At 31.2% G+C, this 214,869-nt stretch overlaps 10 protein-coding genes and 1 long non-coding RNA gene across 14 annotated transcripts; 6 read left to right on the forward strand and 5 right to left on the reverse strand.

Moving 5' to 3' along the window:
• Positions 1 to 231: 231 nt before the first annotated feature.
• On the forward strand, positions 232 to 3,675 carry LOC136984913 (uncharacterized). Its single transcript, XR_010882262.1, has 2 exons — positions 232 to 278; positions 3,635 to 3,675. It is a non-coding gene; the product is annotated as an uncharacterized lncRNA (long non-coding RNA).
• A 466-nt stretch (positions 3,676 to 4,141) lies between these two features.
• On the forward strand, positions 4,142 to 12,377 carry LOC136984912 (nucleolin-like). Its single transcript, XM_067282051.1, has 6 exons — positions 4,142 to 4,302; positions 5,811 to 5,852; positions 6,621 to 6,762; positions 8,404 to 8,679; positions 11,902 to 12,083; positions 12,176 to 12,377. Exons 1-6 carry the CDS (start codon positions 4,143 to 4,145, stop codon positions 12,247 to 12,249), a joined length of 876 nt encoding a protein of 291 aa, XP_067138152.1. The 5' UTR covers position 4,142; the 3' UTR covers positions 12,250 to 12,377.
• A 4,279-nt stretch (positions 12,378 to 16,656) lies between these two features.
• LOC136984930 (dnaJ homolog subfamily C member 12-like) lies at positions 16,657 to 22,151 on the reverse strand. 2 transcript variants are annotated; one of them, XM_067282071.1, is made up of 5 exons: positions 21,396 to 21,948; positions 18,255 to 18,333; positions 18,022 to 18,161; positions 17,852 to 17,942; positions 16,657 to 17,211 (listed from the first exon to the last, which is right to left on the reverse strand). In XM_067282071.1, exons 1-5 carry the CDS (start codon positions 21,636 to 21,638, stop codon positions 17,105 to 17,107), a joined length of 660 nt encoding a protein of 219 aa, XP_067138172.1. In that variant the 5' UTR covers positions 21,639 to 21,948; the 3' UTR covers positions 16,657 to 17,104. The 2 variants fall into 2 exon arrangements, with proteins under 2 accessions (XP_067138172.1, XP_067138173.1); XM_067282072.1 differs by lacking the exon at positions 21,396 to 21,948 and adding an exon at positions 22,008 to 22,151 and having other exon boundaries at positions 16,658 to 17,211.
• Positions 22,152 to 22,292: 141 nt separating this feature from the next.
• Positions 22,293 to 58,394, forward strand: LOC136984950 (protein phosphatase Mn(2+)-dependent 1K-like). Of its 2 annotated transcripts, none has more exons than XM_067282097.1 (6): positions 22,293 to 22,322; positions 30,394 to 30,696; positions 34,487 to 34,689; positions 38,688 to 38,851; positions 50,768 to 50,917; positions 57,956 to 58,394. In XM_067282097.1, exons 2-6 carry the CDS (start codon positions 30,410 to 30,412, stop codon positions 58,220 to 58,222), a joined length of 1,071 nt encoding a protein of 356 aa, XP_067138198.1. In that variant the 5' UTR covers positions 22,293 to 22,322; positions 30,394 to 30,409; the 3' UTR covers positions 58,223 to 58,394. The 2 variants fall into 2 exon arrangements, with proteins under 2 accessions (XP_067138198.1, XP_067138199.1); XM_067282098.1 differs by lacking the exon at positions 22,293 to 22,322 and adding an exon at positions 22,336 to 22,361.
• Positions 58,395 to 66,473: 8,079 nt separating this feature from the next.
• Positions 66,474 to 71,966, forward strand: LOC136984949 (uncharacterized). The gene is made up of 4 exons (XM_067282096.1): positions 66,474 to 66,950; positions 69,976 to 70,491; positions 70,565 to 70,680; positions 70,880 to 71,966. The coding sequence occupies exons 1-4, from the start codon at positions 66,584 to 66,586 to the stop codon at positions 71,612 to 71,614; spliced, it is 1,734 nt and encodes a 577-aa protein (XP_067138197.1). The 5' UTR covers positions 66,474 to 66,583; the 3' UTR covers positions 71,615 to 71,966.
• A 3,860-nt stretch (positions 71,967 to 75,826) lies between these two features.
• LOC136985002 (carboxypeptidase E-like) lies at positions 75,827 to 83,856 on the forward strand. Of its 2 annotated transcripts, XM_067282167.1 has the most exons (9): positions 75,833 to 76,178; positions 76,903 to 77,096; positions 77,169 to 77,327; positions 77,785 to 77,948; positions 78,018 to 78,148; positions 78,226 to 78,365; positions 78,433 to 78,559; positions 78,628 to 78,803; positions 83,051 to 83,856. In XM_067282167.1, exons 1-9 carry the CDS (start codon positions 75,941 to 75,943, stop codon positions 83,147 to 83,149), a joined length of 1,428 nt encoding a protein of 475 aa, XP_067138268.1. In that variant the 5' UTR covers positions 75,833 to 75,940; the 3' UTR covers positions 83,150 to 83,856. The 2 variants fall into 2 exon arrangements, with proteins under 2 accessions (XP_067138269.1, XP_067138268.1); XM_067282168.1 differs by lacking the exon at positions 77,169 to 77,327 and having other exon boundaries at positions 75,827 to 76,178.
• Positions 83,857 to 88,030: 4,174 nt separating this feature from the next.
• Positions 88,031 to 88,778, reverse strand: LOC136984951 (sentrin-specific protease 8-like). Its single transcript, XM_067282099.1, has one exon. It carries the CDS (start codon positions 88,776 to 88,778, stop codon positions 88,128 to 88,130), a length of 651 nt encoding a protein of 216 aa, XP_067138200.1. The 3' UTR covers positions 88,031 to 88,127.
• Positions 88,774 to 105,245, reverse strand: LOC136984952 (uncharacterized). Its single transcript, XM_067282100.1, has 3 exons — positions 105,096 to 105,245; positions 92,144 to 92,230; positions 88,774 to 88,912 (listed from the first exon to the last, which is right to left on the reverse strand). The coding sequence occupies exons 1-3, from the start codon at positions 105,193 to 105,195 to the stop codon at positions 88,812 to 88,814; spliced, it is 288 nt and encodes a 95-aa protein (XP_067138201.1). The 5' UTR covers positions 105,196 to 105,245; the 3' UTR covers positions 88,774 to 88,811.
• A 1,280-nt stretch (positions 105,246 to 106,525) lies between these two features.
• LOC136984947 (palmitoyltransferase ZDHHC6) lies at positions 106,526 to 132,756 on the forward strand. The gene is made up of 11 exons (XM_067282092.1): positions 106,526 to 106,659; positions 111,209 to 111,473; positions 111,568 to 111,659; positions 112,154 to 112,310; positions 112,390 to 112,521; positions 117,784 to 117,837; positions 125,928 to 126,077; positions 130,902 to 131,089; positions 131,209 to 131,243; positions 131,313 to 131,409; positions 132,591 to 132,756. Exons 2-11 carry the CDS (start codon positions 111,219 to 111,221, stop codon positions 132,598 to 132,600), a joined length of 1,170 nt encoding a protein of 389 aa, XP_067138193.1. The 5' UTR covers positions 106,526 to 106,659; positions 111,209 to 111,218; the 3' UTR covers positions 132,601 to 132,756.
• Positions 131,847 to 153,858, reverse strand: LOC136984946 (Ig-like and fibronectin type-III domain-containing protein 1). Its single transcript, XM_067282091.1, has 27 exons — positions 153,518 to 153,858; positions 149,054 to 149,170; positions 148,859 to 148,959; positions 144,316 to 144,421; positions 144,131 to 144,241; positions 143,999 to 144,052; positions 142,318 to 142,449; positions 142,096 to 142,251; positions 141,857 to 142,014; positions 141,723 to 141,788; positions 141,385 to 141,656; positions 141,022 to 141,315; positions 140,491 to 140,616; positions 140,234 to 140,423; positions 139,946 to 140,158; positions 139,684 to 139,872; positions 139,450 to 139,612; positions 138,816 to 139,382; positions 138,351 to 138,535; positions 138,130 to 138,280; positions 137,938 to 138,066; positions 137,723 to 137,869; positions 133,644 to 133,795; positions 133,447 to 133,576; positions 133,005 to 133,034; positions 132,750 to 132,922; positions 131,847 to 132,677 (listed from the first exon to the last, which is right to left on the reverse strand). The coding sequence occupies exons 2-27, from the start codon at positions 149,124 to 149,126 to the stop codon at positions 132,624 to 132,626; spliced, it is 4,122 nt and encodes a 1,373-aa protein (XP_067138192.1). The 5' UTR covers positions 149,127 to 149,170; positions 153,518 to 153,858; the 3' UTR covers positions 131,847 to 132,623.
• Positions 153,859 to 155,979: 2,121 nt separating this feature from the next.
• jet (jetlag) lies at positions 155,980 to 180,432 on the reverse strand. The gene is made up of 5 exons (XM_067282095.1): positions 180,330 to 180,432; positions 173,037 to 173,174; positions 163,575 to 164,136; positions 163,348 to 163,479; positions 155,980 to 157,039 (listed from the first exon to the last, which is right to left on the reverse strand). Exons 3-5 carry the CDS (start codon positions 164,126 to 164,128, stop codon positions 156,874 to 156,876), a joined length of 852 nt encoding a protein of 283 aa, XP_067138196.1. The 5' UTR covers positions 164,129 to 164,136; positions 173,037 to 173,174; positions 180,330 to 180,432; the 3' UTR covers positions 155,980 to 156,873.
• Between the last annotated feature and the right edge of the window lie 34,437 nt (positions 180,433 to 214,869).

Below are 214,869 nucleotides of genomic sequence, written 5' to 3' on the forward strand. Positions count from 1 at the left end.
AACAATATTCAGTGTTTTTATAGCAACTGTATTTTTCTTTCTTCATAGAACTGAAAAATTGACTACAAAAAAATTCATTTCTATAGGTTGCCATGTCCATCTTCAAGTAGCACAAATTTCTTTTTTTTTATAGTTCAATAATATTGATTTTATGGACAATTTATAAAAATGAATTATTTTTCAGGAAGCCAAAAGAATGGCAGAGAAGAAGAAACTAATGATGAAAGAAGAGGAAAGTGAAGATGAAGATATGAGTGAAGAGGAAAGTGATGACGATGGTAACTATTTTTCAAATATTACATGATAATCTGTCCTTCAGTTTAGATCAGCTGTTCCCAACCTTTTTTTTACCGGGGACCACTTTGATTTCATTGTTGTTCAGCAGGGACCACAAGGTTTAAGAAAAATAAACTGTATTAATCTAAAGATAAACTTTAACCAAAACTTTTAACATAAGTAATTGTTAAACTCAAGAGTAACATGCTTTAACAGTACTATTAGAATAGAAAACATATTTTTAGTAAAAATGAAATTCAGTTTGTATTAATGTGGGAATAATAATTTAAAATGAATAAAAGTTTTAAATCTTTCGCGGACCATATTTTAGCTCTTGCGGACCACTGGTTGGGAACCGCTGGTTTAGATAGATTAAAGTGTATTACACTGTTTGACATTTTCTGTAAAATGTTATCATTCTTGATTGACACTTGGTAACAGTATCAATTCCACATTTTAACAAAGAATATAACCCTTTTGCCACTGCAAAATGCCACAATGCTAATGTCACTAACTCAAAAGTATTATAGACTAGCAGGTAGGCCCAGCGTTGCCTGGGCAAAAGTAACGACAGCAAAGATTAAGAATATTATGTTATAGTCATGAAAGAAAAAGAGTAATTTCATCAACAAACTAAGTATTTCTAAAGAAAGGAAGAAAGGTTGAATTTGAAAATCGAATGTTCTAATATTGTTTGATTTTCACAACGTGTTCCGATTATATCGTTCGATTTTCATCGAATGTTCTAAAGAAGAAAGGTCGAGAAAAATCGAACTAATCTGTTTAAATTTGAAAATCGAATATGTTTTAACATATTACTCTCTCTCTCTCTCTTTTTTTTTTTTCCCTCCTCCAGCGCCTGTAAATCTTGCACGTTGCTTTTTCTTGTTCTGTATTGTTACTTAACACTTTGGTACTTAAATTTGGTATCCTGTGTACCAAATTTCAACTTTCAACTCCTAACCATTTTAGCGAAAATTAAGATTATTACGTTATAGTTATTACCTTACCCGTTTTCACAGAATGCAAGAATTGGGTCCCCCTGTTTCCAGACTAATTACAGAATTTTTAGATAGGTCTAAAAATTTGTTCGATTTCCCGCAAAAATGAAAAAAAACTGCATCTGCATCTTGCATGTCACTTTCTCTTAACACTTCCATTGTTACTTAACACTTTCATTGTTGATGGAAGTGTTAAGACTTAATCCTGTCCCTCTCCTCCGTGGGGAGGAATTTTGAAAAATCCCTTCTTAGTGTGCATTCTCGTGACGTATCCTAATAACTGTGTACCAAATTTTAACTGTCAACTCCTAATTGTTTGGGCTCTGCTCTGATTTTTATTATCATCAACTCGTCTCGATTATATACAGTAGAGAGTCGTTAATCCGAATCAATTGGGGACTGGGGTTGTTCGGATTAGTGATTTGTTCGGATAACCGATTATGTACAAAAAATATATTAACCTGTCCGATGTTCAAATTTCTCTCTGTTGCATGTCACTTTGCATTGAATTTTCGTCGATTTTAAGCCTAATGAAAATTTTTATAATAATAATCGAGGCTATTGTATCGTTAAAAATTATTTCTTTAGTTTGTACAAACAAAATAAATATATTGAAGAATATAAAAACATGAAAATTATACTTTAGAAGTTAATCTAGTATCAAAAACGTTTGATTCAGCACAACACAGTCCGACTGAAAATCGTTCAGATTACCGGGGTTCGGAATAACAACTCTCTACTGTATATAGATACTGAATAGTGAATTTTTTTTTAAAATTAAAATTTAAGTACATATATGAAATTGCACATATAATACCTTTACGAAAATTCTATTTAGACTAGCATTATTGCTATGCCATGAAACTCATCATTTTTGGTAACCCATTTATTTCTCAGTCCATATTAAGTCAAGTTTGCAGGACTACTTTGATTAAACAATTTGCTAGTAAAAACTTGAGAGCTGTTAAGGAAGTCAGAACCAGTTTATGGGGTACATTAAAATTTGTAATTTATTTGAAGAGTTTAAAAACAAAGTAATACAATCTGCTACAAATAAAAATTTAATCATTATCATCCCCATTAAACAAGAATTTGATCTTTTAATAATGCGTTCGAACTCGGTTATAATGAGCAAAACACCACAATTTGAATTTATGCATATTTCCATACATTTTCTCACAGTTATGCAAACATTCTTAATTGTTCAAGTAGTAGGAAATGTGATACCAAATTCTTGGAATAGATAAAACTGAAAGGATTACTTGTTGTTTGACCACTGGATAATTAGATATTATGACCTGCATTAATCACAGGCCTGTTTATCACTCAACTTTCTTTTTGGTGACCGTCTCTTCCTCTCTTCACTAGTTTCCATCCTACTTTACCAATTTACCTACCATATTTTACGGACTATAAGACGCATCTTCATTTTTAAGCAATTTTTTAAAAAAATACCTATAAGACGCACTTGAATTTTGGAGGCAGTTTTTCGAAGAAAAAAGTGCGTCTTATAATCCGTAAAATACGGTAATGATCACTACGATTGTAAAATCGCCGTATACTGTAGTTAGAAACAAACTCCAAGAAAGATGTCTATGAAGGGGGAAAATGTCTCTCAGTTCATGAAAAAGTAGAAATTATTTGCAAGTTAAAACGTGGTACTTAAAAAATGTCTTAGTGTGTAGAAAGGTTTCTTTGTCGTCATCGACATTATCGACATTGTCGAAAAATAAAGCAATCGTCAATTTAAGATTTGCAGATGAAAAGACACTGAAATCGAACATATTATTAATTAGTATTATCTTTAATTACAAAAAATAAATTGTTTAATATTAATTATATTGTAGTTTATATAACTGTTAACAAAAATACAGCATAATGTAATTACCTATTTTTTAATTAACTTATTAAGAATTAAAAATTAAAAAATAGATTTCACCAATTATCAGTAACATAGCTACAAATTTTTCCACTTGCAAGGCACATCCTATGCATTTGCACCTGAGGGTAGCTGCCCATTGCCCCTAGTTATATCACTGCTCTTCACAGATCAGATGTAACAAGTAATAGTTATGAATAAATCTTGCTGGTCCCCTATTGCTTGTTTTAACTGAATTTGACTGTATAAATTCTGGAGTAATGTATGACAGAAGGATATTGTAAGTTTCTGTTAGTTTTTATACTTATAAGGATCCTAAACTCTGCATTAATATGAAATTAATAAAGCATTATTTTTATTATTATGGACTATGCCTGTTGTTATTTAAAATATGGAATTATTATATAATAAGATATGTTATCAGTTTTTATTTTTATACAAGTAATCTTAATTAAAAATTTTGCTTTTTTTTAAATAGATGATATGAGTGACATTGAAGTAGGAAGTGACGAAAGTAATATTTTGTATTCTTTAATTTTACTGGATGCTTTTATTTTATTTTATTAAAGTAAATAAATGAAATTTATTAATAGGTGATGAAAGTGAAGAGGAAGAAGAAAGTGATGAAGATGATGATGACAGTTTAGATGAAGAGGAGGATACAAAAAAGCCAAGTAAAAGCAGAGATTTAGGACAGTCATTTGCAGATAAGAGCATGAATAGCAAAACTCCAGTTAAACCTTCAAACAAAACTCCAGCTAAATCTCCTAACAAATTAACTGTTCAACAGAATTCACAGAAAAAGCAGATTGAAAATAAAACATCCAAGACACCTAAACAACAAATGTTTTTCAATCTAAATTGGAATTTTCTCCCTCGCCTAAAAAAAAGTAATGATAATTTAAAAACGCCTGCTTCAATGAAACAATCAAAGGCTGCTGGTTCAGCAAAGAGAAAAGCTATAGAAATGGAAGAGGACGATGATGATGACGACGACGACGATGAAGGATGACGACGATGACGACGACGAGGAGGAAGAAGAGGATGATGATGAAGAGGAGGAGGAAGATGATGATGAAGATGAAAAAGAAGCACCAAAACTTGTAAAAGCTGTAGAACCACCAGCAAAAAAGGCAAAAAATGATGGTGAGTGTTAAAATTAAATTGATAGGACTATAGCATATAATAAAACAATTAGTTGTAAACACAATGTTTTAAGAATCAGACATTCAAGGTTAAATCCTCTTTTTTTTTTTTACACTATCTCATCTCCTTAACTCTCTAAATTAATTCATTAAGTTTGAATTGATTTGGAGACTGTTCTTTATTTTAATTTTGTAAATGATGATCTGAAAATGAGAAACACTTCAACATGTAATTTGTACTATTCCTGACAAATTTTCCTGTCTAGCAAATTGATTCACCAGTCCAATGCATTGAAAATTTTTGCTTTCCACCATTCTTTAGTGTGGACAAATTTCCCTAAGGGAATAAAAAAAAGAGCACTTTCCGGTTTCTCATTCATTTCACTATTTGCTGTCAATATTTTAAGCAATAAGAATCTGCAGATTACGGTATTATGACACATTGTTGTCATATTTTTATTGAGATTCTAACCTCTATAAAAATGTAAACATAGAGTATGAATATGATAGCCCAATGTAATCTGGCAATCATTTGGCATTAATCTAAAACTTCGGTTAACGGATGTTTACATTTAAAAGAAAATGTTTAGAATGATTACTTTGTTCTATCAGAATAGTGATTCCACTACTGTTACATTAAAGCATTGAAGAAACATTTGTTGAACATTAAACTAGAAGGGGGTTGAAAGAGCAACTGATAAAGGATGTGGCAACAACTTTGGTTGAGAGTATCAAATGTGCATGGAACCAGTAGTGTTTGCCATATTACAAGATGTTAGTGAGATTATCTTCAACAATTCACAAAATTGTGTAAAATATACACTTGCAGAACTCTTACAAAAACATAATGTTTGATGTTCAACAACTTTGGCCTTCTGATTCAAATGCCAGGAGAATATTTGCATTGCTGTTCTTCACTCGGACTGAGGTAGGGATGGTTGACCATGGAACATTATTTGGATGGATGATTCATTTTCATCTGCATAGTGCTGTCAATATCTGCAATTGCATAATATAGGTTAGGGAAAATTCTTGTGAAACTGATGAAAAGCTACAGGTTTTTCCAAAGATGACTAGTATGGTTTTATTTGTATGTTCATCCTTGAAACTTTTTCAAGAATTTGGACATAGAGGCATAGACATATTTGCTAGATTTGACATATACAATCCTGTAAAAAAAGCTGTATATGATCACAGGTTAATGAAATGTTGAAATATGTAGTTTTTTGATTATAATAATAATTTAAATGAATAATTTTAAACAGTAACGACATCATTTCTTATGTAAATATAATTGCTAATATTTTGTAATAAATGATACCATAAATATTACTAATTAAACTAACAATATTGAATTTAAATATTGCCAAGACCATATAAATTTATCAATGAAATATTACAAAAATTAAATTTTAGATAATTTGCATATTACTTTTGAACCTTTAAGAATTTGTACATATAAATAAGAATTTTTAATTTTAAAATTTTTTACATTTATTTTTATTTCAGTACCTTCAATTGATTTAAAAGCATCCGAAGAACAGAGGAGAAGTAAGTAATATTAAAATAATATTTCTAAAGTTACTAATGCTACTAATGCTTGCACAATAAGCTGTTGTTTACTGACATAAAGACTTACATAATTTATCATAATTATTACAAAATTGTGCCATTATTCTCTGTTTATCATTCATACTGGCTGACCCCATTGCATGTCAATTTTGTCTAATGCATGAAAATACGATTGACCATTAACCAATTAAAAACAATACAGTTGCAATACTGGAATGCCATATATATGTAATTAGGTTTAAAAAGTAACCATTACATGCTTAATATTTATTATAATACTAGCAGATGAGCCCGATGTTGCTTGGACAAAAAGTAATGATAGCAAAGATTAAGATTATTAGATTATAGCCGATCTTATCCGTTTTCACGAGTGCAAGAATTAGGTCCCCTCTTCCGAGACTAATTAGAAAATTTTTAGATATCTGCTTACCACACTGCATTATGTTATATGTCTTTATTAAAACATTACAAAAAGCAAAGAAAGGAGAAAATCAAAAATTAATCTACATGCAAAATTATGAAAATAAAAATTGGATATAAATCTGAGTCTGTTTTTATAAAACTATTTTTAACTAAGCTGGTTTATATAAAAAACATTATGCATGGCTATGTCATTAAACTTAAAAATAAAAGTTTCTGTAAAAATATTTTTATTGTATTTATGTACAAATACATGAAATTAGTTGCTTTATTCATGGCATGACACACCAAAGCTAATTTAAATATAATTTACTTTTCGTTTAATAGAAGATCGAGATATTCGCTCTCTGTTTATTCGAGGTTTTCCAGATGATACCACCGAAGAAGAGATAAAAGCTTTATCGTCTGATATTATTTCTGTACGTCTCCCAGCAAATAAGAAAAGAAAACGTCCTGGTATGCAAGGAGGGTAAGTTGAAATCTTGTGGGTGCAGCAGTTGTGCACTTTTTGACTTTATTTCTTTAACTCTCTTGTACTTAAAGGATTAAAAAAGAAAGATTTTATTTCATATTGAATGCTGTCTTTTCAAGTTGAATATTATTATTTTCTGGGCACCAATGTAATTTCATTTTTATAATTAAAAATGTATACAAGTAATCTAAATTAGGTAATCTTTGGTTAATGGGACACCAGTCATTTTTACTACTATTTTTAGCTAAATATATATTTTATTTCCTAATTCATACATATTTAAAATTATAATGAACAATTTACAAAGGAATAAACTTACTGCAATTATTTTTATGTTCTGAGTATGACATCCAGTTTCAGGGTCTAAAAAGTTTATGCTTGTGGTTTACTTGCAAATGTTCATATCCTGCTTTTTCTAACTCGTGTTTTTGGTACACTTTCCAACAGTCTGAAAATATCATACTACCTTCTTTTGCATTATTTTGTATTGCATCAGTCGATGTTTTAGCAGAATGGTCTCACACAGTGACTAAAAAGCATCTTTTGATTCATGGCAAATTCCACCAAATACCCACTACTGTGGAAGAACACATCTGACATTGTTTTCTACGTGTATATCAACTTTCATACGCTTGAATGACTTTGCACCATCTAATTTTACAATGGTTCAAGATATTAAAAAATTGGTACAAACATAATGCATATAATCATTCCAAACAATCGTGCTGGGATTATTTCCTAACTCATCATATAAGATTCCAATTTCTAAGAAATGTAAGTTGACAATTGCCATATTCTAAAATCCATTTTAAATCAAAGAATAACAAACTGACTAAAAGGAATAATTGTGGCATATTTTTAAAAAATTACTGTGTCTAACTTCGAGACACATTGCTCCTACCAAGAAATGTGATTTACATAACCACATGATGTTGAATGATGCAACTATGAGATGCGGTACTATGCAAAGTAGGTTGAAAATAAATATTAAAAAAATGTAATTTTAACTTTTAATATTATTCTAATACATCTAACTTCAAATTTATAACCAAATAACATAATATACAACTAGAAATTGAAATTTAATTTGCAATTATCTCAATGCAAAAATATGCTAGTCATTTTTGATATCAAACTTGTATTAACAATCATAGTTTAGTTTCCTAATCAACTTTTATACAGACTTAAAGAAAATGGTAAATATGCATTCTAATTAACTTTACATACAATTTAATCTAAAATAAAGCAATTATTAAGATGTAAACACGAATTGGATTTCATTGATTGACTGGTGTTTCGTTAACTGAAGAGTATTCTAAATTAATATATTCCTTCTAATTACAAGTTTAATACAAGATGGCAACTTAACTGTGTAGCTATAGTCCAAATTATATAACATTTTAAAAATTAATTAGCCAAAATTTAGTCCAGTAATAAATCTGGCTTGATTCTTTGATAGGTATAACTAATAAGAAGTTAGATTCAATTCTTATTTATGAAATTAGATACATATTCCTCTCCAGAACTGTGTAAAAACTTGCATAAAAATCATTTTATAGATAAAGCTTTACTAATTTCATTCATTTTTTTTATTAATGAGAAATACATTAAAAAATTTTTCTCATTTTATTATTACAGATATGCTTTTGTAGAATTTAAGAGTGAGAAAATAGCCGAAGATAATTTTTCAGTTCTTGAAAAAAAGAAAATCAAAGGGAAAGAATTGTTTGTTGATTTTGTGGGTACCAAAAGCAAAAACAAAGCATTTGTAGACAGAACGAAGGAGAGAGATCAACGAAATATAAACAAACAGAAATTATTTGTTAGCAATATTCCTAATGAAGCCACCATGGAAGATTTGGGGAAAGCATTCCCGGCAGCAGTGAATGTATATCTTAATTCGGGTGCGAATAAGTAAGTTAATGCCTTTGACATTTCATATATTAATTTGTAATGGAACAAAATGTTTTGTTTTTTTGCATAATGAAAACTTACATTTTATTGTGAAATTCAAAGCAGAAACTATGATTTGTATGTCTTTATTCTGTTTTCATTTAATTTTTCTCTTATTTCATCCATATTGGTCAATCCTACTGTGGATCAGGCCATCCATAATGGGCATAATTCTGGTTGGCTGTTTAATCTAAATTCTCTTGTATTGTAGTAATTAATCATTGAATCAACAATTTTGGTAAAAAGTTTTATTTAAGGACATAAGTCAAGTTACATAACTTTTTTATTTGTGCTGTTTTACCGAATGTTATCAGAAAATAATTCAAACAAAACATTTTCCAAGAGTGAACATTTAGATATTAATAATCGGATAATAAGTTCGGAAATAATTGGATTAAAAATAAAACATTTTCAATTGAACTTTGATATAATTCTGATCTGAGCTTTAGAAAACAAATTATTTTTTTATTTAAAATTATTACTTTAAACTGTAGTTTCAAACTGATTATTAAGATTACTGTAAAAGGTTTGAGTACACAAAATAAATTTACAAATGTTATTCATATATTGCCACAAAGTTGAATGATTTGAAAACAGAGAAATAAGTATATTGTAATTCTTAGATTTTGTCCTGATGTTTACCATACTAAGATTTTGATTAAGTAGCTGACAGTATTGTTTGATTTGCTATTAATAACTTATAATGATAAGACTTTTTCTTAGGCTTTATTGCCTTTAGTTTTACATAAAAATTAATTTAGGTTTTGGCTTTCACTATTAAAGTATTGTTTGAACATTTTGTAATGTCTTGTGTCATGCTCTAGAGCAGTGTTTCTCAATCTCTAATGAATCGTCGCCCCCTTCACTTCGAAAAAAATTTTGTTGGGTTTATTAGTTTATTTGATAATTATACACTTTGTAAAAAATTCAACATTTATTTACTCAGAGTACATATTAGATTTTAATATAATTAACAAAATTAAAAAAAAACATAAGTGTTAACAAATTTAACAAATATAATAAAATATAACACTTTTTATTGAATATAAAATGTTTAAGTGTACAGAAAAATTATTGTTAGTGCGAACCTTGAGGCTGATGAAGTTGAGCCAATTTGTTTATCTTTGGTTCGAAATTTGTCAAAAGTAATGCAAATCACCTTTCTGTGTTAATTGTAACCAATTTCTTTGTTTGGACGGTACAAAATGGTTAAAAGTGGAAGGAAGAAGGATTATAGGAATGCTATTTATTTAATTATTGTACAATATAATGAATAAAATATCTAATTATTCTTAATATAATGTTTTACTATATCGCACCCAGAAAGTTGTTTTTCGCCCACAAAATATAAATTGTTACTAATCACCCCCAACACGGAAAAATCACCCACCTGGGGCGATATTGCCCCCATTGAGAAACACTGCTCTAGTGCAATAGATGCAAATTCTTTTTGTAAAATATGTGCTTATAAAGATGGACATCTGTCTGTTCAATATAAGTATATGGGATGGTTAAATGTGAAGTTTACTTGTGAAAAGTGCCTTCCAGTGGCTGAGTAGATAAAACTATTCTGAAACTGAACATTATTAATTTGTTGTGGATTCACACTTCACCAAAAGAGCCTTGCAGAGTTTTTTGGGTTTTCTTCACATGTCTATTACCTAGATAGGGGCCAGATTTCTGGAGAAAGTCCTCCTGAGAGGCATTCCTCTTGGTAGATTGTCTGTGTTACATTGTTATATCCTTCCAAACCAAACAAGAGAAGAGTAGTTTTCACTGCTGCTTAAATGTTTGAAAAGTTTCCTGTATAACAATAATGTTCAATATTTGTTTCTCATGATGTGTGTGACAGGAGCAGTAACAGACACAGCATTGTTGTCTGTTCCTCCAATTTACCACTTGATTTTCCATTTTTTATTTCAAAGTCTGAATCAGTGTTTCCCATTAGAAATAATAGAAAGTGATTAATCCTTTCCCTGACCCTAAACAATACCTGTTTCAATAAGCTTAAAACAGCAAATACAGATAATTTTAGGTGAAAATAATAAATTCCCCTGAATAATAAAACATGAAAACAATAAATAAAATAGATAAATACTGTATAATAAAATGGAAATTATATTTATTGGCTCCACACAGTTAACCTTGGCATATTAAATGTTTGTTGATGCTAGATCTTTTACGTACTGCTTTTATGCTTCACAATAAGTTTAGTTTTTACCCCAATCATTGATATTACAACCTTTCTCTTAGGCTTTGTTACTTCCACACACCTTTTGTATACCATGATTAATAGGTAGAGTTTATGATTTATGTATATAAACACAATGCAAGAAGAGATGCTTTTGCGGAAAGAACGAGCTTCAGAGTGCACAACAGATGGGATTTATGCAGCGAGTGTAGTTTTTCACTGCATGTGCACTTCAATTATGGAAACATTGTTCAAATTTAGTGTTTGAACTCTGGAATGTTCAAAGTTAGAATTGTTTGAATTATGAAGGCTGTGTCTTAAGAGTTTTAGTAGTACAGTAGAGCATCGATTATCCGACTCAATTGGGGACTGGGATTGGTTGGACAACTGAAAAAATGGATAACTGAAAAGTATGAAAAAATACATTATTAGTATAGTATATTAGTATATCCCATGTAATTAGTATATTAGTATATCGCTATTAACTTACTTTGCATTGAATTTTTATCGATGTTAAGCCTAACAAAATTATTTTTTAAATAATAATCGTCGTTATTGTATCGTTAAAAATTATTTCTTTATTTTGCACAAAATAAATACAAAATAAAGAAAAATAGAAAATTAAGCCTGGCTTAAATACTGTCCTCCCTTTCATGGCGAGCCAGTGTTGCCAACTAAAACATGCAAAAATTTAACAAAAATAATAATAAAGTAGCCAAGACATAGCCAAATATTGTAGCGCCACATTACTAATGGACATTTGAATTTGCCGACTAGAACGTGGTCCGTTAACCGATGTGACGGTTGATCGGGGGTCGGATAATCGATGCTCTACTGTATTATGATTGTAAGGATGACTTTAACAAAGTTTATAATACCTATTCTCTTTAAGTTAACTGTACGTTAAGTTTGTGTTCACTTGGATTTCTTTTGAGTTTTAGTGTAAAGATCTTTAAACTAAATAGTCCCTTTTTGTTTTTCCTTTTTACCAGGACTGCTCAGATTTCATTTGACAGTGAAGAAGCTGCAGCTGAAGCTTTTAAAAAGAATTCCTCCTTGAAAATAAAAGGGACTCCCGTTGTTGTGTTATATGCATTAATCAATAAGCATCGTAATAAGGGAAAAGGCGGAAGAGGTCAAGGTTCTCCAAGAAGACCGTTTCACCGAGGACAAGGTAAGAGAGGAATTGTGATTTGTTAAATCGTTTTTAGCAAAAGTTATTGCTTTGAACGTTTATATAACTTGACATTTATGTTCACGTTTTAGGATTTAGGAAGTCTTTTAACGAGCAGAGGAAGCCAACAAAACACAGTTTTGGCGATGAAGACGACGACGAATAAGTCTTTCATCTTTCATTAATGTCATTACTGCATTTTGTCTATTCTGTATGTGTAGTTGTTTATATGTGACGACACATTCATAAACTCTGAAATTATTGTAACATTTAAATAAAAATCTTTTTATCAAACATTAGTAATTTTTTAAAATTTAAATTACACAACTTAATACAATATATGGGGTTCCTACCTACCTGGAAAGTAAAGTAATTTCATTAAAACATGTAGCTTTATAGTTGTTGATTAATAACAATAAATACTTTTTATTTAATAAAACATGTTTTTAAATTTTAATAATTCAGTGATATAAAAAATATGTAACTGTTAATTAGAAAAAATAACTAATTAATAAGTTAGAGAAGGAATAGTGTGAGAATCCAGACTTCAACATAAACAATTTAACATTGTAATATCAACTTTGTCAACTATCTGTCAACTTTCACACCTGGGAGTATATTTTTTGGATACATCATTTTAATTTTCTCTATGGATACATCATCATCCTCATCTAAGGCCACATTATCTATTGTTGACACCTGGAATAAGAACTTTCTTCCTTCTGGCCAAGCATCAGATCTCCATCCTCTATAAGGTATTTATCCCCATTCAAATCTTGTGAACTCTCTTTTGCAAAAAGCGACTGCATCTATACCTAGTTTAGTTCGTTATATTATAATTCGTTAACAAAAATGTATACTGTGTATTCTCCTTTTACAAATAAATGGTTATTTAGTTGTTAACTTAGTGTCCAAGTCAGTCACTTCCAACTCAGTCTCCATCCAGAACCCGATCACTCACGTGACCTACTTTTAAAAATAAACCAACTCACTCGCGGCTTCCGTGTCAAAAGAGACATGGTGGTCGGTCCTGACAAGGCATCAGAGGTGCCGACCCTTTGGTCACAATAGTGTTTATGTGTATTGTAAGTCAAATACTGTTTTATAACTATTCCACAATTTAAAATTCATTAAATTTTTATATTGGCTAAAAAACCTTTATGAAATTGTTTGCAAAGCAGAAAAATCAATTTATTTTACACTAATAATAATTTTTGCTTTTGATATTAAATTATGGACTAGAGGAAAAAATGAGAGATTAAATCATTTGAATTTGTATCGGATTACATTTGTGTAAAATATATTAGATATTTGAACCCTAATTCTGCAATAAAGTTATACTGTAATGGGTGGTGGTCATGAATACTTTGAATCTGTTTTTAAGAATTAAGCTCCCATTTCAGACAAGATGAGAGTTTTGATGGAAATGTAAAGAAAGTACTAGTTTATTTCTGGTAAATGATAATATATGCCCATAGAATTGTCTTTCGATGTCATATGAGTTGACGACGACAAATTTGTATAGGAAATTATGTGCACTTGTGTCCAAAAAATAAAGCATAATTGCCCAATCCATAAAAAGAAGTCCCAGTACAAGATACAGAATGATTATTTTATTAGATTACAATCTGGAGAGAAGGAACCTAATACATTTGCATGAACATGGAAAGAAATAGTTTGGAGGTGATGGTATTATGATCTGGGATAGCATTATGCTTAATGGCTGAACTCAGCTGTTTTGCAAGAGATACTTTTATTGCAGGAAGGCAAAGAAGACAAGGTTGTGGAACTCAAATTTTACAAGGTATGGGTTCAGATTTCATTTTTATGGATGACTGCCTAGGAGGAGGATGAGGACTACATCTGCCAATGACTCTACTGAAGATATTCATCGCATGCAATGATCTCTGGACCTAAGTTCTACAGAATGTGAGATGCTCTAAGGAGATGAGTTGCATTCTATAGCCTCTACCAAGAGCTTCAAAATGGTCTTGTTAAAAGAGCTGATAAACAATATTATAACCACATGAGCAACTGCTGTGCCGTGTGCATACTTGCAGGAGGCAGTCATATGCCATAATCATTTTCTATGCAAAAATTTACAGAAATGCTTGATACTTGTTTTTGGTTTGACATAATTTAGATTAAATTTTTGTTTTCCTACATAAAGAATGCAATGCTGTAAAATATAACATAAACAAAACACTAAAAATCCAGCAAAAAGAAACAAAATTTAACAGGAAACTAACGTTTTTGACAGCTTTTAACAAATTGTCATCAAATTACAATCCTTCTAAAAAGGAACATAAAATGAACAATAAAATTGTAAAAACAAGGTGGCATTTGATTGGTTAGTGAAGCTAGCATGAAAATTGGTGTTAATTAGAAAAGTGATTTACCGGATTTCAAAAAAAAAAGCCCAGCATGCTTGCAAATGGATGTTGTTATCCTTGTAATTAATTGCCATGTCCTTCCTGCATGCTTTGTGTACTCCAGTTGATGCATGAAATTATCTTGTCAAGGTGCATTTGAACTTGACTGTCAATAACACAAGCTGCCAAAGTGTGTTACTGACCCTTTTTGATTGGTGTTAACCATTCTTTTAATTGACGGCTAAAGGAACAAGCTATAACCCACGTATATTTCAACCGTTGGCCTAATCTGTTGTCTGGTTAGGATTCAAATGAATATTCAACAAGCGTTCCATTATATGAATTTCCCGACAAAGACCAGAGTAGGTTGAAGACATTAGAAAAGTAATAATTTTGACAACTGCCGGAATAACTTTTGAGGTTAACAAGATTTTATTTGACTATTGTCCGACGGGAATGAAAAACCCCAGAAGTCGACATTTATCATCGGGATCCTTAGCATTTTGACCACAAAATTTTCTCAAGGTATCAAGATGAGAAGGTTCCAGTTTTCCCACCTAAATAGGAATATAGGAAGTTCTTGTTAATGTCTTTAGGATTATCATCACCAGGAAGATTATAAGATTTATGAGTATTCAAAATTAAATTTTGAAAAATATGCTTTGAGGAACATACTGTGATGTTACTGAGAGGTGTTTATGTGAAAACTAGTTTTCCCACCTGAAGAGGGGATGTTTTAATCTCAAAGTGCATAGTGAATAAAAATTTCTTTTAACTGAACTTTGTCTCTTGATTAAAACTTGGTTATGAGGCAAACTCAGGTTTACTGTTTGATAGTCTTAACTGGAACACCTGTAGATTTTTTGTATTTATATAAGATTGCCAGTGATTTAGTTTCTAAATTGTATGTAAATGTTTTAAATTTCTAAGAGCTTTGATTCTCTCTGATTTTTAAATATTTTTTATCACTTTGAACAGATATCTCTGTAATTTTATCATTTGTATCTTCTGCTGGGAGAAATTCTAAACTTGCTGATTTTATGACATTCTAAACTCAATAGAAATTTGAAGAAACAAACAGAATTAAAGATAATTTTATATTAGGAAGTAGAGCAGTGGTTCCCAACCTTTTCTAGGATGCGGAACACTTTTGTGAGCAATTTTCTTTAGCGGAACACTTACTTAAGTTAATATGAAATACATAAGCTTGTCATCAGTTATTTTATTAGAATTGAGCAGTTATAATTCAAAATCTCTACTCATATTATTAACGCCAATTCTAAGACAGAAAAAAATATACCTAAATAACTTTAATGGGAAACTTGTGCCTGATGTTTTTTACATATTTCATTCAGTTTTTATTATTGCCTTTATCTTATTCGAAACAGTAGTACACTCCATAAGTACGAGTCGTACATATATATTTAAGTTTATGAAAATTTTATGATTTTAATTTTTTGATATTCGGCGACTCGAATACGATTGTACACTTTCCGATTTGCGACTAAATCTGGGGAACACTTGGGAGATGCTTACAGAACACCAGTGTTCCGCAGAACACCGGTTGGGAACCACTGAAGTAGAGAAAGTTCAAGATATAATTGAAGCGGACATGAAGGAAAAGAAGTTGAGGACAGATATGATTGCGAATTGGATACAATGGAAAGAACTCATCAAATTCAACAGATCCCCATAAAATGGGACAAGTTGCAGAAGAGGACAACTCTACGTAAGTGTAACAAGGTTTATTGTATAGCAAATCTTTAGAAAAATGTTTTAATATAGAATATAACAAAAAAAAATGATTAATTTGCAAGCAACAAAAATATTCTTAATGCAATGTGATTGATAGTTTCTAGTAATAAAGTGTGATGTATGTATTATAACTCTGTATATTTCTATACTATTTTTCACTCTGGACTGAACATTTATTTTGTTCAGTAACATGCACTGTAAAACATACTGTACTATTTAACCAAATGTTAAGTATTATAAGCATTACAAATTTTATGCAAAGATTTTGTTTTAGAACTTTAACGTTAGATATTTAAATCTTAAACTTTGACTCAACATACTTTTGATGCAGTACATTTTATTTAAGAACAATATATATACATATATTTATAAGCATTTTATATAATTATTTTATAATCATTTTATATAATTTTATACAATTCTTGGCAATATTTGACATAGAAATGAACAAAATAAGCATAGCTATTAATGCTGAAAATAATAAATTACAATAGCAACAACAGGTTAAAAATTTTAATTTTGTATTAATTTATATAGGGTTTGTGCTTTCTAAAATTTCACACGTCGTTTCCGGTCCTGCCAGAGTATAATGAATCCATTTATGCTTTGATATAGATTTAAAATTTTTGTACCATATAATCGATATATAAATTGCGTTTTCAAAATTTTCTGCTCATGAATTTAGTTAAATATACAAAATATGTTTCAAATATTTATGTCGCGGATATGTATATAATTTTTTGCAATGTAACATTATTTTAATATTTACACGTAGATTTGGAGAGGGAATATGAGATTTTCACAACAAAATTTTAAATGCATTACTAAACATCCGACAGACAAAACTTGGATGGCTACATTGTGACCCTGTCGAAGTTCCGTGTTAGGACTCGTTCAGATCTGATAATTTCGAAACTTCTGCAAAACTTCATTTCCGGGTTCTCTTTCCCAGGTAATGTTTTCTGTCTGCAGTATTGAAAATGTAGATTTCTGCTGATCTGCTGTAAATAGAATTAATAATTCAGAGGACGAAAATTTTTTAATTACTCTATTCTTTAACAGTCGCATCGGTAACCAAGGATCGAGAGTTAAAGTTAAACCAATTATCATTTACTTTACTTTTAGTATGTGAATGCTTATTGGTTACCTTGTAATTCTCGATTCTTGGTTGTAAAAGATGTATTAAAATTATAGTATTAATGTTGACAGTATAAAAGAGATCATTGGCTAACTATACTTTGTCTTAAGTTTTGCTAATACCTTTATGAAAGCAGACATTACACAGCCTACAAAAACAAAAATTTATATAGTGAATTTATATTCGATCATGTATTTTTATAATTATTTACCTAAATATAGTGGTTTGTGTTATCGCACATTGATTTTAAATGAAAATAAGTTTAAATTAAATATATAGTAAATTACAACGGAGCATTGTTTATGCATTTTGTGAGGGAATAGACTAAAAAGATATGTTTTGATTTAAACTGATTATATACCACAAGATGACAGAACTAATAGTTTGTCATTAAAAAAAAAAAAACAGTATTTTAGCTTTTAATGAACATTTTAATTATAGATCATCCAGAATACTAGTTGAACATACAAAATTTTAACATTTTTAACATTAAAATTTCTTACCATAAGATTTTTTATCAGCTAATTTACTTTCAGAATCACATTTATGATCCAGCATCAAGTCTTTCTGTTTCTTGCAAGCCCAGTGCATTGACTATATTCAAAATAAGACGAAAAAAATAAACAATTATTTTATTTTATACACATACATTTATCTTTTAGATGAAACTTACACAATGGTTATCTTTACTCAAATTTCGCCATTGATCAAAAGGTATCGTCAGCCCACTTCTTCTCCACATGTCATATTGTTTCCTTGTCGTAGGCTCTGTTAAAATTTCTTTGGCTCGTTGCAATCTTTGAAATCTTTCGACTAACCAAAAATATATAATCATAAGATTATTTTAATGATAAAATAATATAAGAATAGTATTTTTGAATATGAATCTTAAAAGAAATTAATTACCTGAATTTGGATCATCTGGATTTTTATCTGGATGATAATCCAAAGCTTTTATTTTAAATTCAGAAATAATTTGTTCCTCCTTAACAATTAATTATTTGTATTTTAGTAAATTCAATATAGATTTTAAAATTCTCAAAAAACACATAATATAACAAATATAAAATTTGACTTTATTTTTTTTTAAAACTAAACTATCAATAGATATAATAAATTTTCAAAAAAGAATAAATTATTCTGAAAAAATATAGCGGAAATTCATATCGAGAACTTGGCTGTTGCGAGGGAAAGCTAAGAATTTTAATCTGGATTCACTTTTCATTCAACACATTTTGCTTGTAATTTATAACTTGTAATAACTATAAGTGTTTTCAGGAAATGTAGAAAAAATGGCCACTCAAAATGTTCAATCTGACGTGGACCAGAAGTGAAAGTGTGCACCAGAAAATTGGACAAGAGAAAGCATAATATCCATATTTAAGAAAAGTTACAGAAAAGAACGTAATAATTATAGAGGGATTACACTATGATGTCATTGTATTATATTCTTTAAAAGAATTTTTTAGACAAAAATTAGAAACTTAACAGAATAAATTTAAAGAAATGCACACAAGAAAGAATGATGATAAATTTCATTTTCCATTATAGAAGATTTGGAAACTCAGTGGAAATTTGGGAAATGACTTATTTATAGCAGCTGTTTTCGTAACATTACAAAAGACAAAGCATTAGAAAGTCTTGAAAATAATTAAAATGATAGAGAAATAGTAACATTATATAAGAAACATGTACAGAATATACAAAAAAAATAAAAAGAAAGTGTGAATATTCAGATTTGCTTTAATTTAGTGTCTTGTTTCTTCTTTCTCTATAGCAGGGCTTCTTAAACTTTTTTTTATTCACGACCCCATTTATGATTGTGATTTTTTTCGCCCCCCCAATATAAAGATATATAAATATTTTGCAATATACATATGAAATACAATGAAAATATACATATATATTGAAGATATATACAAATTTGCAAAAACAATAATGGTGTACTACCACAGTTCACTCTTGTGTTACAATGGAACAGAGACATCTGAATACACTGAAAAGCAACAACACTACACTAGTTCACACTACAATCAGTGTTGCTCAATCGTCTTGCTGCACCAGAAGTGACACAAAGTGCAACTCGTGAAATCTACGACACAAAGCATGCCATTTTCAAACCCTCACAAATTATTTTCACTATTTTGCATTAAAATCTCGTGACCCCAAGATTTCGCTAAGCGACCCCAAATGGGGTTGCAACCCAGTTTAAGAAGCCCTGCTCTATAGTATTTCAGTTTCAGTTTTTGATAAGTTTTTAGTAATTAACAATAGAGATATTCAGATTTCTTTGAGTTGAGGAATGGACTCATAAACTAGATATTGTCTCCATTACTGGTTATTACAATCATGAATTATATTTTAGAGTTGATTGGAGATGGAGAAAGAAATGCAGAATATTTTTCAGATGATGTAATAATTTGGGTATATTCTATGGAAAAAAAAACAACAAATGGGTGAGAGAAACATGGTGAAGTATGCAATAAAGATTAGTATGCAAGAGAGTGAGATGGTGTTTACAGCAGTGGCGTAGCATAGTGGGGGCGGCGGGAGCGGCAAAATTTCACAATAAATAATAATAATATGTAAATAAGGAGGCGGCGAAATTTTCCTCCGCCCCTTGTAGCTGATACCAACGCTACGCCACTGGTTTACAGATAGCAGAGTTTATCTTCAGAGTATGGGTGAAATGTTGAAGGAAGTTGAAAAATATCTGGGAAAAAGCTCATAGAGGATGGAATTCTAAACAGAAATTACCAAATCAATATCTTCAACTCAAGGTTTTTTTTTTATTAGACTATGCAATGTATTTATGACACATTCATTCTAATAATAACATAAGGAACAGAGATTTGGATTATTAACAAAAGGAGATGGGAAATAGAACACAAGTGAAAGGAATGAAAATGTTCAAAACAATGAAAGGAAAAATTAAAAAAACAAGATAAGAAAAAAAAGAGAAAAGAGAAAGAGCTCAAAAATGCACACAGTCTGATAGACAGAATGAGAAAGACGTTTGAAGTGGTTTGGAGATGTGAAACAGTTAAGATAGGAAAGACACTAAAAGCATTGTAAACAATAAAACAAAAGGGAGAGGAAGAGAAGGGATCATATAAAGAAGGATTTGAAAGAACAGAGAAAGATTAGATGGTATGTAAAAGAATGAGAGAGGAGAAAGATATTGTAGAGACAGGAAAGCAGTGGTGCACCCAGAGGAGTCCAACATTTCACCCATACTCTGAATATACACTCTGGCACCCTCCAAAGAAAAATGAAAGAAGTATTAAAAAAATTTTTCAAAAATCTTTTCCTAATTAATATTCCTTTTTTATGTTGTGTCTTCTATTTCTGTACTACTAATGAATTAGCAGTCACAAAGGTGGAAATTTTATTGAATTGACATAAAAAATATTTTAATCTGTTTAACTCGGTTCTCCCCAAGGTTAAATACCAAGTGCACCACTTCAAGAAAGAATGGAAGCATAGCAGTATACTATTCTGTTGTGTTCTTGGCAATAAAAAAAAAGGAAGGAATTACAATGACATTCAACAGGCGAGTGAAATTTATTTTACACAAGTCATATACATCATATATAGTTCCGTACAATTCCCAAAAACACGACCAACTATCGTACGACTCCATAACAGTACGATCAGTAACTAACCGAAGGGAAGAAAAACTTTCAACCCCGAACCAATTCTACTTTTAAATGTGGGCATATGTGCTCCTTGAATTTTTGCTTAATTTTTAAATTTTATTTACAGAATATCCCTACAAAAGGCTCTTATCAATCTGATCTAACAAAATGTTGGAATACAAGGAAATAAATATAATGATGACATTCTAACTCAATACTGTATATTATAAGATTAAGAAAAAATATTTTTAAGGACACCAATATAGCTTATATTTTCGAATTCTACTTGGATAATATAATATATATGTAATAGGCTTATAAAATTACGATGCACAAATTAAAAATAATAGCGATTTAAAACATATTTTTTTAAACTAGATATTGTATGTTTTAAGTACATTCATTCCACCATCATTTCGACGCCATATTTGGAAAGGAAGCACGCCTTCGCCACTATCTCCGCATGCGTCACATAACTGATAATCGCTGTAAAGAATGGAAACGCAATGACATCAATTATTTTACACGTGAAGTACAGTACATTCTCTTGGATCGGGCAAGCAGAAATAACGTCAGCGCACGTTGTAGTCGTGTTTGCCATTTCAAACATGGCGTCGAGGTGACGGTAGCACGTGTTTAAAACACACAGCATCGTATTTATTTGTAAAAATAAAATTTTAAATCGTAATTATTTTTAATCTAAACGTCGTAACCACATAAAATTATTATACACGTATCGGTACATATTATTTAAGTGGAATTCGTATATATTTTATCGGTCTTCCATATTGAAATACGTGAAAAATAATAATCGTCGTTAATAATCCATCTAAACAGGCCGAAACTACATAAATAATTTTTTGACGTAGAAAAGTACACGTGTTATCTATATCAAAACAAAATAATCAATTTAAAAAAAAAAAACAAACAATCTGTTCGTGAATTAATGACAACTTTTGATTTACAACAATAAAATAGCGTGTCGTGCAAACGCTTATATCAATTTAACAACTAAATTTACCGAGGAGTTTTCATCACATCCTAAAATACTATAATAATCGTCATTCGAGTCTTTCTTATACTTAAAAATCTCATCCATGATTGTTTACACCACACTAACACGTTTGATATACTTTCGCGGTAGATCTTACGATTTATAAAATAAAGATACTTCGAATTGTTATTATTATTATTATTATTTAAGTAAAATAATAATTAATAATTTGGTAATTTTTTAAATATAATTTATAATTTTAAAATTGTTTAACAATTTGAAATAATTTCATTAAAATTGAGTTGGCAACACTCAAACGAGTAGTTACAGCAGACTACCAAGGTTAGTAACTATCTTCGTCTTATTTTAAATTTTTTAAACGTATTTATAAATATTCGTAAATAATTAAACGATTTCTTATTTTTATTGATACTCTAGAATCTTTATTAAGAATTTTATTAAAATCCTTCGAAATTATGAATTAATGTGTTAAAATTTTATCGGGAATTTAGCGATCTTCTGTTTCTGACAGAAAAATTTCCCTAAATTTATAAATTTGAGATTCGTTTTCCCTGAAAATTGGCTTTTTTGGGGAGGTTTTTCGTGAAGTTAGCACAAAGTTCCCTCTTTCTAGATTTCGAAGTTCTGCAATTTTATCTCTGGGCAGATTAATTTTTGAGAGGTTTGAAGATTTTAAAATAATTGGATATTCCATGACACGACATTCAGTTGATTTGAAAGTCGATGCTCTTCCCGTTTGAATCGCATTGACTTTTAAATCGACCGAATGACGTGAAGTATCCGATTATCTCGAAGCCGATGTGAATCTTTGCCTCGACGAAGATAATCGGCGAACGGAGCCGAAAATGCATCTGCAACGACGAAGTGGACGAGGCCGACGATATAGTCTGACGTCTTACGAGAAGTGGATCTTCTCGTATGGAAAACATTATTAGATTTTAGATACAATTCTGCCTTCTCCAAGTGGTAAACCGAAAATATCGGTTGTGCTTTAGTGCAGCGTTTTCAATTGTAGGTTTGCTGTAAATTGTTGGGAGTAGAGATGGACCAAATACTGAATAATTATTCAGATGTTAGCCTTAGAATTAGGTGGAAGGCAGCATCTTCCATTCAATAATAAAGACGATAAGTTTTTAAAAATAAAAAATATGTAATTACGGAGTACCAACTAGGGTTTCTCATTTCCCGGTCTTTTGCTTCTCTTGGGATTTCGGGGGAAAAAGTGAACTGTTTCCCGGGATATAATTAATTATTTTAAAGATATAAAATAAATCTTAAAATCAAATGATATAATTATTTTTCATTTTTAAGTAACTTAATACGTCCTGCAACCTCCAAAATAATAATTATAATTATAAAAATTACTTTTTAAATTACGTAGAAATTTTCACAAATAGAAAAAATTTATTAAAGTTTGTTAGAAACTGCTTACAACAAAAATGCCTTTGAATTGAGTTGAAAATTTAAAGAAAAAATAAACTTAGATCAAACTTCTAAGTTAGAAGGTAATTTTCATTATTTAAATTCAAAAACACAATATTTTGTATTGTGTTTTTATTTAAAAACACAATACAATATATATTTTTATTAAGATTTTAAAAAGCAAGGCTGGTCAATACTCCAATCACTCAATTTGATTCTTAATTTGCTAAAGAAAAATCCTGCTACTGAGAATGCCCTTTCCGATTCAATTGATGTGGATGGAATCGTCTTTAATGCATTTAGGAGAAGATGGATATTATGTGTTTTTTCACATGTAACATGGAAGATTTCTAGTTCGTTTTCGAGATGCATTACAGTACTTCTTTTGTCCTCTAGTATTCTTGATTTGTCTATATCTGCTGCTTTAATAGTGGCATCATGCTTACAGCTCGATAATTTGGCAGTTCGTTTGGCTTTAATAATCGGGTTTATAAAGGAAAACTTCATACTTGCATACTACATACTCATTTGTATCCTTGCCCAATTTGCACAGTTTGGCATAATGCAGTTATTGAAGCTACTGGGCATGGTTAAAAATTAAGACAGCATAAGTGCAATTAATCCAGATATTACAGGTTCTGACAAAGAATTTTCAGAGTCCTGTCATAAATAGGCTACATATTGATTATTGACAATCTGTGACATGCCATAATAAGCAAAAATTTAAAAAAACTAACAAGCAAGCTTAAAATTAATAAATACAAATGTATTCTGACAGTTTATGAGTTAATTATACATTCTACTTGCAAAATTTCCTTAACCTTAACACAAAATCAGAGAAAAAGTGAATTTTTAAGAAATTTGCGGGATTTCCCGGAATGAGAAAAATTTTCCAGGTTAAAAAACAGCCGGAATCTCATTGGAGAAACCCTAGTACCAACCCTAGGAGAGGGCTATTGGTGGCACATGATTGTGAGATTCGCCCTAAAAATTTTAAGTAATAAATTAGTAATTTATACTCGAAAGTTTGTGTTTATTTTGAAGGAAGTTTCAAGCGGAAACATCCTGATAACAGAAGTACACAGAACTTTTGTTTCCCATTCTTTGAAGTCCAATCCTTTATTTTAAAGTAAAGAAAAGCAAAAATATGACATCTCTGTGTATTTAAATATTGCTTTTCTTAAATTTTGTACTAAATTAATTGCAAAAGAACCAAAAATTTTCCATTTTTCAGTTAAGAGAAAAGGAAGTTGTTTTGTCACACTTCCAATGCAAGGGAAGTTGAATTTCCTTTTTGCCAATCCCTAATCACCATCTTTATCATAAAACTTTAGCATCATCTAAAGATTCATCCCTTGTGATTACCCCCATACATCTCGTTGATGTATAGAAAATCCCTCACTTGGATCGGGGAGTTCTCCATTGATCCTCGAGAAGAGAAGATCCATTCCAAAACCGGAAGTCGTCACTCCAGTCCATCATTGAAGATATCTGCTGTTTCTCTAAAGACTCCGACTGAAATTCCATCATCCCAGATCCATAAGAACATACTTCATAATTATCAGATTTTGATGTGGTGGTATATAACTACAGGATTATTGTAAACTCTCTCTCTCTCCACAAGATAGGTTTTGAATAGATTATTTTGTAATTCATTCAATTTTTGTTTTAATTAAATTCTTGTTAATGTTTTTAATATGATCTCATTCTTGAACGATCTCAGCAAACAGCCTTTCCACTTACTTGCAATCCTCCCAATGGAAATTCCTCACGAACGAATATTAGCCTGCCTAACGCTATTTCCTGACACCAACCTATACTAGGCTGGTGTCAGGAAAAACAAACTTACAGGGGATCCTCGCAGAATCCTGTTTCTCATTAAAGTCTTAAGGAAGCCATCCTTCGACTCTGCAGGCTAGTTTTTTCAGCTGGATAGTCGATTAAATGGTATACAAGTATATTCCGACTCCATACTCCCGGCTAGCCCCTCACATGATTATACGTCATGATTGGAGAATGGCCCAATCTGCCCCTGCTTCCGATATAATGTTATTACTCCAGTTTTAAAATATAAACTATCTCAATATCAAATTCCTTAAAAATATTTTTGTTTCATTAAACTTTTTGCTGGAGTTTATTTCTAAGGTGTGAATTTATCATCTCAGTTTTATTCTAAAATAAATTCTGATGTTTTTCAAATTATTATATTACTAGGGAACTTTACCTCTGCTTGCTTTGCTCACTTCTTTAAAAGTTTTGTGACAATTTATTGATTTCCCATGTCACTATTTTTTATTTAATTTTTTTTTGTGATGGAAAAACATGTCATATAAACATGTCATGTCATGCTCCGTAGAAGATATTTCCATGACATGTTTTTCCATTTTATGCTAAGTATTTTATATACAAGGTGGTCCATTTTAATCATCAGTTTCATCATAGATGGCACTACAATTTATGAAAATGGATCAACATCATTTTCTTAAATGGGAGCCCCAATTATGTTTAAATAAAAGTTTGTTTGTTTTTGATGTATAAAGAATTTTTTTGAAAGATGCACTTATCAGAAATTATAAGTGTTTCAAGTTTTATGTGGCTGCCATTCCCTGTATATGTGAATCTGTGAATATCAGTGGAGTTCATTTAAAAAAAGGAAGAAAAATGCTAAAAAAATCATTAGGAAACCATTATTACTTGGTGGAATCATTCTTTTTTTCAAATAATGAACTGATACAAAACTAGTGTCACAGCATGTTAAAGACATGCTTGTGATAAAGACATTGATATTGATTCCTACAAATAATAATAGTTCCTAATAATTTTTTCCTTTTTTACAATTTTTGGTTTAATAGTTTTCCTGTGTATTCACCAATTGGCACAAATGTGCCACTCGGTCAATACACAGGAAAATCATTAAACCAAACTTTAGCCACTTATGAACTGGAAGCATTCACTGTCTGTACATTCCATATCGTTGGTATGAATGTGCTGATTTGTTTGAGATTTGACATACAGGCAATTCTCTGTAAAGTGTTAACACCTACACGTGTTGTTGCATTAGTATTCTTATTCAAAAATACAAAAGATTGTTCTGTAGTTTTTAACGGATTATTCATTAGTCCATAATTTATACATAACTTCCATAGAATCTATGAAAAATCAATAACAGTTGGCATTTCTTATTATGTAATGAAAAACTGAAAAAAATTAAATCTTGTCATTGAGGTCTGTTGTTTTTGGAAGCCTCACAATTTAGTGAACATACAGTAAGTACGTTCAATGACATCAGAAGTATTTGCTATGATGACCAACAAAATTGCTTACATCCTATAAATGAAGAAGCATTAATCCTTCTTCATTACAATTTATCAGTCTTGAACTATGATTATTAATAAATAATACTTGTTAAGATATTTTATTACAGTTATATTTCAGTTATTGTTTCGGGAAGAAAAAAATAACAATATTTTTTAATATCTGAGATTGTAAATGTTATTTTTATTCTGTTTTGTGTTTCATTTTTTTTCCTTTTCTCTTTCTCCCAAACTAAAATTACATTATTTAGTTGAATAGTCTAGTTTTGAGGAAGTATTTTATCTGAGTATCAAATGTGCGTTTAGTATTTGGCCAAATACATCCAAATACAGAATATTCAGCCTAACACTAATTTGGAATTTCATGGATTATCTTTATAATGTTTTTCATTTGTCATTATTATTACATTTGAATTAAAGTTTCAAGATGTGATAAGGATTGAATTTTATAATTCTTTATGATTTTGATTTTTATCTAGCCAAATTCATTTTCTATTTATGGGAAAATATTATTATGATTGGAATATCAAAATTAATTTTATTTCGGAAGAAAGCTCCATGTAATATTTGTTTTTCCGTAAAATGCCAAATATTTTATACAGCAGTTTGGCTTTACAGGACGAGTATTTACAAAACTTATAATTTTATTCTGTAAATATTTGTTTATATATTTTCCATATTAAAAATCAGTTTTGACAAATTCTGCAAGGTTTCACATACTGTACTATAGATCCAATAAATAGCATTAATATTTATATGGGTCTATAAATGCTATAGATGTTAATAATATGTTAAATGCTTAAGCAGTATCAATGTAATTTTATTTATAAGAGAAAAACAATGACTATCTTTTATCCAGTAGTAAAAATTTACAGTGAACAAATATTTTTGAGTCACTTAATAACTCATCAAAATCAAATGTATTGTGGAATAAATTTTGTTATTCATGTAAGATTTAATCCATAATTCATTTGAACCATAAGATGAGTTACTAAGTGACTTAAAAACATTTGTTCACTTTAAATTTATATATATAGTATATATTAGTTATAGAAGAAACTATGAAATTACTTAATCACTCCAAAAAAGTTTTGAAGGTTCAGATTTATCATGTTGAATTAATATATGTGTGCACTAGAAATTTGTAGTTCAATAAAATCCAATTTTTAATACAGTGGGATATGCTAGAATGAATGTAATTGTTTCTAGAATCTTGTTTATTCTAGCAAACATATATTTCAATGTATTTAGGAATAATCCATTCCAAGTCCACAGCCTAGAGAAAAGCTGCTGTTTAACATAACCATTTAAACAGGAAAGATATAATACAAAATCAAAAATACAAGTGTAAAAATAATATAAAATTAATTAATATAATTTTTATACACTATACAGAAATTTCCATCTGTTTTGTGGTATTACAATGTGAACTGCTTAATATGGAGATTCCCTTCACAACCTGTAAATTTTTTATTTCTTCCTTATTTTTAAAATCATTTTGATTGTTGATTTAGCCATATCATATTCAGCAGTCAGATCTCCTATACTTTTTCCACTTTCTTGCTTGAAAATTATTTCTTTCTTCATGTCTAAGTTAACTAGCTTTCTCACTATTTTGCTGGCTCATGACTAAAATTATACAGCAGAATAATTTTTAAAAATATATTTTTATTAATCAAAAACAAACCTGTTACAGGTGTATATCTTGCGAAAAAATCGTTTCACAAATGTTTTCAAACTCTGTGCAGTTCTTCTTCAGGTGGAAATGGAATACTTGAAAAATAGAATAGGAGATTTCAAACCATAAAATTTGCCGAATTCTGTTGCGACAGGCATGTGCTGTCATGGGTGTTAGTTACTAGCAGTACTTGTCCAAAAGGAGTTGCCAGGCAGGTGAAAGGTTGATGCATTTACTTGTATGGCTCATTTTATATATAGCCATTGCTTCTAACCATTTTATGTAGTCTGAGTGGGGCTTGGTTGCAATGATTTTAGCTTTGTCGAACTCTGCCTCTATGTCTTGGTTCGATGCATATATACTTAGGGCCGTGGTGAGCCTTCCATGTTGTAGGTCTGCTTGATGTTCCTTTAACCTGGTCGTTAATGAGCACTTAGTGGAACCAACGTAGATGAGTTCTTTTTGCCATCTGTATCCATTAGAGGGATAGAGTATACGTTGACCAACCAACTGTGATGCCAATATACATATCTATGGGATCCTGTGACCCTTTCTCATATAAAGCAGCTGCATTCAAAACCCTGGTAAGAAGAGCAATTTCCCACTTCTCCACAATGCAAGCTCTGGACACTGAATTGAATTATCTTAAAAAAGTTTCAACGGAACATGGGTACCCTTTCTTAATACACCATATTATCAGACAACTTTGTCATAGGAGTACTCCTGCAGTACAGGCAATGGCCAGTGGCAACCAAAATGAACAAACAAGGCTCCCTGTCACCTTCAACCCTTATATTAAAGATGTGTATAGAGAAATAGCCAAGAAACAACAGGTGCAAATAATATATAGAAGAGGTCCTATGATAGCTGACATTCTAAAAAGTGGGAAAGATCCCCCAGACCTCAACAGAATGTATGGCATATACTCTATCCCTCTAATGGATAACAGATGGCAAAAAGAACTCATCTATGTTGGTTCCACTAAGCGCTCATTAACGACCAGGTTAAAGGAACATCAAGCAGACCTACAACATGGAAGGCTCACCACGGCCCTAAGTATATATGCATCGAACCAAGACATAGAGGCAGAGTTCGACAAAGCTAAAATCATTGCAACCAAGCCCCACTCAGACTACATAAAATGGTTAGAAGCAATGGCTATATATAAAATGAGCCATACAAGTAAATGCATCAACCAAAAAGAAGAGCTCAATCTTTCACCTGCCTGGCAACTCCTTTTGGGCAAGTACTGCTAGTAACTAACACCCATGACAGCACATGTCCGTCGCAGCGGAATTTGGCAAATTTTATGGTTTGAAATCTCCTATTCTATTTTTCAAATATTCCATTTCCACCTGAAGAAGAACTGCATAGAGTTCGAAAATGTTTGTGAAACGATTTTTTCACAAGATACACACCGGTAACAGGTTCGTTTTTGATTAATATATTCCTGGTGTTGGTAAAGAGTTGAATAGTATTATATTTTTATTGATAAAGATGCAAATAAATAGATATTTGAACTTTACAAACTATAATAAAGACAATGACTAATGCTCTAATCGAAGCATTTTCCTACTTTGATTAAAACATTAGTCACTGTCAGCAGCGCCGCTAGCTGTTTGAGCGCCTGTGTGCAATACCGATTATGCCGCCCCTGTTTAACTACAACTACCTATGCTGAGCTTGCCAGCAATACCAATTTGCCTCCCCCTGGACATGCCACCCGTGTGCGGTGCACACCTTGCACGCCCGCTTACGGCGGACCTGGTCACTGTCAACATGTCATGTACATGCATGTGCCATGTCAGTCGTGTTCATTGCAACATTTAGATTTTATAGATAAAAATTGTTTAGTGTAACATCGTTCATTCTAGCACATTCCACTGTCATAATTATTGTGCAGAATTGATTACTATGAAACAAATGAATTTTAAAAATGTAATAAATTCTAATGATATTTTTTTCTTATATATCCTAGGATAAAAGTTAATGTCATGCTTAAATTGTATCGACATATTTACAATAGCTGTTTGAAACATCATTCCTTGTTGAAAAATTACATAAAAACTTTTGCGACTGTGTTGAATGATTCAGAAAATAAAGATGAAAGTCCAGATCCCATAAATTTTGACACTTTTGGAACTTGGGATAACAGAATAGATTTGCCACTTTTGCTACCTGAAAGTATTAAACATGGAAAGCCTATACCTCAGATTTCTGTAGAGAATGCAGGATGTGCAAGCATCATTGGACGCCGTACTACAAATGAAGATCGATTTAGGTATTTTTTTTTATTTAATTTTTATTTGGATGCATTTATTAAACATAGACTTTATGAATTAAAAACAAATTGAAAATTATTTAAAGAATTGTAGTAAAAAAGTAGAAATAACAATGCTATTTGCTTTTATATTTGCATTATTTTTGTATAAGAATTATTGGTTAATGTTACCTTAGGATCCAAGATGGCGGCCAGGGAAATTTTTTCCCTACGTTGGAGACTGCGACGGGGAAAAATTTTTTCCCTAGAGTCGAGAAGTCGACGACGTGGGGATTTTTTTTCCTTTGGTTTCGACTTTGCGTTCGAGGCGGCCGAGTTTCGTGAAACCTTGAAACGGAGACGGTAGTGTGTATTTGCGACGGTAGAGGAAGCTTTTTCGTAATGTCGTGCGAGAGTAAAATCGGCGGGAAATACGAAGCGGTGTTACGAACGAATATGCAAATGCGTGATCTATGACGTGTTTTCTATTCCTTTCTGGGCAATTTTATGCAAATTGGCTAGTTTCCAGTTGGAATCGTTAACTGCAGTGTTGCGACAAATTGCGTATTGGAATAATTGCTGTTTTTTTTTTTTTTTTTTTTTTTTTGTTACGATATTTCATTTTCGCACAATTTACTATCGGTAAATTTATATTGTTATTTTCTCTATTATTAGTAATTATTGTTATTTCTTTTTTTACAATTTAATCCTAAAAGTTAGAGAAAATAGAAATAAGAAAGTAAGAAAACACTGTTTTTTTTTCTCCTCACCTACCTTCGTTTAGTTCATTGCCAATTGTTCGATAATGAGTAGTTTTGCCGATTTGAGTTGTAACGACGAATTTTGGTCAAGATGCACCACCCGTGATTTCTACAAGTTAATGAAAGACGACTTTTTGGAGCTAGAGTTGCCTCCCCATATCGATAATGCATTGAAATTTGCTGCAAAATTAGGCATACAGCCGACTGAGTCCATTTGCATTTATTGCGATTCTATATGCAAATTATACTATCGGAGTAATAGAGAAAGCTGTTTCTTCCGATGTAGTAAGTGCGGAACGAAGACTTCTGCTTTTGAAGGAACATTCAAAAGTAAATTTGGCCACATTTCTTGGGGTTGCATTCTCTCGTTTATATGGCACTATCTATGTCTGGAATGTACAGCAACGACCTCGGCAATTGCGGCGGGCATATCCAGAAAAACGGGAGTTGATTGGTCCAATCACATACGGTTGGTAATGCTTATTGCTTTGAGTAATTTGACATCGTTTAAAATAGGAGGGCCTAATAAAACGGTTGAAATCGACGAGACCGTAATATGTAAAAGAAAGTACGAGAAAGGGCGTATATTAAAAAGTACAAAATGGGTGGTCAGCGGAATCTGCCGGGAAGATAAGAATTGCTTTATATGTCAGGTGAATGACAGATCAGAAATCACATTGAATTGGATCATTTATAAATACGTGAATTCCGGCAGTACGATAATAACGGACGAATGGAAAGGATATATGCATATTGACGACGTAGAAGGAGTCGTGGTCGAACACAGAACAGTTAACCATTCGAAAAATTTCGTCGACCCCAAAACAGGAGATCACACTCAGAACATCAAACGCCTATGGGGCTATTTAAAGAATAAGAAACACCTGCCGAAACACTACTTGAGCGATCTTTCCGACTCGTACATGTACTTGTTTATGTACAAAAAATTCATGAATTGGCCCAGCAAAAAACCAGGCGAGAGATTCCAAATTTTTGCGCAACATTTACGTAACATATATCCAGGCAGTGGAAAAGTAGCTACGTGGCTCGAACCAGAAACCGTTCCTTCAGCGCCAGAGGCGAATACAAAAAAGAAGGGAAACAAGAAACAAGAAGAAGGGAAAGAAAGCAAAAAACAGCCAAGTAGTAATAAATCGAAAGGAGGGAACTGCCAATCGACCAACACAAGAGCAGCCGAATTGAAAAGAACAGGGAAGAAAAGAGGTGCACCGAGTGAAAAGGAAGTATTCGAGGCATGCAAAATCGAAGAAAGAATGGATCGGAAGGGAAAAAAACAAAGGAAGAAGTAGGAAAACCCCGTCGAAAAGTGAGTAAAAATCTCTCTCTTTTTTTTTTTTATTTCATTTTTTATTTCGGTTAAATTCTGCGGAGTCTGCATAGAAATTCAAGATGGCGGCCGAAAACGCGGCCATCTTGAATCGAGGGAAAAAATTTTTCCCCGTCGCAGTCTCCAACGTAGGGAAAAATTTCCCCCGCCGCCATCTTGGATCCTAGGGTAACATTAACCAAATTATTTATAAGAAAAAGTATTGAATAATAAGAAAGTGTTAGAATTTTCAATGATCATTATACACTGGACATGCACGTATCTTGAGCAACTCCAAAGAAAAACAAGAACAACACTTACTAAACATAAACAATATCATCCAAAATCATCTATAGAAAGACTAACTCTTACTTGTAAAGAAGGTTGCCATAGCCTGACTAATATAGTTAACCTGTACTACAAACAAATTCTGACACTGCAGGAGTTTTTCCACAGAAAACAAGAAACATCAAGATTATATAAAGCTACAACTGGCAGACAGTAACCACACACTTTTAAACTTACATTCTGAGCACCTGAACATGGCAGTCTGAGGAGACTGAGGAGTTTATGGTTGCCATTCAAGATCAGATCATAAACATTAAAAACTACATAAAATACATCTTGAAGGATACATTACTCATAAATGACTTTTGCAGAAAATGACACATTCTGCTGGAAACAATACAACATATAATCTCTGATTGCAAGCTCGTAGCACAAACAGACTATTTACATAAGCATAATGAAATAGCAAATATAATACACCAAGAGCTTGCACACAAACACAGATTATTAAACATTCAGGCACCATACTACAAATATACTCCACAGGCAGTATTAGAAAATGCATACAAAATGTACTATGACAGAGCCATAATCACAGATGAAACAATTCATCACAATAGACGTGACATCACTCTCATTGACAAATACTTATATAATAAACATCTCCATTCTAAACACTCATATAACATGAGTGTTTAGAATGGAATTTTATCAGTGTGAGCATTTGCTCACACTGATAAAATCAACAAGTACACTCCACTCGCCCAATAAATAAGACAGTTGTGAAGGATGGATAAGGTGTTGTTCTCTCTTCTACTGGTGTTATACCACATGCACTACACAAAAGCCTAGAAACATTAAACCTTAATAAAAACATATACATGGCAGTACAGAAAGCTGTGATATTGAACACGTCATATTGTCAGGAAGTTTCTAGATGTTGAAACAAATATCAATAACAGCTTAAAGTTACACTTGTTTAGATAATTTTGGACAACTATGCCTTGACTTTAGTCCAGCATAGCACTTGGAACCAGTATAGGCTGAACATGTTTTATTCAAAAAAAAGTAATAAAATAAAATTATAAAAAGTAAATAACAAACTCAAATACATATAAATATTTAAATCTCACATTCTAATTTTTTCTGCATTCAAATTATCAGTTCCATTTAATGTTTTAGAAGTTCATAAGGATTTTTTGGTTGATGTTGACTTAAAGGAGTTGAAAACATTTCCATTTATAGTGTTCAATTAAGTTTGCTTCTTTAATATGCAAAATAAAAAAGAAAAGGTATTTAACATGGTGTCAAGTTAATACTATACATTCTAATTTATATTAAAAAAATTTATTAATTTTGCTTTTCAATCATATTATTATTATATTTAATCATATTTAATATTAAACTTTTTATATATTATTTATATATATTTTAGGGCTAAAGAATTACTTCCTGACTTGTTATATTTTGCTGTTTTTGATGGGCACGGTGGAGCAGAATGTGCTGATTTTTGCAGTAAATACATGGAACAGCATATTTTGAATGTAATAAAACGTGGAGAACAGAACCTAGAAGTTGTTTTACAAACAGCATTTTTTGATGTAAATAATTCTTTTACCAATTATTTTAAATGTTCAGGTATGTAAGAATTCAATTAATAATATATAATAATATATCTATCAATAATTACTGCAACATTTGAGAAAAATCAGAAAATGATTTATTAAATTATTAAGTGTTTATTTTTATATGCCTTCTCATATGTCATTGGAAAGAAGTATTATTTGGAATTTAAAACTAGACAATTTTTTGAAATATATTGAATAAAATGATTGTCAGTAAATATACAGTTATAATAAAACTATGTAAATATTTTTCAGAACCAGTTATATTAGTTATGTACAATTAACATTAAATTTCCTAATTTTTTAGTGATTAATGATTTATTCCTATCTGAGGTGAAATTTTTTTATCTACAATGTAATGATTCAGTACTGAATAAAGATATAAAATTGTTTTCTTTCTTAAGAAACATCAAATATAATAAGGAAAGTGACTAGAAAAGTATATTATATACTGATTTCTGGGATATATCTCATAAGAGTATCAAAGATATGACATCCAACAAAGGTTACATATACAGATATTTTGTGATTTTTTATAAAACATAGACTTAAATTGTAATCCAACTGCACAGAAATTCACAAAAGAAAATACATTTAATTCAAAACAGTTTTTAGTTAATTGAATTGTAATTATTAATCTTTCCTCAACAGATGCTTGTAAGAAAGTTACACAGATTTTTCAGCCTTAAAACAATTGGAAAAAACAAAGTATAATAAATCCAGTTTATGCAAAAATGTTGCTATATGAATATTTTGTAGATCATGAGGTTCCCTACTAAATATATTTTATAAGTATTGAAGTATCCTATTAAAAGTTAAATTTGCAGCCTGTTTTATGTTGTAGTTATCTAAAAATTGTTGAAGGAATACTGAATACAATAAAATACTCAAGATAATTATTTATTATTAAGATACAAACTTTATTGATTAAAATTTTTTCAAGACAATAATGCTTTTATTATGTCCAAATTCTGATGCACTATAACATCCAGTATAAGAGTAAGCAATAAAATTACTAGATTTTAACTGTATGGAAAATTTATAAAATAAAGTGTATAATTATTAGTTTGAGTCATTCTAAAAACTAGAGAAGTAATCATTTCTATATGATTGATGTTATTAATCTAAAATGTTTCATATGCCACATCTGCACTACACCAGAAAATATATGAAGAAAAGAAAAAGAAGATATATTTACATAATAATAATAATAATAATTTATAAAATACTGAGAAAAAATATAATTTAAAGAATTTCTTTCTTTTGTTCTATATTTTATTCCCTGATCATATTTTATTTGATTTATTTAAATGAGTTATCCAATGTTAAGTCAGTTTGTAATTTTAGATTACAGATCATATTTTCTGGCAAAATAATAAAGGTTGTCCTTCAAATCAGATTCTTATATTCTTACAAGAGGCATGATAAGATTATAAGGATCCAATTTTCAGGATCTTTACCATTTTTCCAATTTTCCAAGAAATTTTTCCATCAATTTTGACAATAAAAAGATTATAAAATAGAATTTTATTTTATTATTATGTTATTAAAACACTTTATATAACTTTGAACAAACACTAAGTTATTGCTTTCTCAATTATTGCACTAATGATGATATTTCAACATTTTTGAATAAAAGTAGTCAAATTTTCGTTAATAAGTAAATATGACTAAAATAGAAATTGTAAGTTGTAATTACCAATTAAATGATTATTATATGCATTATATTATCATCAATAATAATAAAATACAGAGTTTGGCAAAATGTTTAGCCAGATAACTTATAAATGAGGCAGCAAAATGTAACCAATGGTTGAATACATATCAAAATAGCATCAGTACACAAGCAAAAATAAACCATTTGCATATCACAACTTTCAAAAATCATTTCTTGAATATTACACCAGGTAGGTGGTCACCATCATGAGCAATGCATTCTTCCAAGCACTGGATGAAAGCTGCATTGCATGATTCAACATGTCTAAGGAATTGATTCATTGCTGATAAATTTTTTAAAATTTGAAAGTTGTTTATCAATTTGAATAATGTTTTATTGTTTTGTTAGCAATTTAATTTTATAAAAGAATAAACTCAATATAAAGAATATTTCTAAATAAAATATTTGTGTATAAAAAAGGAAGATATTCCCTATAATTTATTTAAAATGTAAGATTAGTATTTCAGTAATATAATTGATATTGTTGACATATATAAAGCAAAAATGTTTGTGATGTAGAGATTTTTTTCTTAGCAAATATATTTAATGATTTACTTCTATAATATCTAATGAAAATGGCATTTTTGTTTATTAAGTTCTGAATTTGTTGATGGTGCTCAGAAAACGAACAGTTAAGAATATTATAATTTGACTGTTTATAAAATTCTTTCAAAACTAATACTTAAAATAAAAAATTTTTTAACTTTAATTTCTCAATTCTGTAAAATATAAACTAAAAATCTAAGCTTATTTTGTTTGTGTTTTAATTGAAATGATTATCTAAAAATGTGCTCTCTAATGATGCCAAATTTAGATTTAGAATAAACCACACTGTCTTTTAGTGTTAACAACTTTGACTACAAAGAAGTACTTTCAACATTTCAAATGTCTTCTTCACGCAGAGTGTATATAACATTAAAAGATTCCAAATGCACAGTTTAAATCTTTCAATTTTGTAAAAACTACACACTAACAGACACAACATGTTATAATTTTAATGTGTTAATGTATTTTAACATATCTATGTTAATAAATAAAAAATGCAATTATTTTAATGTTTTGTAAAGTGTAGCCTATATTTCTGGTAGTTCAAGATTACAGGACTCTAACATCATTATGCATAATGACTCCCAGAAAAAGATGATTCTGCGATTTAAACATTGCTTAAGGAGGGAAGCTTCAGCCCATAAGGGTTTAGTCATTCTCTAATACCTTTCTGTCAAGGTCGGTAGTAATTCCACTATTATTAATGTCATCTAGATATTCTTAAAAACAGTATGCTAATTTTACTTATTTACTTGTTAATGTATTTTAATGTATCTATAAGTTAAAATTATAACATTTATGTCACATCTGTTTGATTTTTTTTGTAAAAACTACACACTAAGATTTAAACTGTGCATTTGAAATATTTTAATATACTTTTTAAAAATTGTAATTTGAATATTATGTATGCTTTGCCTGAAGATGGCATTTTGAAATATTGAAATATTTCAATATTGAATTATTTTATATTCAATATTGAATTATATTATATTGAAATATTGTTTGTATTTAAAAACTTTTCAAGTAAACAATTTTAATGCTGAAAGTTAGTGTGGTTTATTCTGAAATGATTATCAAATAAATCATAATGTCCAAATAATAAATACAAGAAAAATTCTCTTGTAATGAATTTTATTTGTAACAGACTATTATTTTTCAGTAAAACAAAATTTATTTTTTAATACAGTAAATCTTTAATTTAATAGACTAATAGGGAGAAGAGGTTCTGCTATTGCTGTAAGTCCATTAAATCAAGTGTACTTCAAAAAATATATTAACAAACATAATGTAGAGGATGTATCAAAATAATGATGTAATGTATGGTACATGTAGGAAAATTTAATGTACATAATAATCATATTTTAATTTATACTTATTGACCCAACCTTAACATCTTCTATAGAACCTTCAAAGCAGAAAATTTTTTGTATGTTAAATCCAAAATCCATTAAATTGAGGGTCTACTATAATTTATAAATAAATTTTTCTTTGCATTATTATTATCACTATCATTGTGTTTGTGAAATATATTCTGTTTGGCTTATACTACTGTTTCATACTATGCGAGACCAAGGTCAAGGCATAGCTTCGGGAAAAATTATTGTTTGTTTACATGTTGTTCATATATGTATTTGTATTTAAGAATTTCCTGGCTATATGACATGTTTAGTATAGCAGCTTTCTTTTAGTATTAAACTTTACATATTGTACAAAGTATTTTCATTAATATGGAAATAATTATATTGTAGAAGGAAATGAGCAGTCATCTGGAACAACAGCAACCGTATGTCTTTTAAAGAATAGTATCGAATTAGTGATTGGACACGTAGGTGATAGTCGTGCTATATTATGTCGCAATGGAGATAACATGACACTTACAATTAATCATGCAGCTGATTTGAAATCAGAAAGGGTAAGAATAAAAATATAAGTATTTTATTTTTTTTTAAATCAGAAAAGTGCTATAGAACTAATATGATAAAAATGCATATTTATCAATATTTTATCACCATTTGTCAAAAATATATGGTAACAACTGTGTTCATACGATCAAGAAAAAACATTTTGATTCCTATTTTGGTTGTTCCTTTAGAATCAAAAAGAGACTATTATTTACTATTTATTGTCTTTTTTTCCCAAACCTATCAACTTTTTCTTATTAAAGATTTAAGTTACTGTATATCATGCATAATTAGAAAAAAGCTTCCTTAGGCAAATTAAATTAGTTCTATAGTATGCATGTGACACAAATAATTGATACTAGTAGTATATAATTTGTATCATAGATATATGTTATGTTGGGGTGATTAGTTATTTTATTAGTTCTCCAGCTTTATTCATTTATAATTCATTAATTTGAATAACAAGCTAGCAATACTATAGGTTTGCTTATGAACATAATTGGTAATCTACTAAAAAAATACTACTAATCATAACTAAGTAGCTATGATAAGTGTCTGGATTTTATTAGTCTAATTGATAATTTTTCTTAGTTGGATATGATTGTTTTCAGTACAGTAAAACTCCAATTTTCCAAATTAATTAGTATCTCAGGCCATCTGGATATGAAGAATATCTGGATAATTGGATTTTTGCTTAAGATAATGTTTGGATAGAAAGAAATGACTATGTACAGTAAAGTATTGAATGTAGAAAAATGTAGAAAATAGACTATAAAGTCAGAGGGTTATCCAGATAATTAGTATCTGGATAATTGAAGTATTACTATAGTTTAATGTAATTTATATTGTTACCATAGAATATAATTATTATTTCATAAATAATAGTTTGCCTTAACAAGATTTAAAATCTTGGAATTTCTTTGATTTTTGTTATTAATAAACAAAACTAATATAATTTTCATTTGAAACTTGATTTGTAATCATGGTTAGAAATTAAGAATATCTGTTGGTTGTCCTATAATGAAACCAGATGTCCCAAACTACCACATTTGCATTAAAAAAAATAAAGTTTCTTTTTTATTGCTTGTACACTGTACAGCCATATATTAGGTCTACACAAAATAGTACTTTTCAGTTAACAGGATGTCAGCCAGTATGTATAGCAATGGGTAAGATTCAAGCTCTGAATGAGGAGTTTCGCACCACCCCCAGAATTGTTGATTCTTCACGTGATATTTGTCTCCAAAAGTCAGTTTTTAACGTGTATCAGTCTACCGTCTATTCTGTATGCTTTGCAGGTAGATGTGTGCCTCGGATGATGCGTGCTATTGCTCACACCTTGATGCCCGGGTGGGGCGAGTCTCCACTCGAGGCACTGAGGTGTGAGCAATAACTATAACATCAAGTACTCCACGAACAGTCAAGTGGGCTACTCAAACTGGCACTCATTTGGGCTAAATTGTTAGACATGACAGTCTTCTGGCAGCCTTTTAATCAAAAAGAACCCATAAAATCTTAAACATCCCAACAACTTACAAGGTGTTTGTTTACAGTAGGTCCCAACTTATTTATTGGCTGTGTTCAATGAAAAAATTTTTTGACCAAATTATATTTAAAAATCCAAACAAAAATAATTATGATAAAAAAAACTATAATTGGTTACAGTATTAAAAATTATGTTAAGAATCACATGCTAAAATATTTTTAATAGATACACAAAATTAATGACTTTATAAATTTTATTCAATATCCAATGTTTTTACTTTACTTATATATAATAGTATTAAATAATAAATGGCTAATTAATTCATTAATCAGATGTTAACACCCATTAGTTATGAAGCCTATTGTTTGCTTTAATGATATAAAAAATTGTTAAACTGTTTATAAATTTTTGTCTTCATTAGATTGGATATTGTAACATGATGAAATCATTGAAAATTTTGTTTTTGTTTTTTTTTCTAAATTCTTAACCTTACAAATTTCTGATGGAATGTTTACTTGTATTAATGAATTTGGGGGTGTTGGCAGAAATTTTTGCTCTCTTGTGATCTGACTATTTTCCAAGAAGAGAACAAAAATGAAAGTTCTTGTCTCAGAAAACAAAAACTTCTCTGCCTCTATCTCAAGACATATCAGTATGAAATGTAAGGAGAATGTCTCATGTGATTCAATGGAACAATTGCTCGCTTCTTAAATCTCCTTTTTGGCATGTGTTCAAGAAAGAAATAGAATGCAAATATGGTATGGATTGAAAATATAGATACTACTATGGGAGATCTTGAATCCAGGCTCTCTGTCCATGAAATTGATAGAGAAAATGGTTATGTTAAAAATGACAAATCAAACATTGAAATAAATGTAATATATAATGAGCAGTTATTTATTATGGCATCATCACAATGCCAGGCTACAATTTTTAATCACATTTTTAATTTATCTAATTTAAAATATATGCTCTCCACCTCAAATTAGTAGTGGCTTGCCTCTGTACATCATACTTTTCCTTTAACAATAGGGTTTGTGCCAGTCATCTATGTAACTCCTTTCAGAAAAAAGTTTTGAATTGAAATGACATGACTTTGGTTTGCATTGGAAGTTCTTATATAGTTAATTGGGGCCTTTTGCCTCTAAGGTTTCCATATCTGGTGTTGTCTTTCATCTGTCTAACTTCATTCTCAATATTAAGGAAAGATGGACAGATGGATGAGAGTGGGAATTTATAGGTCTACAATTTTTCCAAATTGCAGCCCAATAATTTTTATGAAAAGTTAACGTGAGATTACAATATTATTCCATCTTTATCATTATCCTCTAAATGAGATTAGAAGATAAAGTGGATGATTGCTTATATAAGATTCAAAAATTATTTAACAATAACTTAAAAGTCACAGACGTGAATATTAAGTGCACTTTTAGAATTTAAAAAAATTTAACATTTATCTTGAAATTTGAATAACTTGCAAAAGATTTAAATAATTTAAAAGTACGGTATATAGAAATATTAGTGTGTTCATTAATGATGATTATTCGTTGAACACTAGAGATAAAATTCTAGTTTATATGTTGCATTTGGAGTTTGGTGTTTTTAGAATATTGGTAATTATAATTGTTTTATTTTGGATTATACTTTTGAAATCAAATGATAAAAGTTATGTTAAACTAGTGTATAACAAACTCTATAAATTGTGTTCAGTAATGGACAATTATACATATAATTGGTCATTGGCATTGAAAAATCTGTTAGATGGACACAGTTTCTGTTTTCTATGGTTGTCTCAAGATCATTTGATTGAAAATTATCAAATGTTACTAATAAGTGTGTGTTGTGAACAAAGCATACAAGAAGATTGGTCTTTGTTGAAATAAAACAAGCATATTCAATTTTACTGTAGTATTAAATCAAGTTTATGTGCAAGAATTATTTGCTTTACATAGTAACTTTTCAGTTGAGATGTGGTCGAAATTATATTTTGACACACAATACTAGTTTAATAATAGATTCTTAGTGAATTTGTAGTAATAGTACCACTATTACTATAAATTATTGCAAATATATGAAACTTGGGAACATATTCTTTCATTGTATGAAATTTGAAGCAAATAGGAAAAGATATAATTAATTTAATAATCAATTTTTGAATAACACAATACAGGCATACCCCAGTTACGACCATCTCACGATAAAACAAACCACGGAGATGACAGTCATATGTTTGTATCCCTACCATGATCTGACTAAGCTGACTGTTAAAGTTAAAGTTAATGGACAGCTTAGTTGGGCTAATATAATAGCTATAATATGTGGACAGACAGCTTACAAATATTTGTAAGTTGTCTGTTCTAAGGTTGCCACCTGTCCAGTTGAAGACCAAAAATGCCTGGGTTTTAAGAAAATTTGGCAAATTGTCATTAATTAATATAGTTGATTTTACACAATGTAAGAGTAGTGCACAATTATGGATGCTAATGTAGATGATATTGAAACTTCTGATATGATAACTAATCAAGTTTTTCAACTGGGAGGAGATTAAATTTAGAAATTGATGTGACAGATATTGAACAGCTAATTGAAACCCATGAGGAAGAATTAGAATATTTTTTGTGTAGTATCTCCATTTGCTAAGGATGACTGATTAGGACATAGACTCCAATACAACACCTGATCCAACACTAGTCAAAACATTGGAAATTAAAGGGATTGCATTAATTTAAAAAAATCCAGCAACAAGTTGCTTAACTTTTCCAGCCATCTGTTAAGATATTTTATTTTTAACTATTATAAAATGGCAAAAAGCTTAATTTTGAGGCTAGGGATAGGTTTTATAAAAAAATTGTAAATGCTAATAACTAGTAAAATTGTCATTAAGGCCGACCCTACTAGAGATATGACACATGACCTCTTTTATCTCCCCACCCCTCAACCTTTAATTAAAATTTAATAGCATTAATTCCCCCTAATAAACAAACCTTCCTGTAAAATTTCAGAAATTTTTGACAAAAAAGCACAAGAGTTATTAAATTGCCATTGAAATATATATATATATATATATGTGTATGTATATTGTCTTTTATAAATATGCAAAGTTATGTAAATCTGTTGTAAAATACATCAAAGTTTTTAGTGGTGTTTTATTTGTTTATATGCATTTATTTAAAACTCAGTTTAAGACATATGTACGAATTAAAATAAAATGTATTATAAATTGCCATTTACAACTATTCATGATGCAACCACTATTTGATGGTATGCATTATGTACATAATCTGGAATATGCCTGTATTGTATATTTTATTTTGTACTAAGCTATTACATTAAGTTATTAAATAGTGTAAGTTTAGCTTATTACAATGGGGTTAAAGTGTTTCATGCAATAAAGAATTTAATTGTATTGATGGATGTTTTATCTATAAAAATTATATTAAATTTTAATCTCTTTGATATTTGATTAGTCATTAATTTATTGTAATTTGTAAATATACTGTATTTTTGCACTCAGATAACATACTTGTTTGTGTGTTTTCTGAGTGTTTACAATAATTAATTGTTTGTACAATCTTTCTTGTAAGAATAATTTAGTCTATTAAATATGAATATAAATGATGCTATAGTATATAATTTAGTGACAGGAAAATAATAGAAAAAAAAAATGTGGAACAATGGTTATTGATAATCTTCTAATCTCTAGGAAAAAAATTGTTTTTATGATTATTAATAATTACATTCATCGAATGTCCAACAACCAGTGATTAACCAATAAATCTGTTATCTTATATCAGGCAAATGGTTTTTTAACAATATTATTAAGTTTTTAATGATTAAATGACAATGATTATTCTTGATTAGAATCAGTAAATTTATAACTTGTTTCTTTTTTTATTTTGCATTAGTAGATCTTAATATTCTTTGATTCTACATGTAAAATATTAATGAGAATATTTTTTAGTATATCCTAAAACACAGACCATTATATTGTATAATTTTATATATGATAAATTTACAGTTAAAAAAGTATTATAAATGTTACAACCATTATTCTTTCTTGTATCTGCTGTTGTCAATCAACAATAATTAAAAAGATTTTTTTTTTCTGTTTGTTACTATTTAATACTATGAAATTCATATAATATCAAACATAAATGTTAATAGTTTATATCACATATTTAAATAATGACATTGCATCATCTAACTGCCACCAAGAAAATAATGTAGATTAATTCATTCAACTATTACTAAAAGTCAGATGTCCTAATATAGTATTAGGTTTAAGTTTCAAGTATTAAATATTTTATGAAAATGAATTAATTGGTTGCAAAATTAATTTAATACATTTATTTTGTTAAATGATATCAATTTAAGCAAAAAATATAATAGTTCAAATAGATGAAAACTGATTCCAAAATTATATCATAAAGTTTATATTTGTTTTAAAGAAATAGTTGTAATTAATTGTTTAAAAATATATTAAAAAATTCACACACAATTAATTTATTAGCAGTTTTTATCTGGTGTTTAAATACAATAGACCTGTATTTATATTATTTAGTGGAAAAAAAAGGTTCAACTGAATCTCAAAACAATACCTTTCAGACTTTTCCAGCTTGGGTTTATCTTAAGTAAACTCAAGCTAGAAAAGTCTGAAAGCTATTGTTTTGATGTTAGTTGTTACAGCATTATTACTTTGATTTCAAATGAATGATAAATATTCATTTTGGTTGGCAAGTAATCATAAGCCCATTGTAGACAGCATAAATGAGAGATTATTTAATCAGCAACATGAATAAAAATATGCTATTTAAATGATGCAAGTATGTACAGATTAACATTTCATGAAAAAAGTGTAAATAAAAATAAAAAAAGTGGCCCTTTCATATTTCTTTTTTTATTAAATAATACAACAAAGTTACAAGATGTCCTAGTTTATATCATGGTAGAATTGAGGTGGAGCTGGAAAGAAAAAGGCAAACCTTACACTTGCTTGGCGTGGAGTGGTGATCCTTGCACTTGCCACTATAGAAAAGGAGAATCCAAGAATAGAGCAGTCAATTCTGATTGCTTTGTTCTTATGTTTTCTTCATTTTTGTGTCAGGGAACATGGACATTTTCAAGATACATTGGAATCAACATGATAAAAAATGGAGGTTTATGACTTAATTATTACATTTTTGGACTCCTCATTCCAATTAATGGAAAATTGCAAAGTTTTATCAAAATTGGCCCATCAAATTTTGAGAATGAACTCAATTCTGTAAACCACATGGAAGAGACTTTGCTAACACCCCATCTCAAATATATTACAATTTATGATTTTCACAATGGAAATATTTATTTCCATTCTAAAAGATGAAATTATTTAGTTCTATGACAAATATTTCAATTTTCAAGGTCTTGAAATTAATTATCAAAAACTCTAGAACATTTTCTTGAAATAATGAGATCTCAAATGGATTAATATCAAAGCAGGAAATTAATGAAATATTGGGACCTTAAATAAGTTCTCGCTGTTTTACAGCAGGTGGCGTTACTAGAACTGTGTGCATGTATTTTTAGATGGTGACGTATCTGTAAGGAAGTATAATAAGCGACCTTGAAAATCAGTATATGTCATTTCGCCGAAGTGTTAACAACTTTTTTTCTCGTGGTGTTAAAAATGTCGCATTTTGTGCCAAAAAAAAAGAGTATTTGCGGGGAATTTTATTGCACTATTTTATTCAAAAAAAATCTGCAGCTGAAGCATACAGAATTCTTGTTGAGACTTACGGTGACCATGCTCTATCGGAAACAACATGCAGAGATTGGTTTAGACGCTTCAAAAATAATGATTTTGACATTGAAGATAAAAAACGTTCTGGCGCACTGAAAAAGTTTGAAGATGAGGAATTGGAGGCATTACTTCATGAAGACTCATGTCAGACGCTAGCTGAACTTGCAGAATCATTAGGAGTTGACCATACAACAGTTTCAAAATGTTTAAAAGGATTAGGAATGATTCAAAAGCAAGGACATAGGGTGCCATACGAGTTGAAGCCGAGAGACGTCGAACGGCGTCTTTTCACGTGTGAACAGCTGCTTCAACGGCAGAAAAGGAAAGGTTTTCTGCATCGTATCGTGACTGGGGATGAAAAGTGGATTCACTACGATAATCCTAAGCATAGAAAATCGTGGGGTAAGCCTGGCCATGCATCAACATCATCAGCAAAGCCGAATATCCATGGCTCAAAGCTTCTGCTCTGCATTTGGTGGGATCAGCTAGGTGTAGTTTATTATGAGCTGCTCAAACCGAATGAAACCATCACAGGAGATCGCTATCGACTACAATTGATGTGTTTGAGCCAAGCATTAAAAGAAAAACGGCCACTGTACGAGCAGAGACATGACAGAGTGATTTTGCAACATGACAATGCTCAGCCACATGTTGCACAACCGGTGAAAACCTACTCGGAAACACTTAAATGGGAAGTCCTACCCCACCCGCCGTATTCACCAGACATTGCCCCTTCCGATTATCACTTGTTCCGATCGATGGCACATGGCCTGGCTGAGCAGCACTTCCATTCTTATGAAGATGCCAAAAATTGGGTTGATTCTTGGATAGCCTCAAAAGACGTATCATTTTTCCGACGTGGAATTCAAATGCTGCCAGAACGATGGGAGAAAGTAGTGGCTAGTGATGGACAATACTTTCAGTGACATGTTTTTTATGACTTTTTTAAAATAAAGCATTAATTTTTACGAAAAAACAGCGAGAACTTATTCAAGGTCCCAATATTAAGTTAAAATGGCTAGATTCCTTAAATTAGATAGTAATTTTTTTAACCATTTTAATATTGTCACATTTCTAATATATTCACAATAGAAAATAAAATTCCAAATGTCACTAGAAATTAAATCTTTGAATGACTTTGATTTCTTTTGTCACACTTAGAAGTTGGTTGAAATTTAAATTAAAGGGGAAAAAATTGAATTTATATCAGAGAAAATTTAATATTTTCATAGAATAGATATTAAATGAAGCCAATCTACACAATCAGTTTTTATTTAAATATTATACTGTATTATTAAAACTTAAAATAATTTAGTAAACATTTAATTATTATAATTCAAAGTAAAATAATATATTTATGTACTATCAAAATTTGATTTATAGGAATCAACAGGGTAAAAATTATTTAAGTTTTTCTTTATTAATAAAAACATTAATTTTAGAGAAATCTTTAATTAAATACTAAATGATTTGTAGGTACCATAATCCAAGGCTATCTGCTAATTTTAATTTGTTTGATAACAAGTGTTCCTTTGTCTAAATTTACCATGAGCATCTTTAGAAAGTGTGAAAAATCTTTTGCATACTACTGACAGAATATGTCAGTAGTATGCAAAGGGAGAAAGTCCATCATGAAGTCGAGGTGTAATTTAGTTTGATGTCGGGATGCAGAGGCGATTTCTTTTTCAGCTTATGGTGCTGCACAATAGGAAGACGGGGAGAAGCTCTCTGTGTCCTTGAATTTGTGGTTTTTATAACTTTCTCAGATCGACCATTCCGATTGGTTGATCCTACTTATCCCCGCTTTCCAATTGGTTGTCACTCGTTACTAAGTGTAATAAGATCAAAACCCAGATTGTGGGATGAGTCAACATTGTCTATCAATTTGATCCCAATTGAAGATGCTTGATCTTAGGACTTACATCATTACATTGTTATAAGATGAGAAGTACTCTCTTTTCTTATAATTCCATCAAACATGTCCTTTTATGGGCATGAAATTTCTACCTTTCAAACAGTTTTATAGATTTCTTTCTTATTTTTGTGTGGTTCTGGTCCACTTCCAGAGCCTCACATTTAGTCTAAATTGCATTATAATCAGCTAAGATTTAACTTTTGATAAATTATACTATATTTTAAAAAAAATGAAGGTTTTCTTTATGTCATATTTGTATTAATTATATAATCTTTTTATCCACAGTTATTGATCATTTTATAAGCATTTATTCAGTTATTATTGAGCAAAGATTTGTTCATGCCCTATAAGAAATTCAAAAAGTTATGTAAAGAAAACAGTCAGTCTTCAGTTCTCATGTTTTTAAGAATTGTGATGCTTCTCAACCAGTTATAAAAAAAAAAATTATTGTATTGTTGTATTTTATTATTTTACAATTATCTTCAGTGTCTTGATTATCCTTTCCCAGATCTATTATTGTCCATAGACCTTGTTTTGACAACTGTGGTTTTAACCAACTCTGCAAATTTTTTTGAAATGTAACTATTGCAACTGCAGACATTGGTAAGAGATGCCAGTATATATAAATGTACCACTTTTTCTAATGATTGGTAATTTATAAAGCTATCTAAAGAAAATTGCAGATAGTTAGATTTAATTAAAAAATATTTGGTATGTTGATTGTTAATGTAACTATTTTCACTACTAGAAAGTAAACTAAAAATAAGAAAAGCTGTCTTTTTTTGTTTTATGTTTTTAATGTAAGTTACATGTTATGGAATGTCAGTATAGTATACTAGTGTTAGTGTAGTTTTTTTTTATGGCTGATAATGGCAATTTTTATGTTGCTTTATGTCCAGGGGTCTCCAACTTTTTTCTGAGAATGGCCATTTGAATGCAAAAGATAATAAAATATCTTTGACTTATGACCATTGTTAATAAATAGTCAAAGATTATGTGAAATTTGCAATTGCTCTTTTTAAAGAATGTCATCAAAATTGGGGATAAATTTTGTGGCACTCCAATATTAAAATCTCCTTTAGATACTTATTGGACAGTGGCGTTTGATATTTTGATTTTATATATTTCATTTTCAAAAAGCCCACTGGGGTCAAGTGGATAAGACCACCAAACACAGGTGCAATTCTGCAATCAACTACCTAACAAAAGGACTGAGTGTGCAGTTTTCTAGGTTTTCTTTTCTTCACGTGTCTAACACCCAAATAGGAGCTGGTTTCCCTTAAAAGTACTCCCAAGAAGCCCCTCCCTCAGCAGATTGCCCATGTGTTGCATTGCCTTATGAGATCCTTGCAACAATGTTTGAAAGAACACCAGGACAACATTAGGAAATCCAACCCTGCTTTTGCCTTAGTGGTGTATACTATTGTCAATCAGGATGTTACAAATATTGAATGGGACCAAGCTCAAATTGTCCAAAAAATAGGGAATTGCTGATACGTGCGGCATGCAGAAGCATTTTGTATTTATAAAGTGACGTGTGCAAGACATTATCAATTATAAGGATGTTAACTATGTTGGGAACTTGGAAATCCTTTTTTGTATGCCTCTACATAAATGATGCAAAGCCTTGCAATGGCTACAGCATAGAATTTTTACATTATTTGCTTTAACAGATGTGTGTTAATTGTTTAATGGTATTTTGTATTTAATTGATAAATACAAAACTTAATGTTTTATTTTATTTTATTTTATTTGTGTGTTATCATTTTTGAATATTTTTGTCCAAACTGTGTGTTGTGGCATTCCATTACATATTCTGCTTGAAAAAGGTTGTCAACTAAAACGTTTTCAGACGTTTTTATCAAATTTTTGCTGCATTTTCAAAGTTATTTGAGTGTGCTTGTTTTATTGCCTTATCCTTTCAATCCATTTTCATAAAAGTTTGTTTGCAAAGGTGTGTAGAAAGGATATGTTTTATACATTTGCTTCTATATGCGAATGTAGAAAAAATTTTCTTTGCAAACTGATTTTTAAAGTTATCTTCTGATAGATTTGTAAATATTTAACAAATTTGCTTCTTTAAATAAATTTTTATAGAAATCATTTGCAGCAAGTTCTGTTAATTCTAGTTGACTTTTGAAAAGTTTTGAACTAGTTCAAAGCATGCAAGGTATAATGTTGATGATAAAACATGTCAGGGAAAACAAGCTGTGTGGGCTGGATAAATATGATTCCAGTGTTATATTTGGCCTGCAAGCTAAAGGTTGGAGACCCTCGTTTTAATTTATTAAAATAACTGTTTTCCTACTTTTATATCAAAAATTAGCATATCTTGTTTTTTTTCATTTAGTAAGTAAAACTATTTTTAATTCATTTGAAATATTTGTTCAACTGTAACACTTAAAATGTATGACTTTGGATGGGAAAAACTGTTTAAATTCAGGTAACCAAAAAAATTTATTAAGGAACATTTTTGGCCTCTAATCAGGCCATACTCAGCTGACATGCAGATTGAAATGTTATAGTATTTGCAACCAAACTATATGACTTTTTCATTATAAGCAATATTAATTTAATATTGATATTTTAAAATTACTAACTAATTTAACAATTAATTAGCTCAATAAAATACTAATAATTGTTTGTTAATAGCTATAAATAAGATGTATTAATATATTCAAAATAGTTCATATAATTCTTAATAAATTAAATTTATAACATTAAATTATTGTTTTGTATTATTACAGGAAAGAATTTTAAAATCTGGAGGTTATATTACATCAGATAGTCTAGGTAGGAATCTGGTAAATGGCAGACTGGATATGACTCGTAGTCTCGGTGACATTGAACTTGCACAGTATGGTGTCATAGCTCTTCCCGATACAAGATCTCTGCAGGTATATATAACAAATAAATAAATTTAGGTTATATTTAGTAGACTTTACATCATCATTTTTAGAAACCTAGGTTAATAGTTTACTTCTCTTTCTTCTATATGTATTTTTCCTTTTAATGAAAGAGAGATTAAATTTTGTTGTATCCTATGCTTCTCAGCCACCCTAAAATGATTATATATTATATTTTTGTATTGTTATATATATATAGGGCTCATTATAAGAAGATATTTTAATTTCACTTTTCTTAAATTAAATCTTTTCATATTTTAAGAACCAGAAAATAATTACATGTATGAAGTCGTATACTTATTCAAAAAAAAAAAAAAACTTAATTATACCATTGAACATCAGAATATCCTGTAATAAATAAAATTATTTAATTCTAATTAATACAGTAGATTTGTAATACATTTATATACTTTGCAGAAAATTATAAGAATAGAAATAAAACCTTCATATGATTGTTTTTGAAGCAGCTATTGAAATTATAGCACTTACAACTTCCTAAACAGTATACCAGTATCTCAAACATTAAATCATTAATTTATATTGTTGTTAATTATAAAATAATAGAAAAACAAGTGAAATAAATAAATGAAATACTGACACAGAATATCCTGAACTTTATGAGTCCAAGATGAATAAAAAGATGTGCTCAGTAGAAATTTTTATCATTGACAAATAAAACAGAAATATCATTATTATATAATAATTTGCTTCAATATGTGAAGCTGTGAAGTGTATCCTACATGGCATATACAAGGTTTGACCAAAAAACAAAATGTTTTTATATCTCTTTTTATTTAACAAAATTGAGAAAATCATCTGTGATCTCCTCCTAAGTTGATGTACAGCTGCATGCAATTCTGCAGATTATTTTCTGAAAGGCTGTTGAGGATCTTTGTTGTTTTTGCTTTTATATCTTCTGCTGACAAAAAATGGTTCCTTTGATCACCGAGTCAATCTCTGGGAAGAGGTAAAAGTCACAGAGCCAGGGTCTAGCAAATAGGGTGGGTGCACAACACAGTGATTAGTTAAAAACTGCTTCACAGACAAAGTATTGTGGGCTGGTGCATTATCTCGATGCAAAATCCAACCATTTCTCCACAATTCTGATCATTTTTTTCTCATATGTTTGTGCAATTTCATGAAGACTACAAGATAATACTGCTGATTTACTGTCTGACTGTTGGGAACCCACTCTGCCATTACAATATCCTGGATATCAAAGAAAACAGTCAATGTGGCTTATGTTTTTTGTGCTATTCAAAAATGCATGCACTCTTTGTTCAGTCAATAATTGACGAAATCTGCAATGAAAATTCTTTAATTTCACAAGAAACTTGATGTTAACTTGCTTTTCACTCCTGTTTTCTTATCCTTGATTAGAAAATGTAGGAGTACATCTATATTTGATCATGGTCCATTTCTACTGAGTAAAGCAATGAGGTTTTGTCACACAGTGAGCCAGTTAGAACATGTTCTATAACCAGCTCTTTGTCTCTCCCCTCCCATATTCAGTTTTCAAGTTATCGCATTACTTTTTTTTTCTTCTTTTGATCAGGGCAAGCTGGGGGTTTTTTGTTAGTGAAAATAACATAAATTAATGTTGATGTTATTTTCAATAACAAAAAGTATAAAATATTTAAGACAGAACATTTTTTTATTAACTAAAAGCTATTTCATTTGTTCAAAAAAAATTGAGGTCTGCTTATGCAAAGAAGGAACCCACACTATTCTCAGGTCCCATACAAGCTCTCAACTGTCCTACCTAGTGCACAGACTGGTAATGTTTGTATAAAATTCTTACACACACACACACACACACACACACACACACACACACACACACACAAACAAACACAAACACAAACAACATATTGTGCCATACCACATACATCACACTATAAGTACAGTACTGGGAAAAGTTTGGAATATGACAACAAGCACATTGCACTTGTGTACACTAAGAAAAACAGAAATTACACTGATACACTGCACTGTGTATTTAATAGTTAATATAGTCAGATACAACAAAAAAAAATCTTAGATCTCTTTGCAGTACAAGTACTATTGCAGAAATTCTGTTCTATGAATATATTCCAAGTGAGCAAAATTTGTGGAATTTCCATAGTTTGTATCTAAGAGTGTAGTATCTTATGTTCCAGAAAAAAATGCAAGAACATGAAAATTAATACTTAGTATGGCCCCTTAGCTTTGACCATAGCATGAACTTGTTTTAGCATAGATTGTACTAGTTGTTGGCACCAGGAAACAAAAATATCTGATCACGATCTCTTCAGCTTGTCCTTCAGATGCTGAGCCTTAAATGTCCTGTTAAGTGTATGAAACAAATTCCATATAGGATTTAAATCTGGCTTTTAGAAACTATGGAATGGTCAGCCCAATTCATTGTTTACAAATACATGACAACTGCTTTTGCCCTATGACATGGAGCATTGTTATTTTGGAAAATTACAGGACTGTCACCAAATTGTCATCCCGAGCATCAAGGACCAAAGTTATCAAGGATATTAATGTACATTTCTGAGTTGATAGTTCCTTTAAGTATGCATAGTTTTCCATATCACTACTGACTGTGAAAACTTGACTGTCATCTTTACACACTTCCCCCTTTCCTTTTCTGCATGCTTGTGCTGTCATCATCAGTATAGGTATGCTAATTTTTGACTTTTCAATAAATATGACTCTGTCTCAGTCATCTTTTGTCAATGTTCTGAGGCTTTTGTCCATTATAACCATTTTTTTTGGTACAGCTTCATCAGATAAGGCTTCTTGCTAGCTTTCCAGGAGTAACCCCACAAATGCAAGCAATTTCTTACAGTTTTATTGCAGGTATTCATTTGTCTAATGTTGGAACATGTGTGTTTTGCCGATGGCTGTCACAGATTTGTCTCAAGGTGTTGTTTGTCTTCTGGGGGTCCCTTGATACTTTTGTTCATATTTTTCTAACAACCAACTAATTTTGTGACTTCGTACTGTGATTTTCTGTCTATTAATGCAACTATGCATTTAAATCTTTGGTTAATTGGGTTTGAGGTATCATGCTATACAGTGTATTGGTAAAAATTATGAATACAGTCTCCACTCCAAAACCTGGTTTTACTTAATTAAAAAAAACTCACTCAAACACCAATATCAGTTCAATATTACAACAGGGATTACTAATACAAATGTTTTTGTCCATTTAAAACATGTTCTCAGGTAATTTAAATGGAGCTTTCTGTTCTGCATTCTCTGTTCCTTTTAACTTACCTAGGGATGTTCATTTTAAATGGATGAAAGCATTCATATTAGTAAACCTTGTTATAATATTTGAGTGAGTTTTTTAAAAAACTTATGAATCATGTTTTGTCAGATGTTTCATTGTATAGTTTTCTGGAATGTTTAGTGTACATATATGAAAGCAATATAGTATGAAAATGTCAATTTGTTTTTTCAAAAAATATTTTTAACAATAATCAAAGTAGTATAGAGACTTTTCTCTGTTACAAGTAAGTAAACTGATTAAGAGCCTCAAAGGAAAGATTGACTACAAATAAAAATATGATGTCTTCACACATCCTTCACAACCACAGGAACACAATTAACATGAGATGAATCAGTCATCAGTTTGTAATTATTAATTGTTCTTAATCTTGAGTGATCCTATACTTTATCTCACTTGATTCAATTTTGTATACTGCTAAAATATTCACAAAACAGAACTTCAGCAATAACACTTGTTCATGGTGATTCACTTGGACTGAACACTTATTATGTGAAATATCTCCCTATAAAATGAAAAGATAGGCATAAAACACAAATGGAATGATTATTTCATGACAAAGCAGTTGACAAAAGTGTGTTTTATATTATCTAGTATTCAAATCTGACTGAACAGTCATGAGGCATTGAATAAAGTAAGTGTTCAGTCCCAAGTGAATTTACCCTGTACTACAAATAGATAGTGGTTAACATTTAATAGATTTTTTTGTTGTATCTGAAAATATCAGTGTAATTTTTTTTTTTTTTTGAATTAAACATGAATGCACGTGTACTTGTATATCATGATTCCAAAGTACAGTGCTGGAAAATCCTAACACTAATTTATCTATTCTCTACAGATACAAAATACATACACTGAGTATAGCATTTACTATATTTGTCAGAATAAGCCCATGGAATAAAGTATGTTATAACAGCTATGTCTAAGAGGTCTGTGATGAACTGTTTTATCTGCAAATTATAACTCACTCATAATATATTTTTTGTGTTATTTTCTGACCCAATCTTTTAAAGACCATTCTCAGGCTTAAAAACTTTCAATTGAATGATTTAGAAAAGCAACAGAAGCTATATAGAACAAAATTTAAGAACACCAAACAATTTTCAAATTGAAAACAAAAATAAGTACTGTTATATATAATAGATATATAAAACTTACCTGTACAGATACAAAAAACAGAAATTAGAATAGTTTTTCTAGATGGTTAAACAGCTTAGTTTGGATAGAATTATATTCAAATAAATATAGAAATATGAAGATTAGCTACAAAATAGATATTCACAGAGACTATATGTAATCAAATCAAACTGTTGTTATGTGACTAAGCTTAACTAATGCACTTATAATATGTATACAGTTGTGATATTCCGTTAAAACCCTCGCATGTATATCTTGTAAATGGTTTCCAATATTCTGGAGTGTCCAGGGTCAGACGATTATGTGGGTGTGTAGTTTTAATAAATAATGATTCTCATATGATGAGTAACCTCTGATTTTTACATTGTCAGAGAAGCTGTGTATCAGCCCAGATGGGATGAAAAGTGGATCTCAAAACCAGTTTAGATATAAGGCAGGGTTCAAACTACAGAACAATCTGTTATGTTTATTGAGATGACACACACAGATTTTTGGCTACAGCTCCAACATGGTGTTTGATAACATTTATTTGGGTATTTTTGAGAGGTACTTGACAGACACTTGATTTCTGCAAAAGGTCCTCTTGTTGTTAGAGTAATTTGCAGAGAGTGGGTTGCATGTAATATGAATAGAAATAGTATAAAGGGAAGAATCATTTAATTTAAACCATTATTTTAGATACTAAATAATACTACTGTAGATAAAGATTTAATACATGGTGTAAACTAGACAGTGTATAATAATGATGCAGTTGTTAGATGTAATGGGAATATTTATTTTAATTCAGTAACAGAATTGACTAAAAAAAGTGCATCTGATACAATCAGTGATTTGTTAGAAGAAAAACAAAGTATTTAGATGAGCCTACAATTTTATTTTGTCATATTTTTCTCATTTTTTCAAATTTATCATTTACTGTATGTCTTCATCCTTTTTTTTTTGTAACAGAAAGAAGAAACTCTCAAATCATAGAATTGATCTACTAAAATTTATTTTTGAGTATTAAATCTTGTAAAAATTATTTTCTAAAAAAATAGTGTAGATAGTTTTATCATCAATATCAGAAAAAGCTTTTTCTTATTCTTTGACATTATCTGTGAATTTTAAATAAGAAAAACAGAGCAAGGTAAATAGTTCTTTTGCATTTGATTAAATGTTTTCTGAAGTGTCTCCATCTCATCATCAGATTATTTATCCTTTTTTCAAATCCTGTGATGAATTTGAACACAGAACATTTCTTACTGTGTCGGATTCGGTCATGAAACACGTTTTAAAAGTTCAGCACTAGATTTCACCATTTGAGCCTGCTCTAACAGATCTTGTGTTATTTATTCTGGTTGGTCATTTTTAGGAGCCAAACCCAGTGATGTAGGCAGTTTCCTGTTTATTTTTTGTTCAAAATTGGTGATGTACATGTGGCTATTGTCAACTCCACCTTTGTTCTTGAATTTAAAAACAGTGCTGTATAGTAACTTTTGTTCCCTCCCAATTAACCATAGCCCCTTTTATTCATAATCAATTCTTTTACAACTGGCATTTGTGTCCTTCCTTTGTGAATGTCCTCCATATGTTCCCTTAGCCTGTCTGACAGTCTGTCTGGCAGTATCTGCTCCATGCTAAGGAATCTTAATCAAAGTGATGTAAAATGCCACAGCAATCTGTCTTTCTCTGTTTTTATTTTTTTTTTTTTTTGGGGTTTGCCTTTTTCTGTGTTCTTCTGATTAGATTATATATCAGCCCAGCTGGGAAAGTTGTGTGCATCAGTGATCTTTCTAATAGTGCCAGTCTTGTCCAGTTTAGAAAGTTACTGTAAGAAATATACTGGTGTCTTCAGAAGAGGGTTTTAAAGTTGCCATTTTGTATCTAAATGGGTTGACAGGGTGGAAATACTTTCATGAGGAAATGGTATTAGAAAGCCCACAGCAAACTTTCAGTAATGGTTCTTTTTGGTTTTTTTAGAGACCAGGCTATTGGGATTTATAGCATCCCAGTTGAGAATGAAGACACTGGAGTAACCAAATATTACATAGGCAGCATCTGTTGCATGCTGTCAAACAGACTAAGGGAATGTATGGAGGTCATTCACAAGGGAAGAACACACATGGCACTTGCAGAAGAAATGATTGTGAATAAAAGGGGTCATAGTTAGATGGCATAATTATTGTCAACTTCACCACTGTCCTTAAATTCGGGCATGATGACAGCAGTGAAGTTGACAATAAGTGATGTGTATAGCACCAATTTGGAACAAAAAACAAAAAGGAAACTGTCTCCATCACTGGGTTTGGCTCCTAAAAATTGAATTAAAAATTTTCCAATGACTTCTATAGAGCACATAGTGAGGTAATGTTTTTTTATATTGAGTTATATAGTGCATCTTTCCATGTTACTAATTTTAATAAAAGAATATAATGTAGTAGCCATTAATTTAGAAAACTTATACAAATATTTATTATTGCTACATTATTGTAAATTGTTTATCCCTTTCCATGTCTAATACCACAACATTATATAAATACATAAATTTATGGTCTCAAAATTTACATATTGATATATTTTTAATATAACTAGTTATATATATATATTCTTTTGACTGAACAATATCTATATAGGTGAAACATGGAAAAGATTCATTTGTGATACTCACAACAGATGGAATTAATATCGCATTAAGCGATCAAGAAATTTGTGATAGTGTTAATAACTGTACAACTCCCGCTGAAGCTGCCAATTTTATCACAGACCAAGCCATGCAATTTGGATCCCAGGATAATGCAACTGCAGTAATTGTGCCGTTTGGTGCCTGGGGAAAATTTCAGAATTATAGTGGCATTAAATATAATTTTGGTCGAACTCTCACCCATAGCAGCAGATATTAGGTAATAGCGTGATTTATTAATTCAGTCTTAAAATGTAAGATAAATATAACATCTTCCTAAAAAATGTGTTTTAAAATAAATTATGTATATTGTAATTTCATAAATGGATGAGTTTTGTATTGTTGTTATGAGAAAAATGTTTGAAATTAAATTAAATTTTATAAAATTAGCATTTTCTTAAAGCACTCTCTCATTTTCTACATAATGTTTTAAGATAAATAGTTCATAATTTCAGAAAAGCTTCTTTCCCTGCTATTTTTTTTATCACCAAAAGAGACCTCTGAAAATAAAAAAAATATCTTCAGCAGAAGACATTTCAAATTCAAAATATGATTTTGAAAAATACTTTTGAAAAAACTACTGTATGTCCTAATTAGTGTTTGTAATTTCCAACCGCAATAACATAACAAGTCTAGACCATTTTAAGATAAAGAAAGGACTTCTATGAATGAGCAGTGTTTATTTTAACTGAGTCTGAGTCTTTGCTCTCCAGCTTAGTATTTGAAACATTTGTCAATAAATAATAAACTGAAACTTAATAATAAAATACTTTTTAAAATATACATTTAATAATCTATATGATATAATAGGAAAAATGTATCAAAAATCAATAAAATGCAAATATTTGTCCTTGTAATAACATTTATAGTTTACAAAATTGTTTTTGATCACCAATAACAATATTTTTGGATCATTAAACACTGGTCATTGGAAACATACATAGCTTAGAACTGAAGTTATTAATTACAATCGCTATTATTTTTTTAATAATTACAATATGTAATCTCTAGAGGAAATAACCTAAATGATAGAATCAGTAAACAAGTAAAACCTGCATAGTAAGTGATTAAACTGTGTTTATTTTTCTTTTATAAACAAGAGCTGAAGATAAAATTTGAAATATGTCAATGTAACTTTATATATTTGCAAAATCTTTATATTTAATTATTAGAAAAATGTACTTAATAGATAGATATACCAAAAATAAAGTAGTTGACAATGGATACATCTGAATTATCAGTATCAGGAAAAATGCACTGACATGATACTCAAAATAGTAACATCAAGTCAATAGCATAACAACTATTACATCTCCTAAGAGAGATGCTAATTTGCTCTCAACAGCATGGAAAATCTTATATGATTCTCCACAAAAGTGTTAATAAGAGGATCCTACTGACCTTAATTTTTATTTATGGGAGTAATTTAAGATATACATTAGACAATTAATTGAAATAATTTTTAAATTTGAAATGTTATAGTGTGATATGAAAAGAACATACCAAATAGAATACAATTATAATGTACAGTACTTGAAGCAGGGTGGTCAAACTATTCAAAACATTTGTCTTTATTTCCAGCAACTTATTTATTTGCTGGAAATAAAGAAAAGGTTATTACATATAAATAACCCAAGCTGGAAAATTTACTATCATTGCATTAGAGTTTAATTAACATGAATTCTTGCAGAAAATGTTGCAAAATATTTAAATTTTATTAGTAAACAAGTCACTTCCATTTATATCTCAATGTTTTCCATTTCTTAACATAATAAAATGCTGTACAGATATAGACATTGTTTTTCTTTAAAGTTTTGTTGCATGCATGGCTGTACCATAATGCTATGGAAGAATGCTCATGGTTAAATAGAGAAATTGCCAATCATACCATTAATATATAAAATCTGTTTGACACTATGCTTAATCTAACATCAAATTTTATAATACATAAGTAACAAACAAAAATAATTTCTGTTATGAAATACATGTTATGCATTTACATATTTGTCATTTATTATAAAATTTGTTGATAAGCATAGTGTCAAATGGCTTTAAAATATGAAAATTTGCAAGTTATAAATGTGAAATTTATTTGTTGATAAATATAAAAATATCAATTGCCCACATAGTAACAGCAGTAAAAAACTGTTGATTTCTTTGAAACAACACAATGGCAACTTAGTAATGACAAAAGAATTTATAATTATTATTTTATTAAAGCTGGCTCCACACTTTTGATATTTGCCCATTGCTGAATAATTGTGTATTCGTCCCCTCTTCGGCACAATATATTGACAAAGAGTGGGAAAAGGCAAATACCAAATAGTCACAAGTAAATCATCTGTACTAATCACAGTCAGTATTAGCCAAATATTTGCTTGGCTTTCAGTGAATGCTAAATAAGTGGACCCACCTTAATGTACCGTACAATATATCATTTTGTAATTATAAAAATGCAGCCATTTTCAAAATTCTTATTTTTCAGGAAACTACATTTTTTACAGCATTCTGCAATTCTGCAAATTCGATTTTTATTACTCTTATAGGAAATTTATGACAGATTTTAAAATATACGTTCAAAAATTTAATATCCTTGTCTTGATTAATTCATTTAATTTTAAGAAAATGCAGAAGTGCTGGCTGGGGCAAGTGCTCCACTTGCCTGGTGCTAAGGACAATACTGCTTATATGAACTGGATGCTTCAATTTTGTCAAAGGATATTACATTCTTCAAAAATTTAATATATTTATTGATTTAACCTATCATAAAGTGTAGCTAAGTTCAAAATTTTATAAAAATTATAACATAAATTTCTCTTTGTTTGATTTCTTTTTCTTTACAGAACAATTACATTTTTTTTTTTTTTTCTATTACTATATAAAAATATTTTATATAGTAATAGAATGGTAGAAGTAATAGAAAATGAATTTTTGAAATTCTTTTTCATTCTGAAAGAGCTGAGGATAAGAAAAAATTAATGGTTTGTTGACGTTAATTATTCTGTTAAAAATTGTCTTTCACTGTACTATTAAAAAGTATTGAAAATCTGAATTTTTTTTAAAGTTAAAAATTTAACCAACTAATTTTATATTAATTATATCTTTAAGAAATTTAAGAATATTTCATAAAAAAAATTTATGAGAAGTTTATAATAGAGTATAAATATCTTATAAAGACTCTAAAAATTAAAAAATTCCATTATACACTGTAAACACCCATCTATTGTAATGACAAATAAAATTTTAACTACCCTGGCTGTTATGTAACAATATTATTATTATTTGTATTTTCTGTTCTTGTGAAATAAATACTTTAATAATTTTAATTATACTTAATTTATTTTGAAACTTTTTAATCAGGTAAAATATTGAAGTTTGTCAAAATTTCAATAATAAAATCACTAACCATAAACAATACCACTTCACAGTTGTTGATTTTTAAACATGTTTCAATTAAAATTTGTAATTTTAGTTACATTGTGAATTCATATTTTTAAAACAGAATATTATATATGTGATAAATTAATGCATTTTACTAAAATTTTGCATTTTCTTCCTATAGTATCCCTACCATAAATTTTTAATAGAACAAAAATGAAATGATAGAAGACTAAATGTGTACTAATATAAATATACATGTTTAATCTTTATTATGTTTTATATACCAATATAAATGTGTGCAAGTTCTGTTGCATATAATAGTTTTACATAAATATTTTTGAATAGAATAAAAAATAAGGTAAAGTTAAAATTTATAAAGTTTACCATTAAAAAAATACAAATTTCCAAATCATCTTTTATAATTGAGAAGTAACAGAAAAACAATTTACCTTGAAAAATTATTTAGAATATAAAGTTTAATTAACTTTTTTTATTGCTATTAATTAGAAAGTTTTCCAACATTGATAATTTGTACAGTCTTATGTTCAAAGTCTATTACTAAATGTAGTATTAAATAATTTTGATTACAGAGTGGAAACAACATTTTACTGAAACATATAATTAAAGCAGATAAAATTTAATAGTAAGTAATAATTTGTTTATGAAAATACACATACAATATTAAAATTATTATTATTATCCTTGCTTTTATTAAGATATTAATCTAGTTTTTTTTTATATATTTTTAATAATATTTTTAAAGATAACAGTTAAGCATTTCTATTGAACTACTCAAGGATACAATATGATCAAGTGTGATGACTCATAAAAGGCTTGTTATCGAATTTGATTATCTTTTATCTTAAAAGTTTTACTTGCTGGAACTGGTTACTTAATCAATAGGTGTTGAAAGTGTTTTCAGTTAAAAGTTTATTCAACTATGGTGAAAAGGCCAGAATATGAAAAAAATTCCATTATAAAAACAATAAATATTTTACACAAGAAACATTATTGTACTGTAATTCTACCAGAGTAAAGATGTGAATGCATTAGTACAAAACATTTTATAGATAAATATAATAAATCAAAGACTATATTTGTAATTTTATCATATAACTCTAGACTTCAAACTGGATGAATGCATGATTTTAAATATTATCAAATACGAGATAAATTTATCTCCTCTTTGGTTATTATTGCGTGTTTCATACCGAAATATTAATAAATATAAACTAATATTTATATATAACAGCCAAAAATAAATGTTAGTAACCAGTTTGGTAGCAGTAAACACACAAAAATCACTATCAGATTTCCTTTTGTTTTTCCTTTTTTTTTTGTTTTGTTTTTTAAGTAAAAGATTTTATATTCTACACATCCTGTTAAAGAAATTATAAAACGTAAATAACATTTTTCAATAAAAAAACATTCCGTTTTTGATCTTTTTCACGTAATAAAAAATAAATGGTTTAGAGCTCGATAATAAAGGAAGCTTTAAAAAAAATTGCAAAATACAATCAGTTTTCAAGGTGAATCCAATCTCAATTATGACATAACTGGTACAGCAATATTGCAAAATTGGGACAGCTAACTATCACGTAATGAACATCTCGAAACTAAAGACCCGGCTGGAAGAAGAAAATCATACGTATGAAATTAGAACAAGCTCTCCTTTTATATTCAGCATCGCAGATAAAAATCTCGGCTTGAAGTTTAGTAACAAACCCACCGTAAATTACACGTTTTTCTCGTATTGCGCCGTACAAAAAAAAATTGCATGGAAATTACTATCAAAAAACATATTACACTCGAATAACATCGGTTCTTAGTCGACAACAAGTGATTATTGCCGGATGAACGAACTTTCGATTGATTTTTATTATATTGTCTTCATTCAACCGCGACGAATCTAAACTGTATTATTTAACATTACTTAATATTGTCGGATCCGAATAAAAAAAAATATATATATATATATATTTGGATGTAGCAATGCTCGTTTTGTTAAAACAATTTCGTCATAGACTAGAGGAGGAAAAATTAACTCATGGGTGAAAATTTCGTCTATATATAGATTTATCATTAGTCCGTTAATATAGAGAGCACGCCATACGTACAGTACATTTTCGTACGGCAATATTTCCTAACAATTTAAGAAACCTTGTAACACATTTCTAACGTCCCCCTCCTCCATTATATTGTAGTACACGCTACGTAATTATTATTCTTGGTGTCGACTCGTAGTCACTTTATCCTATTAAAACGAAGTCGATCCAGCTACTATAACTATTTTCCTTCTTTCACCGTGAAATTTAATTAAAATCGAAATTGCTGTTTTCTACCGTTTTACACGAACTACTGTATTACCTTCATCAAATCTACTGTAGAAGCCGGTAACCCGATCTCTTGTTTAATTTATTAAATTGTTATATTAACGATGTGTAAATAATCACTAAAATATTTTAATAATTAAGGAAATTTTCCACAATATGAAAGGGAAAAAATATCTCCATTACTTAAAGACGATGGCGTTTGTTTTTACGAGATTTTCTCATGAAAAATTTACATTTATCATTTCTTATTTGTCTTAAAAAATTAAAATAGAAAGTGAGATAATTTCTACAAATACATTAGTTTCCTGCTTTATAAAACTATTTCCTTTAAAATTATTTATGTAATTCTAACCTTACTAGGTTAAGAATTATAAAATCTTAATTACATTTATTAAAATTTCATCTGTTAGCTGCATTTAAAGCTGTTCTGAAGAAAATTAAAGGTTAGAATTGTATTTAATATATGAATTTAAATAGAATTATCTTTCTTTACAATAGCATTTATTATTTAAATTCATATATTAAATACAATTCTAACCTTTAATTTTCTTTAGTTAATTACATTTAAAACTGAAAGGTTTAAATGTAATTAACAGATTCTTTAAGACAATCAAATTAGTGCATTTATTCGAGTTATTTTGCGATTAGATATTGATTTTGTTGATTACGATCAAAACAAAACTGGAAAATTAATTTAAAAAGCGGGGATTAACGCGATCATCTGTAAAATAAAATAAAAAAAACAACATTTTAATTGTGAAAATGGATTGAAACGGAAGCCAATTACGTATTGTTTAAGTTAAGAAATTATTACCCTGGTGGCGGATTGAGGTAATTGAAATCGCACATCGGAATATCCGATAGGGAAAAAAAGTGAAGCAAATATAATTAAATGGATGACTCTATTTCTTTATAAGAACAATGACGCTATCTTTACAACTAAATAAAAATTCCAAGGTATCGGGTAACAAACACGAACTACAAACGAGTTTTTTCCCGGAACAGGTTACTAACGGAACCGTCGTACGAAAAATTTTGTTAATAATTAAAATACAAACAATAATACTAATAAATAAGAAAAAAAAATAAATAACAGAAAATTAAAAGGAAAAAGAAATATTGTATTCTCATTAACCTTGCCAGTCTCCCGCTGATAGAATTATGTCATTATTTACAATACCTATACGTCGTCTGCTTCCTACTTGCTGATGACGTCATCGGTTCGTATTCAAATTTCCCCTTAGAAAGTTTAAATCATTAATAGAAATTTATCTGAAACATCGAATTAATTTTATTCCGGCTTTTACCGATATTATAATTAATGTTAATAAACCGAACTCATTAAAATTAATGTAAAACTGAAGAAGGAAACTGACAACTCCCAAGACTAATTAGGGTGAAAATGTTAAGGCCGGATGGCCGAGCGGTCAAGGTGGCAGCCTACCGCTCTGGGGGACCCGGGTTCGAATCCCGACGTGTCGAAAAATCCCCCAGGAATTTTTCGGGGGGTGGTCCGTCCGGTTATGTCGGGCCCCGTCCCTCACCCACCCGGTCGCCCCATTGTGGGCCTGGCCGAACCCATAATGGCTTGCAAAAAAAGGCCCTCTTAGTGCCCACAGGGCGGAAAGAGTACAAAAAAAAAAGGGTGAAAATGTATTATTTATTTATTTATTTTTTTCGCTTTTATAATAGTAACGACAAGAATTAAAGTTATTATATATTTTTCGATATTTTAAATATAATATAATAATAATAATATATTTATGCTGTTTGTTTTCGATGTGTTGTATTGTAGCGGCGGTCGACATTTTCTCTGGAAACGACAATTTTAAAATGTAAATTTATCCTTACGAGAGAGAGAAAAAAATATATATTTTTCGAACAATAAAACAATATCCCTATACTAACCTATTTACTGTACATTCAAACGTTTGTTCGCGAAATAAATTTTAAACGGGAAATAACCTTATTTGAATACATTTTATTTTTTTCGTTTACTCCTAAAATTTTAAATTCTAGACATTCAGTTATACCAAGGTCTAAGGTACCGAGTAAGTTTTTTATATTTATTAATTAAATTATAATAAACAACTCTGCTCTGCGTCGAATATAAAGAAACACTTAGATATAATTTCGGAAGTTTTCCGCGATACGTCCGTAATTTTTACAAGTAAATAACAGTAAATCATACATTAAACTAAAGTTATTTAGTTTTTCGTCGTCATGGCTAAAATAATACCAGATTCAAAGTTTAAAAATACTGAGGCGTGGTTTATTTCGTAACTATGACAATACGATGTTTGATTCAGGTGTGTCTAGATATTTCTCCGAAGCATTAAAATGGCCTTTTCCTCTTTTTCAAACCCGATACGCGCTAGAGAAAATGAAATAAATAAACGGGCATAAAATCACACCCGCCAGCATTTACAAAACGTATTTTGTAAATGCTGGCGATTGACGTTATCTACAATAGAAAGTGTACCAAACGCGTCGGCGGTGGAACGAATGCACGTAACAAAACGCACGAAAAAGTTACGCATTCCATAATCGCCTAAACAAAATGACACACTAACTCAGAAACTTTGACATTCAAATATGTTTACAGGAATTTTTTTCTCTTTCTAATAAGGAAAAATAAGAGAGAGAATTAAAAAAAATAAAAGGGAACAATCATCTGCGGCGCTTTCATAACAAGCCTATAAGAACTACCTCCACCAAATTGGTTAATTTCGCCAGGGGGCACTTAGAAACGACGACCTCCGGAACGAGATTTCTACCGAGAGGTGGCGCTCCGGGACCACGTGCTGCTGCTGCGGACGTAGACGACACAAGCACAGAGTCAGCTCGCGCGCAATCTCATCCCGTACATGTCTGTGAAATCGGTTTCGGAGGAAAGGAACATACGCAAAATGGGGCCAAACTGCATCGGTATCGTACTGTGTCGGCGGTCGAGCGACGATCTGTCTTCGTCTCACGACAAATCGTCCACTACCCTTTCGGGACCGGGACCTCCCTTCGACGGATACCTGATGTACGAAGAGTTGGTACACGAGAACATGCAGTGCTTCTGGAATCCGTGCTTGCTGCAGAGTATGGCCAAACTACACTACCGCGGATACCTGGTACCCGACACCATCCTTGTTGACGGATCGGAATATACCATAGAAGTCGTCAGATCGGCTTGGAGGAGGAGGGTGTTGCTCCCACCCCAGGGCTACGAGATCGAATCCGTAGGTGAGTATTTGCGTTTAATACAATTCTGTACACAAACAGGTTGTAAAAATCCCCCAACACAAGTATAGCGATGATGAAAGACAAAAACTGGTTCTGGACGGATTGCTCAAAGGCAGATTTCGTCTCGATCGAAGAAAAACTTTTTTATTTTTAAAGTTTGGGGTGGAAGCGGATGGGATATCGTGCTAAGGTAATATTTGCTTACATGTACGACCCTTCGAGCGTAACCGACAATGAGTAATCTACCGCACGTACGAGAAAACGCAAGCGCACGTTACCCAGGTGTAGTGTCTATCCCACACAAGGATATTGTTATATATTATATCGACGTACGCCATGTGTTATCGATGAACTTTGGTTGATCGAAAGTCGAGTTGGCTTGCTCGGAGACTGTAAACAAAACATAAACGTCACAACTAGAAAGGTGTTCTCCTCTTTTCTACACTCGGACGCACTTCAATAATCGCGAAGGCGCACGCTCTCTACCACTAGAATAATAGAAAGTTATTAGTGGAAGAAACTGGTAATCCGAAAACCCAGTTGCGTAGAAAACGAGGTGGGCCAAAAGCTAATCGTGTGTATTTGAATTATTTAAATTCGGTTTAAAACCTGGCGTCTACCGAGATAGGTTGAACTGGAAACCTTTAAGACGATGGGGGTTTTGTGCCTCTCACCCGGATATCCAGTTTCTATCCTCGATAAAGAGCAAAGCATTTCCCGCATATAACGTAGCTTGTGTTTCTGACGAAACCGATAACGTAATCGACTTAACCAACTCGACCTGGATACGTGTATCGAGATATTTACGCAAACTTTACGCTCCGACCTTTAACTAAAATAGATATGATCCGAGTTGTTTAAGAAGCCGGCTGTGTTACAGAAAACCGACGTAACGGGTCTTCTTACTGGGAGCCTTTGTTGATTCGTAGGCCATTATTCCCGATGATGGCTAACTTCCTGTTTGCCTGCCAGCCAACCTAACCTGTCCAGTTATCCCAAAGATTAACGTTTAGGTCAGTGGCCTCTTCAGCCCGGTTGTTTTTCAAAATCATTATCGGCGAGATTGGGGGGGTTAAAAGTACAATCTCGATCGATAAGCCTGCAAAAAATTCGAATAAATTCTTTACAAAAAAAAGGACTGTGTAGGCGGTTTGTACGGCCGAACAGAAATACATCCACAACTAGTTTTCTTTGAATACACTTCCTACAATTCAAACTGGAATCGTGCTAAAGAAGAGAAAGCGCTTTATCTGATAAAGTTAGATATAAATACACTGGAAACAATTTAGTTGTTAGTAGGCGCCGATTTGCGCTGTTTACGGGACAGGTCTCTTCTCGGCTTTCAGATAAAAGCACCACCTCCCATAGAGATTGAAAAATTGCTCGAGATTTTATCGGACAACCCCCTTTGTACTATTGTGAAGTAGGGAATTGTAAGGCATAACTGGACAAATGACCCTTAGGTATCTTCATAAAATCGAATTGGGTCAATTCGAGGAGGGCCTCCGACTCTAATCGGTCAACAACGAGGAAAATCTATTGTTTTACCGTTTCGCTTGGAAACCGTATTCACTGTCAGGGTCACTATGCTCCGTTACAGTACAAGAGGGGGGCAATCATTCGATACCCGATATTCTACAGTAATTGTTTTTAAAAATGGATTCTCCTGCAGGACGTGTCAATTTTATTCAGAGGCTACGTCAAACGAGGCCAGAGATGACCATTTCGTGTAATAAGTCCCTCAACCTCATTCCTTAAAATCCAGTTTACAGAACAAAAACCACTTTACTTGGGCGTCGACTGTTAAAGGAGAATCATTGAAATTTTTATCATCTTTTCACCAAAATAAAGTGTTCTTCTCGGCTTTGTGTTTACCTACTTCCATTATTATTATTATTATCATCATGGCGGGTAAAGAAAATTGGCGTGATTAATGCAAAGTCTAGGACAATGTCTTTTGTCGCCTGCCCATTTTATTCGGTTATAAAAGGTAGTAAACTTTCTTCCACGAAAGTCTATTAAAATTTATAGCGGTGCGTTACGAAGTTATGTACTCTAAGAACAATACTAATTAAGTTTTCGAAAATATTTAATAAATAAAAGTACATTATAGGATCGGAATTTCATTTCACGCCGCTTGACTCGTAATTGTTAATCTACGCCTTTAGTTTTCGTGCCTTAATTTCAGACTTAACTCTAGATCCAGTTCTGTTACGTGACTCCAGGCTAAAAGACATCCGTCAACTCCTAGAACACTTTAACGATCGATTAGTAATTTGCCTCCCTCGATCGATCGATCTAAATGGATTTTAATGATGGATAACCGTCTTGGGCGGTTAATTCCTCCCCCGCTTCGTGTCCACTTCGTCACAAAGCGCACTTGTCCACGTCCACCTTGTCACAAAGACCCACTAAACCAGTTGTTAAGTAGAAGATTTCCTAAAGGAGTAAAAAAGAAAATCAACATCTGTTGATGGTTCCGCTCCGGCGATTTAGTCGCGCCTCTTAAAAAAACTGTCAACGCTCCAACAGCCAACAGTTCGGAGCGAGTTCCGGGTCATAACTATAGTTCCCACGTTTAGATTAAAGTTTTTACAAGAAATAAATTAGACAAAAAGTCTACAAACACAATTCTCGAATAGAAAAATAATAAAAAAAGAATCTTTCGCACAAGAGGAATGCGGAGTCGGCTCGACGACTGGTTTTCCTGACTTCCAACATTTGCATCTGCCTAACGACCGAGATTAAATGGTTTTCTAACGAGGTTTTCCGTTGGTAATTCGCTTCTAATCGATTAGAAACCGCAAAAGTTTGCAGCAAATTTGCGATTAACCGCGCGCTTCCTCGGGGAACCCAGCCTACGCCGTTTTACGCGATGGTTACCCCTTTTCTTCCATGCGAATCTGCATCAAAACACTAAAATAGCACGCGAAACGTTCATCCAACCATCAAAATAAGGTTAATGACCCACTCCCTCGCGTAATGATGCGGTATTTTTTTATATATATATTTGTTTTCTTTGCAGGTGATATCGATCACATCTCAGTCACGCCCATACCCCAAACCCAATTCGCTCCCCTGCCAGAGGCCGTTTGCAAAGTCATCTACGATTTGAATTCGGAGGGCACGCTAGCTACTTGTGACGTCATCGCAGCCAAATTGGAGACGTCGTTCCCCTGTATGGCCGTGCCGGGAGATAGCATCCTGTACAGATGTCTCGGGGAACTGATTCGAGAAAGGAAATTGTACCACAATGGTCACGGTTACTCGGTCGTGACTCCAGATACCTATCGACGAACCGCAGTTTTGCCCGGCCCGGACAGGCAGTTGCTAATGACCAACGAAGAAGCCATCATGAGGATGCACGCCCCCAGCAGGTCGACTTCGGTTCAGACCGATCGAGCACTCAGCACTTGGTCCAGCGCCGACAGGATCGTCACCTCTAGCCCCACCGAACAAAAATTAAAGAGGAGCTACTCGCTCAGGATACTGAGGCCCAGAGACGTTCACGCAAACAGGTCGTCCACGGAAACTACCAAAAGTACGAGAGTTTTTAAATTTTAGGACGTCACAAAATCGAATTACGATTTTATTTATTTATTTTTTTGTTTTAGAAGAAAAGGTTTCCGTGTTCAGCCGTTGGTTTCGAAGGAAAAATCATAAACACGAACCCCCGCCCGCAACTGCTACGACAGAAGTTACGCTTCACTCCAGATCGACGCAAACCAAGGTAAGTCATTCGGTTACGGGATAACAAACATTTTAAAATTCCTTAATCGTTAAATCAGTCGCTCGGTAAACGAGATTTATAACCTATAATGGTCAATGAAGCGAAATTCCAAGTCATTAATCCAGGTGACTCATCCGCTAGTTATCATCATCCCGGTGGTAAACCGGTCCTCACCCACCTTTTTTTTCTATCTTACCAGGGAAGATCAAGGAGCGTGGGAAGATCGTCGAGCCGGAGTAGTTATCGAGATGCGAGTCCGAGCCAAACAGGATCGAGATCGGCCAGCCTTCCCAGACGAACCTCTTCCCAGAAAGCTTGCCCTCTTCACGGAGGAAGCGTCAGGAAGACGCGCCCCGTAACCTACAACGGTTACAGGGAGGGATGGAGCGAGAAGCTCAACAACGGCGACTTGGCCAGGAGGGAAAACAAGCCGCTCAACATCACCAACAACGAGTTTCGCAGATTGACGTCACCGCCCCAAAGCCCGGGGTGGAATTCTCCGGCTTCGGTACTGGTGGATAGATTGCTGCATCCGTCGTATAACTTTAAAAATGGCGTCAACAAACCGGCGGAAGAGAACGCCAAAAGGGCCGAAGTCGGATCGACCGATTGCAAACCAGTTTCCAAACCTACCCCTATCATCGGCAACTCCATTGACGTGGAAATGACATTCGATGGTAAAACCAGGGTTCCTTCCGTCGTTAGCAACATCGAAACCTCGTGGAACCAGACGCTACGTCCGGGAACCACCACCATAGTCACTAACGTCAGCACTAACGTCTCGAGGGTGACCAAAGACAAAAACACCGACACTCCCGTCAAAAGTAAACTAGCAGAAGCCAAGGCTGCCTTCTTTTCCGACAAACAGGCGGACTGTAAGGACGACAGTGGTTTCTCTTCGGTTTCCAGCCAGCCAGTTAGTGTTGCCCTGTGACGTGTGCCATATCGATCACGTAGACACATTTTTTTGACCGAGCGATCGTGATTCTGGTAATCCGATCACTCGGGCTCGAATTTATATATATGATTTTTTAAAATCACGTGATTTCACGCAAACATTTAAAATTCAAATTTTATTCATACCGAAATATGTCTTCCATTATCTGCGTTACTAACCTCCTCCTCCTCCCCCTTTTTTCCGTCATCCAATGAACTATACGTGATTATATTTCGATCGAGGATGGATTCCTCGTTAAATATATTGTTTTTATTTTGATGTATACTCTGATGGGAATTGTATACTAACTTATTTTTATAAAAATAAAAATCCTACAATGTATTATAAATCACGTCACGCCTTCCCTGCTAAGGTTATCGTCCTAAATCTGAAACGGTACATAGTTTCATTTTTCGTCAAATAATTGCAGTCGCGTGAATTTCGCACCAAGTTCTATTGAATTTCTTTTTTATATCTAGGCGATATATTTTATATTTCGGCCACACGAGACCCTAACTTGACCCCCCCAAAAAAAGGTTGAAATCTTTTCCTAGAAATTACGTAGACTGGAATTAATTAGGCATGCCTCATCACCGTGACGCGATGATTATAAGTGACGCCACCATCCCTTATCATCCCATTAAATGCTAATCGTGATTAAAGACTTATCGCATTGGAGTAACTCTAGAGGAATTTGTAATCGCCATTCACTCGGACGAATTTTAATCCAAAACGGAGGCCAAAAATAAATAAAGGTCGAAAAATTTCAAGGTCGGCGTGGCCGTTCGTCTTAATTGTGATATTCGCGAGGTTGAGGCCGAAGTTTTAAACGCGAAAACGTGTACGTCGGACGTTCGGCGCCGCTTTCCTGTAAGCCTAGAAGTTTGACAATGTTTGGAAAGTCAGTGGAATCGTGCTCGACATTCCAAACGCCATTGTCAAACTTCTAGGCTTACAGGAAAGTGGCGCTGAACGTCCGACGTACACGTTTTCGCGTTTAAAACTTCGGCCTCAACCTCGCTATTATCCCTCTAACACTGCATCAGTGTGTTTCCGCTTAATTAGACAATTAAATTATTTAACTGTGCGCTTAATTAACAATCAATTAATCCAAATTTTGTGTTAGTTTATAAATATACTTTTTAGAAAATAATATATTTAGTAATAAAGCGCTTGTCGGATGTTCGGCCAAGGGAGATTTTTCTGTATGCAGATGTAACAGTGCGTTGCGTTACGTCAATCTATTTCATATCTTCACAGGGTCATGAAAGGTTAGCATTTTTATATACATTATATATAATTTTTTTCCTATCCTTTATTCATATATTCGTTCTAGATACATTTTTCTTATTAACGATTGATTGCTTCGTTCGTATGCATAAATTTACAACTTTTAACACCCTTTTTTTATTAAGTAAAGAAAATTAAGAAACTTTATCGATGCGTGCACAAAACCCGGCACAGTTCTGTAATAAATAAACCTATATCGATTAATTTGTACAGGAGTTAAGTGCAGTTACTGTACTTGAATACATCACCGAACTGAAACGTAATTTTAAGAAAATTTTAAGTATTTAAATACCCGAACAAGTTTATGCTAGTTTGGAGTCGTGAAAGTTTATAGACGTTGGAAAATTTGGCATTCAGTTATCGCACACCTTAATGGCGATCCGACATTACCGGTTAGTGAAAGCGTAGGCAATGCTTCCAACGTTTAAACGGGTAATTATTAATCGCCTATACGCAACCTACTTACTAGAAAGTTTGTAATTAAAAAAGAAATTTAAGATGGAGGAGGACATCTTTGTTTTACGAAAGAAAATAAACATTGCGACAGAAATTGTTTGCTTTTTAAAATTAATCAAGCGGGTGCTGCCGTTTCCTTTATTCCGATTGCCTAGAAACAATTCGACACCTTTAGATTATATTTCCACTTACTTTTGTTGTAACTCGAGACAGGCTTTAAAACTCTCTCTAATAAATCATCGCCGAGTTGACGTTTATTATTTCTTTTTTTTATAAGGGGAAAAAATGGTTGAGATCCGTGTAAATGCACCCTATAGGGAAAAATTCGAGGCAATCCATCAAATATTTTGTCTACGTGAAAATTATCTTTCAACTTGTTTATATATAATAAGGGAAAAACCTGAATATAATCTAAATTGTAGGATATTTTTACGAGAAATTATGGTAGAACGAACACGTTTTTAATATACGCAACACTTCATTTGTATTTTTCTACACGAATTTTATAATATTCTAGTTAAGGAATTTTATAAAAGGAATAAATCTACAGAATAATTTCCCTTTAGGGAATTTTTATAACGTGGAGGGCAAGAAAAAAAAACATACCAATCGACGTCAGTGCGCATGAAAATTGTTCCCGAAACTATTGTTTTATCATTGTTCCGAAACCCGATTTGTTGTAACGGATATTCCTTTTACAATATACAATAACTATTAAAAAAAAATCCCTAACGTTCAAGAAATCGTACTCTAATCGTCCTTGTAAAGGAAATATCTAGATAAGCAGTATCAGAATTTACGTTTATCACTATGGAAGCAAACTAAAATATTAAATAACTTGGATATTCAATAACGAATATTTATCTATCTGGCATTAGCAATAACCAATAGAAACAAACCTTAGATAATACCTATCGATCGATAAAACAGGGTTCGAGGGTTCAAATTTAGGTAAAAACAAAGCAATTTCTGGTACGGGCAGGTAATTTCTGTTTTAGGTCGCCACGACTCCACGTGACAAGTTTTAATTTGAACGAACAGAAAGAACCAGTAATGAGTAATATATTTTATGCGTCGAACAATTGTGAGAATTAAACCAAGTTATCAGACATTACAATAGAAAAAGACAACAAAAGGTGTCTTTCCCGTATGATAAATTATATAGATTAAGAGAGAGAGGGGGAGGGGTCACACCGAATTTATCCGGAGACCGATACGTTCTTTTCACGATGCTGAAAATGAATTTTTCAATATTTGTCATCGTTCGATCGCCCCGGGCGCGTTTCGGGATTGTTTTCGAAAGTTTTCTACCGCCCAATGCGCTCGGAGAAGAAAGACCAGTTGGCAGGTTTCTTGACCGAAAAGCTAAGAAAATCACATGACTGCACTCAAAAATAATAGAAGAAAGGAGTCGAGGAGATGATTATCCATTATTGTCGTTGGATTCACTCGAAAAAAAAGGGTACTTAGACGTCAATAATTGTTAATCTTCGACCGATCTGACATCTTAACACTCGATGATGGATGGTAATCGAGCCCGAGATGCCGTCCAGATATAGATATTAATTAACAAATTATTAAACTTTATTTTATCGGATGGCAAAAGACAAAAATCAAAGGCATTGTCCCCAAGTAGTGCTTTTTTTTACGGCGAAGTAAAAAATTAATTAATTTGATTTCTAATTATTATTATTATTAGTAGTAGTAGTAGTAGACAGCACGATAAAATATCGAAATAGTAGTAGAAAGTCCTCGACTTGCTTAATTTAAAAAAATAATAATAATTTCGAATAATTAAAGTACGTTTTCTCTTACTAAAAATGGAAGACTTTCCATTTACGAGCGCGCCATCTGGTTTTAACTAAGCGAATTAAATTTTAAATTTCAGAAATTCGAACTTTTTAAAGTAAAATAAATACAAATTCGAATAAGATACGACGTCCAAACTTTAATAAATAAAATTAAAACTAAAGATAAGTTATTTTTAAAAAAATTATAAAACAGCGCCATCTAGTAACATTAATTGCAAACAAATTTATTACTATTAAATGATTCTTTTACACATCACATTGTTATTACTAATCTTGATTTTTACAGTATTAATTAATTAATAAACTGATTAACGAGTTAAGCCCCTTTTTTGAGAAACAGGAAAATTATACGCGATAACAGACATTTTGCCGCTTAATTAGGTTAATTCTGATATAATAATACTAATTATTTCGCAGTATTTTTCGAGAATAGTTACGAAACTCATTTTGATTGGACGATTATAAACACAATATATATTAATTCCTAATTATTATTATTACACTCCCGACCGATTTTAAACCTATAAACGTAACAGAGTGGAATAATTAGTCAAAAATCAGAAATGTATTTTATTTATTTTTTCGATTTTCACCAATAACCTTTCGCGTATTGCCGTGAAGCAAGGCGAAGGGTTTCCGACCAATAAACGTAATGAATGAATATTAAGTCACACGGGATGTTGCGCGGGCGTGTGTGACGTAACCCCGTTGCCTGGATACCGTCCGATTTGTTAGTGGACCACCATATTGCATTTCGTATTCTGCTATGGAGAGATTAGGATGGCTTCTAATCGTCTCCGTCGTCGCGGCGGCTTTCTCCGACGACGTACCGACCGGCTTCGTATTTAAGCATCACGATAACGAGGAACTGCTCCAAGTGTTGGAGGACGTCCATAACAAATGCCCCAACGTAACTCGATTATACGAATTAAGTCACAGAAGTGTCAATGGTCAGCCTCTTCTCGTCTTAGAAATGACTAAAAACCCGGGCAGACACGAGTTTTGTAAGTATCCTTTCGCTCCTTTAACTCTCTATTAATATCCTACATCTTGCTGTATGTTTGTTTATAATATATAATTATGCCCTGCAGTATGTATAAACATACTGCAAAGCATAAACTACTGGTAACTTCAGTCATCAAGTACCTCATAAACAAATTTATGCTAGAAACACATGGTGCAGACATTAAATATATAATGATACATTAATTACCCATCTCTGCAGCTTAAGCTATTTTCAATTAAAATGTGTGCGTAATGACTTCGAGGAATTATGACCGGAATGCCTTTTAATTAGAGAGAATCGACAGTCTTAAAAGTCTTTGTTTGACGACTGGATTCGGCATAACTCGTTCCGAAATTGTCCGCGATGCTAAGAAGCTGGGCGGAGAAGAACATATGGATTAATCGTTCTTTGCATACTCTTGTCGGACGACCTTTGATAAAGCTGTGTTAACGCGTGCATTGCAACTGTACACATCAATTTTAAAGAGGCAGCAGCTGTTTGGAGTTTCACAATTATTCTAATTATTCAGAGAATTCGAAATTTTAAATTAAATTGAATTATTCAAATGATCTTAATTAAAGCAAATAATAAAAAATCTTAAAGCAAATTTTTTACTTAAATAATTTACTATTATAGAAGAGAAATGCTACACTATTGTAAAATTTAATTTTAACTCAAAATACCTCTCTTATATAATCTGTATATAATATTGCTATTTGTAGTGAAGCCAGAGTTTAAGTATATTGGAAACATGCACGGTAATGAAGTATTGGGAAGAGAAATGTTACTGACCCTGGCCAGTTATCTCTGCAACGAATACAAGCGAGGAAACGAGGATATTCGACGTCTCGTGAACATGACGCGAATTCACATTTTACCATCCTTGAATCCGGACGGCTGGCAAATAGCGTCCATGGTTAGTAAATTTTTAAAAATTCCAATTGTATTTTCGTTACTTATTGACAGTATTCTAAATATTTTCGTCTAGAGTCACGGTGACAATTGGTTAAAAGGAAGAGGTAATGCCAACGGAGTGGATTTAAATAGAGATTTCCCGGACCTAAATCAGATAGTTTACGAACACGTTGGTGATACTGATGATAGATTTAATAACCATCTGTTTTCTAAAGATGCAATAGATCATAAGGTAAATCTAAAAACACCAAATTGTAGTAGTTTTTAATAACATTTTATTACAAATAACATTATTTTATAACTTTAATAATTGCTTGTCATATGATTATAAACAAAATATTAATTACTATATTATTTTTATGGATGAATATTAGTTACATATTAATTTGTAATAAGCAATTTTAATGTGGTCATGAAAATTTAATAATAAATGTTTAAAACAAACATTTTTCAATTATAAATCTATAATTAATTTACTATTTATGCTAACATTATTTAAAATCCAATATAACAATAATAAATGGCGATTGTGTGGCAAAAATATTTCAATTTTAAATATAATGCTTCAATCTAATTTTGATAAAAGTAATGATTATTATTATACTAGTGTTATGAATTTCCAACTTTCAATTATTATAAATAAATAATTGGAAAAAATCATAATTAAATTTTATATTTATAATGCACAGTTTCAACCAGAGACCTTAGCCGCCATGAAATGGATTTTAAAAAATCCTTTTGTTCTGTCTGCTAATTTGCATGGCGGAGCTCTAGTTGCTAATTTCCCCTATGATGAATCTTTCCATCACAGCAGTCAGGAATATACGGCCACACCAGATGATGACACGTTCAGGTACGATTTAAAACACCGGTTGGCAACGCTTGTTATAGTATCGGTTAATTTAATTAATTTATATTTCAGACATCTCGCCATGTCTTATTCGAAAGCTCATAAAACAATGGCCGCTGATAAGCCTATTGACTGTAATGGAGATGACTTCACTCACCAAGGAGGAATAACAAATGGAGCTGCTTGGTACAGTGTTGCTGGAGGTATCGTTGAGATTTTAATTATGTAGATTAAATTTATTATTATTTCTTTTTAATTCATTATTCAAATTTTTTGATAGGAATGCAAGATTTTAATTACCTTGGATCTAATGATTTTGAAATCACACTCGAATTAGGATGTAATAAATATCCTCCAGCTAGTGAATTAGAAAAAGAATGGTTTAATAATAAAGATGCACTTATTAACTTTATCTGGCAGGTATTTATATTTCTTTAAAATTTTTAATTTATACAAGAATGTATACACAAGTATTATATAATTTCAGTCTCATATTGGAGTAAAAGGCATTGTTAAAGATGCAGAAACTGATCAACCCCTTACTGGCGTTTACATTAAAACAGTTAATATTACAGACGATAAACACAGATTAATTGATCACGACGTGACAACAGGTATATTAAAATTTTCTAACGTTTTAAAAAAACCCGGCAAGAATCTTTCTAACTAATTACCGATTTAGTTACAAACGGAGAATATTGGAGACTTTTAACTCCAGGAAAGTACGAAATCACTGCACTCGCCCCGGGCTATAAAGCGGACACAAAAACAGTCGTCGTTACTAATCCGCCGCATCAAGAAGCTATCCGTCTTGATTTTACGTTGGAACCGGAATCTTTGGAAAATTATGATAATGTGGTATGTATATTTTTAACAAAACTTTTAACATTAAAATTAGTATTGGAAAATCAATATTGAAAAATGAATAATTTATATCAAATTATTTCTTTATTATTGATCTATCTAATGAATTATAAATACTATACACCCTATTTGAATAAATTTGCATGCATGACTAACCACATGTAATGGATTCATACTGTTTAGTATTTTTTCTTTTTGAACTGCAAATAATTTGAAAAAATTCATGAATTACTGGGCTTTAGTTTTAAATCAAAATGTTACATTGCTATATTAATAAATTTTAATATAGCTGTTTCCCATTGTTTACAATGCATTTGAAAATAACTTTGTTGAAGAATATTTTTTTTTTTATAGCATCCGTAGAAAATCTGTAGAACCTATTATTATATGTTTCTAGACTAAACAATATCACAGATTTACGTAATCAGTTTCAAAAATAGTTAAAGCAAACACCTTTGTACAGCAATTTATATAATTTCCATGACTTAGTGAACAACAAAACTCTCAATTCATTGTTTTGTAACAATTTTCGCAATATTTAAAAAGCCCAGATCATTTTTGATTTATTACTACTAAAAAAATAAATTAGATTATATAATCTATTATACTATGTCTTAATAATATCTCTCATAAATATATATCATCATCATCAAGATGCAAAATAGCATTTTCTGTTTAATATATTCTCATTTTACCTATAAAACTTTTACCTTAACAAAATGTCAACATCATTTCTTAAAATTGTAGTAATCTAAAGAACCAATTGAATACAAACAAATAATTTTTTATTTCTCACAAAAAAAGCCAATTCATTATTAAGTAGCATGAGCCATTAATCTGAGCGACTATATGTTAATTAATGTGAGGAATAAGAATGATAATCCCAACATTTTCCATAAAAATGTCACAAGATTCTGAAGTAATTTGAATCTAAATTGTTTCCAATTGGCTAATTCCTTATGAATCTATTAGATGACTGAACAATTTCATAAAATATAAAAATATTTTATTGATCTAAATTTAAAATGCATTTTTGAAATTAATTATAAGGGAAAAAGTTTCTATATATTTTTTAAAAAATAGTCTGAATGTAGTATCTTAATTTTATGATAAATCAAAATGTTCTATCAGTTGATTTTGTGAGACATTCAAATGGTTAGTAGAGAAACATTTTAATGATAATATACAGAGTATTTTTAACATAACTCTGATTTAAAAAAAGGGTTACTCTATTAAAAAAATGAGTTTAAATTTTGAGATCAAATCTTACTTTCAAGTCTAATTTTCATCTAAAGCAGTGTTTCCCAACCACTGGTTCATGTAAAATATTTGACCATACTGAAACTGGCACAGTTGCAACTTGAAAAAACCATAGACCTATAAATTCCCACTGTCATCTATCTGTCTTTCCTTAATCTCGAGAACAGAGTTAGATGGCCGAAAGACAAGACCAAATATGGAAATCTTAGAGGCAGGAGCCCCGATTAACTACATACAAACTCTCAATGCAAATCAAACGTTGTGTTATTTCAATTCAAAAATTTTCCCCTGTAAGGTGTTAGGTAGATGACTGGCTCAACTCTGTTGCTAAAGGAAAAGTATGATATACAGAGGCAAGACACTACTAATTTGAGGTGGAGAACACACATTTTAAATTAAATACATTAAAAATATGATTAAAAATTTCAGCCCGGCATTGTGATAATGTCGCAATAAATAGTTGCTCATTACAGGTTACATTTAAATAGTAATCTAGAGCAGCGGTCGGCAACTGGTGGTCCGTGGAGAAATTTGGACATTGACAAAAGAAATGCAAAATGCTTAGTTGCTTTTTTCACCCTTTGGGGGTTTTTATTCGAATCTAAAACCAAATACGAAGTGACTGTTATCAATAAATAATGAACAATAACAATATCACGAGTGCGATTGTCATCCTTGGTGGAAAGTGCTAAGAATCCATAAACTTATTTCAAACGAAGCAGCAACAAACTGTAGACTCACATTGATTTGTTATAATTAAACACGCCAGTTTTGTATTAATATAGTAAAATTGAACTTTTATGATCATTATTCTACAAATTTTGTATAGTTAAAAAAAATTCATTATAGTGGTCCACAGGATTCAAAGTTAAAAGTTTAGTGGTCCATGAGGTCAGAAAGGTTGCTGACCGCTGATCTAGAGTTACTGTAAGTACTTTGTTACATACAGTAAATCTAGATAGGCACATATAAATGTAATAAGCAAGCATAATTCATAGTAGTATTGGGACCTTGAATAAGTTCTCGCTGTTTTACAACAGGTGGCGTTACCAGAACTGTGTGCGTGTATTTTTAGATGGTGACTCATCTGTAAGGAAGTACAATAAGCAACCTTGAAAATCAGTATATGTCATTTCACAGAAGTGTAAACAACTTTTTTTTGTGGTGTTAAAAAAAGAGTATTTGTGGGGAATTTTATTACACTATTTTATTCAAAAAAAAATCTGCAGTTGAAGCACACAGAATTCTTGTTGAGACCTACAGTGACCATGCTCTGTCAGAAACAACATGCAGAGATTGGTTTAGACGCATCAAAAATAATGATTTTGACGTTGAAGATGAAAAAGTTTGAAGACGAGGAATTGGAGGCATTACTTCATGAAGACTCATGTCAGACGCTAGCTGAACTTGCAGAATCATTAAGAGTTGATGACAACAGTTTCAAAACGTTTGCTTTTGAATTATTCCTAATCCTTTCAAAGACATTGGGTGCCGTGTGAGTTGAAGCCAAGAGACGTCGAACTGGCGTCTTTTCACGTGTGAACAGCTGCTTCAACAGCAGAAAAGGAAAGGTTTTCTTCATCGTATCATGACTGGGGATGAAAAGTGGATTCACTACAATAATCCTAAGCGTAGAAAATCGTGGGGTAAGCCTGGCCATGCATCAACATCATCGGCAAAGCCGAATCATGTTTCAAAGCTCCGAGTTCATCCATGGTTCATGCTTCTGCTCTGCATTTGGTGGGATCAGCTAGCTGTAGTTTATTATGAGCTGCTCAAACCGAATGAAACCATCACAGGAGATCACTATCGACTACAATTGATGCGTTTGAGCCAAGCATTAAAGGAAAAACCGCCACTATACGAGCAGAGGAAAGTGATTTTGCAACATAACAATGCTTGGCCACATGTTGCACAACCGGTGAAAACCTACTTGGAAACACTTAAATGGGAAGTCCTACCCCACCCGCCGTATTCACCAGACATTGCCCCTTCCGATTTCACTTGTTCCGATCGATGGCACATGGCCTGGCTGAGCAGCACTTCCATTCTTATGAAGATGCCAAAAATTGGGTTGATTCTTGGATAGCCTCAAAAGACGTGTCATTTTTCCGACATGGAATTCAAATGCTGCCAGAACGATGGGAGAAAGTAGTGGCTAGTGATGGACAATACTTTCAGTGACATGTTTTTTATGACTTTTTGTAAATAAAATGTTAATTTTTACAAAAAAACAGCAAGAACTTATTCAAGTCCCAATATATAATTACACAATGAGAAAAAGTATTATTATTAAAATATGTATAACACATCAATTTACAACAAAAATTTTTTAAATCTTGACAAAGTTATTATTTCTGGTCTTATTTTCCTGGCTTTTATATATAACAGAGGGAAAGTATGGTGATTGGTAAAAAAAATGACTCCCCCAGAATTTTACATTTTTGGAGTCGGGACCTAGAAATGTAGAGAAATGCAAAAAAATTTAGGGGTTTTTTCTGTATGTGTGTATGATAGTGTGTGTGGGTGGCACAATTTTGTTCACCCTCTTTGAAGCTTAACTCTTGTGCTTTTTGTCAAGAGTTTCTGAAATTTTGCAGGGAGGTTTGTTTATTAGGGGGATTGATGCTATTAAATTTTGATTAAAGGTAGAGGGGGTGATGGAAGATAAAGGGGGTCACATGTATCTCCAATAAGGTAAAACTTAATGACGATTTTACTTGTTATTAGTAGTTAGTTTTTTTATAAAACCTGTCCCTACCCTCAAAAGTTACGATTTTTGCCATTTTATAATAACAAAAATCTTTTTATATATTTTGAACTAAAATATCATAACAGATGGCATCACCAAACGTTGCTGGGAAAGTTAAGCGACCCATTGCTGGATTTTTAATAAAAGATTTAACATATTTAAGTTAAATGATATTAAATTTGTTGCAAGTTCCAATTTTTATTTAATGATTTTTCCTTCTTAATTTCAGATTGAAGAATCAAATGAAGATAAAAGATATTATGGTAATACAGAGTTTGCAAGATTTTTAAGGTTTTTTAATCAAAAAAACAGGTTTAGTAAAGTATAAACAATACAAAAATCTCACTTTATAAAACTTTTTAATTTTCATTTCTGTGCCAAAAAAACTTCAAAGATCTGTTTTATTCGAAAATCATTTCAATAAAGACAGCACAAACTTTAATATTTACTGTGCATCTTCAGTTCAGCATATCACTCAAGAATTGTCTTAAAAAATTGTCTAATTGTTAAAATAGTTAAACATATCAGTGTATCTTAGAATAACTAGTCAATCAATTTTGTTTTAATATTTAATATAATTTATTATTAAACTAGCATATCATATTTATACAGATATAGAAAAGCTTTTAAATATTCATTAATGTGTAAATGTCAATCCTTTTTTTGTCATAGCTAAATATTAAATTTTATAGACAAAACAGTACCAGAGTTAATATTCTAGTCATTAATGAATAAATGTGTAATATAAAAAGAAATATCCATTGTAAATTTATAAATATTAAAGTTATTTAAGTGTTATGTTAATAACATGCTAAAATTCTTTTCTTTTTGTTATAAAGTTGTTAAATATTTGGCGACATTTCGAAATATCGTAGTAGTTAAATGTTAAAATACTTGAATTATTTTTATGCAATGAATCCAAAAAGTTGTAAATAACTGAAAATTTTATTTTAAATTACAAATCAAAAAATTTCACAATATATATATATATATATATAAATGTAATAATATTACAATAAATCTTATTGAATGCAATATCAATAGTAATAATTTAGAATTTCTTTCATTATTAGTCTTTTGGACAATTTATGAGCACACATCAACGATTCTCTATAGCAACGTGAATAAGTAAATATCTCAAAATGCTTTTATTTTTCAAAAGTTTGTTTTAAACTCTTAAAAATACAAAGCACATCAATATTACTATAGAAACATGCATTAATTAAATATATATATTAATAATTCAACAATATTTTAAACTGATTTGTTATAATAAGCCGGTAGATGTTTAAAAATATAAAAGGTTTTTTTAGTAAGTTTGCTTTAAGAAAATAAGATTATTTTGATATTAAAGATAAAATTAATAACATAACAACTTTCAAGCTATTTCTAATCCATTAAATTTGGATTCTATTAAATCTAATTACATTAAAATATATTGAATGCTTGTTTAAAAATTTAAAACATAAAAACCAAATCTTAATTCAACAATAGATTAAGATATAGCAGATATAATTGCTTGCATTTATATTTGAATTTTTATTTTAAAAAAAGTATTTTTAATATTTCCTAATACAAAAAAAGTTCCGCACAAAACTTGTAAACACATCAGTTCGTTAACCCTGGGTTATTTCATTTCTCACAAGTATATGCTTTTGTGTTGATTCAATCGAACTATAATTGGAAGCTATAACCTAAATTTTCCTTTTTTATTTCTTATACACACTAAAGCACTAAATCTAATTTTGTAAACTGATCAGAAAGATTGCTATTGAATGACAATAATTAACTGATTAAATAGCTATCGCATTAAAATCCACTCATAAATCATGGGGGAACCAGACATAATACATTTATAGATAAATAGACACTTTGAACTAATAGCATTTTTATTACACAAATATTTTCAGCTGTTATTGTTATTCAATTTACCAGTTTTAACAAAACAAATGTAAATTTGGTTAAAAACATTTGTATGTTGTTCTTTGTATATCATTGTTGTTTTAAATTGTTTACATCAATGACTTAGATAAAGAATTTTTTGTTTTATTTATTATTTTAATGAACAATGTTTAATTTTTGGATCCAATTTTATTATCCTACAAAGAAAAACATTGTTTTTAATTCTTCTATTATTGTAAGTTTGTAGAAGTTTGTAAATGTAATAATTAATTAATTTGAACATCAATATAAAAAGCTTGAAATAAAGACAATTTCAAATAACAGCTTAAGTGCTTTAGATATTACCATTTGAATTTAAAAACTATTTTGAAATTTTTTGATATTTATCAAAACATGATTCATCTATATATATATAAAACTGCTGAAAAATTACTTGAATCTTTTAAACCAGTAGCATTTTAAAGTATTTTCTCTCAATACAAAGTTAAATTACATTAATTTTCTAACTTTCAGAGGAATAAAATAATCTAAGTCAGTGCACTAACTAAATATATTGAACAGATCATTTTCATTTATGATTTGTTACTGAACAGTTACTGTAATATCTTACTTCTAACAACTATGCAGACTATGATTCCAAATAAAGGAACACACAAAGAAACATCTAGAGGTTCTCTTTTCATTTAGAAACTTATGCTAATATTCCAGAAACAAAAATCTGATCTATAAACACAGTATCACCAAACTGTTTTATTATATACTAACGTACTAGGCAATGCTCGGATTATCTTAAGAAATCATCATACAGGTTTAAAGACTACACATGATTTTGTTAAACACTGGTACACATGGTAGTTGATGACTTAAGCCTACATTGAATAATTGCTTCCATCACAGCATTAGGAACTGTCATTTTTCTTTCGATCCTTTCTTAATAAAATAAATATTGTTTTATTTACAGTTCTTTGTATAGACTTGTTTCATCAAACTTTACAGAAAAATTCAAGAAGGTTAAAAAAATCTCTCTCAAACAACGAAGAAAGTAATTCTTAGCAGAACAATTGGCAATAAAACAATTTAAAATATATCATTTTAAAGAATCATCAAAAGTAAATGGGAAATAATAAGACTTTTTAAGTAAATACTTTTCAAAATATTCACACATCATTAGGTTTTATGTCAGAATTGATAAACTAAAATGATTTGTTTTGCTAAAATGAACTTTTAAGGTCATTTGAAAGAGATTTGTGGGCTTTACAGAAAAATTCATAAAAGTGTAATGGAACAGGTTTGTAACAAAATACATAAACAAAAAGAAAGATAAATTTTGTGCAAACATTAAAGAAAGAGGAAAAAAAAGACAACAAAATTCAATGACAAATCCTTCATCAAATAATAATGGGCAATATAATAAACTGTCTTTGAGAATAGAATGAAGCCCTTTGTAATCCAAAGATCTAATCTGTAGCTTTTACGTAAATCCAGCTTTGGGCCAGGCCCATAATAGGAGTGAACAGGTGGTGAGGGACAGGACCTGACATATCTAAGACGGACCGTCCATGAAAAATTCCTCACCTGGATTTAATCCTGGACTCCAGAATGGCAGGCTGACACCTTAACTGTCTTGTCTATCAACATCAGAAGAAAAGCCGTAAAGAATTTGAGTACAAATTAAATAAGTGATATTGTATTCTTAATTCTCTCTTAATAATATATTTGACTTTTTATTTAGTGTTTGTATAAACCTCAATTTCCTCTGAGCTAACTGAATTCAACTTTGGACTCACATATAGAATTATATCACACAAATCTCAAAAATAATTGAGATTTGAAAAGCTCGTTAAATACATACGAAGTGACAAATGGACAAAGTGCTAACATAAGCTGGATTCCTTTTTTAATTGAATATACAAACATTTTGCAAAACTTTCTGAAAACAAGGGTTTTAAATTTGGTTTTATTAAAAGCAAATATTACAATCAATCAAGTATCACTAAGTTTAAAACAGCAAATAGGTTTTTATATAGTTATCAGATTATAACAGCAATAATAAAGTAAATTTTTTAGCATAAAATTTTTAAGTTTAGAATGGATCTTTCATATAATTCTTAAATGTTAAGAAATGGAACAAGAATGGAACTTTGGACATATTTTACAGATAAAGTACAGTCAAACTTCTAGTTATCGAGTATGATCAGTTGCTAAATAATTCTCTACATACGAACAATTTACTTGTACAAGAGTTATAAATCAGCTATACTAAGAAAATTATGAAATACTGCAAGCAATCCTCAACTTTTGGACAAAGTGTTCCTAAAAATGTATATGAAAATGGAATGTCAAAGTCAGACGATAAAGGTGCATGTTATGAAGGGCATTTCATTTCCAAAAATCTAAAAACAAAATAAATATACGAAATAAATATGGTATAATGCATGAAACAAATCATTGCTTAAACACTCAATAAAAATTAATTTTCATAAATAGTTTTGGCTGTTACCAAAATCAAATTGGTAGAGAGTAACACTGCACGATAACTTGAAATTTCTGTTTGTTTTTCAGCTGAAAATGTATAAAACTCTAAATTTGGCATGTGAAAAGTGTATTTAAGGGGTACAAATGTATGAAAAGTGAACTGTCCAAAAATCGAGGACTGTACTTAAACTGAAAATTAATTAATTTTATTTGACGAGTCTTAGATGACTTCTTGTCAAATAAAATGAAAAATTTATAAAAAAAACTTAAAGTTTGTACAAGAGAAATACCACGTATAATAAAAAGGTTGTTATTTTAGATATAACAAATATCAGTTTCTGATATAACATAGATATAATAGAATAGTTTGTTCATGAAGTTATTTTCTGTGAGACTAAATACGACTTCCATTCTGAATTATATATCAAATGTATGATAAACAATAGCATTAAAATTCTTTAAATTTGTAGATTTGAAGTTTTTTTTTTTTCTTTTCTTACTTTAATGCAGAAATATATTTCAATATTTTAAAGATATTAATTGAATTTGAGCTGAAATCGGAAGAAGTTTTAAAGCATTTTGTTATATTGATGTTATTTTTTCATACGAAATATAATTTAGAATGGAAAAAGTTAAGAAGTTTGACAGTAGTTTCTTTGTGCTTTTACAGAGTTTAATAAAATATTCAAGATTTATCAGTAGTGGCAATTTGAATTTTACATTTATAAATAAATTTAAAAATTGAGCATTATACTTTGATTGTTTAACAGAAACTTTCTTAGGCATTAAAATTTATAAATGTTAAGATATTATTATTAATTATTTGAAATCATTAAATTTATATCAAAAATTTTTAATAAGAAAAGTTTAAATATATTAAATTTGAAATATTAGTAAGACCAGAAAAAGTACATTAGCACAATAACAAATTATTTCTTTTTAAGTGAACATATAATATTTCTTAAGTCACTTCTAGCTCTTCTAACAGATTCTGGAGAAGCAATATCAGATACATGGTTGGGATTATTTGCAAACTGTTTCCGACAGAGAGCTTCGGTATTACAGATAACGTGTAAACCACAGTCAAAACCGTTTTGTTGTTGGGTACACTCCATTTCTAGAACTTCCACCTCGGCCCCTTTCTCAAGTATAAAAGGTGTTAAAATTTTGGCAACATTTTCAGCATGTAATCTGTTAACACTGCCTGTGTGAGAATCATAATGTTCAAAAATATGAAAACTTGCTCTGTATACTAACAAACTCCAGTGTGACCCTCCAGGACTGTCCTGAAAAGAACAATCATTGATGGGAAGAAATAACAGCTCTTTACTTGTAATATTTAAAGATGACAAAGTATTTTGTAAATCTTCCACCACTCCTAATTTAATAAACTGAGTCACTTCTGGACTAATAAATCCTATCTGATTTGCATTTTCTCGATATAAATCGTGCTCTAGGTATTGAAACCAGAAACCAATGAGATTATCGTTTAACCAATGCGGACCACATAATATTTTCAAATCCGATTCTCTAAGCAAAGAATCGTGATAGCTTAGAACTATTGGTCCTCCAAATGCCATTTCGATTGATGACAGTTATCTATTTTACATTACTTATAGTCCAAGTAGTTGATCAATAGGAGGGTATTTCCAAGAAGTTTCTTGGAGTTTATCTGCCAATTCACGAAGTGCAGTCAATCTTTGCTGATGCAATTCTAATGTCAGGAATAAAAGAGCAAAAGATTAGTCAAAATAAAGTATTATTAATTGTGATGGGACGATACCAAAATTTCTCCCAATTCCAATTCTGCCGAAAATGCCCGATTCCTATACTATTCCCAATTCTGATTCTTCTGAATACCTTCTGAGGTTTATTTTAGTTTAGAAAAAGTAATGATTTACATTATGAACACAGTACATTCATTAATTAATAAACATCAAGTTTATGAATGGAAAACACTGGAAAATCCAGAATCAATCTTTTAAAATCCCAAAAATTCTCCATATATATGTGGATATGCATGCTTTTATTATGCACTACAAAATAAATATGTAGCCTTATTTCAGATGAAATTAATATTACAATACCATCAAAAGAAATTATAGCTAATTCCCTTTTATTCAAAGAACTATTCCATATCATCATCTATGGTCACCATCTTTGGAAACTGCTTTGTTGGCCAATGTGATGACCAGGGGGAGGGGCAGGTAAATGAGAAGATGTACTTCTTTTTTCATGCTTCTTGCAATTGGCATGCCTTATAAATGCTTTAATTCCATTATATATTAAATACAATGGAATTAAAGCATTTACTAAATGAGATTCAGTAAATGATGCAACAAGCTGATAAAATATCATCACCACGAGTTAACTAATTTTTGAATTCATTCATTTGAGCCACAAATGTTTAGACCGACTCATCTCAAAAATCAATTTTTAAAACGAAAAATGGCATAAACAGGTATTTTTTACTTAAGATCACATTTGAAAATTTACCATACAGGTACTCCCCACTTTATGAGCTATCTGCTTAACGACCACTCGCACTTACGACCAATCAAGTTTTGACCTGCAATTCGGGGAATCCCCTTTCTCAGCTTGAGTGTCGGTCAGTAGCGAATGGTGACATGCACACTAAGCATACTATAATAGGCTTGCGCGTACTATAATAGTCTTATAGTACTATAATAGGCTAATAGCGTACTATAATAGTCTTTTTATGAATAAAATTTGTTCCATAATTTGTATAATTTTACAACGATCCTATATTCCTGGTGCAAGTGCCTTGCTTATCAACCAATTCGCTTAACGACGTAGTCATCGGAACGGAACTCGGTCGTAAAGTGAAGAGTACCTGTATTACAGCATAATCTGTGAATCATAAAAACCTTCATAATTATAATGAAAAAGTCATTTTATCATTATAAGTAAACATATTAAATATTAAAAATAACTTTATATAATATTTTTTCAATTAAAATATAATTTTATTTATATTTTAAATTGTTTTGCCAACCACAGCCCTTGATTTGAAATCGTTGGTCAAGCCAGGCCAATGACAGCAGGGAGCAACACAAATGTCACCCTATCTTTCCTAAAATGGGACCCATTAGTACTGACCAAGTGCAATCTCTCATTGCTCTGACTAAACAAAAGAAATGTCCACCATGACAGACATTGCCTCGTGTATGGGGTGCCGCACACACGAGGCATACTCTGTACTTTATCAACACAGAAGTTTCCAATAAATTAATACATACTTAATTATTAATATCGTAATTTAAACATTTTTAATCTTCAACTGAAACAAATAATTAATTTTCTTACTAAATGTGGAGGAATTATTTTTAGAATTTGCTCGATTCCTGGAAAATGCCCAATTTTTCAGATTTCCGATTTTCCAATTAATCGTCCCATCACTAATTATTAATATATAAATAAATGTAAGCATCTTTAATTTTAAAAATTTATCTGTACATTTATTACGAAATTGAAAAATATTTTTTTTTTAATTTCACTATTCATTACTTGTCAGTCTTTTTAAATTTGTTTTGCAACAAAAGTTTAAATTAAAATTCAACAAATTTAATTTATTATTATTTCGTTATAGCTACATTTTGCATTTTGTATACCTATTACAAAATCATGCAGTATATAAATTTGTATTATTATAGATGAAATTTGTAATAAAATAAATTGAAATATGATATAAACAGATAATGGCTACAATGACACATATTTCAAAATTGTATTATAATATTTAATTCATGTAAAATATGTGAACCATTCAAATTATTGTTTTCATAATGTTTCGTTATCTTAAATTGTTTCTACAGTAAAAATTTGTTTAAATAATACTCTAAAAGTATATAAGAAAGTTAATCTTTTACTGATTACTGATAAGTGTTGTATTATTTATTTTTAACTAACAGTTTAAATTTCTGTATGCAGTATCTTTGAGTTCCTGAATAGTTTGATAAGTTAGCTTTTTTAGGGTTGTTCATTGATTACAATTTTTGATCCCTTTCTCACTGTTATGTACTGCACAATGATGTACTTTTGTCAAACTCTCCTTTAATTATATGTACAATAATTCAAAGATCCAATTGACATTGAAGAAATGTGGCCTAAAAAATATTTTCTGCAAATATTTTCTAATTGATAGTTCACATGACTAGAAAGCTTATAAGAATGAAATTTGTATGCCACTAAAACCATTAAAAAAGTCTATGTAGACAATACCTTGACTCCCCTCTTTCCCACTGTATACAATAATGTACTGTACTTTTTGCAACCCCCTCCCTTCCTTAAACTGAACACATGAATGGTCCTTAACCATTCTACCAAATATTCAAATATAAAAAAAATATGAATATATTTATTCATACTTTCCTCTTGTTAAATTTTACTTTTTATTATATTATAAGCTTATTGATTTCAACCATATAAAAAACAGCAAGATTTATTATACAGGTCTAAAGTTCTAGATGTTAACCAGAGATCCACTATGTTACAAAACCAACGGACCAGCAATAAAAAAGTACTATTCACTTTGAGAAGTGAATGTTTTCGTCCATTTTTGAAAGGACGCATACTACACCGGCCTGAGGATGTCCTTTTAAAAGTGGACGAAAACATTCACTTCTCAAAGTGAATAGTACTTTTTTATTGCTGGTCCGTTGGTTTTGTGACGCAATGAATCTCGAATTAATATTAACCAGTATTGGAGTGTTGTTTTTGCTAAATGTCAACTTCTAATAATAATATATGTATATGCATTTTTAACAAGCATGTGAATATTTTATATTAATAAGTTAATCATATTTAGGAAATTCGATGTTAACATTTTCACACAGTTATGTTAAAACGTCAGAGCTGTATATATTCTAAGAGTCATACGCTATAAATATCAAAGTATTAAATAATTTAATTTGAAAAAACTCACCTCTGTCTAATAATCTGATGCTAGTTTCTAGTTCATGATCAAATTGTATTCTCTGTTTACTACTAAGAATATCTCCTTTCTCTAAACCTAAATAATAAAAATAATTTAGTTTTCATCTGTTCAAAATAATTAAAATGTTATCATTTTTTACAATTTATTTATGATTTAAAAGTGAATAAAATATGCACTACTATAAATAATTTATTGCCAAAAACATTTTTCTTATTGCTGTTTTGTTTTAATCACTATAATGATTCAGTATTATTATGGAAGATTTATAGAACTGAGAATAGATTAAGAAAAATAAATTTTGCATTATACGACCAACTAGTTTCTTCAGAAATTTGTTCTTACAGTGTATTGATTTAAGAGCATATTTTGTTAAAACTATACTATCATATATCAAAAAATAATTTAAATAAAAATAAGAAATAGTACTGTCCTAAGGTGTTAAAATTTTTAACAGCAAGTACAAATATATACTGCATCATATACCATGTATATGTATGATTGCATGCATGAAATTATTATACATTCACTGCTAAGTTATGATTTAACACAGCACAATGTGCTGTAAATAAGCAACACACCCAGCAATTCAGCCAGGCTGTGTGTTGCACAAAACACAACACATGCTATACATTAGAATCTGTACTGTGTTACTTTGCAGAAACACTCCAGCCATATAAACGTAATGAAAATGGTTAGAGCATGGCCTGTGGGAATGGAAATTGTACTTGGCCCAGTAAATTGTTTTATGATAGAATGTTTTTGATAGAACAGCTATTTTGTCCATAAGAAAGAGCATGGCCTAGTGTGATATTTTATGCCTTTCTATTGGAATGCTTAATGCATTAAAGATAACTGAAATTATATAACATTATATTCTAAAAAATTATATGGAAATTATCCTTTTGTTTCTGTTAATAATCTGACTGAAACTTAAACAATAAATATATTTTTTATTATTAGTATCAAAGACTAAAATATATAATCATTGAAGTCTTTGATGTAGAGTTATCATTGTGATTTAAAAAATATATAAATGTATCTGCTTTTTTTCCCATTTCTCAAATACCAGGATAGTTGCAATACTATTATGTTGACTCTTGGGGTCCAAGCTTTTATGAAACTCTGAAAAGTGTGACAAACCAAACCGAGATAGCATTTAAGGTTAACGTCACATTTTTCAATAAACTGAGAAACAAGGAAGACAAGAAAAAACTAAGTGATAAATAGGGAGTTTATTCATTATTGATAAAAGAGATTGCTCCTGTACAAGATCTAGTTCCAGCTATGAGAAACAGAACTTAGACAAGACTGAAAGAATACTTCAAAAACTTGGGAGAGGAGGAATGATAAGAATGCTAGTAGATACTGAATTAGATGATGTGAAAGTTTATCAGATTAACTATACTGTATATTTCCGCGGATAAGACGAGGTATAAATTTTCGGCAAAGTATTATAGTCTTAGCATATATCTGTCCTATAAGACAACCCCAAAACTATCAACGGCCTATGAATTTAGTTTAGACCAGCAATCATCAGCTGGATAATAATACTGTATAGCGTATACGGAATTATGTCCTATTTGTAATTTTTTGAATGAACAAATTTTATTTTCTGCCTTGCTATTGTTGCAAACGTTCTCACTGATTCGGGCATTGACCTTGACTATCCATAAAAATGTTGTATGGGCTATTCTATTTTGTGGACATGCCCCACTCTCTACTAGTAAATAATTACGGTTTAAAACTATTATAAAAAAACGGACAATTTATATAAATTTCAATCTAATTTTTCTGTATCTGTCCTATAAGATGACTCCGGATTTTGGGGGCCTTTTTTTTATGATTCAACTATCGTCTTATCAGCGGAAATATATGGTAATTAAAATGCTGAATTTCTTACAAAGAATTTTCCTTATAGGTATAGATACATTTTAATAAAATATACTGAGTAGTTTTGTTATTAAACTACAGTTTTTACATCAATAAAACTCCTTTTAATAAAAAATTTTATCCAAAAATGTTATAGTTTTTCCAACAAACTACACACACATTTTAATCTGGTTTCATTTGATAATTATGATGGCAATATCCAGAAAAATCTTTCATATTTTATTAAAAAAAAACATCAATGTCCTTATTTCTTAAAGGGCATCTTAGTTAAGAAAATGCTGTGGCAAAAATGATATTGACCTACTAATTCAAAATAATAATTAATCAAATTATTAACACAGATCTGTGTCATATAATACACTGACAGTAAACCAACAATAGTAATAAATATCATATCAACTTTTTGATGATGAAATTCATAAATTTACTAATAAAAATCTAGGCGATTTTATTGGAATACACTAATTCAAATAATATATAAATCCAGAATATAAATATAAAATAATATTTTATTGTATCTAAGTGAATAAACCTTCAAAAATATTATTAAAATCCAACAGTAACTTTAACAAATAACATTCTTAATTTTTTCTTGAAGATTACAAAATATCTACTACATACGTATATGAATCTGATCAACAAAGTTGTTTACATTTTCATTTAAATGTATATTTTTGACAGTAAAATGGAAGCATCATAAATTTGACATAAATGTAAATTAGAGTTTACCGTAATTCTTTCTTAAGCAAATCTTACACAATAATATATCGGAAAATAGTAGCAATGCAAGAAATTCTCCCCAAATCTTTAAATTTGAATTCTTTTACATTCATAACACAACTTTTAATTATTACTTATATAGATTCGAACATACACCTAAGCACTAATTTTCCAGCAAATAAACGTAAAGGTGTATGTTCAAATCTATATATACTGTTCCAATTTCTTGAGGAAGTTCTATTCAGTATTACTTATAATTTACAAGTTGTAAATTATAAAAAAAAAAAAAACATTTGACATATTCAAAACAATATGATTTTGTGTGAATCATTTTTACTTTTCTAGCTGTTATATATAAGAGAAAAGTATGGCGATTAGTCAAAAAATGATGACTCCACAGATTTTTACACTTTTGGACTTGGAACCTTAAAATGTCAAGAAATGCAAAAAAGTTTGGGCAGTTTTTTCTGTATGTATGGATGTTAGTGTGTGTGTGTGTGTGTGTGTTGTGTTGTGTGTTTGTGTCATGACTTTGTTCATCCTTTCTAAAGATCAATAACTCCCATGCTTTTTGTCAAAAATTTCTAAAATTTTGCAGGGAGGTTTATTTATTAGGGGGATCGATGATATTAAATCTTGGTGATTAAAGGTCGAGAGGGTGGGAAGATAAAGGGGGTCATGTGTATCTCCAGCAGGGTCAAACTTAATGATTTTACTTGTTATTAGCATTTACAATTTTTTTTATAAAACCCATCCATACCCTCAAAATTAAGATTTTTGTCATTTTACAATAGTTAAATATAAAAAATTTTTAAAAAATAAAATATCATAACAGATGACACCACCAAATGTTGCTTGGAAAGTTAAGCAACTTGTTGCTGGATTTTTCTAAAATACAGTACGAGGACTGTTCAGAAAGTTCGCAGCCTCAAATAGAACAAACAAAATAATGTTAAAACTTTTTTTATTTTTTGATATAGTCACCTTTATTAGCAATGCACTTGTTCCAGCAATGTTCTAGCCTTTTTATGCCATCACAATAGGTCAATTTGTCAAGGTGTGCAAAATACTCATTCACTTCAGAGATGACTTCGTCATTCGAGTGGAATCTCTTTCCAGCCAAGAATTTTTTTAGGTTTGGAAAAAGGTGGAAGTCACTGGGGCCAAATCAGGTGAGTACGGTGGATGTGGAACTAATTGGAAGTGAAGTTCATTTATCTTTTGTTCGGTGATTCTGGTGGAATGTGCAGGTGCTTAATCGTGGTGGAACAGAACCTTTTTCTTCTTCAAGTGTAGCCTCTTTTCTTCTATTTCTTTCTTCAGTTTTTCCAAAAGCTCATAGTAATAGACAGCATTGATGGTCTTTCCTCTTTCTAGATAGTCAATAAAAATGATGCCTTTAGCATCCCAAAAAACGAGGCCATCATTTTCCCCGCTGATGGAACTGTCTTTGCCTTCTTTGGTGGTGGTGAACTGTGGTGTTTCCATTGCTTCGACTATTCTTTTGTTTCAGGAGTGTAGTAGTGGATCCATGTTTCGTCAGTAGTCACAAACCGACGCAAGAAATCCTGTCGGTTTTTCTGGTAGAAGTCCAAACACTCCTTTGACATCAAAGTGCAAACACGTTTTTGCTCGGCGGTCAGCAGACGCAGCATCCACCTTGCTGAGACCTTTGTCATACCCAAATTTTCGGTTAAGATGTGGTGCACTTGGTCGACAGAGATGCCTGTTGTCTCAGCTATCTCATGCATTTTTAAACGGTGATCTGCTAATACCAAATCATGAACTTTGTCGATAAACAATCTTCACCTGTCAGTACCAGTACACATAATGTTCAATACAGCATCATCAACCTTGACATTTCCGGTAAAAAGACGAAAAAATAGCAGAAAAACTAACGTTTTCGAATCTCACATCGAGATCTTCTTCAGGTTCGTTACTAGAATGTAATGGAATTCAAACTCTTTCAAAGTTTAAAAGATCGAACATCTTGAGCGTGCAATGACGATGCAAAAATATATGATAAATTTAATAGACCTGAGTCTACAATCATAACGTCGTAAAATATTCCGAAATAAAAACGTGACTATCATTGCGGATTCACCTCAGAAATATACCGCCACGCGTATGATAAAACGTTGTTGTCTTTGTAATTAATGCATTTCCCCGATTTAGTAGCCCATCTCCAGGGTCTCCAATGCCCTAATGTGGTCAGTTTTGAACGACTTCTTAATGAGGGTGGCGTTATCAAAGTCGGCTCGTATATCGGGGTCGGTGGCGTACGTCGACAGGGCGGTGGTGTGTCTTTTTTTGGCAACGTCATTCTTATGCTCAGAGACCCTTTTTTGGACGGATCTCTTGGTAGATCCAATATACACTAGGTCCCTTTGGAACCTGTGGTCTCTTAACGGGATACTGTATACTCCCGGTGCCCTTAAAATGTCCGGTTTGTCTTTGGCGTTTCTGAGAAGGGAGTAGATAGATGGCGTTCTCGTGTACGCCAACTTAGTGCCTTTCATTAGCGCTATTTCCCTATACAAGGAATGGAGGTCTTTGTTGTATAGTACAACCGTGTGCATGTCGGGACTCGAATTAGACTCACTCCGCCCTGCGGAGGTGTGATGCGCTGTGTTTGTATTACAAAAATTACGAGCTAAACTGCAGATAAGGCTACTTCTGTAACCATGGCTGGTGGCAATGTCTTCAATGTGTTTTAGTTCTGCGATCGTGTCCTCTCTTTTAGTGTTATGGGTGAATGCCCTATTTACTAACGCCCTGAACGCCGCCATCTTATAAGGGTACAGATCTTCAGACCCAGCGGGTATGTACATAGGTAGGTGGCCGGGTTTGTAGTATACCCGCGTCTCAATATTGTTTACATTGAGCTGAATGGTGACGTCTAAAAAATGTACTCTGGTGTCCGATAGTTGATCAAGCTTGAGGGTTATACCAAACGGGTTGTCGTTTACGATGTGCAAAAAATCATTGACTTTCGGCTCGCTCTTCCATATGATAAGTACGTCATCGACGTACCTACGGTACAAAATAATGTCAGGTGTAAACAAGGGAACGACATCCCTCTCTAATTGTCGTATAACCAACTCACATAGGTCGCCCGAAATTGGGCTCCCCATGGGTACCCCTCTTTTTTGTAAATATGTTGTATTGCCGAACCTAAACAGCGAATTGTAGCACATTAGATGTGTGAGTTCAAGTATATGTTTGCGGTGTGCTGGAAAACCATATTTGGCCAGCAAGACGTCCCTGAGGGCGCAGAAGCAAGGTTGGAGTTTGATGGATGGATACAGAGCCTGAAAATCAAGCACTGTGATTTGAGCGCTCTCTGTTATCTGTGTGTGTTTCAACGCGTCGACCAGCTCTCTGGAGTTCTTCACCGTTAATGAATAGTCTTCTAGGTGTCTAGCTAATATTCGGTGTAATTTGTTCTCTAGAATTCTAGTGGGGGCTCTAGCTTTATCCAGTATTGGTCTGAGAGCCGGCGTAGGCTTGTGCGTTTTCGCAAACGCAAAGAGCCTGGGCGTATCGGGTGACGCGACCACCGCCCTGTTTAAACCTTGCGTTTTTGCAAGGGGTGTGCTCGTGAACCGTACCACACGAGCCTGCAACTTGTTCACATAATTATCCGTGACCTGCTCACATTCTGTATCCGCGATGTACTGCATCATCATTGTTTTGTAGGTCTCTTCCTTGAGTAGAACCAGTGTTCTGTTCTTATCCGCCTTTAGTAGAATAACACGTTCCTCTGCAAGCCATTTCTTGGTTCTTCTTACTTGCCTCCATATGCTCTCTTTTTCATTACGTTTGTTATAGCTTATTTTCATGGCAGCCCTCCATCTGTAATGCTCCTTGTAGACCTCATCCAATTCGCTCACCATTCTTTCAATGTCCGGCATGACTGTTTCCAGCCTTGGTCTCGACGAGCCCGGAGTATACATCGGGCCGTGCGCCAGAGCTTCGATTAGGAAAACTGGAGGAACAATACCGTCCCAGCAGATTAGTGGGGTGGGGGGTGCTTTTCCCCTGTCGGGTTTTTGTTTACTCATTATCCACTCCAATTTTTTCTTGTACTTACGGGCCAACTTTCTTGCCAATATTTCTTAAAAGACGGCCACCTTTTGACTTTCAAGTTGTAGGAAGGCCCTGTTGCGTTCAAAGAGGTCGTCCTCTGTTTCGATCACCTTGTCGAGGCAGGAGTATACGCTCTTCCTAGGCCCTTCCACAAGCACACCCCTTGCAAAAACGCAAGGTTTAAACAGGGCGGTGGTCGCGTCACCCGATACGCCCAGGCTCTTTGCGTTTGCGAAAACGCACAAGCCTACGCCGGCTCTCAGACCAATACTGGATAAAGCTAGAGCCCCCACTAGAATTCTAGAGAACAAATTACACCGAATATTAGCTAGACACCTAGAAGACTATTCATTAACGGTGAAGAACTCCAGAGAGCTGGTCGACGCGTTGAAACACACACAGATAACAGAGAGCGCTCAAATCACAGTGCTTGATTTTCAGGCTCTGTATCCATCCATCAAACTCCAACCTTGCTTCTGCGCCCTCAGGGACGTCTTGCTGGCCAAATATGGTTTTCCAGCACACCGCAAACATATACTTGAACTCACACATCTAATGTGCTACAATTCGCTGTTTAGGTTCGGCAATACAACATATTTACAAAAAAGAGGGGTACCCATGGGGAGCCCAATTTCGGGCGACCTATGTGAGTTGGTTATACGACAATTAGAGAGGGATGTCGTTCCCTTGTTTACACCTGACATTATTTTGTACCGTAGGTACGTCGATGACGTACTTATCATATGGAAGAGCGAGCCGAAAGTCAATGATTTTTTGCACATCGTAAACGACAACCCGTTTGGTATAACCCTCAAGCTTGATCAACTATCGGACACCAGAGTACATTTTTTAGACGTCACCATTCAGCTCAATGTAAACAATATTGAGACGCGGGTATACTACAAACCCGGCCACCTACCTATGTACATACCCGCTGGGTCTGAAGATCTGTACCCTTATAAGATGGCGGCGTTCAGGGCGTTAGTAAATAGGGCATTCACCCATAACACTAAAAGAGAGGACACGATCGCAGAACTAAAACACATTGAAGACATTGCCACCAGCCATGGTTACAGAAGTAGCCTTATCTGCAGTTTAGCTCGTAATTTTTGTAATACAAACACAGCGCATCACACCTCCGCAGGGCGGAGTGAGTCTAATTCGAGTCCCGACATGCACACGGTTGTACTATACAACAAAGACCTCCATTCCTTGTATAGGGAAATAGCGCTAATGAAAGGCACTAAGTTGGCGTACACGAGAACGCCATCTATCTACTCCCTTCTCAGAAACGCCAAAGACAAACCGGACATTTTAAGGGCACCGGGAGTATACAGTATCCCGTTAAGAGACCACAGGTTCCAAAGGGACCTAGTGTATATTGGATCTACCAAGAGATCCGTCCAAAAAAGGGTCTCTGAGCATAAGAATGACGTTGCCAAAAAAAGACACACCACCGCCCTGTCGACGTACGCCACCGACCCCGATATACGAGCCGACTTTGATAACGCCACCCTCATTAAGAAGTCGTTCAAAACTGACCACATTAGGGCATTGGAGACCCTGGAGATGGGCTACTAAATCGGGGAAATGCATTAATTACAAAGACAACAACGTTTTATCATACGCGTGGCGGTATATTTCTGAGGTGAATCCGCAATGATAGTCACGTTTTTATTTCGGAATATTTTACGACGTTATGATTGTAGACTCAGGTCTATTAAATTTATCATATATTTTTGCATCGTCATTGCACGCTCAAGATGTTCGATCTTTTAAACTTTGAAAGAGTTTGAATTCCATTACATTCTAGTAACGAACCTGAAGAAGATCTCGATGTGAGATTCGAAAACGTTAGTTTTTCTGCTATTTTTTCGTCTTTTTACCGGAAATGTCAAGGTTGATGATGCTGTATTGAACTTTGTCGATATTTTCTTCAGTGACAGCAGTTGATGGCCGTCTGCTGCAAGAATCATCTTCCACTCTCTCTCTCTGCCAGATTTAAAAAGGGCTGTCCATTTTTTCACAGTGGTGTATGAAGGAGCAGACTCTCCCAAAACTTCATCCATGTCAGCTTTGATTTGAGATGGGGTCAACCCTTTTATCATCAGGTATTTTATGATCGCACGAGTCTCTGTCTTCTCCATTTTTGACAAAGCACTTGCACACTGACTATCTGCTAAGCTGTCATGGCAAAACTTTACGACAAATCGGTATTGTATCTTTAGCAAAGATGGCTGAATTATTCCCGCCAAAAACTAAATTGATCACTGCGCCGCATATAGGCAAGGCCGCAAACTTTCTGAACAGCCTTCGTAGGTGTAATTTTTTGAGAAGGGTGAGAAAGGTTTGAGAAGAGGGATGGTAAACTACTGTCTTACTGTTTCTTAAAGAAAACAATCATAGCTAGACTAGCTAGTGATATCACCAACTCATTAGTGATGCCTCACCACCATAACCATATATAACCTCAAGTATCATCTTTAAATAAAAGCAATTGCAATCTCACACATACACATACACAACAATCATCCTAGCAATGCTCAGATTATTTTCAGGAAATACCTAACAGATTTGGAAACTACAAATAGTTTTGCTAATTGGTAGACTATATACAGTCAAACCTGTTTTTATGCGGGGGATAGGGACCGCATTAAAAAAAACGCATTAAAAAAAATCTCACGAAACTTCACGAATGGCTGTAAATAATAGTTTTCGCAACACAATTAAAAAAATAATTTTTTTATGCGGTCAATAGGGACCGCATAAAAGAAGTCTCACGTAGAAAATAACTCAAAACCGTACGAAATAAAATTTATTGACAACAGATGTCAGCACTTGAATGCATCGTCTGGTCTATCGTCTGTTTTACATATTTTTGTCCAGGTGGTGTTTTGTTGACTTAAAAAGTAAATTATTTCATTTTTCGCATATTCATGCAATAATATTACTATAATAAGTGCATTTATGCTACAATAAGTTTATTTAGCTATAATAAGTCAACGTGAGACATGACGAATCGCACGAGACTAGTCGCCAACTATACCGCACAAATTAAAAATTCGCATTAAAAAAATCGCACAAATAAAAATCGCACATAAAAAGAGCGCATAAAAACAGGTTTGACTGTACATTGAATAATTGCTTCTGGTGCATATCACAAATTTCATCATTTTCTTTCAGTTCTCTGTGAATGAAATAAAGTTATATCTATGTATGTATACAGTTATGCAACTTTTTGCATATAGAATGCTTAGTTGACCCAACATATACCATATCTTTTTGGAACCTGTTGCATCTTGTACACCCCTGGAGCCTTATGTTTTTCAGCTTTGTCTTTTCTGTTACATAGAAACAGAAAAGACAACGACTGCATTATAAACAAACCACTGCCCTGTCCATTTACACCATAGAGATGACATGCAAGCTGACCTCCAGAATGCCATATTAAACAATCCTGTAAACCAACCACATCAGGGCTCCAGAAGCTTTAGAAATCTACAAAGTTGACCTGACAAGCAGTTGCATTAACTTTGAAGACAGAAAAAGCATCTCATATGCTTGGCAATGTTTTCATGAAAAACCTGGCAATTCCAACATTAATTAGTTAATATTTTTATAATATATTTATATATAATTATTTCTTATATTTGTATCTCTTAATTTTATACATCTTTTAATAGGCAACTGAATGGCCTTTAAATAAAGTCGAAAGTGTTTGTGAATTAAATAGTTTGCTGGAATTATAAAATGTAATTTAATACTACTGTATTTCATTCTGTAACTATTTTATATCCAATGAGTTTAAAATAGATAATAAGATTTATCAAAGTGTACTTAAAAATAAATAAATAAGCCTAAATTTTTTTTACATCTTAAAATTGTAATAATGCATGAAGAAACTTAAATATCTAGATTAAATAAATCTTAGATATCCTATTTATAGTATGTTGGCAAAATTGGTTGTCATAAATTTCCAATGTTTATAAATTAATATTGTTAGTACTCCATTAGGTTTCATTTCCACTATCAATAGAAATGAAACAGTCAATCTAATATATACAGGGTGTAAACAGAATGTTGTTTTAAAAATTTGGGGGATTGTAGAGGATGAAATTTTGAACGTTTTGATATAAGGAATCCATAGCTGGAAATGTGATATAAAGTTTCTACTATGGTAGGAAGTGCTTGACTGCCCTTCACTTTGGTAGCTACCCTTCCGTCCATTGACGTCATGTTATTGTTCTTGACTTCTTCCTCTGGGGTTATGTAAAGTCCCTTGTGTACACAACATCTGTAGGAACACTTCATGAGCTTACAAAGCACATCTTTACAGCATTTAATACCATCAGAGGGGAGAGTGGAATCTTATAGAGAGTCGGACAAAACATGGTTCATCATTGCACATGATGTCACGAAGTTGGTAGTTGTCACATTGAACATTTACTCTAAAGTAATGCAGCCACTGATTCAATGTACAGTTTGATTGTACTTTACTGTTTTGTCAATAAAACTTGTCATAAATCTGCTGTTTCATTCAGCATACCAACTGCAAAGTGCTGTAGAAACTTTGTATCACATTTCTGGTTATGGGTTCCTTATATCAAAATGTTCAAAATTTCATCCTCTACAATCCCCCAAATTTTTAAAACATCATTCTGATATACCCTGTATATATAATCTTACGTTCATATATATGAAAAATATAAAACTGAATATTTACATATTATACCAGAAAAGCATAATTACCACTTATTAAATCTGATAAAAATTTTATTATTATTACAGATTATGTATATATATAGTATCCCATTCATTTTAGCTTTTAGCATGACAATTTATTATTATTTTTCAAGATATGTAAGGCTTTCATCCTCACTATTACATTCTTCATTGTGCAGCTTAAATATACTGTGTTTGATGTAATGAACAACTTATTTTTAAGAAGTTTCAATCACAAGATACTTTATTAATCATATTTTTAATTTATTTAATTTAAAATATGTGCTCTCCATCTCAAATCAGTACTGCAGCATCTTGCTCCTGTATATCATACCTTCCCTGTTAGCAATAAAGTCATGCCAGTCATCTATTAACTGCTTTTGGGTGGGAGTTTTGAATTGAAATAATGTGACTTTCAGTTTGCATCAAAAGTTCATATATAGTTAATTGGGGCGTGCTGCCCCTAAGGTTTCCATATCTGGTCTCAGATTTCATCTAGCCAACTCCGTTCGAGATTGAGGAAAGACAGACGGACAACAATGGAAATTTATTAGGTCTACAATTTTTTCAAATTTGCAGCCCAATAACTTAAAAATATTATAAATGTATAAAATCTCAAAGCACATTACAGTACACGAACAAGATAGTTATGTGTAAAATTTCACACACGCTAATAAACTGTAGATTTCAACAATTATTTCAGCTGACAGAATGCTAAAAACTTTTTGTACAATAATAATAATTGCATAAAACCATTATATGAAAAATTAATTTTCCACATAATAAATGGTAAGATGTGAAGTCCAAATGAGGGATTTGCCACTCCCAGAATTATACACCTCCCATAAGAGCAAAAAAGTCAACGAAACTGTACCCACACATGCAACCCTTCATCAAATATCCTCCTCCAAAAGTCAGTTTTTACCACAAACTGATATACTGCCTATTCTCCATGCTCAATGCCAGTCAAGGCTTACAGTAAAAACAGACCTCCAGAGGCGAATATCCAGCGAATGGTGCATGTACAGGTACAGTTCCATCAATTCTTTTGCCCATACGGGGTCTATAACTCCGGGGGTGACAAATCTGTCATTCGGAGTTCACATGCTACCCATACATTTAAACATTGCAGTCTTAATTTAATGAGTAAAATGTCAGAATACATTGCAATCTGTTATATACGGATTTAACAATATCACGTTTCAATATTGTTAAATCGTTTCTTCATTACGGTAAAGTTACCTTTAGGTCAATATTCATATACTTTTACACGTACAGATTACCTAAAAGTAACTATCACCGAATTTATAAGCAAATATTTGAATTTTGCACGAGACAAAACGTGCAATAACATCAGCTTTCACAGAAGTTAAACATAACCGAGAAGCAGGAATGTTAAATGAGTTGCTATTTGACAACTAGCCAAAATATACGAAACAACAGAATTTTAATGCGACACCACGCGTTATTTCTTCGCCGTAATTTATACCGAAAAAATAAAAATTAATAATAATAATACCGGTAGCATCACAAAAATGATGTCCTCCTCTCTCGGGCGCGGTTCGCTGTCTTTGAAATAAAACTTTTCTCGGATTGTTTCCAACACCTTCCGACGCCATGAATACCGAAATAGATACGAGGCACGAGGATAAACAACTTTCGTATCCAAGCAAATTTTCCGGTTACAAAAAAATAGCACCAAATTAGCCAAAAATACGTTTTTTTTTTTTTGAAAAAATGGTCTGATTTTACGGAGTTTAATTTCTACGTAAAATAACCAAGTTTTTTTTTTTTAAATGGATGAATTAAAACGTTGTGTTGAAAATTGTAGTTTCACACTACCACTGATTCGATGCGAAATTACTAAAATGGCGGTTTTCGTCGGCGATTGGTCATTGAATGAGTTTTCGTACTTTACGGTATTTCGATACACGATTAATAGCGTATCTTGGAAAGGGCGGAAGGCCTATTGGCGCGTATCATATGGACAAAAAGCACAATTGCCTGAGACTCCAAAATAATCTTTTATAAGAAAATATTTCGCCCAAAAAATTCCCTTGAAGAAAATTTTCTGAGGTCAATATAAGTAGGACCCTTCTAATTCAAATTTGCCTGGGCTTCATGAAGCTATAACGCGCCACTAGGGATGCCGGCACTTTCGGTTTTTTTATTTTTAACTCTACACTCTGTAGGCCCTAAGAGGGCCTTTTTAGTAAGCCTATTAAAATCAATTTGGTGTATCGATTAGTCCGAGCAATCGCTTGGACAATCGATACACCAAACTGATACGCCAAACTGAAAGCTTTATGTAAAATAATTTACAGCATATTTTTAAATATCCACATTGTCTGTATACCAAAGTAAATAAATTAATATAGCCTAATATATGATTTGTTTTTTCCGTTAAGAATATATATAAATTATATTATTAATCAAGTTCCATAATAGTACGGACGGTTTGTAAAGAATGGAGACAGAATATCCTCGAAAAATCCTCTGGGGCTTTCAACCCTCCGAATTCAATTCCGAATTCTCATAACGGCCTTAACCGTCTCGACCATCCTACTGGAAAGAGGTAAACATTTGATAGTGCAACTGGAAACATTCAAATATTACTTAATGACTGTATCTGGTCTAATATTCGTATGCATTTCATGTGTATGTTTTTGGCATGTTTTAATTGTGTGCATAAACAACCAGTGAGAAAATTTTACCGACGAGAAAACTTGCGCCAACAAATCCATGTACGCGTAAACCCGGCATTATTATACTGTACTTCGAAACATTTTACTAAATATGAAACTTTTTGAAAAATTACATCCTAAAAACACAATTGAAATTTTTTTATTTAGATACGGTAGAGTAAAAATATTTTTCACATTAAAAAGAAAAAAAACATTACAGTTCATTGAATTAAAAATAACATTTGAAAATTTGACCAATAATGGCGCCGTTATCGCCAGTTATGGTATGTGGATGTGACCGGTGACGATAATTGAATCGTGTAATTTGTAAAGAAATGTTATAGATGCTAAAAATATTTATTTCAGTTCATATTTTCTTCCGCATTGGATTTATCTCTAGTAAGCATTATTTATAAATTCACAATTTTCAAATTAAATCTTAAATAACATTTTTTGGGCTGCAATTTGAAAAAATTGTACTTATAAATTACCACTGTCGTTCGTCCGTTCGGATGTCTGTCCGTTTGTCTCTTCTTAATCTCGTTTTTGATAATTTTTCAATTGAAATTTTTTAGTAAACAGAATATAGTGACCATTTGCAGTTGTCTTCTCAGGTTTGTTCTGTTGTTAATCAAAAGGATGTTTAATTGATCATAACTAAAATCAATAAGTTTGTGTCATTCCAAGGAAACTCTGAAACCAAAATATAGTTAAATTTTGAACGTGTCGTGTGCTTAATTTTGAATGTATACAAATTAACGTAGCACGTGTTACTTTTTAATCTTAATTCGACATTGAATTTTTAATTTACAATGAGTGTGAAATTAAACTTTTTTATCGATACGTATCGACATATACATTAGTAAATACTGTTTTTATTCAGTTTTTTTTGCGTTGAAAAATTTTGTAGTTGTTAATATATATGTTAAATGTGTTAAAACTAATTAATTTTTGATTATTGCTGAAATATTAATTTTTTTCTATTTTTTATTCATTTTATTTGTCCAATTTTCAGCTCTTTATATATAATGGTGTGCATGAATATACAGGATGAATTGAAAATATGGAGACAAACTTTGAGTGGTGATTCCTGCTAGGGTAAGAAACAGAAATGCTCTCAAAAACATACATCTGGAATTGCGTACGCAATAAAGGATTTATTACGTTGCATAAAATTACTGAACGATACTGCAGACCCGTCTGGCCGGTCACGGCAGATGCTCGAAGTGTCCCCGTGGTCTTGATGCAAGCATGCAATGTCGCGTCGTGGACTGATACGCTGCTTAAAATGTCAAATGTTCCGGCTTGTATCCGAATGGCATAACGAGCAGCATTCGTGTTTTGTTCTAGAGTCTTTATGTCGGGAATTGGTCGGCACATATGAGACTTTTTAGTTGTTCCCGTGTGTAAAAATAGAGGGAGTTTAAGTCCGGCAACAGGACCTCCAGATGGGAGTATTTTTGTTTCTTGTCCTAGCAGGAATTGCCACCTGATGGATTAGAATGAAACCCTTGTAAGTCACGAAATCACTTTCTGGCCCGTATGTCAAGTTTACCCCGTAAAATCTGGAAATACACATATTTTAACACTTAAAAATTATTATTAATGTCGACATTTTTAAACTATTAAATGTTTTAATTGTGATAAAGCATTTTAATTGTCCCAACCCAAAAATTTTAATTGTGGTTTTTGCTTTCCCTGAAATATTACAGATTTTGTATTACAAGGTTTTCACTCTAGGCCATTGGTAAGTAGATTAAGGAATGGTGTATTTATTGATTAAACAAACAATAATTTTATGAAAAAAATGTTCTGTTATTTTAAGGTTTGACTTTTATTTTGAATATTTTATGTATTGTAATGATTAAAATGTATTTATTATTGTTATAATGTAATATTTTATTTTTGAGTGAATGTGATGTGACAGCTATTGTTTTAAAAGAAAGAATAAAATCTATTGGTAAATAGGTTGCAAATGAAATTTAGATAATCAGAAATGCAAAAATTGATGAAAAAGAAATTAAAATGCACCTTTCTCAAAGTTAACTATTCAAAGAAATGCTATGCTTATTATTGAGTGGAGCATAAGTGAAGCTGTTCATAAGTCAGAAAGTGTTTTGTTTGTGATCAATGTTTAAAGCAACCTCACAGATATTAAACATGGTTTTTTGCAAATATGTATGTACAACTTGGCAAGGTCGATGTCGTGAAGAAGCTGGAAAATTGAAATTCTATCCGTGGGCTGAGCTATTAGAGGTTAGATTTCTCCACGTAACCTCTATGGGCAGGTTGCCGGTTGTAAACTCATTGCATGATCATGTGGATAGAGTTTAAAATTACTCTTAACTTACATTGATTGCTACGACAACTTTTATTTTGACTTTTATGATGGGCATTTAACATGCTGATTTCCTGACAAAATTAACTTTTCAAAATTCATCCCTCTGTACCTGTGGGTTTTAATCTGCTTTAGACAGAATGTTATAAGCATATCACTAAATTTGTGTATTTGTATTGTGCCGAAACAGAAAACTCTATGCTGCAGAACTCGGTTTCTTTTTCGTTGAAAATACCTAATTATACAGAAAACCAGAGAAGAGTGTTTATTTTTCTGTTGAAGAAATTTTCTAAAATGTTTGCTTAAACTTAGTCTGTAAACTTAGTCTGTAAGTTAATCTGTAGATTATTAGCTCAAAATTCTGGTTTAAATTTACATTTCAACTAGAAGTCAACTCCCAAACATAGTAAGGTAGGTGGGATTAGAAGTGAAAATGTAGATATGATATATGACACCCTGCGACTAAAGCATATAATAAGACCACACCACTTTTATTGAGCCATTAATCATAATGCACTGTTGTTGGAAACAGCATGCATATAAAACTCATTTACACTAAATGTTTATCATATTAATCCTTGTTAAATAAATTCTTCAAACACAAGTTTTAGTAACATTTGTAGAAGCCTGCTGGAGTTACAGTAAATGACTACACTGCAATTGTTAAAGTGCTATTCCACTTGTTTAACGATGTTTAAAAAGTTAGCTTATTTCCCAGCGTATCTATAATAAAATGCAACATTGTATAATTTTTATTTTCTGGTGATTCTTATTACTTAAGTTATTTCACAGAACATGATTTTAGGATATTTTCTTTACTGTTGACTAATTATATTGCATTCAATGTATAGCATGACTTTTAACTAATATTTAAAAGTTTTATGGAGAAGGTTTTACTCTAATTGTAACAGAACTTTTTGATATTTTTCAGTGTGATTTTCAAAAAAACATTAAATTATAGTTATTTTTATTAAATGTTGAAAGGTGATTAATGGTGAATGTATGGTGAATGTTAAATGTTGAAAGGTGACTATTAATGTTAAATGTAAATAAATAAATTATTTTGTTGTTTTTATATTATTTTACAATTCAGAATATTAGCGAGGTTGAGGCCGAAGTTTTAGATGCGAAAACATGTACGTCAGACATTCAGCACCACTTTCCTGTAAGCCTAGAAGTTTGACAATGGCATTTGGAATGTCGAGCATGATTCCACTGACTTTCCAAACACCATTGTCAAACTTCTAGGCTTACAGGAAAGCAGTGCTGAATGTCTGACGTACATGTTTTCGCATCTAAAACTTCAGCCTCAACCTCGCTATTATTAAAATATATAAAGAATGTATGTTTCACAATAAGAGGAAAAAGTTAAGTAAAAATTTTTGGTAGAATAGTTTTAAAATATTCTAATTATTCAATAAGAAAAATAATTTTATGGAATGTTTAAATACTCTGGAAATTCTGGAAATTCTACTATATTTACGAATATGTTTTTATTTTGTATTATTACATCAATTTAAATTCAGTAGTAGAAAATTGTTATTTTATTTTGAGTATTTTCAATTGATGTGCTAGACATATTCGAAATATATCCATCAAAAGCCTTGTTTTTAAGTAGTTAAGACTTTACACTTTAAATAGCTAGTTTTTATTCTTTAAATAATTCTTACTTACAGTCTATTTCAAATATACTTAAAATAGTTAATAAATATTTATTATGTTGCCATTTTAATATTTTTATTATTATAATCAAATGAATGCTAGTTGTATCCTATTTATTTTTTGATAATTTGGATAGAATTTATAAATTCTATCCAAATAAGAACCTAAATTTAGATATCAAGCCAACTTGAGTTCAAAATTGCAAAAACTTTATTGAAATTTTAGGTTCTTTTACTGACTCTATTGTAAAAACATCAATTGCTAACCAGATATGGAGCTCTTTTATTCTCTAGATTATATATTTTTTCTGCACTCTTAGAACCTATAACCGGTGTGATACAAAAACATCGGATCCATCAGATGCTCCTTGGAAGTCAGAGTGCAGGAACATATAACGGACATACATCATCAGAGAAGTACTTCCGCCCTCACCACGTACGTCACCGACCCGGACATTGTGGCAGCCTTCCACCAGGTGAAACTCATACACACTACATCACACAACGAACACCTTAAGTGGCTTGAAGCCATTCAAATCTACAAATTGTTCCTCAATGAGAACTGCATCAATTTTAAGGATGAGTTGGTTCTGTTGACAGCATGGCAGGTGTTGATGGACTCCGAACTTTAGGGTCATGGTAGGTCTCCTAGACGAACACACACGTGTCTCATGTAATACCTTATAATTGTTTCTCAAATTTCCTTTAATGGTTCACTCTGTCCCATCAGTAATTCAGGCTCACACCTGAGGAAGAACTGCCAACAATTCGAAAACGTTTGTGGTGATCTCCATCCTTTGTTTTTTGTATCACTGGTTATAGGTTCTAAGAGTGCAGTATTTTACACATCCCGGTGTTTTGCAATGTAATGTAGTATATATTTTTTTGAGGCTTAAATGCCTCATTGTTATATCTCAAAGTACATAATATATATGTTTTTTCTTTCCAGAAAATCATTGATGCAGACTGACAGTATTAGTAGCAAAAATGTCTTACGTCGTTTATTTCACTGGGGACCTATTTTTGCTCTGTTCATCATTAAATCTATTCTTCTAACGACGCTTTACGTCACTTCTATGTGGTTTCCACCATTTACTACGGTTGCCAGTACATTAAATCATTTTATATTTTTAGGCTGGGTCGGTGCAACTTTATATAATTTTTTCTGTGCAATGATAGTGGGCCCGGGATATATTCCTTACGGATGGAAACCTGTAAGATATTTTTACTAAAAATATTTTGCATAGTATTTTAAAATGACTCTAATAATAATAATAATAATTTTTGAGAAATTTGAAATATTTTCAGAAAAATCCTGATGATGTACAATACTTGCAATATTGTAGCTTATGTGACGGTTACAAAGCTCCCAGAGTTCACCATTGTCGCAAGTGCAAAAGGTTTATAAAATATTATGTTTAATAACTGTTTGATTTATTTATTTGTTTGTAAGATTAGATTAAAAGTAAGATTGAATGTTAGTTGATGTATTTATAGCATATGTTTGTGTAAAATATTTTATGTATCATATTTGTTTAAAAGTTAAATTAAAATTAATTTTACATTGTTAAAAACTCTAAAGGCTCAAGTCACACAAACATAAAATATATTATACAATCAATGTTGATTACAGGTTGTTATGAAATCATTAATAATAGAAAATGCTTTTCTGAAGAATCATGTAGTCAAGTGCAATGATAAAATTTGTAGTCTGGGATAATATTTGAACAGTTTTATGTGTTATCTTAGATTATATATTCAAATCTGGTTCCAAACCTTTTAATCCTTTCTAAATTTATTATAAAATTATTAATAAAAGCATTTTTTTTAAAATGAAAATATTGATTTATTTGATGAATTTATATGGTATTGATATTTGGCATTAACGTTTCAGATGTGTAATGAAGATGGATCATCATTGTCCTTGGATAAATAATTGTTGTGGGCATCGTAATCATGCTAATTTCACCTGGTTTTTATTTTGTGCAGTTTGTGGATCTATACAATCAACTGTACTTTTAATTACTGCTATTTATCGTGCCTTTCATTTGGTAAGTAATCACGATATTACTTTATATTGTACATAAGTAAATTAATAAAATTTATATAATGTATGAAAAATCATTACAGAATTGGTATTTATATCATGGAGATAGAGATCACATTGTTTATCTTTCATTGTATACCCTCATCTTCACAGTTTTCAGCTTAGGATTAGCAATAGGAGTCATTATTGCAGTGGGAGGTTTATTTGTCGTTCAGGTAATAAAAGTTACTATTTAAATGTGTGTGTAAATGTGTATATTTAATAGGAGGAAATTCATAAATTCAAATTAATTTTAAAAAATAACTCGAATATTATGACTAAATCTTTATTTTTAAAAATAATTATATCGGTGAATCTTTCAGTTCAATTTGTATTCTAGGCATAGGTATTGTATTTTCAAAGGATTTTAATATTCAAATTGTATATGAACAACTTACAAACACTTTTAAAATTTGCATTTAAAACATAACCTTTTGAAGTCATAAATTTTGAAAAGTCTCTTGTAGTTTTGCTATTTATTTTGTAAATAAAACAATTTATATTAATTATGCTTTTTATTTATAAAATAAATAACAAAATTACAAGAAAGTTAAGTTTTTTAAAATAAAAAACATATTCAAGGCTTGTTATAAGCTCATAACAAATATGACTTTTTAAAATTTTTATAATTCAGATGTGTTTTCTATAGCATACTATTATAAATAGAAACGTATGATAAATTTAATAGTATAAACAAATACATAGAAAATTGATAATAATAAACAAATGGAAATTAATTTACTTAGTTTTTTGGCATTCTGTTTATTCATATTTTATTTAATCATTTTAATATTTCTTTTCATAATAATGTTTATAATCTGTCTACAGCAAAGAGTTTTTCAATTAACGATTTCAAAAAATATATTTATTTATTTATACATGAGTAAATTCATAAAGAACTAGTTATAACTTTTCCAATGTAACAAAATGAATAACAAAAACACAATAAAAATACATAAAAAGATAAGAAAACAATAAAACTATTGATAAAATAAGTGATGTTCACAAACAGCTTTAAATTGAATAAAATTATAATGTAAATATTCTTTTACCTCGTTTGCATTATTCGCTACTCGCAAAAGAAAAGAATTTTTCGAAACATTATCTTGAAAATTTAAAATATAAAAAAGACAAATTATGAGAATAATACGATGGAATGTGTAAAAGAAAGAAATTAGATGAAAGCAAACCATTAAACTAAAATACTATCGAAGAATTTAATTCTCAGAATAATTTAGGTAATCTGAAACGTGATCTGGCAACATCACCTTTATCAGTAAAATTTGAATTACGTATTTTATTTATCAACTTTTATAATTTATTTAAAGGCATTTTTAATTTTATGTAGATTTGTATTAGAAGTGTTAGCCCAAACAGGAAGATAATAGTAAAAAAATGAATTAAAAAAAAATCCAGCAATATTTGGTGGCACAATCTGTTATCATATTTTACTAAAACCTTTTTATATTTTTAACTATTATAAAGTGGCAAAAAAGCTTAATTTTGAGGGTAGGGATGGGTTTTATAAAAAATTGTAAATGCTTATATCGAGTAAAATTGTCATTAAGTCTGACTCTACTGGAGATATACATGACCCCCTTTATCTCCGTCTCCTCGAGCTGTAATCACCAAAATTTAATAGCATCAATCCCCCAAATAAACAAACCTTCTTTCAAAATTTTAGAAATTTTCAACAAAAAGCACAGGTGTTATTAGACTTCAAAGATGGTGAACAATAATGACATAAAAGTAGTGACAATAATGCCATAACATAACCTCAATGAAAGGTGAATCCTTTAAAAATTTTTTCACACACAAAAACAGATTGTTTCTGATACCAAATCAGAAACAATGCCTAACTTGCTGTAGGATTTAATGTAAGTAATTATTGGATTGTTCAAATGAAATGAAAGATTTAAAGGATTATGTAGTTATCTTTGCATGGCAGCTCTGAATTAGTTCTGAATTAGATTATGTAGTAGAGAATAACATGTAATAATGGATTTAGAGGAATTTATTTTAAGATTGAAAGTTTTCAATTTATTGACATAGAATAGATAAATCCTGCCGTCCTTGATAAAAATTAAAATTAATTATTTTAAGGTCAGCGTATAAGTAGAATTCAAATAAATACAGACAGAATGAAAGAGTTAAAGCTTGACATCTACCCAAATATAGTATATAATAGGATTTTGCCTTTTTTCTTCAAAACAGTTTAAGATCTCATATTGAGTAGCTAAAAGATTATTGGTAGAAAGGTTTAATGCAAGCAGAAATTGGAAAGTAAATAAATTTACGAATAAATTAAAAAAATTAGACAAAATAAATTGGAAAAGACTTATAAAATAAGCTGGAATATCATAAACTAGGATAAGAATTAGATAATTTAGAAATAGCTGATTTAATGTCAGAAAATGAAAACTGGATACCATCAGAATGAACATTAGAATGACAAAATAATATTTGTATACATGATTTAAAATTATGAGCAATTTTTAATCACATTTTAAATTTAAAGTATATGCTCTCCACCTCAAATTAGTAGTGTCTTGCCCCTGTACATCATACTTTTCCTTTAACATTAAAGTTAGGCATTAGATAGATGACAGGCGTATCTAAAATCATTAGTTAAATATTGGGTTGTTTGGAAAGTAATTTTGTTTTTTCCATAGAAAAATAAATGCAATATTCTTATAATAAATAAATATTTTATTGAATTATATATTAACCATTTTGGTCAAATATTTGTTGTCATTGTTTCTGGTAGTAGCATGATTTCACATTTATAAAAATTTTGATCGTTGTTTACAAAAAACTGATCCAAATGATTTTTGACATTGTCATTTCAAGTAAATGTCTTACAGTTAAAAAAAATTTGTATAGATCGGAACAAGTAATAATCTGAGTGTGCCCGATCTGGCGAATATGGTTGGTGTGATAACACATTCCATCTAAGCTATAACAGTTTCTGACAAGTTACCAAACTTGTGTGAAATTTGGCATTATCATGGTAAAACACTACACTTTGTTTGTTGATCAATTCTGGCCTTTTCTGTTTGATGATATTACTCAATTTGTTTACTCGACGGCAGTACACTTTCGAATCAATTGTTAAATTGTCTGGTAAAAGCTCAAAAACAAATTTCTTTAAAATCCCACCATAGAGAGCATCTCTCTTTGATAACATGTGGAACCCATATATTGAGCTTTGAAATGAAACCAATTTGTTTTAAGTAATATATAAACGGTTCAGTTTAACAGATTTAATCTCTTAGTGCTTTCACGTGTTGTTATACGGCAGATTGCTTCAATCAGTACCTTTATTTTGTTTTCATTGGCTTCAAATGGCCCTCCAGAATGTGGTGTATCTTCGATATTAAAATTGCCAGAACGCAATTTTGTAAACCAGTTTTGGCACTGTCTTTCTCTCAACACATCTTCTCCAAACACATACCACAATTTTTTTCTTGTTTGAACAGCATTTTGGTTTTTTAGTTATAAAAAAGCAGAATATGCCGAAAATGATGCTTTCAATTTTCCATATTTGATAAGCCACCGAAAAAAAACAATTGTACAGAATCAAACAAAATTTTTTACAAATAAGCCTTAAAATGTCAGCTGTCGAAGTATATAATGAAAATGTGGTTTAAAATAAAATTGGCTGGTAAAAATACATCTAATTCCTCTAGTAATAAAAAACGAAATTACTTTCCAAACAACCCAATAAGTATTAACAACACAATTTTGATAAAACACAAGATCAAAAAAAGGCATTATCACATGTAGGGACAAATATAGCTTATTTCAGTTCAAAAAATAAAAAATATCAAACAAAAATGTTTCTTCTGGCAGTTTGAGACATGAGAAAGAAAGGTGTCATGAATGTCAAAATTTATTAGATGAATGAAAGTCACTGATAAAGAATAAAAATAGATGCTAGATCTAACAGAATGAGAAGAGTACAAAGAAATGACAATGACAAAGAAGGAAATTCCACAACTAAAATATGAGAATATTCAAATATTAATTTTAGTTTAATAGAGGATTGATATGAGAAGAGAATTCCACCACCACCACCACCACTGTGTTGATCATACTGTTGTAGAATGAAATAAGAATAATTAAACTATTAATTAAGTTAAAAATATCAAAAGACTCAGATTACAGTCCCCTCTCGGTAAAGATTAAAACATGATCTATATATATTAGTTATAATTGTATTTAGTGTTCTATTTTCTTTATAAATATATAATTTTTGTAATATCTTGTAGTAACATAGAATTTAATATCTTTCCAATTTTCTTCATTTACTTCTTACTGTAGAGTTTGATAATATGTGATAGAAGAAAACAAGGGTAGCATTAACCATATAGTCATATCATTTTTATCATGAAACATATGTTGGTTAAATGAATATGTTAATTTAGTTCAATTTTTATGACATCTTTTATTATTAATATCATTCTATTCAAAAAGAATGTTTTGTTTTCAGATGTACAGTAGAGCATCGATTATCCAACCCCCGATTAACCGTCACGTCGGATAACCGACCACGTTCTAGTCGGCAAATTCAAATGTCCGCTAGTGATGTGGCGCTACAATATTTGGTTATGTCTTGGCTACTTTAATATTATTTTTGTTAAATTTTTGCATGTTTTAGCTGGCAGCACTGGCTCGACCATGAAAGGGAAGCTAGTATTTAAACCAGGCCTAATACACTATACTAATAATGTATTTTTTCATACTTTTCGGTTATCCGACTTTTCAGTTATCCGACCAACCCCAGTCCCCAATTAAGTTGGATAATCGATGCTCTACTGTATAGCATTTCAGGCTATAGCTACATATGTTTATCGTAGCTTGTGTATGCATGTATATAGTCTTATCAGAAATGTACAAATTAAAGATTTAAATCATCTTTTTGTAAATGATAATAAAATTTGATTTTCTGCACTAATTATAAATTTTATAAGTCATGTATATACTAGTTTGATTTGTTCATTTTTTTCCATTAATTCAATATAGAAATGCAAAAAATGTTTTATAAACATTAATTGAAAGATATTTCATTAACTGAACATTCAAAATCCATTGTATATCTTGCATATTCTTCAAAATGTTTTAAGGTAGTTGCGTCTAAAACGTTTATTATAAAGTTTTGCAGTATCAGGTTTGCTTTCATATGTTTACTGCTTCTTAAACTTATTGTGCATCATTAAATTTTGTCTTGAACACAGTTTACTACTACAATTGCTGACGAGACTTTTTTTTTTTACTTGATATCCATTATTCATTTTCTATATTGTACAGCTGTAATAATAGTAACTGTTCTCTTTAATTTATTCTCAAGAATTAATATTAAAGGGTCCATTTATATCTTAAAATTTAGATTAATTTTAAATATTATGAATTCATAGATAAAATTTTTTAAATTTCAGTTGAAATCAATTTGGAGAAACAAGACTAGTATTGAAGATTGGATTGTTACTAAGGTATGAAATAATTTCTCATTTGAGATATATTTACTTAGATTTTTCTTATATTTATATAATTTATACAACTATTTTTGGTACTTTTGTGTGTTATGGGTCTGCGTGTCACGTCATGTTGATTTGTATGTCATCTTCCAAAGTTGCAATGTTTCACTTCAAAGTTGAAAAGCATGCTAATTTAAAATTCAAATTCAGTATATTTATTGAATTTACCAAGAATGATTATTATGCCTAAAAAATGACAATTTCTAATAACAAAAAAGTCATTGTTATTACTTTTTGCTATTTTTGAATTATTTGTTAAAAGCATGCTATTCAAATATTCAAAATAAATTATTTGAAATTAACAGGAACGATTTTTCTATAATATTACAATTACATACTTTCTGTTAATTTTGTTACATTAAAACATTTATTTATTATTACTTAAATGGCAGTTTAAAAGAGTGGTAACTACTTTCCTTCACTTAGAATAATAATTCATATTTAAAAGTTGCAGGCTAAAATTTAGACAAAAATGATTCCTCAACACTTTAAAACTCAAATCTAAAGGAAAATGCAAAAATAAACTTTGTATCCATGCATCCAACAAAAAAATTACACCTATAAATTGCTTTGCTACAAGTTCTTGGCTTTTAGCATGCACAACTTTTGGTTAATGTTACCTCAGGTAGCCAAGATGGCGGCTCGTCTCTAATTCCAGCAAGGAAACAATGGGACGCATGTTCTAACCTAACCTAACCTATTCTAATAAACTATTAGAATAGATTAGGTTCTAATTATTAGTTAAATTATAATTAATTTAGCAACCAAATTATTAGAATAGGTTAAGTTAGGTTAGAACGTGCGTCCCACTGTTTCCTTGCTGGAATTAGAGACGAGCCACCATCTTGGCTACCTAAGGTAACATTAACCCAACTTTTATTGCTTTTTTGAAAAAACATTGAGATTTTAATATACCATTTTCCTGCAGAATACAAAAAGCATTTCAAGCATCATGTACTCTTTAAATGTCATTTGCAAATACAGTAGAGCATCGGTTATCCGACTCAATTGGGGACTGGGGTTGGTCGGATAACTGAAAAGTTGGATAACCGAAAAGTATGAAAAAATACATTATTAGTATAGTGTATTAGGCCTGGTTTAAATACTAGCTTCCCTTTCATGGTCGAGCCAGTGCTGCCAGCTAAAACATGCAAAAATTTAACAAAAATAATATTAAAGTAGCCAAGACATAACCAAATATTGTAGCGCCACATCACTAGCGGACATTTGAATTTGCCGACTAGAACGTGGTCGGTTAATCGGGGGTCGGATAATCGATGCTCTACTGTATTCAAATAAGCTATGTTGTCCATAAGCATTACAATGTGTGGACCCATAACATAATGGTATCCTATTTTTAATTACTTTAGACTATTTTATATTTTACTCCATTTAAGCATAAAGATACATTGCATTGAGAATACAGTAGAGCGTCGAAAATTGGAACGTCTGTAATTGAAATGGCCGGAAACTGGAACGATTTTCAGTCGGACTGTGTCGTGCTGAATCGAACGTTTTTGATACTAAATTTACTTTTAAAGTATAATTTTCATGTTTTTTATATTCTTCAATATATTTATTTTGTTTGTACAAAATAAAGAAATAATTTTTAACGATACGATAGCCTCGATTATTATTATAAAAATTTTCGTTAGGCTTAAAATCGACGAAAATTCAACACGAAGCGACACGCAACGGAGAAAAATTCAACAGGAAGCGATACGCAACAAAGAAAAATTTGAACATCGGACAGGTTAATATATTTTTTCATACATAATCGGAAATTGGAAAAAATTACTACTTGGAACGACCCCAGTCCCCAATTGGTTCCAATTTTCGACGCTCTACTGTATATGTAATAATATCTGGTAATTATATTCATTTTTATGGGATTAAACCTATTATAATAATAACAATTGTTAAACAATTGTAAAACTATACATTGAATTACTTAATAATAATAAGTAATTCAATGTATAGTTTGCTAAAGTTATATAACAATATTACTTTGAAATGTGATAATGTTGCATTACTTATAATAAAACCAAAGTAAATGTGAAATTTAATAATGTTTATAATGCCATCTTAAGGATATAATTTATATGAATGTGTATATTTGCATATTTATATACATTTACATTTGAAGCAATAATCATATATACATGTACAGTACAAGTGTATATATAGATAAAATTAAAATCTTAAAGCTTGTGAATGAAGAATAGTAAACTATTGCATAACTTAAAATATCAATTTCTGTATAAATATTTTCATTGTAATAAACAATAAACATAAATGTACAGTACAATAAATGTCTTTTACTGTTATTGTTACTGTACCTTAACTTTTATAAAAATTTGTGCTGATACGTTTAAATATGTGGAATTGGTGACCAATTCCAGATTTAAACGTATGGACCCATTGACCCATTGTTCAGTTGGACCCATTGTTAAAGAATTGGTTGACCAATTCCTTAACAATGTGTGAGAATTCGGACCCACCGGAATTTGGCCGGTAATGATACATCCCTTTCCGCGCGAGTAGAAGGAAAAGGGATATGAGTCAAAAGATAGAAAAAATGAATCAGGAGGAACAAGAGTCGAAAAACGCGGGTTGGCGAACCTGGAACTCGTGACCGAGGGAATAAAAGGGCGACGACGGAGAAGAAGGGGGTCGGTTACGTTTATCTCTTAGCCTGTGCGCGTGCGGCCAAAAAGTCGAGGGGAACCGCCGGAAATCCACGAAATCGTATCGACTGTGAAGAGCGACCCGGATCACGAGGTATGACCCGAAGTTTTGTAAACTCTCCCTCCGCGAATACGAACTCAGGCGACCGACGCTCGCCGTATCTGTAATCGTCAAGTTAGCTTTAATAAATCTTTGTTATTGTTTTATCCGTTGTAATGTCCTTTATTCGAATGTCATCATCCGCCGCTCTACCGTCGAACCCATTCACTTCCTCCACTCGCATCCACTCGCGTAACGCGTAACTCCTCCGAACCGCCATCTTGACGTGGGCAGGTCTCACGGACCTGTTAGCCGACAAAAAGGAGGAACGAGAAATCGGCCGCCTCCCGGCACCCACAAATTGGTTTTTCAGGAGTGGGGTTCGACTCCTTCGAAATATCGATAGAGCGGAAAGGATCATATTCGAATAAAAGGGACCATTCCAGTCGAAGTAGGGACCTAAGTCATAGAACTACTTCCGATACTGTTCCTAGTCTGTCTTCCTAAGCTAATTAAACCTATCGCAAAAAAATGGAGGGCAATCCACAACCCGCGGTAGGGCCAGCTCAAGCGAATCCGAATCCAAACCCCCTCACCCTAGGAGGGTTGGGCGGAATCATTCCACTCCTGCCCGTATTTTCCGGAGAAACGGGAGGTCTCCGAGTTACGGATTTTTTTGACTCGTTAGCGGACGTAACGAAAGTCGCGGCATGGTCAAAGGCCCAAATGCTGGCCGTAGCCAAGCTCAAACTCACCGGGATAGCTCGGGAATTCGTACGGAAGGATAGAAGAATTAAAGAGGTCGACGAATTTGACGAGTTCAAGCGCTTAATGATCGCGCGGTTCGAAAGGGAACCTTATTCGTTTAGGCTTAGTAAATTTTATACCTGCGTCCAAAAACGGGACGAGGACGTACAAACGTACGCCGCCCGACTTCAAGCGCTCGCGATGGAAATCGAGATCACGCCGGAGCCCGGAGCCGACGCCGCAGAAGCCGCTATTATTCAGCGCATTCAAAGAAAGGAGTTAGACGAACGGTTAAAGGCGCAATTTCTTAACGGAATAGATATAAGGATCCGCCAGAGAGTAATGAGTCGCCAGGCTGAAACTTTTGATGAGGCGCTCAACGCAGCGATCAGTGAGGAGACGATCGAACAGCTCACCTCTCATCCGCGGGGAATAGTGCAAACAGTCAGAGATAGCGAGCGGGTGACAGACTCCCCCTCACAGGACGAGATAGCCCAACTAACGTCGGCTATGCAGGAACTGCACAGCCAGAGTGGAAAGACTAACCCGAACCTGTCACCCTCCAGGGAGACGAATTAATCGGTCGTGATGCCCCACAGAATGATTCAAAACTATAGGAACCGGCACCCCCGCGATCGCAGAGATACTAATAGTAACGCTTCTCCTGCGCGTCGGCGAGGTGAACCCCCCAGGAGGCGCTGGGGCGAGGTCGATCGAAATGGCTCGCAGCCTATGGGGGAAAATCGGAACGGATGGACAGGTATCATTCGAAGCATCCAAGGTCAGCGACCTCGATATAATTCACTCCCCTTATCCTGTATCTAGGCAACAGCGACACTATACCGAATCGAGTAGGAACCTTTCTCCACCCCAAACAGATTTGTCCGATGACCCTGAGACGAGGTGGAAAGGCAGGATCGGATTAACGAGAACCTCTTCCAGACCTAAACCTATCATTTTAGTTTACATTAATAATATTCCTGTGAAGATGCGCGTTGATCTCGAAGCGGAAGGCACGCTTATATCAACTAATCTAGCAAACAACTTGAAGGGTAAAGCGCCCGTTAAATTTGGTATCAAAAGGAAGATGGCAGGTTCACAGGGAAATTCCGTTCCGACCGTAGGCACGGCGGTTCCCATCTTTAAATTAAGGGGACACAAGTTCCCTCAGTTTTGCAGAATCGTTCGAGCAGAGATCACCTCTCCGTGTGACGGCATAATAGGGCGAGACATTCTCGAAACGTTGCGATTGAATCTCGATTTCCATAATAGCCAGGTGATTCTACCGGATGGAAAGGTCGTTCACTTTTGTTCACCTTCCAAACCCGTAAAACGGAAGATAAAGGGATCCAAGAGTCAAGAGAGACGTCCTCCCGAACCAGGTCAAATACGAACGCTCCGAGCGCCTTTCCCCAGGGACGCTACGACACATCGGAAAAAGAAACGCCGAAGAAAGACGGCCCATAGGAAGATTAAGCGACCGAAAATACCGCGGAATGACGCTAACATGACCGTCGATCAATCGGAGGCATCACCTGTCGAAGACGCATTAACGACCGTGCTCCCTTCACTAACAGAAGAGCAATTTAATCCCAGCGATGAAACGGAACCAACAACCGCCCGCGAGAAAGTCCACCTGCGGCAAACCCAAAATAATGATCAGCTCACAACCTTGATCGCAACCGCCGAGCTTGATCAAGCCGCGTATCTCGACCCGTGGGACGAATGTATCTTAACCTCTATCCCCACTCAATCCCCTACGGGAGAAATAGTGGAAAGGGAAAGTGAGGAGGACACCGAGCACGGGGACTCAGAACGCGAACAATCGGAAACCGAGGAACAAGAAAGTACGCCTCCATACGCGCTACGTAGCCGCGGCCCTGTCCCCGAACAGCCACGGGTAATGACGCGGCCAAACCAAAATCGTAGTCGCATCCCGCGGTTCGTTTCCCTCGCGACAAGTCGACCGTCATCCCCTGACGAGAATTAGACTAAGAACGCGAAGCTAACCCGCTTCCGGGAAGTAACACACCGTTACAGGAAACTCCCCGGAGCGATATAACACAACTAACCTCCACGTGCCGTTGTTCGAACGTATTAACGCTGCCATTTTAAGGCCTTTTTGTTTAACTTTTCTCGTTCGAAGGTTTTGACTATAATATAATCATATAACCATATATATCATCTATTATATTAAATATTCCATATATTCGAATTTTAGTTAGCCATTTTAACGAAGTTAATCGAATTTTAACGTTTCGAATTATAAGACCGTATTAGCTTAGCTCATTTAGATTTAAGTTAAAATTTTATTATCCTAGCGACCTGAGGGAGAGTAACCCCATTTATTAATCTTTGTAATATGTACCTCGATCCGAACTTAAATAGACCTCTCATTTCAAATGACTGTTTGTAATTAACTTTTGTGAGTACCTATAGGACGACACCCTCGCCGCAACGGACTAAGACTTTGACGACCCTCCACCAAAATTAATCACTGCACCAAATTCCACGCACGACGACACCGCCACACTACAACCGACCACATCAAGACACCACTCACCGGAATCCTCCAGCCCTCAAGGTCCTGTTTAAATTCGATCGTCACAACAAGCGAACACGCCAACCAGGTAGCACAAGTCAACAAACTCCCATCAACCAGAGGACATAACGATCACTCAAGACCTTGAACTTTACTCTCGTGCCCAAGTGACGAAAGGAAACTACGTCTGCACCACGTGCCAGAGAGGAAACAACCCTACTTCCGGGAACACCGTTGTTGTTTACCAAACCCACCGTGGTTGGTTTAACATAACAACTTATTGTAACGCGCGCCCGATTAATCTGTGATTGTCGCGAAATCAATAGATTATTAATGTCGCCAGGTAAATCGCGAAAAAAATTCGCCATATAAATCAGTGTCGCAACTAATTAACGTCGCCTGTAAGTCACCAATCAGGGAGAGACAGCGCGCTTAAAATAGCCATCCTCCCCGAAAGGAAAAAAAAAATCGAACCTGCCCTTCAGGGACAGCTTCGATTTTAGAAAGCCCAAGGTGGTGTGAGAATTCGGACCCACCGGAATTTGGCCGGTAATGATACATCCCTTTCCGCGCGAGTAGAAGGAAAAGGGATATGAGTCAAAAGATAGAGAAAAATGAATCAGGAGGAACAAGAGTCGAAAAACGTGGGTTGGCGAACCTGGAACTCGTGACCAAGGGAATAAAAGGGCGACGACGGAGAAGAAGGGGGTCGGTTACGTTTATCTCTTAGCCTGTGCGCGTGCGGCCAAAAAGTCGAGGGGAACCGCCGGAAATCCACGAAATCGTATCGACTGTGAAGAGCGACCCGGATCACGAGGTATGACCCGAAGTTTTGTAAACTCTCCCTCCGCGAATACGAACTCAGGCGACCGACGCTCGCCGTATCTGTAATCGTCAAGTTAGCTTTAATAAATCTTTGTTATTGTTTTATCCGTTGTAATGTCCTTTATTCGACTGTCATCATCCGCCGCTCTACCGTCGAACCCATTCACTTCCTCCACTCGCATCCACTCGCGTAACGCGTAACTCCTCCGAACCGCCATCTTGACGTGGGCAGGTCTCACGGACCTGTTAGCCGACAAAAAGGAGGAACGAGAAATCGGCCGCCTCCCGGCACCCACAAATGGGTCCAACTGAATCCTGCCTCTAATTAATAATTCAGAATATATTTTGATTACATTAACCCAGAATGGTATTTCATCATTACCAAATGAATCATCATGCATTCCTATCAAAACCACTGAAAGTACTTATCCTTTTTAATAGATGTTTTCATTATACCACTTTCATCATAAAAAAAACCAAAAACTGCTTTATTCTGACCAACAACCAAATACTTTCAGAGCTGTGCTCCATTTTCAGGTTCTTACACTTACAAAAATTTGTTATTTTTATCTTCAACCACACATTGACATACAAAGTATTTTCCTTTTGTGGTTATAGTGAAGTATTAGAAAACAAGCGTGGTTGTGGTCGAAGTTTTCACCTCTAAAACGTGAATGTCGAGTGCCGCTATCTTGTAAGTGACACTCGACGTTCAACATTCATGTTTTAGAGTTGAAAACTCCGGCCGCAACCTCGCTACTAATTTAACGTGAGTCTCCTTAGCTATTTTATATGGGTCTTTTGACAATAAAAATTTAGAACACAATGTATTTGAATATGGATTTCTGAAAACAGGATCAACAGTAATTAGTGATATGCAAAAAAAGATTATGAAGTAAAGGAATCATCATAAAATAAGATTTTGCATTATGGGAAGCTTCTATAATGTAAGATGGGAGGTTATTGGGAGTTTCAACCTGAACTGATATAAAATACATAATAAAAACAGGAGTCAAGTTGGAGTCAGCCCATTTTTACTGACTCCAACTTCTCTAACAATAAAATTACTTTTACAGATATATCCAAGGCCGTGGAATCGGAGTCGACTCCGACTCCATGGCCTTGGATACATCTAAATAATATAAAAATTATAAATATATGATATGATTTTGAAAATTTGTATAACAAAATATAATTTTTTCAGGCATTAAGTCGCCCAAGAGAAGAAGGTGATGTTTTTATTTATCCATATGATCTTGGTTGTTGGAAAAATTTACTTCAAGTTTTCTGGAATCCTTTGGGAGATGGAATTAATTGGCCCATAAGAGATGATTGTTTTGAATACACATTGACTGTAAGTATTAATACATTTTATTTTAAAATAAACACGAGCAATTATTTTATTGTGACATCGTCACAATGCCAGGCTGCAATTTTTAATTTATTTAATTTAAAATATATGTTCTCCATCTCAAATTAGTAGTGTCTTGCTCCTGTACATCATGTTTTTCCTGTTAGCAATAGAGTCGTGCTGGTCATCTATCTAACATCTTTCAGGGAAAAATTTTTTAATTGAAATAACATGACTTCCGGTGCAAATCAGAAGTTTGTATATAGTTTATTGGGCCTCTTGCCTCTAAGCTTTCCATATCTGGTCTTGATTTTCATCTATACAACTTGAGATTGAGAAAGGACAGACAGTAGATGACAATGGGAATTTATAGGTTTACAATTTTTCAAATTGCATCCCAATTATATTAATTTTTAACACTTCATTTAATAAAGACTATTTTGTTAAATTTTAGTTGATTCTAGTACTTTTAGATCAGATATTAAATATAAGCATAGGGCTTACACTAGACCTAAAATATTCTGATGCATTGTGAGTTAAGTGGAAAGAATTATGAGTCAAATTTAAAAAATTTATTTCTTGATAGTCATTGATTTCTAAATAGTAAGTACAATAACTCAATAATTACTTCAAATATATAAAAAGCCGGATTCCTTTATTGGGCTACTAAGAAATATGGCAAGAGGTAGGCCGTTAAGCCACCATCTCTTGTTAAATTTAACAATTATAAAATTTTAGTTTTAGAATATTCTTAAGATAATATTGGCTCAGAGTGGAATTTTAACTCAACTCCTGCTTACTGTGCAATGCATTGTAAGTTACACTATTTGGATCTTTGTTTGATCTTCACTTCCAAACTAATTAATTAATTAATTAACTAATTTAATTAGTTGATGAGGGACCAATATGCTTGTATCTAAATTAGTTAGTTAATTAGTTTAGAAGCAAAAATCAGACAGAGCGGCAGTTAGTGGCAATTATGAGTTTAAGTCCCATTCAGGGCCAATCGTTTCTTCTAGAATATTCTAAAATTAAATTTTAATTAATTTATTTATTCATAATTATTAAATTTAACAAGAGATGGCAGCCTAACTGCTGCCAAATTTCTTAGTAATTATTTAACCTTAGTAATCAGATAAAGGGATCTGACTGTTTGGTATTTGTCATTGATTTTAAATATATATCTATGATTCAATTTGGTTCAGATTCCTTATTTACAATAGTAAAATCTTTAAAGTATAATAGATGAGAATGTTATAGGATAAAATAATTATTTCTTCTGTCTTTCATTACATTTCAATGCTTCCAATAGCTTCGTATTTGGCAAACTGATGGGTCATTTAAGGTTATTGTCATCAATGTTTTTAGATTATTCTCTTGCAAGCAGCTTTGTTGAGAGCATTTTATCTGATGCTGCACTAAATGCTCTCAAATGAAGCACTGTTCAGTAGTAAAACTATAACACACGCATGATGTGGTTGCTGCGATACATTTATTAATCATGGCTTCAAATTCATTTAAGCTTTTAATTTATTTACATTTCTACAAGATTTTATAATTTACAAGTACTAATTATAAAATGTCTTACATTATTTTTCATATCTGCTAGTTATTTTGTTGTATTGTCGCAAAATTACTCCATTCCTAGAAATCATCTGTTTTAGGTTTTGCTTGTTATGTGTAAAATACGTGGCACTTTTAATTACTCAATAAAATAAAAACTTAAACGACTAATGTATAGTAGTATGTTTGCTTATTGTTAATAAGCTTTTATCTATCAGTAATTTCATTAAATTCAAATAATGAAACTATGTCAGAAAAAGCCCAAAAACTAAGTAGACCAAAGTGTCATCCAAAAAATTAAAGAAAAAGGTCTAAAAATCATCACAATTTCTAATTTTTCTTCCATAATATAGTGACCCGTGTGTGTTCAGCTGTTGCTATGTTACTCATGATAGTGAAAGATTGGTCTTGTACAATCTGTTATAGTGATTATTTATAAATCAGGAAATGCTGTACAGCATTGAGAAATGTAAGTCAGAGTTGACTCATAAGTGAAATTTTTCCGAGTCAGAATTCTTAGGAAATTTGAGAGTAAATGCAATTCCTGTAAACAATACAATTTTTCTTACAGTAAAAATTACATTTTCCATGAGAGTAATATGCAGAAGCCACAATTTGTGTAGAAATCTTTTTTTATATAAAGCAGCTTAAATATTTTCAGAAGCATCAAACAATAGAACAATGTTTTAATAACAAACTTTGAAAATTTTATTTTTTTGGGTTTTAGATTTAAAAAATATTATGTAAAATATTCAATAAACCATTTTACACAAACATTTTTGTAATGGAAACCTCCAAAATGCTTGCATTCTTAAATAAAAATAGAAATCTATGTGTAAGACATAATGCTTTTGAATGTTTTTATCAGATTCATAAAGAATTGAACACAAAAATAGTTTATTGATTTGTAATCATAAAAGGACACGAGAAGTTGAATATTATAAGTGGAGCCATTGAAAATGAAATATGCATAGTGCATATTTAATTTTCAGTGCATAATAACATAATGCAAGTTAATTTTATTAGTTTTTGTTTCTATATTGTCTGCTTGGACCTTGTTATACTGGTGTAGTTTCTGATTAGCAAAGAGAGGAAATCTTAGTCAGAAGTGGACCTGAAGGTCCAGCTTTACCAGGTTTACATTCTGTAACAATTCAAGAGGGACCTTCACGTCTGAAACAAACAAAAAGAATGTAGAGGTAAAAAGTAAAGTTATTTTGTTTTAACTGTTGACTAAGATTTTCTCTCTTTGCTAATCATAAACTACACCAGTGTAATAAGTTCTATTAATAAACAAGGTCCAAGCAGACAATTTAGAAACAAAAAAGTAAAACAGTAAGGATGTAGAAGTAAAAAGAATTAATAATTTTATTACTTATTATTTGTATTTATATAACAATATTCAATTGAGAACAAATACATTTATGTTATGTGATTGTTACCGAGATTCAATTTCTTGTCTGTATGTATACACACGTGCAAAATAATTTAATATAGATTAACTGTAGTAATTGAAGTGTTAAATTTAATGTTTGTATGTTAATAATGTACTCATTATTAATACATAAAGCATTTTTGTAATTTTTACATTAATTACCTAAGCTAACTTATTCTTAAGCAAGGCAAACATCAAAATAGAAGTATTTAAAATTTACAGAACATTCTCACAAATCTTCTTTGCCAATGAAATTTTTTAACATTCACTGTATCTTGACTTTTTTTAATTATTGCATGATTGGAAAATATTCAAAAGTTTTTCCTTCTAATAATTTATAATGTATTTTATGATAAATATACAAGGGATATTATTACTTATGGACAGAAAAAAGATAAAACAAGTACTGGAAACAATTCAAAATTTATTTCTGACTATATCAATTCTAATCAAATGACAGTTTTGTGTTTTTCCTTTCAATTTTTGAATTTCTTTTGATGAATTGAAATATTTCAACTAGCAAATTGCTTATAAACGATTCGTTAGCTACGTATCCATTGTGTCAATATTCACTTTTTCTTGAATGAGCTTTGGTTATATTTTTTTCAATTAACTCGTAACCAACCTCTTATAACAGTTTTAAAACAGTAGATCTTATATTATCACTTAATGAATTCATGAAAATAATTAATATTTTTTATACTGTGATGAATTAGTGTGATGAATATACTGCAGTGAGAAATTGATATATATAAAAATATTTTCAATTGACATCTTTTACTTATGACTAGTTACCAGAACAGATGAAAAGTAAGAGGCAATACAATTTATATTTTGAGGATATATTTATACAAATTTAGATTTTTTGTTTAGACATTAATCAAATTTTGTTTATTAATAATTCTATATGCAAACTGAATATCATCTAGATTTTATTATGTATACACGAATGTACGAACGATTGTACAGTGGGTGATTGATTAACGAACAGTTTGGACTGCGAACAAATTAAACAACAAACACTTTTGCGAAACATTTTTATGTTCTCACAACAAACATGTTTGGATAATGAGGACGTTCACATAACAAACACAAGAAGCAATGCTGCGTTTAAGATTTGTAAAACTATATTTTAATGGCATCTATAGTGCTTTATGGAACGCGACTTAAACATAACGTTTTTTTGCATTAGTTGATGTCTGTTCTCCTGAATTTTTGTAAGTGGTTTTATGAACTTTTTATTTTAAAAAACTGATATTATTATGGAGCTTAAAAGGAGTGGAGTATCAAGAACTGTGTTCACTACATAAACTAAGCAAGAGATAATAGCCAAAGTAGATAGTGGGCAGAAGATGCCTGATGTTCCTACACAGTATGGCTTCAACAGGTCTACAATAGATACAATCTTAGCTAAGGTATTATCAAAAAGACTCAAGCAGATAAAGGTTTAATGAAAATCACTTCTGAAATACAAAGATGTGCCCTCCATGAAAAAAATGGAACAATTGCTTTTAGTTTGTTATTACATGTAAATAAATGTAGTAAGAAATTACATAAATTTTTATTTATTTTTGAGGTCTGCAGAACAAATTAATCAAATTCCCATAAAAATCTATGGTAAATTGATAATTGGTTAACAAACAATTCGGGTAGGAACATTATCTTTGAATGGATTATGTTAATAAACAGTGGGTGATCGGTTAACTAAAGATGTTTTATCAAGTATATTTTAACATAATTAAAATTTTTTGTACTTTGTTATTAAGCTTTGTATCTAATTATTTTCAGGAATGATATACATTTTCTTTATTTTAAAAATAAATGTTTAGGTGGAACAGTTGTATCAAAAAGAGGATAAAAGAGCTCGCACGAGGCAGTATACGGTCGTACAGCCATATAAAGGTACATGGTTTCCCATAAGTAAGGGAATAAGAACGTGCTGTTCGATTCCGTATAGCGACGAGCCACGAATACCTTTGGAAATAGGAGATCAAGTTTCGGTTACAAGATGGAGAAAGTATGATTTTGTTTAGTTAAATTCATTCTCTAATTGATTAAATAATAAAAAAAAAATCTTTTGTCTACATTGAGACTAGATTAACTGACCTTGTTATTAAAGAAAACATTACATTTCAGGCATTGGCTGTATGGAGAGAAGATACCACTTACAGGTAATCAAATTCAATATTTTCTTTTTGCGAAAATGTCGAATTTTTTATAATATTTTGTTTATATTCCAGAGTCGTCGGCAAAACTTCGAGGTTGGTTTCCTCGGGTGTGTGCCATCGAATTCACGAGCACGGACTGCGAAATTGAAAAGATACAGAAAAAATTCCAGTAATTTGTTTATATAAACAGAAAAAGGATTTTTGTAAATATCGTTATTGAACGGCTTTTTTAAAATTGCTTGCTTTATTGATTTATGTATGTATATTTCGAGAGATTTAAATTTGATTTAGTGTAAAATATTTGTGAAAACTGTCACAGAGAGTTTAACTAAAATTTGGTATATTTATAATTGTCTATGGGTCAGTTTTGTTGACCGAGTTTTAAAAATTAAAAGAACAAATTTATCGATTGATTTGAAAAATTTTAAAACAATTATACCATTTGTATATATGCAAATTGAATAAGAAGTGCTTCGTTTGGCACGTTTTAAATGCAACAAAGGTTAACAAAGCTTTTAATAGTGTTGGCTTCATTTGATATTGATGTAGATATAAACTGCAGATTTTAGTGTATGCAAAAATATATTAATTTGTAATTCATCTAGATTTATTAGTAATAAGAAATAATTTTTATTCAGTAAATATTTACATTTTAAAAATTTAAAAAAAAATCATTTCTATGCATGCTTCAATTTAGAAGAAATTAAAAATTTTTGACTAGTATACATCACAAAATGAACATATTTTAAATGTTAAAAAGCCAAGTAATTCTATGCACATTAGTATATATAGGGAACATGTTTTCTTTGAGATCTATTCCCATTTAATTTCACAAGATTATTTAATAGAAATACATCAAAAGGTTTGCTATCCAGCACCCATCTAGAAAACTAATAACCAACAATGGCTCTATAACTCGGAATCAATTCGTTTTTGAAGCATCCTATTAGTAGATAATGCAACAAAATATATCTATCTACAGTATAAGATCGTCAGCGCACGTATTTCACAGATACATAAACACTATTTGAGCAGAACTGACGAGTCTTCTACAAACAGTTTTACAAAGTGAGACATTGTGTGTTAAAAAAGAAACGATGATTCATGCCAAATTAAGTAATAAAAAAATTTAATGGATGAACTCTTTACAGTTAACGATTTTAACACAGTATTGCATATGAATATTCAGGATGAATTAGAGTTTTTGTTTTAAATGCTTGATATTTGCATGGATAAAAAATCCAATCAATGGATATCCTAAAACCTACTCAGCAGGTATTTTATTCTTTATGTATATCTTTTTTTCTATCTGTATACATCACCTATTAACAATAAATTTGTTTCTTTTAGATATAAATGAAACACTTTGAGGAGAAATTAGCACTATCCCACGTTGCCTGTCGAAATTCCATTTCGTTCCGTCGAAGGTTGCGAATTCTAAAATAAAAATCACATTTGATTTAGCAAAAAGTAACGATAAAAACCATAAATTAATTTAAAATGAATTACATTTGGTATCGTTTCTTTCATATATGTTGGATTTTCAAACGATACTGTCGCCGGCGTTCTCGGTTTTCCGTTAAATTTTATATATAAATAGACTGCGACCGCTCCGGACAGCACCAGCAACAAAACACCGACGATTGCTCCGATTGCAATTTTCACTGTAGATCCATTTCCGTCTGAGGTGAGATATTGAATATTATGCCAAACTTTATTTAGAATATTTTTATTAATAAAGTTTCATTTCTGACTAAAACTTACCAACAAGTCTTTCTTTGATATACTTAGAATCTAAAATAAAAGTATTTTTAATATAGTAGAATACAAAAGTAAGTAAATAATAAATAACTGTATTAATGGAAAAACTGTTGTTAGAAATCTATTTTAGTGAAGTCAGAAATGAACACGTCATTGTCATCATCCTAAATACTTTTAAATCCATTTTCAAGGGAACTTAAAATTTTGAATGTTATTTTCTAATGCTAAGAACTGTTTTTAATAATTTAAATTCATCTCTAGCAAAAGCTTTACCTTCATAAAAACTGAAAATCAAGTTTCAAAGGTTCTAAATAATTGGGACGATGAAATATTTTATTGAAATCAACATAGATTTCTTTGGAAAATTTCAGTGTAAAGATTGTGTTTTAAATACTTACTTCTCAGATAATTTCCTTTTTAATAAAATTTTAAAAAGTTTACTTACTGCGCATTGTGAAAACTATAGGTTTTGTATGAGTGCTCAATCCGTACCGATTTCCAGCTTTCAAAGCTACTTCGTAAGTCGTTTCCGGTTTCAAGTTCTTTAAGGTAAATAGACTTTTTTTTGTCTGATTCTGTAAAATAGAAACTTTCTGATTACGTTATCTCTTCCTTTATTGAAATTGTTTAACTAAAACTTACACGAAAAGTGTTCCTGGTTCCCACTGGTCGCCAAAATACTCTGTACCACTGGACCATCTGGGGATTTTTTAAAGGTTTCTCCCAGGTTATACGAAGCGAAGTACGTGAAATTTGCTTTGTCACCACATTATAGGGAGGACCGGGAAGAACGGCTGTTTTCCAAATAAACATAAGTCTAAATTATAACTAGTAAGGAGAGCCAACAAACTAATTACTTGACTTTTGTTATTATGTATAGGTTTAAAGTAGCTAAAAGTTCCCAATTAAGCATTTTTGAGGACAAAAATAAATCTAAAATTAGTTCTATTTTCTATACAAACATATTGATAAATGTGAGTGGTGTAGTGAATACATTCCAGCCTACAAGTACTTATCTAATAGCTATTCTGGGTTTGAATTTTGTCCAAAGACACCAATTCTAGCTATTAACTTGCATTGAAAATGGAAGCCAGCCTATATATGATTTCTGTTTACAAGTCAACTTAAGTTTTAACACAAACGTGACATCTCCGATTTCCAGCTAAACAATGTTTTCAAATCCCTTTGATTTGTGGTTAGTGTTTATTTTTGTGAGATTCCCAATAGCATACTGTAAGTGAAAATAAAGGATTTGGTAATGGAAAAATGTAACCCACTTTTCCTTCAAAGTAAAAAAAAAACAGTGTGATTTGAACCTGTAATAGCCCTGGAATATGTCCACTGGTGTGTATAAATCCACTAGCTTAAAATTACATACAGGTTTAATAGTTAACTACCCAACTTTTTATTTGGTTGCCTTTCCTTGTAACTTCAATTTTCCATAAAATTGGTAATCTTTGCCTTTAGTTATTGAAATTGCACAGAATTATATAATAAAGATGTCCAAATGTTAAAACTATATAGTAAATAAAAAAATTAACATTTGGCAGCTTTTGATTAAATTGATAACTTGCTACATATTTATATAATATATATAAACTTGTAAACTAACCTTGTGAAGCTTTGCAAATATTTTCGGTCCACCTTCAGGTGGAGTTCTATTAGAGAGAACCTTTTTCAGTGCAATTTTGTTCTAATTTCCTTTTAAATTTTAAATTCCTAACGATGCGCGCCTGTGTCAGCAGCTATAACGTGAAATAGAACTCCACCTAAAGAAGGTCCTAAGGTGGACCAAAAACGTACAGGGTATGTTAAAAATATTTGCAAAGCTTCATAAGGTTAGTGCGATATAAAATCCATCTTAACATATAAACAAAGCATTGACATATATTTTTTATTTACAGATTCTATTAGTGATAGTTGAAGAAAAAGTAAACAGTGTGCTTTTAATTCTGCAAGCTAAAGCATGCAGTTTACCAACAGACTCTAGAAGTAGTTCATTTTGATTTATTTTTTGCACAAAAACTTCAAAGTGCAGTTTTTAAGTTAAAAATATCCCAGACACTTCCATGGAATAGTAGGAAAAGAATTTCTTTGGCCCAAAATCAACATGGATGTTGTTACGAATGATAAGTCTTAATTTCCCACATATTTGTAGTCATCCAGTGAAAAAAGAAAATGTTTGAACTTCTGGCATATCATCATATATAACTTTACAAAATGAGGGCTGATACCAAAACCTTCATATGGTATACTTCTGTGTTAATGCAACGGAATGTATCGAGGAGATACCAGTCCCATTCTTGGAAAAGCACTATCCAAGTGAAAATTGTGTTTTGGCAGATATGGCAATAACCCACAGTACATTTCTTGTGAAAACAATGCTCCTAAAGGTTCTGGAAATTCAAATGGTAGTAGATTTGATTTGAACACTATTCATTTTCACATACCCTTCAGTTATTGGAAGTATAAAACTGCACAGGGACTTTAGGACAGCCTGTATTTTACTTTGTAATACATCTTGTATAAGATACGGGTATAATTCTGGAAAATGTTTTCTTAATCATACATTTTATACGATTCCTAGATGGAATTGATCACCTTATCTTTCAAAAGAAAAATGAGTAAAAATCATGTTGAATTTATTCATTATTTAATGTATTTAGTAATTCTTTTAGTGAGGTTAAGTAGGGGGATCATGCTGGTCAAACTGCTGTCCCGCACGACTCATTTGCAGCTGCTTTAGTGATATTAGTATAATGGACTGTGCTCCATCTTGTTGAAATCATATATCAGAACATCTTAAAATTTCTTTTGCCAGTACTCAGTTGGCATAACTTTCCTGATTTCTCACTTCAGTAGATGAAATAGCTTAATTGTATTCTGATAACTCTAAAAAAAAGATATGGGTGATATTTCATCCAATCAAATATCACATTAAACAGGCAACATATCAGTAGTTTTATTAATCTTATGATGAGAATTAACATTATATCTTTATGTATTCTTTATATATATACACTTTCTTAAATTCAAAATCTTAACAGTATTAGGTACTTTTCAGTACTTAATGGCGTGTAGAAATCACAGATATTAATCAAATTTTCAATCTGGCCAACACTTATAGGCATTTTAAATTTTAACTGTAAGTCCTTTACTATTTATTTAAAGAATAAAGAATTTAAAGAATAAGCCCAATTAAAATAAAGGATGATTCATATAGTGGCCATGGAAATTGCATTCATCAGATGTGCAAAGTAGCAATAAGTATTATTTCACACTACAACCTAACCAATACTGTTAATGGCAAGTTCTTGTGACGGTGCTCATTATTAGCTTAAGCAGTTATTTCTCATTTAGTAGGATTCTGTTATTGAATGGATGAGTTTCTTTCACTAAAAATACTGAACTCTCCTCTGATACACTTGTTTATTTGCTGTCTGAGCTGGCTAGACAATGGGCCTCTTTTAGAAATTTCTAAGTAACAGTAACAGACCATAGTGAAATGTCACAAAATTGTTGGAATTATCATGGGAGTGCAGTGCCATAAAAAGCATCAATCAATCACTGTTAAATGCAAATTTAACAGCAGCCTATATCTGAACAGTATGTGGGACTTTGTTGCTGTCCGTAATGGCTTCTTGCATGTTGTCGTACATTTTGTGCACTCTAACAACTGTCTGTTCTTCCAAACTGGAAATACTCTCACAGGTTTGCACTCACTGAAGATTTATTCTCTTGCAAAATAGCCCAGGATCTTTCCTGCATTCCCAATTTATACCAATGAGTGTTTTTAAAGAAGTAATTGATGTCAATCATAGTCTTTCTATCCTGATAATAATTTGTCTACTGATCTCCAAAAGATTCCTTCATGTTGCTATCCCCTGGACTAGAGGAAACAAATTTTATAATAAATATTTTATTTACTCTTGCAAACTATTCCCATTTTTTTGACGCTGTTCTAAAACAAAAACATGGAATCTTCCAAGAATAAAATTTTGATTTCTTGATGTAAATAAAAGCTGCTGTTGTAATGTTCTGCAATATGCTTATTTAAATTTTGTTGGTTGTCCCACCCCAACATATATTAAGATATTGCTTTTTCAATGGTATGCTAGAGAGAAACAGGGTATATATAATCATTACAACAAACTATTAAGCCCTCCAATTGGGCTAATCAATTTAATCTCATACTGGGCTCAATATATAAACTGTGTATAGGTGAGTGGCAGCTCAAGTTGTATATGAAGAAAAAATAGAAAAGTTCTTTTAGTGCATTATTTTCCTCTAACTTAAAATTTCATACACTGATATCTTCATTTTTACGATTTAAATGAAGTATTTCAAAAAATGCAATAATGAACTGGTATCCTTCATGAGAGCAGGCTAAAGGAAAAATTCGTAATTAATTATTATGCCTTTGTGTCCTTTCTATCTTAATTTAAATTTATTTTGTATACTAGTACTTTTTATATACTAACAGGGCTTATTATACTGGAAAATATGGATGCAGATATTTAGTCTTACAGATCAAAAATAATGTTTTTTATTTCCAGTATAATAAGTCCTGTTAATGTATAAAAAGTACTAGTATACAAAATAAATTTAAATAAAAAAATATATTTGGTGCCAAATTTATAAAGTTATGAGTTTTTTAAAGTCCCAAGAGAATGTTTGTTTCTATTATGAATTGCACTTAATTCACTATTAAATAAGCTTACCTTTTCCTTCTTCAAAACAGGAAACAATATCTTTTGCGGCCGATAAGACGCACATGTTGATATTAAAAACCGGACGACCTTTACACCACTTCAAACAACTATGTGCTATTCCTCTCTCGCGACAACACGGTCTGTGATCTCTTTCATCTTAAGAAAGTTTTGTTATTACTAAATTATTTATAACTTTAGTAAAAAAATTGAATTTTTGTTAATACCTGCTGCACAGTTCATTAATTTATCTAAATCTTTGAGACAATGTGGGCGATTCATGATCTCTTCGATGGCAAGTCCTCGTTCGCAAGCGTCTTGACATTCTCTCTGTACATTTTTTTCTTTACAACATTCTAAAAAATAAAAAAAATTTAGTAAAATTTGAATTTTTTTTTTTTTGTTTTAAAAATATTTACCCATAATGCTCTGATTAAAATATCTGGATAATTTTAACTTCATGGGAAATTTAGCATTTCCAAATTGATTTTCAGCAACACAAAGATATTGTCCTTCCTCTTGTTTGGTGACCTTTGGTATAGCCAAACTCGCAACGTACGTGTACATCTCCTGCCAACGGAATTGTATTATTTACGTTGTAGCAAAATTCGTTATTGTGAGTATTATTGTAATACCATACCTCGTGATGAGGTGACAACTGAATTTCAAAATTTGGTGCTTTTTTAATAGGCTTTTGTTGAGATAAATCTCGATACCAAGTAATTTGAGGTTTCGGATTACTGGAAACGATACATTGCAATCTAACGGATTGTCCTTCTTCGGCATTGATCGTACTGCTGGCAATAGTTTCTATTTCGGGTTTAACTTAAAATTTGCCAAAAATTATGTAAATGTGTTTATTTAAATTTCTATAAAAAAATAACTGAATGGAACATAATGTCATCAATGCAAAGAAAAATCCATTTAGCAAGAATGCTACAAAATGAATGATCACGAAACCTTGTTTATAAAAATTTCTTATTTCTCATCACAGCTGTTAATGCCTTCAACGTTTTTGTTCTTGCAATTATGATTAAATTATTTTATTCTCCGATGCAAGACATTATGCTCCAATGTAAATATTGTTTATAACTAATTGACTTACAATTTACACTTAGCTTTAAAGAACTCTGGGCACCTTCTCCATATCCATTATCTGCATAACAATCTACTTTCGAAGCATTTCTGTATATATGAGGCGTCACTAATGCCACGTGACTCTGCTGCTGTTCGACTTGTAATTGTCCGTTAAGAAATATAGACACGGTAGGAATGGGTATACCAGTTGCGACACAGAGCACGGTTACGTTATTTCCTTCTAAGAGAGGTTCGGGAGATATGATAACTGGAGGATTTAAAAATGCAGGTATGGCGGGATCGGTCCATGCAAATATCATTTCAGACAGATGACTCTCTTCTGATCCACCTCTCGCTTTCACTGCAATTGCATATTGTGTATTCAGTGTTAAATTAGTAATCAAAATGCTTGTAAAAGATGTAGCAGCTGTGGTTGTCGAATTTTCCAAATTGTCACTGATATTAGCCGCTTGATAATAGACGATGTATGTTAGAAATGCATCGGGAGGAATATGCAGTGGTGGACGCCAAGCAACCGTTATCGAGTCTGTAGTCTGATGAGTGACTTCTAAAGAATGAGGGGGACTCAGGCCACCTACAAAGATTATGATATCATTATTATTAATTCAAAACAATTGTATAAATTTGAAAAATAAACTTACTGATAATGGTAGTGTTATTACTTCCTGATGAAGGTGTTTGAACAACTAATACAAGAGATGGAAGTGAATTTCCAAATTCATTAATTGCAATAACATAGATACTATAATAAGTATTTGGTTTAAGATTTTCCAATTCTGTTTCTGTACCACTTACATTCAGTGTCTGTGAAAACAAGATTATATTAAAAAGTATATTATTTAATATTTAAAAAAAAAATAGTATTTCATACTTACATCACTATAGTATAAGGGATTTGGAGGATATTTATCTTCAATTTCTGTGTATCGTACTTCATAACTTGTAATAGTTGCAGCATTTTCAGACGGGGCACTCCATTGAATTTGTATCCCTGTTGAATTTACGACGGTCGTATGTAGTTCTTCTGGAGGTCCCGGCAAAATATCTGCTCCTTCTCTCATACACTAGTTATTAAAAAATGAGAGATTTATATATTTTTTGAAAGATTTAATTAAAACTGTGTTTTTTTATCTTTACCTGCACTATTTTTCCGATATCGACCAAACAGGTAGGAGCTACGATATGTGGAGGTGATTCTAAGACACCTTCGCATAATGTCAAGCAATCCCATTTCACGCCGCGACGCTGACAGCACGGAATGTGATTTCTTCCTCCGGCTCCGCAACGTATTAATACGTCCATTTGATTAGCGCAGGTAAGAGCCAAAAATTCAAGATCAGACATTTTAACCTATTAAATATCATAATTAGTTTTGTTATATGAATAAATATATCTTTTATTTATTATTATTATTATAATTATTACATTATATGTACACAGAGGAAGACAGCTCGATCTCAGTTTTGCAGATATACAACATGCAGTTACATTGTAAGCAGATTCGTTATTTACTTCAAAATCTTTTTCGGAAGGAAGAGGCCGAGTCATGAAAACGGCATGAACGGAATTTTGACTTGTGCCGTATTTATTTTTGGCAACGACGTAAACATCGTATCTATAAAAATAATATTTAATTAATACTTAGAACAAGGTGTTGTTTAAAATATACGAGCCATTAATACCTAGTTGCAGGTTGCAATTTATCCAAAACTGTCGGTGATCTAACGTCAGGTATAACATTATAATCAAAATCAGAAGATACTTCTTTCCAGTAGAGAGCATAACTAGTGATTGTGTGTGCTAATGTGCTAAATAAAACAGAATATATACATTATAAATCAGTTTACGAATATTTTTGAAATTAATATTGCATAAAATCTGCTTTAAGTATTGATATTAGTTTGAAAGTTCATTAGAAATGTTAATATAAGAACAATAGATTCCAAATGTTGATTACTTTGAATGGGTTCAGACTCCTTCAAGATGTTATATCCCATCACCAAATAAATCAATAAATTACCTGAAAAGAATAAAACTGATAGATTTTGAAGAATATGAATTACTTAAAATTATTTTATTATGATAGTAACTGACATGAAAAATATTTTAGTTTTTATTAATCACTTTATATAAAATCTTCTAAATGAGATATTTGTTAGTTCAACTAACAGATGAATGATTTATACATATAAAATATTAATAATGTTATTTACCGTGGTGTTTCCCATTTTAAAATTGCCCAATGAGCGTGGATGCTCGCAACTGCAAAATCTTCTGGAGGTCCGGGAAGAATGCCGTAATGTTCGAGTAAGCAGTTGCTATATACAGACATGTATTCTAAACAAATGAAATGTCTATAATCGATACGACTAATGTTTCCGTGACAGAAGTCCATACAAACTTCGGGCAACCCTCTTCTCTGACAACATTCCGAGTGATCTACTCCGCCTGCCATACATTCAAATGTGACATTTGCCCAAGGAGCACAGACCATAATATCTGTTAATCTATTAGAAAATAAATAAATTAATCTCAATGTAAATTTCGTTAAAGTGCAATTGAATTACAAATTCTACCTTGTTTGTTCGGCTCGGGTTGGATCGCACAGAGTACGAAGACAACGTCCCAGAGGGACACCTCTCTGTTCGCAACAACCAATAACGTCTGGCAGATGAGGAACTGTAGTTTGCGGTATTATTTTATTTGTATCGTTATTACTGAAAGTAATAGCCCTGGAAGCATATGTCGGTAAACTAGTTCCATGCTCGTTAACGGAAACCATTTGAACTTCATACATAGTAAGAGGTAATAAATTATTCACCGTGTAGGATGTTTCTCTGCTTGGTATCTATTAAAATTTTAGCATAATCTTAGAAATGCAAGCTAAATTTAGAAATGAAAATATTTTACTTACTTTAAATGTAAATTGTTTCATGGTGGATAATGCAGTACTGTTATTATCTATAAATATGTCATCTTGCTGCAAGAAATAAAAATTCCTAAATTCATAGAAATATGAAACATAATAATTAAAATATAAATACCTACCATAAAATAGCCTTCATTATTTAACATGTATAATTGTGTTACATTCATTTTAAAGTAACTTATATTAATATTTTGATGAGGAAGCTTCCAGAATACTTTCAATTGACTAGATGATAATGGTAAGATAGTTAATTCTTTTGGTGGTCCAGGGAGAAGTTCTTAAATTAAACAGTGCAAGATATTTTTGTTTTAAAAGATATATAAAAAGGTTATAATTAACTAATTTTCCTTAATATTACCAATTCCCTCTGCAATGCAAGCCAATGTGGGCAAAGTATGCTCCATACACGTATAATGTTGAAGGACGGTAGATAAGCCGTAGCTTCCGATACAAACCGGCCGACATTCTTCGGGTATATTTTGTCTCACGCAACACGGCAAATGATTGCGACCATCTAAAGATAATTAACTAAAATATAGTTGTTTCTAAATTTACTTTAACAACAATAAACAATAATTACCTGTCAAGCATCTCGTGATAGCTGGCAGATGATCCATACATTGCCACGGATTGGGGTGATTACCACCTAATATTGAATTTAAACTACAAAATTCTAAACAACTCGCTGGAACTCTGCTGCGTATACAACAATCTGAAATTGAATTAAGTGAATAATGTTAATGTATTACTCATACTATAATTGTTTTCATATATGCAACTAACTTTATCTAATTATCCATTTTAAATGGAACAAAGTTAATCTGTCAGCAGATCCAATTTAAAAATCAACCTGAATATGATCAACTGCAATTTTGTTGAACAATGATTGTTTGAATTGCAAAAATAAAAAAGGGCACTTGTCCCCAGAGATCGAGTAAAAAATTCCACAAATTATAATTGTAAAAGTGACTGAGATATACACACAACCATGGGACACCTCATCTGTCTAAAGAATACAGTATTGCATCTGTACAAAAACTCTACTTGTGAAAAAACCCAAAGAACTTAATTACAATAAAATCTATTGATGTACGGTAAGACCCGCTTAACGCGGAGGATGCGTTCCTAGACGACAAAGCGCTAAACAAAACAGCATTAAACGAGGTCATTTTAACAGAGTAAATATGGATAGGGGAATAAGCAACCAAAAATATAAAAATAACTTAAAGTAAAATTTGTTTATTAACTTGTATAATAATATATGTTAAATAACATATAAACATATGGAAACAGAAATGTAAAGTTCATTTTTTGTGATGGAGGTCCTGACTTTTTGCAATAAAGTCGTGAAGTTTCATTTTTCATTTGTTGCTTTTTTCTTTCCTTAAGCAAAAGTAAATGTCAGTAGCAAAAGATCACATCCAAAATGCCTCATTTTGCTTTTGCACTCCTTTCAAAATCTGGATCATTCGCTACAATTTGATCAACGATATCAGTTATCGTTACCAAACTTTTACTAAGGAAATCTGTAGAGAAATTCTTTAGTTCTTTGTTTTCAGAATCTCTGTTTTCCAGTTGTACACGAATTCCTTGTTCTGCCAGTTCTTGAAGGTCGTCATTGGTAGGGATCTCACCAGAAACCTGCTGTAACTCCTCAATATCCTGCTCGTCTACATCTCCTAGTCCTGCTGTATCAATTAGGTTGACTATGGTCACTAACGATACAGCAATAGGCTCTTCTCGTTGAGAATTCTTGGATACCTTCAGCCATAACTTCTTCCACACTTCGTTTGTGCATTTATCAGTTAATTCTTGCCAAGCAAAGCCAATATTGCACCAAACAAACATAGATTTAAAGAAAGTACACCTTTTTGCCACCTATTGCTGATTGGTTTGTGTTCGTAAATAATTGTATTATATACGAATCAAAGAAATCCCATGATAATTTAAATTGGCATAAATTTTGAGCTTTTTTTTAAGGCTTTGAGCACACCGCGTTATATCGAATCAGCATTAAGCGGGGTCTTACTGTAATTATTTATTTGTCTCCAAGCTTCGCCACCCTGAAAAATTTTCTACAAATGCCCACGGTTGTAATATACAGATCTGATTGAAGGAAGCAATCTACTGTATATACAAGTTATTTAATGAGATAAAACCTAATGGCATTATTGATAACTTTGATTAATCTGTAACTGATTTGGATCATTTAGTTACAACTACATACAATGATGAAAGATTAAAGAGAAAAAGAAACCTACCTGTAAAATTATGCTTTGTTAGCATTTGAGTATTTGATTTGGTTTCAGTTGAAACTAGAATAAAAAAATGAAAATTAACTAAATTGAAAATCAATTTACAAAATATTTTATTTTTCTAAGAATATACATTACCAACAAGAATTCTGTTTATTTGTAGCTTTGGAGAGGTATTTACTTCGCAAATGTAACGACCGGTGTCATTTTTTCTAACCGGATTAATACTTAATATCCAGGTATCGTCGTCTGAAAATACACATTTAAAAAAATTAAATTGTTTTATACATTTCAAGCATACTTTTTTTGTAAATGATATTTACCACTTTTATGGTGAAGGGAAAACCTATTATCTGTTACTATTTTCACTAATCCAGCAGTTAAAAGTTGTGATGAATTTGTATCCTTCTGAGTATATCTCCATAATACCTAAAATTTAATAAATGTATGATTTGGTATGAATGGAGGATTCAGTTCTAAGGTGAAAAGTCCAAATTAAAATTTCTATCATCATCTATATTGAAAAATTACAAACAACTTAAATACTATATTTTGTTTGGAAAGATGTGTTATATACACTAAGATAATATGTATACTTAATACAGTTATTCTGATTTCTTTTTAAGATAAAATAGCAAGTTATTTAGGAATTATTATCACTAAAATATTGATAGTTTGGACTTGGTTCCCAACGATACTATTGTGCTATAATTCAATTTGACAATGAAGATAAATTACAAAATTGGAAGTACCAATTAACATTATTATGATTCATTTGTTGATTAATAGCGAGGTTGAGGCCGAAGTTTTAAACACGAAAATGTGTACGTCGGACATTTGGCGGCGCTTTCCTGTGAGTGTAGAAGTTTGACAATGGTGTTTAGAATATCAAGCATGATTCCACTGACTTTCCAATGCCATTGTCAAACTTCTAGGCTTATAGGAAAGTGGCACCGAACGTCCGACATACACGTTTTCACGTTTAAAACTTCGGCCTCAACCTCGTTAATAAATATAAAAATACCCTATAATTTCTGGTTGTTTGACTGATCACAAGACCACTAATTAATTTGGCTTACTGTATATTATCCTGCACACACTATAGCTCATATTTGTAAATTTTATAAGGAAATTTGGAAGGACATTATTTAAGGAAAATAACTGAATTACATTTATTCAGTATAATCACCAATTTTTTTCATTTTTCTCAATATAGGAAAAATTCTATATGTACTCACTATCCTCAAAGTTTACAGTCTAATATAGTTGATCTGTTTTGAGTCTTTTATTTACTGCTATAGTTAAACCTGTTTGCATTAATATTTTGCATAAATTGATAAGTAGATATGCAGTCCTGCAAATGAGGGAGGATGGATGAGTTTAACGAGTTTAGCTAATACAAATTTCATGAATATATAGCGCCAATTTTTAAGCCCCTTTGACTTCAGTACAGTCAAACTCCATTAATACAATCTTTGCTATTGAAGTACATAATTTATTCTTTAATATTTTAAAATATTAAATTATATATTTTTAACTAGCACTTTATTTGTAAGCAATAAGTAAGCATTGTGATTACTGATATACCATATTTACTCGCATATTAGACGAGGTTTTTATCCATTTTTCACTGCTTTGAAAACCCAGGTTGTCCTATACGCGCGAGCAAAGGATTCTTTTCGTTTTTGTATAATTTTTGTAAACTGTGTATTTGCATTTTTTTATCAGATTCTCACCTTCTGGTGTTTAAAAACAAAAGTATTTTATCTGGATCATTTGAATCGTTCTTGTGTATTGTCAGGAGTAAAGATGAATAGCACTAGGAAAAGCAAAGCTTTCGAATTGAATTCCAAAATTACATGGGAACCCAATTTTAATTCATTCCCATGTGAAAACAGATGATTATTTGGAAATCACAATTTGAAGTAATCGACAAAGAGTGAATTCGACTGTTAAGAATTGGCGAAAAAAAGGCTCCCAATTGTCCAGCTTTACAGGAACAAATTATGTTGTCGATTTTACAAGATTTTTCCTTGAAGTTTAAAATGCCAGTAATTTTTGCAGAACAATGTGTGCATTTACATGCATTTGATATTTTATTTGTGATTAAACGAAATAAAATTAGAATTGTATTAATAAATATCTAATTTTCTTTATTTTGATCTTTAAAGTCACACCTCGTCCTATATGCGAGATCGTCTTATATTCGAGTAAATATGGTACTTTTAGGTGATGTTTTTGACGTTAATTTTTTATATACGCGCATTAATTACCAAAAAATAAGTTCTTTACAAAGCAATGCATTAATGCAGTCTCTAGCTACCAATTATATAACTATTTGAAGCTGTGATGAACGAATGTACACCTGTAACTGAAAAATTGTAAGGTTGTGTAATATATGAAAAGTTCATGATAAATCCATTAAAATTTGTCATGAACTTTTAAGATGTTAAGCAATAAACAAGCATTTTTTCATCTCTCCTTTACAGGATTAAATAAATGTGTCATTGAACAAATATGTACAGTAATTATATGGCAGAATAAGACAAAATGAATAAATATCCTGTTATTACCTCACAAGATATTTAAAAAATGATCTCACTTTAATAATAAAAGCAAAATTTATTTGGCTTTGCAGAAGACGGCACTTACTGTTAATATATCGAACGTAGAAATTAGTATATAATACTTTAAACAAATTGAAATATTCAATCAACATCTGCAACAACACTATAATTGTTGCATTAGTAAAATAATGATGATAATGTGTATTTGTTTAAAATTCAATAATAAATTTTGATGAATTAAAATTATATATAATACACTTTACTAGTCTGAATTTCTAATAATTTGAACTGGAATCTCGAGAGAGCTTGCTTTGATTGAGAAAAAATACTACAGAGATGTTGCTTATCACATAGAAGCAGTTTTTGTTAAATAATGACATTATTCTATATGTAACATGAAGTCATTATATTTGGAAAATTTTTTTTTTGATAATTTGAACATTCTAGACATTAATTAATTTGTACGAAATACTTGCCGTTGGATTATTCAGAGTATATTCTGTATATTACACTATATAATGTAATATTCTTAATTTATACATAACCTTAATAATTGAGTTAAATGATACATCTAAACTGTGGAGACAAATATGAAACTGCTTCATTTTTTAATCTATTAGTTTAGAGCAAGGATGATGCCAGCCAATGGGCCAGAGGGGGCAAGATGATGTAAATTGATAGAGGATATGAATTGTATGTAGGTAAAATAAAAACGATTCATAAAGTTTTAATCATTTACTATGTACCGGAAAAGAAATATCTTAATTAAAACATTTTTTTTTTAATTTACAAGAAGCCTAAGAAGATTATTTTAATTAAAACTTAGCATTTAAATAATTTTTTTGAATTTCTAGGGGAAGGCAGCTGCTCCCTCCTGCTCCCCTTGGTGATGCCCTTGGTTTAGAGTATGATTTACTAACATTGTATGATGCAACAAAATTGTTATTGTAATCCTTACGAATGCAATTAATTTTGTTAAACTAGTTGTTTTAACAAAATTAATTGCTTTGTCACTTAATATGATAGTTCTATAAAATAACAAATTTGACTTTTTATACAGTCAAATCCTGTTCAATTGTATCAAAAGGGATTGGACCTAATCTAGATTAAGAAAAATTAGATAAACCAAGAGTAGTGGGGTATTGAAATAGAAGACTAAAATTTCATACTGAAAATAGTTTTTAAGGTCGAAAATAAACTTGCATGCTTACAGACCTCATTGCCATCTATAATTTACATTCACATTATGCAAGTCCTGGTGATTAGTCCTGCGAGAAAGTTTTTGACATGCCGACGACGGAATCTACCACGTTACAAAAAAGCCACTCGTCTACGAAATACTTGCCGTTGGCCCACACACTTCTGGTCCATTGTCTGCTTTCGAGTAGACTAACTTGCACACAAGTCGAGGTCGAACGAAAAATTAGTTTACCAGTCGTGTCATAAGGTGATTTATTTCTTAGTGTAAACATATGGCCAATAAATACACCTACGGGTCATATTAATTACACATACTACTTATTTCGATATTCAAAACATTAAAAATACGATATAAATTATTTAACCTCGAATAAGAACGGCCGAGGAATCGGTCGATTATAATCCTTACAAATGCAATTAATTTTGTTACACTTGTGGTTTTATAAAAGTATCATATTAAGTGACAAATTTGATTTTTAGTGTAAATTGTACCAGTACAATGTACACTAACTCATTGTTGGTTACAAATAATTTAGTGTATACTGTACTGGTATTAATCTGGTGTCCCACTTTTGCATCCAAGAAGTCTGGTCATCTTATGCATAAGTACACATTAAGTTTGTAATTACAAATATTGCAAAAAATAATTTTTCCACAAAATGTTTAAAAATTTAAGAAGAAATGTCTATTGATGATGTGTTTGATTTTATAAAGATGTGTAAAGTTTATTGCTATAAACAAAATGTCAAGATGTGGCAAGTATACAGCATAAAAATTTCATATTTATTTGGACAGAAACTGTTTTCATCATAAAGGTTTTGATACAAACAAAAAAAATATGAATGCACAGTAAAGTGTGGTACAATGGGTAACACATTGATCAAGATTTATAATATTTTTATGATGTTTATATTTTCAAAACTTTATAATTCAACCACTATTTGTAGTAGTATTTTATTTTTGAGTATAAAATTAAACAACTTTGCTTTAAATATTCTGCCTTTTTCCTATAGCCTTCACTTATTTAACATTTAATAATTGAATACTTTTATATAACAAGAAACTCGGCATTTAAAAAAACTTATAAAATGAAACTTACTGTATAATTACCGATATTTCTTACTACACAATCTAATAATGCCTCTTCTCCTTCATTAACCACAATGGTATCTAAAGGAGTATCATTTAAAATCGCAGCACCTAATGTACAGAATATACATAAATATTTACTTTAATACAAATATAGAAAAGTTCAATTAAATTTTGTTTTTAAATAAATTTAAAACTAACTTACCATGGCATAAATATGTACAAATAATTGTTAATGCGATATGCAATTTTGCTAAAATTAATACATTTTTAAACATCTTGTTGTCCTGCAAAAATTGTCTTGCAGTTTATGTAATATAATCTGAAACGATAAGAGTTTTTAAATATTTAATAAATAGAGTTACATCGTATTTACTTAAAAGAAAAAATTCAGATTTATTTAACTAAAAATAATACTGCGGATGCCCATATTGTCATACAATAAAACATCTTTAAAAAATATAATTAAAATTTCCTATTTATAGAGAATTCCTTAGCTTCTGTAGTAATATGTAATTAAAATTTACAATTTAGCATAACTGAATATTGATTTTTAGTTTTGAATGAGACAGAAATGAAAAATTTTAACTGAATTTGAGCTAACTGATAACGTGGCAATTAGCTTACGTTTATATAAGTGTTTCTCGATTTACGGCCAACTTCCGTAAGCTTTATTGTTACAGTTTCAAATAATACTCTCCATTTTAAAGAACAAAGAATGAATTCAAGAGAACCATTTGATAAGTATCAATTATATATATATATTGTATTATGATGAATAATAAAAGTGGGTGGTTAATATATATATATATATATATATAGTGTAAGTATTTTTGACTTGCAATAATCTCAAATTACGATCCGGATGTCGGAACAAAACCACCGTGCACTAGTGTGTGTTATACATGTATTGTTTTAAAGTAAGTTAGACGAACCTTAATAAACTTAGAGTATTGTTTAAGTATTTGCTAAGAAATGGAATTGTCAAGAGCTTATGTCATTTTTTTGAACAAATGAAATACATAAAATGTTAGTAAAATCTGCTTTTTATTAAAAGAAACAAACCATCTTAAAGATTTTGTTTATGTTAGTAAAAATAACTAGTTTAGAGGCCCTTAGTAGTTCCTACTCCTTTAAGTTTTCTCCAGGCTCGGAGAGAAATCCCTAGATTCCCTCTTGATGATCCTGCTACGAAATATAACAGTACTCATTAATCAAACAATTGTATGGTGCCTGAGAATAGAGTGGTCCTCTTTTTTTTCTTTTTTGAGCAAATGAAATACATATAATGTTTCTTTATTAATAAAAAAAAACAGTCTTAAGGATTTTATTTTCTGTTATTTTTCCTAATATTAATTTTGTAGAGGTAGAAACCACTACGAGCCAGGGAAAAATCCTCAGCTTCCCCCTCTCAACATCCCTGATCATTATATATATATATATATATATATTTTAAGATTTTCTATATATGTATTCTACTAAATTTAATTTTAAGTATTTTAAATTAGAAATAATATACAACATATTTTAAACTTTTAATAAAATATAAATCAGTTTAAACTTAACAGATTAGCATTAAAAATTTAAGTTCAAATTATATGATGTATATTTAAAAAGTTTTCTGGAAACTAAGGGTAGAACCTGATAAAATAAGTGACCTAGAAAACAATTAAATATATATATTTCTTATGATAGCCACACCTTTGGGCAGTCAAGGACAACTAACTTCATTAATAAGCAACAGTCTGACACAAATTCAGTAACAGCTGTACTTGAGAATTTGTATATGGATTATTTATTTCCCACCGTGAAGTTTAAAATTTCAATAATTTATTTTTAAATCGGCAATTGAATTTATTTAAAGAAACTCGAGCCCTCTCGTTTAACATGCTATTCTGTTCATAAGAGCATCAAATAAATTTATTTGTTGGAATACGTGAGTTGTATTTTCTAAATAGAAATTGTTTTGATCTAAAAAAGTAAAATGTAAGCTGTAATTATTGTTACAATTGATAGATATGCAGTGTAATGATGATAATTCATTTTAAATTATTAAAAAACAATTACGAAACTTTTAAATATTAATTACAAGAAAATTAGAATCGACTCTGTCTAAATCAATCGATTTTTAATAATTAATCATTGAGAAAGAATTGTAAGGAAATGAAATCCGAACCTGTACATAATCTCTACTTATTCATCAGGATATTAAAAAATATTGCAAGACAATTAAACTTCCACAATAAACTTTAATTGGGACCCCATCGGACTGTGGCCCAGTTTAATGTTATCTGATTTCGGAGAATTTTTTAATTTTCTAGTCGAAGGTTCGCATTTCTTCTCTTCTGGTTAATTAAATAACGTAAATAAAGATTTAATGTACTGTTTAGAATGTAAAGACTTCATTTTTTTATATGTCAGCTTTCATAATGCCAAGATATTGATTGTAATGTGGCATGTAAGAAACATTTACTTTACTGATAAATAATTTATGGTACATTAGTTAAAGTTTCAGATTTTTAAATGAAGATTAAAGATAATATTAAAAATTTAATTAACTAGCAGCAATATGTTATAGATTTAGCTTTGTCATCACTTAACAATAAAGTATTTGGATAATTTATTATTACTACTCTTTCACTAGTTAAGATTAACAATTGTAATGATTTCAATTACAATAGCGTTAGACAGTTAATGTTAAATTATTAATGTAAGACCATTGAAAATAGTTAAGCAGTATTAAACAAGGTATAATTTTACTTACGAATATGATTTTTAATATTAAATTTATGCAAGATTTGCACGTGGGAAAATTACAAGTTTCAAAACATTTCGCCGTAGACTTTTGTTACCAGTTTGATAATTGCACGATCCTATGGTTACAAAAAGTCTAGCTTAGGACAGACAGGATATTCAACAGGATGCTCAAATAATTATTTGGCTTTATTCTTTTGATACGTTGACATTAAATAGTCATGTTCTGAAAAGTTTTTTTTTATTATTATTTAAAGCAAGATTTAGAAATTGAAAAACTGTAGAGAAATTTATAATATGTAATTCTATTTTTGCAATTTTTGTTTTCAAATTTCTTACAACATATATTGCATAATAGGAGACAATTGTTTTCATGGTGGAGAAGTTTAAAAGGAATTCATGATTGTATTTTTTTTTTTTTCTTTCAATTATTATGTAGAAAAGCTGAAGGAGGAAATAATATAAATATTTAAACAGATAATAAAATACGGTATATAGAAAGTGATGCAATATAAATGTATGTTTCAGTAAAAACTTTTTCATTTTTTTAATTAATTTATAATTTCTTATAGACTCTAAGCAAAAATATATCTCATGAAGAATGCAACTGATAGGTCTAATGAAATTATTGTGTTGTAATATATTAAATTCACAGAGATATGAGAGTGGGTCAGTGGTGCATTATAGCCTCATAGGACCCAGACAAATTTGAATTAGGAGGCCCCACAGTGTTGAGTTGAGATATTTTTCTTATAAAAGATTGGCTTGGAACCGCAGGCAATTGCCCTTTTTGCCCATAGAATAACATGCGACTGGAGTGGGTGTGATTTAAAAATCTGTGAAAGCAAGCACCGTAAAGGATCACGTCAATTTTTCGTGTTCGTAATGCATGGTAAAACATAAATGATACTTTAAAAAGGCGTTTGTTTATTTGCATTTTCAACTAAAATATTCCATTATGTACACACCAGTCCAACTGGATAAAAATACATTAATGGTTACTCGTTAATTAACGGTTAATTAAAGCTAATTTTCCTTCTTTTATTGCTAGAAAATAATAATAATTGTATAAAACACGAAGGTAAAATACTTTTACCTTAAATTATATATATAGTCTTAATGGGAATATATATTTTAAAGAAATATTCCCCGAGGGAATTTCCCGTAATTTTCAAAAAAAATACTAAAACGAATACAATGCCAAATGAAGAATTTTCCTATAATAAAATTCAGTATTTAACTGTCCGCGAGATGCTCATTCTACCGTGTTTGGATGAAGAACTTAAAAATATTAAAGAAAAAAAAAGTTCAAGTTATTATGCTTGACTTGACCTCTAAAGAACAATCGAATAATATATATATACATATATTTTTTTTAATGCATCATTTTAATTAAATTCGCACAACTCAGTTAAGTTTCCCCACAACCAACGACGTTAAGTGACACATACCCGCTTAATTACCATTATATTTGTACAAATTAACGGTTATTAATACAATCTAATAATAGTCCGGGCCTTTGCTAACTAGCTATTTGAATATTCATTATATTCATTTCAGCTGACGAACGGAATTCGCTGTTACGCGTATTCCTATCTGTACCATCTCTCTGTGGTACAGATAAGAGTTTTATCATTGAAAAGCAGCCAAAAATATCACTAATTTCAAAACTCGTCTGCGATTATTCCTAGGGGCACGACGAATAAATGAGTTTTTCACGCCAATAATGTCGTTACGTCACCAACACGTAGAATATTTTCAAATACAGCGAACGTCGGTTTGTCCGTGCTAAAAACGCGTCAACATCTGTACTGTTTTTCATGGAAACGCCACAAAAGAAATTCTGATAACTTTATATATTTTTCATAGAAGCTCTAATAAAGATGTATCAAAAAAAAAAAACAAACAAACTTACTTTTGTAGTGTACTGTACGGGTTAAACGGCGATAGAAATCCGATTTTCTTTATAATAATTAACAGAGCAGTACTTCATGTTGTACAGATACCAAATACACAACTTAGCAAAACTTCCAGATTGTATAAACACCCGTTAATCTAACACTATACGTTGTACAGCATTTGTCGACCGGTCATTGCAGTCGTTCGCTGACCTGTTTTTTTCTTTTTTTTTATTTTACTTGATTTTTTTCCTAGACAGCAACTTGTCCTACATACCAGTTTCCTGGTATCAAGACGGCACGCCACGCTAACCTTAGATTCACACTAATTAAGTCGTAGATGTATAAAGCGGTAAAATAACTTACCTGGCATTAGTCGTACGAATAAACTACGCACCGGCGTTCGAAGATTACAATAGAAACTCGTATACGGCACGTTAATATTGTGACGTTTCCATGCTATGTACGGGGATAAGCGAAACAGGTCGGCCTTGACGTGGACTGCTTTTGTTTTATGCGCAATCGATACTGAGGTGTTAGAAACTACAGTTTTCTACCCCTTCGAAGGAACCGTTTATTTCCCTATCTGCATTAATATTCGCGGGTTAGAGTGTTAGTTACGTTTTAAATATGTTTGCGAGGGATTAAGTCGTAAATTTCCGGTGTTTTTTCACCTATCAAATACCTCTCGCAGCGTGTAGTTTTATTGTGATTAAATATTTTTTTGTGTGTATAATAGATAGATGAATAAAAAGAAGATTAAGGTAATTAATTAATTAATGTTAGTGTTGTTGCTTACAGGAAAACAGCGTGTAGGAAATGTAATTAAAGTTTAATACGGTGTTCGAACGAGGAGGAAGCTCAATTACTTTATACAAACATGGAATTAAGAGAATTGTCCAAATAAACTAGTGATGCACGGCTCATTAACCACCGTATGTTTCTTTAAAAATCAAGACCAGGATATAGTGAAATATGTGTAATGTGATTACAATGTCGTATATTTAGTGGATAATTATCTGACCCGGTTATAGTTCTGTTCCTGTGAGTATGTCGGAGGAATTTCGTGCCTATTTAGAACGAAAAAAGAAAAAAAAAGTTTTCCAACCTGATATAGGTATTAATATACATTAAGTTAGGAGGAAAATTTCGAATTTTTAAAATTATCTTCGGAACGAAAGAATGTGGATGTAGTTTAAAGGTTGAAAATCACGTTAAGTGCGGTCATATATTAAAAAGTTCAGAAGTCAGGAAGGAGAGAGGTAATTAAGGCCGAGTTTAACGGTAGAAAAAGGAGTCACAGAAAAGTATCGAGATGGAAAGAGAAGCGCGTGAGTAGCAGCATGAAGTGGATAAAAATTAAAACTTCACAGTTGTTGTAAGATTGGTAATCTGCAAGGTTAGTTAAAGATGTAATGCTTATCTATTAAATCACGAAAATCAACTTCTCGCGTGTCTTCTTACCTCAAAATTCTCTTACAAACTGTTAACCGCTGGCAAGTTCAATAACCTTGTTCGAAAGTATATAATTTTGGAAATAGGCTTACAAAAAAAAATTGCACTCTTTAGAAACTTCAGTATCTTTTTATCTGAAATAAAATTGAAAAAAATAAGAAGAAAATTAAAAGGTTATTATGCCTGAATGATTTTATGCAATATCTTAAGCAAGGCTTTTACTGTTAGTGTTGATTTTGAAGTGGAGCGGTAAACAAACTCGAATTGAACAATAGCAATTTTTAGGTCAAGTTGAGAATATGAACGAATTTGTATTTGTTATTTGATGGTCACTTCAAATAGACAAGTTAAATTCAAACGAAGATAATATAACTGTACTATAGTTAACTTTAAAGTTATTCAATTCATCTATGTTTTATATTAATTCCATAAACTTTAATGGAATTTTATATCCTTGCTGCAATTATCCTATTTCACAATCCTGAGGTAGAAATTATATCTAAATTTCCTTGATGGTTACTAAGAATTGTAAATTATGCTATATATTAAAATTTGTAATTGTTATATCCAATTACAAATGCTATTATTTTAACGTGTATCTATCGTTTTTTGGCTAGTTAAAAGAAAAGCAACATGTAAGCCAAGACATAAAATTTATTTTAAATTACTATAATTCATCTTATTTAATTTCTTATAATGCTAAATCAAATGGGAATTTGATTGTCTTTCTCAACAAAATTGGAAAAAAAAAAATCCTCCCTTTGCAGTCTGCATGTAAAATTATGAAATGTCCTTCATGCCAACTACTTTATTTTTCTTTCAGGAAGATGATTGTCAGCTACAACAATCTATGAGGAAGGTTTTATTTATATAATTCTGTCTTGAAAATAGCATGAATGATGAGAAAGGAATAATTAAATAAAAATTTAACTACAATTTTATAAGGTGAGGCAGATTCTGTTTCATATTTATTGAATTTCGTGTATGCCAGATATTAAAATGAAGAACCACTTTTAAAATTTGATATTAAACATACATTTTATTTTTCAACAGATCAAATGTATTAATTGAACAAGTCCAACAATTCAACTGATTTCTTTAATAAAAAAAAATTAACATAGTCATAAATTTAATAAAATATTTCTATCTAATTATTTTCATTATAGGGAAATTGCAGGCTATCTAAGTGACGAATTGTAAGATTTCTATAATTTATCCGATCGTACTCGCAATCATTCGTAAAATTAACAGAATTTATAAAATTTTATAGAAAATATAATAATTCTTAGTAAATGTAATGAATTTAATCTTTACATATAAATTTTTTACTGATCACACCACTTAAACAGTAAAGCACATCTAGAGAATGTGAAGGTTTTCATTTTTCAATGCATTTTAAAAATGCATATACGACTTAAAAAATTTGCTTCTGTTAAAAAATGCATAGTTACTTAGTAACACTGGTAACAGAAAATATTTTTGTTTATTGTGGTTATTTTTCAGGCTAGCGATATTTTAATTTTCTTAAAGTATTTAAATTATGTTTTGCATGGTAGCACAAAGAAAATTTAATAGACAGCATCATTAGCAAAACATCTGCCATGCACATATATATAGCAATTTGCATTCGTAAGATAAGATTTGACGATCTGTAGAATTACAAACATTTGTAACTGTATCATACCACTGTAGAAATAAAGAAGTTAAATATTTGAATGGATTATTTGTCGACTACTAAACATATCGTAAGTTTTTAATTCATTAATGAATATAAGTTATTGGCCACAACAGTTTTAGGCATATATAATACTGATGAATTTGAAATACATGCTGTATTAAAATAATGTATGCCATTCTATAAACAGATAAAGACACTATTAATTGTCTTTGGAATGGATCTATTCTTTCCTACCTATATTTAAATTTGAAGTCTTATTCTATGACTTTGTGCTCTGTAAGGGTATCTACTGTTGGGACGATCGACGACGACTCTCAATCGCAATGTGGCCAGACTAGCTTCTGTGACATCACGACAGTCTTCTACCTTTAATGATTTAAGTCTTCTACAATATTCGCCTACCAACCTGTAAAAATGTAATTGAGAATTGTAATAAAAAGTTAAAATAATAACAACCTGTACAGTTTGTGCATTGAAACAGAAATGAAGTATTTTATGCTGTGTTTTCATACAGTTATAATTAAAAATTTTCAAGTACTTCACAATTACAAATCATGTATTTAAATATAAATTTTTTGCATAGTATATTGTAACAAATTTTAAAGTAACGGACGTGCACATAAGCATATACATTTAATTTCAGCACATGATGAAACTGTTCCTGTTTTGACTAATTCATTACAATTTGAATTTAAAAAAACTACATATCCTGTAATCTAAACAGCAAAAATTAAAATAAAAAATAAATTAAAACTAATGTAATTTAAAATTAAATACTGTATATATAAACTTATAATATTTATAGTTCATTACATGTTCTGAAACATTCTTTGACAGATATTTTATACAATTAAATTTTTCTTGAGTAGATTAGGTTATATCTTTTTTATACTCAATAGATTTATAACTGTCAAATATAAAAAGATAAATACTACAAAGTTTGATCTGAAGACTGATTTTGTAGCTTAAAAAATACATTATAACAAGTTGAAAATAATAATAAAATACTTAGTGACTCATTCTTGCACCATTTGTTATTTATATATTAATCACTTATTTATCTGCAATCAGCTAAATTAAAATACTTTTATAATACTCTTATATGTTGAATATAAGAAATTTCAAAATGAGATATTTTAATAATATCAAGTTTTATTTCAAACTGCAGAAAAGTATAATAGAAATTCATGAAGTGTTAAAAAGTTTTCAGAGATGATGTTATATATCAGTGGTTCTGAAACTATAGTCTGCAGTTCCACAGTGATCCAGGAATAATTGTTGGGGTCAATCATGGACAGTTTGAGGGAAAGGCAAAAGTGGGTCCTAGCTCACCCTAAAATCTCCTTGCCTCCCATTTGTCCAACCTGAAATAATTTATTTAAGTCTACCTATACTGACCATTATTGGAGAATTCTTTAAATGCAAATTGATTGTTTGCCAATTGTAATTACATATTCTTGCTAAACTTTCTATGCTCGTGTGTCACTGAAAATCAATCACCAAATTTTTGAAACTTTGTTTGAAGATAGAATGTGCAGATAACATCCACTCCAAACTCTGCTCTTCAGAATAAAAATCCTAATACCTTTTTACCCATTACCTTGTTACCCATTTTCTAAAAATGCTTTTATTTTATTACCTAGATTATTATTTAAAGCTATATTAAGCTTTAAATAAATGTGATAAATTTGTATATTATATATTAAAATGTTATATTTTAATAAATTTTTGAAAAATAAAAAAGTTGGTTCTTTTTCATTAAATTTTATAATTTATTAATTCCATTATTTTGAGAGAACTTTTCAAATTAATGCAATCAAAGACTATCAAAAAATAATATAAGATGCTTATTATTACTGTAGTTTATTAATTAAATAACTAAAAGCTAACAGCTAAAAATATTTTATAAAAAGGTCTGGACCTCTCAAAGTTTCAGAATCACTCATATATCATTGAAGACTTGCAAGGTTAAAGAAAGTTACATATCTCTTTCTCTACAAATAACAATTTTCACTCTAGATATACTTCATCTTTAAAAAAAATGATTCAATTGTTGCTTATTTTCATTGATTAAAATAACACTATTCATTATGTTTTCAGTGAAAATGTATAACAAGATCATACCACTTTCACTGAGATACTAATCTTAATGGCTTTCAATATATGATATATCCTTTTTTCGTATGAGCTAACTAATATATAGGACACTAAGCAACAACAATAAATCTTCAGTAAGTTATCTCGATAACAACTCTATAGTACATCAAGTCTACTGGTAAACGTATTCAAGTCAAATCATCAACTCCAATAAAATATTAATACTGTATACACTGCTACATACAATAAATAATAATGGAATACTGTAAGTACACTTTGCTTATACTATTTGTAAGAAGGATGCAGAGTTGGAAATAGCATGTGTTATGATTGTAAGGGGCTGGCCAGGGGTATCGTGTTTGGAATGTACTCATATACCACTTATTTGGCTTCTAGTCTGCTGAACTAGCCCTGTCGTCGAGGGATGGCGATTATTTAATGTTGAAGACAAGGAAATCGTAAGACCTTTGTCTCAGTCAGGACCTGACACCAGATAGTCGATTTATCGCTAACTAACATGCGTAAACTATTATTAAAAAGGAGGGCTTAAAATTTAGCAAGTGAGGAATGCATAGGTAAGTCGATAGGAGTCTGTTGAGAAAACTAGAGTCAAGTCCACTTAACAACTAACAAATACTTCAATTAATAAACAACAAGAATACACAGGACTAACTGATGAGAATCTAACTATGATTCAACCTTAAAGTTAAATCTCTAACTGTGAGGTTGAGAGAGAGAGTTTACAAATTTAATACCTTACCACATTTATAATCTGGGCAGAAGTTCAATCTGAAGAAGTATGGCACTAGGTTTACATTATGGAGGATACAATGATGTGCTGTGCTGTGCGTAAAGTTTGGCGCGTATCCTCTATTTATACTATTTTTTTTCCTCCAATAGAGATTAAGAATTAAGATCATCTGACTGGGTGTCATGATGAGTCTTTTTGGTTTAGTCAGCCCTTTAGTCATGGGAGATAAATCTCTCTTAAGAACTGACTGTCAACACAGGAAACATTTGTTCCTTGTTCTCTTTGATTTGTAGCTTTGATAAAAATTTCATATTATTATATTTAATTTTAAAAGATTTTATATTAATTTCTATAATACTTTATCTAAAAAAATTCAGAATCTCACATGATGTAGTTCATTTATATTGAAGTTTAATTATGTGCCAAAAATGTTTGTTTATTTACATTAATTTAAATCACACAGTATACTTGTTTATTACAGTCTCAGAACTACAGTGAGTACTTCAGCTATAATACAAATAGAAAACATTTCTGTGAAATTAAACTTTGCATACATACTTAATTTTAATTGCACAAACATACCTATATAAGTAAAAACGGATGAACTAACTAATTTGCCAATTTTTTAATAGATGCGTTCTGAAAACCTACTTTATTATATAACAAACATTCAGTGTTAACGAATACCACTTCATTTAAATTAATCCATTAAATTAAGGGTTTACTGTAATAGGTACAAGTTATCTGAAGAATCCATATAAAAATATTAAAATAAATAAATATATAATACAGAAAAAAAATATGAGTTTAGGGATTATGTAATAAAGGTACTGTTGAGAAGAACAAAGAATAAATTAAATAGCTGATATAAAGAATGTTTCTAAATTACATGCTAAAACTTGAATATTAGATTGCTGGATCAAAACGAAATGAAAAATGGAGAGACAAAATTTGAAAATTCTGCTTTGTAAATGAGATCTTGATTTTTACAAGATATTGGCTGCATTCAAGCAAACAGCAGTCATTTTGAGCAATTTCTAAAATTTCTAAGTGTTTATTTGTTCACTAATAAAGCATCTTTTATTTTATTGAATCGTTATGTATATATAACGATTCAATAAAATAAAAAATAATATATATATTATATATTATATATAATATGATAATATATATATCATTTTAATAATATTAAAAAGAAGTTTCAGTTGAAAATGAAAATCAAGTGGCATACTGAAGTTTGCAACTTGATTTTCAACTCAAATAATGATTAGATGGTATGCTGCTGCTAAAGATTTTAATTTTGTCCTTTGAATCGTTTATTATTTTTTTCTGAAGAAATTTTGCTCTAATTAATTCACTGAATTATGGGAATGAAAATTTGCATTGTAGCAAGTTGCAAAACATTGCATTATTTTGCAATTATTACTAAATTAGACACAAAATTTAACAGTTGCTATCTTGTAACAAACTTCTTTGTGTTGGGTTAACTTAAATTTGTGCACAGAATCAGACATACAAAGGTCACCTTATATCCAGGGTGATGCCATCCAATTATGTATGTAGACGTGCTTTTTTAATTGCTGTTATAAGGCATGTATTTGTAAGATTGTAATCTTTGTCTTTATTTGTTATACATTCATATTTCCATTATTTTTTCTTTTTGTCCTGAACAAACCACATTCACTGGTAACATTGCATATTTGATTCAATTTCACCTCAGGAATATGATACGTTTTTGCACTTATAGAAACACTCTGTAGAATTAGTATTTTAAATCCTTAAAATTATTTTTCAATCTAACATAAAATAAAAATAAAAAATAATTAAAAAGGCTACAATAGACATAAATTGATGACCTTAAAGTATTGAAAAATTAAAAATTTTATACATGTTTTGTAATTAGAAATATTGAAGACAAGACAGATAAATATAAAAGAAAATATAAACAGATTTATTACTTTGTTAGTATAGGAAAGATATTAACAGAAAGAAGAAAATTTAATAAATCATGAGTGATTATTACAGGTGATAGTTATAAAGGAATAGATTAGGATATTATTATTATAATTAATACAGAATAATTTACGGAGATGTTTTATTGAAGAAGCAAAGATTGGAGTTTTGAAGTATGCTTTACCATCACTATCTTGCTATAATAAGCACCCTCAAGACATATTTGTTTGCATAGAACAATATAGCACTCTCTAAGATATCTTTGTACTGGAATTAATCAATTTTGCTTTCTACTTCAATCAAGATATACACTACATGCAGTGAAGCAGCTCAACTACATTATATTGCCATGTCCATGCTTAACAGCAGGTAGCTGATATCTAACATTGTATAGTGTGTCTTCAGATTGTCTAATGTACACCTATCATCACTTCTAAAAGAATAATTTATTCCCATAAGAAAGCAATACTTTTTGACAAGTACTATTCTTGTCTAGTGATTGTACTCAATAGCAAATTCAACTTATTATTTGAACTTAAAAGTTTCTTTATTCCAAGATAAACATTTGGTTCTATAGCTTGTAAGAAATAACCAACAGTACAGTAGCCAATTTCAGCATTCCTAATTTATCTATGCAACATCTATGCTTAGAGCAGCCACAGATTTATGTCTAATAATTCTATCAACACATAGAGTTGTTTTCTGTGGTCTTCTTGAATCTTAATTTGACAACTGTATATTTCACAATACACATTTAGTAGTCTGCCACTTCATGTTGGCTTATCCTTTTTACATAGCTGGACTATGGACATAGGAGACATGTAAGGAGCCACGTTTATTTTGTAATATGATTTTATGCAAATTTTTAACATAGAAAATGCCCAGTTAAAAAAAATTTGAAAAACCAATTAATAACTCTGTGAGTCAATATTTTGCATGAATTATTTTTGTTGTTATAAAATTACAATAACTTAACAGTTAATTTTTTTAAGATAAAAATTGTTATTAGTGCATATTTTTTGTTATTTTACTGGTTTTAGTGTTGTTTTTAAATTAGTGCACAACAAATAAGATTTGTAAGCAAAAGTTATAGTCAACACTTTTGTCTGCCACTGTATATAATTGTGAATTTTAGTATTTGATTCATTTATTTATTTTTATTTGTCAATTTTCTCAGTTTTTGATTTTTTCAGATTAAAGAGAACCTGAATGAATAAAAATATTAAAAATTATATTTTGAATAAATTGTTCTACAGGGTAGCACATGAAATGTAATACATTGAAAATGTCTTTGAAAATATTCCAAAAATATTAATGATACTCACTGGAATGTGCATGGCTAGCCAGTATGCAGGATGTGCCCAATATTTGCTACTTCTTGGTGTAAAACTTCTGAGATGGACCTTCATGTTTTTGAAGATTACCTCTTTCAGATGAACCCTCATGTTATGTGTGAAACAACATTATTTTCATCTGTTCAAGTGTCAAACACCTATGTCTGCCATGTTTTACAAATGAAAATATGTGGTGCCCTTATATGTAACATAGACAAGTGCTGCCATCTATCAAACCACGCATAAACCAAGGCTATCTGTGGCAAAATTTAAAAATTTAGAACCCAAAAATAAAAATTTTGTAAGACATTTTCAGGTGTATGATATTTTGTGCATCACCCTGTATTTATCATAAAATGTTTCTAATTTTTAATTTTTGTTACTGTTGATATTAACGAAATCATACTTCAAAAAGTTTTTATTATTAAATTAGAATTAACTGCTTAAATAATGTTTAATTGTGGTACTATTTGTATTTACTGTACTTATTAATAATTCAAATTTTCTATTATTTGTTGCAATTTTTCAGTATTTTTGTTTTTATACATATTAATTATTTTAATAATTCTATACTAATACCTGATTCCAAAGTCTGTTATTCTCCAACATCCAGAAACATTTAGATGCTCTAAAAGTTTGGAAGTACATGCAATCATACTCATAGTATAATCAGTAATACCATAAATCCGAGACAAAGATAAATAGGATAACCTACAAAAGAGATTAAAAAATATTTTGAAATATATTAAAATTTTAGTAATATTCAGTTGGCATTTAATTATTTCTTTAAAAAAAATAAAACTTACTTTGGACAATTAGCAACCAATTTACATACTGATTCATCTGTAACTTCCCAACAACTTGTTAAATCAACATATTCTAAGTTTTTACATTCTAAAGCAAGTGACATTATTGCTGTGGCACTAACCCAATGACAGTTTTGCAGTGATAATTTTTTTAATCCTCGGCACTTAGTTGCTAAAATTTGTAAATTTAAATTAGTGAGAGCAGAACAACCAGAAATATCCAAATGCACAATACTTTCATTTGTCTTCAATACCGGTGTTAATAAATCACTATTTAACCATTTACAATTCCTTAAAATCAAAAACTGAATGTAAGAATTATTCATTGATATAATCTGAAAGGCTTTGGCATTAAATTGTCCACTAACTGTAGAGAGATCAATAGATTGACATGATCTGAAATACTCTGTCACCAAACAAAGGACTTCAGTTGATACACGTCTTAGACGAAATAAATCTTTCCAATTAAGTAATGGTAAAAGATAAACAAATAAAACATCATTCCATGGAATGTTTAAGAGCGATATAACAGCTTTTCTTTCTTCATCTGGCATTTTTTATTCTGAAAAACATTAAATCTATTTAAATTTTGAAAGTCATTAAATAAAAACTTTATTAATTCACTAAAAAATATATAATTTTAAATCAGAACTATTATTATTATTATTATTATCATTATTATTTTAATTAAAAATTAATTTAGTTATAATTCAAAATTTATTACAAAAATAATTTCAATATTGATAACTTATACATTTACTTTCTTTCAATTGACTAAGATGTTTTATATTTTTCCCCCCAAAATTTCTAGAATTAAATATATTTTATATTGACATATGGCTCATTAACATATGGCTGTGCTGAAAATAGATAACAGGATAAGAGAAAGCCAATTTTATTGCTTAAACGAATGTCATACAAATTCTCCCAAGAAAAGACTTTAAACCTTCCAACTTAAAGTTTATTTTAGCTCTCCAGCAATCTAGTCTGACTTCTTTCTGCTTTAAATGTTCATGCCTATGACTAAAGTTGGGTGAACAAAATCAAAGATACTACTTTATTATCCCCTTTTGCTTTCATTAAGGAACTACAGTAGGTCAGTCAGGTTATCAACTTGTTCCTCTAAACTTCAAAACAATAGGACCATATCCCATTCCCATTGCCCTACACCAGGGACAATGGCAACAGCTGTATTGATCAACTTCAAACAAACAATAAACCAAAGGAGGAAGACGCTATCATCCTGCTTGAAATTCAGTTTATTCTGACTTTATGTTTTCGAGAAAAGAAAGAGCAAGCTCACTGAAGTGTGTTTTTAATCACAATGTCTGAGTATAGATGAGAATGGAAAAATTTGTTATTGGAGACAAAGATAGATATCATTGCAATCTTTCTCTTGTACTGTAAATAGCAATTTTGTTTGTATATCTTGCTTTAATTTTGTTTTTATCACTAAAACACAAAGCTGAATATTTTCTGGTTAATTAATAAAAACTGAAAACAATAAATCATTATTTTCAAAATATCGTGTTATATTAATATGCTTATTTCAAGTGTTGTCTAGATACAAGTGTTGATAAATAAATAAAATCTCCTACTACAGTGGTGCACACAAGATTTAATCTTCGGGGAAGCTGAGTTGAATGAATAAAAATGTTTTAATGCAAACTCAATAAAATTCTCACTTTATGTGATTTCTAATTCATAAGTAATATAGAAATAGAACACATGATACAATATAAATTAAAAAATGAATTTTAATTAGTAAATTTTCCAAAATTATTTTCCTAGTGTTTCTTTTCCTTTTACTATGGAGGATGCCAGGGCCCCTTGGCCTACCTTGAGTGCACCATTTATCTACAATAGTATTACATGGAGTTTGGGATAGAATACATAATCACCACTTGATAGTCATGAGTATCTAGTTTGTATGCGTAAAGTCTCAATTTCTTTGTTGCATCCAGCTAAGTCTCATCATATTAGAAAAACAAATGCTGTGTTTATATTCAAAATTGATAACATTACACAAATTTCAGAATATTAACAAATGTCCTTAATTTTATTTTTATATAATTCTCTTACTTAAATAATGTTTTATAATGATTTAGATAATTTTTTAAAATATTTATTTCCATACAAAGCAGTGTCAGTAATTCAATTTTTAATATTGAAAAGTTGTATTCAAGGAAGAAACAGTCAATTCACTGAAATATTATAAAATCTTATGAGTATTTGAGATGTATTTACATAATAAGGCTAGGGGAAAAGAATCCTTTTCTTATGCTGCAAGCAAAACTGACTAAAGTAAAGAAAACAGTGAAGAGAGCTAGAACTTGAAATTACATGGTAGTCCACACTTTTATTTTAGCTCAAATTTGACATTAAACTTATGGCTGTTCCTAAGAATGGAGTGAAAGTTCAAGCTACTGCATAGGAATGGATTAAAGAAAAATAAGTTTTTTCATATGTAAAGCACAGGAATAAATTGATAATTTTAATATATGTATATATAACAATGATAATACATTGATGATGATATTGAAAAATGAATATTTATCATTAAAATAAAACAGTTTTTGCTACTTTCTAAACTGATCACACAACAACCTCTTTTAAAATTAATTTTATAAAAATGGAGATATTTTGAAATCAGCCATTATGTTTATAAATAACATTCAAATATTCTTATTTAAATACTGTATGAATAATTTTCAGTTAAATTTATTGAAATATTTTAAAAATATTTTATATTTAAAAATATTTGAAATATTTAACATTTATTATTATGTTGGGTTAAGTGAGATATACTCGGTTAACACCGGTGGCTGCGTACTATGCCGGACCAAAGTCAAGGCATAGTAACCAAAACAGAAATTAAAGAAGTGTATCAGTGTGTGTATTCAGGAATTTTCTCACAATATGACATGTATTCAATACAGTGGCCTTCTGTAGTGTGATGTATGTGTTTCTATTCAATTGTAATGTGCCCAGGCTTCTGTGTAGTGTGTATGGTATGACACCTGTAGAGGAGAGAACAACAGGTACAATAAGCACCCTATCCATCCTCCACAGATGCCTTATTTCCTGGGCGAGTTCTGTGTACTTACTAATTTTTTCTGTGCAAGCGTTTTGTATATTGTGAGTGTTTGGAATGGATATGTCTATAATGTATGTGATTTTATTGTGTTTGTCAATGAGTGTGATGTCTGGTCTGTTGTGGTAAATTGTTTTATCTGTGATTATGGCTCTGTCGTAGTACAATTTGTGCGTGTTGTTTTCCAATACTGTCTGTGGAAAGTATCTGTAGTATGGTTCGTGGATGTCTACTAATTTGTGTTTCTTTGCAAGCTCTTGGTGTATTATATTTGCTACTTGATTATGTCTGTGTAGATAATCTGTCTGTGCCAAGAGCTTGCAACTAGAAGTGATGTTTTGTATAGTTTCTGGCATGACATTACATTTTCTGCATGTGTCATTTGTGAGTGTTGTATCTTTGAGTATGTGTTTTCTGTAGTTTTTAGTATTTATGACCTGATCCTGTATGGCGATCATGAATCCTTCCGTCTCCCCAAAGAGGCATCCCCGAGCTAACCAGCTGTTTGACGCAGTTTTGTCAACAAAATCCTGGGCCAGATCATAAGGATGCCTGCCATGGAGTGCCTTTCGAGCCCACGCTTGCTTAATGGTGTCTATGCTTTTTATATGTTGTGTCCATATGATGTGAGTGTAAGTTTAATGGTGTGTTATTTGAGTCTGCTAGAGTTACTGCTTTATGTAATTGTGATGTTTCTTGTTTTTTGTAGAAAAACTCTCGCAGTGACTGTATTTGTTTGTAGTGAAGGTTAACTATGTCAATCAGGCCACGTCCGCCATCTTTACGTGGAAGGGTTAATCTTTCTGTGGCAGATTTAAAATGATGTTGTTTATGCTTAGTAAGTGTTGTTCTTGTTTTCCTTTGGAGTTGCTCAAGATCTGTGTGAGTCCAATGTATAACTCCAAAAGAATATGTGAGTACTGGGATGACATATGTGTTTATTGCTTTAACTGTGTGTTTTGCATTTAACTCTGTTCTGAGAATAGCATTTAACCTACTTTGGTATTCTTTAATTAATCTTTGTTTTATTTGTGCATGTTCTGTTAGTTTGGCCTGTTGGAATCCTAAGTACTTGTAGAACTCGCCCTCTTCCATGGATTCAATAACATCTCCATTTCCAAGTGCAAAATCTTTCTTCAGGATTCCTTTTTCTATGTGAAGTGTTTTGCATTCATCTATGCCAAATTCCATTTGTATGTCCTTGGTGTATGAATGTGTGATTTGTAGGAGTTGATGAAGTTGTTTTTGTGTGGATGTATAAAGTTTTATGTCATCCATGTACATCAGATGTGACAGTGTATACTGTGTTGTTTTTTCATGCCTGATATTGTAGCCATATTGTGTGTTGTTTAACATGTTGGATAATGAGTTCAAGGCTAGGCAGAACCAGAGAGGACTCAAGGAATCTCCTTGAAAAATTCCTCGCCTAATAAATATTTGGTTTGTTTGTATGGAAGTGTTATGAACCCTGAGATGTAGTGTTGTTCTCCAGTGCTGCATAGTGTTTTGGAAGAATGCAATGAGTGATGGATGTATTTTGTACATGTGTAGAATATGTAGCAGCCAACTGTGTGGAACACTGTCGAATGCTTTTCTGTAGTCTATATATGCCATGTGTATGTTTCTGTGTTGTTTGTGTGCTTGCCGTAGAATGACTGAATCTATGAGTAACTGTTCTTTGCATCCCTTGTGATTTCTACGGCAACCTTTTTGTTGTTCCGTTAGAATGTCGTGTTCTTCAACATGTTTGTATATTTTGTTTGCGATACAGGATGTCAATAATTTGTAGAGTGTTGGAAGACATGTAATTGGTCTGTATTGTGTGGGGTCTGTGGTATTGTTGTTTTTGAGTTTTATGTAGGTGATGCCCTGAGTAAGAAAATTTGGCATGTCCTGTGGATTGATGATGATGTGTGTTAGGTGTTTAGCTAGTTCTTGGTGCAGTGATGTGAACTTTTTGTACCAGAAATTGTGAATGCTGTCTACACCAGGTGTCTTCCAGTTGTGTGTTCTGTTAACAGTGTATTGGAAATCATGTATGTTTATTTCAGCACAGGGCATAGTTGGTATGTTGTGCAAGTTTCTGTTCTCCTCCTCGATCCAGCCTGCATCAGCATTGTGCGTGACAGCACTGGACCAAAGAGAAGACCAATATGTTGTGAGTTCTTCTTCTGTTGGTGTGCCACTGTGCTGTGTATCAGTGTTTGCTTTGTTATTAATTTGTCTGTAAAAGAGTTTTTCATTGTTTGTAAATAATTTATTTTGTTGTTTTCATAGTGTACATGTTTTGTATCATTTGAGTCTATGTGCTTTGGCAGGAAGTTTTTGTTTTAGTGTATCAATGTACAGTCAAACCTGTTTTTATGCGCTCTTTTTATGTGTGATTTTTATTTGTGCGATTTTTTTAATGCAAATTTTTAATTTGTGCGGTTTTTTTTGTGCGATTTTTTATTTGTGCGGTATAGTTGGCGACTAGTCTCGTGCGATTCGTCATGTCTCACGTTGACTTATTATAGCTAAATAAACTTATTATAGCATAAATGCACTTATTATAGTAATATTATTGCATGAATATGCGAAAAATGAAATAATTTACTTTTTAAGTCAACAAAACACCACCTGGACAAAAATATGTAAAACAGACGGTAGACCAGACGATGCAGTCAAGTGCTGACATCTGTTGTCAATAAATTCTATTTCGTACAGTTTTGAGTTATTTTCTATGTGAGACTTTTTTTATGCGGTCCCTGTTGACCGCATAAAAAAATATATTTTTAATTGTGTTGCGAAAACTATTTTTTACAGCTATTCATGAAGTTTCGTGCGATTTTTTTTATGCGTTTTTTTTAATGCGGTCCCTATCCACCGCATAAAATCAGGTTTGACTGTATTCTGTAATGCGCGTGTTGTGATGTTTATGTTTTGTGTGTGTTTTTATTTTTTTGAAAATGTTTTTGAGCTGTTTCCTTAATTTGGGTGTTATGTTGTTTTTAGTGTATTGTGTCAGCCTGCCTAATTGCTGTCTAATGTCATTTATTTGTGTTTCTATTCTTCTCTGCCAGGCAGGCTTGTGATAGAATTGTGTTTTCTGTCTATTTGTCTGTGATTGTATTTTCAGTCCATGGTGTGTCATTACTGTGACTGCCCCAGCATAAACTAATGTATGAATGTCTGAGAATGTAGAAATTGAATGAATGTAGTGTGGTAGTAAGTGAGTGTTTACATAATTTAGTGTTTTTCTTACTTCCTTTGATGTGTTGATTTTTGGTATTCGTGGTCTTTGTGTGGGATCTGTACCTGTATATTTAGTGAGTGTTTCCTGAAATGTAAGTGAGAGTGTATTAACTAAATCCATGTCTATGTTATCCGTGATGGATGAGGAAATGTCTGTAGTATTGTTAGTGGTAATTGTTGTATGTGTGTTATTATCAATGCTTGTTGCTGGATTATCCTGACAGGTTACATGATCTTTATTAATGTTAGATGTTTCTGTCTGTTGATGTATTTGATCAGCAACCTGTTGTTTGATAAGTTCAAGTGTTGTTTGTGAAATAAAGTTGTTGCGTATAATTGTTCTTTTTTGATCAACAACCCTTTGTTCGGTAACAGTGACATGATGATACTGTTGTGTGAATCAATGGTGTAGTTGTTGTCTGTATGCTGTCATGTTGTTTCAAGTTTTGTGATCGTGTAGTAAGTACAGATGATAAACTCATTCATTTCTACTGTCCATTTCATCCGTTGGCGTGGTTTTCCAGCCTTTGTGGTCTGTGGATGCATTGCCACAGAAACACCAAGCTGTGTTGGTTCTTCACATGTGTTGAGGGCATTGCAGTAGCCATGCTTGGGCTGGTGCTGCTTTTGCCACTGGTAACCAAGGGAGACTGTGGCCTATTTTTCGAACGTGAGCCTCTGCCTAACCCACGAACGGGACCTTGTTAACCCGGGCGATGTCAAACTGGTATCACACTTTGATCTGGTTATTACCATAATAAATATCTCCACAGAATGTGGGTGTGATCACTCTTAGCTTCATTTCTCCCCATAGACCTTACTGGCATGGGTGTCCCTACCAGGAGCTTGTGCTCCAGCCTGCATTGCCCTATGGATCAGTAAAATTACTGGGCTCTCCCACCATGACCAGGTGGTGACCACGGAAGAGTTATTATTATTATTATTTAGTTTTATAGATTTAATATGCTTAATAATTTAGTAATGAATAAATTAAAAGTTTTATATAAAATTTAATTTAAATATTTAAATTTTTAATGTGATTTATTAAGTGGATATTTAATTGAACAGGAAAAATTACTTCTGAGTTGAAAATTAAAAATAAATTATCTGTACTGTAATTTTAAATAATTAGTATTTAAACTGATCAAAATTAATCTACCACCTTATTGAAAACCTAATATAACTAAAATTATTTCCTTTTTAATTTTCTAAGGTATTCTTAGTCTTTTTTTCATATAGTGTTAATTGTTTAATACCTATATTTGACATTCTTATAGATGTAATTACCTAATTTGTTTTATATAAGTTTATCAATATTGAAAGTTTATTTTTCCTGTGCATTATAACAGACATTTCAATTCCCGGGGCCATCAAGAGGGGAAAGCTGGAAATTTCCCTGGGCTCAGAGAAAACTTAGAGGCCCATAGCAGTTTTTCCCACTATAAATTAATATTGTTCTTACTAACAAAACATAAAAACTTTAAGACTGCATTTTGTTAATAAAGAAACATTCTACATATTTCTTTTGTTAGAAAAAAAGAAAAAGAAAAAAGGGGACTGCTCTACCTCTGGCCTCACAGAAGCTCTTAATGTCCCTGTCAACTCATTATTTATAACATTCAAGCATTCAAATATGTTTTAAATAATATTCAGAAATTAGAAATTTATTGAATAAGAAATATTTTTGCAATTTTATCTTCAGATTATTATTATGAATGCAGAACATGAATAAACTTTAAACAAAATTTAAATTATAGTGCATTCCTGATGGCACATCACATGGTTTTTTTAAATAAAATTAATCAATTATACAATCATTCATTGATATAATTGTACTTGAAATAGCATTGCAAACATTAAAAAAAACATGTTGACTTCAATATATTTTTGTCTATTTATTAATAGTTTTAATATGTTTAATATTTGCATGACTATTTTAATTTTAATTATTTCAATAGAGAATTATATATGATGATTAATTAATTTAAAAATCATTGAATGCTCTGCTGGAAACATACCATAATGTAGTTTAGATTTTGTTTAACCCTTTCCATGCTGGTGATCTACAGCAAATAATTGAGTGGAATTCGTCATGCGGCGCATTTTTTGCAGTTTTTGGATAATTTTTAAATCGCGATATTTCGCTTTAAAATTGTGCTATGTTTAATCTGTTTTTTGCGTTTGATTAAGAACATATTACAGTTTACGATTGTTTAATTTTTAGTTTAATAGAAATTTAAAATAATATTAAAATTTGAAGCTTACGAACAAAAGGAAAAAATAATTAATTTACAGAAAAATCGCTAAACTTTGTACATTTGTTAATTAGATACATCTGTCTTCTTTTAAATAAAAGAAACCGCAGCTCTCTAGCTAGAGCAAGGGAGAAGTTATTGCCATTATTTACACTATGTCTCTAATTACTTGGCAGGGAAAGGGTCTATTTTACCAAAATATTTATGGCCCAGGGGTGGTCACAAAACACTTTTTGGCTTAAACAAAGTCAATCGACCTACAGAATAGCGAATCAAAGCTAAGATCGCTGGAAAATCGAATGTAACGCAAAATAATCAAATTTTTTGATTAATTACGCCGAAAGGGCGTATGCCGCATCACGAATTAACGGCAAGTCACGTGACATACGCCTAAAGGCATATAACCGCATGGAAAGGGTTAACATTTACTTTATATTCTTTATTCATAATGAAAATCTCAATTTAAAATTTTAATAACTAAACAAACATTTTATATATTTTATATTTTAATTATCAAGTTATGTGATTTAGTGATGATAAAAAATTAGCATGTACAGTACTTTCAACATTTCATCAATGTCTTCTTCAAGCAATGTAAAAGTAGAATATTTTATTAAAAGTACTATTAGAATACTTATTTGACCAAAGAGGAATTTTTGTTATGTACTGTATGTGTAAAGAAGTCTTTTATACAAATAATTACAGAGAATTCTTCAGCAAATTTCATAAACAGTTATATATTTAAATATCATTATAATATTTTAGAAAGAAAGGTATCAGATTAATGAAATTTAATAAAAGTTTAACAGGATGATTAATTATTATATTTACATAAATTCAAGCATATTATGATGATTAATTAAAAACAATTTTGCTTACATTGTACATCAGCATTTCTATGTTTTCAGGTTTCCATATTTTAAAGCTGTTTGTCCAGCAAGAAAATAAAAACTAACAATTTCAACATATGTTTGGAAACAAAACTTCTTGTCACAAAACACAGTACTATACTGGTTCCTAAATAATAATAAAATAAAAATAATATTTTTAAAAATTTTAAATTACAATTAGAGTTTTGATTACTTACTATTTATATAAATTAGTTGAATTAAGTTTTAATTTTATTTTAAAAAATGCATTAAACTTCAGTGTTCTTGTAACTGAAGGTCAATAATAATTTTCATACACCTTTGATTATTATACCTCTTTCTATTAGAGTAAAATAAGCAAATTTATAACACTTTATTAAAATATTCTTAAATTTATAATTATGTAATATTGAATAACTGTTATTAAACATATTGAATGAATGGTAAATACTTAGATTTTTAAGAAATAATTATGTAGATATTATAACAAAAATAATATAAAATTATTAAAAATTATTGCTTGAAATTGAATAGCAAATAAAACTTAAGAATGAATAAAATAATAACTTTTTAAAATTGAAATGTATTTAATAAACTAACAAATCCATAAATAATTTCTCTGTAATTTGTACAAAAGAAAAATAATGACTTCATTTGATAATTTAAATAAAATTTCTTAGGATTTCGCAAGTGTAAATAATATATCGTTGTTAGCGATCAGGATTTCTATACATTAATTTACAAGACAATCTATTAAAAAAAACCTATGTAACACACCGAGTCCTTTTGGAGAATTAATATTTCATAGTACAAATGATAAAATATTAATACCTGTAGATAGTTAATATAGAAAGCTATTCTGATAAATAATAATAATAATAAATTAGTATTATTTTCTACATAAGTATTTTAAAACATTTTATTTTTAAACTTATTAAATGTAGAAGCTTTTTTAAATTTTGTAAATTGGTATGTGTAATCTTTAAATTCCTGAAAAAATTATAGTATTTACATATCACACGCATTTTAAATGTTACAGAAATGTATATTTTTATAAAGGATGAACTAAAAAAATCAATTTATTGAAAAATATGATGGTAGCAAATAAAATTTAAATTTAGTTTCATTTACAAAATCTTTCAGAACTAGAAGATTCTTTATATGAAGATGATTTATTATTAGTATTTTGTCATTTCTTATGAATGAATATCCTTTGTTCTGTAGTGAATTTTTAATCTACTCTATCCATTACAACAACAATATTACACTATTTTCTATCTAATACAATAAATAATATGGAATGAATAAATATAAAACTGCTTAAAACAATATGCATTGAATAAAGAAACATTTTTATCATAATGTTTAAAAATAATTTTCAGAAGTATTTTCTTTGATAAACTGATTTTTGAACACTATATTTCATTCTTTTAATCTGATGACATTTCTTTCAGGAACTAAAATTTTATTTTACCTAGTGTTTTGCATTTATTATCAGGATATATTATTTAGATTTAAAATTGTACAAACTTGCAGAAATAAATATTTGCTCTAGTCCGATAGCTTTAACACCTCTATTTATATCACTAAGAAATCAGCTGTTCCTGTCAGGAATTAAAACCAACAGTTAAGGTAAAGAATACAAAATGAAAACAACACAGTATGAAGATAGAACTAAATGATCTAAAGAAAAACAAACAACAATAACTTAAAGGTACATTTTTCTATAGATAAATTAAATTATTATATGTTAACTGGTAACAGTTTTGTTGTTTAAAGCCAAATGATTGCTGACTAATAACAGTAAAATAGCCCAATTTAATCCAGCAATCATTTGGCTTTGTTATGAATATTGGGCTTTGAGATGTTTTGTTGCGTCTTTCTCATTATAACCATTTTTATTGGATGAATAAATATAATTTCAAATTTCAATTCCTTGAAGTAATATAACTGTGATTAAAGATAAAATTACTCTGTGCAGAAATCAAATATATTGATATATAAATAATTTTGAAATTTTTACTTTGGTTTAGAGCTTTATTTTCTGAAATGAAAAGGTTTACTACTTCAATAAGAGCTTCAGTATGGATTTTATCTATAATTATATTATATTATATTAGTTACAGCCCACTTCCCCTACTTGTTTACTCTATTAGAGTCTATCCCTTTTCCTTTCTTTCTGACACTAGCATTCCATTTTCAACTGTCCATACCTGAGGATGGCTCATTCATAACTGTTCATAAATCAGAGTGTTTCGTCTGTGATTGGAGTTTAAAGCAACTACACAACTATTAAACATGATTTTTTGCCAATATGTACAGTACAATTTGTCAAAGTCAAAGCCAGAATTTTGAAATTTGATCTATGAGTTGAAATATTCCATGCCAAATTTCTTTGACATGATGTAAACTCTTTGGGCAGTTGCCAGTTGTAAGCTTGTCACATGCAACATCTCAATCAAGTCTATGATTACTGGTAATTTACATTCATCTCTAGACAACTTTTTCTTTTGATCTTTACCATGGGCATTTAACATGCATGATGTTACGATGAAATTAACTTTTGAAAATTTGCACGTGTGTCCTGTGGTTGCATATGTGCATGTTTTAACCAGTCACTGGAGTAGGTAGGCTGCTGACTACATATATGGGAGTTTTCAATGTTTCTTGACATTTTTGTCAGCTATGATCATGTCCCCCTGCATGTTATAAAATGCTTTAGACAGAATGTTAGAAGCATATCACTACATTTGTGTGTTTATTTCAGGCCAAAATAGAAAAATCTATGCCACAGTTTTCTTTTCCTAGAAAATACTTAATATTTTACTGTTCTCTACTTTTATATATTCATTTTAATATCTGACTGAAATACTCACTTTTTATTGATGTGAACAGATGTATTAGAACGGCTGCTAATTTTTAAATTGCCCATTTTTCTTGCCAAGAGGGAAATATGATTAAAAATAAAAATGACACACAAGTGAAATTGAGACACTTTTTGATATTAATATTAAACATCCAAATGCAATCATTTTGGCATAGGTTTGGTCAATCATATTGCACACTTACAATGCTAGGGAATCTACATACAGCCAGAAGTACCTATAACTCCCTTTAGAAAAATATGGCATCTGTGTTTGGATAGTCATATGTGGTGAAAAATTAAAGCAGGGGTAGAAGAAAAAAAGGACAAACAAGTGAGACTTCAGGGGAGCTAATACTAAGGGTTCTAGTAACTATAAACAAAAATACCAACTCTAAAACCACCTGATGGAGTAATAAAACTATCTTTATTCAAATGTTTTTAATCATCTGAAACAATTTTTCCTGATAGATTATTATTGCATTACATGGTTTTAGAGTTGGTATTTGTAAAAATACAGCTCATATAGGTGTAATAAGTATTTAAAAGGATTGGATAACATAAAAAGTCATCCAAACTGTAATGAAGCACGTGTGTCTGCAGTGCAGTAAAAAAGTCACACTTCTAAAAGTTTATTTCTTTGTATATTTTATACAGAAAATGTAGTATAAATATATGCACATGCTACATAAATTTTTAGTCAATTTTAATGCATCACCTTCTCAGTTTAAATAATCAACTAAAGTTGACAGATGCACAAAAACAATTGTAAGCTCTTTCTTTGCATGTATTAAATTTAACTGGAATATTTTCTTTCGTTAAATTTAGTGATTACAACAATAATACATGTATTTTAAAAAATCATCTAAATTTTAAACACTTTTTCAAGTCACAAAATAACTGAATAAAAAAGTAATCATTGCATTTGGATAAGAATGTTAAATTAAAATGGCTTTGACAAATTAATAGCTTATGGGGATTTTTTTAGTGGCTCACAATTGCAATTCAAGTTAAATAAAAATTCAAAAGAAACATAAAATAAAATAATAAATATCTAAATATCTTTTAATGCATGATTAGCTAACATTTATTCCAAATGACCAAATTATCACTGTTAAAATACAAATAGATGAATACACATATAGAAGTAATGGATATTACAGATTATCAATGCAGCTGCCATTTACATTTATTTATTATTTAAATCTTAATATTCTAGCTTGATGTTACCTGCATTAAAAAGTAGAAAAATGATTTGTAAGCAAAGTTGAACAGTACTGATTTAAAGCAGAAAAATTAATTTTATTTAATAGTTGTTATATCATAATATTTCTTCTCAATAACAATCTGTTTTTCTTAGACAAAATTATGCAATATATCAATGAAATGATTAAAGATATTATGAAGCAAAGTTCAAATAAATAGGATAAGATATATGTTTTGCTATACACAATGTACCATTATAATTTATTTACATTATTTCTTTGTTGTTTCTCACACACAATGCAGTGTAATTTAACAATCACTTGGCTTCCTTTCATCATTATTTCAGTTGATACGCATATACATTTTGCGTTTCGGGCCTAATACACCCCTCTTCAGTCAACTAAAATTGTTAAAAACAAAAAGATTTTTACATGCAATACATTTAAAAACTTCTACATAATATACTTTAAAAAGATATACAAATTGATCATCTTACAGGCATACCTTTTTTATCATGGATTGATCAATTTGTATATCTTTTTAAAATATATTATGTAGAAGTTTTTAAATGTATTGCATGTAAAAATCTTTGTTTTTAACAATTTTAGTTGACTGAGGAGAGGCATATTAGGCCCGAAATGCAAAATGTATACACGTATCAACTGAAATAAAGATGAAAGGAAGCCAAGTAATTGTTAACCACTCAGCAGTGAGAGACGTATATATCTAAATTCTTTTGGGGATATCGCCAAAAACTAGCCAAAAACTACCGCGAAAAAAAAAAATTCACATAAAAAATGAATTATGTAACAATAAAAAAAGACTTTTCTTTCCTAGACACAACTGTTTATAAATACTTTTTCTGAAACAGAAATGAGAAAAATTGTGTGAAAAAATACTTTAAAAATTTTCCAGGTATATTCTCCAATACTAAGGGATAGAACCATACAAGACTCTCCCACTGCTGAAACATTAAATTACACTGCATTGTGTGTGAGAAACAACAATAGAAACACAACACGGTTTCAAGTTATCAATACATTATTTCTTTTAAAATCATTTTTTACAATTAGGTAAATGTTACTTAATCATTCTTTTCCATATATAGACTTGTCACTTGAAATACATCTAATAGTATTAACTCTGTGAATTATACTAGAGATTGAATAACAATAGTATAATAAGTAATAAAAATACAGAAAAATAGTTTGCATGGCAATTGGATGTAATTTTTAAATATTACAAAAATGAAATTTGATATGAAAATTATTACTCATTATAAATCATATTAGTTTACTTTTTTTTTTAATTCTACAGATAGATAAACATATGAGCAAATTGAATATAGAATTTCTACTCTAACTATTTTGGTTCTGAGAGGATTATGTTTAGTTTAGAGATACTTGGACAAAACAAATATTTAGTTCTGGAGAACAATTATAGAGAAAGAGTTTTGATATGGAATGGCTTCTAAAAATTTCACTTTCACAGTTCTTTTAATTTTGGCAAGCATTCTTTCACTTTTTTTTATCCAAAAGAAAATACAAAAATCAGAATTAAATGTAATATACATATGTTTAAAAATTCATCTAATTAAAATATGCTTTATCATTTAGATGCAATACATTTGAAACTGTAGAATATGAAAATTTGCAAATGATGCAAATAAATCAATTTATTAATTATATTAACGATTTTCATTTTATAAATGTACTGTACTCTCATACATCCAATAAAAATTTTAAAGATTTATGACATCTTTCATCATCTAAACAGATTTATCTTTACAATAAAACTAAAATATTAAAATCTTAAATTAATTTTTATTTTAAATATATGTGTATGTATATATAATTATAGGAGTTTTAAAAATAATATCTAACTTTTATTTAAATAGGATTACAATGTATAAATATATATAATAATTTATTTTGATCTATACAGTTACATAAATCAATGAACATGGATACAGAATTGAGAAAGACTAAGAGATAAGTCTTTTTTAAAAGCCCTCAACAAACAACAATAAGATAATAATAAAATATTAAAATTGAAAGTGAAAATTTAAGTAGAAACTTATTTATATTTAAATTTTAATTATATTGTATTATGTTGTAAAGTATAATAATTTCTTTTAAGCACTTTTTTCTATTGTTAAATTGTCTCAAAGATGATATATAATAAACCATTATTATTAAATTTAAACGAACAACAGATGAATTACGATTTGTTATAAACAATTACAATTCCATTGTTAAACCTCACCATTCACAAGTAATTTTATATTGTGCCTTTGATTTATAAATGCTTCTTTACCGAACAGAACAACTAAAAATTCAAAGTTATTCGACGGTTCATTTTCTATAGCTTTTTCTCTCTCTCACTAAGGAGGACTTCCCGACCGATTTATATAGATATAACTTATACGGCATCAGGAAACAAAAATATGGCGTTCAGATTTATATCATCATTATTGATTTGCTCATTTAGGTATTGAAAACGACAATAATCCTAAACTCGATCAGTTGTAATACATACGTAATACACAGGGCTAGAAGCTTTTCTAGGCAATATTGCATTAAGGTTCGGTGGTGCGTTACACCCACACTAAGTCCAGGTAAATTCGAATTAGGGAGCCCGCATACGGCGTCGACTTTGGACATTTTTCTTCGAGGAACTTTTGGGGAAAATACTTTCTTATAGATGATCAGTTTGAGCAAAAAGAGCAGGCAATTGCCCTTTTTGCCCGTAGGATAACACACCACTGTGAAGGTTTATAACAAATAAAACTATTATTTAAGACCCTGTACATTTTATGTTTTGGACAATGTATTATGTAATACACTGTATATCTTTTTAAAATTATAAAACGAAGATTTCGCAAGCAAGAAACGGGTAGAAGTTACTTTTAGGTATTTAAACTCATATATACGTATATACATAATGACCTAAAAGTAACTTCAACCGAGACAACTTTTTTAAATTGAATGTGCTTATGTGTATACATAAAATCGATCTCTATCATTCGCTTTCGTCTTTCAAGCTATAATTAAGCCATATTTTATAAGAATAAATACGATTTTCAGTGTAAAACATATTCATGCAGTACTGCAGATGTACCCATTTTGAATTTACGACAAAATCGAAGACTTAAATCGATTACGAGCGTTAAAACCATGTAATTTTAATATATATTATTGAATCTTGATTCAATTTTTCGTCATATATTCTTACCTAAGTTTTTCTCTATAAAAAGATAACCGATTGTTTCATCTTGAAACGAGAAACCATCCTCTTCCTCCCTTCTTCTGTCGACGGCTACTAGGGGGCGTAAGCGTCACTTACAGAATTATGAAGCAGACGAAGTTACAGTCACTCTAAATGACGCTAATAATAAATAATTTTATATTATTTATTAAAAAGTTTCTGTAAACTTTCGTTATTATTATTTTAAATTAAAAAAAATATGGTATTAATTTTTTGTGTGTGTTATTTGTTTTGGTAAATATTAAAAAATATAAATGTAATGGTAAATGGTAATAGTAATAAAATGTAATGGTGGAAAATAGTAAATTAAATAGTAATACAGGCAGTGGTGATATTCGAAATATTTAACAAGGGGTTCGCTAGCAGAAAATTTTTCCCTGACAATCACAGACAAATGAAATGGAAGTTTTGAATAGAAATAAATACAATACCTTTTCTTGCAACCGTATATCTAACAATCAGTGGCGTACTTGGAACGTAACGAGCCATGGGTGAAGGGGAGGTAACGATAATATTTTAGGGCTGTCGATCTTTTTTTTTTTTTTTTTTTTCTTCAGGCAGGGGTAATTTTTACCGCAAAATGGCGCTTCTGGAAATACACACGTGTCATCATCTCTCGAGATACATTATACTTTTTCTTTCGCTGTCCATAGCCCGACACGTGTTCGACAGCCATCTTGTATTATCTCGCGCGCGTGGCATTCTGGGATCTCTCTTATGACTGGATCAAGAACTCTCTTGAATCGATCGCGATTAAACCTCGATTGAAACGGTCGAGAGAGATCGCACCAAGACATACTCCCTGACCTTGCTCACAATCTAGATTGAAATGCTCGGTACGAACGGGGTATAAGGCTCTAGTTTAGTAGTATTACAGAGTATAATACGCATATTTTAATATATTTAAAAAAAAAACAAACAAACTTACTGAGAAATGTTCCGTGTGTTTAACAAGGTTCGGGAAACTGAAAATTTTAACAACGGGTTCGGCCGAACCTGTGCGAACCCGCCGAATATCACCACTGAATACAGGTATATTCAATATAACTTTATATTATTTAATAGGCATCGAGATAGTTCTTTTATATACTTTTTTAAAAATTCATCTAACTCTTGCGTCACATTATAATGTTTTTATTGTAACAATAGATATAATCAATTTAAGATGTATTGCGGACATCATTATGAATATTTTCTTCGGGATCTCAGAAATGCTTGAATATTTTATAGATTATGAGAATTTTTTAAAACTTTTCATTCTGTAGGTACTAAACAAAGCCATTTTTTTCAATATCCATCGAGAGTTTGGCTAAGTCCACAATGGAAGCGGCCGGGCGATGAAAAAGCCCGACATATTCTGGATATACCACCCACGAATTCCTATTCATACTATAATATTTTTATTTAAAATTTTATGGAAAAAATTGTTTTAAACATTTGAAAAATATTTAAATTACTCTAGTTATCCCTAACTTAATTTGAATAATGATGATTCCAATGGCATTTTCACATATTAAACCACAGATGAAATTTCTAACATCTGAAATGAAAGGTAGATTTTAGCAAAAACCCCTCCCCTGGTTTCTTAAAATGCAACTAGATAAATATGATTGTATAAGCTTAATTATACAACGAAATCCTCAAATAAAATAGCAGATGCTCCAAACTACTGTATAATTTCGTGAGCTATCTTCACTGGAGCTAGTTTTGTTGACTATTAATTATGAGTAAATCCATCATTTTATTACATGTTAAACTAGCTGGATCTTGCATTTGTTTAAACCGATAGTAAAACTCGATCAATCATTTTAGTAATGAAAGAGCCCTGGCACGGGATTTTTTAACGACTGGGATTTAAAAATCAAAGCACATTATCTTTTCATAACGTAGTTTGCTAATTTTTAAATATAAGTAACGTAATATAGTAAACTAAATAGGAACTAAACGGATACAAATAAATATAAGCTATATACAATATGACATTTTATTTAATTATTTTTTTCTAAGTGGGAGGTTTAAGTCCCCAACCTCACGTGTACACGTCCTTGACCAGTATCTGTTTCGTGTCGGATGGCGTATCTCGGAACATTTTTCTCAAAGACATCATTTGAAATCTTTCCAAACCATGCATAAAGTTCATATTCCAACTAGGACTGTTGTCTTTTCACACTACCTGACCCGGAGTATAGTGAAGCGAAACAAACAAACAAACAAGAAATAATGATAATAATTGCCGTTGTAAACACAAAAGAAAATATTTCGCAATTGCTTTTTATTTTATACAACAATATCATAATACAACACATATAAGCCTAATAGAAAAATAATTTTTCGCCTTTCTTATTAATTTCAAACAAACATAATTATGCAACAATTAGAGAAAGTGGTATTAAATGCTTTTAGAAAGCGTCAAAAGTATTTAACGCTATCTAACAAAAGAAATAAAGTCATGAAAGGAATTGATTCGGTTTAATGATATAAAACAACGATAGAGGATCTTCCGGGAAGACTTTCTATGAAAAGTTGGTCCCATTTAGGTGTTATGGACGTGAAGAACCCCGGAAAATTCCGCAAGCCAACACGTTAGTCAGGAGCAGACCTGGTGGGCTTACTACGTTTATGAGCTATATTAAATTGAATACAGAATATTTAAAAAAATAAATGGTCAATTCAGATCCTTTATCCTGAGAAACAAAGCATTCTGAGTATAGACTATTAAATTCAATTATTTAAGCCAGTAATTAAAACGATTTGTAAGAATAGAGATAAAGCATTTTCTCATGTTAGACAATAAGACTATTGAGCGATAATTCGACGGCAAAAGACGAGCATATTTTTGAAAAATCATTCATAATTTTACAGATTTTTAGTCCCTCAGAAAAATGGATTTATTGTAAAATAAATAACCCACTCTATTATCCAATCATTTCTACTGTTTATGTCAATTTGGCAATCCGATATGCTCGGTAGATCTTGTAGGCAAGAGCTACTTGTCACGTATTATACACTGAATATCATGTTTACATTTAGCCTAAACCAATGAGAAATTAAGTTACACCACAGACTAAACAGGTACATCACGTGTGCACCTTTTGCAATCCAATTATTGAAGAACATTTGGATTTCCTAGCGAGAGAATCACCATGTGTATAAATTTATGATAAACAATGGTATAAGAAATGTGCTATAATTAGTTTTAAATCAATTTAAAAATATTAATAGAATAATACATTTTGCGAAAAGTTATATTAAAATAAGGATATACAGTCTTGAAAAGTCGGATGAATGACGATTTTATTATTATTATTTTTTTTTTTTAAATAAATAACGTTTATTTATAATAGGTTTACATCTGTTACAGAGAGATGATACAGATGAAAACCAACCACGGTTGGCTTTGCCCTATTTAACATTCGTTCCAATATAGTTGACATCGTGTCTATTCTCGTTAACTTAAATGTATAGTTTTAATATTATAAACTTAATTATTTAAAACCATATGGCATCTTACACCGTTACAAACAAACACTTGTCTTATTATTCATTACCATTTACTATATGGAAAAAATAAGTAGATGATATTTTGATTGACAAACTTAACCGATGCACGGAGGTTGTATCTATCTCCTAACTCTAGATGCCTCCTTACAAAATTTACACCGTGTGAATTTTTGACAAAAAGAAAAAAAAAACAAACCCTTAGACCAAGACATCAGCAATTAGTAACCACCAATATAAGAGTATTCTGAAATTAGGTTATACCGCACAGAATTTTTAAATATAACAATCAGTGATATCCTGAGACAGGTAAATATCAAGAACGATCTCTAGCGGTAATTAACTTTCAATATAATCATCTCAATAGTATCGTTCATGTTTTTTTCACAGTTTCCTGTCGTAAAACACTATTAATAAGTATCATCGTCAGAATAAACAAGTATATCTGTTTCTAAATTTTCTATTTTCCTAGTTTTAACCTTTCAAATATCTATTGTTTCTAACAATCCATTGACATTAATCCGAAATGTTAATTAGTTCCTTTTCACAATACCACTCAGTTGAACCACTTTATTCAGATTAACATCATATGTGTATTTTTTGATTATCCTTTATATAATAGTCATCTCTTATAATTCCCGTTGAGTTTTTCTTGCTTAATTATTGCATGTAATTTCTTCCTTCTCCATCTTGATCTCTTACATAAATCTGCAGTTAAAATTATTTTATTCTTCTCCTCATTACTAAAATTACCTTCATTTTTCCAAAATGCTTTAAGAATCAAATTTCTATCATGTAGGGACTCTAATGAAATTTTCACTATCGGTTTTATTTCACCATTGGTCTGACCAAACTTTCAATATAGCTGTTAGTTATACTCGATTCCTTATTTACGAACTGTTTAATTTCCTTTGCATAATCAGGCGAGTTAAACGGAGAATTTATACCTGATATTTTTATTATTCCTCTCGTTAACCAGATTGTCTATTTCAAACTCCAACATACCTTTTATTAGGTCGTTGTTCTTGGATGTTTCTTCCATCTCTTCTATTCTTTGGGACAGTTTTGTCAACTCTCCATGAAAATATTTATTTTCCTCTTTCAATGAATTGACCTCAGTTTTAATTCCTTGTATTTCGATATGGAGCTGTGCAAATTTGTCCTGTATCAGATCGTATATCGATTTTAATGTGTACTGAGTCCCCTCCAGTACTTTTGGTTCTGAATCTCGTAATGTATCGAAATAATCATAAATTCTCGTTGTTCTCGATGTCTTAGGACTATTCCAACTCACCTCTTTCTCTATTTGATGATAATCTTCACTAATTAAGTCCTTTAGTTGTTTTTCTTTAGCATTATCCTTGTGTGGTCTACCTCGTCCCCTTCTTTGCATATCCATTTGGCTCATTTGTTGCGGAGATCGAGGTAAACGTCCTGGATTTGATTCAATCCCAGAAATTATTAATAAACACCTTATTAAATCCAAGGATAATCTATTTACAAATATCCACGGCTTTAAATCTACCATGTTTCAGCTATTTAAAGTTTTCTAATTCACTGATACGCAATTAACAAGCTCTGGTAAAAAGTTCACCAGTACCTCCGGCGACCAGCACACACCCCCCTTCGATTTTACTTATTTATAAAACTCATCCCTACCTTCAAAATTAAGCTTTTGCCATTTTATAATCATTAAAAAAAAGTTTTTAGTAAAATATCATAAGAGATGACGTCACATGTAGTTTTAAATGTTGTTGCCGGGAAAGTTAAGCAACTTGATGGAGTTTTTTTGAAAATGTATAAGAAACAAGCAATTATTTATTGCGACATCATTGCGACAATGCCGGGCTGCAATTTTTAACCATATTTTTAATTTATTTCATTTAAAATATATGCTCTCCACCTCAAATTAATAGTGGCTTGTCCCTGTACATCATACTTTTCCTTTAACAAAAGAGTCGTGCCGGCCATCTATTAACTGCTTTCAGGGAAAGTTTTGGATTAAAATAACGTGACTTTCGGTTAATCGGTCATCTAGCTAACGCCGTTCTCGAGATTAAGGAAAGACAGTCGGACGAACGACGGTGGGATTTATAGGTTTGCAATATTTAAATATTAATAATTAAAAAAAATTCATTTTAATATAATTAACAAAGAAATTTTGATAATTTTCCTCGCTCGTATGTAGATAATAGTCACAAATCAGGCTTTAAAAACAAGAAGAGATGGAAATTATTAAATTATTTTTCGACATAATAGAATTACATACGAAGATAAAAATGATATTCGAAATTTATTGCTGTATAAATAATGACGACATAAATTGCTCATTCTTAGTTTTAAAACCAGTTTCAGGCAAAGTTTAAAGCTAATAAAAGCTACTATTACAGTAGACGACCCTTTACGACTATTAAGTGATCTTGTTAAATGATTATATTGTCATGTTCAAGTATCTACGTCAAACAATAAATTATACCAAGGTAATTTATTTACAAAAAAATTCATATTTAAGAATAAAATAGTAAATTAAAAAAATATATGTTATTTTTATATTAATAAGCGCATTGATTTATTATTATTATTAAAATAATTTATTGTTAAGATTGTTATTTATAAACATTTTAAAAGAAAAAATGAGCAATTATTTATTGTGACATCGTCACAATTCCGGGCTGCAATTTTTAATCATATTTTTAATTTAGTTAATTTAAAATATATGCTTTCCACCTCAAATTAGCAGTGGTTTGCCCCTGTACATCATACTTTTCCTTTAACAGTAGAGTCGTGCCGTCATCTAACACCTTTCGAGGGAAAATTTTTGAATTGAAACAACGTAACTTCCGCTCTAGACCGGAATTTCTTACATAGTTAATCGAAGCCTCCTGCTTTCAAGGTTTCCATATATGCTTTTGAACTTCATCTATCTGACATCATTCTCAAGATTAAGAAATGACAGACGGACAGACAAACGAATGACAGTAGAATTTTATAGCTCTATAATTTTTTCATATTGCAACCCAATAAGTCATTTAATTACTCATTCGCCAATCAATCAAGCTATTACAATTAAATTTCAGTTAATTTGTAATATAATCAACAGGACTGATGAGAGAGAGGGGGGTATTAATGAGGCCTAGGACTGTATAGAGCCTAAATCTTAATTGTAGAAAATTAGTTAACTTAATTTCGGGTGCGTAAAGAGAGGGAAAAAACGTAATACTCTCGGTGTATCATTACAAGAAGTTATAGAAAGGCTCTTGATCACTCCCACCAGAGCTTGACCACTCCCTCTATTATGTTTTTATAATAAAATAAACTGTAAGCAATGCTAACATTCACCATAGTGTTAAAATTAGTAAATCTGGAACAATGCATCAAATTGGACGTTTTATTATTGTTAACTCATTCATTTACAATTGTTTATTTAAATTATTACTTCCTCCTTCTTATACTCATTGCTTCAAGTTACATACAGACTACATACAGAACTGAAATTCTGCTAAAAAATGCTTTTACTTTGCCAAAAAAATTACTAAAAATTATTAAACATTACCCGACAAAAATAACTGTATTTCTTTTTATTGTTTACACTAATTACAAACTGTAATTTGACAGACCAAAGTCGTGACCATTGTTAAATAAATTGGTAGTTTTGTACTGACTTAAACAACCGAAATAAATTCCTATTGACTTTATCATTATTTCCCGCACAAATTATTCCTTTAAAGGAAAACTCTCTAATTTAAACAGACATTAAGTCTGGATGCTACAGCCTTTATTTTAAATACAGAGTATTGTTTAAATTACACAATACAAATTACAAACGATGTGACTCATCAGGTGGCGCTGTGACATCCTGCTTATCGTGTAATAATTTGTTTATAACCTTCGTTAATTTACCTATTCAAAGCAGGAAAACGACTTGCGGTTAAGTTAAGCTTACCTCGTTAAACTGTCTTGACATTTAATCCTTAATTAAAGTCGTTACACGGTAGATTGGCTGAAGTATTAAGCCGGATAATGGAGAAAATCTTGAACGAGAGTTACTTTTCATACGAACTGCAATAAAGAAAAACTTAAATTTTTAGATGGTTGAGACGAGTAATATTTGTTTTTACGCATTAACGAAAGACATAAATGCATTATATGCTTTTGCATCTATTTTGAAGAATAGGCCACACAATAGTAGCGAATCAGGTAATACAGTGGCGGACACTGTATTCTTCTGCATTTCGATAGAAACTTAAACTAATTACACGCATAAATTTGAAATGTTTCGATTTTTCATCATCAGAATACCCTTTCAAGAAATTACACTTTGGCAGAGCTGTAACAAACCATAATATATAGCAATTTTGATAATAATTAATCAACTATTCGGGGCACGTTTGATCGCTTGCAAAGTGATTTAACGATTTTTTCCGATGTCTGCCTTGAACTCCTCATTCATATATATATATATTTATGTAAAAACTTGTTTATATTACCAAGGTGACATATTTTCCACACCGAATTTCTACTTACGACATGACAGGCTATGCTGCACGAGCTATTTATAAATACACGAATGAGCATTTTTCATGTGGTACGGGTCAATTTATTAACGAAAATAGAATGTTTCCTTCTGGCATTGCTTGTTTTTTTTTCAATTTATCTATGTTTGTATCGTTTTTACGGAAGTGGAAGCTCTGGCACAGCAAGATAGCTGGAAAGATAAATAAGCTTGAAGGAGAAATAGCACAATGAGTTTAAATTTTAGTGGGTAAACGTAAATTATACAAACTTACTTGCTGTATTTTGAATTGTTGATTAGATAAGACAATAGGATGAAAAATACAGTGCTAAACAGTTGCTAAAAGAGAAAAGAAATCACCGTGCCAACTCCCTTCAGATATCATCTGAATTCATTAATGCAAATGTCGTAAAGTAGATCATTACAGCGGACAATAATCCTAAATGCTGATAAAAACATAAATAATCCAGAATAAACATTATTTACACAGTGTTATGTACTGCTTCATTCGGGTCACAGGTCAGAGTGCACGACACCGAAATTATAGGTTTGTACCATAACTCGTTCCATATATATATAGAGGTACAAGTGTACATTATTGTGAAAGATTAACTATTATAAGTCCATTTCAGCACATGACAGGTTTAATTATCTTTGAGGAAATCTGGAAAGGACTTTTTTTTTAGGAAAATGTCATGTAGAATCTATGAGATCGTTAAGTATTGTTATCACTACATCTGTGCTTCTCTGTTTTATTTTCCATTACATTTTGGGTAATTCAGTTTTATTATCTCTAGTAATATCGGAACGAAATGAACTAATTACAGAAAGTAGGGAGGTATTGTTGTAGTGTTTCTTCCTGCAGTGAAATCCTGCTTTTAAATTAGTATCAGTTTTTATAAACATTAAATTAAACTCAGAGTAATATTCTATAATATCTATATATACATATATAGGGCCTATTTAAAATTAATATTTTAAGTTTAAATATAAGAAAATTATCTTATTTATATATTTTGAAAAGATACCATAACTTTAATATAGCTTTAAAAGAGAAACTTTCCACCATGTGGGCACTGAAAGGGCTTTTTCATATACATCGTGGGTTCTGCCAGACCCATAATAGTGAGGAATGGGGTCCGATATATTAGGACCCCATCTCTCAGTGCCCATGAAAATTTTCTGAAGAGTTACTTCCATGGATTCGAATTCCGGTTCCTCCAGAGCAGCAGGCTCACGTCTTAACTGTCATTAATATATTTCTTGGATTAAATAAAATACAAAATTCATTAAAATATATAAATATATTTATGTATTGTACATACATACAGATTTATCTTTATTGCACCTAAACTTTATTCTGTACTACATTTACCTTAGCTTCTATATAACTACCAGGAGCTATATATGGATATAAATATAATAATAATACTTATATATGTTAAAAATTAATACAGCAATTATCGTAGTAAATTAATATTGATATAACAATAATAAAACCTAATTAATTAAGGAAATTTGCGCGTTATTTCTCTCAAAATTTAAAACTGTGTATAGCAATTAGGCATATTTAGCAATCTTTCCTGGTTTTTTCCTACATTAAATCCCAGGAAAAATTTAATTACATCCTCTTCAACGTTTCTCGCAAATAAATTTGGTGGTCAGAGAGAGAGAGAGAGAGAGAGAGAAAAAAAAAAATACGACCTTTAAGCTATAAACCCGAACCTGGTTTAAACAAAGGAGAATCATTATAGCTATTTTGTGAACGTCTCAGCTTTGATCTTATCCAGATAACATAGATGAGGCGTAAATAACCCAACCAATTGAAATTTTGACCTCAATTCCTGCCTGAAATTTTTTTTTTACCACAACAATACGAGTTCTTTGTAAGTGGAGAAAGCTGCATAAGCATACTTTAATATCGTCATGTTTCAATTTATATTTAACATTATGTAAGTAATAATATATTATACTTACAGGCAGAGCATTACAGTAATTGTTTTCCAACAAAATAAATTTCAATTCTAGCAGAATATGTAGTATATTTCGTCATACAAAAAGCAACAATGACCAGGAAAATTGTGTGTTAAAAAAAAAAAAAATGCTTTTAATAAAGAAGGCGTTCTATACGCGTAAAGAACCTCCTTTCATCTTTCATTTTCACTAAATTTAATTTGAAAAAAAATAATTTGAAATTACAACTTTATAATAAAGATAACGGTGTATTAATTAAGGTAATTAATAAAGGTAAATTAACTTTATCTAATAAATAAATAAATAGAGGGAGGAAGAAAAGCTTCCGCACATTTAAGAAAGATAAAGAGATGCTTCTGCTCTACCCACATCTTGACCCACTTCGAATGATTATAGAGAAAAATCATTTGGAAAATCTCAAATCCTGTTGATTATCTGTGTAAAAAATACCATGTTCATCCTTCGGAATCGTCTAATTAAATGCAACCGTGATGAGGATACTTTTTACTAATTTGGAAATTAAATTTTGACTTTTTGACCCGGAAGTTTGTCGTATTTTTTAATATAATAACAAATTAATCCGTAATATGTCGTAAAAATTAACCGAGAGATACATTTTAAGCGGCTCAATGTATACGTTAATAAATTTTAAATTAGAAACTACGCGGTAGAGGAAGTAAGGAATTATAAGTGTAAGTAGGATTACCTGTTCTATAATTATAATAATTTGGCGAAAATTGGTCTAAAATATTAGTTTCAAGTACAGACAATATGGACTTATAAGAGAATAATTTTGGATACTTACCGTTATTTTTATTCCTGCTTCTTATTTAAAAAAAGTCCCAAATTTAGGTCTGCATGACCATAGATCATTCATATTCTGTTACACCAGGCAAGAGAAACAATGTGATTTATTAGTCATAAATTAAGTTTAAGAATTTAAGTTTGCTATAAAATTAATTTATTATTTATTGTACACTTATAGAGTACTGTACGTGATCTATAATCAGGTTTTCACTTTCTGTAAGCGTATGTATGCCAAATATGGTAGAAGACATATTTGGCATACATATATATGTACACGTATGCATGAATTAAAATGATAAAATGGTGGGACGAATTGTCAAATGTCGCAGAAAATATTGCATAGGAAATAATAAGGTAGAAGCGTTTGTCCCATTTCTTGGAGCGTCTATGTGACGTCAAAGAAATCGTACCTTTCACTAACTGCAGCCATTCGACCTTTAGCCCTCCGAGCCAGTTATAAAGGAAGATGTCGTACCTTGTTGTATACAGTAAGGTGACCGACCCTGGAAGTATTAACTGGGACAAATGGCAATTTGAAATTTCTAACGAAATGGTAAGTTCGATTTTATTTTCTATAAAAATAGAAAGCGAAATTGTAAATAATGATAAATGACGAGGCAACACTTTACATCACACTTTCTTTAAAATAAATAGATACATCGTTTGTATTTTATTTTAAAAGGAAGTTGTATTTGTTATAGATTATCTTCTTGATTTTATTACTGGGCCAAATATGTTATTGTTTAAATGAAAATAATTCTCAGTTAAATCGAAATGTAAGGAAAATACACACGGAAAATATAGGAGAATGGTGGAAAACATGGTGGAGAAATTATATACAAGAAGTGACGGATCCTACCGTTAAACCGTGGGTTTGTTGTACACCACGTGTTTCTTATCCCCCTCCGATTAGACCACCTCGTGATGGAGAAATTCCTCAACCACCGGCAGTTTCGGGATTACGTTTTGCTCATCTTAGTAACGCCCATAATTCTTTTTCAATAGAAAGCCAAATTCCTGGTATATCAGAGAAGACGGTCGGATTCGACAGGCAATATGAAGAAAATTTAGGAGGAGGGAATGGACCAGATCGTTTACATTTTACACAAGATAGAAGACAATTTTCTCAGAACAGACTCCAGAGAAATGTTCTGCAAAATGAGAGAGGAAAACAATTCTCGGAGAACGGAAAGCCAGATGTTAGAAGTGAGAGAATAGAACAAATCTCTGCGAATAGAAGACAGAACAATTTTCCACAAAATAGAGCAGGACATGTCTTAAGAAATTCGAATGATCATTTCCTGCAAAATATAAATAGACGTATCGTCGCACAAAATACAAGACAAGGACATTCTTTACAAAACGGAAGACTCGATCATTCCACCCAAAATATAAACAATAGAAATTTTCCACCGAGCAACGTAAGAAATCATTTCTCAGAAAATCATAGACAGATCTTACAAAACGAAAAGAATATCAGTTTTCCGGAAATTAATAAGCATTTTCTACAGAATGGACGAAGTTCATCGCCTTCAGAGGGTGAGATAGAAAGTCATTTCTTACAAAATGCACGAGGAAATCACTTCTTGGAAAATAGACGAAACGAAAACTTTTCACAAAATAACAGACAACGTTTTCAAAATAGAGAAAGTCATCTTCATCAAGGCAGAAGAACCAGTGCCGAACAATTTCCAAGAGGATCTGTGGAATACCGCAAACCTATTGCAATAGAAGATGGCCCAGTTAGCAATCAACACAATCAGAATTTTAGAATATATATAAATCATTCACAAAACCAACAACATTCGTCCGAAACCCCATTTAACACAAGAACGCAAATCATTCCTAGAAATTCTGGAGTGACGTCGGAACGGTTTCAATTCTCAAACCACAAAAATAACGACCGTACATTGATCAATTCTCAGTTTGTAAGAGAAAATGACCAAGTAACATCTAATAGACAAAATCCATCAAGAGAACAAGTAAGAAATCAACAATTTGAACAAAAAAATAGGTTTATTTCAATCGAAAATAGGAATTTTCCTGAAAATCTCCGTAATAATAATTTCAGAAGAGAATTTATTTCCGAGAGAAATCAATTTTCTAACAATAGAAGAGAGGTTTTTCAACAGCAACGTGTTCATCCACAATCACCTGAAATTCGACATTCGGTAACTCCTCCACATAGAAATCATTTTGCAAATTTTGAAAATGTTCATTCTGATAATTCGTTAATTACTGGTCCTCCGAAACTTCGACCTCACAATGAACGAGATTTAATATTACATCCTCAAAACTTTCCATTGAAAGATAACACGAACTTTCAAGGAAACGGGAAACAATCTCACGGTCAAGAAATTAGAAACGAAGGTTTAAATTTGGGAATTCAGCATCTTCCATTTAATCATCAACAGAATAACGATAGAAAGTTTACACAAAATGCTAGAGTGATAGAAAATCACGGCTTTCAGCAATCGTTTGTAAGGAATCAACAGTCTCAATTTCATCAACATTTTCCTAGAAATTTCGAGCAACCACAATTACCTCGTTTTCCGCATAATATATTATTATTAACGGACAATAGAAACTTTCAATCCCTCGAACCTCATTTGAGGGAACGTCAATTCAAACCGGAAGAGAGACCAACATTTCGTCAACCTCACCAAAACCCATCGTTTTCCCGTCATCCTCAATCTAGTCCACCTCTAGAGTCACCACGTCATCTCACACAACAAGAATTACCATTTTTTCATCAGCAAGGTAGACAACGATTTCCGGATCCTCAATTGATACCACCGGTTCCTCCGAAAATAGAAAATTTCCAATTTTCTCATCCTCCGAGACCAGACAGACCCCGAATTCTTAAAGTAAAGTCGGTTTACAAGGTACAAGAAGATGAAAGATTTCGCGATGAACCCGAGGAACAGTTCCACGAAAAAAATCCTCCTCGTATTCCTCAGCGGCCTTTCCCTCCAATAAATTTTCCTCAAAATAAAATATATCCGCCTACCCAATATCCGGATAAAAGTATTAGAACAACACAAGATTACTTCCCAACGACAACACGAACTTATCCACCTAACGATTTACCCTTAACCACCGAACCATACCCTATAATTACACCCGTGGTGACTTATCCTCCTGCAATAAGACCTCCAACTCCGGATCCAAATGGTATAACTACAGCAGAAAGACCAAAACCACCTTCGATTCCAATTCGAGAAGAAGAATGTTCGACTGTTGGTCCTCCCCAAATTGTACGCAGGCCTGACAGACCTCTTCCCGATGGATCGATCCCACCGTGTGCAGTGGGAGGAAAAAATTTCTGTCTTCTTACCAACGATTATCCTTCGTAAGTATCTCAAATCTTTTAATTCGTTAATTAATACGTAAATATATATAATTAATATATTAATTTTAGGGATTTGATAGAAGAGGTAGTGGATAAGAGTAAAGGAACGGTAAAGTTAATGTACGAAGAAGTACAAACTGTGGGCGATCCCGAACTGTTTCCTGGTCATTTAGGAAACAGTTCGGCTTCTAGAGGCGATTTCTTGTGTGCAACTGTAGTAGAATATACCAGACCAGGCTGGGTGAGGGACGAGATATCAGAAGAATGGATGTTAGTTATCAACACCGATCTGTTCCCACAGAAAATCCGAACAGAGAGTTGCAAGTGAGTTCCACTAAAATTCCTTCCATCCTGTTCACACGTTTATAAGATATTTTAACTAATTACTCATATTACAGATATCCAAACGGAGCTTGTTCGTACGTGGCACCTTTCTATCAATCTACCTGTCAACAGCGATTCAGTTTGCACCGCATATTATCTTTAGATCCTCACGATCCAAACAGGAAACCCGTTGTATCTCTGTTTAAGTTTCCAGCTGGATGTTCCTGCCGAATAGATCCAGTTAAAAGGAAAATAGCTTAGAAATTATTCGTTTTTATTCATTGTACATAATGACATTTTTAAAAATAAAGTTAACAAGTGGTTGTAAACTTTGCCGTATTTATTAATTAAAATAATTCGCAATTTCTTATTCTTTTCTTAGACAAAATAATAGCGTAAAGGTAAGGGGCCTGGCCCCCTTGACCCCTTATCTTTGTAAATAAATAAAGAAAAAGTCAAATTAATACAGAAAAAAGTGATAAAAACGTTCTTGTATACACGTGTATACGAGTTTACTTTTCATTACTCTGTACCACTGTTGATGAAGACCTGTACCACTGTACCACAGATATTTTAGTGTATTTTTATGTTAAAGAAGAATATTTTTAAACTCAAGGTTGGAATTTCAAAGGTCTTTCCTCTTGATCACATTACTAACATCAAGCAAATTGTTAGGAAAAATTTTGAAATATTTACATATAATATTTTAGCCTATTATTAAGCAAAAGAATATATTATATTTGACAATAATAAGTGGATAAATAAAAGGAAAATAGAAACCTGTATTTAAAACAATCTTCCGGGTTATTTATTTCCTTTACCCGAAATCAACGCGCACAATGACTTCAGTGTGGAAAGAACAGCAGGTAACAGAGAGAACACAAGCTTGTCTGTTCGTATTTTTTATTCTAATACTGAACCGTTGTTGTGTATTACTCACTTTACAAGAAATAAACAGATAAAAAGGTATTCTAAACACTTAATAAACACAGTAAAAACTTGAACCAAATAAAATAGAAACCTGTGTAAACCGAAAATGTACTTCAGAACGAAGAGATTTTCTATGTTAAAAAAACCCGTCCAAAACGGAAAACCTGCCTAAAGAGTACGGCGCAATTTCGGTTTAACACAGGTTTTACTGTTAAATCGTTCGAAAGCGAAACATGCTCCATTCATCAACGTTTTCGTATTTATTCACACGGTAAATATTTACATAATTTTTAAACAGTTGCTTCACTGGAGAAAAATGGAAAGAATTTATAATTTCGGGACATACGTCCTAAATAAAAGAACGAATAAACTGCTCACATAACCCAAATACTGTTTTTATTTATGCCATTGTGAAAAATTTACACTATTGTTAGACTTCATTGTGATGAAACAGGGAATATACGAAGGATATTTTGTTAAATTAATCCCTTAATATATAGAAATTGAAAGAGTTTATAGCCGTTATAATGAGAGATATAAATTGCTTTTAAATAGCCCAAATAACAGACAAATTACTAAAAAAAATTTTTAGCTTTCGACTTCTTAAATTACGATTTTTCTTTTTAATTTCTGTTCCGTTTTTAATAACAACTTATTCCATAAAAAGCACGAATAAATTTTCTTTATGAAACAATATATTATAACTATTATTTAGTTCATTAAGTTGTTGTGTATAACAGGTCCTTCCCCTCAATTAAATAATGTTAAGTTTAAAAATGGAGGCCCTAAGCTGCAGCTTGTTTCGTTTGTGTATAAACAAACCCCGAGTGAAATTTAATATACATCAAATTTATTATCTTCGAAAGATTATTTATCCACTTCTCGATCAAATTATAATACTTTAAACGTATTTTCCTTTTTATAATTTATGAAAATGTTCAAGTTACACGTTTCCATATTGCCTTCGTCCAATTAAATCTCAGAAGTAACAGCCTACTTTCATATATTTAACGCCTTCTCGTTTCCTTAAAAGAACCTAATAGTCACACTAAATTACTCCACAATTAGGTTAGAATAATGGAAATATTCATGGAAATGCATTCAATTGAAGAGCAATTTGCGTTATAATTTAACTAAATTGTAGGCAAAAAAATATCTCAATTATTATTCTTCTATTTGGAAAAAAAGGGGCCATAAAGTATCAAAAATTTGGCAGGTTAGGTCATAGCCTGTGTACTGTATATTTATAAAGTACATAAAATTAACTTCTACCGAAAATTTTCTATGGAATATTAAAATATGCGTTAATATGTGTTCTCTGCAAGTATCCTTTCGCCATCTTTAATATATATCGGAACAATGTTATCAAGGATAATATCAATCTATCAATATTAGTACAGAATTTGGCTTTGTTTGAAAGTATTCTTAGCCCCGGGATAAGGGTCATGCCGAACGATAGCCGAGTAGAAAGGACACTTTAAATTCAATAAAACCGTGTCCCGTTTCGGTGCATAATCTATTCGAGTAAAATTCTTTACACGGTTTCGTGGCAAACTTTAATAATAGGCCCTACACGCGCGCAAGAAGCCGTGACAATTCTGTATATAGATCAATGGAAGCTTACTTTATGATCAATTTAACATATTATATTGTTACAAGATAATTTGTATACTGTGAACTGTAGAGGATGTTTAAATTTTCTTATTGTTTTCATTGTACTTTGTTACAATAAACTAATAAATACAATCAGTTTATGCCCTATTGTGGGCCTGGCTAAATCCCATGATGCGCTTGCTAAAAAAGGCCCCCTTCCGCACGGCTGCCCCATTCGAACCACCACGTGGGCATAACTAAAAAGGGCCCTCTTAGTATCAATAATATAGAAAAAATAATTAAAAAAAAACAGATCTTATTAATGTTCATACAGTCAAAACCTTAAATATATTCGATACTTCAACAGAAATTTATGGAAATTATCCATTTTATTGTCTTCAAATCTTGGCATTTTACTACAGATTTAAAGATAGTAAATTACAAGCATATTCCGTTGTTACGTAGTTTAAAATATAGTAATTTCAAATACAAACAATAGTGAGTATTAATTATCGGCATAGAAAACAAAAAAAAAAATGGCATCCGAAAACTTAAAGACGATAAAGTCGGCGTGATGCATCAGATAAGAATTACCATGTAAAGTTATAATTCATACGAGCAAACCGGAATGTTCCGTAACACTCCCCGTCACGAATCGGCGTGACCGCGGTCACGAATTTACATTTGACTAAAGGAGAAGTATCACGTTATTGAAATCTCGGCATAAGTTTTACTTAAATGATATTCTTAACTTCTCGTTTTATAATACGAAAAAGTGTGACGACGTTGGCGATTTTTAAGAAAAGAAGGTTATTTTCGATATTAAAATTATACACCAACACCTTTTCTGCTTCGGTAGCAAAGGTGAAGGCGACGTACGTGGCGGAATTTGATGCCTACCACAAAAAAAAAAATCTTTCATAATTCATGCATTTTACCTATTTTCTTGTGTTTCTTAACCTTTGATCTATGGCTGTTGAAGAAAGAAAGAAAAAAGTATTGTGTGTTAACTAATAGTGTAAGGTGTTCTAGGAGATTTAATAATAAAATCGGCATTATTCCTAAAGTTTATTGATTGATAGGTGTGTTAAATCTGTATGACTTTCTGTAGTTTTTTTCTGCGGTGAGATGTAAAATGCCTTATAGTAACAGCGTAGTACGACAGAATACCACTGGAGGATCCGGGATCAAATCGGAATTTTTCGTGAGTGATCAGCCCGTACCCACAATTGGGGTGAGCGAGGGATTTGTCAATGGAATTGTGGGTATCACACCAACAATTCATGGGTTCGGCCATTGTGGTCGAACCCGTGATGCCATTTTCCATTGGCCGAACCCGTGATGCCAATGGAAAATGGCATCACGGGCAGATGACTATACAGATTTAAATCGTCAATAAAGTGTGATATCATTGATGCACTAATACATTAAAAATTAAACCGCTATTAGAAAATATTTAATGTAAACATCAGGGTTATTCCATTAAAAGTTCAGTGCTTTTCTACACTATTTGGAATGCAATCGAAAGTAATTCATTTATTGTATACTGAAAGTTTACTAATATAAACAAGGAACGTCTCTCGTTGTACCTCTGTATTCGTAGTTAATGTGATAAATAAATACATGAAAAAGTGTTAAATTTTAAAAATATATGAAATAAATAACTTACTTTAGTAGTAAAAATACATTCGAAGCGCTTTATGTCTCCATCTTCTATCCCGCAGCATCAGTTTTCCTCATCTGAAGCGACTAGGAATTTATTTTCGTTTCAAGTTTCTTGGACTTTTCCCCTTCATCTTCCTATTTTTCTATTTTATATCGACTTCTATTTATATATTAATTTACTCAAATTATTATTTCTCCTTCTTTCTAAGTGTTCTAGCTATTTAATTATTCTGTTTGCAGATTGTATTAAGGCAGAGGAGCCCAATATGGCCCAAAGTTTGGACTATTATTTTGACCAATTTCAATTTATTTTCTAAGAAATTATTGCTTGTTATACTGTACATTAAATGTACAATATCGTGCCAATTATTAGTTTCCATTACAGGAATTTAGGTTCGATTTCCTTGTTGTAGAAATCCTTTCTGGCTGACCTGCTTGTTATTTCCAGATATCAAGTATTTCTGGATTTGTATACGTACGTAAACATTAAAAAGTTTTTATTTACTATTTATTAGAATGAAGATACTCACTTAGTCTGAACTTAGTTTTATGTGTGTCGTATATTGAGGGATTTTGTTAAAAAGGAGGGTGCCCACCACATGTAAGAATTTAAACAATAAAAAAGCAAAGAAATATAAATTTTTAAAAGGTATTTTAATAGTATTTTAATATCTATTTTAAAGAAGAAAGATGGCTTTAAGGGGAGGAAAAGAGAAATGTAAATAGCTTTAAGTGAAAACTGTACTCATTGTCCTTCGAATTTGTGTCGAATAACTGCTTAACAGGTCGTATTCTACTGTAAATATTCATTCCTCCAAGCTAAATATGTACACAGTTTTGAGTTTTAATATTTAAAATCCACGAATATTACGCTTTGAATATTATTTATTAATAAGTAGTATTTTTTTTTTTTTTTAAGAAAAATATCTCTTGTCACGTTTCTAAACAGAACAGAAAGCAAGATACGAATCGGTAATTATTCACTGGTAGAATGTATACAGTAACTTACCGAGTGAATAATTAGTACACGTTGTAACCTTCCGTATTTTTTAATAACTGTTCAAATACTAAATGGAAAATGATGTTAAAGAGAAGAACACGAAATTCTTATTTTTTTTAATTAGCATAATTACTTTAAAACTAATGAAGTTATTGTTAAATATGTCGACACGTATCGAATACAACCAAATATGAATGAGTCGTTCGCAGGTTATTTTATATACAGTTTTTTTAAGAAGAAAAATCTCACGAAAAAGTGGCCACCGTTTAGAGGTGGCCGTCATTACGGGTTAAAATGTGATTATTTAAATTACTATATAAAGATCATCTTCATGGGTGTATCTTCAAATTTTCTTGATATAAAAGGAAACAAAGTAATAGTTGAAATGTAGTTTTTCATATTAAAATGCAAAAGAAGTAAAAATTTGTCGGAAAAATGACATAAAAATTACAATATTACACAATAGTACGTAATCTATAAGCATAAGTGGGCTTACTCCATTTCCTTTTATCTCTATTCGTGAACCAAACCTTTCACATTTGAGAGAGGGCGGAATTTTAATAGCACTTAAACAAAATAATGTATTCTTAACAACCGAATAACCTGTTTTTCGGATGCGTAAGAATTTATTTTTGTAAATCTATTTTTACTTTTATTATGATTTATTTTTAAATATTCATTTTTTTACAAAAAATACTGAAAATTGAATTAATCCGCGCTTTGCAAATTCAATTTTTGTTTGATTTAATTTGCATTTAAAACAATAACAATTTATAATTTGCTATAGTAACGTCATTTATAAGTTAAGGTTAAAGTTCATCGATATTTCATATTCGCTTAACGTTTTAAACGTGTTCTGCGATGATAATCTTTATAGCTTATGGCATTCATATTCTAATCAATTCTCTTTGATTACAAAGTTAATTTTGAATGTATGCAATGTAAAAGAATGCAATATACAAGAAAAAGAATTAGTGGAGTAAGGCAACTCAACTCAAAACGTGGGCGATCTGCTTTAAAATCTAGGAATTTTTCGGAGTTGTCCGTCCGATACGTCAGGCCTCGTTGCCACTGCACGTCCCATTGTGGATCTGGCCGAATCCGTAATGGACTTGCTAATAAAAGAGCCTTAGTGCTTACGTGGCAAAGGAAATTAAAAAAAAAAAAAAAAAAAAACAAACTTAAATAAGGGCCAGTTTTCCATAGAGAGTAGGATGCAAATTATTAAATAAAAAAGATACAATGGAAGTTCTTCAAACGTTTTTATTCGCTTTCGATACAATACATTTTGTATTTCTTCAATTATCTTAGCGCTAAAGAGTGCCTTGAAGGATCCAGAAGGGAATCCAATCCGGACTTTCGTGACATTTCTTTGATATGTGACTGAAAATTCTATCGTGACCCGACCCGTTTAAAACTTTTAACCAATAAAAATATTTTTATAACACACGTGTCCATATTTAAAACCAGGGCTGTGGAGTCGGAGTCGTCAGAAATCCCCCGACTCCGACTCGTTTACCTTCCCAACTTGTTATGTAGGCCTATATAAAAAACGAAAAAGTATTTGAATCTCCGAATTTTTTGCAAATCTATACGTTTGGAGATCTCTCGACCCCAAAAATTGTCAAATAAAGGGAAAAATTCGCGCGTATGTTGGCGTTTAATTTGTTTAATTCCTTTATTCTGTACTGGACTATTAAACAATGTCTCAGAATGAGTAAAGTTTAAGAAACAAAATTTGGCACAGTAGCGTGTGTATAAAGGGCATTAATGCTATTAAATTTTGGTTCTTTATTAAAGGTCGACAGGGTAGAGACGTAGAAGGGGTCGTGTGTCACATCTCCGGTGTGGTCGGACTTAACGAATATTTTACTCGTTATTAGCATTCACAATCTTATAATATAATCGAGATGGGTTAATAATAATAATAATAATGATAAGCTTAGAGTTCAAACGGTTAAGAGTTGAAATTTGATACACAGTTAGGATACATCATCATAAGAATGTACAGTACACTAAGAAGGAATTTTTCGAAATTTCTCTCGCGGGGGAAGAAGGAGAGGGTTAACCAATAAGCGTTCGGGTACTAAAACTAAAATGAATGGTTTTATTCGTATATTGCATCGCAACACATGGGCGATCAGCCGAGGAGGGAATGTCTCTCGCGGTCATTTATAGGAAACTGATCCCGGTTTAACGTGGAGAAAACCCGAAAAACACGTGGCCAACCCGCGAACCCACGACCACCGCTGTTCTATGGTTTTATCAACTCGGCCATTAATGGGCACAACTCTTGGTTACGAATATGGCCGTTAAAGTCACGAAATATATATCACATTTTAAATAAGACTCGAGAAATTATATGCTATCCCTTAAAGATTTAATTTAGTAAATGGAATTTAGAATATTTACAAGAGTTGTGCCTATTGTCATTATCTCAAGCGTGTCTAATGTGGCCATTCCCTAAGCGTGCCCAGCAAACGACGAAGCTGGCAATTAGGAATAATTTGTTATAATAACGAGAATTACGTTGCTGTCACGATACAGAAGAGGATTTACTAATGTAGTTTTCACATTTATATAATGAAACGAATAATTTTACGTTTTATTAAGTTAAATTTTGAAATAAAGAAATGAAAAAATTCTGTTTAAATCTGTAACGTCCACATTATTGAAATACGTAAACTGGTTTCGATTTCTTTAACTACTCTCGAATCTTTACCAGCAAAGTTATTCGGTGGCGGATCACCCAATAGGCGCGCCTAGGGCCTCGTCATTTCGATGGGGCCTCAAAAATTACATAGCAAAACGGTAACGTGCCTCTAAACGTATATTTCGCACCCCGGCATGAACAGTGACTTAACTCATAAATTGACGATTTTATTGTCTTTTTGATATAAAGAAACACTTTTACATAAAGGGCCTTACGACAAAATAGCGCCTAGGGCCTCAAAGAAACATAATCTGTTTCTGAAGTTATTATTTAATCATCTTTGCTGGTTTAGGTTTGAGAGTGGTTAAGTCTATAAGTCCACTGAAAAATCCATATTTCAATTTCCACATTTGGCATTACTACACGATAGTGTTATGATCTTCATAGAGACTATGTTAATCTAAGTTTATTTTAAATCTATATTAATATAATTAGCATAAGTAAGTGAGAAAACAGTTGTGCGTGCCGATAAAATAAAAACTCGCGTGAATGGTAAGATAGACAAGAAATTTACATCTGAAATCTCACTAGGTATATTACAAAATATTTGGCACGAATAAAATATGAAATTTAGAAGAACCTTGTAGATTAAATGCGGAAGACGGACGAAACTAAATGATAATGATTACCACTAATGCCTTACAATACCCAGAAAATATTATCCTCTCACTTCTAAGACTAGGAAATAAAAGCTTTATTTATACCGAAAATCGTTTATATTTTTCTAATTTAAGCAGACTCATTTATAAATAATTCCATCTTGCCATGGGAATCGACTGAAGTTTCCTTAAAAATTTTCCTCGCCTTGTAAAACACGTTGTATTATCCTTCTGCATTTTCCACGCCCTGTAATAATATGTTACAAACATTCCTCTATGATTTTCCAAGTTCCGATAATAACTTCTTTTTCTCCTTTTTCAAACTCTGTTAAACATATTCCTTCTGAAACTTCACGATTTTTAAGCGCTTTAAAAAATATTACCATCCTAATGATTTACTCCGCTGTGTGAAAGTCTGTTGCATGACGAGAAGAAACTACAATAACAATCCGTTTTATTGTATTCTATAGCGTGATAATCCTGTTTATTATTCATTGCTAAACCTGTCTCTAAGAATGGCCTTCAGATATTATTTCGGATGGAGCGGTGTAATTTATACTTTGATAATGCAATGCAATCGAGTTTCAAAGATTGCATATAAATGAAGATAAATAGATAAAAGAATAGGATAATTATAAAAAATTCGGCGCTTATTATAACATTATATGACAAAAAGTTATTATTTTTAATACATTATTATAATCATAATTTTTATCCTGGGGAAGAAATTTGAATATATTATAGCTAGGACAGGATTACACTTTGTCTCTAAGCTATAACATAAAGAGATTCTTCCTTCTTCATATAATAATGGATAATAGGTATGAATTGTTTTCGAGAATGGGGTGAGCTTAGCTTATATTAAATGTTAAATGTATAATGTGTATGCGTAAATATTATAGCTTGCTATATACTTATAAGCGCTGTGTTGGCCTCTTTATTTCTAGACTTATTACACCGTCTCTAGACACAAGATCACCCTTAGAACATCGATTTATTTTCCAAAAAATGTATGCATTTCGGACCTACAGTCCTTCATCAGCTTCTTTACAAATATTTACGAAATTGACACAACCGCATCCATATTTGTAAAGAAGCTGATGAAGGACTGTAGGTCCGAAATGCATACATTTTTTGGAAAATAAATCGATGTTCTGAGGGTTATCTTGTGTCTAGAGCGGTATAATAAGTCTATGAATAAAGAAGCCAACATAGTGCTCACAAGTATATTTACAATCGCATCAAACTTTCAGAGACGAGTCTGTATTGTATTTAATATAATACATTTTATATAAAACATTATTATTTTATTTTATGCTTAATTCTGAACGGTTTGTAGGATTACATTACAATTAAGTGTGTGTATATATACAGTATATCTTTTTCTAAATTGAAAAATAATCGGGAAAAATGATAAGAAAAGAAGCCAAGACAGGAAAGTATTAAAAAAAACTTTCTTTTAAACAAATTAAATACAGCGAAACCTGCTAATGTGACCACTAAGAGACCAGCTCATAGTGGTCACTTTACACAGGTGGCCATATTAGCAGGTTTCACTGTATTTAATAGTTATTGATAATAATACATAAAATAGAAACAAAATTTTTAAAATTACTTTATTAAAAAGTTAGAATTATTTCTTCCTACTTATTAATCTTTAACAATTTAATAAATTACAAAAAGGTACCAAGACAAGGACAAAAGAATCCAAGTAAACGAGTACAGAATGAACGTATTTTTTCAACTTATATTTAACAAAGCACATTAACGTGTATGTTAACATTTATATATACAAAAAATTTCTATTTTATAGTGTTTTTCTAACCCAGAAATTGAAAGCCGAGTCATCGTTTTAAAATTTAAATATAAATCAAAGTACCAAGAGCTGCAGGATATGCAAATGAAGAGTATGCTTTAAATACTTCGAAAGTATAGTTAACGACACCTGTTTTTTAGGTGCAAATATAATTGGTGTTTTAGTGATCATTTTCAAGAAAAATAAACTACAACCACCCCTTATTACGTATACCGAACGAACATACCTTGTCAGGCTATAAGGCTAAATAATTACTAAGAAATTTGGCACGAGACAGGCCACCGTGGCCCGGCGGCCTAGTTTTCTATTTTACTTATTTAGTCATTATTGTAGGCTACAGAATTCTCTTTTTAAACTAATTCCGTTAAGGCTGGCTAAAATACCAAAGTGCCATCTCTCGTTATATGCCCAAATTGTCACGTATTGAAGACTCCTCTCCATTACGTTACAATATGGGTGTATACCGGACATAATAGATGGCCACTGGTAAAATTTCATCAGCAAACAGTAAGTGTTATAATGCTCCATTTAATACTCTTTAAAATATCTCGAATTTAAATACACAAAAAATATTTAAAATCGAAATAATACACGTCACGCTATTAACGATTATTATTGGGCGTGTTACCTGATAAAGAGGCTTTAATACGGTCGAATAAGACAGCCTATGATGATGTCAGTTTCAAGTGAAACAGACTATGTTATTGGCTGGCTTATCGACTTTATTAGGCAACGCACCCATTATTTCGTGGTTTTTATTAAATTTTTAATGATCTATTTTTATGGTAATTAAATAGGGTTATTTGAATTAAAGTTTTTACGAGTTTACAAGAAATGAAACGGTTAGGCCCGATATCAAAATAGAACAAAAGTCCAGCAACGAGTTGCTTAACTTTCCCGGTAATATTTGGTAGTGTCATCTGTCATGATATTTTATTTATTTATTTTTTTTAAATATTTTTATATTTTTAACTATTATAAAATGGCAAAAAGCTTAATTTTGAGGGTAGGAACGAGTTTTATAAAAAATTGTAAATACTAATAATGAGTAAAAACGTTCATTAAGTCCGACCCTACTGGTAAATACCCACGACTCCCTTTATCAACCTATAGTTAATATAAAAATCAACATTCCCTCACATTTAAGGTAGTTTTTCGGTTATTTTTGAACGCTCGAAAGTTTCGCAGTTGTATACTAAACACCAGCTTATTCCGTATACTGTATGTGACACAATGAAGAATAGAACGTTGACCTGTTGATAATTTACCTATTACAGGCTCCACTATCATGTGTAATTGTCTCTTGTCTTTTTCTACTTCGAGTTCTACACGATTTCACTTGCAGCGGGTCATAAGGTACAGTACATCAGCCAAGCATCTAACAAATTATCATCGTCGCCACACTTCAAACTTTTGTAAACAGTAAAGGTCTTCGAAAACTTTTTTTTGGAAGTATTTCTACAAATTTGAGAATCTACTGTTCAATAGTTAAAAACTTTTTCTTACACGTAAAAATAACGACAATGCCTTAGTGTCATTAAAATAATATTTGAAAATATTCATGCACAACGTGAATGATTTTATAAGAATTTACTAGTCTGAGCATCCCGTGTTGCCGGGGGAAATGTAAAGATGATGTTGTAATGGGATAAAATATTCTTTGGCTACATAATGGCGTGTAATGTACTATACATATAGATATATAAGCGATAACACAAGAAATCTCATTGGTTAGTTGCAACTGCACACGTGAATGATTTCCTATAGAAATTTCAAGAATATATGCATACTAGCAGATGAGTCCGGCGCTGTTCGGGGATAGAAAAGATTAAGATTATTCGATTATAGCCGATCTTACCCGTTTTCACCGGGTGTATTAGACCCCATTTCCGAGGCTAATTAGAGAGTTTTTAGATGGGTTTAAAAATGCGTTCGATCCGCAAAAACGCAAAAAAAAAACAGCATCTAAAATAGTACGGTAGAAGCGAGTTCTTCAGTATAATCCTTAAAAGATAATTGTGTTCGAGTTTGCATAGGTACACTATCGATTATTCGGCCCAGCACTCCTTTAATTCGAATAAAATTACATTGGAAATTCCCTCAAGTTCATTGGACGACCACAGATGGCATTGTGTGATAGGTGCACTTTTTCGGGACGGGCTATTTACGTTTGAAGTAACGTGTGAGAGTTGGCCAATTGAGATCTATCAGTTTCTTAGGCCAAACAGATTAGAGGAAGAGATGGTGGAGATTTTTCGAGGAATGGTCCGTCCCACATATGTCGGATCACTTCCCTCACTACCCGGCTTTATCATTGGGGGCTGACCGAATCCATAATGGAATTGTATTAAAAGGCCCTCTTAGTGTTCACTGGGCAGAGAAAATACAAGTAGGTCCAAAGTAGTATTTTAAGCTGAGAGTAACTCTAGTAAATGTTTCCTTATAAACATTAAACTGATTAATTATTTAAATTGATGGAAAAATATCTAAGGAATTCAAATGAATTTTATAAAGATAGATTTTTTAAAACTCTTTCCTCCTTATGGGCAATAAATGGACTTCTTCACCTATACTCATCGTGGGTTTAGCCAAGACTATAAAGCCAGGCTGCCTGGTGAGAGATCCAGGAAAACCTCCTAAAAAACAATTTTTATAGCTCGGTAATAGAAAAACTTTGTGTGTGTGTGTGTGTGTGTGTGTGTGTGTGTGTTGTGTGTGTGTGTGTGTGTATGTGTGTATTAAAGCCAAAGAAAATGCTATTAATATAATAAAATGTATTAAAATTTACAAACAATTTTCCACTGTCGGAAACTTCAGTAGACATTGGGTAGAAACAGACAGGAAACATTAACTTAAGACACGAATTTTTAAATCTACTTTTAATATTTTCATAAATTCGCTGTCAATTACGAATCTAATTTAAGACGTTTTAAATAACAAAATTTCTTAGCCATTTTTCTTAAATAGAGGAGCTTATCTATTCAAAGTGTCCTTCTTTCAGAGTGGTACTACTACTATAATTACGACCAGTTTAATTATCGTAAAAGTACAAAATTATTAGGCTCACTTCGAAAATGTGAGAAATACATTACCGCATCCTCTACACCGTGACATAAACATCAAGCTCGTTATTATAACAAATTATTCCTAATTGTAGGCTTAATCGTCTGTGTGGCACGCTTAGGGAATGGCTACGTTAGACACGCTTGAAAAATAACAACCGGTTTAACTCTTGTAAAATTTAAAGTAATATTAAGTGCATTATATCATAAAAATAGTGCTTTACAAATTTGTAATCTCTCGCTTAGTTAGACCCACTAAAAATATAGTAAAACGTATGACTCTATGTTATACCAGGACAGTAATTTTCGGTTGCATTTACCGTTCTTTCGTTCGTCTTAGGCAAATTGGATTTTAATCGAGTCGGTAAGCCAGGATAAAGAATAAGTGATTAAGTTGTCATGAAAGACCTGATCGCGCGTAAATTTGAATTTTCACCGAATTTTATACTTTATAATTTAAAATTTAAATTATAAAGTATAAAATTCATCTTCCTCGAGTGTGCTTTGATGGTGACGGACAACAGCAGGGGACTGGAAGTGACCTCAAAAGACACTCTTATGAATTGGTGTGTTTGAAAGGTATTATTGCGAATGTGTTAATCATGAAAATATCTATATCTAATACCTGTCGTAACTCCATAATGGATATGTAAAAATGTCGTTTTACAGTACACCTGTAAAGCGATCGAATAGAGCTCTCAATCGCTTTGTGTTACTGCAGATTATGGAGAATTTACAGTATGTATCGTATTTCCGTGCATAAAAGAACACAAGAATAAGCTTTTATACACGATTAAACTCTTAGATGAGAGTATGCTTTCTTATTTTCAGGTATTGTACTGTACGTTGCGGAACGTAGTGTCCATTTTGTCTCATGTATAAGAATTCTTGTAGGTGGTATAAAATCGACATTACATTTCGCCAAGTACCTAAAATAACTTTTATAATATCGGAAGCAGTTTTGTTTTATTTTGGCTTCTTAAAAATAATGTTTACAAGAGATGTCACTGAATAGTTACTATATTAGTACATTTACGTTTAATTCACATTGGCACTGTAATACAGTGCCAAAACAAGCTAGTACACTTAAGAGCATGCTCTTATTTGCGAGGAAATACGGTATACATATAGCAGATTCCTGTATTTGATTAGTGTAGACCAGTGTTTCTCAAACTTTTTGGACCGCGACCCCCCTTCTGCACTTAAAAATTTCAAAGAACCCCGAAGAATGAGTATGTGTCGAAAAACATCCCGGAGGGAGGGGGTTAGGCTCGTATTTAAATATTTATATTCTTTTTATTATTTATATGTGCAATTTATTTAAGTAAAAATTATTTTATATAGTTTTTATTTCTATTATTTCTAAATATGAATCCATAGTAAATTTATAAAATATTTGAAAAAAATTGACCTAGAATCCATTTTTCAGCGACCCCCCAAATATTTTTCACGACCCCCTTGGGGGTCGCGACCCCCACTTTGAGAATCACTGGTATAGACGAACAAACGATGTTGAAAGAAGATACATGGCGAGTTAAGTCGATAAGCTCATTTGATTTCCTATTCCACAATCACACGATTTATAAACAATTCGCCCAGGGATTTTTTTTTTTTTTGTTTTTTTACTAAGCAGTAGACAAATTTACTTAAATATTCCGCTTCTTTAAACTTAGATAAGCTGTACGCCAAAAAACGCGCAAGAAGAGTGTTCTAGTCGTATTCAATGCTGTTTCTTATTTGCTAAAAGCACCAAAGATATTTTATACTGTATTTGGTTCATGGCTTACACAGATTTGCTGAAGAAATACGAGCCACATTCCGAACGGTGGACCCCTCTCCCATTTCAATTAGTCATAACTAAATGGGGTGGATGCCTACCTATTTAAAGACAGCTTTAGTCTACTCTACAGTATACAACAATTTCGAGAATGTTAAACAACTACTGTATTTATAACGTGTTTTTAATAGCTATATATTAATTGTTAATTTTACTAAGCAACTGTTATAAAAATTTTTAAAAATATAACACAGGTGGTAGGCAAGACTATTTCATTAATCATGCAATTACTGTATAACCTATGGAAATAACGTGTCTGAGGTTCTGTTTTCTGGTATCTTATTACGTAGAAAGATTTTTAGGAGAAGATTTCCTTATCAGTACACATTTAAACTGTTACGACTACATAACTTTTATTTTCTTTTAACATTAAAACATAAATATTTGGCTAATTTTACGATATAAAAATACAACGGTTAATTATTACTATAGATAAGTTCAATAACATATTACGAATTAATAAGTGCCGAATTTTTCGTAGGAACAAACTAATATAGTCATATTTCATTCGACTCGGTTTCTAGAATATATAATCATCATAAATTGCGAGAAAGGTCGAAGCCACATCATTGCATTATTGCGTGAGGATATACAATTCATCAAATCCGGTGTTGACAATGGCACGTCTGCAAATCCTAGCACGCGATATTTTCAATGACACTCAAAGAAACTCTACGATAATAGATTTTCGTAACAGAAAAATAGCTTTTATTTTCTATCAGTTAACTTTAAATCGCTAATTTTTTCATTTTATTATCAAAGGAGCTAACTACAAAAGCAATAAGAGTAGTTACCAGACATAAAACGAAGCCAATATATATATATAAATTAATTTCTTACTGCTTGTATCATATAATTACCACAGTAACATTTCAATAAAAATCTAACAATTAAATCAAGAGAAACCCCAAAACTGTATAAATTTTAAAATAATTTAAGTTGCAATAAACTCGAAAGAGAAGGATTATGAATCCCAGAAGAGTAATAAAAATTGTAGCAGATATTTAAAAACTACTGTAGCATTATTTATAGCAAAAATGCATTAATAAAAATACATTTATTTCATTTAAAATACAATAAGACCCCGCTTAACGCGGGGGATGCGTTCCTAGACGACAGAGCGCTAAACGAAACAGCGTTAAACGGGGTCATCTTAACATGTAAATAAGGGGGATATGTGAAACAAAACAGAGAATAAGAAAATTTATCAGTTTTTTTTTTTTTGTTTGTTTTATTTTGTAACATTTATTGTTAAATTTTTTTGTTACATTAATTATAGACTTATTTATTGATAATATCGAAATTTATTCATAAAACATTCATACAAATAAAAAAAGTTCGAGTAAAGAAGTTATGTTCGTGATGAGGAGGGTTCTTTCTCATTTGACATCTTTTGTTTCTTTGTGAAGAAGTCATCTAACGTCGTTTGCCTTTTCCTGTTTCGTTCAGCAAGCAATTGTCGATAGCAAGACATCGCATCCATGACACGTCTTGCCTTTTGAACTTCTATCAAAATTGAAATCGTTTTGTATAAACTGATCGATTATTTCCGTTATACTGGCTAAACGTTTTTTTAGAAAATCCACTGAAAGTTCATTTTGTTCCTCATCTTCAGAAACGCTAATTTCGTCATCTTCATGCACCTGTTGTTCTACTAATTCTTTAAGATCGTCGTTGGAAAAACTTTCTCCAGTTGTAACTTGCAATAATTCTTTAATATCCTGAACATTTATATTATCCAACCCTGTTTCGTTAGCTAGCTTGACAATTTCGTCGACATCAACAATGGATTCTCTTGTGTCAACATCCTTGCTTAGCTCCGGCCATACATTCTTCCATACTCCTTTCAAAACATTTCTCGGTCACCTCATTCCAGGAAAGATTGATGTTGTCTACAGCATCCATGATACTTATAGTTTTTTCCAAAAATCTCTAATGGATTGTTTATCTGCTCCATCTGTTTTATCAATCAGTTGTCGGAATGTCCGCCGCAGATAATAAACTTTAAAATTTGATATTACGCCTTAATCCCAACACTGCGTGCGATCTCGGGTAATTCTAATACTACAGCGTAATACCGAAACAGCGTTAAGCGGGGTCTTACTGTATATGCTCTCCATCTCAAATTAGTAGTGTATTGCCCCTGTACATCATACTTTTCCTGTTAGCAATGGAGTCGTGCCAGTTCTCTAGCTCCTTTCAGGGAAAATTTTTGAATAAAAGAGTTCCCAAACAATCTACCGGATTTTTTTTATCGGACTATATTCCCGCTGATTAATAATCCGAAACAAAGTAATTTGGTTAAAGTTAGGCGGTTAATACGTCATCTCTCTTGATAAGAAGAGTTCCTCGAAGGAAGAAACATTTTCATAAGATGAGTTTTATATAAATATATATTTTAATATAAAAGATATTTTAAAAGTAACTTAACAGTTTGAGGTGTCCAATATTTTGCTGTATAGTCTTTGCTAGCATTAACAGAATGAAATCATTCATAAACAACAGAGAAATGAAGCCACGAAGATAGAGTTAAAGAGAGAGGATGAGGTGTCACAGATATTTAAAACATGCACTGCAAACAAATACAATACCGCAGTGTTTTTCTACAGCAGTAATTGCACAAAGCTTTAGTTCTTGCAGGCAAAACAGTACACCATTAAACATACATCCGAGTCTAACGCAGTACACAAAATACACAGACGCCATTTCTTAGATATCAACAAATCAATAACTTTCAAACTTGCTGTAACGAGTAAATAACCTAGGAATTCAGAAACTACATTGGTGAATACAAAAGTGAATAACACTTCACACTATTCGGGGTTGTTATATAACTCGAGTACATCAATTCGAAAATAATCCGTGTTAGTGAATACGTGAGTCAGAGGTTCATAGAAAACAACGTACAAAATATATACTTGACCAAATTATAATCACAGACAGCCTAATGAGACCATAGTAATAGCTTAATAATCACAGCTGATCAGATATCAGCTTTAATAAACAATACATAGACGAGACATTATTCGAAACTTGTCCACAAAGTGTCTGTGTAGAATGGATAAAATACTTATTGTGCCTGTGATCTTTTCTTGTACAGAAGTCGTACAACATACACTACACAAGTCTACAAACGTTAGGGCTTCGCAACACCATACAGAAGGCTGCCATATTAAACACATGTCACAAAGTTAAGAAAATTTTAAACACACGCACACAAACACGTAAACGAAACATTTATTTATTTATTTATTATAAACAAATTTCGGATTTTTTTTCTGTATGTTTACGTGTAAGTGGGGGCACGATTTTGTTTACCCTCTTTGAGGCTTAATAATTCCTGTGCTTTTGATCGAAAATTTCTGAAATTGTGTAGGGAGGTTTGTGTATTAATGGGATTAATGTAGTTAAATTTTGGTGGTTAAAGATCGAGGGGCGGGGAGATAAAGGGGCTCGTGTTATCTCCAGTAGGGTCGGACTGAATGACGATTTTATTCGTTATTAGCATTTATAATTTTTTTTTATAAAACCCATCCCTACCCTCAAAATCAAGCTTTGTCATTTTATAATAATTAAAAATATAAAAAGTTTTTGATAATAAAATATCGTAACAGATGGCGCCACATACGCAGTTTTACACGTTGCGAGAAAAGTTAAGCAACTCGTTGCTGGATTTTTTCTATCGATTTAATATGATGTAAATTGTGAGAGAAACTTACTTAAAAATTCAAAATACACATCACGTTAAGAAACTATAGTTAATTTAATAACTATTTTAGATTTCTACTGTTCTTTATCATAAAAATGCTTCCTGGACTTCCACTTGAAATATTTCTCACTGAAATTTTTAAGCTTATTAACCGTTTCCCACATCTTATCAATACTGCTCACTCCAACATTCTTTTGTTTATTGTCTCCACAAGTGACTCTCCATTAAATTTTTATTGGATGAAAATTATTCACCCAGTTATTGTCCTAACACGAGAGTTTCTTCATTCGAAGAAGGAAACTCGAAGTGACGGTCAATTAATTCGGGAGTATTCATATATATATATATATATCAATACGAAAAGAATGCCGCTAGTCAAATTGCACTCGATTTTAATTATTTCCTTTTTAATTAAAAGGGATTCAGAATATTTACGATCGATCCTCATACTTGTAATCGGGTCATACTTCGAAATTACACAAAGATTCACCCTAATGTGATCTATTGTGTAATGAATAATTACATAATGACATAGAAATTTATTTTGAAAAGATTGCGCTTAATTGGACAAAGTGTAATCTATTTTAAAGCATTGATTGCAAATTATGAAATGAATCAAATCGAATTAATGGAATAAGGAAATGCAATACGCGGGCAAAATTAACTTCAAAACTTTAAAGTTATGTAAATTATAAAACCTAATTAACACATCAGACAGACTCAGGAAACCCGTTAGAAACTTCCTGAACCTGTTCCATACAAGTTAAGCTTCCTTTCCAGTTAATAAACGGCATTTTTCCCCATTATATATATATATATATATATATTGTAAATTAAAGATATGCAATGTACCGCAATTGATACAAGGATGTGTCACGCATAATAGACAGAAAATGTAGTACAATCAAACCTGTAAATAGCGGCCAATTTGTCAGAAACTTTTATTTTTTTAACAAAGATTACAAAATAACCTCCAAACAACGACCGTTTTTATGTTCCAGTCGGCAACCGTCGTCGAGAGGTTTGACTGTATTTTCATAATTACAGTAAATGTGTACATTCAGTCAGGCCTTAAACAGGCCTAGAAATAAATTTTTCGTACTAATTTATCTCAA

The sequence above is a fragment of the Centruroides vittatus genome, unplaced genomic scaffold (genome assembly GCF_030686945.1).
Source record: "Centruroides vittatus isolate TY-2023 unplaced genomic scaffold, ASM3068694v2 contig_941, whole genome shotgun sequence".
Taxonomy (NCBI): Eukaryota; Metazoa; Arthropoda; class Arachnida; order Scorpiones; family Buthidae; genus Centruroides; species Centruroides vittatus.

Coding starts and splice junctions, on each gene's coding strand:
- LOC136984952 (XM_067282100.1), bottom strand. CDS start 105,195: ATGGCGTCGGAAGGTGTTGGAAACAATCCGAGAAAAGTTTTATTTCAA. Junction 92,231..105,095: donor TCATTTTTGTGATGCTACCG/GTATTATTATTA, acceptor TTTATTATTTAG/GTTTAGAGAAAGGAGATATT. Junction 88,913..92,143: donor CATCAGATTATTAGACAGAG/GTGAGTTTTTTC, acceptor TCCTGACATTAG/AATTGCATCAGCAAAGATTG.
- LOC136984949 (XM_067282096.1), top strand. CDS start 66,584: ATGTCTGTGAAATCGGTTTCGGAGGAAAGGAACATACGCAAAATGGGG. Junction 66,951..69,975: donor CTACGAGATCGAATCCGTAG/GTGAGTATTTGC, acceptor TTTTCTTTGCAG/GTGATATCGATCACATCTCA. Junction 70,492..70,564: donor GTCCACGGAAACTACCAAAA/GTACGAGAGTTT, acceptor TTTTTGTTTTAG/AAGAAAAGGTTTCCGTGTTC.
- LOC136984947 (XM_067282092.1), top strand. CDS start 111,219: ATGCAGACTGACAGTATTAGTAGCAAAAATGTCTTACGTCGTTTATTT. Junction 112,522..117,783: donor GAGGTTTATTTGTCGTTCAG/GTAATAAAAGTT, acceptor TTTAAATTTCAG/TTGAAATCAATTTGGAGAAA. Junction 117,838..125,927: donor AAGATTGGATTGTTACTAAG/GTATGAAATAAT, acceptor TAATTTTTTCAG/GCATTAAGTCGCCCAAGAGA.
- LOC136984951 (XM_067282099.1), bottom strand. CDS start 88,778: ATGGCATTTGGAGGACCAATAGTTCTAAGCTATCACGATTCTTTGCTT.
- LOC136984912 (XM_067282051.1), top strand. CDS start 4,143: ATGACGACGACGACGATGAAGGATGACGACGATGACGACGACGAGGAG. Junction 8,680..11,901: donor CTTAATTCGGGTGCGAATAA/GTAAGTTAATGC, acceptor CCTTTTTACCAG/GACTGCTCAGATTTCATTTG. Junction 12,084..12,175: donor ACCGTTTCACCGAGGACAAG/GTAAGAGAGGAA, acceptor TTCACGTTTTAG/GATTTAGGAAGTCTTTTAAC.
- LOC136984930 (XM_067282071.1), bottom strand. CDS start 21,638: ATGCTGTGTGTTTTAAACACGTGCTACCGTCACCTCGACGCCATGTTT. Junction 18,334..21,395: donor AATATGGCGTCGAAATGATG/GTGGAATGAATG, acceptor TTAATTGTTAAG/GAGGAACAAATTATTTCTGA. Junction 18,162..18,254: donor TCCAGATGATCCAAATTCAG/GTAATTAATTTC, acceptor ATTTTTGGTTAG/TCGAAAGATTTCAAAGATTG.
- LOC136984950 (XM_067282097.1), top strand. CDS start 30,410: ATGCTTAAATTGTATCGACATATTTACAATAGCTGTTTGAAACATCAT. Junction 34,690..38,687: donor CAATTATTTTAAATGTTCAG/GTATGTAAGAAT, acceptor ATTATATTGTAG/AAGGAAATGAGCAGTCATCT. Junction 50,918..57,955: donor CCGATACAAGATCTCTGCAG/GTATATATAACA, acceptor ATATCTATATAG/GTGAAACATGGAAAAGATTC.
- jet (XM_067282095.1), bottom strand. CDS start 164,128: ATGCCAGATGAAGAAAGAAAAGCTGTTATATCGCTCTTAAACATTCCA. Junction 163,480..163,574: donor TTGGTTGCTAATTGTCCAAA/GTAAGTTTTATT, acceptor TCTCTTTTGTAG/GTTATCCTATTTATCTTTGT. Junction 157,040..163,347: donor ATAACAGACTTTGGAATCAG/GTATTAGTATAG, acceptor ACATTTTTACAG/GTTGGTAGGCGAATATTGTA.
- LOC136985002 (XM_067282167.1), top strand. CDS start 75,941: ATGGAGAGATTAGGATGGCTTCTAATCGTCTCCGTCGTCGCGGCGGCT. Junction 77,328..77,784: donor AAGATGCAATAGATCATAAG/GTAAATCTAAAA, acceptor TATAATGCACAG/TTTCAACCAGAGACCTTAGC. Junction 78,804..83,050: donor TGGAAAATTATGATAATGTG/GTATGTATATTT, acceptor TCTTAATTTCAG/ATTGAAGAATCAAATGAAGA.
- LOC136984946 (XM_067282091.1), bottom strand. CDS start 149,126: ATGTTTAAAAATGTATTAATTTTAGCAAAATTGCATATCGCATTAACA. Junction 138,067..138,129: donor TTTTAATCAGAGCATTATGG/GTAAATATTTTT, acceptor TTTATTTTTTAG/AATGTTGTAAAGAAAAAAAT. Junction 133,035..133,446: donor TATAGTTTTCACAATGCGCA/GTAAGTAAACTT, acceptor CTTTTATTTTAG/ATTCTAAGTATATCAAAGAA.